The sequence below is a fragment of the Antechinus flavipes genome, chromosome 1 (genome assembly GCF_016432865.1).
Source record: "Antechinus flavipes isolate AdamAnt ecotype Samford, QLD, Australia chromosome 1, AdamAnt_v2, whole genome shotgun sequence".
Taxonomy (NCBI): domain Eukaryota; kingdom Metazoa; phylum Chordata; class Mammalia; order Dasyuromorphia; family Dasyuridae; genus Antechinus; species Antechinus flavipes.
Window position 1 is genome coordinate 679,381,694 of NC_067398.1, and position 244,118 is coordinate 679,625,811.

The 244,118-nt window shown below is 39.6% G+C and overlaps 8 protein-coding genes and 1 long non-coding RNA gene across 20 annotated transcripts in view; 5 read left to right on the forward strand and 4 right to left on the reverse strand.

Moving 5' to 3' along the window:
• The first annotated feature begins 38,961 nt into the window (after positions 1-38,961).
• Positions 38,962-51,050, forward strand: ANGPTL4 (angiopoietin like 4). 2 transcript variants are annotated; one of them, XM_051972475.1, is made up of 7 exons: positions 38,962-40,146; positions 40,533-40,643; positions 40,836-40,947; positions 43,466-43,579; positions 47,165-47,260; positions 47,562-47,837; positions 50,199-51,050. In XM_051972475.1, exons 1-7 carry the CDS (start codon positions 39,643-39,645, stop codon positions 50,375-50,377), a joined length of 1,392 nt encoding a protein of 463 aa, XP_051828435.1. In that variant the 5' UTR covers positions 38,962-39,642; the 3' UTR covers positions 50,378-51,050. The 2 variants fall into 2 exon arrangements, with proteins under 2 accessions (XP_051828435.1, XP_051828434.1); XM_051972474.1 differs by having other exon boundaries at positions 38,963-40,146; positions 40,830-40,947.
• LOC127545303 (uncharacterized) lies at positions 41,618-51,480 on the reverse strand. 3 transcript variants are annotated; one of them, XR_007949629.1, is made up of 3 exons: positions 51,240-51,480; positions 42,887-43,093; positions 41,618-41,897 (listed from the first exon to the last, which is right to left on the reverse strand). It is a non-coding gene; the product is annotated as an uncharacterized LOC127545303 (long non-coding RNA). The 3 variants fall into 3 exon arrangements; XR_007949627.1 differs by lacking the exon at positions 51,240-51,480 and having other exon boundaries at positions 42,976-43,284; XR_007949628.1 differs by lacking the exon at positions 51,240-51,480 and having other exon boundaries at positions 42,887-43,284.
• Positions 51,481-53,521: 2,041 nt separating this feature from the next.
• On the forward strand, positions 53,522-90,659 carry RAB11B (RAB11B, member RAS oncogene family). Its single transcript, XM_051972479.1, has 5 exons — positions 53,522-53,634; positions 71,645-71,840; positions 78,410-78,603; positions 83,062-83,142; positions 86,842-90,659. Exons 1-5 carry the CDS (start codon positions 53,595-53,597, stop codon positions 86,985-86,987), a joined length of 657 nt encoding a protein of 218 aa, XP_051828439.1. The 5' UTR covers positions 53,522-53,594; the 3' UTR covers positions 86,988-90,659.
• A 2,247-nt stretch (positions 90,660-92,906) lies between these two features.
• On the forward strand, positions 92,907-116,691 carry MARCHF2 (membrane associated ring-CH-type finger 2). Of its 3 annotated transcripts, XM_051972476.1 has the most exons (6): positions 92,907-93,003; positions 94,625-94,763; positions 97,355-97,583; positions 104,704-104,899; positions 111,432-111,641; positions 115,971-116,691. In XM_051972476.1, the coding sequence occupies exons 3-6, from the start codon at positions 97,408-97,410 to the stop codon at positions 116,127-116,129; spliced, it is 741 nt and encodes a 246-aa protein (XP_051828436.1). In that variant the 5' UTR covers positions 92,907-93,003; positions 94,625-94,763; positions 97,355-97,407; the 3' UTR covers positions 116,130-116,691. The 3 variants fall into 3 exon arrangements, with proteins under 3 accessions (XP_051828436.1, XP_051828438.1, XP_051828437.1); XM_051972478.1 differs by lacking the exon at positions 111,432-111,641; XM_051972477.1 differs by lacking the exon at positions 94,625-94,763 and having other exon boundaries at positions 92,908-93,003.
• Positions 116,692-119,834: 3,143 nt separating this feature from the next.
• HNRNPM (heterogeneous nuclear ribonucleoprotein M) lies at positions 119,835-157,792 on the forward strand. Of its 4 annotated transcripts, XM_051972483.1 has the most exons (17): positions 119,837-120,002; positions 123,950-124,119; positions 132,227-132,279; positions 133,206-133,213; positions 133,301-133,394; positions 138,811-138,849; positions 138,967-139,002; positions 141,624-141,777; positions 143,280-143,329; positions 145,278-145,338; positions 147,188-147,289; positions 148,919-148,963; positions 149,271-149,351; positions 151,376-151,474; positions 152,676-153,469; positions 155,283-155,334; positions 157,363-157,792. In XM_051972483.1, the coding sequence occupies exons 1-17, from the start codon at positions 119,890-119,892 to the stop codon at positions 157,524-157,526; spliced, it is 2,115 nt and encodes a 704-aa protein (XP_051828443.1). In that variant the 5' UTR covers positions 119,837-119,889; the 3' UTR covers positions 157,527-157,792. The 4 variants fall into 4 exon arrangements, with proteins under 4 accessions (XP_051828442.1, XP_051828443.1, XP_051828441.1 ...); XM_051972482.1 differs by having other exon boundaries at positions 119,835-120,002; positions 138,811-139,002; XM_051972481.1 differs by lacking the exons at positions 119,837-120,002; positions 123,950-124,119; positions 132,227-132,279; positions 149,271-149,351 and having other exon boundaries at positions 133,147-133,213; positions 138,811-139,002.
• Positions 157,793-158,579: 787 nt separating this feature from the next.
• PRAM1 (PML-RARA regulated adaptor molecule 1) lies at positions 158,580-165,454 on the reverse strand. The gene is made up of 9 exons (XM_051969748.1): positions 164,917-165,454; positions 164,483-164,588; positions 164,326-164,390; positions 159,836-159,896; positions 159,615-159,723; positions 159,245-159,407; positions 159,132-159,165; positions 158,970-159,004; positions 158,580-158,735 (listed from the first exon to the last, which is right to left on the reverse strand). The coding sequence occupies exons 1-8, from the start codon at positions 165,452-165,454 to the stop codon at positions 158,971-158,973; spliced, it is 1,110 nt and encodes a 369-aa protein (XP_051825708.1). The 3' UTR covers positions 158,580-158,735; position 158,970.
• A 10,004-nt stretch (positions 165,455-175,458) lies between these two features.
• LOC127545306 (acidic leucine-rich nuclear phosphoprotein 32 family member B-like) lies at positions 175,459-179,902 on the forward strand. 3 transcript variants are annotated; one of them, XM_051972485.1, is made up of 7 exons: positions 175,460-175,655; positions 177,281-177,430; positions 177,584-177,706; positions 178,105-178,300; positions 178,503-178,675; positions 179,061-179,118; positions 179,451-179,902. In XM_051972485.1, exons 1-7 carry the CDS (start codon positions 175,602-175,604, stop codon positions 179,525-179,527), a joined length of 831 nt encoding a protein of 276 aa, XP_051828445.1. In that variant the 5' UTR covers positions 175,460-175,601; the 3' UTR covers positions 179,528-179,902. The 3 variants fall into 3 exon arrangements, 2 of the variants coding, with proteins under 2 accessions (XP_051828445.1, XP_051828446.1); XM_051972486.1 differs by having other exon boundaries at positions 178,509-178,675; XR_007949630.1 differs by lacking the exon at positions 178,503-178,675 and having other exon boundaries at positions 175,459-175,655; positions 179,451-179,493.
• Positions 179,903-180,068: 166 nt separating this feature from the next.
• Positions 180,069-187,415, reverse strand: ZNF414 (zinc finger protein 414). The gene is made up of 8 exons (XM_051972484.1): positions 187,103-187,415; positions 184,569-184,707; positions 184,319-184,414; positions 182,325-182,432; positions 181,826-181,931; positions 181,162-181,625; positions 180,955-181,005; positions 180,069-180,668 (listed from the first exon to the last, which is right to left on the reverse strand). Exons 1-8 carry the CDS (start codon positions 187,103-187,105, stop codon positions 180,361-180,363), a joined length of 1,275 nt encoding a protein of 424 aa, XP_051828444.1. The 5' UTR covers positions 187,106-187,415; the 3' UTR covers positions 180,069-180,360.
• Positions 187,416-226,309: 38,894 nt separating this feature from the next.
• MYO1F (myosin IF) overlaps positions 226,310-244,118 on the reverse strand; it is a 55,574-nt gene continuing 37,765 nt past the window's right edge. For both annotated transcript variants that reach the window (XM_051972490.1, XM_051972489.1), the window contains 9 exons: positions 243,366-243,480; positions 243,080-243,249; positions 241,729-241,874; positions 238,963-239,109; positions 237,721-237,869; positions 237,448-237,525; positions 231,414-231,609; positions 231,001-231,170; positions 226,310-230,308 (listed from right to left, as the gene is read on the reverse strand). In XM_051972490.1, coding sequence (XP_051828450.1) covers positions 230,232-230,308; positions 231,001-231,170; positions 231,414-231,609; positions 237,448-237,525; positions 237,721-237,869; positions 238,963-239,109; positions 241,729-241,874; positions 243,080-243,249; positions 243,366-243,480 — 1,248 coding nt within the window. In that variant the 3' untranslated portion in view covers positions 226,310-230,231. The remainder of the gene's footprint in view (positions 230,309-231,000; positions 231,171-231,413; positions 231,610-237,447; positions 237,526-237,720; positions 237,870-238,962; positions 239,110-241,728; positions 241,875-243,079; positions 243,250-243,365; positions 243,481-244,118) is intronic.

Sequence of the window (244,118 nt, forward strand, 5' to 3'; positions counted from 1 at the left end):
TTGAATCACTGAACTATTGAGAAAAGCCAGGCCTTTCATAGTTGAGTTTCGCACATTTTTGTACAATGTATTCCTGGCTCTTCTTATTTTGCTCAGCATCAGTTCATGCAGATTTTTCCAAACCTTTCTATAATCAACTTGTTCATCATTTTTTAAAATAGAACCATAAAATTCCATTACCTTCATATACCACAACTTGTTCAGCCATTCTTCAATTGATGGACCTTTTTTTTTTTTTTTTCACATTGTAGATCCTTTTCCCTCCTTTATGATTTCCTTGGCATACATCCTATGGCACTGCTGGGTCAAAGGGTATGCATAGTTTGATAACCCTTTGGGCATAGTTCCAGATTGTTCCTCAGAATGGTTGGATCGTTTCACAAGTCTACCAACAATGCATTAGTATTCCAGTTTTCCCATATCCCCTCTAACATTTATCATTATTCTTTCCTTCCTGATAGATTATTAAGCTTCTAGAGAGAAGGAGCTGCTTCATTTTTGTCCTTGCACCTCCACACCTAGCAACAATATTATTATTGTTTTATATTAATCTTTATTTATTATTTATATAAAATTTATTATTCATAATAGTATTATTACCCAAAGTTACACAAATAGTAAATGTCAGAACTAGGACCAGAACTTATTATAATCACAGCTGCTTCTTTATCACCTAACTCATTCTACAATCTCTAGGCAGGGTTGAGGGGAGATCTTAAAAGACAACAATATAAAATTTAAAAATTTAACCCTCCACCTGGAGCTGGGAATTGGGAAACACAACTTCAGGTGTCAGAGGGCATCACCTGCTGGTGATGCTTGAGAAGACAATCTTTCTCTCTTCCTATTTGGGAGGTACAATTAAATTCATTCATCAAACATTGTAGAATTCCAGAATTTCAAAGCAGGAAAAGACTTTAGCAGCTATCTAATCTGAATTATACTTAAGGATGATGTATATCATATGTCCACCAAGAGGTCATCCTGTCTACTTGAAAACCTTACAGTGAAGAGCAGACACTGCCTCCCAAAGTGGCCTATTCCATCCACATTTGGGAAGCACTGTTAGGAAATTTTGATCTCACCTAGAGGCTAAGTTTGCTTCTTTGTGATTTCCATTCATTGCTCCTTGTTGTGCTCTCAAAGACCAAGCAGAATGAGTCTAATCCAGTTTTCCCATATGTCAGCCTTTCAGATAATGGAAAACCACCATCAGATTCACCCCAAGTGTTTACTTTTCCAAGGTAAACATCAAGTTCTTCAACATATTCCCATATGACATGGATTTAAAATCCTACAGTCTCCACCCAGCCATACCATGATTAAGTTTATGTAACACCAAAAGATCAAGACAAAAGAGGATACATATTCAGTCAGACAGATGACAGGAAACAAGCTTTTATCATGCACTTACAGCATCAGGCACTATGCTAAGTATTGGGGTACAAGTATAGTAAAAAGAATGTTTTTTTTCCTACCCTCAAAATTCTTATGTTCTAACATAAGGGAAGATAACACAAAAGAAAGCTGAAAAGGAAGAAAGAGAGTTGATAAAATCTGGAGAGTACAAAAGCGTGGGAAGGAAATCAAGTATGGTCTGCTGGTCCATGAGTCTTTCTATACCCAAATTGAAGGCCCTTGAAGAAACTGGGAGAACAGATATGGCAAAAAAAAAAAAAAAAAAAAAATTCCATGACATCAAAGTCTGAAGAGACTAGACTATTCCACTAGGAGTGGAATATTTTCTATATGTACAAAAATATATCAGTGCTTTTTGGAGTGTCAAAGATCTGGAAACTAAGGAATGTACATTGATTGAGGAAAAGCTGGAAAGATTCAGCTTCTATGCCATTCCTGGTTCCTGCTAGTCATTCTTTCCTTTTCTTCCTCATCCTCTTCCTCATTAAGAAGGATGTAATTATCTATGGATGGCAAAGATGTTTTTACCTTTATATATTCCCTCTTTCTTTCCTTCTCTAGTACCTGAGAAATGTAAAGTTTTATCCTTGGTTTCAAAAATCCAACTTTACAAGGATAATAGGATAGAAGAAGTATAATTGGATTTCATTTTGACTGATAAGGATAAAGAAGTTTTAGTGCTCAATAAGCATCAACAATACATAAAATATAGTAGCTAAAAAAATGAAAACTATTTTTGGCTGCATTTCAAAACATGAGTGTCCATAAAGATGGAAATAATAATCTCACGGTATTCTGCCAAGCTTATACTACAATTGAAATTCTGTATTCAGTTCAGGCCAATATGATTTAAGAAGGATATGGATAAGGTAAAAGGTAACTAGCTCAGAAAAGGGCTTCAAGATCTTAATAGAAGAGAAGAAAGGACTGGAAATGTTTAATTAGCCCGAAGAAGAAAAGACAGCATAGGTAGGTGAGCCTTGAGAGAGATCTTCAGTAATTTGAAAGGCTGTCATGTAAAAAAAGATTAGGTTTGTTTTGTTTGGCCCCAGAATGCAGAATCCAAACAAAGAACAGAAGTTTCAAAGAGGCTGGTTTTTGGCTCCACTTCATAATTAGAATTATCTAGAAGTGAAACTGAATGCCTCCAGAAGTAGGGGCTTCCCCCTCACTGGTGATATCCAAGTAAAGACTAAATAACCACTTGTTGGAGATTATAAACTCATAAAGAGTTAGAAGAGATTTCCAAGGACATCTTCCTAAAACAAAGATCTACATATTTGGCAACATATCCCTGACCATTCAATACTAGTTTTCAAAGAATTGGTATTGAGGACAATGAATAGTTTCAAGGTGAAACTGCAGTATTTTATAAACAAGGACAGAGGAGATGGGGCATAAAACACACAGGATCGTCAAAGAAATGTGGATATAAATCTAGTTCCAGAACTTACTTGTTAAAGAACTTTCTCCTTATTGGTGGAGTTCAATGTTCCACCATCTTTGAACAGCACAAGACAGAATTGGTGAGATTTGGAGAAAGGAGGGCTGCCCCCTTGCTCTGTGCTTTTCTAGGGTAGTATCATTTTCTCATGTATATGTATGTGTGTGTGTGGGGGGGGGTTCCCATATATTCTTTGGGACAGATTTTCAACTGATCAAGTTAGCAAAGCCTTCACCGGGACAAATGTAGGAGCTGTACCAGGGTAAACGTTAGCAACTTACTGGTTAATATACAATGACTGATTTTCTACAAATATGTATTCTAACACACATACTTTTTCATTTATTCTTCAATATTACTATTTTCTTCATCACTTTCTTAAGCTTAGGCAATCAGTTAATCAACAAAAAATCAAACCCTGATTTGAAATATTTGTAATATCTGAGATGTAAATGTTCGTATTGAAAGTTTTAAATTTGGCTCTTACTAGTGAGACAGAGCTGATTCCAGCACATCCTTAAGCTGAACTAACTGGACTAGACCCCTAATGCAGGCCACTGTCAGCAGTCTTGAGAGTCAAGTTACAGAAAATATTTGGCTAATCATCCAGCAGGGTATAAGATCCTCTTACATGACTATAGGAATGAACTTAAGAACTATTTTAGCCAGATCAGAGATCATGATGAAGATTTTTAAAGAAGATTTCAACTTAAAAAAACCTGAAAGGGTCAATGGACATGTCATTTAGCAGATCCAGGTTCTTAAATATTTAGTTGAAATCCCATATGGGTCTTGTAAATGAATGTGAGGATTATGAAATTATAGTTTATTATCAGTAAATGTTTGATTTGTATACCTAGTGTATATATGTATATATAAATATATACATGTGTATATATATCAGGATCATGTAAAAGTTTTTCAGGCATAAAAGGTCACAAGTAGAAAAAATGTAAGAAGTCCTGATTTAGATCAGTAGACAAATATCAGAAAAAGAAGTGATCAGGGATCAAAGAGATGAGAGTAAAAAGAAGGATTAATGGAAAGACAACAGTGTCCTGAGCCCATGCTGTCCCTTTCAGGCTTAGAAGTACAGGATATGGCTTCCTGTTGGGACGTGAATAAACAAAATTGTGGTATATAAATATAATGGAATATTATTGTGTTCTAAGAAAGGATTAAATGAACTGTTCCACAAAAATCCATATGGAACTTTAAAATAGATTAAAAGCAAAGTAAATAGAACTATAACAATTTATACAATGACAACATTATAGAGAAGAACACTCATGATGATTAACCATGTTTCCAAAAGAATGAAGATGAAATACACTTCCTGCCTCCTGACAGAGAGGTGATGAACTTAAAATGCAAAAAAAGTCATACATTTTTAGATATGACTAATGTGAGAATTTGTTCTGCTGCACTGTGCAGCTATATATTTAGAGATTTGTTTTCAGATTTTTTTGGTTTTATTTGTTAATTTGCTCAATGTGGAGCATTGTGGGAGGGAGAGATTATTTTTTAAATGCATATGACTTGAAGGATAAAAATAATAAACTATTGAAAGGGGGAATAAAGAAGTGTGGGAATGGCATAATAGGTAGGTCCAGTGTGGAATAGCAAAGCATCTATTTCTGGGAGTCTGAGGGAAAAAAAGAGATTGGGGAAATGTCCACTAGAGGTCAGACTAAGGTCTTGATTCTCTGGGGTTCTCCTGTACCTCTCCCCAATATTTCAGACAATCTCTTCTTGGGAGATTTGGGCAATATCCCACCCCTAGATAAGCTTAAAGGAGGGATCTCTATCATAATTCTACCATAAGAAAAGAATTTCAAAATTGGAAGGAGTCTCAAAGGACATCTGGTACAACCTGTCTGACTGAAGCTGTTCCTCTCCTTATAAGAGTCCCATGTTAATACTATACTGACAAATGTTTTCAAAAATGGTCCTAACAAAACCAAAACCTTACTGCAGGACATACTTCTCAGTCTATTTTGCATTATTAACATTTTTTTCACCACTTTCTTAAGTCTAGAAATCAACAAAACAATAGATTAAGCCTTCATTGTTTGCTCACACTGAAAATTTAACAACCAGTTCTTGCAAGCTGGCTTGAGCAGATTCCAGGATATATCTATGCCAGGGTATTGAGGGTACAGGTAGGCAGAAGAGGCTCCAAATAGCCAAGATAAATCTGGATGTAAGAAAGTTTTTACTAACTATCTTCTTGCTCTATGGTGAGAGGGGGACATTTGAAATTTCAAATACTTTGGAGGGGGAGGGACTTGGAAAGAAATGCTAGTAGACAAGAGCTTTAAATGCAGGCTTCCATTCTAGATGGAAAGACAGAGAGAGATAGGAAGAATATAATAGGGTTCAGCATAACTGAGTTTTCTGAGAGAAGAGTAGAGAGAGGAAGCAATAGAAATAAGACTGGAAACCCTCAGACAATCTATCAAGGCCTTTTTTTTGTACAGACCCACCAGTTTAGAAGAAATAGTTTCCTCCCTGGAGTATGTGAAGAAACATGCTCCCATTACCCCGTCCCCAGAGAGAAGAAGGGGAGAGGAATTGCAGAAGGTTAACGGTCCCAGAATCATTCTATTCTCTAATTTTCTATCTATCTAGAATGGAATAAGTATGTTAGAGATCGCTCCAGCTTAATCTGTACCTGAACAAAACTGCCCTCTGCTATATGCCAGATTTTTCATGCAACTTTTCCTTGAAGATTTCATTCTTTCTACAACTTCTTTCCTTTGTTTTGTTCTTGCTATTCAGTCCTTCAGTTATATTTTTCTCTTCTTGACCTCATGCACTATAGCATGCTAGGCTCTTTTATCCTCCACTCCCTCTGGAAGTCTATCCAAGTTTGTGTTCATGTTTCCATGATATTATCTATTGATCCCATGCTCTGTGTCCTCTTTTCCTTTTGTCTTTGATCTTGTCCAACATCAGGATATTTTCCAGTGACTCCCATCTTTTTGATATATGGCCAAAGTAGTTAAGCTTCAGCTTCAGTATCTGACCAGTCTGAATTACTTTCTTTAAGTATTGACTGATTTGACCTCTTTGTTGTCCAAGACACTCAATTTTTTTTTTCTGGTACCATTTCTGTGATGCTCAATTTTCTTTATAGTTTAACTCTCACAGCTATACATTGCTACTAGAAAAAACATAACTTTGACCATATAGACCTTTGTTGGCAAGGCGATGTCTCTGCTTTTTAGTATGATGTCCAGATTTGCCATAACTTTCTTTCAAAGGAGCTTCTCCTCATCCCCCACTTAGTAGTATTTTATTTTTCAAATTACACCTAAAGAGAGTTTTCAACATTCATTTTGTTCCAAATTTTTCAAACTCCTTCCCCCATTGCCACTCCCCAACATAGCAAGCAAACTGATATAGATTATACATGTACAATCATGTTTAACATATTTCCACATTAGTCAAGTTGTGAAAGAAGAATCAGAACAAAAGGGAAATACCACAAAAAAAAAAATTTAAAAAGTGAAAATAGAATGCTTCAATATTCATTCAGACTCCATAATTCCTTCTCTGGATGTGGATAGCATTTTCCAATAAAAATCTTTTGGATTTGTTTTGGATCATTGTATTGCTGAGATGTGCCAAGTTTATCAGAGCTGATCATCGTACAATGTTGCTGTTATTATATACAATGTTCTCCTGTCTGCTCATTTCACTCAGCACTGCTGTATGTAAGTACTTTCAGGTTTTTCTGAAATCTGCCTGCTCATCATTTTTTATAGAACAATAGTATTCCATTATATTTATATGCCATAATTTGTCAGCCATTTCCCAATTGATGGACAGACCCTTGGTTTCCAATTCTTTGCTACCACAAAGAGAGCTGTTATAAACATACATGTGGGTCTTTTCTCTCTTTTATGATCTCTTTGGGATACAGATCTAGTTGTAGTATTGTTGAATCAAAGGACATACACAGTTTGGTTGCCCTTTGGGCATAGTTCCAAATTGCTTTCCAAAATGATTGGATCAGTTCACAACTCCACCAACAGATTAGTATTCCAGTTTTCCTACATCCCCTGCAACATTTATCATTATCTTTACCTATCATCTTAGCCAATCTGATTGGTGAGAGATTGTACCTCAGAGTTGTTTTAATTTAATTCTCTAATCAACAGGATTTAGAGCATATAACTATAAATAGCTTTAATTTCTGTCTGAAAACTGCTTGGTCATATCTTTTGATCATTTATCAATTGGGGAATAACTTCAATTCTTATAAATTTGACTCAGTTCTCTAGATATTTGAGAAATGAGATCTTAGCAGAAACTGTGGCTATAAAAAGTTTCCCAGATTTCTGCTTTCCTTCTAATTTTGGTTGCATTGTTTTCTTTGTATAAAAACATTTTTAATGTAATGTAATCAAAACGATTCATCTTGTAGTTCATAATGATCTCTTGCTTAATTTCTTATTTAGTCATAAATTCTTCCCTTCTCTATAGATCTGACAGATAAAGGATTCTTTGCTCTCCTATTTTGCTTATGGTATCACACATTATGTCTAAATCATGCACTCATTTTGATCTTGTCTTGGTATAGAGTATGAGGTAGTGATTTATGTCTAGTTTCTGTCATACTATTTTCCAGTATTTGTCAAAGAGTGAGTACTTATCCTAAAAACTGGAGTCTTTCAGTTTCTCAAACAGTAGATAGTTATTTAGTACTGTTTCTTTTATATCTAACCTATTCCACTGATCCACAACTCTAATTCTTAACCAGTACCAAATAGTTTTTGGTAATTGTCATTTTATAATATAATTTTACATCTAGTATGTCTAGGTCGCCCTCCTTTGCAATTTTTTCATTAATTTCCTTGATATTCATGACCTTTTGTTCTTCCAGATGAATTTTGTTATTATTTTTGTCTAGTTCTATAAAATAATTCTTGGGTAATTTGATTGGTATGACACTAAATAAGTAGATTAATTTAGAAAGAATTGTCATTTTATCATATTAGCTCAGCCTATACATGAATAATTTATATTTTTCCGATTATTTAGATCAGATTTTGTGTGAAAAGTGTTTTGCAATTGTGTTTATATAATTCCTGTGCTTGTCTTGTATTTGACTACAAATATTTTATATTATCTACAGTTTTTAAAATGAAAATTCTCTATCTCTTGCTGCTGTGTTTTGTTGTTTATATAGAAATGTTGAGGATTTATGTGGATTTAATTTATGTCTCACAACTTTGCTAAAATTGTTAATTGTTTCAAGTAATTTTGTAGTTGATTCTCTAAGTATACCATCATATCATTTGCATAGAATGATAGTTTTGTTTCCTCATTGCCCATTCTAATTCTTTCTATTTCTTTTTCTTTTCTTACTGATAAAGCTAACATTTCTATTATAATAATGAATAATATTGGTGATAATGGTACTCTTATCTCATCCCTGACTTTATCGGGAATGCTTATACCTTATCCCCATTATATATAATGCCTGCTGGTAGTTTTAGATAGACACTGCTTCTCAGTTTAAGGAAAACTCAGTTTATTTTTATGTTCTCTAGTGTTTGTACCAGGAATGAGTATCTTTTTGTCAAAAGCTTTTTCTGATATGCTCCAAATCATTATTAATCAGAGAAATGCAAATTAAGACAACTCTGAGATACCACTACACACCTGTCAGATTGGCTAGAGTGACAGGGAAAGATAATGTGGAATGTTGGAGGGGATGTGGGAAAACAGAGACACTGATACATTGTTGGTGGAATTGTGAACACATCCAGCTATTCTGGAGAGCAATTTGGAACTATGCTCAAAAAGTTATCAAACTGTGCATCCCCTTTGATCCAGCAGTGTTTCTACTGGGCTTATACCCCAAAGAAATACTAAAGAAGGGAAAGGGACCTGTATGTGCCAAAATGTTTGTGGCAGCCCTGTTTGTAGTGGCTAGAAGCTGGAAAATGAATGGATGCCCATCAATTGGAGAATGGTTGAGTAAACTATGGTATATGAACATTATGGAATATTATTGTTCTATAAGGAATGACCAGTGAGATGAATACAGAGAGGACTGCGAGACTTACATGAACTGATGCTAAGTGAAATGAGCAGAACCAGGAGATCATTATATACCTCAACAATGATACTGTTTGAGAATGTATTCTGATGGAAGTGGATCTCTTCGATAAAGAGAGCTAATTCAGTTTCAATTGATCAAAGATGGGCAGAAGCAGCTACACCCAAAGAAAGAACACTGGGAGATGAATATAAACTGTTTGCATTTTTGTTTTTCTTCCCGGATTATTTATACCTTCTGAATTCAATTCTCCCTGTGCAACAAGAAAACTGTTCGGTTCTGCACCCGTATATTGTATCCAGGATATACTGTAACCTATTCAACATGTAAAGGATTGCTTGCCATCTGGAGGAGGGGGTGGAGGGAGGGAGGGGAAAAATCAGAACAGAAGTGAATGCAAGGGATAATGTTGTAAAAAATTACCCTGGCATGAGTTCTATCAATAAAAAGTTATTAAAAAAAAAAAGAAAAAAAAAAGCTTTTTCTGCATCTGTTCATGCAGTTCCTGTTGGTTTTGTTATTTATATGGTCAATTATGCTGATTGTTTTCCTCATATTGAACCAGCCCTACATTCCTGGCATAAATAAATAAAATCAGGTGGTCATAGTGTATTATCCTTGTCATAAATTGCCATAATTTTTTTCACTAATACTTTATTTAAAATTCTTGCATCAATATTCATTATAGAAATTGGTCTATAATTTTCTCTCTCTGTTTTGTCTCTTCCTAGTTTAAGTATCAACACCCATATTTGTATCATAAAAGAGATTGTCAGACTCCTTCTTTACCTATTTTTCCAAGTAGTTTATATGATATTGGAATTCATTGTTTTTTAAATTCTTGGCAGAAAAAAAATAAATAAATAAAATTTAAAAAAAAAATTTGGGGGCAGAATTCACTTGTAAATTCATCTGGTCCTGGAGATTTTTTCTTAGGGAATTCATTGATTGCTTGTTCAATTTCCTTTTCTAAAATGTTGTTATTTAAATATTTTATTTTCTCTTCTGTTAATCTGGCAATTTATATTTTTTGCAAATATTCACTCATTTAACTTAGATAATTAGATTTATTGGTATATAATTGGACAAAATAGTTCTTAATTATTGCTTTAATTCCTTGTTTACAAATAGTGGCTTCATCCTTTTCATTTTTTAATATTATTCAATTTCTTAACTTCATTCTTGTTTATTTTGTATTAGATTTATCCAATTCTGAGAGGGGGAGATTAAGGTACCCCACTAAGAGAGTTTTATTATCTATTTCCTTCTGTAATTCACTTAACTTCTCTAAGAATTTAGCTGCCATACCATATAAATAATATATGTTTAATATTGATGTTATTGCACTGTCTATGGTACCTTTTAGAAAGATGTAGTTTACTTCCTTATCTCTTTTAATTAGATCTATTTTTGATTTTGCTTTATCTGAGATAAAGATTTCTACCCTTGTTCTTTATACTTCAGCATACGCATAACATATTTTGCTCCAGCTTTTTACTTTTACTCTGTATATTTCTCTGCTTCAAATGTGTTTCTTGTAAACAACATATTTTTAATCCACTCTGCTATGCACTTCCATTTTATGGGAAAGTTCATCCCATTCACATGTGCAGTTATGATTACTGTGTGTTTCCCTTTATCCTTTTTCCCCTGCTATTTATATTTTTCTCTCTCCTTTCACCCTGTCCCTTGTCATCAGTGTTTTGCTTCTGACCATCACCTTTCTCTGGCTGAACTCCCTTTTATCAGGACCCTTTTTCTTTCCTTTTTCCCTTCCTATTTCTGTCCTTCTTTCAATTAGCTCCCCTTCCCTTTTCTTTCCCCTTTCCTCTTCTACTTCCCTACAGAGAGATAAAGTTCTATACCCAAGCCAAGCCAAGTGAGGTTCAAACAATGTTAACCCCCTCCCTACTTTCTCTCTACTGTAATAAGTCTTTCATACCTCTTCATATGATGTAATTTATTCTATTCAGTCTTCCTGTTTTCTCTTCTCACAAGGCAGTCTTTTTTTTCACTCCTTAATTTTTTAAATATGATATCATCAGAGTCAACTTGTACCTATACCCCCTTTCTATGTATATTCTTTTTAGCTACTCTAATAAAGATACATATCTCAAGAGTTACAAATATCATCTTCCCATGTAAGAATGTAAACAGTTTAATCTTATTGAATACTGTGTGGTTTTTTTCCTTTCCTGTTTACCTTTGTTATGTTCCTCTGGAGTCTGGTATTTGAAGATCAAATGTTCTATTTAGCTCTGATGTTTTCACCAGGAAAGTTTAAAAGTCCCCTTTTTCTTTGGATATCCATATTTTCCCCAGAAAGATTATGCTTGCCCTTTTGGTAGTGGCAAGAAACTGGAAACTGAGTCAATGCTCATCAGTTGGGGAATGGCTGAATAAATTATGGTATATGTATGTTATGGAATATTATTGTTCTATAAGAAACAATCAGCAGGATGATTTCAGAGAGGCTTGGAGAGACTTACATGAACTGATGCTAAGTGAAGTGAGTAGAACTAAGAGAACATTGATAACAAGATTATGTGATGATCAACTGTGATGGATGTGGCTCTTTTTAGCAATGAAGTGATTCAGGCCAATTCCGATAGATTTGTGATGGAAAGAGTCATCTGTACCCAGAAAGAGGACTATGGGGACTGAATGTGGATCACAACATAGTTTTTTCACCTCTTTTGTTGTTTGATTGCCTTCTTTTCTTTATTATTTTTTTCTTTTTGATATGATTTTTTTTTGTGCAGCATGATAAATGTGGAAATATATATAGAAGAATTATGCATGTTTAACATGTTTTGGATTACTTGCTGTTTAGAAGAAGGAGATGGAGGAAAGGGAGGGAGAAAAATTTGGAACTCAAGGTTGAATGTTGAAAACTATCTACGTATATTTTGAAAATATAAAAAGCTATTTTTAAAAAAGAAAGAAAGATTATGCTCAGTTTTGCTGGGCAGTTGATTCTTGGTTATAATCCAAGCTCCTTTGCCATCTGAAATAACATATTTCAAGCCCTCCAATCCTTTAATGTAGAAGCTAAGTATTGTGTAATCCTGACTGTGGCTCCTTGATATTTGAATTGTTTCTTTCTGGGTGCTTTCAACATTTACTCCTTGACCTGTTAATTCTGGAATTTGGCTATTATATTCCTTGGAATTTTCATTTGGGGATCTTTCAGGAGGTGAACAGGAGAATGTTTCAATGACCATTTTACCCTCTGACAATTTATCCTTAGGACAGTTTTCTTTGATAATTTGTTGAAACATACTGTCCAGGCTCTTCTTTTCATGGCCTTTACACAGTGTAAGAATTCTTAAATCAACTCTCCTAAATTTATTTTCCCAGTCAGTTGTTTTTCTTTTAATTTTTCATTCTTTTGATTTTGTTTAACTGATTCTTATTGTCTCATAAAGTCATTAGCTTCTACTTGCCCAATTCTAATTTTTTAAAAAATATTTTTTTAGGGCAGCTAGATAGTGTAGTAGAGCACCAGCACTGAAGTCAGGAGAACCTGAGTTGAAATCTGGCTTCAGACACTTAATACTTCTTAGCTGTGTGACCCTGGACAAGTCACTTAACCCCAATTGCCTCGGCAAATAAATAAATAAAAATAAAATAAAATTATTTTCTTCAGTTAGCCTTTTCCATTTGGTCAATTCTTCTTTTAAAGGAGTTATTTTCCTCAATCAACTTTTGTGCTTCCTCTTCCAAACTATTGACTCTTTTCATAATTCTCCTATACAATTCTCACACAATTCCTACACAACTTTTTTCAATTTTTCTTTTACTTCTCTTTCTTGATATTTAAAAACAATTTTGAGCTCTGCCAAAGAGGACTTTTGGGGCTTGAGATCAATTCATATTCCCCTCTGAGGCTTTACATATAGGTACTTTGATATTGTCTTCTTCTTAGTTTCTATTTTGATCTTCCCCGTCGTTATAATAGTTCTCTATGGTCAGGGCTCTTTGTTTTTTGCTTACTTTTAAAAGTCGAATTCTTCTCTTGGGACACAGAGGGCACTGTTCCAAGCTTCTTGTACTGGGGGCCTCTGGTGCTTGCCCACTTTGCTAGGATGACCTGGCCTAATCACACCTGTTATGCTGGGGTTCAGGAGCTGACAATTTGCCTTATGCTGTAGATCTAGAATCACAGCTGGCTTGCTGTGTTACTAGCTTGGTAAGCTAGGATAGAGGGGTATCAGTTACTGATCTGTGCTATGGCTAAGAGCTTCCTACTGATATTATTTGCATTGGACTGCACTCCCCTTTTACCCAAGTAAAACAGAACTTTCCCCAAATCCTTCTAAATTATCTTAAACTGGAAAAATTGTTTCAATCCATCTTTTTGTGACTTTTGTTGCTCTGGAATCCATTTAGGCTTGATTTAACCTTGTTTCTGAAGGAAACTTATGAGAGCCCAGGCTTCTCCTTGCTGTTACATCTTTTAATTTCACAACTGCAGTCACCATTGGTAGTGATCTTTGACCCCAAGAATATAAAATCTGACACTGCTTCCATTTCTTTTTCTCTATTTGCCAGGAAGGGATGGGACTAATCACCAAGTTCTTTTTTTGGGGAGGGGCAGGGGGAGTTGAGCTTCAAGCCAGCTTTTGCACTTTCCTCTTTTACTTTCATCAAGAGGCTTCTTATTCTTCTTCACTTTCTGCCATTAGAGTGTTATTGCTTGCATATTTGAGATTATCATTATTATTATCACTATCTTATTTCCAGAAAGATACCTATTTCTGCTTCACTGACTACATTAAAACCTTTATATGGGTCACAAAAGTGGCAAGTCCTCAAAGAAAGAAGTGTTTCAGATGATCTTACTTGTCTCTTGAGGAATCTGTACACAGACCAAGATGCAACAGTTAGAATCAAACATAGAACAACTGATTAGTTTAAGACTGGAAAAGGAATATGATAAAGTTATATATTGTATTTTAAAATCACCTCTTTTACTTATTTATCTTTATTTTATTTTTAGTTTCATATTCTGTTCCTTCTCTCTCTCATTTCCTCACCTATTGAAAAGGCAAGAAAAATAAAAAACATTACAAATTTGTATAGTCATATAAAACAGATTTTATATTAGCCATGTGCCAGAAAAAAAAGAAAGCAAAAATTAACTTTCAATTTGCATCAAGTCTCTATTAGAAGGTTGAGAGCATAGTTTTATAAGGAGTCCTTTGGAATCGAGGTGGGTCACTGTGTTTTTCAGAATTACTAAGTCTTTCAAAGTTGATTATCTTTACAATATTGCTATTACTATATAACTTGTTTCCTTTATTCTGCTCACTTCATTTTGCATCATACAAATCTTCCTAGATTTTTCTGAAACCATTCCCTTCATCATTTCTTACAGCATGATAGTACTCACATTCATACACCATAATTTACTCAGCCGTTCCCCAATTAATGGGCAGCCTCTTAGCTCCCAGTTTTTTGCCACCACAAAAAGAGCTGCTATAAATATTGTTTTACAAACAGGGACTTTTCCTCTATCTTTGATCTCTTTGAGTTATAAACCAAATCATTATATCTCTGGGTTAAAGGGTATATAATTTAATAGCTTTTGAGGCATAATTTCAAATTGCTTTCCTCAGTGATTGGACTGGTATTCTTAATTTTCCATATCCCCTTCAGTATCTATCATTTTCCTTTTTTATTATTTTAGCCAATCTGATGAATATGAAGTAGTACTTTATAGTTATTTTAATTGCATTTCTCCAATTATTAGTGATTTTGAGCATTTTTTTCATATGACTATTGATAATCAACAAGGAGTAGAGTACTCTACCATTCCCTTCTGCATTAAAGGGACTCTCTGCTCTGAACTCAGAAATATAGTTTGGATGGTATTTGGTCCTAGGGCAGTCCAGTCTCTAATAGAAAAAGGGCCCCTCATTGGACAAATTTACTTTTATCTTAGATTATAACTCATATGATGAATCAAATCAGTTCCAATAGAGCAGTAATGAACTGAACCAGCTACACCCAGTGAAAAAACTCTGGGAGATGACTAAGAACCATTATATAGAATTCTCAATCCCTCTATTTTTGCCCACCTGTATTTTTGATTTCCTTCACAGGCTAATTGTACTATTTCAGAGTCCGATTCTTTTTATACAGCAAAATAATGGTTTGGGCATGTATACTTATTTTGTATTTAATTTATACTTTAACATATTTAACATGTATTAGTCATCCTGCCATCTAGGGGAGGGGGTGGGGGGAAGGAGGGGAAAAATTGGAACAAAAGGTTTGGCAATTGTCAATGCTGTAAAATCACCCAGGCATATAACTTGTAAATAAAAAGCTATTAAAATTTAAAAAAAATTATACCTCATATCTAGGTTTCTCAAAAGATACTAAATATACGAGTAAAATATAAAACAAGTGTTTTATTTCCACAGCCAAAATGATTGCTAATCATAAAAGACTCACAATGTGCATTAACAAAATGACTTAAAGTAGGATCCAACAACTTGATTATCCATTATTACTATTATTGCAATCTGCTGGAAGGCTAATGAAATTTCATTAAACATAAAGTATATTGCAGGATTGCTGATTAGATATTTTATATGAAATGTAAAACTTGGCTCTGCACTGTCTAAACATTTCCTGATATACATTGACTGGTAAAATGACCAGATCTGGGCCAGTTCCCTTATCAGTGACTATCCTCTCCACAAGTGGTAGAATAGTTTCTAGAACCTACTCCCCTGCAGTCATTCAGATCTGAGTAGAAAAGACCCAAGATTTCTTATACTCACAAAATCACCTCCAATCTTGGTCACAGTTATCTCAGGACAGGTACTCATTCTTCAATGACCAAAGAATGACAACAACCGCTAGCATTTTTGCAAAGTACTTTACAAATATTATCTTATTTTTAACTTCACAATCCTGGGAACCATATGTTCTTATTATCCCTATTTTACACATAAGAAATATACATTTTACACATAAGAAAACTGAGGCAGCAGGAGATTAAGTGACTTGCCCAGGATCACACAACTTTGTTGTTGTTCAGTTGTTTTCAATTGTGTCCAATTTCTTGTGACCCCCTTTGTGGTTTTACTGGCAAAGATACTGGAGTGGTTTGTTGTTTTCTTCTCTCTCTCTCTCTCTCTTTCTCTCTCTCTGTACAAATTGTACAAATGAGAAAATTGAGGGAAATAGGATTATGTAACTTGCCCAGAGTAAAAAATTAGTAAGTGTCTGAGGACAGATTTAAAATCAGGAAGACTCATTTTCTGATTTCAGGACCAGTGTCCTATCTGTTGTGACAACTAGTTGCCCTATCATATGGCTAGTAAATATCTAAGGCTGGATTTGAACTCAGGTCTTCTTGATTCCAGGTCCAGCACTCCATTCAGTGCCACATTTAACTGCCTAGAACAAACACAACAGCAGAAAAGGTAATCAGGGGTCTGGATGCAAATTTGCTTTATGTGAATCCTTCTGAACTGACTTCTACATGGGCACAGTGACCATTATGCTGCCCCCCTCACTGGAAATCTCCTAGTTACATGATACCACCTGGAGAGTCAAAGAAAAACAGAATCAGCTTGAAGTTGAGCTGTCTTTTAACTGTTGCTATCCCATGCCCACCCTTACCCCCATCAGGGAAAGGAAAAGGGCTGGGAAAGGGGCATGAAGAATTTTGTCACATCATCCCAAAATGCAAAATTCTTTCAATCCTTGGTCACCACATGGCTAGCAGGAATCTGCATTGCTCCCATAACTGGTACAGAGGGTACTTTGGAGCATATTCTATGGGATGGCCCTTCCAAACCAAATTGCTTTCCCAACCCCTGGGCACAAAACCTCAATCTACCTCTTTGTGACTTTCCTCCTGTATTCTTGGTTCTGCACTCTGGGACCAAACCAGACAAGACTAGCCCTTCTGCATCATCCTTCAAATAAAGGTTACTATATTGCTGAGAGTGGAAAAGAGAAGTTGATCTGGGAGCTAAGACCTGGCTTTAAATCCTATTTCAGTCCAGTCTTAGCTGTAAGACTCTGTGAGCTGTAAGTGGGCAAGTCACTTATCCTTAGTGCTCCCAGGAAACTCCCCAAGGCTCTCAGTCGTAGAGAAAAGGAATATCTGCATTAGCACTAATAGAAAAAGTTCTTCTATGGGATAAAAGAATGAAGGAAGAAAAAGAAGGAGGAATGGAGGGAAGGAAAGAAAGAAGGAAAGAAGGAAGGAAAGGAGGAGGGAGGGAGGCAGGGAGGAAGAGAAGAAGAGAGAGAGGGAGGGAGGAAGCTGAGAGAGAGAGAGAGAGAGAGAGAGAATTGGGAGAGCTTGGAAGATGAAGATGAATATTTTGGGAATTGGCACTGAAGACTGCGAGAGGGCCTGGGAGTGCAGCTAGGTCAGCTGCAGTGCATTTGGCGTGTAGGAGGGTATCAACATCCCTGAGTGGGTATATGGGGTAAGTCAGTAGGGACCAGTGTGACTATGGATGCTGAAAGGAGCCTTCTACCAAGAATCTCCAGGAGTTACAATAGATAATGCAGAGCAAAAGGTCAGAGATCAAGGTTTCTAATTACAGCTCAGGAAAATTGCCCTGAGATTGGAGGGTACTGGGTGACATAGCAAAGAGATGAAAAAGGTCCAGGGGGTAGGGCAGAAGCTGAGGTGAAGCCAAGAAATCATGGGACCCTAGGGATCCCAGAGATCTTCTCATCCAAAATCCTTGCTTGGAAGAGGAAAAGGAATTGAGCAAGAGAATCAGTAGGAGAGCCAGGAATAAAGCCCAGGCTCCTTGACCAAATTCCAAGGCTCTTTCCACACTATACCATTTAAATCAGTCTGTCAATAAACACTTATTAAGGACTTACTATATGTCAATCACTGTGCTTAATGCAAGGGTTAGAAATAAGAAAAAGCTCCTGCTCGCAAGGGGCTTACAATCTAATAGGGGATTTAACCTGAAAAATGGAGCACGCTGGGAGGGAGATACTTGCATGGGGCTATAATGAAGTCCCAAGGAATAAAATGGGTGGGAAATGAAGAGATTTGCCTCTCCTGAGTACTCCTCTTTATGTGAAGGGGTAGAGAGGAGCTCTCCACTATATCCTCCACTGAAAAGGAAACCCTCTACTGCAGGATGATGAGGTCCCTGATGGCATGATGGACTCCAAAGGAGTACAGCCAAGTATACTTATACAAGTACAAACAGATAATCCCCCTACAGAGTAGAGAGAAGGAAACATGTTAGAGTAGTGGCTTAGTCTAAAGCCTCAAAAGGAATAAGAACACCAGGAATAGAAAGATTTTAACAGTGTGCAAAGTTTCTGTGTTCACAGTCCCATGCAAAATTCTAGGATCTCAGACCTGGGCATCTAGTTCAAGCTTCTTTCCAGGCTTTTTTTCCCTTTAAAGCCTCCATAACAAAGGGCCGGACAATCTCTACTTGAATGTGAAAGAGGGCTCACTATTTAACAAAGTTGTTCCACGCCTTTTATGGCTGCTTTGGGATTCCCCCTTTGCCCAGAACAACTCACTAAGGTCTATTCAGGGAATGGAGATGGGAAAGAGGTGAGAAGTAGATCGATATGAACCCTTTGGGGTTTTACCCATAGGATTACAGATTTAAAGTTAGAAGGGACCACAGAGTTATAAGCAGCAGGAACTGGAAGACCTGAGTGTGAGTCCTCCCTCTGCTGCTTCACCATTAGATTAACTTTGCACAAGTTGTTTTATTTCTCTGAGCCTTGGTTTCCCCATCTATAAAATGATGGGGTTGGAACAGATGATCTTTAAAGTCTTTCCAATCCTAAAGTCAGTTGCAGGAGGACTGAGAAAGCTCATTCTTTGGACACAATTAACTGACCCCACAGTTGAAATCTGGGAATGGCAAAGCAGAACTCCTTCCTGGACTATGACCTTAGAAATGTGGCCTATTTTCTAGATCTGGAAGGCCTGGCTTTCCTCCCAGATAGCCTTATCTTGAAAAGAGGCTCCCTAAGTGCAAGGTCTTTTTCTTCACCTGTTTACCTTTTCAACTTCAAATTGTAATTGTTTTCCTCAAAGGCAGCAGAATGCTTTTCCTGTCTATAGAAATCCCCTGAGAGTTGAGCCCCTCAGCTCATATTGCATGAGCATATCTTGGGTTGACTTTTCTTTCTATTTCTTAATCCACCTTTCTGAGTCCAGATTTTCTATAAAAGTTCAGTTTCTTCAAAACAAATAAACATGTGGCCAGGGCATAGCACTGACTCCAACCTTCTTCAGGCATTTCCTCTTTCTCTCTGGGATAAGCCTGGAATGCACATACCTAACCTGAATCCATTCTGTCAGGTTGGATAATGTCCCCAACTGGGATAGCAACTACTCAAACTCTCTTTCAAGTTCTAGAAGTAATCTTGGTTGGGGCAGGGGAGGAAGGGGAAGGATGAGAAATATACCATAACTACTATAGAATCTATGCCTTGACAGCCTTGCTTCCAATTTATATAAATCAGTCACAGTGATACTATTAACTCCAAAATATAAAACATTTACTAAAGAATAAAACAAAATCAAGAATAATCATAACATTTACTAGAATAGTAGAATAGAAAGCAATAAGCAGAAATAGTCATAACATTTCATCAATAAAATACCAGAATAGGAATAATCAAAATACAACAGTCTATAAAATAACTCTGAGCTCTCACTTCATACCTCTTAGATTGGCTAAGATGACAGGAAAAGATAATGATAAATGTTGAAGAGGATGTGGAGAAAATGGGACACTGATACATTGTTGGTGGAGTTGTGAAGTGATCCAACCATTCTGTAAAGCAATCTGGAATTATGCCGAAAGGGCAATAAAACTGCATACCCTTTGACCCAGCAGTACCATTACTGAGTCTGTATCCCAAGGAAATCATAAAGGAGAAGAAAGAATCCATATATGCAAAAATATTTGCAGCAGCTCTTTTTGTGGTAGCAAAGAATTGGAAAATGAGTTGATGCCCATTAATTAGCAAGTTGTGGTATATAAAAGTAATGGAATACTATTGTTCTAGAAAAAATGATGAAAAAATTATTTTAGAAAGGCCTGGAAAGATTTACACGAACTGATGCTGAGCAAAACAAGCAGAACCAAAAATACATTATACACAATAACAGTAAGAATGTGTGATGAGCAACTATGAAAGGCTTGGTTTTTCTCAGTGGTTCAGTGACCCAAAGCAATCCCAATAGACTTTGGATAGAAAATGCCATCTGCATCCAAAGAAAGAACTAAGGAGACTGAATCAACATATGCTATATACATTTCTTTTTTCTGTTTTTTTTCTCTCTCCCATGGTCTTTCCCTTTGCTCTAATTTTTCTCTCCCATCATGAGTCATAAAGCAATGTATTTAAAATAAATAAGAAATAAAATAAAATATAATAGTCTACTCATAAACTTGGGTCCCAACATTGCATATAATGTCTATGGGAGTGTCAACACACTTATAGAACCCTAGAAGGGAGGTACAGGAGTAGAGAAGCACATGAGTCAGGGTTAACTCACAACCATGGACCAAAGGCCTTCTTGTTTGCATTATGTATTAGTGGGAAAAACCACTTCTCTGTTATCTGCTCCCTTTCTGGTTCACACAATACTACTGCTGAATAAAGCCAATTCTCTGCTACTAGGGCACTGAGAATGACAAGCTTTCTTAGTACATAGCCACATTGGCTAAGAAAATGTTAGACTCTTTGAATCAGTCAGAGAACTTTAGAGCTCCTAAGATCTATTTTAGAACTTTGAGGATTACTTTTCTCTCTCAAGCTAGAGTTAGCAATAGTTAGCTCTTCAAATAATAAAGGATTTTCTTCAATCATCTTTCAGCAAAGTTACTTTTCTCAGCAAAACAGATATAAAAAGGGGTCTTTCCCACTCTGTTTCTCACTCTCAAGTCAAAAAGGGGTAAAGTGTAATGCAGAGAAACCCTAGAAAGGATCTCTTCTCTTAGGCTATATAGTTTTGTGAAACTAGAGAGTAAGTCTTACTTTCATCACCTAATCACCTTTCAAATTACTGCACTCTGTCTTCTCTAAACAGATTCTCTCCTTACCTCCTATATCTTGTGTTTCCAAATATTTCTGCACTTAACTTTTCTCCTGCCTTTATTTCCATCTGTTCATCTGCTACCCCTTCTATATACCAGATTCTAATATCTCAAACATGTGGTTCCTCATTAGGAGTGACCTATCTCTAACTTATGATTTAAAACTCAAATGTTCCATATTTTTGTCAAGTATAACCCTAATAGTTTTTAATCTAATTTCCCCACGGCCCCCTGTTATTTGATTTATAATTTGTCAACTATACCCTTTAAAACATTGAAAAGAGTCCCAGGCCATAATGCACTGAAGTAATCTTTAAGTTAGTCAGTGCTCTGCCTTCAAATAGGCATTTGAGAATATGAGGATCAATTTTCCCTCCAGTTTTCAGAACAGTTTGATTATCCAGGGCTGTTTCTTCTCAAGCTGATTTTATCAGTATTGTTTACAAAAAATTTCTTTTTTCTGCTTCTTTCACACAACCAAAATATCCACATATTAAAGGGGGAATCACATTACAAATGAAAAAGCACTTATTAAAAGCTAAGCACTGTGGAAAATGCTGAGGATAGAAATACCAATTAGATTCTCTGCTCTCACCAAATTCATATTCTAATTGAGACAACATGTAAAGGAGGATTTGGTTTCCCAGAAAAGGTTGGTGGTCCTTTTAGACTCATTGATAGGATTGATGACAAAGTACAATGATCCACATGCAAACAATTTAGTTTGCCTATATTGTAGATAAGATTTGAAAAAGAAAATCTTGTTTAACATTATTTTAATTGATAAAATTATATTAATTTATGACATTGAGACTTTGGAGTGTGCTAAGGATTTTGATGTTAATAATTTTCTGGAACTTCAATACTTGAAGAAGTTATTTGGTGGACTGTATCTCCATTAAATTTGCTCCCCTGGAGAGCCTAGAGATACTAATGGAGCTCTTGGACAAAGGGTGAGATTTCCCCTCCATTGCTTTGGAGCTCTGCTTCTGCTTCTGGATTTTTCAGTAGCCTTCTCACAGAGGAAATTACTTTTACTATCATGCTTCAGAAGGTTTCTCAGTCTGGAATATCCCTCTGGCCTTCTAGTACCCTTTTATTGGTAGCTTCTTTTCAAAAGGAAGAACATGCTGACTGGCCTTTAATCTTCCCTAGATTGTAGGAAGAGTAGATTTCTTTCTCTACCATGCCCCTACTGGGGCCTCCCCTTATTTAATTCTATTTTTTTATGTATTGTCTTCCTCCATTAGAATATGAGTTCTTATTCATATAAAATCATGTATATCCTTTGACTCAACAATACTACTACTAGATATGAATCCCAAAGGAGATTTTTAAAAAAGGAAAAGGATCTATATGTACAAAAATATTTATAGCAGTTCTTTTCTCAGGGCAAAGCACTGGAACTTGAGGGGATGCCCATTAATTGGGGAACAGTTGAAGAAATTGTCATATGTGATTATGATAGAATACTATTGTGTTATAAGAAATGATGAGCAGAATGCTTTCTGGAAAACCTGGTAAGATTTACATGAGCTGATACAAAGTGAAATGTACTGTGTACAAAATAACAGCAATATTGCAAGCTGCCAGCTGTGAATGACTTGACTATTCTCAGCAATACAATAAAATAATACAAGTCTGAAGGATTTATCATGAAAAATGCTATCCATTTCCAGAGAAAGAATTGACAAGGCTGAATACAGATTGAAGAATATCCTTAAAAACAAAACAAAACAACAACAACAACAACAACAAAAACCCAACACTCTTTTTCTTAAAGGTTTTGTTGTAGGGAGGGAGGAGGGAAGGGAAAGCAGAGATCTAGTTTTCTTTCAGAAGGGAAAGAATCTTGAAGTTTTAAATGTTAAAAAAATTGAATCGAACTCTTTACAAATATTAAAAAAATTATTTTACATAAAACTGGAGAAAATAAAAATGTTAAAATTTTTAAAATGAAAAAAATGAGTTCTTCAAGGACAAAGATTGCCTTTCATTTTTTTCTTCTATTTCTGTCCCTAGAATGCAGTGTAATACCTGACACATAGTAAGTGTTTAATAAATGTTTATTGACGTATTGATTTAATTTGGCTCTTAAGGAATTTGGTGATCATTCTGCCCACCTTGCTTATCTCCTTTCTCTCTCAGCAATTTTCAATGCATAAATTCCACTAAAACTAGTCAGCATGGGGAGGTTGGTTTTGGCTGTGGCAATCATGGCAGGATTGTACCTCCACTGGAATTGTTCCCCAGAGCAATTTTCATAATTTTAGGTCCCAATCCTTCTACATTCTTGATATGTTCCAGTCCCATTGATTTGCCCTGTCCCTCATTTTGCCTGGCCTTGGTCCCAGTTCCCACTGCTTAGCAATATTAAATGCAGAGAATAGAAATGGCATATGGAAAGACAAGATAAGGAGATATATGGAGAAAAGCAAATGAACACAAGTTGAAAAGAGAAAGGAGGAGAGTTGAACATATGTGTATGCACTCATAAGAAATTAGAAGTGGAATTAAATGATGTTTAAAATGTAGAGATGAAGGGACAGCCTGTGTACAATCTCCAAGGGGAAAGAAAAGGTGGTGGGAAGAGATGTTGGATTATACATTCCTAAAACTGGTCACCAAATGTCGCCATTGGCCCAGGACAGCCTGCTTGTTTTTGGAAGTTACTGAAAAAGTAGGAGGACAAGGAAGAGAAAAAGGTAGTATGTGATGAATTGTATTTTTTAAAGCAGATTTTTGTAAACTGAAAGTTTTTTAGCATGCAGAATGACTATCCTACACAGTATATATTCTCTAGGAACTTATGTGCTCCTTGGGGAGGACAAAATTCACATGATGAAACACAAGTGTCAACTATAATTCAGTGCAATTTCTTTATCGCCCACCCACTGCAGCCCACTCAGTCCCCAAGCAAGTATTCAAGATGCCAGAAGACCATGCAAGAATCAAGAAAAGGGCTATATCATCCACATAGGGTTGGGCTGTACACCTTGGCTCTTTTATAAACTTCTTGTCTGAATGATGTTTGTCTCAACTCCATTTGAGGTTTTCCTTCAGATGAGAAGAAATAGGGCAGGATGCCTCCATGTTGCTGCAGAATGGTATGCAGCAAGAACTTGAGATCTTTCTCCTAGAGAGCATGGGAACTACAAAGAAACCTGAAATCTGGGAATATATCTAGAGCAGGAGGGAAGAGGTGGAGCTGGGGTCAAGACTGACCAAGGTGAAATGAGACAGAATCCTACCATGAAACAAGCCATAGTGAGATTAAACAGAAGCAATTCCAATGCTTCTTCTTCCCCTGTTTCCTCAGAAAATTTGCTGAGGAAATCTCCCAGAATTACAAGAACTTGCCACATCCTTTCCTTTTCATCCTTCTCCATCCCAGCCTTTTGCCAGCTGTAAGAAGGGGTAAGAGAAAGGGGAGGTGACATATTTTATTTTTACATCATCTACATTTCCCAATGTTTCTCTCCCCCACCTCCTCCCACAGAGTCTTTTATAATGATGATTTTCTTTTAAAAAGAAGACAAAAAGTTCTGAAAAGAGAACAACAAAAAAGTTCTGAAAAACTACCAACATATCAAAAAAGTCTAATGCTATATGCAATATTCCATATCCATGCCCCTCACTTCTATCGTTTTTTTCTTCCACTTTTAGAGTCAAACTGGGTCGATATAATTTCACAACATTCAGTTGTCGTAATTTTGTTGTTATTTTTTCCATTACACTGTGTTAGTAATTGTGTATATTTTTCTCATTATGTTTAGTTCTCTTTGCAGTCTTTCTATCCTTCTCTGTATTCATCGTGTTCATTATTTCTTACAGATTGGGAATATTCTATTACATTTATGCAACATAATTTATTTAGCCACTCCCTAATTTGATGGGATCTACTTTGTTTTCAATAAATATTTTGGTGCATATAGGACCTTTCTTTTTTCATTGGCTTCCTGGGATTTATATTTAGGTATATTTTAGTCACTTTCTTTACATAATTCTAAATTGCTTTCCATAATTGTTGTATCACTTCACAGCTCCATCAACAATGTATTAGTGTGCCTGTTTTTTCAATAGTAATAGTCTCATTTTTAAACACCTTTTTCTATTGATTAGATGAGAAGTGAAACCTCAAGATTCATGTTTCTGTTATTATTAGAAACTTAGAACATTCTTTCAAATGATTGTTAATGGTTTTCCATTCTTATTTGGGGAACTGTTTGTTCATATTCTTTGACAATTTTTCTTTTAGAGAATTTTTTTATATTATATATTTCTATTTTATATATACACATATATAAATTACATTACATTCCTTATATTATAAATATTATATCAACATCAATACTTTATAGTATATATAAATATATTATATTATGTGTTCTTATAAGTATTAAATGCCAAGATTTTTTCCCAGCCAACAATATCTTTTCTCATCCTGAATGCTTTAGTTTTGTTCAGCAAAAGCTTTTCAATTCCATCTAATCAAAATTAACTATTTTGCCTTTTTATGAATTGATTCTTTTATTTGTTATAAAGAATTCACCCCCTGGAAAAGGATCCACATGTGCAAAAATGTTTGCGGCAGCCCTTTTTGTGGTGGTAAGAAACTGGAAACTGAGTGGATAACCATCTGTTGGATGATGGCCGAATAAGGTATGGTATGAATGTTATGGATTATTATTGCTCTATAAGAAATGATCAGCAGGATGATTTCAGAGAGGCCTGGAGAGACTTACAGGAACTGATGATGAGTGAAATGAGCAGAACCAGGAGATCATTGTACATGGCAATAAGATTATCTGATCAATTCTGATGGATCTGGCTCTTCTCAACAATGAGATGATTGAGGCCAATTCCAATGAACTTGTGATGAAGAGAGCCATCTACACCCAGAGAGAGGACTGTGGGAACTGAGTGTGGATTACAACATAGCATTTTCACTTTTTGTTGTTATTTGCTTACATTTTGTTTTCTTTCTCATTTTTTTCCCTTTTTGAGCTGATTTTTTTTTTTTTGTGCAGCATGATAATTGTGGAAATATGTATAGAATAATTATGTATGTTTAACATATATTGGGTTATTTGCCATCTAAGAAAGAGGATGGGAAGAAGAGGGGAAAAATTTGGAACACAAGGTTTTGCAAGGGTCAATGTTGGAAAAGTATCTATCTATCTATCTATATATATATATATTGAAAACAAAAAGCTTTAATTAAAAAATGAATTTATCTTCTGCTCCTAGTTCTGAGAGTTATATGATCTGCTTCTTTTCTAAATGTTTTATGGTACAATCTTTTATATTCAGATTATATAGCCATTTTGAATTTATTATAAAATGTTGTATAAGATGTTAATATAAACCCAACTTATGACAAACTGTTTTCCCGTTAATCCCTTTAAGAAGTGTTTTCCTAAATAAATTATATTTGAGGATTTATTTAATACTCATTTATTATTACCGTAATAATATTAATAAATGTCATTTATTAATAATACTCAATTATTTCTCATTCTTCCTTGTTAGTCTATTCAATTAATGTATTTTTTAAAACCAGTACCAAATAGTTTTGATGATTGAAACTTGCTTCTTCAAAGTCTTTTATAATTTATTTGCATGTGTATGCTACCTGATTATTTCAATAAATCACATATTAAAATAAAATTGTTGACCTCTCTCTGCTGCTTTTCAACAAATGTGGAACACATTTTTCCCACATTTGTTGAAAAGTGGAACATTGTATAGAGCGTCCTAATTTTCTCAATGTCTTATGTATTTTGCTGATTTTTTTTTTCATTCTTAATTTTTTTTTAAGTGGGGAAGAAGAGAATAGCTTCCTATAAAGAGGAAAAGACAGGGATGTAAGAAGAAATACAGGGAGTATAAAATAAAAAGATAGCAATAAAAATCATTTTTTTAAACATGCGGATTATTGATTCCTGTAAATAGAGGAGCTGTAACTAAGAAGGAAGGGCAACTTCAGGGTGAGGGCCCAAGAGAAAAATGAAATTAGAACTAGAGAGACTTTGTATTTCTGGTAATTTGAGGAAGCATGCTCAAGAATTTTTAAGCTAATTAGAGGAGCATGGAAGAAAAAATCCTTTACTACCATGAACCAAAGTTCATGATTAAAGGATAGAAAAGATCATGGAAGATGAGGAGGAGGATGAAAATGATGATAACATTTACATTGAACTGTAAGGTTTCAATGTGCTTTACAAATATTAACTTATTCTCTCTTCACAACAACCTTAGGAAATAGGTGCTACTATCATCCCTATTTAACAAAAGAGGACGTAGAGAGAAGTTAAAATGAAATAACAAGAATCACACAGCTAGTAAGTATCAAAGCTAGGGTAGATCTGAACTCAGAGCTAGTAAGTATCCAAGATAGGTTAGCTTTGAACTCAGATTTTCCTGATTCCAGTTCCAACTTTATCTACTGCATTATGTTGCAGCCTAAATTAAGAGAAAAATGTTGACTATATACAACTGAAATATCTTTGTACAAACAAAATTAATGTAGTTAAAATCACAAGAGAAACAATTAACTGAGAGGAAATAATCTTTGTAATTTCTATAATAAAGGTTTAATATCTAAGACATATAAGGAATTGATTCAAATATTTAAGAATTATAGCCGTTTCCCAAATGGATAGGAATAGGCAGTTATCAAATAAAGAAATCCAATCTGGATGGATTGGAACATGCTATATGAAAAAATGCTCCAAATCACTACTAATTAAAAAGATGCAAGTTAAAACAACTCTGAAGTTCTTTATATATTATACACACCTTATATTGTTGGAACAGATTAGGGAAGACAGTCACTGTTGCACTATTGATGAAACTGTGAATTAGTCTAACCATTTTTGGAAAACAATTTAGAATTTATGTTCCTATCAAGATATTAGGAGATACACTGTTTTCCAGAGCTAAGGCCCAGCAAGCAGGCTATGTGCCCTGACTTGCCATAACAACAATCCTTTGTACTTACCTTCTAGATCATCTGAGCCACAGAAAATCCCAACATTATTTCATACCAGCATCAGGTCGTCCTGAGCTTGGACAAGAACTTACTGTATTCCTATTTAGGTCAGGAAGCCCTGGCATGAATCAAATTGTTACATTATTGCTTTGGCCTCTCATCAGAATTCTAGCTCAATGCAGAGTCATTGATATAAATAGTGAGATCTCCTCATGCTATCTTGGATTCCTCTCAGTAGTGATGATTCTCCAGCTTGCAAACCATTTCTCTCACTTTGAAATTAAAGTTAAGTTAGAGGCTGGTTCCATCCAGTTGACACTCCAAAGTTCCTAAACTCTATGTGCCTTTTGACCCAAAACTACTAATATGGGTCTCTAACCCAAAGAGATTAAAAAGAGGGAAAAGATCCATATGTACAAAAACGCCACTTGGGGGGGGGGGGAAGGGAAAGGAGTAACAAAGAAAACAAAAATGTTGCCCATTGATTATAGTATATGCTGGGTAGAACAGTGGATCATGCTGGAATATACAAGAGGAACACAATTAAGGATGCATGAGGAGGCATGGGCCTTGGTAAAGAGAAAGGTACTCTTTATCATGGGATGAATGAAGAGTTCCTGGAGCTGAGATGGAAAGGAATAAAGAAGTGACAGTTAAGGATGGGGACAAGGATTTGTACATTGGTAGCTGGGGGTTCAGAATCCCTGGAATAGAGAAAGCATAAGAACGTAGGAATATGCTATTAAGGAATTAGTCCATGTAGTATATCAGTGACTAGATAGAGATCCCTTAAGAAAAGTGAGTTAATAGATTGCTCAAGGTCTCCCTCAAGTTCCAAAATGGAGGTCCTTTACTGCAAGGTCCCCTCCTGTAAAGGGCTGGAACTAAGCACTGAGATCGGGACTGCCAAGCGCCTGACGCTAATTTCTGATTGCACCATTCTCTATGGGCATATGCTTGGAAAATGGTCCTTTCCACTCTCCATACTGGCTCAATGATTGGTGTATAGAGGATTGTAGGAGGGACTAGGGGGCAGAGTAAAGCTAGCCAGGGACACACTCTCAGCAGTAGACAAGGGAAGGTGGTCATGGAGATTCTGCTTCCATCCTGTTCAATCCCGGTCTGAGGACTGAGAATAAAGATTAAGGGTTTTTGCTTATCCTGACTATGGCTGATTCTGGGGTATCCAGGGTGCTAGTACGGTCGTCACGTTTGGTGCCCAAGCATGGGAACCGAGGACCCTAACTTCACTGAAGAAGTCTCTGGTGACCAGGAAATAGGGTGAGTATTTAAATAGACAAACAAGGAACTTAACTTTGTTAAGGGCTAAAATAATAACCTTTTCTAGCTACAATGGGGCAGATATTGGGAAAAGATCCAGCCCCAGCCCCAGCCCCACACTCACCCCACCCCAAAGTGGTGCTATAGAAAGCATGCTTAAGCTGATCAAGGGACAAGGCTTAATTGTAACTTGTTTGCATATGGCTTGACTGTTGGGTACATTAAAACTGGTTCTTAAAGGAAGAAAAGATAGGGCTAGATAATTGGAAGCTGGTAGGAGAGCAATTATACAAATACTACAATGATCATGGTCCCCGTTCATTTTCCAAGGAGACATTCTATACATACAACATAATACAATTGGCCTTAAAAAATCCTGCTAGTTATAGAAAAAAGGAAAATTCTAAAAATGGCCAAATGAGGAAGTATGAAGAAAATGAGGAGGACAAAGGAGGGATTAACAGCGATATCGCCAGAGGGCATGAGGAGTTAAGTGAGGATGAAGGGCAGGTGAAGGGCATGGTGATTCTCGCTCTCACAGAGCAGCTTCAACCCTGCCTACACCAGAACTGGTTCTTGACACGCCCCTTCAACTTCACCTTCTGGGATGGAGGGGGAAGGAGTAGTGGGACAGGCTATGACACCACCAGCACCTCCCCCTAAAAAAATCACCCCCTCCTATGACTAGATTGCAAAAGCCAGGGAAGAAGGCCAGAATTTAAGTAATTTACAAATGGAAATGTATCCAGTGATTCAAGAGTTTGACTCTTCAGGTCAAGAAAGTAGAAAATACACTCCTTTTGATATAGAAATCCTCAAAGACCTGAAAAAGGCTTGCACTCTTTATGGGGCTACATCAGCTTATGTTAAGATGTTACTACAAAAATTTGGCTTATGAAGTCTTAACCCCTAGGGACTGGAAATCTATAGCAAGGACATGCTTAGAACCTGGACAAAACTTGTGGCTTTCTGAATATAGTGAGCTCTGTAGGATACAAACCCCACAAAACAGTCATAGTGGAGTTAATCCTCCAGTCACCTATGACCAACTAACAGGTATAGGTTCTTATGCAGAAATTTCAGTACAGATTAATTACCCCTTAGCAGCATATGGGCAAATTGCTGCTGCTGCTGCTATCAAAGCATGGGTATTTCTCCCCAGTTAAAATGACAAGGGTGAAGCCTTCACAAAAATAACACAAGGACCAAATGAACCCTTTGCTGATTTTGTGGGACGTTTGCAGATAGCTGTCATATGAACTAACGGTGAAAATGCAGTAACAGACATTATGATAAGGCAACTTGCTAAAGAAAATGCTAATGAGGTTTGTAGAAGAATTATACTAGGACTGTGCAAGGATGCTCCTTTAGAGGAGCTCATAAGACACTGTGCCACAGTGGGTACAAATGCCTTTTATAGCCAGGCATGATGCAGACTTCTCAAAATCCAAACATGGGGAGACAGGGTCCCTTCTGGCAAGGGACTTCCAGAGAGACTCGTCAATGCTTTCAGTGTGGTAAAGTAGGGCATCTGAAAGTTCAATGTTGGCATAGAGACAGAGTGAGAAAACAGGGTGGGAGAACAAGCCCCAAAACCCCATATCCAAAATGCAATAGAGGCTTCCATTGGGCCTCAGAATGTAAATTGATTCAGTGAAAGGGATGGGGGGCCCAGCCCCAGGGCCCAAGGCAAAAAACACTTGGGTCATGATGGCAGTCAATGCTACATCCAGAGAGTGCCTAGAAGTCCAGTACCCAGACATGACCAATCAGCCAGGAAGCATATGATGGGAGAAGGGGATTACACAATCAACCAGCCAGGAAGCAACCTGATGGGAGAAAGGGATTACAATTGGGGAGAGTAAAGCTGTATGCAGCTGGGACAACTGAGATACCCCCTGGAGAGGTGAAATCTATTCCTCTCCAGCCTATGGATCCCTTACCTCCAAGCACAGTAGGCTTGACCATTTCACCTCCTGAGAGTACTTACAAAACAGTGTCCATCCATACACTGATGTGGGAAACAGGGGAATGTGTAGATAATATCCCAGTCACTAATACAGGTAGACAATATGTGACTTATCAACCAGGTGAAGTAGTAGCATCAGGTTTACTAATACAGACTCCTAATAAGAAATCTGGTGATAGTTGCCCAGATTCTGACTCCAAGCAAAAAAAATCCAGGAATATACTAGACAGCAGCTGTGACAGCTGATCAATCTATGCTCACTATCTATATAAATGGCATACAATTAGAAGGATTGGTAGACACGAGTGCAGATCTTACAGTTATTAGAGGTGCCAACTGGCCCAGTCATTGGCCAAAGATTAAGGCAGACACCTACATGTCTGGCGTAGGGGGATCAATAGCAGCTGAAGTTAGTGCTACCCCTTTGAGATGGATTTTTGAAGGCGAAATAGGAGTTTTTACTCCTTTTATAGTTGAAAAAATCTCCATCAATCTGTAGGGAAGAAACATTTTACAACAATTAGGATTAAAAACGAGTACCTCGGTTTTTTAGGCAAGGCTGCTCTTGAAGGCCTGCCAACACTTTCATCTGTTCCTATCCAATGGAAAACTGATACACCAGTGTGGCATACCCTTTAATCCTCAAGGACAAGCAATGGTAGAGAGGAGAAACAGGGACATTAAGAAGTTTCAAAAACAAAAGAAAGGGGGAGCCACTGGTAACTCTAGAGAATTTCTAAATCTAGCTCTTTATACTATTAATTTCTTGATTTTTGACAAAGATGCACTAGGTCCAGCAGACAGGTTTTATAATGCACCAGAAGGGCAGTGTCCAGCATGAGCAGCTCCTATTTTTAGATAATCGCCAGGTGATGTGGAGACCCAGAAAGTGGTGAATAGAAGGGACCAGATAGGTTAACTGCTTGGGGGAGAGGGTTTGCTTGTATCTCCACAGGTGAAGAAGGTATCAGATGAGTGCCAATGAGCCATATTCACCTTGTCCATTAGAGGAAGACAGAGCAGACCCTTGAAACAAAGGAGAAGACCCAAGAAACATCAGATGGTTCCGTTGCTGATTGTGCCTACCACTGAAAGAGTATGGCAGTTATGGTGTTTGACTCGTGGACATCAAAAATTGTTGGACTTCAAAACCCTCAGGAATCATTGGATTCTCTGAAACATGATAAGATTGTTGTAGGACTTCAGAACCCTCAGGAATCATTGGATTCTATGAAACATGTTAAGATTGTTGTAGGAGTTCAAAACCCTCAGGAATCATTGGATTTTCTGAGATGTGATAAGACTATTGTAGGGACTTGAAAACTCTCAGGAATCATTGGATTCCCTAACACATGAAAAGACTGTTGCAGGACTTCAAAAACTTGCGGGGATCATTGCATGAAGCAATGGACAATAGATTGGTTTTGGTTTATCTTTTGGCTATTGAAGAAGGCGTATGTGTAACTGTTGTTTACATACCCTCCTTCTAGGACTTCTGGAAATCTCTTATAATACTATATTGATTTATATTGTTTGTTATATCACTACTTGCATATACAATTCATGTTTGTTGCACCACATTGAGCCTGTACTGACTAGGGGAGAGTCATCACTAATAGCCTGTGCATTAGTGCTATGTGCTCGTGTAATACCTCCCATGCTGATGGGTTTGTGCATACCTGTTTCTAATAAGAGCCTTCAGCCCAGAGACCCGCTAGCAACCCCCACTTCCCTTTGATGCTTTTCATCTCCCTTCCTGAGATGTTAGGGAGGGCATGATCATCTCCTTTTTAGTGCTTTCACCTCCCTTCCTGAGAAGTGGGGGGGGGAGTGTGATCACCTCCTTTTTTGGTGTTTTCACCTCTTTTCCTGAGAAGTCAGGGAGGGCATGATCACCTCCTTTTGGGGGCTCTCACCATCCTGAGAAGTAAGGGATAGTGTGACAACTTGTGTTCTAAAACAAAAGAAAGCTGGAGATGTAGAGGGCTGAAACTATTGAATTCAATGCACTGAGGTCAGGACTGCTGAGAGCTTGAGGCTAACTTCTGACTGGATGATACTCTATGGGCATATGTTTGGAAAATGGTCCTTTCCACTATCCTGTGCTGGCTCAATGATTGGTGTAGAGAGGTTTGTAGGAGGGACTAGAGGGTAGAGTAAAGCTAGCCAGGGACACACTCTCTGTGGTAGACGAGGGAAGGTGGTCTCGGAAATTCTGCTTCCATCCTGTTCAATCCTGCGTAAGGGGACTGAGAATAACGATTGAGGACTTTTGCTTATCCTGACTCCGGATGATTCTGGGGTGTCCTGGGTGCAAACACAGTTGTCACAGAGAAGAGGGCTTAGAATATGATATTTCTGGAAACAATGGAGCTAGGATTACAACCAGGAATCATCTACCCACCAAAACTAAGTATAATGCTTCAAAAGGAGAAAAAATGGATATTCTAGGAAATAGAGAATTTTCAAGCATTCTTGATGAAAACACCAGAGCTGAATAGAAAATCTGACTTTCAAATGTAAGACTCAGTAGAAGCTTAAAAAGATAAATTAGAAAAGGAAATTATAAGGAATTTAATAAGGTTAAACTGTTTGCATTCTTACATGGGAAGATGATACTTGTAATTCATAAAAACTTTCTCATTATTAGGGCAGTTAGGCATATATATATAGACCCAAAGACTCAGGTGTGAGTTGAATATGAAAGGATACTATCTAAAAAAAAATAAAATTAAGGATGAGACAGAAATGTATTAGGAAAAAAGGAAAGGGAGAAGTAGAATGGGATAAATTGTCTCCTGTAAAAGATCAAGAAAAAGCTTTTATAGTGGAGATAAGGGGGAATGAATGTACCTTACTCTAATCAGAACTGACTCAAAGAGGGAATAACATATATACTTAATTGGGAATAGAAATCTAGCTTACCCTACAGGAAAGTAGGAAGGTAAGGGGATAAGAGAAGAGGGGTGATGGTGATAAGGGAGCACAGATTGGGGAAATGAGCAGTCAGAAGGAAAATATTTTTGAGGAGGAACAAGGTGAAAAGAGAGAATAGAATAAACACTGGGGACATTAAAATAGAGGATATAGTTAGCAATAGTGATAATGGAAAAAAATTTGAAGCAAGTATCTCTGATGAAGCCTTCATTTCTTAAACATATAGAGAACTGAGTCTAATTTATATATATAAAAAAGAACCATTTCCTAATTGATAAATGATCAAAAGATATGAACAATATTCATACAAAGTAATCAAACTTCTCTATAGTCATATGAAAAAATGCTCTAACTCAATAGTGATGGAGAAATGCAGGTTAAAACCATTTTGAGTATCACCTCATTCTTATTAGATTGGCTAATAAGACAGAAAAGGGAAATGACAAATGTTGGAGAGGCTATGGGAAAAAATAAAACAGGGATGCACTGTTGGTGGAATTGTGAACTGATCCAACCATTCTGTAGGGCAATTTGTATCTATGCCCAGAGGGCTATAAAACCATAAAATTTGACTTAGCAATACCATTACTAGATATGAATTCCAAAAGATTTTTTTTTAAAAAGAGGAGGGAAAGAATTCACATGTTAAAAATATTTATATCAGCTCTTTTCTGGTGGCAAAGAATTGGAAATTAAGGGGATTCCTGTCAACTGGGGAATGACTGAACAAATTGGTCATATGAGATTATGATGGAATACTACTTTACTACAAGAATTGATGAGCAGGATGCTCTCTGAAAAACCTAGAGATATTTACATGATACAAAGTGAAATATATTATGTACAAAATAACAGCCTGTGGATGACTTGTTTACTCCTAGAAATACAATAATCCAAGACAACCATGAAGGATTTATTATGAAAGATGCTATTCATACCAGAGTAAGAACTATTGGTGTGTGAATAGAGATTGAAGCATATTTTTTTACTTTACTTTTTCTCAATAGTATTTTATTTTTCCAAATACATATAAAATAGTTTTCAACATTCATTCTTCTAAAATTTTGTATTCCAAATTTTTTTCCTTTCCTCACCTTATTCCCCTTCCCTAAAGCGGCAAACAATCTGATATAAATTAAATACATGCAATACTTTTAAACATATTTCCATATTTGTCATGCTATGTAAGAAAAATCAAACCAAAAGGGGGAAAAAAACACTAGAGGAAAAAACAAACAAAAAAGAGGTGAAAATACTATGCTTCAATCCACATTCAGTTTCAATAGCTCTGGTTGCAGATAGCATTTTCCATCACAAGTCTATAGAAATTGCCTTGAATTACCTCATTGTTGAGAAAAGCCAAGTCCTTCACAGATGATTATCACATAATTTGTGTACAATATTCACCTGTTTCTGCTCATTTCACTCAGCAACAGTTCATGTAAGTCTTTCCAGACTTTCCTGAAATTAGCTCACTTATCATTTTTAGAGGACAATAACGTGCCATTACATTCAAATACCATAACTTATTCAGCCATTCCTCAATTGATGGGCATTTCTTTATTTTTTTCTTGGGGTCTTTGGTTGTTGTTTTTTTTTTTTTTTTTTTTGGTGGTGGTGGTAGTGTCTATGTTTTAGATTTAGATTTTTTTTTCACAGCCTGTCTTAAAATGAAGAGGTGATCTTTCTCCTTGTCTTCTTATACTCTTGATTCTATTTCTTCCACCCACAAAAAAAAAAAAAAATCTTGCTTTTTTTTTTTTTTTTTTTTTTTAGATCTGTGATTTAACGGTATAGGAAGTTTCTAAATAGCAATTCCCTTTTCCAATGCAATTTTACAAATACTCTATAACTTAGTCATAGAAAATTGCTTAAGCTAGTTTCCCAGGATTACACAGCCAGGATGTATAACAGACTTAAACTTAGGCCTTTCAGGTTCTGAAAACAACACTTCACTCATTATAATCACAATATATTTCATGTATATTTTTCATATCTATTTATGAGTAACATTGTTTGCAACTCTTTGAGGGCAGAGACTGATGTGTGGGCCTGTGTCTATGTGTGTGTGTCTATGTGTCTGTGTGTGCCTATGTGTGTCTATGTTTTTGTCTCCCCTGTGCCTCACACAGTATTTTTCACACAGGTATTAATGAATGTTTGTTGGATTGATTAATTCCTGGATCATGTAGCATTGGAGTTAGGATTTAAAGTTTTTATTTGAAATTAGAGAGATGATAAATAATGGTGACATTTTAACAAATGACCAGACTTGAGATAAGACTAGAGGGACTGGAATGATCAGCCAAGGTTAAGAAGAGTATAACCCAAATGTTCCATTGAGAGGAGGATGAGAAGTGGGAGAAAATTTGGCATGGCCTGGGATCAAAGTGGGAGGGGGTTAAAGGGTTCCTTAAAGATGCCAGAAAGTAAGGACGTATGGGCTGTTCTGCCTCAAAGTAAGAGCATACATTGGGGAAGCAGCAGAAGGGTAACCAGAGGAAACCATGCAGAAAATCATGGAAAGCCAGGACCTGGGCTGGAAGAAAAGGATGAAGAGGGATAAAGAATGAAGTATTTCTGAGGTGAACCTCATCAGACTCTGTCTCCCTGTAGAAAGACTTTCTGACCCCAGATCCGGAGAAGGGGATGCGGGGGCAGGGAGAGAATGCTTTGTTACCACACCAGCATCTTTCTAAGGAAAAGAGATAAGACAGGAAGGCTCCCACCCACAGAGAAAGCTGAAGAAGAAAAACTTTTACTTTCTCCCTCTTTTTCTTTCAACAGTGGGAACCCACATCCTTAGTTTAGAATTTCTCCTCCCTCTGAATCAGCAACTTCTTCTGTTCTGGTGCTTTCTACATCCTCAATCAAATTTTTCATCTGTACAATGAATAGGTTGGAGTGTACGCTCTCTGATCTGTGACCCCCCCAGTCCATCTCCCATCTTCACATTCTCCTCTCCTGGTATTATCTCCTTATCCCCTCAAAACTTTCCCCTCCCAACATCTTCCTCCCGTTCTGTGAAGTTGCTGTGAAGTTGAACTTTCACCAGCTGCTGGGAAGATGTGGGTGAGAAAGAAGGCAAGGCCAAAAGCTGTGGCTGTTGGCACTCCGCCTTCTCCTCTGGCCCCAGTGCCAGGCCAGGCCAGGCCTTCCCCTTGGCCCAGACTCAGGACAGGGAGGACAACAGAATGTCACTGGAAAAACATGTGGGAGGGAATCCAATGTCCTCCCTCATCCCAAAACAAATGAGGTCATTGTGTCACAGCCCTCAGGAACCGGGCACGAATTCCCTCCTAAGGTTGGGCACGAAGTGTGGGGGGGGCAGAATGTCAGGAGGGCACAACCCTGGGACCTCTAAAGACGGAGCCCAAAGCTGAGAGGGGGGCAATCAAGGTGAGCAAACACCAGCAAGCTCAATCCTAGATTGTGGTGGATCCTAGCACCAAACCAGTGGACAGAGCAACATGTGAGTGGGGATTCTGGTTTAGATTTATGGATGAAATATTTACTGAGGCTGTCCCAGGAGATGGAGGCTGGCAGAGGAGAGAAAGTAACAGAACTCCACCTACCTACTCTCTTTTGACACTTGGGCCATTTTCGGAGCCTTTCCCAGAAAGACCTGAGCATGACTTTGGGGTAGTCTAGATGTGCTTTATGATTTCTCCATTTCCCAGACAATTTGGATTAGAGGTGCCATTGCTGCGACCTATTTCCCCCTTACCATGGGCCACTCAGTCCTGGGTACTTACTCTGGATAAAGTCATTGTTTAAGGAGCTCTTCTCAGTCACTCTGCCTTTTCAGATCTTTTCTGAGCTTACTGCTTTTCCCTTTCAGTCTTTTCCAGGAGGTTCATACTTCAAATCTTTTCATCTGTGTCCATCTATGGAGGAAGTCTTGGGTTTAGAGACCTGGCCTCTAATTCCATTTCTGAATAACTCCCTTTCATTGAAGAGAAAACATGTCCCTTTCTGGGGACCTCAGTTTCACTCTCTGTAAAAGAGGCTGGTACCTAGCAAGTGATTGTCTGATGGCTAGTAGAGTCCAGGAGGCCCCAGCTTGGCGCTGGCTACTGACTTGCCAGATCCCATAAGGGAAAGCACTTCTCTTCTCTGGCACTTGATTTCCTCATCTGTAAAATGAGGATTCATAATATCGCCTCAAAGAATGATGGTTTTGTTCACGGTACATTTTATGGACACAATTTATCGTTCTTTTCTTTAGTGGACTTGGGGTCAGAATACCTAGTACTGACTCTTGCCATTTACAAATTGCGTGATCCTGAGCAAGTTATGTCCCCCTAATTTCGATTTCTTTAACTACAAAAATGGGATCAATAATACTAGTGCTACACCATTTCCGGCGTTGTTGAAGAAAGCCCTCTCTAAATACTACAGAAATTAAGTTTATTGTTATTAGAGATGGCAATATGTGCCCTTCTTTACGTGTTCTGCACACAGTAGGTCTCTTTGTCAGGCTTGATCGAATTAAATCAAGCCCAAACTTTGGCCTTTGGTTCTGGTACAGGGTCTGGGGCACGTAGGCTAGGACTGAGTCAGCCTCAGGGCCAGCCCCTTTGGTCCTTCCCTCAAACTTCCCGAGTCAGCTGCTTCCAAGTTACGGCTTTGGGGATGGGGGTAGTCCCTCCCTGTGGCTGACGTAAGGCTTAGACAGCAGTGACCTTTCCCCTACTTCGCTGGGCTGCCAGGACTGCACATCTGCCTCCCAAGCTAGAGGGAAGGAGCCAGCCCAGGTGGGGGTGGGGGAGGGAAAGGAGCTCTGGTATTTGAGTCCCTGGGCCTGGAGGAAGATTCGGCCAATGCCAAGCATCTCCACCCCGGGGGAGGCACTTTTTCCGAGGGGTGGAGGAACATTAGCCTCCTGGTTCCTCGATCCTTCCTAGGAGGTCTGGGGTATAGCCAGGAGTCCCAGCATCTCAACTAGGGGGAGGAGCTGCGAATCCCTCGCCATCTCCCAGAAGAGGGAGGGTATTGGGGGGGGGGGCCTTCGGCTGGTCCCTTTGAAGCTGGAAACCTGAGCCCCGCCCCGCTCCAGGACACACCCCCCTGTCCCCTAGGGCCTGGCCGCCGCTCATAAAAATGGGGCTCCTCCAGTGAGTGGACAGCCGCTGTACGGGACGGGACCTGGGCGCACCTGAGACTAAAGAGAGCGGGATCCCGAGTCCTCCATCCCAGCTGCGGGATCCCGAGTCCTCCGTCCCAGCTGCGGGATCCCGAGTCCTCCTTCCCAGCTGCGGGATCCCGAGTCCTCCGTCCCAGCTGCGGGATCCCGAGTCCTCCGTCCCAGCTGCGGGATCCCGAGTCCTCCTTCCCAGCTGCGGGATCCCGAGTCCTCCTTCCCAGCTGCGGGATCCCGAGCCCTCCATCCCCGCTACAGCGCCCAGGCCGTCCTCTCGGGTCCCAGACCCCGTCAGTGGAAAGATGCGCTGTGCCCCCAGTACAGGCGCTGCGCTGGTGCTCTGCGCCGCCACGGCGGGGCTGCTGGGCGCAGCCGCTGCCGGCCGCAGCGAAGTCCGTCCCGGGCCCCCCGAGCTCCGAGGGCCCCACGCCGGGCCGGAGGCCAAGTATGCCTCGTGGGACGAGGTGAACGTGATCGCTCACGGTCTCCTGCAGCTCGGACACGGGCTTCGGGAGCACGTGGAGCGGACGGAGGGCCAGGTGAACGACATCTACCGCCGTCTCCAAGCCCGGGATCCCGCCTGCGACGACCCTCAGCGCCGCGCCCGTCACAGCTCCGAGGGCAGCCAGCCGCAGAGCCCCGAGGAGAGCCGGGCGAACTTGACCGCGCAAGGCACGGACAGCCACTTGGAGCCGAAAGACGCGGCCCAACCGGAGAGCGAGCTCCAGCCGCTGGAAGCGAAGGATGGCCAGGCTGCGGAGAGCAGCACTGGGGGGGCCGCCTGGAGAGCTGTGAGCAGCCTGCAGGTAAGAGCTGCTCGCTCCGTCTTCTCACCAGGCTTTCCCTCCGAGGCTGCTGCATCTTCCTTTAGACATCCTCCCACGGTCCTTTCTGCACTTCATTTTAGCCTACTTGTGGTCTCCTAGACTTTCAGGTCGAGCTCTCTGATAGCTCTACCCCTCAGAGTCCCTCTTTTACCCCTTCAACCCCTTCTCCGTCTCCTCCAATCTGCTCCTGCTGTCTCCCACGCTTCCGACCCTTCGCAGTCAGGTTGCTCCCCCAGATTTCCTTCTGCTTTGCCCCTTCAATCCTCCCTGGCCAGGGGTCCCATTTGCCCTCAAGCCGCAAGAGAGATTTCTCTCCGACTCCAACTGACCCCATGAATCTATTTCCTTTTTTTTCATGACCCCAGACCCAACTGCGAGCTCAGAACAGCAGAATTGAGGAATTGTTTCAGAAAGTGGCCCAGCAACAACAGCACCTGGAAAAGCAGAACCTGAAGATTCAAAGGCTGCAGAGCAAGGTAGGCTCCTGAGCAGACTAGAACCCGAGGCAGGGTCCTTAGGGGTAAAGACAGTCCTCAGAAGCTTTTTTCTCATACAGGAGAAGTGTGATTTTTCATACAGGGCTCTGAGCCCACCCTCACTCTCCCTCAACCATTTCTTCTCATCCTGGACCTACTTGTTAACCTCTTCTCTTCTGTCTGCAACTCCAGGGTCTGGCTCCTTTGCAGCTGGGACAGATACCACTAAGGCCTATGGGAAAGAAGAATGCCCAGAAGATGGCCCGACACATTCATCCTGTCCCCAACAGCAGTGACAAGCCTAGTAAGTCCTGGATCTCATGCGACTCCCAGCTCCTCCACCTCCTCTGCCAGTCTCAGTTTTTCCCTTTACACACACATATTCCTCTCCTCCCTGCCGATGGCTTTTCAATTTGCACTGGTTAGGAAGAAATATCAGGATTTGGGCGACAAGACAGAAAGGTGATTGGTTCAGTCAATAAATGGGACGCAGCCAGGACTCTGAATTGGGTTAGGTAGAGCTACCCCAAGGTGAAAGCAGAGAGGATGGAGAGTTCTCCCTATCTCTAAGGGCATTTACGCTCCTAGACTTACCTTTAGCCAGTCCTGGAGAATCTTTGCTTCCCTTGTGAGGAAGACATCCACCTGCCCTGTTACCTAAGATCTGCAGAATATCCTCATTGAAAAGTACTAGTTCTGGATACTTCTCTTGCCTAGTCCTACCCCACCTAAACAGCTGCTCCCAGTCCTTTCCTCTAATCAAGGAGGAAAACTAAGGCAGCTTTCTGTTCTGCCTTTCTTCTAATTAAGTATACTTAGTCCCAGTAGGAACTCTACATCTCTTTATTTCCATTTACCTAGTTTTTACTGAGAGTCCATTGTGTGTCCAAGGTCATGCCTTAAGAGAAAAAAAGGCTTATTTTTCTTCCCTGAGTGTCTTTTCAAGCAGCAATGAATACAGAACAGCCGGGGAGTGATTCCAACCACATAGACTTTTGTTGAATACAAATTGAGAAGTGATCAATAAACTGGTTAAGTCTTTTTGGATGAGGTTTTCAAGGGATTGATGGGAAGAAATTGCCACAGCCCAGCTGGAGTAGAAAAGTGTTGCAGAGGGGAATAACGGGGAGAAGGTTCAGGGAGACCTATTGTAGGTCAGGTTAAGTTCAGATTTGATCTAGAAGGCAGTGGGGCACCACTGTAGGTTTTGAGTGACATGATCACTTCCTAGGAAGATTGGTCCAGCATGAGCTCCTGGGAAAATAGGAAGAATAAGAAATAGAGAGACATAAGATAAAAGGCTGGAGAGGGTGATTGAAACTTCCTCAGGGTCCTCAGTCACACAAACACCCAGTCGCATCTGTCACAAATGCCATCTTGCTCCTCATGCATTCTCCTTCTTTAATACAATTATCCTGTATCTCACACATATATGATGCGCATGTATTTTAAAGCTGACTTCCAACTGGGAGAAAGTTGTCTCGCCCTTCACTTAGCCTGAAGCAATTCTTGGTGACTCCCTACGGTTCTGGTTGTCACCTGTTGGTTTCTCCTATCCTGGGACCAAGGCTGCTGGTGGACCAAGGAGGCAGATCTAAATCACTCTTCCCAGGGTCTCAGGCTTCTCCTGCCCCAAGATCTCCCTTGGCTGGGAGAACTGAGTGGCCCCTACCCACTCTGTAGAGGGTTCCTGGGAAGGATCTATTAGTCAAAGCTAGGGCTGGAGGAAGGGGTGACTCTGTTGAGGAGAACTGAGTGGCCTGGGCTAGGGAACAGGAGAAGGAGGAATGGGGAGGGGGCAGGAGAGAGGGAAACTGGGAGAGCTTGGGGAGACAGGGTCTTGTTTCGCCTAGAGTAGGCGCCAAGTAGGGGAAAGTTCAGAACTTGTTGGAGACAAACATTCTGGTTGTAATCAAGGCCAGATTGGGAGTTTGGCTGTGAGCCACAGGGATTGGAAGAGAGGAAAGTAGGGGAAAGGGGAACCGCCAGGAAATCCTTCTATCACTCTTTCCTAAACACTCTTCCTCCCCCTCTAGACACTGTCCTTCAATAACTTCAGTCCTTCCAGTCCCATCCCCCTCCTGACCTTTCCCCTACTCCCAGGGCCTGCCAGATTCTGTCTTCCCTTCTAACATTCCCTAGCTACCCTCACCCTATTGGGGTCCTACTGGGATATATGGGGGAGAAAATAAGGTCCAACCCCAGAAGAGGGGTCGGGAGGGTTTCAGTAGGGTCACTTCTACCTTTAGCGAGGTGAGGGCATCGATAGGGCCCGGGTCCAGGACAGTCCAAGAAAAACCATAAAGTTGGCCAAGTTTGTCTTTACACCCACCTGCGGACAGACATCACACACTTCAGGCCCTGGGGCCCCCTTGTTCTCTCTCCCACATGAAACCCTCCTGTCTGGAAAGGCTCTGGTGTGAATCACTCCTTAGTTGGGCAAATGGGCCCTAGGAAAGGAAAAAAAAAATCTCTGATGCTGCCCTTCTACACACATCCCCAGACAAAGAATATGTGTGTATTTGGCTGAAGGGGAGGGAGTGAGGAGGGAAGGCAGAGATCCATGGCTTATTGCCCTCAGCTTAGTCAAGTGGGAAGACCTAATTATAACCCAGGAAAGAAGCCATTCTTTAGAGTTTTGGAATTGACCCCTAACCTATTTCCCTTTTTTTGGGGGGGTGGGGGTGGGGGTGGGCGGGAAATATATGTATGTATGTATGTATGTATGCATGTAAAGTTCCTCTGCCTGATTGCGTAGGGAGTAGATTGAGGACCACCTGCAGTCCTTTTCTCTCATTTCCATGGCCATCTCTCTCTTACAGAGCTGCCCCAGGATTGCCATCAACTCTTTCTGGATGGAGAACGCCAGAGTGGACTCTTCCAAATTCAGCCTCAAGGGTCCTTACCTTTCCTGGTGAACTGCAAGATGACTCCAGGTATGACAGTGGGTCTAGCGGAGGGGCCCGGACAGTCTTTCAACAAGCATTTTAAGGGTTTTATGCTGTGCCTGGCATTGTGCTTAGAGCGAGGATACTTGGTTAGGGAAAAATGTGGTCCTGGCCCTCAAGGAGCTCACATTTTAAGGCCCCTTGGGAAAATAGGTCTAACTTTCACTCCGCCTGCTGTGTTCTCCTTAGCAAAGTGAATTCTGTTGTCCCTATGACTTCATTTTTAAGCTCATTGAAATGTTACCATGGAAGGGAATAAAAGAGTATTATCCCTGTAGCCTGATTTGAAAGTAGTCAAGAAGGTTTTAAGGTGGCAATCAGTTAGCTGGAGGGATTTCAGAAACTGACTCCTCTCCCATTGCTTAACTCTCTGGGGAATGTGTAAGAGAACCCTATGCTCCATCTGCTAAACTTCTCCATTTCTGTGGTTTATATTGTCTAACAGAGCTAGAGAGTCTCAGCTTCCAGAATAAATGTACTTTACATTTAGGCAAGGAGATGGCAAGTCTTTGAGGCTGTACATTCTTTGAATCTCTGCTATATCTCTCTCAATTAATCTGTAATCATTTATTAAGCACCTACTATGTGTACTATGCCTGTGCTAAATGCTGGGGATATAATGCCTAAAATTGAAAGGCCAGACCCTTAAGGAGCTTGAATTTTAATGGGGAAGTTAGCATGCATGCATACACACACACACACACACACACACACACACACACATAAGAGAGAGAGAGAAAAGAAGAAGAAGAGAGTAGGAGAAGGAAGGAGGGACTGGGAGAGAGCAGGTACAAACATGATAGCAAAATACACCCAAAGTAACTACAGGGGAAAAACATTAGCTTCTAGAGAGGATCAGAAAAAGCTTCAGAAGAAAAGGTTTTCATTCTTTTTTTTCATTCTATACTTCAAGACCAAGTAAAAACATTTTCATATAAGGGTGTTTTACATAGGAAGATAGAAAAGGTGTATTGGACATAATACTGCGAATTTCCATTTTTGTACAGTTTGCTTTTAAGTATATAACAAATTCAACATATAATTTCAAAGTCCTGTTGGTCTGTGTTTCCTTCTGGCCTTTTTCTGATCATCTTTTCTTTCTTTTTTTCTTTTCTTTTCTTTTTTAGAGACAATTGGAATTGTGACTTACCTAGGTTATATAGCTAGTCCTTGTCTGAGGTCATATTTAACTCAGATCCTCCTAATTCCACAGCCAGTGATCTATCCACTATACCACCTAGCTGCCCCGTTCAGTTTTTAAATGTTTCAATGACCCTTTTCTTTCCTTTTTTGGGGTAGCAGCCTTAACTCACTCTTTTTCTCTGTCTTTTTTTTTTCTCTTCTCTTTCACTCCTTCCTCCTCTTTCTCCTCTCCTTTCTTATTTCTCTCCCTCTCTTTCCCAAACTGGGCTGGAGGGGAGAAAAATATGCTCCCACCTTGTTTTATCCCTGATAATTATAATCCTCTATTTTACCTTCTTTTTGTGCTAGACTCGCTCAAGAGGACCATCTACAATAGGTATCTCCATTTCCTTTCCTTCCCTTAATTCTTTGCAGTCTGCCTTCTGATCCCATCATTCACCTGAAACTACTCTCTCTAAAGTTACTAATGCTAGTTACTAATTACTAAGTTACTAACCTCTTAATTGCTAAATCTAATAGACTTTTCTGAATCCTCATTCTTCTTGACCTCTCTCCAGCTTCAACACTGTCCATCAGCCTCTTCTCCTTGAAGATCCTCTCTCTCCAAGTTCTCATGACACTGATCTCTTCTGATCTTACTATCTGATTACTCCTCTTTGATCCCCTTTATAGGATATTCATCTTAGTTACTTCCACTAACTGAAAGAGACTATCAAAGGCTCTATCATGAGTCCCTTTCTTTTCTCCCTCTGTATTATTTCATTTGATGAGCTTGTCAGTTCCTATGTTTCAATTATTATCTCTTTGGAAATGATTTTTTAAATACATTTGGTCCTAATTTCTATGAGCTATCTTGAGCTGTATATCCTATAGATTTCTTAAACTTATCATTTCTAAAATTGAACTCAATTATCTTTTCTCCCAAACCTTTCCATCTTCCAAACTTCCCTATAACTGTAGAATACCGCCGTCTTCCCAGTCACTCAGGTTCACCACCTAAGTATCATCCTTGACTCCTCTCTTACCCCTCATCTCCAATATTTCATCAAATTCTTTTGTTTCTACTTTGACTACACCTCTCAATGTGAAATCATTCTGGTACAGACTTTTTCTCACCTCATACTTGGTTTACAGCCTTCTGTTTGGTCTCCTTCCCACCCTCCATCTCTAGTCATTTCCACTAAGCTGTCAAATTGATCTTCCTTAAAATATGGGCTTGACCATATCATCACCCTTCTTAATCAATAAATTTCAAGGTTCGCTATTACCAGGATCAAATATAAAATTCTCTGTTGGACTTGGAGAGCCCTTTATAGTGGCCCTTTTCTACCCTTTCATAACTTCTTAATCTTTAATCCTTTCCACTCATCTGCAATCCATGACACTGCTTCTTTGCTGTTCTTCCCACTTGCTACTCCATTGTCTGATTTCACATGTTTTCATTAGCTGTCTTCCATCCTGAAACATTTTACTTGTCTTTATCTCTTTGCTTCCTGGCTTTTTCAAGTTTTAGCTAAAATTCTTTTCTGCAAAAAGATGTTCCACAGTCCTCTTTAATCTTAGTGGTTTCCTTTTAATACCACTCCCCCAGTCTATCCTCTATATTTGTATATAGTTATCTGCATGTGCTCTCCCTCCTTAGACTTTGAGGTCCTGGAGAGAAGGGATTGCCCTTTATCTCTCTTTGTGTTCCTCAGCACTTTGACCTGTGTCTAACATAGAAGCTGACTGTCTAATAGTAACATATTTGTGAAGTTCATCCAAACAAATTCTCACATTGGCTATGTCCAGTTCTGTACCTGGGTCATTCACCTGTCATAAAATGGGTAGCCTGGGAAGCCAGGGATTCTGAGTCAGAGATGAGGTGAGAGAGATGGAGTGCCATATGTAAGGGACAGCAAATAGGCCAGTGTGCCTTTACTGAGAGTGAATGAGAGAGCAATCTGTAAGAAGACTAAAAAGATAGTAGAAGGCCAGGTTGTAATGAGTTCCTTGTGTCAGATAAAGGATTTTTAAGTTTATTTGAGGTCATAGAGAATCCCTGGAATTACTAAGTAATGATAGAGTGAAACTTATGCCTTGGGAAAATCTTTGATAGTTAAGTATAATAAGCCTTGAAAACTGTATAAGATTTCATGGTAGAATAGGAAAAGTCCAAGATTTGAAACTGGAAGACAGGGTTGGATCTGGTGCTGCTACTTATTCTTCAGGTGGCCTTGCCAATCACTCACTATCCCTGGGCCTTAGTTCTCCTCACCAGCAGAAGGAAGAGATTGAGCCTGATCTTTAAGGTGCTTTTTACCGCCCCCATTCTATGACCTTATGGCTTCCGATGGAAGCCTTCCAGAAATATTGGGTTTCTTAGGCCAGCTGTGGTGTTTGTTCTTTGCTATATAGGGGAATCCTAATAATCAGATTTTCTTTTGGCAGAGGGTGGCTGGACAGTGATCCAGAGACGCCTGAATGGTTCAGTGGACTTTAACCAGCCTTGGGAGGCCTACAAGTCAGGCTTTGGAGACCCTAATGGTAGGTATTTCCAGGGGACAGATTGATAACCACGGGAACAAATTACCAATTGAGGAGTGGGATAGGGAAGTCTATAAAACCAGAAAGGATCGGGCAAACGCTCAGTGCTAAGCTAGACCTTTTCTGTTGGGGATTCAAGAAGCCTCTTGGTGTTTTTCTCCTTTTCCTACACATTTCTCCACCTTCTCCACATACATGCTGGGTCTGATAATGCTGCAGAGCCAAGGAGCTCGCTGTAGCAGCAAAAATGGGTATTCTCTGGTTATTTGAACCCATGCTGAGTTGTTGTTTCTGAATTCAGGGGAATTTTGGCTGGGTCTGGAGAAGGTTCATCATATCACTGGAGACCGTGGAAGTCGTCTTGCTGTGCAGCTGTTAGACTGGGAGGGCAATGCCCAGTCTGTCCAGATCCCTTTCCACTTGGGAGGAGAGGATACAGCCTATAGCTTGAAGCTCACAGGGCCAGTTGCTGGAGAGCTGGGTCCAGCCACAAAAGATGGACTATCTTTACCCTTCTCTACTTGGGATCGTGATCATGACCTCAGGACAGACCTGAACTGTGCCAAGAACCTCTCTGGTAAGTAGAAAATCTCCAAATTAACCCTAATTTCAATCTCTATTCTCTCCCTTACTCCAAACTTATTTTCTAAACACAATCTTAAATAACTTTTATCATAAAGCATTCCTGGCTCTCAGTTGCAAAGTTAGGTACTCAATCAATGCTTGAATTAATGATACTATTTGTTGCCCTATCCACAAATCCCCAATTCTTATCCATGCTCAAAAAAAGCCTATATTTAAGCTTCATTTAGGGTTCATTCTAATCTTAAACAAAATTCCATATCCAGCTCTAAGACTTTTTCTCCTTTCTTAAAAGCCATAAAAGCATACTCAGTCCCCAACTATTAACAAATCCCTAACCCTATAGAGCTTCAAACCCATTTCTGATCTCCTATCTGTAATCAAACTCTGGTTTCAATCTCAAACTCCACACCAGTGTGTGTGTGTAAGTGTAAGAGTTGCTGTTTAGTCATTTCAGTCATATCTCTTTGTGACCCTATTTGAAGTTTTCTTGATAGAGAATGGCTTGCAATGTCCTTCTCCAGTTCATTTTACAGATGAGGAAACTGAGGCATAAGTGACTTGCGCAGGGTCACACAGCTAGGAGGCATCTGAGGCCAATTTTGAACTCAGGAAGATGAATCCTTCCGACTCTAGGCCTGGCACTCTATGCACTCACTCATTACCTGGAATTACATTCTGGGGTACATCACCTGGTTTGGTGGGCAGAATTCCCCTCCCCTTCCATCCTGTTCATACAAATAACTACATAATAATTCTTATACTTATCTTTTATTCTCCTACAGCCCTGGAAGGTAGATCCTATTTCTACCTCCATTTTACAAATGAGAGAACTGAGGCAAACAGAGTTTTTTGCCTTGTTATGATGCAGCTACTATGAGGCTAAGCTCAGATTTGAATGCAGATCTTTATCCCTCCAAGTTCCACATTTTATACACCACATCAATAATTGAACTTATATCTTTAACTAAAAAGGTGACTTTCAACATATAGAAAGAAAACTCTGCAAGTCCATTATTCTAGGATCATGAATTTAGAATTAGAAGAGACTTTAATGATAATTTTAATAATAATCTAGTCCAACCCCTCATTTTGCAAATGAAGGAAGATGAAGGGCCAAGAGAAGGGATGTGACTTGCTTGAGATTGAACAGCTAATAAGTGCACCTAGGGTTTGTCTCATTCCTTGGACTCCAGATCTAGGGCTGTTTGCCCTGTGCCACAAAGCTTGACCATTGATCATGAGGCTGAAGAAGAGTCTAGTGGTCACTGTGGTATTGACAATGGAAAGAGCACTAGGTTTGGAGTCAGAGGACCTAAGTTCAAATCTTGCCTCTTCCTCTTAACTTTCTGTGTAACCTTGGGAAAACCACCTCATCTCTCTGGACCCCCATTTCCTCATCTGTAAAATCTGTCAGACTAGATTGGAGATGGGGAAGGCCCGGCCCATGGGCCGTATAAAGCCCACAGAATCGTCTGGTCTGTCCCTGCCAAGGTGAGGCAGGTGATGATGAGCCGAAAGCTAGGTGCGACCACTCCCCACTGTGGCTTGACATTTTCAACAGATAATTTTGTATGGCTCGCGATTGATGTTATAAATATCCAAATGGCCCTTGGCAGGAGGGCCTGAACTCGATGGTGGTCCCCCAGTTTTAGCTCTAAACCTATCATCTACTCCAACCCTCACCATTTTATTGTTAAAGAAATGGGCTTGGCTGAGGCTAAGGGACTTTCCAGGTCACGCAGATAATGAGAAGCACAGCCAGGATTTGAATGTAGCTCTGGATCTGGCGTTCTCCCTGCTATTCCATGCAGCTCATTTTGGAGGATGATATTGAGAGAGAGACAGAGACAGAGACAGAAAGAGAGACTGAGAGAGAGAGAGACAGAGAGAGAGAGAGAGAAAGCGAGAGACACACACAGAGAAAGACAGAGAGAGACAGAGAGAGAGACAGAAAGAGAGACAGAAGGAGAGACAGAGGGAGAGAGACAGAAGAAGAGAGACACATACAGAGAGAGAAAGAGAGAGACACACACAGAGAAAGACAGAGAGAGACAGAGAGATTGACAGAGACAGAGACAGAAAGAGAGAGACAGAGGGAGAGAGAGAGAGAGACTGTCAGAGAGACACAAGAGACAGAGACAGAGAGAGAGAATGAGAACGGGTCATGGTCATGCAGAGAACAGGGCACAGAGCCCAAGCTTGGCTCCTGACTTCTGGTGCTTGTTGAGTTGTCTTGCCCCTCCTTGCACCCCATGCAGCCTGCCACCTTGAGCTTAACTCCCACCCTCTAGGGCAGATCCTGGCCCTTGACCCTCTCCCACCTCCCTGACTGCTCTCCTGTTTTTGTTTCCAGGGGGCTGGTGGTTCAGTACTTGTGGCCATTCCAACCTCAATGGGAAGTACTTTCACTCCCTTCCCCGGCAGCGGCACCAGAGGAAGCAGGGCATCTTCTGGAAGACTTGGCGGGGACGCTACTACCCTCTACAGGCCACCACCATGCTGATCCAGCCCACAGAGGTGGCCGCGTCCTAGCCTAGCGCTGCAGGGCTAACAGAGAAGAGCCGGCGCTCAGTGGGCCAAAGACTGACTAAATGCAAAAAGAGAACTCTCTCCCTCCCTTTTCCCAACATCCGCGATGACAATAGGACGAAAGCCTGGGCCCGCTCAGGACTAACAGAGATGCTTCCCTGAGGGAGGAATAACAGAGGATGCAGGCCCAGCCTTGGACTCCAGGCCTTCCCTCTTGAAGAGAGCGATCACTCCTTTCTTCCCCTTCTTTAATCTATTGCCCTCCTGAGGGTAAACCTGTGGTTACCAGTGGTACTAATGACCAGGGCCTTTCCCTCTCCTTGTCCCTCCTGTTACGTATAGGAGTTTGATGCACAAGGGAAAGAAGGGGTTGGGTCGTCTGACTTGGACTAGTGGGGAAGAAGCCCAGGTTCTGGGCTCATGGCTGACTAGGAGTCTGGCTTAGATGTCTTCAGTCATATTGACTGGACCGGGATAACGGGACCAAAAGCTGGGGGATCTAGGATGGTGCCCTCAGAGGGTCTCTATTTCAAAGCCCAGCCCTGGGGCCTATCAAGGGGTCAGGGTAATTTGTAAATAACTGCCTTGTAAAAAGATTTATTATCTTTTGGGTTGCGGGGTCTGGCTGGGATTACCAGGCCCCTTCAGATTATTTGTAATAAAAAGAAGGAAAGAATCTCAGGATTGAGAAGTCTCATCAATTCATCCCAAATAGGAATCAGTAGTGCAATCAGTCTCCAGAAGTGTTTACCCAGTTCAAGGAGGAAGAATTCACCATTTCATTTTAAAGGGGCCTCTTTTTGCACAGCTCTTCTAGTGAGGAGGTTTTTTATATCAACTAACATAATAATATATTGAAATTTACCTCCTGTGGAAAGCCATGCAGAACAAGGTTTTCCTCATCACAGTTCTTCAAGTATGTCTTTGCTTTTCATCCCACACCCAGATCTTCTCCAATCAAAATATCCCCAGGTCTTTTGACCGGTCCTTATATAGCTTGATTTTTGGAGTCTATTTGTCTTGTATTTTTTGGATATATTTCAGGCTTCGAGAAATCAGTCAATCAGCCAGGTCTTATCTGTGAATACTCACTATACTATGCAGATCAACAACTGTAAAAGAGAAGCAGGGCAGGTTTTATGGTTTTGTGTGTGTGTGTGTGTGTGTGTGTGTGTATATATATATATATATAAAATGTATGATATATATATATATGTATATATATATATATATATGCTAGAGTCCCCTCAGTCTCCAGAAAACAAGGCGTGGTTAGCCTGTCCTCCCTGTGCTCACCACTTCAGACCCACTGAACTGAGGAAGGAAGGGAAATCTTGCTGCCTTTTTAGCCTTTTTCACAGTGTATTCTTCTGTTTAAAGGCTTGGTGTCTGGAATCTCAGCTAAACAGGTAGCTTAGGCACTTTAGGTTAGGTAGACTTAGCTGGGTGAGCATTGCTTATCTGGTCCCTTTTCTACGCTTCCTGAGAGGCAGGAGAATTAATGAAATATTAAGCAAGCAAGAGCTTTAAGGTTTGAAAGATGCTTTACAAATATCTCACTTTGTTCTCGGGACAACCCTGGGAGGTAAGTATTTTGTTGTCTCTGATTTGTAAGTGAGGAAAGTGAGACAGGTTCAGTGACCCTTGCCCAAGGTGACAGAGCTTGTCAGATTTGAATTCAGGTCTTCTATACTCAAGGTTCAGTCTTCTATCCACTGAACCCCCTGTCTGTCCATGACAGGTTTAAGAGTAGAACCTGTCTGTGTTAAGGTTAAATGGTGACCCGTAGGTCTCTGCGATGGCAGTGGGATTGTTTAGTCGCTTTCGTGTGTTGAATAGTAACAGGGTCAGAGACTTAAAGGCAGAAAGCCCTTCCCCTCTCCCCCAGATGAGGAAAGGATGAGGAGAAGGCAAGTGGTCTGCCGGAGGTCATATAGATCATAAATGGCGGAGGCAGGCTCCCAGCTTCAAACCTAGCCCGCCTACCACTGCCAGACTGCCTTTCTCCTCTAATCTGTATTGTGCTTATACCACACACGGGCTTGCTCTTTACCATACAGTGATGTTTCTCTGCCCCCCACCCCCTCCACTGACTGCCACCTCATCTATATGGAAGGTGGATCTCCGAGCTCAGAATCACAGTACAGGAGTGGTTATGTCCAGGGACTGAGTGACCAGTGGGGCTGAGGGCGGGAGCGTCAGGACGGCCAGCCCAGTATGTGAGAGGCTAGTGAGCAGTGGCCGAATGGGAGGAGGGTGAGAGTGGGAACGGGGCTAAGCAAGCAGGTATATGAGATGGTCAGCTTTGTCAGGTGATTTGTCTATAATGGCAGGAAGAAGTAGGGTTTCTGGGTGACAGTCAACAACGGGAGGGTGAGTGCGATTCTGGAATGGTGAGATGGGCTAAGGGGAACAAAAGATCTCGGGAGTTTGGGACAAGATGATGGATTGGGGGGATGCTCAACAGTAGGGTCACCAGTGAGTCTCTGAGGTTTTGGACAAGATGACTAGCGGATTTCGGGGGTGACTAATGGGTCTCTGAAATGACGTTCGGGAGTGAAGTGATCCAGTGGGCTATGAAGGGGGTCATCAGTATGATGGCTACTGGGGCTCTGAGGTGGCAGTCAGCAGCAGGGTGATGGGGGTCTCTGAGGGGGTGGTCAGCGTCACGGCGGCCACCAACGTGGTGGTGATCTGCAATAAGGGGTATTTGTCAGGTCAGTTCTTTTTGTATTCCTAAAGGAAGGACAAATGCTTTGCGCGTGACGTCACAGCGACGTTAGCTCTTCTCAGTTCTCGGATCTAATAGGTCATTTCCCGTTTCCAGGCTCCATTCCCAGACTTCTCCCGTGGCCTACGCCCCTTTTCCTCCAATAAACCTTCCTCTTTCCTGCTTTTCATTGGCTTAGAGAACTATCAGTTTCCTTCCGTTCCTTGATTCCGCCTGCCTATCTCCTATAGGATGACATTGCTGTCACTTTGGGAAGTCCCTCCTCTCCCTTTCCGTCGGTTTCAGGTCCGCGGTAGGTGGAAGCAGTGGGTTGGGCCCATACTGGACTCTAACTCTGATAGGCTAACCACTGTGTCAGTCGCGCCCCCGCCCCGCGGCCGATAGGCCGGCAGAACTGTCGTTCGGCGGCCGGCCGGGCTCCGCCCCCCAGTCGGGTGTTTGTGGTGGGGCTGCGGAGACGGGCCGGATCCCGCCGGAAGAGCCGAGACAATGGGGACCCGGGACGACGAGTATGACTACCTGTTCAAAGGTGCCCAGGGCTGAGGCGGGGAGGCATGAGTGAGAGGGCGGGCACTTCGGGAAGAGCGGCCTCGGCGCCCCAGCCGCGGTGTCGCGCTGGGCCCGGCTGGAAAGAGACTTCAACGGGCCCTGGCGGGGGCGGCGGAACCTAAACTGAGGCCTGGACCGGGGCCGAGGCTGAAGCCGAAGGGGAGCTGACACGGGGTGCCGGGCCCAGCGGGGGCCGCTGCACAGAACCCTTGGTGTTACCGAGCCAGGGATTGCGGGGCCCCGGCTGGAAGGTGGGGGAGGGGTTGACTGCGCTTATTGGGGAGGGGGCTGGTGCCTCCTGAAAAGGAGACGGGGGGCGGGGCGCGGCAGGTACCGGCACACGGCTGGGAACCTTAGGGATGGTCCTAGAACCAGAGAAAGAGTCTGGGAAGAAAGGGGGCGGGGACTTGGGTGCAGAAAATACTGTGGGACTGGGTCTGCAGAGTCGGCCGGGTCAGTGGGGCCCCGGAAAGGGGGCTCCTAGGACCCGAGAAGAGTGAACGGAGGGGAAAGCTGTGCCAGATGTTCAGGAAGGCGACTCTGGGAAGCTGGCTAGGAAGATACCCCGGAGACAAGCCGGGAGCTGAGTCCGGGCACATTTCGTTGACTGGACTCTTAGATCATGGCCTTTCTGGCCTGGCTTCCTAGACAGTTAAGTCCCAAGAAACCAAGCTAAGCGCTGGTAGACGGAGGAGGAAAAACAAACGAATGAGCAGGAGTCTGGGGGTGGGGGAGTGAGTTGGGGTCATTGGGGAAGATTCTTGAGGTCCCAGAAAGGAAAGAGGTATTAGGGAGTAGGATCAAAAGATAGTGACAGGAGGGAATAGAGAGGATATCCCGGAAGGAAAATGGGGGGTTCAGAAGAAAAGTAGAGACTGGAGAGAGGCGAGAAGCTCCAGGGGGGAAGGGAAAGAGATAGGGAAAGAATAGAAGAGGTTTGAATGGGAGAATGGAGAGAAGAGAGAATTTGATATTGAGGCTCGGTAGAGGGGATTTAGGGACTGGGAAATGGAACCTTAGGAGCAATTGTGTAGGTTTGGGAACTAAGGTTCACAGGATGGAAAAAAAGCCCTGGGGCTGAGGATAAAGGAAATGTGCAGTGATTTATGTAGGGGTGTGTACAAAGCGACTGGAGAGGAATGTCTGAGCAACCTTGGACTGGAGATAAAAGACAGACTTCTCTGAGCCAAAAGAATCAAAGAGGATTACAGTGCAGGATCCCCAGATTAATTAGGATCCTTCCCTCATTACATTTACTTCTCAGACTCCTTGACCTGAAGACGAGGTGTTGATTCCAACTGATCTGAAGGGAAGGAACCCCTGTAGACAAAGTTCTAATCCTTAGACCTCCTAAAAATGAGATTCTTACCACAGAGTAGCCAGCAGGATAGACTGAAAGTGCCCAAGGAGGACAGCAAAGACTGTACTAGCTAGACATGTCAAATTTCTTTCTTTCTTTTTGTCTGAAGCAATTGGGTTAAGTGACTTGCCCAGGGTCACACAGCCACGACATCTTGAGTGTCTGAGACCGGATTTGAATGTGCTCTATCCTCTGTGCTAACCAGCTGCCCCAAATTTCTGCTTTTATTATTTCTGGACCAATACCTCAGACTATTGGTTCTTCAAAATACTTGGTCCCTGGTTTTTCTTTCATCTCAGATTATTCAAGTTAAATTCAGACTATGATCTCCTTTTGTTGTGTCTAGAATTGGCTGACCAGTATATTAGTTCCAAGTCCTTGTTACCTTGTTCAAATTAGATTTCAGATTATCCCAATCTGTGCTCCTGTGCTTTAGTAATAACCTTCTCTGTGCTCCACCCCATCATCACTTTACTTTCCCAGCATACTCTTATTTAAAACTCCTACAGACCAGACCCCAAATGGAAGGGCTCATTTTTCACAGCTGATTTGAGAAACCCGACTCAGGAAAATATTTTTTTCACATAATACTGAAATGTTAGTTAATTAAACATTTATTTTTAAAAGCCATTTGTCTATAAAAATCTTTTAAAGTAATCTGTACATACCAGAATTAAAATGAAATATTTTAGGAAAAGATTATTTTATTTTCCCCAGATTTTTTCAGTAACAGCAATTTAGAAATGTTTTTTAAAAGAATTTGATCACATACTTTTGGATTGCTGTACTTTAGTAACTGAAATACTTAATATATGATGCTATGTACTTAGTATACAATATGTCCAAAAATACTGAGTTTAATAGTTCAAACTATCCTAAGACTTTTGAATACACCCTGTATAACGGATGCTAGAAAACAAGCTCTGTTCTGGTCAGCATTGATTTCAGGTACTGGTATTTATTTGAGCCCATTCCCAAAGATTACTCTTTCCTGATTTATAAGGTCTATACTTCCACTGTCTTCAAGCTCCTTCCTGTGTGTCCCTTGACTTTCATGAATCCCAGTTATTTGAACCTTCTGTTTCCCTCCCCCCCCCCCTTTCTCCCCAGGAGTATATTCATTATGTCAGGAGCAGCTGTTCAATGATGAAAGGCAGTGTAGTGTGTCTTTTAGTCCACAAAGCAGGCTAACAAGCAAAAGATTTTTATAACTTAAGGAGCTGAGTAGAGGATATATTAGAGTGGGGAGGAACTTGAGGCAGAGGGACCAGGTAGAAGGCTATTGGATTAGACCAGGTGAGAGATGACAAAAACTTGAAGTAAGATTGTGATTGTGTGAGTAAATAAGAGGACTGATAGGGAAGACATTAAGAAGGTAATCAAGACAGTGGAATGGATATGTGGAAGGAATCCAGGATGACCACGAGAGTTAGAGCTGGGCAGTGATAGAAATGATGGAGAGTTGTGTCTAGGTTCTTCAGGGCTCTAAATTCAGAGGCAAAATGGAGATAGCTCTGAAGTTCAAATAGATGGGCAGTTACGTTTTAGATGTCAAAAGTGTGGTATGGAAAGAGCACTGGAATTAAAAGTTAAGTAAAAAGTGTGGTATGGAAAGAGCACTGGAATTAAAAGTTAAGTGTTCAGCTCTTGGGTATGATAGTTGTATGACATCTGGCAAGTCACTTAACCTTTGAGCTGAAATTTCTCCAGTTGTGAAATGGGGATAATATTTATACTATTTTTGTTGGCTATTACACGGATCAAAGGAGATTATAAAGCCTCCTAAGTGCTATACAAATAAGATCTTTTTTTATTACATCAGAAAACTACAATATGGCAGAAATCACCTCTTGATAGCATACCTGAAAATGAATGACTAGATTTTCAGGTGAGAGGATAGGATTACATCTTCCAGAATAAGTATGGCAGGGATGTACCAGAAATCCAGACCATCTTTCTTGCTTATCTTGTATGGGGCATCTCCCTTTGGTCAGATGCTACTTAGATATAGTTTTTTTTTTTAAATTATCAGACTTTATTTTTCTTCTGTTTTGTAGTCTCACTATTCTTTTAATAACTGGATTTTAGTTAAAAGACAAATCTGATTATAAGATTAAAATTGAGGGAAATTCAAATAAGTGGAAACTTTCTGGCATTGTTTTGCTTGACTATGCATATTTGTTACAAGGCTTTTATTTCTCTTTTTGATTGAGGGAAGTGGGAAGGAAGAGAAGGTTAGGAATAAGGTCTCTCCTCTGCCTCCCCCTTCCCTCCAAAGAGAAGAGAACAAAAGGAATCATAGGATAACTTTTTTTTTTTTGGAAATTTTTTATTTTCAAAACATGCAAGGATAATTTTTTACCATTGACCCTTGCAAAACTTTGTGTTCCAATTCCCCCTTCTTTTTCCCATCCCCTTCCCTACATGGCAAGTAATCCAATATATGTTAAACATGGTAAAAATATATGTAGGTCCAGTGTAGGCATACATATTTATACAATTGTCATGCACACACACAAAAAATCAAATTGAAAAGGAAAAAAATGAAAAAGAAAAGAAAATGCAAGCAAACAACAAAAAAAGTGAAAATGTTATGTTGTGATCCACACTCAGTTCCCACAGACCTCTCTCTGGGTGTAGTCACAGGATAACTTTTGAAGTTACATGAAGTTATTATTTACTTAAAAAAGAAAAGCAAGCTTAATGAATAGTGCTTTGCAAGTCTACATATATTCTCTCCCCTGTTCTACAATGGATGTGGAAATGCTCGTTTCATTTGAAGTTTATTAAATTCTGAATAAAAAAATAAATCTATGTAACTTAGGGACCTCCACTTCTTCTTTCAACAAGTTCCCAGCTTTATATCTCTCCCTTCCCAGTAAGAACCTTCTGGGGCAGGAGAATATGAAGTTGGCAACTTTAAAGGTAAGACCATGTTGTTTTGTATTCACCCTATCAAACACTGCCCCTCTTCATGTGTATATTTCATACAATTCTTTGTGTCTTGGTAGATTATTAAAAATTAATTTCTTAACTGGTTGAAGATAATCATTAGTAAATGCACATATACTCCATAAGATTGATAGTACAATAGAATTTCAATTCAGAAGACATTTGTGAGGTGCCCATCTATTCTAGGCACAGTGCAGGGTGCTGGAGGTATAGTGACCAAAAGAAAAAAAAAAAGTCTTTTCTTCAAAGAACTTCCAATCTATTAGAGTGGGAAGAGGTGGATGTGGGATGATATAACTTATATGTAGATAAGTAAATACATGCAAAGTTTAATACACCAAAAGAAAAAAGAAAAAAAAAAGTCTTTTCTTCAAAGAACTTCCAGTCTATTAGAGTGGGAAGAGGTGGATGTGGGACAATGTAGCTTATATGTAAATAAGTAAATACATGCAAACTTTAATACAAATTTCTAAAGAGAGAGATTGTTAAAAAGAAAAAGTATTAAAAATCTGGAGAATGAGAAAGAACTGTGCAGGGAGTGCTAGGCATCTGAGCTGTCTTGTGGGAAGACCTCCTAAGAGGATGGTCACTGTAGACATGGGTATTCTAGATAGATTTGGCAAGACTAGGACTGTAGAGATGAAACATTTGACTCTTTTGACAAGATTTTTAAATTGCAGGTATACCTTCTCTATTGAAAATGAAAATTTTACCTCTTAAAAGAGAAACTTTCTGAAGTATTCTGCAGATTTATATTAAAGCTTTAAAATGTTAGAACTGTGAACATCCTTAGCAGTTTTACTGGTGGGAAAACTGAAGCATACAGAGTCCTGATCTGTTCAAGGCTTTAGGTGAGGACTGATTTTGAGGTAGCTGTTTATGCAAGCTTTTGAAGTAAGGCTGGAAGATGCTAATCTTTTGCCAAAAGTATAGGTGATGAGCTAGATGCACTAGAGGTCTTAATACAAGAAGATAAATCTGACCTTCTAGGTATGACTTATTTGATGGGACAAGATATGATTAGAATATAGCTTTACTAGGTTATACTTTATTCTAAAAACAGAAGATTTTTTTTTAAGTATGTAGAGTAATAGTATTATGCAACATACATAGACTATATTGACATGGAGCAAATCCAGGAATCAGAGGGGGAGTTTTTTGTTTTAACATTGCACAGATTTTCCCCATACCCCTCCCAGGGAACAATATCTTATAACAAGGAAAAGGGGGGGGGGGGAATCAGCAAAACCAAATAATACAGTGAAAAAAATTGACAATATATGCATTCTTCCACTCTTGTAGATGCTCTCCCTCTGCAAAGGAGTGGAGAGAGGCACTTCAGAACTTAGGTGAGCATATTTCAAAGAGTTCAGAGGAAAGATAGATAAAATCCCCTGAACGAAATTCCATAAGGATTGTTATCTCAGGATTCATGAGAAGACAACAAAACACCCAAAGAGAAACCAACTCCAGTGAGGGGGCCAGGACTGGATTGAGATGGGGTGAGAATGGGGATATACTGTCTGAAGTGATTATGATTGAAAGTAAAACTCGGTCAACAAACATACTTGGAATTTTTTTAAAAGACATGATGGAAGTAAGAATAGGTAGCAACATGACGGTGTGATCCAGTTAGGCTATTGTCACAAACTGAAGTTGCTGGGGCAAAAAAGCTAAGGAAGACAAAAAAGGGGACTTTCCAGGTCTTGAGATTTGGGCATTGTGTAGCTTGTGAAGCCCCTAGTCTTCAAAATAGGGGATTGTAAGGAGTGGGCTTAGCATCCTTGAAGCCTTCCTCTAACCTAGAGCTGGGCTGATAACACTTCTTCCAGGTCCCAGGGTTTGGGGGACAGGGAGGGTCAATACACTCAGTTTTCAGATTGCTCTTTTCACACTTTAGAAGATAGTCTTTGTGAGTAACTGTGGTGGAAAATTTTCCCCACCTGTTCACCAGTGCTCTAGTGCTGACCTTTGTGCCAAGAGGTGAAAGCAATCCTCAGATGAAAGAAATCTAGTCTGTCCCTGGACCTCTACTGGGAAGCCTTCTCATGTCCTGCTTTGCTGACATAACTTTTGAGAGAACTTGTGATCACCTTCTGAAACAATAGAGGAGGAAAGGACTTCAGTGGATCATATTCACAAAGCATATATATATTCTTTCTCTGGAAAGTAGAATTTTCTAGTATTAATATTAAAGTCTTAGAAAGTGTCCTTTTCTCCCTCTCATATGTCTAGCAATGTCCAAGTCAGTTTATTGCTGACAATAACAAATGTGTGATGAGTGCCTACTAAGGGCAAGGTTGAGGTCAAGGCAGCTGCCAGAGGTGCCACGCCCTTGGTGCGTTCTAGAGAACTTAAGTGGGTTGGGGTAAAAAGCTTTAAATGCTTATTCTGTGCCTAATTTGCTAAGTACTCCTGATAGAAGAGGAAAACCTCACTGCCCCTCCCTTCGAGGAACAAATGGGGGAGACAACATATAAATGATTACATATGTACAAAATATATACAGGATAAATTAGAGATCATCATAGAGGAGAGGTAGGGAGAGGGATGGGAAAAGCTCCTTTTGAAGAAGGGAGTAGCCTTGAGCCAAGCCTTTTGAATCACTAAGGGAAAAGGGAAGGCCACTACTCATTTCCAGCTTCTGGCTTCAATGAATTTTTTCTCCAGCAGACAGTACCTTGTTCCCTCATCACCTAAGCCCTCGAATATCTGTTCCTTCATTGCCCCTGGAACATTTGGCAACCAGGCCAGGGCTGTTTCTTTTCTCTTGGACAATGTGATGTGGTCCTTAGTTAGCCAGGTTTTCTTTTGAGAAAGAAGGAAAAAAACATCTCTGGCTTCATTGCTTTTTCACCAGTTTGGGGAATGTTGCTTGGTCTGTGGCCCCAGATGCCAGGCAGGAGTGCTGTTAATTCCCAGTCTAGACGTAGCACAACTTTGGTAGCAGTCATTGAGGATATTGGGCATCTGGGAGATCACATTTCTTTCTGAGTTACTAGGAATTATCTTCTCTGACTAGTATTGCCTATGTGACCCAAAACATAAGCATTTTTCTAGGAGAGATTGGTTTGCTGGCCAGTGGGGGCCTCGGGCATATTTGAAAAGAGGCTATAGTACCCAGGACCTTAATAGGGCATTATTTTCTCAATACAAGGGATTGTTTGTCTTACAGTTGACAAATGTATATTTAAAGAAGGCTAGTTTTCATTCTTAACATTGGATGAGGCTTGTGTACCAGGCCTTTCTTCTAGCTGTCTAGTTGAAGATTACCGCAGTTCTCCCAAAGCTTAGCTTTGCAGAATGATGGAACCCTAACATTCCTGAGGCATTGGCAATATGGTCAAGCAAAGTGCCAGGGTGGGGACAGAGTTGCAGGAAAACTACTCTGGAGGTGAGAGAAGTGTGTTCATAAGGACATGAAGCACAGGCTGAAGCAGAAGGGAAAAAAAACAGGAAAATGCTTATCTTTGAATGAAATAAACTTAAATATCAACAAAATATTTGGCAGTGTATATGTTGGCCTTGTAGTCCTAGTGAGGATCACAGACTTCTGTCCTTGTTCCTGCCTAGTTCACCATTTCCATCAGTGCTTTAGATGAAGAACCAGAAGTTATCACATCTGCAGCGATACAAAGTTGGGGAGGATAAGCTAAGACATTCAGGGAACCACAGGCTTTGAGTGGGAGGAAACTGAACCAGTCCAGCCATTTCATTTAATAGATGGTGAGACCCAGATTGTGGAAATTATTTGCCTAAATTCACACAATAAATTAGTATCATCCATTTATAAAGTGAAAGCCTAGATGGAAGGTGGTGTCTTGGTTGCTGGGGTGGTTTTTTTGCTTGTTTGTTTTCTTAACCCAAACAGGATGACAGAGCTTCAGAGAAGATCAGGTTGGTCTGCCTATGGTGCTACTCTTCAGTCAAAAACATTGTTGTCAATGGTTGACAATCTATTCCACACAAGCTAGTTATCTAGTTTATAATCTTCCCTGCTTTCCCTGCATGTGTGGGAATGCATTCACAAGAGTTTTTGAGCAGGAAGAGCTTTCAAAAATCATCAGGCCCAATTCCTGCCAGAATCTTCTCTGCACCAATCCTGACAGGTCAGATAGTCATCGAGGCTGAGCTTGAAGACATCTCAGGAGGGAAAATACTATTCTTCAAGCCAACTTCCTCCTATTTTGGAAAGCTCTAATTGTTTTTTTAAAAAAAGAAAAGAAAAGTTTTCCTTTTTCTTCAGCCTGAAGAAATCTGCCTATATAAATTCCAGCATTTTTTCCTAGTTTTGTTCTCTGACGTGTAACAGAAAAAATTTTTTTTATGTTTTAATATAAATATATATTTAAAATTACTGACTGCCAATGATTTCCCTCCTTTGTGACAAGTGAGTGCAGTCAAATCAAGCCAATCATCTCACTGTTGGGAGATGATAGAGTAAGGCTTCATTTTGTACCTCTTGCCTACCTTAGACCTTTTAGCCCATGGGCAGGAAATAGACTACATATTTCAAGATCAGGCTATGGTCAGAGTTCTGAAATCTTTGCTTTATTGTTCTTTATCATGTTAATTATGTAAAAACTTAGTGCTTCATCTTTCTCTGCAATATTGGAGCAGGTCAGATCATTCTAACTTTCATGATAGCCCTCATCTTCATGCTTCTTTTCAATCTTCTCTTTAACACATTAAAGATTTCCTGGAGAGGATAGATGTAAAGTACTTTGCAAACTTGAAAGCCTACAAAAAGATGATAGTCTTTATTCTTGTGGTTTCCAGGTCCCCCTTCACTTCATTCCTAAGAAGTACTCAAGTAAGTACAGTATTTGGGTTTTTTTGGTTAGGAGAGAAGCAGATCTTGATTGACAATAGGATCAGTCAGTAATAGGACTCTGTTGTATTGCCTGGATTAAAAAGAGTTGGCAGGTAGTCTTGTGCTTATTTTGGTTTTATTGGGTATCCCAAGGTATTTAGAGAAAGTTGGGAATATTTAGTGGACAGTGATGTTGACTAGCTTCCTTTTTATTGCCTTGTCTGTTGGCCCTGGAGGGATGGAGAGATGGTGGGAAATGGCCTTAAGTTGTTAGAAGAAAAAACTGATTTATCTTTCAAGCCAAACTTTGAATATGGATTGTTTAATTCTCTACTATTCTTGAAAAAGAGATCATGGATGTTTTGGTGCCATATACTAGTAAACAATGTAAATACCGTAAGTCATTACAAATCAGTGCAAATCATGGTCTTCTATACTCTTGCTTTCCTCCTCACAACTATAGAGGGAAATTTCCTGGTGTTCATCAGCCAAGAATGTGCTGATCCTTTCCCCTATCAACAATACCAGGAAATAAGGATTACCTCATTTGGCTCTTCGAAGAGCTTGAAGAGACAGATTATTCTCTATTTTTCAGGAGAAGAGACCTATATTGAGGGAGGCCATGAAACTTACTGAAATTCACAAATCAAGGAACTGAAAGAGGACTGGACTAGACTGCTTCATGTCCATCAATTTAGTAAGGTCTTGTTAGAGGGAATCAAGAAGAATGTGTAAAAATCTTTTTAAGTCACAGAGCTCCATATATAAATCACCTAGTCTTATATAACTGTTTCTGTCTTGGATGATTTGGGATGCATTGTGGTCTGCTTTTTTTAACCAATTCTTAAATGATCAGCAACAGTGTAAATGTAGGACATCTGCTAAACTCTCCCATTTTTCTAAAATTATCTGTCTTCAGTTCTTTCATCTATGAGATGACCATATAGCTCTGTCTCCCAGACTCAGATTTCAGACCCAAAATGTTGTAGCTGATTAGATGGTGATAGACACCAAAAATTGGGATTTAGTCATGTGAAGAATTCACAATGGTTATTCTTTTTGGCAAAAAATAGATTTAATTTAGGGAAGAGGTTACAGACAAAATGGGAATGATAAATATGAAATAGAATAGAGTAGGAGAGCATATGGAACTTACAGTTACCCAGGAGAAAGGAAATACTCCATGAGGCTGAGCCATGTCCTTAGCTGGCAGGATAAATCTTGAAAGGGAGTTGGCATTCTCAGAGTTTGTTAATTGTAAGGAGAAGTGGGGTTGGGAAGCATAGTAGAGTTAGGGGAGATACCACTTGGCATGGGGGAAAGGAAAGACACCATGAGATAAAGTGCCTTTGCAGACTGATTCAAAGAAAGGCAGCAGCCATGGAATGACCCATAAATAAATTTTATAGAGAAAATTTAACTTCAGGGACGTGACTGGGATTTCTGATAGGATATGGTAAAAACGAGACTGACCTCCCCAGAGGGTGGGATCATGGCGCTAAACTGCTAAACTGATCTCTTATCAGAGTCTAGCCTTCTCCCTGCCTGCCTCAGGGATTAATTTTTATCAATTCCTCTGCTAACCACACCCAAAATTGAAGATCTCATCACACAGGATGTATCCTGAAGTTGTTTTTTTGACCAAAGCCCTCTTGGTAACTATTTTCTTGTGACCAATTTCTCCTACAAGTATGAAGTAAGATAAGAGGAAAAAATTCAGAACTCAAGGCTTACTAAGTAGCAAAGACCTTAAAGAGAAAATATGAAATGTAGCAACCTTCTCAGAGTGTGTTAGTGAAAAACCTCAGAAAGCACTCTGGGCAGCTAGGTGAGGAAAGTCAGGAGATTTAACCCCAATGTTGTCACTGATTTAGGGCGAGTCTCTCATCTTTTGTGTACCTTAATTTCCTCACCTAGGAGATGAGGAGATTGGTCTAGGTGACAGGCAAACACCTTTCAGCCTGATGTGTCCTAATATCATGCATGCTCTCTGATTTTTCTCCCAGCATTTCCTGTCTACCAATAAAACCCCTACATATTCTTTTCACAATACTGAGGCACAAATTTCCTTCTCTATTTAACACTATAGCTAAAAGTCATTAACTTCTTCCTGTTTTGGTCCTAGCTTTTATTTTTCTAGCTTAACCCATTCTGTTCTGGGGGAAAAAAAAATCAGAGGGATTACTAACTCAGCCAGATGGAAAGCTAGAGGAAATGATAGAAGAAATATAGGCAAGAATTACATGTAGGAACAGAAAAAGCAAGAATAGTGAAGGTCTTCAATGTTAGGTGTGGTTAGTAGAGGAACTGATAAAAATTAATACCCTAGGCAGGCAGGGAAAAGGTAGTAATAAAGATCAGCTTACCTCTATGGTCCCATTCTCTGGGGAGCTGGTCCAGTCCAAAATCTAAGTTATGTCAAACTCTTGAGACTCACCCCCTCTGAAGAGATCTCAAGCAGCCTCACTTTGCTATGTCCTGTGAAATATCCCAATCATGTCCCTGAGGTTAAATTTTCCCCATAAAATCTACTTATGGACCATCCCATGACTGCTTTGGGTCAGTCTGCAAAGGCACTCTGTCTTGTGGAGTCTTTGCCCCATGCTATGTAGTATCTTCCTTAACTTCTAATATACTTCCCAACCCTACTTCTTCTTACAACTAACTAACTCTTTTAGGGTCCTAAGTCCCTTTCAGAATTTAGCCTGCCAGCTAAGGGCGTGCTCCAACCTCTTGTGGGTTGCTTGCTCCCTTTCTTATGGATAATTGTGAGTTCCACTTGATATGGATGTGGTCCCTTTAAGTAAGAAATGATTATTCCTTTCTTTCTGATTCCCAGTCCCTCCTAGTTGATTAATCCAGGACCTTTTGATTCACTAATCTTGGTCCCTTTGAATTCCAATAGAAGTTCTAGACCTGTCCCAGCCCCACCTGGATCTGAGCCAACTTGGGACTCCACCCACAAGCCCCTATAGCTAAATCTCTCCTTATAAAAGAATCAAACTGGAATCTTCTCTTTGCAGAGGTTCCAAACATGCCAGCCTTACTCCTGGCATGTCAGGACCCTCTGTGCACTGGAACTCTGTGTCCGGTGTCCTTCTTATCTCTACCTTCACCTATTTCCTTACTACACTTTAACCTTACTTCCAAACCCCATAATAAATCTCTTTTATCAATCTAGTTTTTTGGGCCAATAAATGCTTTTGGGGACTCATGCCACCACTACACTTTATTTAACTCAATATCCTTGCCCCGAATCCAATGGGGTTGCAGAGGAGCTCTATATGACTCCATGTACCCTGAATCTGCCATTAGACCTTAATTAAACCCTAATTTCAATTTCATTTAGGTATCTCATATCTAGACCTCATCACACTGAGGAACTTGTCTTTCATATACTCTCCCAACTTTATTTCATATTTACAATTTACAGTGTCTGAGAATTCCTTCATTTTGTCTGTAACCTATTCCCCTAAATAAATCTACCTTTTGCCAAAGAAATGACCATTGTGAATTCTTCACATTTTTGAGGTGTGAGAAATGAGGGGTGAGAGATACTCTAGCAACAATGGAGTCCCCAGGCTGGTGTCACAGGTTTTTGTGAAAAAAAAATTGTAATTCTATTCTGCAGACGAGATTTTTGGCAAAAAATGGGCTTATTACACTGAAAAACAACTCAGTGGGCCAAATCCTGATAGGAATTCTAGCAAAGGTTTGGGGTACAGCCTTTGATTATATTAGATTTTATGGCCCAAGGCGAGGGAGAGATGTCTAGAAGAATTTGAGGGACTAATCAATAATGGGTCATAATTATTCCACAGGCCAAGATCTCCAATTAAATTGTAAGTGATGATTATTATGGGAGTTTCCCCTAGGAACAGGAGGGTGGAGTTGCTCCTAAAGGTCAGGAGGAGGTCTAGATTTAGGGCCTTTCCAACCCAGGTGCGCCCTTCCCCCAAATATCAGGGGTACACAGTTTACACACCAACATTGGTGACCCACATCATTGGTCCTTGAACCACATCATTTGGTGCTGAACCCCAAATCATAAACCACATCACTGGGGTCAGTGCAGATGCAATCCATAACCAGGATCTTTTAGCCTATCCAGGCTATAGAGTTTTAAGTCATCAAAACATCAAATAACAGTGACATTTACTTAGTGGTTTACAAAATATTTTATATCGATTCATTTGACCCTCAGCAGAAGATAGGTAGGGCAAGTATTATTTTCCTTTTAGAGTTGAAGAAACTAACACTCAGAAACCTGAAGTGATTTGTCTAACATCACACAACTGCAGCAGATCCAGCACTCAAACTCCATTGTTTTCTTACTAAAAATCCCATGGGCTTTTCCTTGATAATATAACTACAGCTCAGTTCAGCATGTCCCCTGACTTTGTGCACAAGAAGAGAGATTCAGACAAATTAGAAAGTCTATTTTAAAAATGCTGAAATTTAAAAGAGTTTCTGGTGAACTCTCAAATAAGTATTCATTAGAAAATTGATTAAGCCCTTCCCAAGCATTTGGGCTAATTAAACTCTTTGAGGAGTAAGGCAGAAAACAAAAGGACTTCCAATGACAAATCTCTCATGAATATGTGTATCTTTTAGAAAACTGTATTGCAGTAGCCATCAGTGGTATGTAGACTTGAATCTCAATGCACAGTGACCAGGGTCAGCAAACTCAAAGCTGTTCCAATGATTGTAGAGATACTTTTTCTAGTTTCTGTTGAGTTTGGTCAAAAGGATTAACTATTATGGAGTAATGTAGGATTTGCTGAGGGCAAACTTTCAGAATGGCAAAATGAATATATTGCAGAAGAGTTCCATTTTTCCATTTTACAGATCTCCAGTCCCTCAGGCCAATACCTGAATAACAATATGCTGCAACTTGGATTGCTCTAGGAGTTTTCCAGAGGATTTAGTTAACACTTTTTTTGGACCTTTCTTTAGGGCTTTGTGAAGTTAAAGTTAGGTATATATATATCTGTTTGTTAACCTCTGTAATAATATCTATATTATCACCAATTATATTGATTAAGCATCAAACTTGATAATGTAGACATTCAGTTCATTATTATTGCTTTAAGAGTTATTTGAAAGTGATGATTACATGAATCAAAGAAAGTAGAGTGAGAAATTGAGGGAAAGAGTCTGTGGAAGAGATAACAGCTGAACCAACCTTGAAGGATACGAATTTCAATAAGATGTTGGCTGGTGCAGTAGAAGGGCCTTGGGTTTGGCTCCAATGTGGATGGTGTGAAAAAAAATATTATGAGATGAGAATGTTGACTAGAGCCAGATTGCAGAGGGTTTTGAAGGCCAGGCAAAGAAATTTGGACTTTATTCAATAGGCATTGGGGCAGTAGAGAACTGTTTTGATGATCCTTGTTTTAGGAAAATTACCCTGGCAGGATGGACTTGGAAGCAGAGAGACCCACGGGGTTTTATTGCAATGGCCCAACAATGAAGTAATAAGGGACCAGACTAGGGTGACTGCAGTGCAATTGGTAAGATGACAGTTTGGGAAGAACCATTGAATTAAAAATGACTAACGAGTATGGAGGAGGACAGCTCGGGTCCAGTGCTCTATTGTCTCATCTGAAAAAACGGGATAATAATACATGCATATTCTCTGAGTTTTATAGGACTGGCCCCAGGAATCTTTTCATCCTGAGGTTCACTTCATCCTTGTGTTTTTTTCACTAGACATATCTTCTTCCCCATGGCCTTCCCTTCAGAGCGACTGGCTCCTCTCAGAGTCTCAGAGCCACACATCCTGTGGGTACACAGGCCAGCCGAATCACCATTCCTCTCCTAGCTAAATCTGATTCGGTGAACTTTTTCTGCCATGCTCATCATCTCCTCTTCCTCTTCTTCTCTTCACCTTTTTTTTAGCTTCCTTTTTATCTGTTGCCTTCTCACTCTAAGCTCCTTGATGGCAAGACCTTTCTTTTTACTTGTATTTTTATTCTCAGCATTTGGTATACTGCTTTGTTCATCATAAGCACTTGATGCTTCTTGACCTTGTGTGGGACAAGTGCTAGGCCCCCTTTCCCAAATTAACTAATTGGAGACATCTTCAGGTACAAAGAGAAAGCATTTATTTAATCCCTGCAGGGAGAGGCCCAGAAACACACCTAGGAGCCATCTCTTGTCTGGGATTTAAAAAGACTCAGGCCTTTTCATTGGATAGACTAAAAGGATATAACCGTCCTTGACCAATGTTGTCTGCTTTCTGTGGGTCGTGTCATTTCTTGAGTGTCTGACCTTTAGAGACACGTGACTCCCTGCAACCCAAGGTCCAAGACTTTATTTTCTGGGAATAGGGATCATGTGACTTAGTCTCAGACTGAGAAAACTTCATCCAATCAGTACCATTCAACCTGAAATACTATTAGGAAGGGCATCTTGATGAGGTGGATAGAGCACTGGTTCTGGAATCAAGAGAACCTGGGTTCAAACCTGGCCTCAGTTAAACTTCCTGACTATGTGATCCTGGGCAATTTGCTTAACCCCAATTACCTCACACACAAAAAATTAATTACAATTATAAAAAAGAAATACTATTAGGAGTCACTAAGCCTCTCGATACCTCCAGGAAACTCTTTACAACTTTAGTTATTTAGAGATGAGTTCCCTCTGAATTATGCAATAGCTTTCTCCCTACAAGGACAGGCCATTGTTGACCTGAATTCAGAAAGACTGACTTTAAATTTAGCCTCAATCACATCCTAGCTGTTTGACCCTGAACAAGCCTCTTAACCTCTCTTTGCCTTAATTATATCAGCATCTTTTCCCAAAGCAGTAGTGAAGGTAAAATGAGATATTTGTCAAATGCTTGGGATAGTGCCTGACACATAGTAGGTAACTAACAAATGCTTGTTTTCTTCCTTCCTAAAGGTTCTCCCCTTCCTAATCCCATCTCACTACACAGTTGCCAAATTGAAATGCTTTGTGACTATAGGTCTAATCATTCTATGGCAACAAGAGCTGAGTCAGGATTGGAAAGAATTATGGTTCCTTTATAAAGAATCATCATTGCTGTATCTTCACTTTTAATTTACTGGAAAAGATGGTGGTATTTGTCTCAAGTTAGAGTCTCTGAGGCTGGATGGCACCTATGCTGCTCTTCAAATAGAGTAGAGATAATACCGGAATCTCTGAGGAGTCACTCATGAAGAAACTGAACTCAGCTTGGGTCTGGATGTATAAAAGCTAGTTGTTGAAGGCTCCCAGGAAAGACAATTTGATGAGTGGTGGCTTAGATCTCTCCCTCACCATTCCCTGGGGCTCTCAGGCTAGTTACTTGCAGAAAGTATGGCATTTCACTTGAGAGAGAGAATTTTATAATTCCCAGAATTAATTGTGCTAGATGTACTATTTTTAAAAACTGATTAAAAATCAGTTCATTTCCCCTCCATCTCACAAGTTGTTTTAGCACGACCTTGGGCCTTAAGAACCAGTTTGTTGCTAGGGGTTCACTTCATTGCGTGAGGGCTCTGGATTAGTGCACCAATATGGCTGCTGCCACTGACTTATTTTGTAGCTATGGATAAGTTCTTTTGGGGGCCTCAGTTTCCTCATTTTGTAATCAGGAGATGAAATATATATTTCTGCCAATTCATTTCAGCTCTAAAATTCTCTGATTCTAGGTCAGTTTTTCTTTCTCATATCTGTTTCTGCCATAGGGCAATTTTATTCTCTAAAAGTGGCTAGGTAAAACCCAACCTTCCCAGAAGACCTGGAGTAGGTTTCATTCACTTGCTTTCCTTCAGAAACACTCCTGATATTGCCTGTTGTAGAGATTCATTCAAGGAATTGCTTGAAGTGATTTTTCTTCTTAAATAAATGACTATTTTCTTTTGTGTGTGTTAAAAGTAGGAGTGGATGGAAGGGAAGGGGTGCCTAAGAATGAGGTAGTGGAAGATCCAAGGATGGGAATCCTTATAAGCCCAGGAGGAACTAGCAGTCAGGAAGACTGCTCAAAGACTACAAATGAGTAGTGTAGACTCATTATAACTCTTTTTCATGCCCTACCTATGAAGCTGGAAGGGATCAGAAACCTTCAGAAAGCAGCATCATGGCTACACTTTGAGGACCACTGCCTTTAAAGCATTAGGTAAATATATTTACCTAATGCTTTAAAGGCAGTGGTCCTCAAAGTGTAGTCCAAAGAATTGTTGGGGTCTCTGAAACCCTTTCAGAAGGTCTACAGATTCAAAATTATTTTTATTTCTAATATAGTAAATAGCTATAAATATAACCCATGTGAACAAAAATTCTTTGAACAAATCCTTGATAGTTTTTTAACAACATGAAGATACTGAGAACAAAAGTTTGAGAACCACTGCTTTAGGGCTTCCAAGTTATTTTGCATTATCTTCCACACCCTTAGAATAGAGAATGTCCTAGCTAGAGAACATCTCTGTTGTCTTATTACCTCATATTTAAGTCTAGGAAACAGACCTGGGAAAGGAAAGAATCTTACCTAGAATTGGTCACACAGTAAATTAGCAAATCCAGAAGGAAAACTCAGCTCTTGTTCAGGAGAATTTTCTATTTCACCATGTTACCATCTTCTCCCATCTATTAACTAGTTTAATTCTCACAAAATATCTCTGAGCTATCTTGGGCTGGTGGTATTTACCTAGGAAATCTCAGAGGAGGAAAAGAGTTTTGCTTCTATGGTTCCTAGTAGAGATGGTCCTAGATGACAGCTGGAATGTGGCTAGTTAATTCCTTAGTTACATTTTCCAAATAGAATCTATAAGTTTTGGTGGAAAGAATCCTCTTCTTAGAGGCAGGGACTTAGGCCCGGAAATGATTCTAAGTTTACAGAATATTCTATTCCTTTTTCAGTTGTGCTGATTGGTGACTCTGGGGTAGGGAAGAGCAACCTCCTTTCACGATTCACTCGAAATGAATTCAATTTGGAGAGTAAGAGTACCATCGGTGTGGAATTTGCTACCAGGAGCATCCAGGTGGATGGGAAGACTATAAAAGCCCAGATCTGGGACACAGCTGGTCAGGAGCGGTACCGGGCAATCACATCAGCGTAAGTTCAGCTTGCTCAGACACAAAGCACCATCTACCTTGAGCTACATTTCATTCCTTAGCTTATTTGTGTCTAAACAGTTTCTGCAAAAGTGTTTCTTCCTCAGAGGAAGCAAAATTTTGGTATAACAAGGAAGCAGAGTATATGTGAATTTCTTCAGGCTCTTTGTCTGTCCAAGGGCTCCTTCCATCCAACAGGCTAACATTTTCATAAAAACCTGTTGAAGAGCTTCTTAGTTCTTCTTGTTAACATAAGGAAGAAACTGGTAGGGAAGACTTGCTGTTAGCATATTTCAAATCCAGTGGTACTCTGGAGAAACTGCTAAATGGTTTTCATGCAGTCATTTATAATTAGTTCACTCTGTATTTTTTATCAGTGTTTATATACAAAGTGATTTTATAGGAACACAGAAACACCCTAGGTTGCCTCATATTGGTGTTAATTTTCAAGTAGCTCAGACATATATGTTGTTTAGATAATTAAATAGATATCATTAAGGATGTGCCTCACTGGAAAAGGAGATAGACTGAAAATATAAGGAGACGGAGCACTAGCAAATCACAGGACAGGCATTCCATTGTCATCTCTGAAATGTTAAAAAATATGGAAGAAAAAATACATAGGATATATATCCTCTGTGGAGACTTGGGCAAGAACTGTGGGGACTGGGAAAGCAAGACGGGCTACAGACTATACAATTAAAGGGGAAGTACCTCTACCCTCCCATAGCCCAGAGATCATAGAGCTAATGAAAAATGGAAATAGATAATCTATTTATGGAAGCAAAATTTAGCTAATGTCCTAGAAGGTTCAAGATCCAAAATTCCCAAAAAGTTTTACTGATTTGAGATTTTTCCATTTAGGGAATTGTAAGTGTAAATCTATTAGCTATCTCTGATGATGTTAGTAGTTGGATTTAAGGTGAAGTAAAAGAAAGCCATAGTTAGTGAGGATTATTGTGTCTAAATAGAGTCAGCAAAAGAGTACCTTCCAAAGAGGAAGAAGTATAGAGCCTCCTAGCTCCTAGATTGCTTTCATCTTTTTCTAGCAAAGAGGTTTCAGGATCTGATAGTCAGCACCCCTCAAAAAATTCTTGTGGCTAAAGGGAAAAATACAAGGTGAGTTTAGAACTGATTGGACTGACATCAACTTACAGAGAGTTCTTTGTTGGCTGCTTTCACATGGGAACCTGATCATGGACAGTGCTTTTTGTAATACGTTTTTGTAGTGGCAGGAGGGATTAAGTGATTTGTTCAGTGTCACTCAGTAACTGTCAAGTGTCTGAGGTCATATTTGAATTCACATCCGCTAGACTCTAGTGCTTTATCTGCTTTGACATCTAGCTGCCCCTTTTGTAATACTTTTTATCAGTTACTTGGATGAAGACACAGATTGCAAAGTTAAGTAACCAAATTTGCAACTGGAAGGCATCACCAATAAGAGAGATAACAGAATGAGGATCTTTTATACAAATACTTTTTTTTTAAAGAAAATTCACATTTTATTCACAATGAAATAAACTATACAAAAAACATTTTTCTCACCAAAAATAATATTTTTCTCATTATGCTTAGTTAAACTAAAATTTTATTTTGAAAATTCTCCAGGTTAAAAAATATACTTTTGTAGACTGGCGCTAAGAGAATGAAATTTCTTGTTTTTTTTTATTTTTTTTTATTTTTTTGAGAATGAAATTTCTGAGGGATAAAGAGAATGACCTGAGATTCATAGATCCTCCCAGGCACTTTGCTAATAATCTTATGCCCTTTTCCATTTTCTACTTTGGAATATATGTATTCTCATTTCTCCTCTTTTCCCTTCCACTCTACTTAGTATATGTTTGTTTAATTGAAAACTCTGAAGTTTTTCCCAGTTTGGTTGGACCTGCCAAAGCTTGCTTTTCATAGACATATCACTTGAACGTGATACATTGGCACCAAGGGATTGCAGTGACATCTTCATGATTGTGAGGGGTCAGAGGAGGTGCAGTGTACATGGAAGATGGCCTTCATCACCAAGGCATTTTTACTATAATATCTAGAAAGGGAGATAAGGTCTATACTAAGTAACCTTGTAAGACAGAATGTGATCCAAGCAACATGGGAATGATACAGACTGTTGGAAGAGTCCCTAAAGGAAGCAGAGATAAAAGGTTTTCAAAGGTGGTTGCCTCCTGCCTCCCACAGGATGAGGACTGCCTCCTCGCCATCCGGGGGAGATAAGCTTCGGATGTGTCTCTGCCTGCCTGTTTTCTGATTCATGATGGGAAGAAATTGGGTCACACTTTTACCCATTTTCTGAGTGCTACCAGATTCCTTTCCTTTTTTATATTTATACCTGGCTTACTTTTGGTGAGAAATGAGAAGAATGTATTCTCTTACTTTTGTTCCCATTGCACAAAAGGGGACTTTATCAAAGGTCAGAAGCCCCAGGTTATATTTAATCCACCCATCCAATGTAGGAATCCTATCTGCAGTACCCCAACAGTACTCCTTACAGGTCCAGCTCCTACTGGAATTCCTCTAATAGGGCCTTAGAACACATCGGTTCAGTTGGGGACCAGTTTTCCTTGTTAGAAGGAAATTTTTTCGTCCTATTGCGCTGAAGTTTATTTCCTCATATTTCCTCTGCTTTATTCTTTTCCTCTCACCAGTGGTCCTATCTGTGTCCTCTATGCCCATGATATTCCATCAGATAATTGAAGATCAGGATTGTGCTGTTGTCTTCTTTAATTTTCCTGTAGTAGTGTCCCTTCCTTAGTCTGATTGTCCTTTTCTGTTTAGATTCTGTTGTATGTCCTATCTTGAGATGGATATTTATGTAGTATAGTAGAACTGTGATCTTTGATTTGAACACTGTAAATCTTTTAATTCAGCCTAAGATCACTTCTGTTTCGGTAGACAAAGTTAACCAGTACTTTTGACTCAATTGAATTTATAATCCAGTAAAACTGTTCATTCTTTTATTGTTTGGCCATACCGCCCCTATCTTGCAGTTTTTTTCAGCTCAATTTTTTTTTTTTAAACCTGATTTCACATTCATTACCATTATAATTCATTATCTAGATTCTGTCCATTCCAAAATGTAAAAATCTTTTCTAGTACTTGTTTGGCTATTTTTTCTTCTATTGTAGATAAAAGAATCTCTTGCTATTGTTCCTGAGTGAAGATAAAGACCTGGACTAGGGACCCTTATGACATTTCTAGAAAGAAGGTACTTGGGAAGCCCTGTCTACTGAGGACTATAATGTTTCTCATTGTGTCTTATATATCAATTTTTCTATTAAATTCAAGTTTTTTTGCAACAAAATTCTGAAAATCTGGCAATTCATTGAATTTCTATTTCTTTTTTGTTCAGAATTATGGTTAATTTTATTGGAGATAGTATTTTCAGATGCAACCCATTTCTTTTGATCTTGATATATAGTATTCTAAGACCTGTGGTCTTTTATTGTAGCCACTGATAGGTCTTATGTGATTCTAATTGTGGCTCTATCATATTTGAATTTTGTTGTTGTTGCTTCTCATAAATTTTTTTCTTTAATCTATGGGTTTTGATATAATACAGCAATGTACTTGTAGGTTTTCCTTATAATCTCTTTTGGGTAATAATTGGTGGGTGTTTTCCATTTCTACTTTTCCCTCTTGTTCTAATACTGCAGCACAATTTCTTACAGTTATTTCTTGTGTTATTGTATCAAGATTTTTTTTTTTTAATTGTAGCTTTCAGGTAGACCAATTCTCGTGTTTTTTTCTTCTTTATCTTTTTCCTAGTTCTGCTGTTTTTCTTCTGAGACATCTCATATTCTCTTCAATTTTTTCATTCTTTATATTTTATTTTATACAACTTCGCTGGTTTCCTTTAGTCCATTTCTAATTTTCAGAGTCATGTTCTTCTATAAAGCTCTGGATCTCCTTTTCTAGTTGGTTGACGTTCTTTTCATGGTTTTATTTATTTATTTTTAGGGTTTTTTTTTTTTTTTTTTAAGTTTTTCCTTAATCTGTCGTTCACTTACATCATTCACACTTTAACAGTGCCAAACCTCCACCTTAGGAGCTTTCTTCAGATCTCGGATTATCCCAGGAAGACCATAATTTTGCCTGGACTCTTAATTGTTTTTAGCAGATCTTTTGTTTGTCCTGAAGCTCAATTTTGTGTCAGTTGTAGAAAAACTCTGGAGAGCTTGGAATTTTCTGACCTACTATGTCATCTTCCCAGAATCCTCCTGAAGCAAAACATTGCATCAGAATTTTGAATCACTGCTAGAGTAAGAGACTAATGATTTGTATCATTATGACAAGTATCTCCCTCAGAGAGGTGGACAAATTTAAATGGATTCAGTCCTAAATCAGCCTATAGTCTACTGCAAGAATTTGGAAGGACTAACAAGTCCTAGAATTCTCTCTGACACTCAGAATATATTGTTACTCTATGATATAATATGTAGAACATAATTTGTGAAGGTGCATAACATCTTGGCTTACTTATTCATTGAAGTTTTTCTGATAACAAAGCTACCCCTGATATCGTCAAACTTTCCAAACAAACACGGACATAGCTGGCCTTTGTTTCTTTCCTTTAACCTATAAATAAACCTGGCAAATATCTTTATCAATGACTACTTAAGTAGATAGACATTGGTAGAAGGAAATACTCTAAATGAAAATCTAGGCCCTATCTTTTAATATCTTTGTTCTATAGGAGGACCCTATGCTTAATACCTCTGTCTTATACAAGAGTGAAAGACTGACCTGATGTTCTTGAAATTCTTGCCTTTTCAGAATGCAGATGGTTATATTTGACCACCATAAACCTACTGCAGCTGTTAGGCAAAGAAGTGTCATTTAATCTTATTGCCATCATTATTGTGATTGCTGTACATCTGAATAGTTCCTTAAGAGTTGCAAAGTGTTTTCTTTTGATTCTGATTGTCTTTATAACATAGACATAGTGGATCATGTTTTCTCTATTTTTTAGATGTAGACACTTGAAGCTTAGAAAAGGTAAGTGACATAAAATGTGGATGAAACTGGGACTGTTGGAAGCAAGCAGGCTTTGAGACCTCTGCACACACTGATGCTATGTTGGTGTCGAAGATAACAGACCCACATTGCGACTTGAGCTTCAATGATTTCATATGTAAATGCCAGTTCCCCAGATTGGGAGGGATCCATTCTTTTACCCAGCTATAAATGGGTTAGTGAGTCAGGAGACTTGAAGGGCTGGTGGGTGAACTGGGAGGACATGGAGTAAGTCCTTTGTTGGCCACGAAACCTGTGATTCCCTGTAGACTGAGTGTATGGCTGATCATTTTTGAGATGGGATGGAAGGGAATAAAAGCATTCCAAATATAATTTCCATGGGTAAAGAGGAGCAAACTAAATTTAGAATTTAGAAAAAGGCTTCACATTCACACTCAGCACCTGAATTGTGATTTGAAAGAAGTTATGGGGGGCAGCTAGGTGGTGCAGTGAATAGAGTGCCAGCCATGAAGTCAGGAGGACCTGAGTTCAAATCTCACGTCAGACACTTAACACTTACTGGCTATGTGACTCTGGGTAAGTCACTTAACCCCAATTGCCTCACAAAGAAAAAAAAAGGAATAGTAATGTGAAATCAGTCCAGAATACTAAGTTAGAGCAAGATTGGGAAGGTCTACAGCAGCCCCACAGAAGAGGGATTCCAAAGAGAATGGGGAATATTTAACTTTCTTGAACAAATCCATTCTGTGTTTTAGGAATACCAATTGATAATTTGTGGGGAGGAGGGATTGGAAGAGTGAGAGAGACTAGAGGCCAGTTATAAAGCAATTGCTATATACCATGACCATATGGCAGCTATAGATCATAACCATATGAGGATTATTAATAGACTATTGGATATGTGTGTGAAGGCAGATAAAAGAAATGACTGGATTTGGTAAGGATTAAATGTGAGGGGACGGAAGAATCCCAAGTGACAGGAAGAGCGGTGGTACCCTCCACAGAAGTAGAGAAATTGGGAACTAGGGATCACTGGAGAAGGTTAGTGCATTCTCCTTTGATAGCCTTTAGGTAGAGGCTGAGTGAGCAGTAACTGAAACCAACACAGGGAGGACAAGGCAGGCAGTAAGATATAGGCCAGGATAGAATCTAGTGTTCCCGACACTCAGATTAAGGCTGCAGGTGAAATTTCTTTTCAGTTCTGTATTGGCTAGATCAGTTGACCTCTGAAGTCATGTTCAACTTGGATTCTGTGATTCTGTACATGGCCTATTGAGTTCATTTCCATGTGGGAAAAAATAGCATTAGGGTATGGTATATTTATCAAAAAGAGTAGTCTTAGGTGGATGAGGATTCTGGGGACCAGGAAACATGAAAAATGCCTTACTCTTATGAGTGATATTTGGAGCTCTGTGATCATTGACTTCAGACAACCCTTGGTAAGGTAGTCTTGGCCCCATTTCTGGGCTTGTTTTAATCTCTTTTGTAAAGAACACATGATACTAGAATTTAGCTTGAAGCCAAGTCAGACTGGAATAGGCGGTGTGATTACATGACCAAATTAAGGTTCTGTTAATCTTTTCTCAGATACTACCGAGGGGCTGTAGGAGCCTTGTTGGTCTATGACATTGCCAAGCACCTGACATATGAGAATGTGGAACGCTGGCTGAAAGAACTCCGTGACCATGCTGACAACAACATCGTCATCATGCTGGTGGGGAACAAGAGTGACCTGCGCCATCTCCGTGCTGTGCCCACTGATGAGGCCCGGGCATTCGCAGGTGGGTGACCTTGATCTGGGGGTATTCCACAAGGTGGGTGGGGAACTTGAATCTGGGAGTTTTCTGTGCCCAGCCCTGAAATTGAGCTCAGTACCTAAGATTCATTTCCATAAATAATTCCTTTATCTCTAGCTGGTATGCAAGACCCTATACTAGATATCTGAATGTGACTCAGTTCCTGCCATCATGAAATTTATTATACCCTGATTCTCACAATAATCCTGTGAGGGTAGGTAACACAATTATAATTATTCTTATTTTATGAATAAGAAAACCAGTGCTTATAGGGGTTGTAACTTACCTGAAATCCTGGAGCTGATAGAGGTTGGGGCTGAAATCAAATCCAGACCCTTCCATCTCTGGTTCAGTGCTCTTTCCAGTATACCTTGTTATGTTTTAGGAACCTTCCTTTTCTATTTTTCCATGCTATGAAAGGTGATAAAACTGGTCTATTTATGAGATGCTTCATGAAAAGAAAAAGTTTTCCCTTTACCCAGAAGAATTCTATCTACTAGGAATAGTAAAGGCAAAAACAGAAGCTTTTTCAATAGACTTTTCAGTGGAAAAATCCAATTAAGTATATGCATGTGGAGTCATATGAGCTGTAGGTTAAATTTTGATATAAAGGTATCAGCCTCTATGTGTTGAAAAGTCCGACCTTCTTTTTTCTTTTTCCTTCCTCAGTCTTGTAAATTTGTGCCTTCTAAATAATTCTTTATGAACTAAATCCTGTTTCACATCCATTTTGTTTTCTGTTGATCAGCTAGTAGTGTTTTTATTAGTGAATTTGCTAGAATTGCATTCAGCTTCCAGAGAAGGAACCTCATTACCCTCTACTTCACTTTCCCCAAGTTCTGAGTTTGTATATATCTTATGAATTTTGGCCCCATGTTCAGATTTCCTTATATGTGTGGACTTAGACAAATCTCCCATCAACTAAAGAGCAGTGATTGATTTCTTTATCAAGTGAAGATTTCCATATTGAGGACACTTTGCTTGTGTATCTATCTTACAGATTCCTAATTCCCACATAATTTTACTATATAGTGGAGCTCTCCGCATAATATTTATAAATTGTACATTGATGAGCCTCATTTTATAACAGATACATATATATTCACTTATGCTTACTTCAGTGTTGCATATTGATGTAAGTCAAAACCCCTTCAGGACTTGGTGTTACAAAATTGCTATGATTGAAAATTTCATCACTCTTTGGGCAAGTTGGTATTGAGACCTTCTATACCTCTGGTCCTCACCCCACAGCCCTGTGCAGTCCCTAGGGTCTAGCATGGGAGCTTCTTCAGTTTGGTTGAGAGCTGCCAGACCATCTCATTCACTGACAGAACTTTTGGGATCTCAGAATATAAGAAGTCGTTCATTGTAGGAGGGCTTGGAAAGGATGATTACTCCCTGAAAATCATAATCATATGTATAAGAATAATAAAATTAAGCGGGCCTAAGATTTCATTGGTATGAGGAACTCCTTCCACTAATGCTGATATCACGTTCTGTAACTTGTAGTATTAAAGATTTGTGTAGGGCACAGAAATTAAGGGACATGGCTTGGTGATGCATCTAATACATGTGTACAATAGGACTTGAGTTTAGGTTTTCCAAACTCTGAGACTATTCACTGTGCCAGATTGCCTTTCCAAATACATTTGTGTGTTGCCATAAATGCATGTGTATATTGACACATATAAATTCATGTACATTGGAAACGCCTATATTCACAGAGTAAGAGACAGCCCTATAGATTTTGGGGGTTCTAAAAGTAAACACAGTATTTAGGGATTCCTAGTCAATTAGTAAGTCAGCCAACAAACATTTACAATCTGACCCAGAAGTAAGTAGAGGAAGAGAGAGGTTTGCAATGACCTACAAAATCCATTTAAAAAGGCCATAAGACGAGCAGGAAGAACAACCTGACAGAAGAAAGCAGAGGAAAAATTGAGGTAATGAAAAGGAGAAAGCTCTAAACTTAAGTCATCCAAAGCCAGGGAGGAAGAGAAGGAAGTTTGTAGTTTCCTATGGCTGTTTTGGAATGGGGTCTGTAAGCTGAAGAAAAGAAAATGTATTATAAAAGGGCAAGACTACAAAAGAATAAAGGTCCTAGGAATGAGTGCTAAGGATGCAGAAAGAGAGAAAATGAGGGAAAAAAAGGAAGAACCTAGATCTAAGCTTTTCACTTTCCACACTTAACCTAAGGTCATTGGTCAGTGTGGAAACTGAAAAACTGACAAAATTCTGGAGAAAGTTTTGAGTCATATATAAATATGGCATTCATGGAACACATGGGCCTTTGGCAGAAGAAACTGATAGAATGGTTACAGAGCAAGAAAAACCTATCTGGAGATGTCCTTATGACAATGGTGGTGACAGTAAGGAAAAAATGCTAAGATCAGCAAGAAAACGGATTTTATGGGAGATGTACAGAAGAAGCTAAGCAGAATTGGGTGGAGTTGTCCAAAGTCTTTCAGGAAATATTTAAGGGAACATGGTAATAAAATTGAGCCTTTAGTTAAATTGCAATCCCTGAAATGTGAGTAGAGAAGGATTTGCACCCTTGTATTGCATTCAAATGCATTTGTAAGTTTTATACTTGGAAGTGATGGAGTTTATTTTAGGGGGGAAAAATCCAACTTTGAGAGATTTGATACATCTTTTTGGGGACATTTTTCTTGGCAAAGTAGATTTGGTATCAAGTCCTACCTTGGAGACTTAACTACCTGGGATACCCTAGACAAAGTCATTTAAGCCTCTATTTTTTCCTTTTCTTTTTAAATAAGGCTTTTTTATCTTCAAAACACAGGAATAGATAGTTTTCTATGTTCACCGTTGCAAAACCTTATGTTCCAGATTTTTTCTTCTCCCTTTCTTACTCTCATTCCCTCCCTTAGATGGCAAGTAATCCAATATATATTAAACCTGAAATATATTTCTTTAACTATAAATTGGGAATAATATCTAGTACTCACTTCCCAGAGCTCTCGTGAGATAATGAATGTAATGAGATAATGAATGTAAGATGCTTTTGTCGACATGTAAACCTGTACTGGAGGAAGGGCTTTGTGTATATATATTTTTTAAATCTTGTGAAGATAGAAATAAGAAGACAACAAATTGGATGAGAAGTGAGTTGAGGATGGAATGACACTGAGATTGGGAATCTGGTTCACTTATAGTAGTTCCTTACAAAGTAAGAGGAAAGCTAGGAGAAGGGAGGAAGATTTGGGAGAAAGATAATGAGTTGTGGTTTTCAAGATGTTGAGTTTGAAATGTTCAAAAGAGAGTTGTGATAATGGAGAACCAAGTTTAGGAGACATTTGAACCCATAGGATCTTATAAGATCACCAAGCAAGAAAATAAAGAGGGAGAAGAGAAGAAGATTCAGGACAGATCCTTTGGGGAAACCTATGGTTAGTGGGAATGTCCTGGAGGAGGAAGTTGCAGCAAGGCAGATGAAAAGAAACTATTAGATGGTGGGAGACCTAGGAAAGAGCAGTACATTGAAAATCTGGATGGGCAAGAAAGGGTGATCAGCAGTGCATTATTGCTGTGACTAAGTAAAGGAAGTTTGCAGATTGAGGAAAGGTGATTAGAAGTTTTGGCAATTAAGTGATCATTGGTAATTGGAGAGAGCAATTTCAACTGAATGATGAGGTTGAAAGCCTGATTGCAAGAGATTTATAAGAAAAATTTAAAAAGTAAATGAGTAGTAGCAACTAGTATAGACAGCTTTCTCAAGAAATTTATTGGAGAAGATGAGGAGAATTATAGGACAGTAGCTCTCATAGGATCAAGTGAGGGATTTTTAAGGATGGGGAAGACATAGGCATGTTTGCAGGCAGCAGGGGCAAGAGCCAGTAGATGGAGATTGAGTATTATAGAGAAAGTGGAGATGATAGAGTGAATAATCTGCTGGAGAAAATAGGAGGTGATGCAGTCAATTATGCATGTAAAAGGGGATTACTTTAGCAAGGAGAAAGTCCACTTCCTGGTGTGAGACATAGATAAAGGAAGGCAAAGGAGATATCAAAGTGATGTGAAATAAAGAGGAAGGGGAAAAAGGGATTTCTTAATAAATGGCCTTAATTTTTTCAGGAAAATATGAGTCAAGGTCCTCAGATGAGAGGATGGGGCAAAAGTAGTGCTCTGGAAGGATAGTGTTTGGAATAGCCACGATTTTGAGTGGGATAACAAATTGTTTGGTAAGGTAGAAATTGCCTTCTAATAATGAGGACTTGGGTGAGATTATATAACATTAATTTGTACTGGGCCCGGTTTGTGATTTCTGGCCATCATGTTGTGAACAAGCCAAGATTGGTTTTGGAGGGCAGGATTGGTAGGAAGAGATAGTATAAAACTCAGCTATAATTCACTATGGAGTTATGGTAAGGAAGGGAGGATATTAGGGTCCAGGCACTAACTAGAATTACCTTCTCTTTGTTTCAGAGAAAAACAATTTGTCTTTTATTGAAACGTCAGCCTTGGATTCAACCAATGTGGAAGAAGCCTTTAAAAACATTCTCACAGGTGAGCGGTGTCTTAACCTGGGGTGGGTATGCCATGGGCATGACAGGGCTGATTAAACCTTGGCCTGAAGCAGGAGTCCAAGAAGCAATTTAGTGATTTTAGTAGCAGAAATTTTGAGTGGCTCACATATTCTCTATAACCTCTTCTGCTTACCCAGTGTTTTTTATTCTGTAACTCATTTACTCAGTGATGTACTATAAGACTCAAGAACATTATGCTTTTTCCTTTTTATTTATTTAATTTACTCATATTTTATTTTTTCCAGTTACATGTTAGGATAGTTTTCATTATTCACTTATTATAAGATTTTGAGTTCCCCTCCCCGAAATATCTAATAGAGGTTATATGTGTTCAATTATATTAAATATATTTCCACATTAGTCATGTTGTAAAAGAAAAATCATAAGGAAGAAAAAAAAAGTGAGAATGTATGCTTCATTTTACATTCAGACTATAGTTCTTTCTCTAGTAACGTTTTCTCTCATGAGTCATTTGGAATTATCTTAGATCATAGTATTGCTGAAAAGAGCTAAATCTATCAAAGTTCGTCATCACATAAAGTTGCTGTTACTGTGCATAATGTTCCTCTGGTTCTGCTCATTTCAGTCAGTATCAGTTCATTGAAGTTTTTCCAAGTTTTACTGAAATCTGCCTGCTCATTTCTTATATAACAGTAGTATTCCATTACATTCATATACTACTAAGTGGTTCAGCTATTTCCTAATTAATGAGTGTGCACTCAGTTTTTAATTCTTTGTCATCACAAAAATTGCTGCAATAAACATTTTTGCATATGTGAGTACTTTTTCCTTTTTTATGATGTCTTTGGGATATAGACCTAGTATGCATAGTTTTATAGATCCAAAATAGAGCTGTGGCCTGGAGAGTCAGGAGACTTGATTTCTAGTCCTAGATATGCCCCAGGCCTTCAAGTGACCTAAGGGAAATTTCTTTGGTTTCTTTTTATATAAAGTACAAGTTTGAAGTAGGTGGTTTTTAAAGCTCTCCTCCAGCTCTGACTTTCTTGGAATTTCTGTAATAAGAAATATATCCTATTACTGCATTACGGTCAGTGTGGAGAGAGAGAATAAAAGAGACAAAAGACTGGAAGGAAAGTGAAGAGAAAGAAAAAAATGCAGAGAAAATGTGGTAATTTTAGAAAGAAAAAAAAAATTTTCCTGGGGAAATCTGGGAGATGAGGAGACACAGTGAATAGAGAGTTGCTAGATTTAGAGTCAGGAAGACCTGAGTTCAGATGTGCCCTGGGCAAGTCACTTCATCCTGTTTGCCTCAATTTCCTCATCTGTAAAATGAGTTGCAGAAGGAAATGACAAACTATTTCAGGATCTTTGCCAAGAAAACCCCAAATGGGGCCAGAAGAAGTCAGATACTGAACAACAATTTGGGGAAATAGCTTGTCTACTCTTATTTCCAGACTTAAAAGCTTATTTCAAAAGTAAAGCTTCAATGTTTATATTTGATGAAAGTTTTTTTTAGATTCTAAATGATTTAAAGTTTTAGGATTTTAAGCTATAAAAATCCTTTTGACAAGGAAAAGAGTTCAGATTGCTGGATCATCCAGAGATATTACTGCTTTTTAAAAGGTGTGTGTCTCATTATTATATATAGAAATAGCACTTGTTTAATTGTTTGGAATTTCCCCCATCTTTTCTCTACTTCTCTTTACTCCACCTCTTCATCCTTATTGAGTATTTGGGTTTGAGAGAACCAGCAACAAATTGGTTGGAAGAAGGCTCCCTTTAGAGGTTTTAAGTCTTTGTTCACAACTCTCCAGCAGCTTAAATCAAATTCCTAGAAATTCTTCTCGACTGGGACAGTCATAGTAACTTTTTAGGTGGGGACTTAGTACAAAGTTATAAGATATAGCCAGAATAGTGTTTTCTCATAAGTTTTTGATTAAATTAAACCAGTAATTTAATCCCCCCCTTCCCCCGGGACTAAATTAGCATGATATACCTGAAGCATATATGAGAAGCATCTGACCTATTAATGCATGAATACTTTTAAGTTCCCTAGAAAAAAAGGAAACAGAAACAAGAAGCCCATTAGTCAGCCCATTGGCCATCCCTGATTTGGATGTCATGAACACATTTAGGTCCAGGAAGTAGAGATTGGGAATGCTTATGATAAATTAGGTCTGGGAAGTAGAGAAAGGAGATCCTCATAGTAAATACGCTGTTTTGCAAAAGCAGTAGATAGACTGTCACTCATTGAGATTCAGGTGATTCTCTTGTCTATATTTGACAGTTGAAGCCTAAATGACTCTAGCTGATAGAATGTGCTCTCCGTGGGAGAGTGACAAGAGGAGAAATAGGGTATACCCTATTAGAACAGAAGTATGCCTGAGTGTGATATCTTCTATATTAGTTTTCTAATACATTTAAATATCTTGGCAAATAAGTGATTACCCATGGCAAAAACTCAGGCAAAAACTAAAAAAAAAAAAAAAAAAAAAAAAAGCTAAGTTTTGGTGGGAGTCTTGAGAGCAGATGGAAGTTGGATTTGCTAAGGATTCAGTGAATAGAGACTGTGGTCTTCCTAACAATTTGTACCTTGTCTCACATGTAGCAAAAATCATTTCAATTGCCTGAAATTCACTGCTCTTCTGGGATGCCAGAATTTGTTATGCAGCTTAACATTTTTTTTTATTGCCAAGGAAGGTCATATTACAGAGGGAAGTCATATCTATAGAATTTGGTAAATAGGGCCTATTGCCATTAGAGTTGTGCTACCTTCCTCCAGAGATAGGAAGGAGTACCTGATCAAAGTGGACAGAGTAAGTAATTGGGAGAGGAGTGAGACTGGTTCAGAGCTACCTTTGGGTCCTAAGTTTGGCCCCATCCCCATCCCCATCCTCAGCCTCTCTCCAGGAAGCTTCTGGTGTGAAGGATCATGGAGGAAGGAATTGTGCCACCCTATTCCAGATTTGACCACGTACATATAGTTCAGTGGGGTAGTCAAAGTAGCCTAGATGAAATCATTACAGTAAACTAGGAAAGTACATAAATTCCCTCTCCCAGGACTTCATTGCTGTTTTTAGTAAACATTTAATAGCTTTGTGGTTCAGCCATGTCAAAAAACAAACAAAACAAAAGAATATTTTAAAAACATCCTGCTAGATAGCTGGTGTTGTTATCCCCATTTCATAGTTGAGGAAACCAAGGCAAACAATGTGTTAAGTGACTGGATCCCTTTCACATAAGTCCTTTTATGCACGCATGCCCCCCCCTCCCCCGGGCTAAATTAGTATGATATACCTGAAGCATATATGAGAAGCACCTGACCTGTTAATGCATGAATACTTTTAAGTTCCCTAGGAAAAAAGGAAACAGAAACAAGAAGCTCATATCACACATGGAAAATTGAGGCACAAATGAAGGAAGACTGGAAGTTTTGTGTGTTGGAGCTGGGTGTGAATCCCATCTTCACTGAAAATTGGTGTTAAGGTTGGAAGTAATGGACTTCCTAATGACTTTGTAATAGGGACTGCTTGATTTTATGTAAATGGAAGGAGGGAGCTGCAGGATCATCTCTCTGTATGGTCCTGGGCTCTTTGCTTGGGTGTGTTTCTTCTAGTCAAAAGGTCCAGCTATATGGGACATAGCTTTGACCTATGCATCTGCTGACCTTGGCAGGTTCCTTTTCTACTTTGCTAACCCAAAATCTGTTTGCCCACAGAGATTTACCGCATCGTATCCCAGAAGCAGATTGCTGATCGCTCTGCACATGATGAATCTCCTGGCAACAATGTGGTAGACATCAGCGTCCCCCCCACCACCGATGGACAGAAATCCAACAAACTCCAGTGCTGCCAGAATCTGTGACCACCTGCGCCCAGAAGCGCCCTCCCTGCCTGCCCTTACCTCGCTGTGCTTCAGTTAGAAACGTGTGTGCACGTCTTTGCAGTTATCTCCTGTGATTCAGTGACTCTTTGTCATCCTCGTTTCTTCCCCCATTCCCACCGTCCATTTTTGAGCATTAACTGTAGGCCTAACCCCCCTTTCAGGCTTCCAGGGGAGTGGGCTGACTTTGGGCCTGGTCATGCAGGCTCTGCTCCCAGAGGGTGAGCCTTGGCTGCTCCCCTGGGCAGGGCCATTTGGTTGTCTAGTGATTGTTGGGAGGAGAAGGAGGAACCAAGACCTCATGTATCACGGCTAAAGACATACCTACACTGATTTGCTTTTGCATTTAGCCCAACTTTTTCATAAATCCTTAGATCTCTGGGGAACATGGGGAGCAGGGAAGGGAGAAAGGAAGTGTGCTGAAATTAAAGAGGGAAAAAATCTTTTCCTCAGATGTCCTGTTGTGTCCAGTTGGGATCCTGTGATAAACATTGGGGTTCTCATTTGGTGGCTGAAGACCCATGGTGAGGTGGCCGTTGACATGCTTCCCAGAGTTTCCACCTCACTTAGGGTTAGCCTTTGGGTCTAGTGATTGTTGGGAACCTCTTGGCTCAAGGAGGAGGTCCAGGAGCCCAAGGGTAGGCTGAAATGATGGAATGGTTTGTCAGCTACCAGAGATAATCCTATTCCTCAACCTGAGCATCTAGCAAGTGCCGGCCCTTCCTTTGTGGCCTGTCCCTCCTGTCCGAGAATCCTGACCAGCTTCAGCCTGTGCAGACCCTTGTTAACCTCCTTTTTGCCCACAGCTCCCTCTCCAACTCGCCATCTTGCCTGAAACCCATTTGCAAGGGAAGCAATATTCTCATGTTTTGTATATAACTGCACTTAGAGTTTTTGGGTTTTGTTATTGTAGAAAAACATAGATTCTTTATACATTTTGTAAAATTTATGCCAAATCATAGCATCTCGACCCTTTTCCCTCACCCTTTTATTCTTTAACAATTGACTCTCGGGCTATAATTTTACTTGACCTTTACTAAAATGTATAATTCTATTTCCTGTATGCAACTGTGTTCCTTCGCCCCCTTGTCTCATTTTCTCAGTGCCAGGATGCTATTTGCAACAGTTATACTTTTCTGATGCCCACTAGCCTCAGCAAGCAATCTTGACCACTATTCATCTCTGTCTGGTACAACAAGAGAAACCTGATTACACTCCCACTTTCTAGCAGGTCAGATCAGTTAGTGATGGTACAGCCAGGCTGTGAGCTTGCTCTCTGAGCCCATTGGCTATAGGCTCTTCCTGGGGTTTGGTGCCCTATCCAAGCCCCTTTGCTAATTAGGATCTTGGTTGGCTTGTGCTAGTGGTGCAACTTAAACCTCCTGAATGGGTGACCAGGGATAAATAGAGCTAACATTTCAGGTGTTGTTTGAAATAAGTTTGTAATAAGTTGGAGGGTTTTTTCCTCCAATTATGCACGTAAAAGACAAAGACATCTTCCCAAGGTTGGTTGATAACCTGTTGGAGTTATCCTAGGATCCTTGCCAAATGAGAACTAGCTGTTCTGGAATATTTAGCTTTCAAGGAGTGTGTCCTATGGACTCAGGAAGGGTATCCAGGGCCCTGACCTTGTTCCTCTCCTTCAGGGAAGAATTTCGTTGTTGAGTCTCCCAGGCTTGAATTTCAGCCAGCTGTCAGCTTTGGAGAACCAGTTGCTTCATGACTGGAGAGAGGAAGTCTCTTCCTCTCATGAAGTGCAAGGTATCAGAGGTCACCAGTGTTTCTGCTCTTTCGAAGTGGCTGGAATAGAATGGATGAGAGTCCATTGGGTTTGGGAATTTGTCCTACAGTGCATCTGTGCTTTCACTGGCCTTAATTGTGAGACAGAGCCTTAGTCTCTGTTCACTGGCTAAGTTGTATTGGCTTAAAAGTAGGCGCTACATTTGCTCCTTAATGTAGTTTCTTTTCCTTGCCATCCCTGGGCTACTTTTAAAGTACTGGGTCTTGTAAATTTACAAGGAGTTTGCTCTTCATGGAGGAAAGCAAATGATCTCTGATCAGGGGAGATGAGGGAAAGAGCTGCTCAAGAATCGTTCATGTTGTTGGAGTTGCATACTGCCCCTCCTTTGAGAAGGAGTCAGGCTCTGAGATGCTGTTTCTTTTCATTGAAGTACCCTGCTCCAAGCCTGCTGTGAAGTTCAAGTTGGGGCAGTATATTCCATACCCCTTGTTCAAAGTTCCTTGACTTGCTTCTCAACTTTATAGCAGGCAATTATTCCAGCTCTCAACAATTTAATTCCAGCTCTCAACAATTTTTCTGTCTGGCCCAAGGCTTGAGCTGAGACTGGAGCTTGTTAGTATGGGTTGGTAGAAATTTTAACTTGATGACATTCCAGGACCCCCCAAGGCTCTAGGAATCAACTTCTGCTGGCCCTGGGTAGAAGCAACTGTTGAAACTGGGGCTTAGTTTCAACCTGCCTTTCTGTAATTTCTAAGAAGATGATAGAGATGGGCTTGTAACTATGGCAGGGATAGAGTTTCTGGGAGGAACACAGGCAAATAAGTTATTCAGGATTCAGGACTCAAGATACCATCAGGTTTCTGACAGGTTATCTCTTTCAAACCAGGGCCAGAGTCACTGAAAGGGAAGACAGACTCTGGAAAACCCTTCTTAGTTATGACTTCTCTGACTAAATTACTCAAGTTTCACCAGCTTAGAGGCCTTCATACTAAAGCCACTTTCCAGGGCAGTGTGAAATGACATAGTTACCCTGTCCTGGGCAGCTGTCTTTCAGGGCCCTGCTGCTGCTATCTGGTTTCTTGCCTAGGGATGAAGATTAAGGCCTTTTATTTTTTTGGCCTCTTCTTTCATTATCCCTTTGGATGATCCAGTTTAGGAGTAGGGTCTCAGTTAGCCTTGGCCATGAGACAAGCAGGCCTAGGTCCACCTGGTGCCTTTTGCTTAAGGGTTGGGGTTGGCCTTTCCCCACCTCTTCCTTGGCATTATTGATCCCCAATTCCACTTTGGTAGCATACTTCAGTCTGCTACCTGCTGACTTTCTTTGGCAGCTAACTTGCAAATGGGTGTTGGGAAAGTTATTGCCTGGGAGAAGAGACTTCTGACACATGTGGCATAAGGCAGAAAATGTGAGTCATGTGGCTTGAGAAATACCCCTGAGTTATGAGAGATTTAGTATCCTAGCTCATAGACTGTCCTGGAAGATGCTTTTCTTTGGAGTGACAGCATGGCAAGTCAGAGACCCTGAGCCAGTTAACAACAGCTAAGAGGAAGTATACCTGGTGGTGGGGGGAGACTGACCAGAACCTCTCACTCCCTCCCCCTAAGACCATCCTCTAGAAGTACAGGTGGGGTCTAAGTTAGCTAGAGGGAGTTTTCCTGACACAGGCCAAATTTCTGGATGTGGTTAGGTTGGTCAACAGTGGACATTGCTGAGTAATTGCTCTGCCACAAATGGGCTTAGTCTGCATGAGAAAGCCAGGGCTAGTGCAGACCTTTCTGTTCATATATCTGTTTCTTCTGCTCCACAGCACTTGTATTCAGTTCAGTGCAAACTTCTTTGTAAATAGAGCCCCGCATCCCTGGATTTGTGCATGGTTATTCTGTGTTGTGGATATAAAGATTGCCATACCAAAGTGTCTGTCTCTGCCCAGTCCTTCTCTCCCATAGAGAGGGGGTTGGTGGGGAGGGGGGAAGATAATGCTGATGGAGAAGGGGATTAGGCATAAAGGATAGTTAAGCTGTCCCTGGTAGTACATTGAGTTGCTCACTCTTACATGGGATGGACATGTAAATCTGGTCTCTTCCTTTTCAGGAAGCCTTTCCAGATTGGCCACGATGCTCCCAACACTCCTATTAGAATTTTTTTTTCCTCCTAAAAAGCTTGCTGTGGTGGAGACTTCCTGAGTCCTATAAGATGACATTGCTCTTACTTGAATTAACTTTAGTTCCCTTATACCCACTGCAGAAAATGCCATTTGAACTCTGCTACCTGATTTGTATGTTCAATAGCTGGCTGGCCTGGAAACAACTCAGACCAATTGTGGTCTCATCTGAAGGAAGGAGGTTCCTGTCACCTTCTGAAAGGGAATGGTTTAGGAAACTGAGGTCAGGTCAGATCACACAAATTAGAAACTGCCCTCGAAAGAGTCCTATTTCCCCAAGAAAATTGCCTTTACCCCTGAGATTGTTTTTTTGTTTGTTTTGTTTTGTTTTTTGTTTTTGCTGTAATGCTTGAAGAAAGCAAGTTGCCTGGAGTTAGAGGCTGACAGCCACCAGGAGCACCTACCCATCCCCTGCAAAGCTGGGGCATACAGGTAAGATTGGGCTTCATCCAGCAATTCAGAAGAAATTTCCATAAAGTCCAGGAATGACGAATTGTCTTTTTGTAGACCAATGAAATTGATTTCACCTCCCTGTCAGCTGATGCATCCCTTACCTAAGCCAGCCAGTCATTTCTCAAGTAGGTGTCATGGTGTTCAGGGCCTCAAGCAAGAGTATTGGCCTATTACTTGTCCTGAGAACACTTTCACAGTAGAACTGGATATGTCATCTTTGTATTAAAAAGATGATGTATTTCCATAGTGCTTTTATAAGAGCATAAGCAATTAATGAGGTATTTTAAGAATTTTAGAACAAGAATTCTTAACCTGCAGGGATTTGTAAATAATAATCATCGATGTAATTGGTTTCCTTTGTTTTAAAATTATTTCATGCAAGTAAAAACCTTATTCTGAAGAGGGAACCATAAACCACCAGACTGCCAAGGAGTCCCCAGTTAAACCAAAAAAAAAAAAACAAAACTGAGACCTGCTTTAGAATTTAGGATTTAGGAATGGTGCTTTCAGATGTGCAAAACATTCCACATATGTTACCTGATCTTAGCAATATGGAATTGGAAGCAACTATTCCTATTTTGCAGATGAAACAAGCTCAGAGATTGTGACTGCTAGAATCCTTCAGTAAGAATTTGAGGTATATGAGGTTGGGTCTATCAGACTTTGTCTGGGACTTTACTTTATCCACTTACAGGAGCACCCTAGTTTTACAGATAAGGCAAGAGAGGTTGTGACTTGTCCAGGATTACAGAAGTAATAAAAGAATACTACTTTGGAAAATTTGAAACTACCCCCAAAGAGCTCATCATCTCTGCCTGCCATGTTATTGGTCTGAGATTTATGTCAATAAGAGAAGCAGAGGAACCGATGATGCGCGGGTGTGAGTGGGGAGAGAGGGGTGACTAATGCTGTGGAGGCAAACAGGTGTTTGAAAAAAGAATCGCTTCCTTTTGGTCCATAATCTAAAACCATTGGTACCAGACCAACACACAAAACTATTCCAGGAATATCACTCTTAAGATGTCAAGTAATTTTGTAAACCCTTTAAAGCGCTATAGAAAAGGTAGCTGCAGACATCAGGAGGTTTAGGACAGCAGAGGAAAATTGGTCAGCAGACATGCTTAGGAGGTCCCGAGAATGTAATTTGAACAAAGTTATGCGGACCAATCTCTCGGACAGATTTCTTCCGGGCAGGCTTCGAGGACGGCTCCAGCTCCTCCTCCAGGCCTTTAGGGGCCAGCGCGTGCAGTCTGACCCTAGCTGCAGTTGCTCCAGGATTTCCCGGACCTGAGAGTGGAGTCTCGTGTGCGGGGCGGAGCCAGCATCGGCCGGCTGGAGCGTTCGGAGCAGATGCAGTCCGTGACGCCAGTCTAGGCTCCGCCTTCTGGGCATTTTTTTTCCCTGAGCATCTATTGGCCCGCGTCGCGCTAGTGACCTGTCTCCATTGGTCGCGGGAGCTGTCACTGGGGGCAGAGGAAAGAACGGGGCCTGGACGGCGGACCGTGGTTCTGCGGGGCTGGCCCCAGAGCCGTGACCGCACTGGAGCTGACGGGACGGGACGGGCCGGGGCCGCCGCCGCCGCCGCCGTGCTGAGTGGAGCCCTGGGCGGTACGGCTTGTCCCGGCCCGGCCCGCGGGACCAGGTAGGGCCGGGGTCATCAAACTCAGCTGTCAAGGGACTAGAGCCGCTGCTCTTGCGCGGCGGCAACCCCGGGCGAGGCCTGACAGAAGCCGGGGCGGTCTCTGACAGGAGCGGGGCCAGGCCTGACCAAAGCAGGGGTGGTGGCTGACCAGCGCAGGGTAGGACCCGGCCTAACCAGAGCTGGGGCGGTGGCTGATGAGGAGCGGGCCGGGGCGGTGACTGACCGAAACCTGGACCGGGCGGGGCTGAGACCTCCTGACTTTGAGCTCCAAGTCCGACCGGGGCGGTGTCCGATGTGGTGCCTCTGCCCCTTGATAAGCAGTCTTCCGCCCTCAGCATGGTGACAGACAAGAGTGGCCTTCCTCCCTCACCTCACTGAGGAAGTGACCCTTTGACCTCCTCCCTTTTGCGACCCTGACCTGTATAATAAGATTCCCCCTCCCTGTGGCGATGCCAAGACTTGTGGTGTCTGCTCTTTACCCATGCCCTGCCCACTCGTGTGTCCGACCTCTCCTTTCTGTTGCTGCCACCGATGGTGTGTCCAACTCTGCCCACCCCACTCCATTTTGCTGTTCTGCCCTGCCCAGTGCCACCCCCCACCCCAAGTCCATGACCTGTGGTCCTCCCTAGATCTTGATCTAACTTGTGCCCCTACCTTGCCACGATCTAAAGCACGATGATCTGCAGTTCCACCTCCTACCTCACAGTGCCAGCGTTTCAAATAGCTTCTAGTCCATAGTAGGTGCTTCGAGCCAAGTTCGTTGTCTACACCCTTACCTGACCGAGATCATCATCTTCCCTCACAAACAAGGTTGGGACCTGAGTGTCTGCTGTCCAGCTTGACTGAGCAGTGTTTCTGTAACCAGGGAGTTCCCACTGTGCCTCCACCATCACCACTCCTTGACTGTCACAATGTTTCCCGCTCTCCTAGCCCCCATCCTCCAGGGTGAAGGAAGGAGACTTAAAGCTAAAAGATTTATTTTAATTTGGAAAGAGATTTACATTGCAGCTACAGAACCCATTCGAACATTTTTATTAATGACTCAATTTAAGGCACAAATTGCATGATTTTTTATCAAATTTAGAGGTGACACAAAGTTGGAAGAGAGAGAGCTATTAATTGGATGAGAGTTGAAATCCAACAAGCTCAATTGAAGTTTAACAAAATGAAGTTAGCTTGAGCTAAACATAGCCTTTAGGATTTTTTAAAAATCAGTTTTATAGGTGTATAATACAAAGGTGCAGTTCAAATGAAAAAGGATGGAGGACTCCCAGGTCAACATGAGACATGGGTGTGTTGGCAACCAAAAAAGGCCTAATTTGATTAAGTAATCAATTTCCTAATCATTGGAAATTCATCTATTAAATGACCTAGTATATTGTGCTCTAGATGCCACATTTTAATTTTTTTTTGATGCATTGATGCATTTTGTTTACAAAACAACTACTTAATACAGAAACCCTCTTGCAAAAGGTTTTTTTCTTGCCAAAAAAAAAAAAATCCTTTAGGATAATCACTTTTCAATAAACTGACATTTAGCTAGAACTTTAAAGTTTACAAAAATACTTTATATTTATATATAATCAAAGTAGGAAATACATATATTATTTTTATTTTACAGATGAAGAAACTTAAACTCACTGATTAAATGACTTGCCTGTGGCCAGACAGCTCGTGTCAGAAGTGGGATATGAATCCAAGTCTTTGTGATTTGAAGTCTAGCACTTTATCCATATGGCTTCAATGAACAAAAAGAAGGGGTGCGTTCTTTAATTCTGGCAAGATCGTACTAACAATTGTTGCATTTAACCAGTGTTGTTGCATCTCCACAGTACCTTTATTTACATTGTTGCAGTCATTTTGTATGTTCTTTTGACTCTTAAGTCAGTTATTTTTTCCTAAGTTTATCTCTGTTTCTTTGACTTCTTATTAATAATTCCTTATGCCACAGTAATATTATATTGCATTCATGTGCCATTATTTGGTCAGCTCCTTCCCAATTGCTGATGGATAATACATTTTTAAAAGGATTGCATCCAAAGGAAGGAAACCAAGTTTTCAAAGGATCTAGAAGGCATGTACCCATTAATGCGTGCATTTAACAAACATTTATTGATTCCCTGTTAGGTACAAAATGTACAAAGCAAGGATAAACTCAGAAACCATAAATGTCTCATCTTATTAATAGAAACAGATCAAAAGTATATCTCTCCTTGAGAAGCCATACAGCAAGTTTTTTGTTGTTTTTTTTTTTCCAGATGATCTCAGCTTTTCTGTCTTCTCTCTTACTCCTTCCATTAAAAATTTTCTTTTTCTACTGTTTTTCTTTTCTTCCCTCTTATTTGCCTGCTGCTTTCCCCTTTGAAGCATGCCATCTAACACCTTGTTCCATATAAGGTCATGAAGAATATATGCAAGAAGCTAAACAAAACTGATTAATACAAATGCAGGTTTTCCAGCCTGGGTAGGGGTTTTAGAGATTATCCAGCCCAACTTTCTCCTCCTCCTCCTTCATCCTTCTTCTCTTTTCCCTTCTTCCTTCTTCTTTCCTTCCCCTCCTCCTTTTCCTTCTCCTCCTCCTTTTATAGTTTATAGATGACAAAATTTGAATCTCAAGAGAGATTAACTTGTTTGAGGTCACATGGTTAAATGTCAAGCTTCCACAGAATCCATATCTGGATTTCAATTTAGTAAACACTGAGGGACTCTAATGTGTATTCTGAGGGTTAGATTAGGATTGACAAAGGGATATATCGCATTATCCCTGTCCTCACTTTGGATAATCTGTTTAGAGCTATACTGGGGAAACAATTACATATTAACACTTTTGACAAGTTAAATGTAATCTAATGACAGGGTAAATGATCCACTTATTTACTTTTTGCTAAGATAGTTGGGGTTAAGTGATTTACCTAGGGTTAGGAAGTGTTAAGTGTCTGAGGTCATGTTTGAATTCAGATTCTCCTACTTCAAGGCTGGTACTCTATCCACTTCGGCTACCTAGATGCCCCTGTACTCCCTAGCTGCCTCTAACCCATTTATTTAAATATTCTTACAAACATCCACAGAAAGATCACTATTTCATCTGACAGTAGGCCCAGACCTGGTATACACCCAGAGTGCCCAGGAATTCTGGAAGACTTCTATTCTGTAGGTATCTACTCTGACCCTGGACTATATACCAAACAGGTTTAAGAATAGAGAGAACTATGATAGAATTGGTTTGTTTATTTGGTAGATTTTGTGTTTATTTAAATCCACTGAGTGTTTTACCCTTTGCTTTGTCTTTGTCCCTAAGCTTTTCCTAGGCTCTCAGATAATGTTGTGATCTGCTTACCCTGAAGCCTAGATTAACCTGTTTTGTGGGCTGATGAGTGTTCTTAGTTACACTCAAGACATTGACAGCCTCTGGGGAAAAACACATTATGTACAGAGTCAATTGTTGCTTAGGGTATCTCTGGATTAAGGTATATGTAGTCTAGACTTGCATGGTTTGATCTAGGTCCTGTTATCCCATAAACATAGTGAGCAGTTTTGGTGAAATAGGGAAATTGCAGCTTTTTTTTTTCCTGACCTGTAGAAGTCTTTGCTGATGCTAGAAACAGGATTGTACATTTGATGCTTTATTTCTAAGAATTAGAACAAAACACCAAAGTGTGTGATGGAAACCAAATAGTTTTTTTTAAAACTCAGTGTTTCTTGAAGGTATAGGGTCCCCAAAGGTTAAAGGGGACACAGTTTACCTCTATATCATCTTATGCTAGTTAGAGTGTGGGAATTGAAATCAGAAGACTTGTTTACTTGTCCTGGCTTAAATGCTTGCTAGTGGTGTGATATTAGGCAACTTACTTGCTTCTTTGAGCCTTAGTTCATTCATGGTGTAAGAGAGATAATGCCTATCTCATGGGCTTTGAGGGAAGTGTTTTGTAAATCACAAAGACATATATAAATGTGAATAGTTATGAATATTACTGGTGTTGGTGTATATAAATGTGAATAGTTATGAATATTACTGGTGTTGGTGTATAATCTGACTAAATTGTAGGAAATTTCCTGGTAGTTATGTACTATGTATTAATAATATTATGTACTACTAATTTCCTATGCAATCTTGGAGCATATAAATATAAGGATATGGAACTAGATATCTAACTGAACCTGGGACCTATATTTTGAAAGGAAAGGAAAAATTTGGAAAACTTTTTGAAATAAATCTCCAGATTATAGCTGTTTGGTTTGGGGTGGTAGTAGTGATTGAAGGCCCAGAAGAATTTGTATTAACTAAAGAGTAATAAACTACAGAGAAGCTAGCTCCTTTGTAGGACTTCAGCTCCAGCTGGTTTCTTTGCAGGCTCTTATGATCATGGAACCCCAATTGTGAAGGCCTATGCGTCCCTTGTTGCCATGACGACAGGCGACTGCTGTCATCTTCCTGGTTCACTGTGTGATTGTACTGGAAATACGGCCTTCTCTAAGATCGTGGCTGACCCGGACCTTGGGCATCCGCAATATGTGACCCAGGTAACAGCCAAGGATGGCCGGCTTCTCTCAACTGTCATCAAAGCCTTAGGCACGCAAAGGTAAAACTCCCCCTCCCCTCCAGTTATGTCTGGAAGCAGGTGACCCAGCCTTTTGAGTCTGCAGAACTATCTTGGAAGTTTATCCAAAAGTATTTCTTCCTTATGACTCAGAAGAGGATGCAGACTCATCATTATCATCTTCATCCAATAGCAGGATAAGGCAGTAATTGTCAATTCTGACTTGCAACCTCCAAGATCCTTTTTAAAATTATTTTGGTGGTAGTATCAAAAATCAAGGATTGTAATTCAGTTTATCTGAGAGTACTTTAACCCAAAAAAACTCATCCTTTTTTTCCATGCAATAAGGCATTTTTGAGAAGGAGTAGGAAATTGGCATGTTGTAAAAATCAAAATCAAAAATTCCTTAGGAAATTTTATTCCCTTAGGGCCATAAATGATTGATCATTAGCTCTAGCTTTCTCTAGCTTATCATACTAAAAGAGGCAGTGAATTAATTGGGTGATGAATATAATGGATGTTTATATTATTTTGTAATTTGCATCTTGCATTTCTCTATTTCTTGGGTCTGATCTTCATAAATATCTTCTCATCCATCTCAAAAAAATAAAACCTGTCTAAGTTATAGAAATGACAGACCACACTGATATTCAATAAAGTATTCTGAAGTATAAAATTAATCAGATACCTAGGTATTAAGCACATCAGTTTAATAAGGTTTTCTCCTATTCTACTGGGAAATTGTGAGCCCATTTGCAATAGGTGAAGCCCTTTTAATATGTTATGGTCTAGTTGTTTTAATTACTAGTGTTAGAAGAGACTTTTATTCCTTCTTGCTTTTATTTTTCTTTTTTCCAATGAACAAAAATTCATCTTCTCTTCCTTCTACTTCCCCTCACTAAAAAAGAAAGTACACATGGTCAAGATGTGGTCAAGTAAAACAAGTTTCAAAGAAAGTTGGTGTCTTAAAAAAAAAATGCCTCCAGTATCCTGAGACTATTATGTCACTGCCACTGTTAAGCATGCAGACACATATTTCTTTACTGCTCTGTTGGGATTATGGTTGGTCATTCTGTTGATCAGTTTTTAAATCTTTGATAGTTGATTTTCAGTATTATTTTATTTGTGAGTTGGGATTGTGATTAGTCTTTGCTTTTGAATAAGACTACATCTAAACCATTCCAGGTAGAAGTATTACATAGAAGTATAATGTTCAGATTAGTGGAAACCATAATCTCACTGCCTTTTTGATAGGGTTATGTGACACATGAAACACTATGTTATGGTCTAGGTACCATATTTTAGTAAGGCCATTAACAAGTTGGAGTACAACTAGAGAAAGGTGACCAGGATGGAAAAAAAAAAAATCGCATATGAGGATCAGTTAAAATAAGTAGGAATGTTTAGCTCTGAGAAAGTAAAGCCTAGCTGTGGATGGTGCAGGATGATCATTATCTTCGAATTTCTGAAGGGTTTTCATATGGAAAAGAAGCAAACTTTTTAAATGCTCTCCAAGATAGCAGAATTAAAAACCAATGAGAGTAAATTACAGGGAATCAGATTTCAGTTCAATATCAAGAAAAACTTCCTAACAACTAGAGCTGTTGTTTGGGGGGGCAAGGAGAGGAGCGGGGAAAGAAGAAAAGAAAGGAATTACTGCATTGTGAGTGTACAGTTTCTCTTATACTAAAGATATTCAAATAAAGGCTGGATAAATATCCATCATCGATAGTGTAGAATATTTATATATTGTGTAGAGTATTGAATTAGATCAACTTTATGCCATTTCTAATGCTAAGATTCTGTCATTCAGAAGAGAATCTTAATCATGTTTTGAAAATTTCAGGAGAAATACTATAAGCTCCCCTGAATATTATAGTATTTTGACTATGCTCATTGGCTTGGAAAATTTTCCTTTATTTCCAACATATGTCTCTCTTGATGCAGTATAAAACCCGTTTCCTCTTAGTCTATGTTTAGGATTGTTGATGGAGAGGGAAGAAGGGGCTATGGGAAACATGGTAAACAAGTCTTTGACATCCAAAAAAAAAAAAAATCCCTGAGCAGAAAGTAACAATTAAGGCAGCTGATGAGATAAATTTTTAAAGATCCCAATCTGACTTGTGATTGGCATGTTTGCCAACAAGAAGTAAAGGAATATTCCAAGTAGTTGATGATGTCCATCGTAAAAATTATTTCATAAGTTTAGACTTATTGGAGAATTGAATTGGAGGAGTTGTGTCTTATAACATTTTCATATTATCCTGCCACATGGTGTTACCTCACTGATTCAATCTATGAACAAGTTGCTTAACTCAGAATATACAATGTTACAATCCATTTATAAATATTTACCTTAAGCACATACTAGTTGCTCAGCCCAGTGCAAGATATTAGAGGGATTGAGAAGGTTGCATATTTGCATAAGATAAATGCGCTATTAGAAAAGAGAGGAAATGTCTATGGATAAGTATAAGACAGCATATGATAAGAGCCCTACAAGAACTACAATAAAAATTACTGTAGAAGCTCCAAGAAGGAACAGATCACTTCCAAATGAGATAAGTAACATCATTGTGGGATAACATCAGACACTTAGGAACTATGTGACCCTGGGCAAGTCACTTAATCCTATTTACCTCAATTTCCTCATCTGTAAAATGAGCTGAAGAAGGAAATGACAAACTACTCCAGTATCTTTGCCAAGAAAACATCAAATGGGGTCACAAAGATTTGGACATGATTGAATAACAGGATGCTTTTTGTCTGGGCTTAAAGATTCACTTAAAATAGTTATTTGCTTTTTTTTTTTTTTTTAACACCAACTTCTTATCATCGTGTCAATTAATTCCAAACCATTACTTATTTTATCCTTTCAAGTCAAAAGAAAGCAGACAAAAGTAAAGTAGGATTTTGGTAGTTTTGCCTTGTTTCTATTATCTATTAACATTTAGCCCTTTCCTTCTAGTTTTTCCCAGGATTGTTCAAAAATCCTTTTGTTATTTGCTTCACAAAGATTAGCTCAACCTGGGCTTTAGGTTTTTAAAAAATGCTTTTATAGTATCACAATTTTTTTTTTTTTTTAGTATTCCTTGATTAAATGCCACTGTTAAATTAAATTAAAATTAAATGCCTCTTTTTTGTTTGAGCCCACTGAATAAATCTGTACAGTCATACAGGTCTGTTTAGAAGTCTTTTCCTTTCTTCCTCAGGAAGATTTGCAATTGTCATTAAAATTTTGTTCTTGAGAGTCTTTTGCTCCTCTTTAGCATTTTTTCTTCTAGAGTACTTGGCCAGGGGATCATCCTTATCTTTTTTGTGAGCTCTTTTTTTTGTTTGTTTTTGTTTATATAAATATATTTCTCAGGCTCTGCAAGGTGCTTATCATGAACTTTTTTTCCCAAGGTTATCATCACATATTTCATCAATCAGTTCTTTATCATTATGAATTAATTCCAAAGTAGTAGCTCCCCTCCAAGTAGTCATTTGTAGAATTCTATTAGGGATATAGATAAAAGTAGGAAACTGAAAATAAAGGTATAGTACTATGAAGATCCTGAAGGAAGCATTGGTTAGAAACTCGGTATAAGGGGGTCTAATCTTCAGTTTGATTTTTAAAACAATTAGGCCAGGTCCGTATTGAATTCTAATTCAGTAACCTTTTATTGAGTATATATGTAATATACTGTGCTAGGTGCCATGGGGATTACAAAAATGAGAAGAACACAATACAAGGCTGCAAAGAATTTATTGTAGTCTATTTTGTAAGAGAGACAAGACAAGTTCACAAGTGATTTTAATGCATTTAAAATTATAATCTACATAGGATGCTATGAGGATTCAGAATAGAGAGAAACATTTAATAAGATGTGGGCTGAGGGAAGGTATCACAGACAAGGTAGCATTTGAGATTGGCTTTGAGGAATGGGAAGGATTTTGATAGGTACTAACATTTGAGATGTTCTTCTAGTTGTTTTTATTTTAAATTTATTTTTCAATTAACAAACATTTGTTTTCTCTCTTTTCCACCCTCCTTTAATGGTTTGAACAACAAAATTGTAACAAACATGCATACTCAAACAAATTCGGATATTGTTCATATCTTTATAACATGCCTATCTCATTCTGCATCTTGAATCTCTTTGTTGGATTGAAATATACTTTATTATTGGTTCTTTGGAATCAAGGGTTGGTTCTTATAGTGATCAGAGTGTTCTTATCTTTTACTTGTTTGTCTTCACAGTCTTGTTATTGTATAAAGTTTTGTCTTTGATGCATCAGTTCATACACATCTTAGGTTTCTCTACAGCCATTCTTTTCATAATTTCTAATGACACAATAGTAGCCTATTTTATTCATTAAACCATAATTTGTTCAGTTATTCTTTGGTTGATGAATCCTTCCTTAATTTCCAGGTCTTTGCTACTCCCCCTAAAAAATACCCCAAAACTGCTTTAAATATTTTTTCCATGTAGTTCTTTTTTCTTTGATCTCTTTGAGTTACAAACCTAAAAATGGCATCCTGGGTCAAAGGATATGTCAATATCCTTTTAATGATATATTGGGTATAACTCTAAATTGCTTTCTAGAATGGATGGACCAAATCACAACTCTAACAAGTACATTAATGTGTGTGTTTTCTAGCAGCCCCTTTAACACTTGTCGTTTTCTTTTTTTAATTTTCTTTGCTAATCTGATGAGACTGAGGGGAAACCTCAGAGTTGCTTTGATTTTTACTTCTATTGGTGATTCTGAACATTTTCCATATACATTTGGAGTGGATTGTCTTGTAATGTCTAGGCTAGCTTTCTGAAGGTCTTCCAGAAGAGCCTTGGTCTCAGCAGGATAGACACCACGAAAATGGACAAGAATAGAATCCAAAGTCTTTATTGTCTCTTACACAGTCTGTGTCTGTCATAGTCTGATCCAGTTTCATCCAGCAGTCTGCCAGTCTGCCAATCTCAACCAGTCTCCTTCTGAGTCTGACTTTGTCCCCAGTGTAAATACTCTATTATAATTACATTATAACAGTATACCATACTGAATATGTGTGAACTAGAGAACCATTACATCACCATGCTAAGTACTAACTATATATGTGAACTAGAGAACCATTATCTTATCAGTTCCACTGAGTTAACACCTTGTGCGCATTTGAACAACATGGCCAGCCCAATAGAGTTGTACTCTCTGCAGTAGAGTTTGAATGCTGGGTAGTTTAGTAGTTTGATAAAGGACCTCAGAGACCATAGAATCTTCCTAAGACAATTTAAATGGAAGTGATTCAGTTTCCTGGCATGGCACTGGTCCAGATTTCACAGGCATACAACAATGAAGTCAGCATAAGAGCTCTATAGATTTTCAGTTTGGTAGAACATAGCTACTGCACTGATGGTAAATTCTTCAACTTGAAAAGGTTTTCTAAGTCAAAACTAAAGTACAGCCTCTGAAGCTGAGATGCAACAAAATATGGACTGCTTGTGATAATTTTGACCTCACTCTACCAAGGGAAAAAAAAGATTTTCCATTAGCCAGCACCACCTCATCCATATGTAGAACCATCAGTTACAACAAATGGTGAAGTTTTGAATGCTATGAATAAGGTCACTTACCTTGGCAGAATACTTTCCAGGGATATACATTAATAATGAGTACTACTTTATTTATTAATGTATTTTGACCTTCAGATGAGGAATGGCTCTTATTCTTATGAATTCTTATGAATTTAAATGTATACCTTATATATCTTGCAAATGAGGCCTTAATTGGAGAAACTAGCTGCAAAAATTTTTCCCTTAGCTATTTTTTCTATTTCATTGTAGCTATATTGGTTTTATTTTATGTGAAAATTAAAGTAGATTTTCTAAAAGATACATTTTTTTAAGCATGTTATCCCAGTGGAAATCACATAAAAGTTATTTATGGAACTACTATTCCCCCTTTCCTCATATATTCCCTTTTAAAAAGCCTCTCCCCCGAAAAAATCCTGGTTAAAAATCTCCAGAGAAAAAGAATGATCATTGTTATTCTTGAAAGGTCATATGCAAAGTCACTTATTTATTGTGATCTAAAGTCCTGTATATTATTGTTTGTCCCCTATGCAGAAAACAAAACAAAAGAAAAAAATTTTAATTTAAAAATTGTTTTAAAATTTTTCTTCTTATCAGGGTAATGTGCTATATGCTATAGTGGAAAGAATGCAAGATTTAAAGGCAGCAGAAAAGAGTTCAAATCTCCAGCTCTATGATTTACTACCTGTGTTTCCCTGTGCAAGTCACCTCTCTTGGCCTTGGTTTCTCACTATAAAATGATAGGACTTATCTTCATCAGATGTCTTTCACTTTTTTGTACTATGAACCCCTTTGGTGGTCTGGTGAAATCATTGGACCTCTTCAACAAATAATGTTTTTAAATTAATAAAATAAAATATAGGATTACAAAGAAAACCAACTATACTGAAAAGCTATTATAAAAAGATTTTTTTTTAAACCCAAGTATACAGATTACAGGTTAAGAAACTCAGCTCTAAATTTATGATTCTAAGAGGTGTGAGGATGAGACTAGAGGGGTTCTCAATGACTTTTTCTTCAGGTTATATTCCAGCTACTTTTTTCTACTATCAAATGAACAGACACCAAAATATCTGACTATGGATCATTTTCTGGAGTAAAGGAAGCAGCAAAAGGTGCTATTGCTGTAGAAGTCAAACCTGAGTTCTAGTCTTGCTCTACCACTAATTTTCTTTGTGATCTTGGGCAAGATACTTACTTTCATTGGACTTTAGCTTCCCTGTCATTACTTCTAGCTACTGATAGATATAATTTGGTTTTAGGTGCTTGAGGATTTGCAATTGCTTGTTCTCCTGACACTGTGTTCTAGTCTACATGTCTAGCTACATGTCACCACCCACTCAGTTTATCACACTGCTCATAGGAATCTATGTCAAAGGCAGGAAGCCACAGATCAAGCCTGTCTAGAGTCCTTATTAATCTATTCTGCAAGGATAATGTCATACTTTTAAGATGATAGTAGTGATGGTGACTAACATCTCTACAGAACTTTACAATTTATAAAGCACAATCCTCATGAGAACCCCACAATTGGGAGAAAAGTGCACTCAGTTCTAAGTCTTTGTGATGATGTGTTTTGTTTTTGTCCTTAGTGATGGGCCCATCTGCCGAATTTGCCATGAAGGATCCAGTGGGGAGGTGCTGTTGTCACCTTGTGATTGCACAGGCACGCTGGGCACCGTGCACAAGAGCTGCCTGGAGAAATGGCTTTCTTCCTCCAACACTAGCTACTGTGAGCTGTGCCACACAGAATTTGTGGTGGAGAGGCGTCCCCGGCCCTTCACAGAGGTACCTTATTATTTTTAATAATTTTTCCTCACGCATAGGTCCTGGACCAGCGAGGGTTGTTTTTTCTTTTTACTGTCTGAGACAAGACAGATAATGAAAAAATAGAGATCTCTTGACAACCTTTTCTTCTTGGGAAAAAAAAAATCTAAGGGCTCAGTCTAGTTACTTTGGTGAACACTGAGGTCAGTAACCCATTACCAAATATTCTTAACACTGGAGATTCTGAACTATTTCAATATCTGTCCCCACACTTGAAGATTTCCTAGGGAAAAATTTATTCATTCAGCATTCAGTAGACAGGCATTGATTGTCTGTTAGATGCTACATACAAGAATAAATAAGACAGAATCTTTCTTCTCAAGAAATTCACATTTATTTATTTTTGACGCACATTGCTTTATGGATCATGTTGAGAGAGAAAAATCAGTGCAAAAGGGAAAAATCATGGGACAAAAAAAAACAACCCAGAAAAAAGAAGTGGACATAGTAAGTGTTGATTTACATTCAGTCTCCTTAGTTCTTTTTCTGGATGCGGATAGCATTTTCTATCCAAAGTATATTGGGATTATATTCTCACTGACCCAGTGAGAAAAACCAAATCTTTCATAATTGATCATCACACATTCAAGGAATTCACAATTAAGAAATGATTATAGTATCAGAGTTAAAGAAGAATAAGAAACTATGACTCAGAAAAATGGAGTTGCTCAAAGTAGCATAGGTAGTAAGTGGCAGAACAGAGACTGGAATTTAAATTTCCTTGACTCTAGTTCCAGTGCCCCTTCTACACCAGACTTCCCACAAGGAAATAAAATATAAATTAAATTGTAATAAATATACTATAGAAGCATAAAGTATTTTGAGTTAAAAGGAAGGAAACGGCATTTCCAACTGATAGATTCAGACAGTAAGCATTTATTTATTATCTGCTAGGCACAGTGCTAAGTGCTAAAGGTACAATGAAAGGCAAAAAATAGCCTTGACCTCAAGGAGTTTATAATCTAATAGGGGAATAGACAATTATGTATAAACGACTACATACTCAAATAATAAGACATAATTAATAAAGAGAATTAACTGGAATAAAAGAGGTTAGGGAAAACTTTTTGGAGAAGGTAGGACTTACATTTTAAGGAAGCCAGGGAGGTTAGTAATCAGAGTAGAGGACAGGAGAGAGAGCATTCCAGCACAAGAGATAGCTAGAGAAAATGGTTGGAACTCAGAAATGGAATATATTGTTCATGGAACTGGCAGGAGGCTACTGTCACTGGATTGAAGGGTATATGGGGATGAGGTGGTATGGGATGTAAGAAGATAGTAAAGAGGAAGAAGAGGCAGATTGTAAAGTGCTTTAAATGCCAAATAAGAAATATAGTTCTGGATAATAAAAGGAACCTGTAGAGTTTATTGAATTGGAGGGAGGAGGGGAATAGGGAGTGTATGTGATATGGTTAGACCTGTGTGTGAAGAAAATTACTTTGGTAGCTGAGTAAAGGATAGGTTGGAGTAAGGAGAGACTTGGGGCAGGCAGATCTACAAGTAGGTTATATGACAGTAATCCAGGTGTGTGGTGATTAAGTCCAGGGTGCTGGTGGTATCAGAGGTATAATGGGAATATTGAGAGATGTTGTAAAGCTGAAATCAATGGATCTTGGCACCGTATTAGATATGAGAGGTAACAGTAGAGAGTCAAAGATGATACACAGTTTGTTAGCTTAGAGGACTGGTAGAAGAGGGGTTCCCTTGATACTAATAAGGGAGCATATAGGGAGAGAGAAAATGTTTTGGACATAGTTTCAGATGTCTATTTGACATCCAGTTTGAGATGTCTAAAAGACAGAGATACAAGACTGGTGGTCAACAGAAAGGCGGAGACTGAATAGATAGATTTGAGAATCATCAGAGAAAATCAAAGAGGAGATCATTAAAAACATGGAAACTGATTTGATCACCATGTGAAGTAGCATAGAAGTAGAAGAGGACTTTGACAGAGCCCTGGAGGGTGTCTACGATTAGTAAGAGTAATACAGAATCTGACATGGAGTGATCAGATAAGTAGTAGGACAACCTGGGAAAGAGGGATGGACAGTGTCAGAAGTCAAGAAAAACGATAACTGAGAAAAGGCCATTGGGTTTGGCAACTAAGAGATCATGAAGTAACTTTGGGGGGTGAGGGTGATGAGACCAGATGCTGGATTGTAGAGAGTTAAGAAGAGAGTGAGAGGAGAGAAAGTGGAAGCCTCTATTGTAGGTGGCCTTCTCAAGAAACTTAGCCATAAATAGCAAATACATAGAGGATATAGCAGGAAAGGGAAGATCAAGTGAGCTGTATTTTGAGGACAGAGGAGACAAGGGCATGTCTGTCCACATTAGGGAAAAAACCTGTAGCCATAGATGAAAAATAAGTGGGAAAATAACGATGATAGAAGGGGCTATCTCTGCTGGAGAAGATGGGATGGAATGGCATCACTGATGCAGATAGAGGCATTTACCACTATTTACACAAGACTTGTGGAAGACTTCACAGAAGTAGTAGTATTTGAGGTGAATCTTCAAAGATGGCAAGATGTCAGCAGGCTGAATGTTCCAGACATAAGGGACAGTGTGAACAAAAGGCATGGGAGTGGGGGAAAAAAAAAACACAGAATGTATTCAGAGAACAGTGACTTTGGAGATATTGGATTGTGCCTCATTAAAAGTCTGGAAGTCAAATTTAGTTGTCCACTTGTTAGTTATATTGTAAATCAGCTTCTTATTGAGATATTGATTTAGATTAGATATCTTTTAGAATGGTTTTCTAACTCTGACCACCTCTGATCCTGTGATTAGAGTATTTTGGCTGGAGCATAAAGTAAAATGAAGGGGATTATTCTTAAGAAAAGAGTGGAGGAAATTAGGATAATACCAATTTGTGAAGTGACAAGTTGTAGAAATGTATAAGATCTTTGGTGTCCGGATCAAATTTCAGGGTTCTCAATCCTGGATACTTACCAAGGGAAAGTGTTTATCTGAGAAAATAAAATCAGTCTTTAAAAAAAATAAAAAATAGTAAGGGAAGCTAGGTGCTGCAGTGGATAGAGCACCAGCACTGAAATCAGGAGGACCTGAGTTTAAATCTGCCCTCAGACACTTAATTTTTCCTGGCTTGTGACCCTAGGCAAGTCACTTATCCCCAGTTGTCTCAGCAGCAAAAAAAAAAAAAAAAAAAATTAGTATTTTACTTTTCCAAATCCATGCAGAAATAGTTTTCAGCATTCACCTTTGCAAAATTTTTTCCCTCTCTTCTCCTATTCCCTCCCCAAAACAGCAAGCAATTCAATAGAGATTAAACATATGCAATTCTGCCAAACATTTCGATATTCATTATGTTATGCGAGAAAAATCAGATCAAAGAGGGGAAAAACACAAAAAAGAATAAAATAAGCAAAACAACAAAAAAGGTAAAAATACTATGCTTTGACCACTTCAGTATCCATAGTTCTCTCTCTAGATGCAGATGGCTCTCTCCATCACAAGTCTATTGGAATTGCCTTAAATCATCTCATTGATGAAAAAAGCCAAGTCCTCCATAGTTGATCATTACATAATCTTGTTACTGTATACAATGTTCTCCAGTTTTGTTCACTTCACTTAGCATCAGTTCTTGTAAGTCTTTGCAGCAAAGCCAGTCTCTAGAGATAACTGCCACTATTTGGTACTGATTAAAGAAACAGATTGAATCCCAGGGGAGATTCTATAACCTTGGCAATATGCTATGAAGTCATGGGTTTTGAGTAAGTTAATTACATGCCAGATCTCCCAGAAAATCTGGTTATTAACTTGGGCAAACTGTATCAAGTGCTTAGCTGACTGTGAAGGCAATTATTTCTATCAACTGATAGACAAAAGTGCCAGGAGTTCAATTGCCCATGAAGTAGTAGAAAAATGTTGATAGGCACTGAGAAAGGACAAAAGGATTTAACGTTCTAGATGTTTGTTCACCAGAATCACCACCCTTTTATTTGGGTTAAAAAGCACAGCTACTCCCAAGAAATAAACTGTTAGGGCTGATTGGACATAGGACATGTTGAACTTGTGGTATAAGGGGCAGATAACTAAACTATCCCAAAAGTTGCGTAGGAAGAGAGAAAGGATGAATTGCATTTCTTACAAGTTTTGTCTGGGACTGGTGATAGGCCGTCTAACTGCAACCCCAGATACTGTAATTCTGCCTAACCTTACTATCCCTTTTGCCTGTCTTAGATTGTTTGTACATGTATTTTCACTCAGCTTTACTATTTCTCTTTCTTCACCTTCCCTAGCCCTCTGTAGAATAGAAAAATATTACTAACTAAATATAAATATTAGGTACCATCCATCTTTATCATTTGACCAAACTACTCCTTAAATCCATCTTTGTTTCTGTTTGGTGTCTTTGGAGACATGAATCCTTGGATATATGGTTACTCGCCTTAGAATAGAAGCTGCAAGAAGGTGAGTCTCTCATTTGATGATAACTTTTAATTTCATGATTTAGTTCCATACATTATCTTATTTTATCTCTACAAGTTTCCTGTGAGGCAAGTAATACAATTGTTACTCTATCTTATAATGAAGAATCCAAGAGTCCACCCAAGTGACTTGCTGATAGTCACATAATTAGCAAGTAGAATTAAACTGAGGTTTCTGTCTTGTGATTTTTCCTCTATATTAGTATCAAATTTCTGCTGTGTCCCTTATTCTTCTTTCCTTATTCCCCACTTTCTAAAGTGTTCTCTTGGGTAGAGTGAGTTACATGACAGCATTTTGATAGCATCTTGAATTTTTCTAAAGAGCTCATTTCGGGTCAAAGGATATGGACAGACAATTTTCAGATGAAGAAATTCAAGCCATTTCTAGTCATATGAAAAAATGCTGTCAAACACTATTGAATAGAGAAATACAATTTAAGACAACTTGGAGGTACCACTACATACCTCTAAGACTGACTAAGATGACAGGAAAAGATAATGATAAATGCTAGAGGGGATGTAGAAAAACTGGGACAAAGATACATTGTTGGTGAAGTTGTGAACAGATCCAATCATTCTGGAGAGCAATTTGGAACTATGTCCAAAAGGCTACAATACTGTGCATACCCTTTGATTCAGCAGTCTCTAGTGGGTTTATATCCCAAAGAGATCAGAAAGGAGAGAAAGGGACCCACATGTGCAAAAATGTTTGTAGCAGTCTCTTTTGTAGTGGCAAGGAACTGGCAACTGAGTATGGAGTTGGAGATGATTGAATAAGTTGTGGTATATGGATGTTATGGAATATTATTGTTCTATAAGAAATGATCAGCAGGATGATTTCAGAGAGCAGAACCAAGAGAACATCATACACAGCAACAAGAAGATTATGTGATGATCAACTCTGATGGATGAGGCTCTTTTCAACAATGAGGTGATTCAGGTCAATTCCAAAAAGATTTATGATGAAGAGAGCTATCTACACCCAGAGAGAGGATTGTGGGAACTGAATGTGGACCACAACATAGCATTTTCACCTTTTTTTTGTTGTTGTTTGCTTGGGATTTTTTCTTTATCATTTTTCCCCTTTTTGATCTAATTTTTCTTGTGTAGCATGATAATTGTGGAAATAGGTATAGAAGACTTGCACATGTTTTAGATAATCCAGCATATATTGGATTACTTGCTATCTAGGAGAGGGGGTGGGGGAAGGGAGAAAAATTTGGAATACAAGGTTTTGCAAGAGTCAATGTTAAAAATTATCTTTGCATATATTTTGAAAATAAAAAAGGTTTTTTTTTTTTTTTTAAAGTTCATTTCTAATTTCTTTCAATCAGAAGTTCTCAAAATCTGATCTAAAAATCTTGAGGGGTCCTCTTTCAGGAGGTCATAATAATACTAAGATATCATTTGCCTCTTAAAACCCTTCCATTTTAGACTCTAGATGCACATACCTTTGTGAGGCACTATTTTCTTCATATATTTCAACCAAAACTACATATTACAATAGATGCAATATAGAAGTAGATATGACAATTCAGCTATCCTCTTGAGCCAGTTATTAAGAGATTTGCAAAAAATATGCAAAACAATGCCACTCTTGTACTTTTTCTTTTGGTTTAAAAATATTTTTTCATAAAAATGTCATTTACATTAACATGCAATAGATTTATTACATTAATATATACAATATTAATAAATTATTTTTAATTTGTCAGTTTTAATTTTTTAATATGGCAACTATGAATAGATAAAACCCACATTAAAATTCTTTAGAAACCTCAATTTTTAAGCGTGTAAAAAGGACCTGAGATCAAAAAATTTAAGAACTGCTACTCTAATCTTTCAACCCTTAAAAGGGTTATGTAGGCCTTTTATGTAGGCCCTACCTCCCTAGGTACTTTATTAATGAGATTTGAAAATAGATTTATGCCAGATAAATATTAGGTTTTATTACTTGGGGGTAGGGAAGGGGAGGAGAGGGAACACAAGGGGAGAGAGATGTTTCTTTTCTTAGAAGTTTATAACTTTTCATTTATTGTTAGTGGCTGAAGGACCCTGGGCCCAGGAATGAGAAGAGGACCCTTTTCTGTGACATGGTGTGTTTCCTGTTCATCACACCCCTCGCAGCTATCTCAGGCTGGCTTTGCCTTCGAGGGGCCCAGGATCACCTACAATTTAACAGCAGGCTGGAAGCAGTGGGACTTATTGCTCTCACGTTAGCACTTTTTACTATCTACATCCTTTGGACATTGGTGAGTCAGCAGAGCCAGCTGCCCCTTGATAGTCTCCAAAAGGACACTTTCTTTAGGCTGGCCAATAAAACTAGAAATCCATTCCTGAATACCAAGTTTCCTTTCCTCTATTTTGCATTGTGAATATATGGGCATTCCCCACAAACTGAAATTTACCTAGTTTCTGACCCATACTTAGTTATCGGCAAAAATGTGAATATAATATCTCCTTTTTTTGAGGTTGTAATGACTGGAACACACATTGAGTAGCCTAATGGTTCAGAGTCCCCTAAATAGTCTGTAGGTTGGTCCTAAAAATAAATAAAATTAATATGCAGTAAAAATTATATTTAAAATTTTCTAGCGTTTTAACATTTTGAATAATTTAACCACAGACATTTAAGCATACTGCAGTGGAAGGAGGGTTAAATTTGAAGCCAAAAGACTTTAAAATCCACTTCTACTTATTTGTTGTGTGAATTTTTGAGCCTTCAGTCTCCTCTTTTGTACAATGAAAGCTTGGATTGAATAGCCTCTAAGGCCTTTCAGCTTTAAATCTGTGATCTATGATAATCTCAGGTTCTTCCAGGTCAGATTTTTATGGAGTGATAATAACTGGTCTTCTGTAGAAAGCATTTTAGTTATGTTTATCTCACTTGAGAGCCTGAACACCTTAGAAAGGGAAGATCATAAGTCTTTTCATCTCTGTTTGAAAGATGAGACTGAACCTCATGAAAGCTAAAGAATTTGCCTAGGGTCACACAAATGGAGGGGATATCTCTGTCCCCCACCTTTTGGGCCCTGTACGAGCAGCTTTTTCCATGTTCTTCTGCAGCTGCCTGAGGGAATGTGACAAAGGTAGATTCACTCAACAGTCACAGGATGTTGGAGCTGGAGGGATTTTTGATTGTCTAGTCCAGTTCTGCAATATACAGCTGAGAATGCTTGAGGTTCAGGATAATGAGTGATCTGACTAGTGTTACCTATTTAAAGAACTGCAGCTCTAGGAGGGGAGCCTCAATCTTCTGGTGTTTACTTTAGTGGCTATCCACTTTTCTGAATAAGGGGGACATTTGACTTGTTCATTTTCCTGATAAAGTATGAGCATCTCTACTTACATACCTAGTCTGGCAGAAATAAAGTTCACACTTGGGTCTCAACTATCATAGAGAAATGCTTTTTTCCATTACATTAAGTATCTTACTGCTTCTAGGGCTTTTGTTTCCTGTAAATAACATTACAAGACACAAGGGAAATCTTATGACAATCAAAAGTCCATCCTACATAACTACTTCAAATGGCTTAGTAGGAGGAAGGTACATTTGGAGTTCAGATGACAGAACCTATCTGCCTATTCTCAGAAGCTGGCATCTTCCAGGATTGGTGATCCTACCATACTTTAACTTAAGAGCCAAATACTCTGAATTCTGCTAGGGGTAGATCAGGAACATGAATTTCCTATGGATTAGAGGAATGGAGACAAAGGATATAACAAGATTTGTGAAACACTTTCCAATTTAATTTCTGTGACTACATTGGCTTACAGAGAGTTTTTTTCCACATGGGACCAAAAAATCTTCTTTCTAGATTACAGGATGTTCTTGGTATGGAGAAGACTGTGATAAGAAATCATGAAGGCCCTTAATGTATCATCCTATCTCAATAGAAGTTAGACCATCCTAATCCTTGAACGGGCTTTGGAGCTCTTAGTATTTTAAGAAAACTAAAAGGTATTATTGTTTATTACAGCTTTACAACCATATCTCAAAATTGGCCAGACTGCAATGTTATGGGCATCCAGCTCAGCTGATGTTTATGGTGCCTATACACAAAGTATGCCCATATACTTTGTCTGTGTATAGGCACCATAAACATCAGCTGAGCTGGATGTGTGTGTTTTTGAACTCTGGTTTCATGCAACTTAAACGTGTTGCTGGTCATGTACTGGGTTGGGATCTAATTTGCCTTTACCTCTATCCTTATCTGCCACCTTCTTGGATCAGAAGCAGTGAAACTCTTACAGTAGATTGTAGCTGTGCTTTCCAGGAGTGACACAGAGTGATGAAATCAGCTGGCTTTTAAAAAATATTCCCAGGCTACAAATTGATATTTATCTTGAGTAAAGGCTGCTTAAAAGTATAGATTCTGTCCAGCATAGGTAATACTTTTCTGTTTATATTTAGGTGTTTTGGACTCAAATACTGTAATTTTATCAGCATAAGGAATTCCTTTTATGAAAACTCTCCATTGATAAAAGTCAGGAGTTCATATACTTAGGGATGTTGGAAGCTTACATGCCTTCCCCATGGCCACAGAGCTAGAATGTATCAGAGACAAGAATTAACCCAAATTTGCCTGACTCCAAGCTTGGTTACATATTCACTTGCTGTACTATCTCTTTGAGAGAGATTCACAGAAGTCTAGAATGTGAGAGCTGGCAAGAATTTTTCTAATTCAATCCCCCATTTTCAAGTGAGTTGTTTAATAGTGTCTATGAGAAAACTGCACATCCGCCACCTCCACCTTCTTCCCCTCCTCCCCCACCTTCTTGGAAACAATTCCATTGAATTGGTTAACTCAATTCAGTTAATTAAGCATTTATTAAATACCTGCTATATATATATATATGGCACAAACAGTGCCTGTTCCTTAGGAATTCATACTATTAGTAAATTCAAGATAATTAGAGGAAGCATTGGAGGCACAGGTTATTTGCACTATCAGCTAGGATGAGCGGTCAAGTAATTTGTCTTTCAATTTCAAGACAAGATTCTTGAATAAGCATGCAAATAGCTGTCTGTATGGGCTTGGACTTGAAGGGAAACCTTTGTCTTTCTTAGGATTCACTAACTTAGCACTTATCATCTTTTAGGAACACTTTTAATACCCTATTATTTACAAGGCCTTTGTATTCTAGCCCTATAGTATTCGTGTCGCTATTAGCATATCAGAATTTTCCCCAAAAAATATTCTCTCTCCTTATATGGAGAAAGCTTATAGAACTCTATGCTTAGCTTTATGTTTACTTTAGAAATGTTAAGAGGTGAATGAGGACCCTATATCTTGGGCTCCCTATTCTTACCAACCTAATATTTGATATTGCTACTTGTAGTGTTCTGGTTGGTTTTCTGGAGATCTCTGGACCAGCCTTCCTTTTAGCCTGGTAATCACCATGAGAATAACCAAGTGTTAAAGTCCAAATTCTTTATTGTCTCCTTGCCTGGAGCCCGGGCTAGCCCTGTCTCAGTGGAGGAAATGTAGGATAGACCAGTCACTACTGTAGTATGAGATGGAGTGAATCTGTCTGGCTGAGTTTGTCCCAGCTTATATGCTTTATTACAATTACATTATCATAGGTGTGAATCTTGTAGAATAGGTGTCAATCTTGTAGAACTATATTAAGTACTAAGTACATGTACTGAACTAGAGAACTATTAAGCACCATGCTAAATTAGATAACCATTGTCTTATCAATTCCACTGACTTAACACCTTGTAAGTTTCAAGTATCAAGTTCTGGCCCATAGCGGCTACTCTGGCTAAAACTATCCTGGTTTAATATCGCTTTATCTAATGTAACCTTTCCTCTTTCTCTCTCTTTGCTCAATGTAAAAACCTTCACTTGGTTTCAAAACAATTACTGTTCAAGTACAGGATGAGAAGGAATAGGTGTCTAGACAAGTTTTTTGAAAAAGATTTGAGAGTTTTGGTGGACTATCAGTCAACACTTTGACATGGCAGACAATTAAGATTATTTATCCTATGCTTAAGAGAAGGATGATATCCAGAAATAAGATGACAATTTTGCTGTATTTTGCCCTGGTTACCTCAATTTTAAAAAAGATACTACTATTTAGCAGGAACAGATCAAAGGAAAGAAAACAGAATAATTAATACAAAGATCAATTGGAGGAACTCTAAAAATTTTTAGCATGGAAGAAAAAAGCATTATAGGGGCACAAGAACAGCTAGCTGCCTTCAAGACTATCATATGGAAGAAGAATTGGGTACCAATAAATAGCCTGGTACTAGAAGTAACAGAACTTGCAAAGGGGCAGATTTAGGCTCAATGAAAAAAAAAAACTTCATTATAATTAATGTAGTTAAAAAGTAAAATACACCTTTTAAGAGATACTCAGTTCCCTCTCATTTGAGGTCTTCGAACAAGATAGTATGTCCACTTCTTTGGGCAGTCACAGAGGGATTCCTGTTTAGGTCCAGGTTGGAACAGTTGACCACTAAATTTTCTTTCTACTATTGAGATGCTGTGTGATTCATTATCAGGATTCCCTCTTTGGGTCTGAGAAGGAAAGAACCCTGAACTGCATGGTCTCTCTTTCTTGTTCCCTAGGTTTCATTCCGCTACCACTGCCAGCTGTATTCAGAGTGGAGAAGAACTAATCAAAAAGTCCGCTTAATGATTCTGGACTCTGAAAGCTGCAAGATGGCCCAGCATTCACTGCTATCAGCCATGCTCCTCAAGAAAACAGCAGAAGAAACTACTGTGTGAGTGCCCTGGATCTGGTAGCCCTTGGGAGAAGAGAGTCAATCCTGACTCACCATAATTCAGAGAGAAATTCAGCCCTAAAGGAATCAACTGGCATATTGAGACTCTAGAGGAAGAAGAAAAGCTGAACACACTGTCAGGTGGCCCAGGATTTCGAGGATATGGTTTAGAAGGCTTAGCTCTTTGAGGAAGGACACAACTGGCTCCTTCACCCAAATGTGGGATGACTTTGTTACAATATACACTAAGTGAAGTATATTCTATATATGTACATATTTTTCAATTTCCTTGCATAAAATTTCTGTATATTATGTTAACAGACTTGGTTTTAAGCTTCAGTACTGAAGCTGGCAGCTTGATCTCATCTGAGGTTAATTACATGCCTTGTTCTGGAGTCACTCAAAGACAATTCATGTTTCACAATGCCTTTGCCCTAGGAGTTTGCTAAGATCTTGGGAGGCTATCTTCATATTTGCACTTTTCTTTTATGGTGTCATACTTTATAAAAGTTTCTGTGTTTTACAAATCACCCTGAAGGAATAAAATTAGCTCTTAATGAACATAATGGACTTATCAATGATGTGTTTCTGAAAGTGCCTTAAACCCAAGTGCTTAACCCAAGATTTTTCTATTGAGGATAACTAATAATTCAGGAAAGAAGTTTGGGAATTGGGGACTAAATAAAGTATATAAAATTTAAATTCATTACATTGCAAGTACTTTAAGAGAACAAAGAGGTAGCAATTACAATGAGCTACATCATTCCATCAAAAGCCCTTCATAAAGATTAAGGTCATTCCCCTTGTTTTTTATAGTATTACTATTTTTATATATCAGAATTTTAAATTTAACTAAGCGTTTGATGGTCTCTTCGGACGAAGTTTTTTTTTTTTTTTTGGGGGGGGGGGGGGAGATCAGGAGGCTTGGGAGGGGAGGGAATATGGCAGCCAAAAAAGATAATGAAAGTAATCTCAGGCTTCATGAAGAAGCCCCAGTGTCGAGAGGTGCTATTCTCTCACATCTGTTTAGGCAGACAGCCTCCATAGTGTAGTTTCTTGGACACCGTATCTCCATAGAGATATTTGCAAGCTGGACATTATCCAGAGAAAAGCAAACAAAATACTAACAGGCCTCAATCCTATTTGCATAAGGATGAAAAGCAGTAGTGATAATATTAAATAATGCTTGCTGTTGTTCTGTCATGTCCAACTTTTCTTGGGGTTTTCTTGGCTAAGATACAGGAATGGTTTGCCATTTCCTTCTCTGGTGAATTAATTAATTTATTTGATTTAAAAAGTGGATTCTCCAGTGGATTGAAACAGCCCAGGGTCACAGAGTTAGTGAGTAAACCAAAACTACTTTGATTCTCATTGAATGGCTACCAGTAGGTCCCAGGCCAAGCTCTACTTGCTCATATTTGAGTCCAGATTGATTCCAATTGAATATAAGTAAATAGCAATCATTTCTGCTTTGGCCAAAGGATCTTCCCCTCCCAGATTTATTTAGATTTTTTTTTTTTTAAACTTAGTTTAAATGGTACCTAACCCTAATCACAATCAAACTGAGATCTGTTAAAGAGCTTAGTTTAAGAAGGCTGAGGTCTCCCCACATTTAAGGCCATCTCCAGCTGTCCTACTCTATATCTGGCACCTAGACCCTGATATCTCTGGAGGAAAAAGTGAGGCAGGAGACTTTGCACAGCCCTCCCTCACTTCAATCCAATTCATTGTATGTCATGGCTTCCCCTCCCTGAGGTTATGGTCCCCTTTGAGAATGAAGGGCAAACAAGTCTGAAGCATGATTTGAACTGAGGTCTTCCTGACTCCAGGCCCAGTGCTCTATTCACTGCACCAGTTAGATGTCCCTAGTGGGTCATATTGAGTCTAGAGAAGAGGGGCAAACTTAGGCTTGCTATAAGGAGAAATCTAAAAATTAGATCTATCCAAAAGTGAAGTTGGTTACCTCAGGTTGTGGATTCCCTTTTACCTGACATTTAAGCAAAGGTATGGTAGGTATAGGTTGGGTATATTAGAAGAAACTTCCCCCTCCTGCCATAATAGATAGCTTATGAGGTTCCTTCAGATCTCATGAAAAATGAAGACATTCTGAGATTGTCTTCCTAAGGAATACTTCAGGGTAGAGTTAACTAATGTGTCCCAAGCATGGCTGGCCCAAGAAAGGAGTAGAGAAAGCTCTATCCTAGGTGTCAAGAAACCTAGGTGGATCCTGGCCTATCTCTTCTTTCCCAAAACAATAATTATGGGAGACTAATTTTGTCAACATCAAGCTAACGTCTATGTGATCTGTGTTTAAGTCCTCTCTCCACTCTGGGACCATTTCCTCCTCTATAACTGGTGATCTTTAAGGTGTATTCCAGCTCTGACATTGTTAATACAAATTTAGCTGTTCAATCCTAACCCTGGTGCCCTACTAATTTGTTTTTAGACCTTCACATCCCCATCATAACTTAAAGGAATTATAATTCATTTCTTCTGTAAAAGAAAAATAATTGACTCTGAAATAAAAGATCTGGGCGTTTTCTGGTACAACAGAAGCCCATTTGGAGCTCCAGGTTCCACTTTGGAGAAGAGGCTGACTAATATCCTATATTTCTTCCTTCTTTGATGGTTAAATTCCCCAAGAATACCATCTGTAATCAATACCTCAATTTCTTCTCGCTTTCTTGTAAACTTTCTTCAATCTGTTTTATCTGCATCCAATGTTACCAGCAATCTTAGTAGCCCAATCTAATGGTCTGTTCTCAAGCCTTATCCTCCTTGAACTCTTTCATTTTTCACTGTCCATCACCCTTCAGGATATTCTGGCCTCTAGTGTGTGTGATCTTTTCCTGGTTCCACTAGAATATTCTAATTTCCCTTGCTCATTTTCCAAGACATTCCTGATAACCAGGGCCTTGTCCTCCGCCATTTCCTTTTCTTCTTTGATGGCCCCTCATTTGTGAGCTCATCAGCTCCCATGAGTTCAATTATCTCTATGCAGATGACTCCCAGATGTCGCTATCCAGCACTAAACTCCTGTGTTCCAGTTTCACATCACCAACTATCTCTTTGACATCTCAAACTTAATATCCTGTAAGCATCTTAAATTCAACTTACTCAAAACAATGTATACTCCTTGTTTTCAAATCCTCCCTCTTCACACCTTTACTAATACTGTTGGGGTCAACATCATCCTTGCTTCCCCACAGATCCCATTTGTTGCCCTGCTCAATTCTAGCCTCTCATTTTCCATCTTCTCGCCAATGACATAGCCATGTTGATGTGGTCTATGACCATCTCCTCAATTCTTTCCCTTCTCCATTTAACTGCCCAAGTGATTTTCCTAAAGCACAAAAACCTTAAATCCTTCGGGAATTGGACAGGGATTTGAGAATTAAAGTTGGGTTCAAATCCTAGCTAGCTATTTGCTCCCTGTGTGACTAAAAGCAAGTTATTTCAACTCTCAGAGCCATAGAATCCTCATCCGTAAAGTGAGAGTTTTGGAACAGATGACCTTTAAGGTCACTTCTGGCTTTAAATTCATGATCCTATGAAAAGAACTGAAAATAGTAAAACCAGGATAGATGCCTCTCAACTCGGCTCTACGCCTGCGCAGAAGTGGGGCGGGGCAAAACAAGGGATATAAGTAAGGGTAGAAGGTGGGGCCTCGCTCAAGCGTTATTGGACCTCTTCGGTGTCACGTGAATGCGCAGGCGCAGTACCCTCCTGCCCGCTCTCTCACACAAAGCCCAGAAGCAGAGAAAATGGCGGCAGGGGTGGAAGCGGCTGTGGAGGTGGCGGCGACTGAATCCAAAATGGAGGAAGAGAGCGGTGCGCCTGGCATAGTAAGCGGGAACGGAACCCCGACCCCCAAAAGGTGAGGCTTCTTCGTCCTTCTCGGGCTTGGGGCTCCTTGGGGAGGCGTCTGGCATCAACGGGGCCTGTGCCGCCTGGCGTTCTCCGCGGCCCCGGCTCCGTTAGCTGGGCTCTCTCCCTTCCACGAGAGGCCTATGTTGCCGATCCCGCCCCACCCTCCATCAATCCCGCGAGACCCCAGCTCCCGTCCTACCCCACTGCGCAGCTTCCTCTTGCTCACGGGCCCCGGCACCCCCTCTGTCCGCGCGGCCCTGTCCTCCCTAGTACACCCCCCCAATAGCGTCGATTTGAATTCCTTTTTCCCTCCCCCCACGAGCGGCCCCATTCCCCCTCCAAGGCGACCCACGCGGCCCCATTCTTCCTCCCACGGCCCCCGATGCTTTCCCCCCTCCCCCATGTGCGGTGTGGATCCCTGTGGAGCCTCATTTTCCCTTTCCCCCCTCCCCCCCGCGAGTCCCTGACCTTCCTCCCCACGAGGCCCCATCCTACTTTCTCCACGCGCGGCTTCGTCCTCTGCACGAAGCCCCATCCACCTTTGGCGCGTGTTCAATGCTCTTTCCCTTCTCCCCGCGCGCCTCCGATCCACGTCCCCGTGAGAGTCCCCCTCCCCCTCGCACGGTCCCGCTCTCCCCCGCGCCCTTTTCCTCTCCCAGGCTCCTCCCCTCCCCTCTGCAACACCCCACCAGCCCTTTCCGAATCTCCTCCCTTCGACTTCCCCGCGTGGCATCTGGCCCGGCTCTTTTTTTCCCCACTTGCAAATGAGCAAACAAAATGAGTGGCCTTTGTGCTCCTAGTCTAACGCCGGGCCACCTCAGGGAAGTTGGGACGCCCGGAAGAGACGGCCCCTGGGCACACCCCACTCTTCCCGTTTCGGATCCCCAGGAGGGCTGCCTTAGCCTTTTATTTTTATCCCCACCCTCTCGCTCGGCCATAGTACTCTAACAACCACTAGATTTAGTCTAAAGATTTGGATTCGCTTGCTGGCTCTACTAGTTTTTACTTGTGTGACTGAAGCTAGTTTTCTCTTTGGGCCCTAGTTTCTTAGGGAGTTGAACGAGACAATCTCAAAATTGGTTTTGGTCTAACTTTGTTCTCAACTCTGGCCTTGTCCTTGTTTCAAGCCTTTTCTCTTTTTAATCTTCTTGGCTCTCTCCTTGCCTGTTGTTGGGGAGGGAGAGAGGGGCGGGGAGGGGGAGGGGGGAGGTAGGTCTCTGTTTACCTTGGATCTTCAAAAGGCCTTTGTCCAATTAGATGATTTAATAGCTGTTTATTTTCTCTGAGTTGCTAAACTTCGTTTTAAATCCTGATCATAAGAATAAATGTGGGTTTCTAACTGCAGTTGCATTTCTCTAATGGAAAGATAATTTGATGGTAACTTCAAAGTTTTAAGTCTGGCCTCCTTTTTCGCCTGGGACTTTTAAAAGTTCTTTCATAAAAGGAATTTATTTTAATTCAGTATTAAAGTAAAGGCACTCATTCTATGTTAAAACTGTGCAGTAATCCAGTACAACTCTTAGTCTCTTCCCACCCCCAGCCTTTGGGGAATGCATAAGTATTTCTATAAAGGCCTTGGAAGCAGATTAAAAGAAGCACTTGAAGAACTAGAATATTGATCACAACCTTAACCTGTTGGACAAGTATTGGTAGTTTGGTGTAGTGGAAAGAGCACTTGGATTTGAATTCTGGCTTTGATACTCTATCCATAATCTTGACTTTCTTGAAAATATTTTTAATCTAAACTTAAACATCAACATTTCTGTATTTAAAAGAAAAGCAAAAAATCATGTGAAACCATAAATCTATGTTTAGCTTGTGGTTTTTAGTTATAATTAAATTTAATGTGGTTGGACCCACTTGTCTCCTGAATTGCTGCTCTCTTCTGTGCAACTTTTGAGAATAATTTTTTCTGAAATTAGACATTTTCAGTATTTCAGTTAAAAACTAGAGGTCACACTAAATTATTAGAAATTCATTGTATTTTTAATAGGATGACAGATAAGTTTTTATTTTGCTTAAGCAGACAGCATACGATTGTATTTTAAAGGAGTTATAAAAGACTGTGATTACATGTATTATGTTCCTAACAATTAGCTAAAGTCAGTGTATGATCTTATTTTTAAAAAACTCAAGATTTTCAAATGTTATTTATGGTGCTGAAAGCTATAGTCCCAACTAATTCAAATTTAAAATAAATTTATTTTGTAACAAGCATTTTAAGAAAATGTCAGATCTAATAGATTTTTATCCACCATGACAATTGTATTTTTTTTTTTTTAGATTTTAAAATGTATTTTATGTATTGTGGCATTTTTATTGTGTTTTGGAATTATAGTGTTTGAATTTGTGCTTACAATGCTATATTTTTAGAAATAGAATCTCTGTTTTTTGAGAATTTGTGTAGAGAGAAACTTAAGGCCCCAAAATGTAAAATGGTGGCTTTGTTATATAAGCAAATTGCTTTTCCCATCACTTAATGGTCATTAGTGAAGTTGCTGTAACTATAGAAATCATATACCGTGTGTTTATTCCTATAAGATTTTAGGCAGCTCCAAACCTGAAAACCAGTAGTTATGAGTGACTGGGATATTATTTTTCTGTTCTCTTTTAGCTAAAATCAGTTCATTGTAGTGTTCTGTAAAGAAGTGAATAATAGTATGGTAGGACACTTTGTTATGTAGCATGAAATATGTCTTTAATTACTACAGTAATTTTCTGAATCTAATTAGACTTAGTATATTTTGTTGTTGTATGCCAAGACTTTAAATATATACTTCTGCAGTGTGAATGCACTTGGGATAGAGCAGTGGTGGTGATCTGTGGCTAAACAGGGCTTTTAATTCCTTGTAGCCTGCATCTGACCTTGAAAAGATCAGATTATGCTTAATTACAAGTCTGGGAAAGATTAAGGATCCAAACCCACATTTGCACTTCACTTTTCTTTGAGTCCCTGCCAAGTTTTGTAAATCTTAACTATCTTATATTAAGGGGAGAGGATGGAATTTCTTCTCTTTTCTGCCTAGCCTATCTATATTATCAGGCCCTCTTACATTGCTTCTGAATGAACGGGGAATGCTATGAAGCAAGCTTCCTCTGTTTTAACACTGTAGCTAATTTCTATACTGATAGTAATCACTTATACCAAGTGATTTTTACCAAGGAAGAAAAGTCTTTATGCTATAATGGAATGAATGGTTAAAACTACAGTAAATAAGTTCAAGCCATTTATCTTGACCATAAGCTTCTTATTCTAAGCTACCTGTTTCATAAAAACATGTCATTGGTTACAGAGAGATTTGTGCAAAGCCATGGTCGATGCTCGTTGTGACCTGCATATAGTCAAGGTGGCATCAGCATCTTTGGAATCTAAGGAAGAATGTTCATGTTATATGATTTTGTATGTGACAAAAATGTTTAGATATTGTTTCTAAAGTGTATATTAAGAAATTTGTTTTTCTTATTTAAATATTGGTTCTTTCTTAGACGTTGTATATATGAGATTTAGATTTCTCCAACAGTGAAAAGAATACATGATGAAAAAATAAATAAACTAATAGTTTGAGGGGGAGAAGAAAGTTATGTACTGTATTAAAGGTACATTGTAAGCACCCTCCTCTCTTTACCCATGAAGTTGTTTCTCTACAGTCCTTTCCAGTGGTGTTAAATTACTATAGTTATTCACTTTGGTTTCCCCAGCTGGGAAGTAGATGGAAGGAAAGGGGGAGGAAGCGTGCTGTTTTAGTTTCTGAGGTTAGAATTCGTAGGTAGCTTTCTGGTGTAAGGGGGAGGGTGGGGTAGGGTAGGGGTGAATGGGGGGGGGTGTTGATTCTACTGGATCAAAAATGAAAATGAGTGTAGTCTTTTAATAGTATAACTATTTTATTTTAAGGACAAATATAAAGATGATCATTTATTCTGTACACTTATTCTGTTTTTTTCTTTGTAATATAGTGAAGGTGAACGATCAAGTCAAAATGAGAAGAGGAAGGAGAAAAATGTGAAAAGAGGCGGGAATCGATTTGAACCCTATGCCAACCCTACTAAAAGATACAGAGCCTTCATTACAAATATACCATTTGATGTGAAGTGGCAGTCCCTTAAAGACCTGGTCAAAGAAAAAGGTAATGGTATTGGTGTTGAGTAGGGTAAAAGGTTGGTCTGTCATCTTTCCTTATGGCTATTTTCTTGGTTATAGTTTAATCTTTTTGTCAGTTGAGGCTGTTTGGGGGTAGATAAAGTGTTTTTTGTTTTTGTTTTTTTTTTTTCTTTTTGTCTAGGCTTTAGAGTAAAGCCCTTTTTTGGTTTTTCGTGGTCATGAAACTGCGTGTCAAAGAGGGTAGTTTGTGTGGTCACTTGCCCTACAAATGATACTATTGGCTAAATATGGATTATAGGGCTTCGATTACCTTTGAAAGGAGCCTTTTTGTGTTAGGGAATATCTTTTTTGAATTATCTACATTAGTGAGGATTTCTGAAGCCTAATGCAGTTGGGCAAGGTAGTTTGCTGATCCTGGTACAAGTGGATGTCTGTCCTAGAATCAAAATTCAGTAGATTGATTTGTTCTTGGTCTAAACACATTCCATAGCCATTTTTATGTAAAATGCAGAGTAGAATGGAGACTTGATGGCTTAAAATAGGTATCTGTTTGAAAGTTAGTGCCTCCAGATGATCAGTAGTTTTGGCCCTGGTAACAACTCTTAAATTAAAAGTTTCATCTCCTCTAGAACAGAGGCTAAGCAGCCTAAACAATACTGTTGCCATGTAGCATCCGATGGTGTTTGATTTTTTTATTCATCATTCTCTTCCCCACTCCACCCCCCTACTTTTTCCCTTCCCACCCTAGGTTCTTATTTTCCCCTATCTTTCTGTTTCCTCTCCTGTTTTCTTACTATTAATAGAAATGGTTTAGCTTTACTTGTGGCAGACAGATAAGAGGTTGCTTGGGCTCTGTTCTAGAATAAAGTGTTGCTAGAAGGTAGGAAAAACAAATTTTGTATATATTATTTGAACTTTCCCTTCCTAGAGGCAAATTAGTTAAGTTACAGGTAATGGGTTTTCTTGAAAGATTTGTAGGGTATTGGGTTGGGGGTGGTTGGGGTGGGGACATTCATAATGAAAACAAACGTGAGCTTGATTTTCAAACTTATATGAATTGATGTTGCTTTGGCTGGCCATTTTGGTATGGTTAGGTTCATCACATTTAGTTTTGCAGTTATGAATGATCTACAGAGAGTACTGCACTATAATTGAATTCCACCATGATATGCAAGAAATATCATTAGGCAATATGAATATCTTTATATGGTTTTTTTTCTTAAGTGCTATAAATGCCGTTCCAAGTATTATGTGGTTTTTCTCCAGATAACATGGATGGAAAAATGTTGGATGTGAGATTTGTTTTCCTGCCTTGATCGGCCAAATCATTCCTGCCATGCTCCTAGGGCAACAGTGAAATTTATTCATTTTGTCTGAAGGACTTGTCATGTTACATCCCAGATGCATTGTTCTTGGTTTTTGGGACTGCTGCTTCAACACTGTTTAGAATTGCTGTACAGTACAGTTGGGTCTTATTCTAACTAGTCTTTGGAATCACTCCCAAAATTGTGCTCTTGTGATTTGTTTGAACCATGAATTGATATTTCTTTTGATACATAAGGTATAGTAGTTCCAAGAACCAGGAATGTAGCTTTGAAAATGTAATTGTTAGAACTGTAAGAGACTACAGGCCCAATTTTTCATTTTTTAGGAGTGTGTGAACCAGTTTTGGGACATAATGGAGAAAGTAGGTGACATTTTGACTGCTTTACCATTCAGCATTTAAGTTTGGAAGATCTAAAGCTAGTAGCAACAGTGAAGTGTCTGGATGTAGAAGCAGTTCACCTCAATTTGCCATTTTGCACTGGATATATCAAGTATGGAGACAGCATGGTGGTTTACTCAGATTTCTCCAAACTGGTTCTCATAGTCCCCTGGTGCATTGCTTTGAATGCCCGGTTCAGTCATTTTGTGTATTTTTTTGGTGGTGAAATTTAGAATTACAGGTGTGCAGTAAATCAATATTTTTAATGAACTGTAAGATGTTCTTGTTTAGAGCTCCCCTGTATTGATGTTAATGAATTTGCTGTTGAACTAAATAATTGTCAGCAGTATTGGACTTTTGGTAAATGGGTTTATAAGAAAGAGAATGAAGGTTTTGGTTTTTATTTTTATTTTTTTATTGTATACCTAGTTTCAGTATGTGAAGTTTAAAGACAGTTTGGTTATAAAAATAACCATTTTTACCATGTTTACCTACCAAATGACTCTTAAAAAGACAAATTTCTATTGAGATGTCTAGGAACCTTTTTTTCTCTCCATGTTAGCATCCCAAAAGTTTTTTTTCAGTGATTGCAATAAATCTTTTTCACAGAAATGTTTTATATTTGTTGCAATGCTTTGTTTTATGAAAATTGGCTGTTTCTCAGCATAGAAATACAGATAATAACATTAATTTGAAAGCATTGAGAAAGATTTTGCACATGATAGTTGTATATATTGACAAATATCAGACTGGCCACAAATAAGTATTTAAGAGTATTGGCATGGTAAGGGTCAACTACTCCTTTTAATCACACATTTATTGGAATGAAAACCAGAATTATAGGCATTCTTCACTTTAAAATATCTTTAATGTCTTACCAAACAATAAGTCATGTTAACATTGTACGTTATTGTTACAAAGCACTTTTTTGGATACATTTAACCACTTGATTACCCCACACAGGCAATAGAGTAAAAAACATTCCCATTTTGTAGGTAAGGAAACTGAGGCACAGAAGTAAAAACTTAAAACTAAAGTCTTTGGGCCAATATACCATACTACCTAATGTTGAATAGGGATGGGTTCTTTTTTCAAGAGTGACCTCATATTAAAGCTATTATATTGCTTTAACATCTCTGTGTATGTATGTGTGTGCGCCCATGTGTGCTCATTTTCCACCCATTTAAACTTTTTCCCCATAGGCCTACTACTTCATCATTATATTGAGCCAATCTATAAGACAAATAATTGTGCCTTAGTGTTTTGTCATAGGTATGTCCTACGAGTCCGTAAATAAACCATGTTACGGAAAATAGGCCATTGTTCTTTGTAGTTTTAGATGATTAGTGAAGATAGTGTTAATTTAGTCTTGTTAACTTTTTAAAAAAATTAACCTTTAAATACAAAGGCAGCATAGCTGACTCTCAGCCTAAATGAATTTCGCATTAATGCTATGGATCAGTTTCCATTTTTTTATTTAAACTTCTTAACCACACTACTTTTTGTGTGGTTCTGATCTTATTCTAGTTTTTTAGTTCTTTGGATCCTTGGTGATTTGCATGGATTTGCATGTAGTCAAAATATTTTACTCCCATTTTATTTTACCAAATGTTAGGTCATTTATTTAATTATGTTAAAAGAGTCTAGATTATTAATAATAATATGATAAATTGTGAGATATCCTGGAAAATTAGTCTTTGGAGAATTGGGACTTTATGTGACTTAGAAACTTTCTCCATTAATGAAAAAATTTCAGTAGACTTGAAACTACAGCTACCAGTATTGTTCAAAAAGAAGTTTCAAAGAACAGTGTTCCTTTCCTGGCAGACAGCTGGGAATTTCAAGAGGATTGATAGCCCTTTGGAAGGACTAGAAACATTTTCTACTTTCCTTTAGCAGTGCCTTTCTCTTTTCCTGAGATTCAAGGTTTAGAGTCTAATGAGAGAAAGGTTTAATTATCCAAAATCCTTATTTTGATTACCTACTTGCCCTTACATTTTTCTAGATGCATTCCCATTCTTTCTTGGCTACTTTGCTAATTTTTGCTGGATGGAGAAAGGAGCAGGACAGATCAGTTCTGGTAGTAACAGCAAAGGATGCTGGATAAAAAAGTTTATTTAAAAAAAAAGAAAAGAAAAAGCCAACATGCTGAACCAATTTTCAAATTTGCTTAAAATTTCAAGAATTGACCTCATTTGCAGTACTTTTTTCTTGAAATGTGATATATCTTCTGAAATGTTTTGAGTATTAGAACTGAGTAAAAAGTATTAGATTATTCGAGCTAAAGGTGATCTAGGAAACTTTTAAATTTAATAGTGAGCAGTAATAGAATGTTTTAAGGTTTGTATGAGAATGAGATTGTGAAATCTCTATCCCTGGATGAAGAAACCCCATCTCTCAGCAGCTAGCTCACTTGGACTATCTGGGGAATGGGGCAGATGGAGCAGAGGCAGGACTGTGGACCACCAGTAAGTTCTTCATGGATCACAGTCTGAGGAAGAAAAGAAGGCAGGTCAGTAGTATTTATTCTCAATAACACATTTAGCAGTGGCCAGTTTATCTTGGTAAGCAAAGATTTATTTATTGAAGTGCTTAATCCTCCCTTGATAAAAGTTTGTGTAGTGTTCTAAATAAATTTAAAATTGTTACTAGCTGAAAACAGACAAGAAGACATACTCCCATGCCCAGAATAGTTAGATTAGCAAATTTTTTATTTAATAATTTTATTTATAATTGTATACATATAATTATGATAATAAAATTTAATAAAAATTGAGAGATTATGGGGCAAATCTGGCATTATCCCTTACTTTAACTCCTCTTTTTTTTCTTAATAAGAGTCTGACTTGCTGCTGCCCAATTTGGTTGAATCCTGCAATTGCAGGTCCACAACTTATAAAGCTCAGTGTGTACACACACACACACACACACACACCTGTGAAGTTGATCGTCTGAGGCCAATGAGCCTGGCATTACATTGTTGACCTTTTGGATCATTCTGAAAAATGAAACTGAGCCCACTTAGATTTTAGAAAGGAGTCTTCTAGTATAGCTTTCTGCATCTTAACAAACTCATGGGTAAATTTACATTATTTTTGTTGCACATATTATGAGTCCCCCCAAAAAAACATCCTAAAGCCTATTTTAAAACATTGTTTCTTAATATTCAATGTGGATAATTGACTTTTGAGGTGATAGATATATTTTGAGGGGGGTTTTGTTGATGGTTCGGGGGTTTTTTGTTTTGTTTTGGTTTGGTTTGGTTCTTTGGTTTTTTTGTTTGTTTTTTTAATGCTTCAGTATATTCCCTGTTCATAAAATCTCTGGTGGATTTTTATTATAATTAAACATCCTATAAAACTCGGGAACACTGTTCTTCACATTAAATCCCTTCTTTCATCTCATTCCAAACAAAGGGAGAAAGGGAAACATCCCTTTTTGATCAGTGTTGGGAACCACTAATAGCTTTGTATATTTTAAGGTTGATATAAATTATAGATCTAAGGGACTGTCTCATTTCTTTGATTTGGATTAAATATTGTTTTTAGCAGCAAGATTTATTGATTTTCATAGTGAGAAAGTGGTTTTAATTATTTGTTTTAAAAATATAAAGAGACTATCTTTAGGTTTTCAGAATATTGTATTCAGATTCTTTTTATTGTAAGCGTCAGGTGTAGTAGAATTGGCTATTAAATAATACTTCAACTGGATATAGCCTTAAATATTAATACCAGTATTTAAGTAGCTTAGCTACAGTTCATGTAGAAAGGGGGAAAAGAAAAAAGCAAGCATGTATTCATATACTTATTAGGTGCTTACTATTTGTCAGAAACTGCTCTAGGGAGAGGAGCCACATTAGTGATTTTTATTTGGGATTGTAATATAAGATCAGTTGCTGTGACATAATCTTTTTTATTAGTGCTGCTACCTTCCTTCCACCTAAAAATAGTTGTTAATCAAAATTTTTGTGAATTCTTTAGCAAACCTTTAAAAAAATCATTTTTAGTAGTTTTAACTACTATGCTAAAGTATTCTTTTTTTTTTTTATGTTTATTTATTTTTTTAAATAACTTTTTATTGACAGAACCCATGCCAGGGTAAGTTTTTACAACATTATCCCTTGCACTCACTTCTGTTCCAATTTTTCCACTCCCTCCCTGAGATGGCAAGCAGTGCTAGATATGTTAAATATGTCTATGCTAAAGTATTCTTAAAACAAAACAAAGGTTAGTAATTTACTAAAGCATGATAACCCTCAAGAAGCTCTCAGAGCAAAACTATTATCCCAGTTCAGGATAAAGTGAACACTAAAGTTCTGTGAAGACCTCATTGTTTTGTAGATGTAGAATGAAAACTAAGATAGTTAGTCTTTTCCTGATTAAATCTTTAAATAATTAGAAACCAAGGATAGGATTTTGTTGAAATAAAAAACTACATGAAACCTTTATTTTCCATTTGTAATCAAAAGAAAAGAGTGTTACCAAATGTTTATATGACGATGGAAGGACGAATTTTTTTGATAGATTGGTCTTGGCTTTTAGGTAGCAGTTACATTTGTACTATAAAATATTTATGGTGAACATGGAATACAGACTTTAACATCAAACAATATTTGAAATCTGTCGGTGACAGCTGACTTGAGTTGAACCTTGTGGTTCATTTTTCCTTTTTTTTTTTTTTTTTTTAATAAGGCCATTGGTAAATAGATCACGTTTTTATAGTTAATAAACCATGGGTTCACAGTTTGACACAATTTGTCAATAAAATAGAGACAAGGATTGTTGCTCTTCTAATGGCTGCTGCTGTTGAAAAGAATGGCAATTTGAAGGGGGGGGAATTTTTTATTTTTGATAAGAGCCATTTAAATTTAATAAAGTATACTTGGGTTTTTGGATAGATTTGTTTTTATATTTGGACGTTTTTCAGTTTATCCAATACATCAACTAGTGTTGATTTCTTTAAATTATTTTTCCTGGGGCAGCTAGATGGTACAATGGATAGAGTATTAGCCTTGGAATTGGGAGAACCTGAATCAAAATGTGACCTCACAACACTTAAAACTTCCTAGCTATGACTCTAGGCAAAACACTTAACCCAATTGCCACCCAAAAGGGGGAAAAAAAGATATTTTAGAAAAACAAATTTTTTTCCCCCTCTAGTTCTCTCTTGTTCTCCTTTGGCATTACTATCACTTTAGCTGTTTGGGAGCACTTTGGTGTAGGATAAAATATTCCAGATTTTAAACTTGGACTCATTTGCTTGTCTTGACGATAAACATTTTACAACAGTTAGGACTTGATTTTATTGACTATGAGTTGAAAAGCAAAATGTTCTATTTAAAAAAAAAAAGTTTTTCCTTGACTTTGAAAATAATCTGCTTATCATATAAAATTCAAGATCTTCATCTTACTATCCTGTGAAGGAAGATATGAGATCTGAATAATTTGTTATCTGACCCTTCCTAAACTTGTCCTTTTGTAAATCTGTTGAAAACCAAATGGAGATGAACTTGATCATTGGCACTATTAGACTAATATTCTTTAAACTTTGTGGGAGATTAAAATTCTTGGCTTTTTTGTTTTGTTTTGTTTGGGGTTTTTTTTTTGGTTTGGTTTTTTTTGGTTTTTTGTCAGATTTAAAATAGTAGCTTCAATAAGCCATCTTCAAACTCAGCAGCCATTTTGGTAGTTGTATTCTTGGTGGTAAACAATCTGGTTATGGTGGTCATGAATTGGCAATCCAAACCTTGAGGAAAACCTGCAGAATTAGCTTTTTGAAATGCTCTTTGGTTTTGGCCTTTGTGAAGATAAGACCTGCATAAGGCTGTTTTTTATAGATGTAAGTGAGCCTTAAATTTTGGTTTCTTTGGTCACCTGAAGAGAAATGTTGAAAGCAGCAGGAGTAAATAATTGCGTACCATAATTCCATTGAAAAGAATTTAGATGCTGCTCTGGCTTTGTGGTTTTGTAGCAAACCAGTTGAACCCTTTTTCCAGGTTAAGTGCTGAGCCAAGATCTACATGCTCATTTGGATCTTATATTTTGTGGCATTCTTTTACTTGCCATCAAAATGTGTTTTCCTCCCTTTCCTAAAAAGTTAATGTGCAGAAATATTTCCTATAGATTTGGATTGCCTGTAGTCATGAATGAGTATTCCAGACAGGAAATTGATATCATGGAAAGGAAGTCTGTGGAAATTGCTTGTTTGTGGTGGGAGGAAAATCAAGGACATATTGTTAAACTAGTCTTATCTACCTTTACTGCACACCTGTAATGCCTAGCTTGGTGGTTTAGAGAATATGGAGTGTTTCTGGGCTTTCTTATAAGGCAGAGGCTCCATACAAGGTTGCTGATGATTGTTCTAAATTCCCATTGTTTTCTTGGCTTTTCTCCCTTGGTATATGTGTCGTCTGGAATCTGATTTGTAGTTGGTGAGGTAACATACGTGGAGCTCTTAATGGACGCTGAAGGAAAGTCAAGGGTAAGTGTTTGAGAGAATTTCTTCTGTGGATTTACTACATGACAAATGTAACTGTATGGTGGCGTGGAGTGGAATGAATTCAGGAAGGTAGTGAGTGCTATGTTACCAATAGGTAATATTCGACATTGCCATACTTTTGAAAGGGGGTGGGGTGGGTTTGCAAATGGGGGTCCCACTGCTCCAAATGGTTGTCCAAAGAGCTTTTTGGCATTCTGTTTGGATGTTTAATTTGGGTAACCGGGGACCAATAGTAGCATCGTCTCTTTGTTAATAGAGGAGTTGGCTGTGTGTGAATTATGCATGGAACTCTGGCGGTGGCATATTAATGTAAAACGTGTGTTCTTGTTCTAGAAAATGTTATTTTTGGTTGTTTGCTGAATTTGTAAGTTGTGTGAAAAAACGTTTCTGAAAAGTTGCCCTTGTGCCAGTAAAGCATAAATCATATACTTAAAACTTGAAAGTTTAAAATTGGCAAATAGATTTTAAACTATTTTCTGTTGAGTGTAATAGGATGGCTTAGAACAATCAATAGGACAAGCTTATTTAATGTATTGAAGGGATGGATTTAGGATGAGTAGGACAAGGAATTGATTGACTACAGAGGGGAGCAGATCTAAAGTTTGTGGAGTGTTCTTGGAGAACCTGAATTTAGGTCTGCTTATTACAACTTCAGAAACTACAAGGCAACCCTGGTAATGTGTAGAAGCTAGGATATCATGGAGTCCAACTTTTAGTAAGGAAGGATAGGTAAGATACTTCTTCTGTCACCTTCCCCTTAAAAGGGCTAATTTTTAAACTAATTTTATGTAAATTTTATTTTTTAGTTTGTTTTTTTTTTTTAAATTGTTTTCTTTGCACTTACTTTCTTTTTTTTTTTCTTTTTTCTCTTTCCTTGTCCTTCTGGTTGTCTGTGGCTGCTTCTAAAGGGATGCGCGTAAGTATTCTTTAATTACATATTGGCGATTGGTTTTTCAAAGCTAAAAGACATTCCATTCATGTCTTTTTGATATTCTTTATATAGTGTTGTTGAATTCAAGATGGAAGAAAGCATGAAAAAAGCTGCTGAAGTTTTGAACAAGCATAGCCTGAGTGGAAGACCTCTGAAAGTCAAAGAAGTAAGATTTTCATTACCTCTGAGATTAAGTTGTAGAACCTAAGAATGACTTTTTATGTAACACTTCGTATCCACCGAGGTTGTGACTAACTGGAAAATATTCCCACTCCTTTTTTCCTAAGAGGAAGTGTTAATGAGTCATTCAGCTAACTTAAGTGTTAGAGGCAGAACCTGAACCCAAGTCTTAACTTAAGTCCAGTCCTTCTTACTATACCATGTTGCCTTTAAATGAACTTAGATTGCAAATTCATAGAAACTTCAGTTCCTGGCATATTTTCAGCAAATTTTGAGATTAATCCTCCAAATCCTGATACAATCTTAATTATAGTAGTACCAATGTTCACTTAAGGGACTAAATCAAACCTAAATTGGCTACTGGACACATTCTAATAGGATTTTGTTTGTCTCTGAACAGGGAACAAGATTTATTAATTATCAATTTTACAAATATTAGTTCATTTAACTTTATAAAACCCTGGGAACCCATTAAATTCTACATTTTACAAATGAGGAAACTGGGGCAAGCAGAGGTTCCATGATTGGCCCAACCAGGAAGTATTTGGGATTGAAATTGAACCTTTCCTAGTCGTGAGCCTAGTGCTCTATTCACTGCTCCACTGGCCACTTCTAGTGCAGAGTGGAGAGCACTAATTGTCAGGAGAATTGTACAAGATGGCCCCCAAAAGGCTTTCCAGTTCTAGTTTTGATATCATTTGTGAATAATATAGAAAAATGAAGGCAAGACTTACAGGATCAATGATGTAGAACTGAATGGAACCTCATAGTCCATCTAGTCCAATCCCCCCTTATTGTGCATAAGTAATAGCTAGGGCTCCAGGTACTTGCCATGACCTTAGAAGTAAGTATTGAGTGAAAGTCCCTAGGATCTGTATTTGCACCTCTGGTATTTGAGATTTTTATTACTTGAGTTGGAGAATCAATCAACAGTTGTTTATTAAACATCTATTGTGTGCCAGGCATAATGCTAGGGACTTGTGGTACAAAGAATGACTAATCCCTACTCCTAAAGAGGTGTGATATTCTTAGAAGAAACAATGCATATAATGTATATACCCAGTAACCATAAAGTTATATTAGTGAGGAAGGGGGATCAGGAGAGTTTTCGTGTAGGTTTTTTAGGTTTAACTTGAATGAAGAGAGAAAGATTCTATAGATAAGAATTAAGAAAGGGATTTTGTTCCAGGCATAGAAATGTAGTTTTGTGTAGGAGAGAGAGAGAGAAGGCCATTTTGGATAGGTGACAGAACATGAGGTGAGAAATGAAGTGCAATGAGGCTGGAAAGGTAGCTGGCATCAGATACAGCAGATAAGTTATAGGAGAGTGACAAGATCAGACCTCACTTTTACAGCTCTGTAGAGGATAAATTGGGAGAAGAGGAAAAGCTTGGAAGCAGAGAGATCAGTAAGAGGCTCTTGTAATTATTCAAGTGGGAAGCAAGGAAAACCTGAACTATGTAAGTAGAGAAAAAATAGTAATGATAACTATTGTTTATATAGCACTCTTGTATCGTGCACCTCATTCAGTCTCTTCATAACCCTGAGAAGCTGTTATTGTTATTTTATAAATGAGAAAGTAGATATGAGGTTAAATGACTTGTCCAAGAGGTCTGGGGCAAGATGCTATCCACTACTGTTGGCAGGAGATGGCAAGATTTGGCACCTGATTGGTGATGTGAAATGGGTGAGAAGTTGAAGGCATTGCTAAAGTTGTGTTCCTGAAATTGGAAGGAGAGTGAAAATTAAGTTCTGTTAGACGAACTGAATCTAAGATCTCTCGGTATGGCCGGTGTGAAATGTTTAATTGAAGCTTTTGAATGTAGACTATAAACTCAAGGGATTAATTGGGGTTTGTTACATAGATCACTAAGTCACATATAAGAAATGAATAATTAAACCCAAAGGAGCTTATGAAGTCATTGGGGGGGGGTGCAGTGCAGCATGGCAAAAAACGAAGCTTTGGGGAATATCTAGGTACTCCCCAGATAGAGGACAAGTAAGAATGATGAAGCAGCAAAGGAAACTAAGGAGCAGTCACAGGTCATAGAACCAAGAGAGCAGTATCACAAAAAGATTATGACCTGGAGGTCAGTGTCATATTACTGAGAGCTCAGGAGGGGTGAGTGCTAAGAGAAGATAGTTGTCTTATGAAGACAGTAATTCTGATTCTGTGATAAAGTAGAATAATTGTATTTTATTTTTTCAAAGTGCTGAATGGTGAAGCTAGGAAAGATTGTTTGGGCTACTTGTTTCTGGGGAATCTTCTGTCCCTGGTCTCTCAGAAAAGAATGCAGGTAGAATGCAAGAACTTGCTTTTATTACCCAGCCTTCATAAATTTGTCAGTTGAATACATTTTGCTCCAAGCAGTTGTTCATAGAGAAGGGACTTACTGAGGAAAAAAGAGGGCTTTTTGATTGCTACAGAGACAAACAATTGGGAGAGACCTTATTATAGACCATGTATTATAATCATGACATCTGCAGGCCACCATTTATATATGAAACAAGTAATGTCAATGAATAAAAGTGCATTTGTTCATTCATTCCCCCAAAGAATTCAGTGATCATTTCCTATGTGTCAGACCCTATTAGTATCCCTTATCATTTTCACTGTTAACCTTTCGTAGGATATTGGACTTACAATCGGGAATACTGGGAAACAAATTCTGTCTCAAATACTTAACATTTTTCTGGGAAAGTCAATTAAGACTGCCTCAATTTCCTCATCTCTAAAATGGGGTTGGTAGAATGGATAGAATACTGGGCCTGGCAGAAGAAAGAAAGATCCTACATCAAGACATACACACACTGTGTGATCCTAGGTGTCACTTCACTCTGTTCCTCAGCTTCCTCATTTGTAAAATGAGCTGGAGAAGGAAGTAGCAAGTCACTACACTATCTCTGCCAAGAAAATCCCAAATGGGTTCACAAAGAGTTGCATATAACTGAAAATTGAACACAATAAAACAAAAATGGGGTTACTATTTGTGTTGCCTACTTCACAAGGTTGTTAACAAGAAAATTATGATACAATAGGATTGCATTAGCTTTCGTGAATCAATTTGGTTTCACTTTCCAAGCTTTGTACTATAAACATGGTGGGCATAAGAGTCTTCTATAACATTAATTATTGAGAAACTAATATTTTGAAACTAGAAGGACTCTTAATCCATCTGATCCAATGCCTTCATTTTATAAAGAGGAAGCTTAGGACTGGAAGTTAGGCTAGTTAGTAGTCAGGACATAATGAAAAGCCAGGTCATTCTCATGCTCTCCTGCTTGGTCAGATTTCCTCATCATTTCCCAAGGGAATGACATAGATTTAATTTATGTTGGTTTCAGTAATGCATTTGGCTATCATTTTATCCTTGTGAGCTTATATAAGGTAGTTAGAGGGACTTAGAGTTTGTGAATGACCAAACAATAGTAATTAATGCCTAGCAACCCATAGGAAACCTACTAGTATTATTCCATCACATTCTGAAGACAAGACAAAACCAAATGTTAATGCAAAATCAGAAGCCATTATTTTCTTTGTATTTTTAAATTCTGATTTCAGAATTTTCAAGTTTTATCCACTTTTCAAAAATTAATTTTGGCCCTACTTCTTCAGACCCTTTTCTTTCCCCTAAGAAGTAGGTTTTATTTGTGATTTTTTATTTCTTAAGTGATTATGGGTGTTTACTTCTCATGCCTGCATTTTATTTCTTGTTTTGATTGAAATGCTTTTCTCTTAAAGAGATCTTCCATCCATATTATGCCAACACCTACTTGAAGGATGACGCTAAAGAAAAAACACTCAGGTTGGGTCATTAAGCTCAGTGTTAGGGCAATGCAATATCTGTCTTTGAAAGTACTTCAAGGATGTGGGCTCTCCTTTAAGTCCTGAGTGCAGCTTTGTGTACTCCCTGTTAGAAGCCTGAAAACTGGCAGATGCTGAAGAGCCGAGCCAAAAAACCATTTCTTCTCCGTTTCTGTGTTCTATTCTTCTGAGCCATTTCCTAGTGTCTTTGATATTAGGAACTTCCTGCTTAGTTCCCTGTATTCCGTGACCTTTCTTGAAGTTTAGTTTAAATTACCTGGGGTCAGGAGACAGTCAACACAGTGAGCCTCAGTTGTGGTGGGTTAGAATCAAAATGGAAATTGAGGTGAAAGCATCTACTTCCCAGGGGGGTTGCAAAGATAATATTTGTGTATTACTTTATAAACCTTCAAGATACTTTATAAAAACCAGTTTTTATTATAGGGTGGTGTATCTGCTTTGCCTTGAATAACATGTATGAATTCCTAGATTGTTCATGGAAAAGGATCAAGCTACCTAGTATCAGAAAAATTTGATCTATATGTTCAGGAAAAATAATGAGAAACTTAAAATGGAATTAGCAGTAAGGGTACACATATCAATCTTTTAATTTCTTTAATTGCCAATGTATAATTTAGTTTTTAGCACCAGTTTTTAGATTATAGGAGAAGAGATAGCAAAGTTGTAATTCCATTGATCTGTGAGATTCCCTTGTTAGAAAACTCATTAGCTCAGTGCAAATCAGCATTTTTTCTACATATTAGAGAATTATGGGGAGCCAGAAATAAATTACTTTTCCCAGCTTCACATAGCTGCTATGTGTCAGAGGTAGGGCCTGAAGCTGAGAAGACTTGGATTGAAGTCAGCTTTCTAACTGCTACTAAAACTATGCTGCCTGTCTCAGAAGAACTTGTGTACCTTTTATATGATTTCTCATGTACTCAGCTTTCTGTTCACTTTTGAAAAGAGGGACAAGAGTGAAGAATTCTGATGATCACTTAAGCAGGGAAATCAAAGAATTTTCTTTTAAGTGTGTATGTGTGCAGCAGTCTCTGACATAACCCCGAATTCCATCACGAAGAAGAACTCAGGCAGCAGTGAAATGACTCCGGCAAATTTTTATTGCATTTCTTCTAGTGGCCAGAATCGGCTTTTGTGAGTTCAAAAGAAGCATGGTGCCCATATGAACATTACATTCAGATTTTACTTGCAAAGTAAAGCCCTTCCCTTACTTGGTATTTCATACTTCTGTTTATGGATGAATTCTAGGTCTATGAGCTCTTGGCTGCTTGGTTTTCTAAGTTAAACTGGGGGTAGATTATTTTAAATTTCTATATTACAGTTCTCTCACTCTTAGGTTCTCCTTCAAGAATTTGTTGGGAACCACTGAGTACATATGCACTGTCAATTTCATAGTTTAACCCTCTAAAATATGTACTCTTTCTGATAGAAAGTTGTGGCTAAGTGTACTTCTTTAATTTCTTAAAACCCTTAATTATTTGTCTATAATGTCCAAAATATTAGGAAATATAATACAACCCCTTAATGTTTGTTATTATTGAATCATATGTACCAAATATAATTTTGCTTGTTTTAGGATCCTGATGGCGAACATGCCAGGAGAGCAATGCAAAAGGTGATGGCTACAACTGGTGGGATGGGTATGGGACCAGGTGGCCCAGGAATGATTAATATCCCACCCAGTATCCTAAATAATCCTAACATCCCAAATGAGATTATCCATGCATTACAGGCCGGAAGACTTGGAAGCACAGTATTTGTAGCAAATGTAAGTAAAACAATACTATTTTAAAATGCAAAGTTTGGATGTTGTAAATTATTAACATGTCACAGTTCATAGAAAAAAGGTGATCATTTAAGGACTAAAGACTTGGGGAAATACTCAGGATTGAGAAAGATCATGCACCTTAAATGTTTGGTGGTTGTTGCTAGTGTTGCTTATTGTATCAATTCTGGACAGGACAGATATAGACAGAAGTATTATAGATTAACAGAATACAGGAAAAGAGGATGTTGTGACTTTTGGGGTTTTATTTTTACATACATCCACACACACACACAATTTCTGTTGGGATTAGTGAAGTTTATTTATAAAAAATAGTACTTACTGCTTCTCATAATATTTGAGAGTACAAGAAAATCTGTGCCTTGCATTTCATTCTCTTTCCATCTCCCAATGCCAAAAGGGAAGAAGGCATGAAAACAGGCAAGAGTCAATTTATGTCCTTTATGTTCTTAGCTGAGTCCAGGTCACCTCTGCTTTGTCAATATAGTCCTATTCTAAATAACTCCAACTCTGGAGTAAATTCCAGTAGGGTCATGAGACTTTCTTCCCTGATCATCTTTTTCTACCCACTCCTAGCTTTCTTGGAAAATCCAATTGTTCATTGGATTGAAAAGATTTCAGAACATTCTCTCAAATCAACAATTAGGGATAATTAAGGTCTTTTAGTGTAAGAACTTATCCATATAAAGGTAATTGAAATTCTGTGATTAGATGGGAAAAAAAGGAAAAACCAGTATAATGGGGAGGCAGGGTTGTGAATGGGAAAATACAAAGAGGACCAGCAAAGAAGGATATGATCTTTGGACATTGTGGTACACTAAAAAGAATGCTGAACTTGGAGTCCTTGGGTCTGAGCATAGATGTTGTTAACTTTGCCAGCATTACCTCTGTTTTCTTGGACAAGTCACTTCATCTGCAAAATGAAGGGATTGGATTGAATGATCTCTTTAGAGGCTACTTGTATATTTGTATATGGCTGTGTTTATTATCTTTATATAAGAGTTGCTAATGGCAATGTTAACTCTTCTCCATGCCCACTTACCTTTATATTGAGCTACCTAGGCTCTGACAAATTCTTAACACTTAACTCACCCTGTTTCTGATCTTTATGTAGTAGAAATAGAATTTGCTGGAAGGCCTTTAGACTCTTTGATCTTAGGGGAGAAGGTAAGCCCTATGTTTAATCTTTTGCCAACTCCCTACATCCTGATATTTTGCCTCTTTTCTACCAGGACAACTGATCCTGTAGTAAAGTCTCTAGGCAATTTTTGTCTTTATCTGAAAAGTCAAAGGGGAAAGAGTATTCAGGAGTGGGACTACAAATGGTTTATTTTTTTTCCTCTTTGTTAGAAGCATTTTTTTTTAATTAAAAAAAAAGTTTAAGGGTTGTTTACCAGTCTTCCACTGCAAGAGGTCCTGTTTCGAAGCAACTGGTCATAAAAATGAACTCATTTTCCATTCAATATCAAATATATTCTTCCCCCATCCCCAAGTACTTTTTTCTATTTCTTCCTTTCTCCTTTCCTCCCCTAGGTTCCCACCCCCCAGCTCCTTCCCTCAACCAGAAAATAACTAAGGGAAAGGAGAGACTCTTTTAGGACTTGGAGTGTGTTCTTGGACACTACCCATAGATTTATAACTTCAGGTCTGTGCCACTGGTGCTTAATGGAACTCGGAATATACTTCTAAAAAGTTGTTGCATGTATTTAATTCTTTGGGCAAAATATACTAAATGAACCTTCCTAAGGTAGTAGTTTCTTTATGGGAAAAACATTTCATGTTCCAAACAGACTTGAGAAACTGAAAGTGGAAATTTTCAGCAAAAAACAAGAACAGATCCCCTTATTTTTAAGGATAGATAGCACCTTAACCGGATCTTTTTAGTACATTAGTATTACCCTTTAGGATAATATTCTTGATTATCTTTTTTGCTTGGGTCTTAGATAAGGACCTGTGTGTGACCTAAGAGCAATTTTTTAAAAGCAAGAGATGCCTATAGCAAAAACAACAACAAAACCCAACTGTTATTAAAGAATTAAATAATTGGGAATTATTTGACAAATTAAATAAAATGGGAGGTGCAGAAATTCTGTATTTGTACACTTAGTTTATTTTAAGGATGTAATTTTCTATAATTTAGATGCAGGACAAACATTTATAAGTAAATGCATCTGTATTAGAAACTTAATCTATGAATGACAATGAAGAAACACAGGTGAGGCCCATGTTTAACTTCTAAATCATTGTATCTGGGGTGCAGTTATATGGCACAATAGATAGAGGACTGACTCTGGAGACAAGAGGATCTGAATTCAAATTTGACCTCAGGCACTTGATAATATGTGAATCTGGGCAAGTCGCATAATCCTGTTTGCTTCACCAAAACAAATATATTGTGTCTGGAATTCAAAAAGTTCATTTTATAGATAGAATTGATTGAAGTGAATGCAATGAGGCATTTCCACCTTTCAAAAATTACATTACAGTTGATTTAGTCTTAACTTGTCTTTTCCAAATACATGTTCTCCCCAAAAATGTATCTTGTTTATACACTAAAAACTTGTGTAAATGTTCCATGATGTACAGAGTCCTTTCCTTTTCAGCTGGATTATAAAGTTGGCTGGAAGAAACTGAAGGAAGTGTTCTGTATGGCTGGCGTAGTGGTTAGAGCAGACATTCTTGAAGATAAAGACGGAAAAAGTCGTGGAATCGGCACTGTTACTTTTGAACAGTCAATTGAAGCAGTTCAGGCTATATGTATCCTTTTGAATATATCAAGTACCATCCTAATGATTAGAGTAGGTTTGATGGGGAAGAGGGGGGTGGCGGGAGAGATACTATATCATGTTTTACTTCAAATATGTTCTTTGAAAAGAATAATGTGTCCCACTGTGGAATTTGAAAAGTATTTTGGTATGAAATAGGCTAAGGAGTGTTAATACATAATGAGCCCAAGTTTTGCTGGGGTTTTTTACCTGATTTCTCTCAATGTTTTCTTTATATTTTTGGTGACAACTTTAACCTGTAGTCTTAATTTCCTTGTTTGCATTAAGGCATTGCATCTTTTCCCAGGGAATGATGCCTACATATCTAATTAATCTGGGGTTATATATTTAGTACTCATCATCTATGCTTTCTCTCACCTTTATGGAAAAGTAGAATTTAAAAAAAGACTGAAATATTCTCTCGTGTTTTGTCATCAGTATAGTTGCTTGGAGTGTTTGGTGAAATTGCAGAAAAATCTATCCTTCATTTTATATAGGGTAGTCCATCTTCTACGTCCATTGGACCTGAAAATTCTAGCAGGACTCTCTACCTGTCCTGTTTTTTGAATGACCTCTCCATTCACTCAGTGATTGCTGATCCTGAAATATCTAATACCAATCATTGTACCTCAGATTGCACCTCTGTACTTTTTCTATAGGAAATGTTCTAATGTTGGAGAGAATCAATGTGGCAAAAGTTAGAAAGAGTGCTAGATTTAGTTTAGGAGAGATTTAAGGTTTGAAACCTGTCCCTGGCACTTTTTTATTCCTTACATATTCTGAAAGTGGGCTGGTCCCCAAACTTGAGCCCTCTTTCCCCCCACTTAGAAAGTAGAAACTTGTAGTCCTGGACCTCCCGGATTTATTTGTAGCTATAAAGCTAAAATGAAACTTGGAATCACTATACAAATGTTCATTATGATCATCATTATTACTGTACATAATAGAACCCATTGTGTAATAAACAGACTTTGTTCCTTAAAATCTTATTATGCTTAATAGGCATATATATATATAATCAATACTAAACTTGTTAATTAGGAACTGATTAAAAGTATCAATCCTTTAATAAATAGATGTGGCCAAGATTTATTCTTATTCACTTTTCCTATGATAATAGTTATATTTAACATGTATTCCCTAGTTTTATCTTTTTTCACTTTGCATTGTTTGTAACAATGATTTACATTAGGGTATCATAGTATAATCACTGAACTGAATGTCTTTCCAAAACTGAGATTTTATTCTTTTAGGTAGACCTACAATAGTATAGGATTTACATTGAAGACAGATGATCTTTGTAGTCTCTGTGCCATGGTTAGAGAAAAAGTTTATTTGGTGAAGAAGACCGAAAGGAAGGTATATATGAACAGTGTGATGGTGATGTTCACAATTAGCTTGAACATATTTGAAAATCAATTACATAGGCTTCTTTATTAGTTTAAGGAATCTGATTTGAAAATGACAAATAAATGGCCTTAACTAATATATCAGCAATGTTCAATGGCCAGCTGCTATTCGACAGACCAATGCATGTGAAGATGGTAAGTTTGACACAAGGATTTCTCCATTATATGTACTTGAAAATTACATAATCATGAAATTTGAGGGTTAAAAGGGACTACAGCAGCCATGTAGTCTCATACATGAAAGAAATCCTATTATATATGTTTAAAAATAGCATTTTAACAGACTTCCAAAGGAGAAGAAACGAAGTACCTCTCAGCAGCCTGTTTGACTTTTGTACAGTTCTTACTAGGAAACTTTTTTGATTACAAGTCTAAACATTGTCTCCGGAGTACCTCTTCAGTGCTCCTAGTTTTGTTGCTTGGGACCAAATTTTTCTTCTACATGAGAGAGCTTTACTTACTTAAAGATAGTTTATCATGGCTTTTTCCTAAGTTTTTTCTTCTCTAAGCTATTATGCCTTTTTCCTTTATTCTTTTATGACAGAAACTCAAGGCTCTTCACTATTCTAGTGTTTATAATTAAATATTTTACTCCATATAAAGACTTAACTATGGCATATAAGCCTGTAAGCTTAGGATCTTCTTAGCTTACTTTAGCTTACCTTTCAGTCCATTAAAAACTCCTGGATCCTTTTGAGAATAACTATCTTTTCCTTTCCCATCTTTTATTTGTGGAGTGGTGCTAACTTGTACACAAATGCCAAACTTTTACATGTATTCTTTTGTAATATCATAAAGTAAAGATTTTAATGCGTGCTAAGAACCTTTTGAGCTTGTGATAGTGATATTTTGTTTTTAAACCTACTGTTTCTGATTTTCATAAATGCTCATTTTATTTTTGGTTGTCAAAAGTGCCAGACAATTTAGATAAATAGGAGACAAGATAGAGTGAGCCTTTGTATGGTTAATCTCTTAAAATAGACTACTGGTAATTGTTACTGTAGCCAACATATATTCACAGGAGTGAAAAAGAAATAGTAGGTCATTAGTTCAAAAGATAAAACTGAGTCTTACTGAAATAGCTCTTCTTAGTCCCCTCTAATAATATGTAATGATAGTTTGTATTATGTATGTAAAATAGTAGATTATTTGAATAGATAATTTTGGTTTCTATCTTTCACATAGCATTTTTGGATTCCTCCCCCACATCTCATTTGGGGTACATCTGCAAGTTCAAGTTGTATTTGCCTAAGCCAAAAACAAAATGCTTTATCATCTGTTATCATTTGATTCTGTGTCATTGGCATAGGTAAAGGAGATTGACTGTCTTAACAACAATATTCTCGGCTATGTGACTTAACAAACTCATATGTATCACAAAGTTGCATCTGGCAAGGACTTTGCTCCTTTTAAATTTTTGTTTCTTTCTGCCAAAGCTTCAAAAGCTATAAAGGCTCCAGGTCAAGATCTGGTCATGATGGTGCTGTGCTTTTCCTACATGTAATTGGGGTTAGGTGTTGCATATACCTGCCCCTTCTTTCTCTCCTTCCCCTCCCTTTCCCTACTTTTTTTTTTAATTGACATAGTTTAATTGATATAGGATTTAAGATTGCTCATTTCTTCTGGAAAAGATTTAGAGAACTTTGATATAAACTAACATATATTGACTATTGCCTTTGGAGAAGCAAATGAAGGGCTGAACCAGGTTCTGGGTGTTTCAGTCAAATTTTGTGTTTTATTACTACAAATGACTTATTTGTCAGTTAAGCATGACATTTTCTTTGACCCTAAGACTTTGTCAAGAAAAATTTCAGTTTGCTTAACGGAAAACTGACATTTAATGGAAACCTAAAAGGCTTCTGAAATTCTGACTTTTAAAGGTTTACAAAGGAGAAAATCAATGCAAGACAATTCTTCATTAGTGGTTGGCTTCCTATTCTGCTGAAATTCCATACAACTTGATTTCAAAGTAGTATTGTATTCATGATAGTTGTATTCAGTAAAATAATTAATTTTGATCGGGTTGATGTTCTGTTCTCTTCTGTCTATGAGGAGAGTGAACTATTGTGTTTTTCCCATGCAGGATGAAAGGGCCTTGCCAAAGGGTGACTTTTTCCCTCCAGAGCGCCCCCAGCAACTCCCTCGTAAGTATCATTTAGTTCCAATGTCTCTTATTTTTAATTTTTGCAAGTAGATGTCTGATTTTTTAAAAATCCATCCATGTGACAATTTTGTGGGCACATATTTAGTCAACACTTTATCTCACTGATTTTGGGGATATATAAAAAAATAAAATAAGGAATGAATATAAATTCAGCAATGGTGGGTAACAACTATTAAAATACTTAAAGGATTTGCCAACTGCAGTAATCAGGTGTGTATTTGTAGTATTCCCTACTTTACAAATAAAACTAAAACTTGGAGATTCTGCTTGAAATTACTTGACTAAAAACTCACATAGCTGTGAATATCCATAAATAAATATTGTCTCTTGTCTTGTCACTAATATCAATTAGTGAATAGAGCTCTGGGCCTTGAAGCACAAAAATCTGAGTTGAAATCTTGCTTCAAACGCTGAATGGTATAGGAAAGAAATGATCAGAGTATGGATTGGATGGATTATTGTTAGGACTGTTAGGTTTGAAAGTTAATGATAAAGGACCAGTCACTTATCCTATTGGAACCTTAATTGCCTCATATGCCTAATGAAGATTTGATACTTCAATGCTTGCCTCATGGATTTATGTTTTAAAAAACCTTTTATTCCTTCCCTAATGAAATGCTTAATTTGAGTTCCAAAGTTACAGGAAATAAATATAATTTTCTTTGGAAATGGTTTCTTTGGAAACCATTTGTGAATATAGAAGCTGACTCATTTTCAACCTCAGCTGCTGTAGAATGTGATGTTTAACTTAATAATGGGATTTTGGTCCCAGGGAGCTCATTAATCTTGTGTTCTCCTGTTTTCATAGGCTGCTTATTTGCCTCCCCAAGTCCATTTCCAGGTGTTGACTTGAGTCTAGAGTCCTGTGTGATTTGGGACCAAGAAACCATAGAGATTCTTTGTGCAACTTGATTAAAAATAATAGAAGCAGCTAGGGTACTAGTAACTAACCAGATTGGTTCCTACAATGAATCTTTTTGTTTAATATTCCTTCTAGAATTTTTCCCCTTATTCTTAGCCTAATAGGACTGGATTTCAACGCTAACATACTATGCAAAATATAGCACAACATTGGACAGCTTTACAGCCCAATAGTGTGTACTTATAGGCATCTGAAGCCTGTTTAGCTATAAATATAACCTAGGTTCATTTTACTTGGTAACAACTCTTTCTAGTTAACTGTTTTGGGGGAAAGAATTGCATTGCCATTCCTTTGTATTACCCTTCACATCAGGTAGTCACTGTAACCATTGACTGTCAGTATTGTTAGTTGGCCAGTGTAATTAGTGCATTCTTTGTTCATTTGGGTGGCCTTTCCATAGAATCTTAAGATGACTAACTTCCTCTAGGTTAGCTCATAGAAGTTTATGGTGTTCTGACATCTAGGCATATATTTATAACATATATAACATTTGTAAGTTTCCAGTGTAGGTACTTTATCCTTAGATTTGAGTTGGAGAAAGAGAATAGTCTAGATAGAGATTCCTGGAGCACTACTAATTGGCTTTACATTTTCTTAACTTGTAATTATGAATTGTTTACTCTCTAGTTCTGAATTGGAGTGCAAAGCTATGTTATTGACAAATAATAGATTATAGACACTTAGATACTTGATAATTTTAGGTTCGCTATTCTGAATAAGGGAACAAAAAAGGAATTTTGAATAATTTCCCCCAAAATGTACCTTATAAATATGTTTTGAAGAGTCCTATACTTAGCAGTTTGAGATAAGAACTGTGACTGGTATTATTAGGTAATAAACTGGATTTGTTCCTGGAGCCTTAATACATATGAAAATCCATACTTGTGGTGTATCTTTCTTTCTCCAGATGGACTTGGTGGTATTGGCATGGGACTAGGACCAGGAGGACAGCCCATTGATGCTAATCATCTAAACAAGGGCATAGGAATGGGCAACATAGGACCTGCAGGTAAGAACAGTTTATCTTGCTACTTTCTCTTGCCTGTATTGAAAAGAAGCAATATTTTCTTTAGAGGATAGTGAAAGTAAATATATTAAACAATGTGTGCCTCACATTTTTACAGAAAATGGCTTTTTAAAAGTGATTTTATATTTTGGTTTTCCTAAAGTAGGCAAGTTTATTCAACATATTTATTAAAACTTTTAGTACATGTGATTGATTCTAATGCCTGCCTAATAAAAATACAAAAGATAAGATGGACCTTTTCCTTGTAGAATTGGTCATTTAGTTATTTCTTCCCTTTGATAGATGAAGAAACTGAGAAAGTACACTGTGTTGTGTAAGTCATATGTTGATAGAGAGCCAGGCCTGAATTCCTTGACTTGAACCCCGTATATTTGCCTGAATTTCCATGTTATCAGAGAGAGGTTCATTGGTAAGGAAACCCTCCTAAAACAAACAAAGCTATAAGAAACACTAGTATTTTTTTTTTATTCCAATCATTTAGCTGATGTGTATATGAACCATTTGGTTGATTTTAATTTCATCTTAAAAGTCTTCCCTTAAAAGGTAGGCACACAGCTTATAAAAAGAAATTATTGGCCACCGAGATAAAAATAACAATCATAAAAAGTCAAAACTTGAAAGATAATGTGCCCTTTAGTGTTAAAACAGATAACCTATGAATACCAGTACCTTTTAAGCCTTGTTGGTCACGATTAGTTATTGAAGAAATGTTTAGTATATTCTGTTTTTAAGTAGAAAAATATGTGATACGTTGTTGAAAGAAATTCAATGGATTGCAAAAGGGCTAAGCTTTAGTTATCTGGAAAATTAAGGTGTGAAATAATTTCATTGGGTTCAGTAATCCTAGTCCCTCATGATGTCTCATAATTGAGATGTTAATGATATTATAAATGGCTTGGTTTTAAATTTTTTTTGGTCTTCTCCATTTTCTTATTTCCTTAGCCTTTTATTCAGTTTTATAAACACTTAAAAAGATGTATTTTATAAATGGACTTAAAATAGAACAAATATACCATTTGCATATATTGAAGTAGTATCATTGGCTGTATAATTGGTCTTAAATTATCAATCTGGGACATCAAATTTGAAAATTCTCACACCCTTCCATCTTCCCAGTTGTTTAACACCATGGTGCAGTAGATAAAGGAGCTCCTCCCTATGTTTGTAGTCTTGGCAGTGCTTTGAGTGAAGACACAAAAGCAACATATCAAATGTGCGAATGATATGGAATTTAGGAGGAATAGCCAATGTGTTAGATGACAAAATTGGGATCTGCAAAAATTAAGATGGGCTAAATGATATTTTCTTTATCCACTTGATGGAGCCAATTTTTTATGATGTGTTGTAGAAAGAGTTGTAGTTTGGGGGTCAGAGAAGATGTAGTATTAATTAATAGTATTAATTCTAGTCACTTATTCTCCTTGCTTATAAAAGTGGCTAATAAATGGGTTGTGGAAGATTGAATGTGAAAGTACTGTGTAACAAAAGACTATACAAATGTGGTGGTGTTGAGAATGGCATTTTCCTTTTTGTTACACTGTTACTGTTCAACTAAGATGCATCATTTACTACTTTGATATAGTTTGTTTGCATTGAATTTTTCTTTTTAAGGAATGGGAATGGAAGGCATGGGATTTGGAATAAACAAAATGGGAGGTAAGAAATTCTTAATATAACCAGTATTTGTGTGATCTTTTATCTTCCCTCCCTAGCTCAATCTTAGCACCCTCTGTGAACTTTTGAGTTTGAGTCTAAGAACTACCTTTTCCCCCTGACATTAGTTCAGCAGGCCCCCTTATACCTTGTGGTATGAGAACCCGTACGGTAGGTACCATACTTGTTTCCAAAGGCGCAAACACCGTGCTGGTCAATTCCCAGCTGGAAGCATATGAAAGTGTCGTTTTCCCCAATTAGTGTCAATGGCTCCCTAGCAGTGAGATTAAAGGTTTCATTTTAATTTCAGGCATGGAGGGCCCCTTTGGTGGTGGCGGCATGGAAAACATGGGTCGGTTTGGATCTGGCATGAACATGGGCCGAATGAGTGGTGAGGATCTGGTTGCTATAGTATTTAGACTCCGGTCTTCTGTTTTGAGATGGAAGACCCAGCTTGGTGCAAAGCAATATTTTCCCCCAAAAGAACTATTAGTAAAACCACTTTCCACTTCCACTCTGCCGCTAAACCAACAAAGGCTTTGTAAACATAGATATATAATAGATTTTCTAAATAAATCAGGAAGTGCAATGTACATTTATTTTAGGTGCTGTCTTTGGTTTTCCAGGCTTAACAGAAATTCCCCAACCAATTATAAAACTTTCAGATGGTTGTCTTAAACATAAAAAAATGCCTTGTGCTTAAATTTCAGCCAATAGTTTTAAGTTCTTTTAAAAGCTGTATGTAAAGAGTAACTATAATGTGAAAAAAACTTCAACAAAACTCCATTTTCATTCAGGTGATAAATAAATTCCTATATATAGAGAGAGTTATCTTCCCTAAAACATAATTATTTCATGATAATTAAAACATGGTTAACTACTTAAGGGCTTCAAAAAGTAGATCTGAGAATAAGTAGATCTATTCTCAGGCCAATGTAAAAAAAATTCCCACCAGTGAAGTTCTTGTTTTCTGGAATGTGGAAGTAGCATAGTATGTGACTTAAAAATTCCTTTCAATCCAACTTTTAGAGCTGATAGAGAATTTATAACTCAAGTAGACTGTCAAGGTGCCTGGGTTTGGGGTGGGTCATAAAAACTTATCTAAATTAATGCTTCTCCGTTGTGTGACCCGGCAGAATTTCTTGACTTCACTGAACTTCAATTTATCCATCTCTAAAATGTTGGTAATATTTGTATTTTCTAATTCTTAGGATTAATAAAATAGTGTCTGTAAAGTGCTCTCTAAAGGTTAGCTGCCACCATTTTTATTTTATTTTTTTTAGCATATGAAAGACAGTGTGGTTTTTATTTAAGAGTTTTGAAAGACAAAGCCATTGAAAATATCACAAAAGGTTCTACAAAGGAAGAAAGATTAAGATGAAAGTGGTGTAGGGTGTTTTTGGTTTTGTTTTTTTAATGTCTTTATTAACCATTAAAGGTTTAGAGAGTTGAAATGGGAATTAGTATGTCTGCAAAGCAAATGTAGCAGAATAAATGCCAAGTTTTGAACCTTTCAATATAAAATATTGCCCAATATACATATTATTTATATTTTAATATGCTGTAATTGATGTGTAATTCCTTTTTAGTCATTGACTTTGGAATTCACCTATAAATTTAGGTAGATAACTAGGCTAATGAAAATTTTTAAGCCAAGTTGAAGATGAAATGGTTAAGTTTTTAATTCCCTCTAACATGATTAGACTGAGTGGCTGGGTTGATAGTAAAATATATTACTACTCTGTGCTAAGAGAATGGCCAACTGATTAAAATCAACCTGATTGTAAATAAGAATAGAATTGTATGTCAAATCTTGTTATAACACATATTCTGATGCCAGCTTCTGTATTAGCTGCAAAGTTTCCAAATCTCAGATGGGAAAAAAGATAGGCTCATTTAGAGTTGTGTTAATTCATCAATGGCCTGCTGCTTCAGAGAGGGAATAATCTAAAATTGCAGCTCTCAGTAAGAGCTAGTGATTGTGTCAGGTCAGGGAGTATTTTAGGTCCATTATTTCCATTGGTCCTTGAAACATCTCTCTAAAGGAAGCAGAATAATGCATTATTATCCTCATTTTATAAATGATGAAGGTTGAAGTCCCAGGTCCTTTCCTCTCTGCCATGTCTACCCTTTTAGTGGGTGAGCCATCAGACATTTATTCAGAAGATTGGGATTGGGTTGCTGACTAGATGTCAATTAAAACAAATTCACCTTCTCTGCCTTTGGAATATTTCTTAAGTGGACAAGAATTCATATACTTTGGAGAGGTATTCATGAAATGTTGTGAGCCTCTCTGGAGAAACTATTCAAGAAATAAGGATGAGAAAGAGAATTGCTTATGGAGGAAATAATCTTTGGGGTATGCCCCAAATTTAGGCTAGGAACTTTCTAACTTCTAAGGTGATCTTTCCACAGAAATGGATCGAGGAATGGGTGGAGGATTTGAGAGAGACTTTGCACGGAATGAGATGGGAATGGCTCGGAGTTTTGGAGAACCTCTTGGCAGGGGAATGGGTAAGAAACCATTTGAATCTTATCAGTTTAAAAGAAGCTTTTAAAATAGGTTTGGAAAGCAGTCTGTTAGCATAATAATTTAAGACTTCTAATTGTGCCCTCTTAGTTTTGAGTATTCTAGAATTATTAAGGTACCGCAAGGTGTTTTGTTTTTTCCCCAACATATTATAAAAACATGTAGCTCTATTTAACCTTTTTTTACTTATACTAATCACTATTGTCATTTTTCATTGGTGTCTGTAATACAGGAGTCCTATTTAGTTTCCATTTAATTTTAGTGTGCTCTTACCATGCCCATGGTAAGTTTTTGTCACTGTCCTTTTTTTCTCCCTTTAATACCCCTAAACGAGACTGCATTCTCAATTCCCATATTTCTAATTGATTTAGCAGGCCATTGGTGGTAAACTTTTTAAATTTAATTCTCAAATTGGTTGAATAACATGTTTTTGAAAATATGAACTCTTAGCACAGAAGCAATGTATGATTTATTTTTAAACCAGATTCCCGTCTTTTGGACTCCCTGCCAACATCTGATCATTTAATTATGGTAAGGGAATCAGCCAGGGGTGTAGGAGATGAGGAAGGGTTGTTCCAAAATGTTATCTACATTATTGTGCAGCTAGATGGCATAATACTGGTCAGGCCTAACATAAGGAAGATTCATCTTCCTGATTTTAAACCAGACCTCATATTGGCTGTATGACCCTAAGCAAGTCACTTAATCTTGTTGCCTCAGTTTTCTCATCTATAAAATGAACTGGAAAAAGAAATGGCAAACCACTATATTATCTTTGCCAAGAAAACCCCAAATTAGTTTATGAAGAGTCAGACACAACGAAAAAGCAACTGAACAACAACAGATTTACTTTATCAATATTGGATACTTTAGTCTTAAAATTGTCTTTTCAACTTGTCAAAAAGTATTTAGCACGAGCAGAGTAACAAATTGGATCTCTTAAATCAAGAGACCTGAAAAGAGGAATTTTATTTGATAAATTGAAAGTTGGTTAGTTTGCCTTCTTTTGTTATGGAGAGATTTGGGATCGTTAAACATCTCGCCTCTCTGCTTCTGTTCCCTACATGTTTTTTCCAAGGAAGCCACAATTTTATCACTTTCCTTTTAAAAACCGGGTAGACAGAGTATTCCTTCATTGGCCACTCCAAAACCCCTAATACTTAGCCCTGTTTTTTCTTGTTTTAGGTGGTGGTGGTGGCAGTGTACCAGGAATCGAGAGGATGGGCCCTGGGATTGACCGCATAGGTGGTGCTGGGATGGAAAGAATGGGTTCTGGCCTAGGCCATGGGATGGATAGAGTAGGGTCTGAGATGGAGAGAATGGGCCTTGTCATGGATCGTATGGGGTCAACTGTAGAGAGAATGGGATCAGGAATAGAACGAATGGGTCCCCTTGGCATAGACCACATGACTACAAGCATTGAAAGGATGGGCCAAACCATGGATAGGATAGGTTCAGGTGTAGAAAGAATGGGGGCTGGCATGGGTTTTGGTATTGAGAGAATGGCTGCTCCTATAGACCGTGTTGGCTCAACTATAGAGAGGATGGGATCAGGTGTGGATCGCATGGGCACCACCATGGATCGCATGGGTCTAAGTATGGATCGTATGGTGCCTGCTGGCATGGGAACTGGCATAGATCGCATGGGCCCAGTAATGGATCGAATGTCTACTGGTTTGGACCGTATGGGTGCCAATAACATGGAGCGTATGGGATTGGACCGTATGGGTGCCAATAACATAGAGCGCATGGGATTGGACCGTATGGGTGCCAACAACATAGAGAGAATGGGTCCCACTATGGGACCAGCCCTAGGTTCAGGAATGGAGCGCATGGGACTTGCCATGGGAGGTAGCTTTGACCGAGCTATGGAAATGGATAGGGGAAATTTTGGAGGCAGTTTTGCAGGGTCTTTTGGAGGTGCTGGTGGCCACGTGCCTGGGGTTGCTCGAAAAGCCTGCCAGATATTTGTGAGAAACGTAAGTCTACCTTTTTTTCCCCCTACTCTTGCTTTATATTTTTCTTGTCAAAAATTCAGGAAACCCTCTGTAATCCAGTATCATGCAATCAAGAGACACAACCGATTTTTAGTAATGTATGTTAAATCTGAATATTTTTCAATCAATCAGATTTACTTTTAGGTGTAATGCATATATTAATTATTATATGAACTACATGTGGACCAACTGATATTAAAATGACATCAGTGATCAAGTCAAGTTCACAAATTCCTGTCTTCTCTAACATCCTAGAATACATCATCAGACTTGCACAATGTATTAAATTAAGTAAAAATATTTTCTCTGGTAGGCATTGTGTCAGGGATAGATAAAGGTTGTGCTAATTTGAAAAGCAATTTGATACTTCTAGAACCCTGTAATTTCATTGGGAAGATTTTTAAAGAATCCTATAGATAATTTTTGAACTAGTGCGGTTTTGTGTGGCTTCCATCCTTGCAAAGAAGAAAGGGAGATGTGATTCAGCCTCTTATCTTTGAGGTCATTTTAATTTTGATTTCTTGACTTACAGTTTTGATTTGTTTTTTCCATTTACATTGTATATGTTTTTCTGGTTCTTTTCACTTAATTTTACATCAGCAAATTTCATCTTAATTTTCCTTTCTATTAGTGGAATATTTTTTATAGCCATCCCCACAACAAAAATTTCCAGTATCATTTGCTTACACAGTTTGTATACAATTTGTTTAGTGATTCCCCAATTGGTAGGAGGTCTGCCTTAAAAAAAAAAAAAAAAAATCTGCTATAAATATTTCATCTACTTAAAAATTTTCATTTTCAATTATATTAAAATTGTTCTAATTTTAACCTTCACAAGAATCAGATAAGTGCTCTTTTTGTGCTTTATTTCCTGCCTACTCCCTAAAGAAATAGGAATTTAGTAAGCTCTAGTTTTTTCTCATCAGCCCTTGACCCTCTTGATCAGATTCATGGGCACACTGCTCCATAGGGGGATTTAGCAGTATAACAGTGGTAGGATGTCCTCTATTCTAGCCTCCCAAATAATCCACTGCCAAGCTTGTAGCTGATTTGTGTTTTGTTTTGTTTTTAATAATAAACTCACAGACTAAGCGGCAGCGTGTTTTGCTTTTCCTTCTTAGTCATTCACAGGGGGAAAAAAGGGAGGGGGCTGTTTACTGTTCCCTTCACTTCAATACTTTTTTAAAATTTTTATTATTACAGCTTTTTATTTACAATGTATATTCATAGGTAATTTTATAGCGTTGACAATTGCCAAACCTTTTGTTCCAATTTTTCCTCTCCTTACCCCCATCGTCTCCCCCAGATGGCAGGTTGACCAATACATGTTAAAAATGTTAAAGTATAAATTAAATACAATATAAGTATACATGTCCAAACAGTTATTTTTCAGCAATACTTCTGACATAAGCATCAGCAAGGGAATTTTTGTAATTCTAGTATTAAAAGACTTCATTGACCAAATAATGCAACTCGTATCTGACAAGGGATCATTCATTCTCTGCTTAAAGATTGCCAATAAAAGGGAACCTCCACCTTTTCTCCCCACTCCTTCCTTTTGCAAAAGTGTTAGTAAAGGAATATTAACTAAAGTAGCTCACTGGACTGTTTTTATATTTAATCAAAAATCTTTTAATCTTAAAATCAGTGCCATATTGGCTTCTCTGTAAATAAGCAATATTTTTAATGTTGGAAAGTATTTTATTGAAACATTGAGATTTTTTTTTGTGGCCTACACAACTGTAGTCTCTTAATTGACAGTGTGGTGTTTTGTTTTGTTTTTTTCCCCATTCAGCTCCCTTTTGACTTTACATGGAAAATGCTAAAAGACAAATTCAATGAATGTGGTAAGTGTTTTAAGATTTTGATAAGCATGTTTCCAGATTATGTGAAACCTTAGGATGTGGGAATAAAAATAATTGTTTTGGAGGGAAATCAGTGGTCTCTGTTAAGATCCATCTGTTGTGAGATGGTTCGTGGTAGTTGGAATTTTCCTTCGTTAGTAAAAAACTCATAGAATTTGTATAAAATACTTTGTAAACACTAGAAACCTCATCACTTGGCTCTGAGCCAGCTTTTTACTCCATCTAGTAAACACTCCTTAGTAGTACCTCCATGAGTCTCTCAAGAATCCTGGTGGTACTGAGAGCCCAGCTAGTTTGATGCATGCTTTCTACCTTTCTCCTGTCACTCCAGCTTCTCAACATTCAAAATCTTCCTTCCCATAACAGAATTAGCAGCGTGGAGCACATTTTTGTTGCCATCAGACTTGCTGGCCTTGTGTGAAAGTTGCCAGTGATTGATTCACTGGAGTAACACTTTGAGGCAAAGGGTTTGAACCTTGGCAGATGTGGTCCTAGCAAAGTAATTTAAGAGAAGCTTTTGTGCCTTCCCAGGCATCTGGTTAGAAGGTGCCTGGTATCCTTTTCTTCCTTGGCACTCTATTAGATAAAGCCTTTCACAGTAGCTTTATCTTTCTCCTCTAGTTGTGTTGAGCCTGAAGACTGCCAGTTCTTTCTTTTCTTAGAGTCCCCAGCAGTTATTAGTAAATGCTTGTTGATTGACTGACTTCTGTTGATCCTTATCCATATTCTAATTAATTCAATCCTTATTCTACATATACATAGTAGCTTTTGCACTAGCCTCTCCTGGGTAAGCTTTTAGAGTGCTCTCCTTGTCTTAATCTTTCCCTATGATATTTTCTACCCATCTCAAACCATTTAACACTTCCCTTGTTCTTTGTCTTAGGTGCATATTGTTAGTTTACTAATGTTTTATTTTTATGTCATCTCCAAATTTCCTCAATGCTGTTTCCTTTGTATCCATCTGCAGCCAACAATTTTGCAATGGCCTGTATTAAAGTACTTGATAAAATTTTATCCAGAGACTGGCTCTGTCAGCTGACATTCATCTTCCTGAAGTTTTTCCTCTCCCATGAAACTCATTCTTTGGTTTTTCAGATCTCCCTTTCTTTTAGTCTCGTGGGCTTAAAGGAGGTTTCTTCTGCCTTCCACCCCCAGTTCTTAGTGCTTGGCATGGATGAGCAGATCTGGTTTTATTCTGTTAGTCATGCCAAGATTCTGTTAATCATGCCTAGGTGATTGTAAATAATTAGCCTGTCACAGCTTTATTTAAAGGGGCTAATCATTTAAAATTGACTTTGTCTTTTGTAGATTGTGGGTACTTGCATGACAGAAACATTTGTTTTGCAAAGGATTTTTTAAATTCTTTAGATCTAGTAAATTTGCTTTGCTCAGTCATTTAAGACTACTGATACTAAAGGTGACAAAATTATTGATATTGAGACATTCTTAACAGTAGATGAGTTTTGTTTTTTCTTAAATCTCAACTAAATGATTGTGGCCAATTGGATTCTAGTTTATGCATCGTGGACATATTTGATAACTAGACAGATCAACTTTTACATTGATTTGATAGAGCTTTGTAATAATTGACCTATCATTAAAGTTCCTTGAGCAGTTCAGTAAACAACATGTAAAAACATGTATAAAATGCCAATTAAGGGAAAAACATCTAAAGCCTTTGAGATGAACTCTGGGAATTGTTGAGTGTTATACAACATTTCCTAAAGCCTAAACAGAAGAGTATAGCTGGTAGCCAGCTTTTTGATGGATTTACAACTATTGTAGACATGTTAGAAGAGGAACAGCAGGTCAGCTACTTAACATTTTAAAAGAATTCATATTCTATTGTCAGTGTGGCAGAATTAGAAAGGAATTATTTCTGTGAGTTTATTGCTCATAATCCAGCAAGTGTTCTGGACTTAGTGGACTCCCAGAAAGCTGGGAACTTGGGACTTTGTCATGGGTCTGGTGGTCTGATCCATTTTTGCTCTTTTCTCTTCCTCTGTTCAGGTCATGTGTTGTATGCAGACATCAAGATGGAGAATGGCAAATCCAAGGGTTGTGGCGTGGTTAAGTTTGAGTCCCCAGAGGTGGCAGAGAGAGCCTGCCGGATGATGAATGGGATAAAACTCAGTGGCAGAGAGATTGATGTACGAATTGATAGAAATGCCTAAGCAGTTGCCTTTTTTTTAACATCAATACCAGACTTCCAAATTTGTATTTTGTTTTCCTTGTTAACCATTTTAATTTGTTGGCTGGATGTATAAAGATGTTAAAATTCAGTTGCTTTCTGGGGTGATTTTAATTACTTTTTTAATGACTGGGATTCCATTTGACTGTTTGCATTGAGATTGCAATGTACGCAATTTTTTTTGTAGTTGTGGCATCTTGTTGACATTACGACTTTGATAATAAATACCAGTTACTGAAAGCCTCTTAACCTTGTTGTGAAGTCTGTTGGAAGTGTTCGTTATATTTTGAATCTCTGTCTTTGATATTGAATGATTTGTAATTCATAGTGTACTTGGAGCTGGCTGGGATTGTTAGATCATTAAAGAGGTAAATAGAGGTTCTGATTAATATCGTTGCCATCAACTTTTTGAAAGTTTCCTGCTAGGACTCCCATCTTTCATCTCTCCCCCTTGTGGTGACTAGTTTCACTACTTTTCACTGTCAGTATCTAGAATTTGGGCATCGAATTTTTAGACACGCCTCTTGCCTTACACACTTACACCCATTCTTCACAGCAACAGTGACTGTAAAAGGCAAAAAGTTGAATTAAGAACCTTATCGGTTGATCAAGTCAGTTTAAATTTGTAGATAGCTATAACTAACTTCCCCCAATAGGGAACACCTCTCTCCAACTCTACATAGCCAGTTTATTTTATAAAACTAGTGCCCTTGAGCAGATTCTTCAAGAAATCAGCCTCTCCCTCTTTCTGGTCTTGGCTTAAATTTTCTTTCAATAGATAAAACTCTTTTTGCTTGTCAACATTCCTTAGAACTGATTGAATGAATGTCCCATCCAGAGCTTGGTTTCTACAAATTCCTGTTTAACCCAAGTTAGATGTATTTACCTACTGATTCCTTCTAGGCTATAGGAAAGTATGAGTGAGATAACCTCCTGAAGTGTAAACTATTCATTCTCCCTTGCTTTTTCCCCTTTCTTCTGACCCAAATCTCTCCCTTCCACATCTCCCTGAAGGGAGAGGTCTAGGAGATGGGAACACAGAAGAAAGGAGAGAGCCATTTGAAGAGGTAATTTAATACAGTCAGTGTTCATGCTTGAGAACAGTATAAGCTGATGGGTTAAAAGCACTTGAAGGAGAAACTTGTAGTTTTCTCTATCCACCACGTAGGAGACTGCCTAGTCCAAGTATTCTCTGCAAAGGAAGATGGGGCTCTTCAGGTAGGTCAAGTAGCTCTTATTGCTTTTTATCCTAAATTTCCCTTGGGAGATTAAGGCTGGATCAGAATCTCCTCACCAGTCCCCTTTGCTAATCCAAGAGAACAAGGCTGGGCTCATGGGACGCTGGCCCGGCCCAAGCCCTCATACTGCCCTTCCCCACAGATTTGGAATTGATATCAGAAGCAAATCCTGGTGGTCATGTACCTACCTTAGAAACTAACGTCGTCATATACTTCTGTCTCCCTGTCAACGACAGAATGGGCCATAAGTAGTCAGCAAATGCCAGCCCATCTCTAAATAGGTTTGAGGATAGAAGACAACCCTCCCACCACCCACACTTTGCCCATGTATCCTCAGCATGATCACTTACAGGGGGAGCAGAGCTCTTCTAGGGATGAAGCCATCTGCAAAAGGAATGATGGGCTTAAAGGGAATCCAAGGACAAGTGGCTCACCCATTCCCAGAGCATAGTAACCAACTCACATTTTCCACTGACATCTCTGCATAGAATTTGTTCTTTGCTGGTGAATTGGATTACATCCATGATCTCCCCACGTCTGATAGCCAAGTTTCTACCACCTCCACGACGGGTTTTGGCATTAGGGTCAATCATCATCCTTGTCAAGATCACAATGTCGCCTTCAAACTAAGAGCACATAATGGTAGGCTAGCTTCAATCACTTTGTTTTACCTCCAGTTATTCACCTTGAAAGTCTAATGTAAAAAACCATTTACCGCAATTTTAGCTACTCATAAATCGTCTCCAGACCCTAAAACCTCATCAGATCCTGTTCATACTTGGGCTAGATTAGACTGAAAAGAGGGTGATGGTGTAGAAATGTTTGCTCCTAACCTTAAATTTCTTCCTGAATTCCCTTTCTGCTTTTTCTTCTTTCTTGTACTGCTTCAGGGGGTTAGAGGTTTCCTCTGTGTCAGCCTCTTCTGCAGATTTCCAACTATTCCTGAAGATGGATAGTTAAATTCATAATTGTAACAGGCTACAAATAGCTTTGCCCCCCAGACTCCCCATTCAGTTTTCAGACCCCATCCCTGCACCCTGAACCCTTAAGTTACCACAATTGCCGGCCAACTTGTTGGAAATCTTTTAGAGTTCTCTCTGCAGCCAGTAGATTATCTGAGAAAGCCAAACAGCCAGGCTGACAAAGGGGACCAAGGTATTGCTCTCCTCTTATTTCTCCTTTCTCCTCCCCCCCCCCCCAATTCTGGGTTCTCCACAGGCTTCCTCCTTGTCCCCAATATTACAACTTGAATATGTGATGTCTGCAAATTATAACAGCAGAGTCATGTATGGACGTAAACTAGGGAGGTTCTGTCTTTCACAGGAACGGCAAGTTGATTCTGGTATTAACAGTAATAATATCTGAGTGAAGTGTCTGAAGGGAGCAAATTAAAAGTGAAACTGGCTTTCCAAAGGTCTGTAGCAATATGGAGGATGATCTCCACAGACTTCAAGAGAGATTCTCTGTAAGGTGAGGATCCTTTAAAACAACCTTGTCGATGACACTGACTCCCTTATGAGTGATAGGTGCAGTGAATCAGGAGAGAATGCAGAGAAAACGATAGAATGAAGAACACCTAGAAACCAAGTGATGATTTGAAAGCGGATTAGCAAACCCCAAGATTAATCTGTCAATACATTTACCTTAGAGACAGATACTGGTAATGGATAGTGATCCAGACTCAGAAATTTTTAAATAGATTGCATTTGGATAGTCCTCCCAGGCTGCCTTTGAGAGGACCACATGTGGAGAAACAGAATTGGAGAGGAAGCAGAAGGAGCAGTCTGGGCCCTGCCATCTGAGAACCAGGTAACAGAAAACTAAGCAGGGACCCGACACCTGTGCAGAACCAGGTAACAGAAAACTAAGCAGGGACCCGACACCTGTGCAGGACTGTCATGGTGGAAGAAGGGCTAGACTACAGTCATCCTTGGCATCAGAAGATAGGAGGAGGCAACAGCAGGTGGGAGCTGCAAAAGCAAAAGTAGACCCAAAATAGAATGAACTGCCATAGGAGGTAGCAGGTTGCACGTAGGTGGTTGGCAAGCCACCTTTAATGACCACTTGTTGGAGATATGGTCAATGGAATTCTTATTCCGGTGCAGGAACTTCACCTTAGATTCAGAAGATAATTTTCCTGGGGACTTAATGGAGAGGTGAACTGAGGGAAGCGGACTGAGGGTATCCAAGGCCAGAAATAGTTTGGGCACTTGAGACCCAAGACCTAAGAAAATGCATTGTGATGCTGTACTCTAATCTGTCCTTCACAAAACCGTGTTCAATTAAGTTTGTGCTGCTATTCTTAACCACCTGCAGTAAAATTGCTTTTGCTATTCCAGACAACTAGACTATGTTCTGATACGCATTGAGAGGTGGAGTGTGTATGTGTGTAAATAGGAGCAGAGTGTAATGAAGCACAGGAATAATTCATTTTTATATATAATGTCTGGAAGCTTACAACACACTCATAACCAGAAAGCATGAGAAGGAAGTTGTGTGTAGCAATATCCCCATATTGTAGATAAGGAAAGAGGAGGCACTTCTAGAGGTCAACTAACAGCATTAGAGCTGATAATCAGGGTGATTTCAGGTCTAGTTCTCTGCACCACAGCACATCAATCCCTTGGAAGGTGGCACTTGGCAGGGAGCCAGTAATGAGATAGACAGTGCAGTAGGCCTTCTTGCACTCTTCTTCACAGTCTGCCAGCTGACAAGGACTGAGCCCTGTGGACTAAGACAAGATTCCTCTTCTCTTCTCCGCCTCCCCCCAATTTGGAATTTAATTGAGTCCATACCAATATACTGATTGAAACAGAGAAAAGCAAAATTAAAAATTAAAAGCATAATTAAACTTGAAAGAAAACTGAACGACTATCAGGTGCAATGCAAAGAGCACAAGGTCTAATCAATATTAGAGTTCTAATCCTAATTACTACTTTAGGCAAATCATTAACCTTCCTGGCTTCACTTATTTTCTTTATAAATGACTCAGCTCATTTCTAATGTTGAGATTCCTAACGGACCAGACATTTAGGCAGAAACCAGGAGCCAAAGTCCAATTTCCACTTTGGAAACTGAATTTGGAAAAGTTGGGTGGGGGGTGAGGAGCAGCTGTTCTCTAAAAGGAAGAAGGGAGATTAAGGGCCTCAAAAAGGCCCCCTGAATGAATAGTTATAGGAATGCTCCAGTGTCACTGAATTGATATTGATAAGTAGTTCAAAGTTAGCCCAAAGCTCCAAGGGAGCTTTTACTATAGATCTCAAAGCATCCAACTCCTCCTTATTTAATAAGGTAACCCATGGAAGCCAGAGGAGATTTATGGGGCAGTGAATGAGATTCCTGGCACTGACTTTGAAATCAAATGATGGGGAAGCCTATGATTGAGAGAAATCCTTCCTAAATCACTACCGTGGCAGAGGGACTCACATAATTCATTGAAACTATGAACTATCCTATGGGGGTCACTCAGGATGGAAAGGTCATAGTGAGAGTTCTGGTAAAAGGTGATCCACTGAAAAAGGAAGTGTCAAACTACAATATTTTTGCCAAGAAAATCCCATGAATAATATTAAGATGCTAAAAAGGCATATCAAAAAGGGGCCGCTAGATGGTGCAGTGGATAAAGCACCAGCCCTGTAGTCAGAACCTGGGTTCAAATCCGGCCCCAGACAACACTTCTTTGCTGTGTGACCCTGGACAAGTCATTTTACCCCAATTGCCTTGACCTATCCCAACTCCCAAAATCAGAAGATGTCATTCAGGTTGAGAGCCCAATGTGCTACAGTCCTTAGGGTCATAAAGAACACAAACAACAAATGGAGAAAACCAGAGCTTCCTTTCATCCTCTAGGGCTAAATCCATTTCATGTCACCACTAGGCAAGTGTAGTTGTGGGGTTTCACTAGGACACAAAGTAGCTGACTCTTAAGATTTCAGCTGTCTGGGAAGGAGTCCCACAGATAGAGTCCCTTAATTCTGCAACCTTTGCCCGGAAACACAGGAAAGGCAGTGGTAGGAAGCCAAAACTTTCTGTGGTCAACTGTGTGCTAATGAGGAGATGTTGCAAGCTTCACTGGGGACCTCAGGAAAAGGCCAGGAAAGACCCCCCCAATAAAAAACAGAAGCAGCCCTATTTGGGGTCACTTAAGCATCTCAGACTTGGAAAAGAGATCCAAATTTGTCTCATCTAATCCCCCAGAATGTGCTAGACTTCCCTGGGTCCTCTGGAAGGTAGTTCATCCAACTTCTATATTGACCCCACAATGATTGAATACTTACTACGTTACAAGGCTGACTTGCACTCAGAGTTGAGATGGTTTTCTGAAGGAGCAGTTGAAGACTGTTGGAGGAGTCACTTGTAAGAGGGGAAAGGGTAGAGCTATCTGTGTCACAAATGTAATGAGGAAACCCAGGGACAGGCCACAGGGTCAAGTGAGGAAGAAAATGGAAATGAAAGATCACAGGGCAATATTAGAACCTCCAAATAGGTCCCCAGAGGCTTATTGAAGGATTAGGATCAATTAAGAACTCTTTTTTTTTTTTTTTAAACAATGTTTTCCTTGATCTCTGCAAGAGGCAATATCGCATAGATGAAAGATGCTGATTTTGGAATCAGAGGACCTACATTCAAATTCCAACTCTGAGCCCATTTTATAGGAAGGGAAATGGGATGCAGCTTAGGGTCACAAAGTGGTGAATGGAAACTCAAATTCCAGGAATAAGTGAGTCCCTAAAACCTGAGAAAAAAAAGGAATAGAATGCAGGAAGAATGAGTGGGGGTTCTTTGCTGGAAAGTCCATGAGGTCAAAACTATTTTCACAATTCCAAGGTATTATTTGCCTCCTAAAATATTCTTTTTCCAAGGACATATCTGTTTAAAACTAGATTTTCTTAACTTTGCTCAAAATAACATGGCAGCGAAGTGAATGAAGAAACAGAGGAAAATCTTAAACCAGACATTAAAGAAATTTGCAAAAAATATGTAAAGCAATACTATTCCCTTAATTTTTCCCCAAAAATGACTATTTTCATTTAAAATGCTATTTATGTTCATGTGTAAAATGGACTTATTGTTATTGAAAAATGAATTCAAATATTCTCAAATGTTAGCAGTTTTAATCTCTAATACACATAAATGAAAACTTTTTAGGAGGAATCCTCAATAGTTTTAAGAGTGTGAAGGGCCCCCTGAGACCAAAAATTTTGAGAACCACTGAACTAGGTTTTTGTCCCCAGGACCACAGGCTCAGATCCCATCAATTAATCCAGCTAGGTTAAAAGAGACCTGGCCCTGGGCATGATCAAAGGAGTTAGCCACCTAAAGCTCCCGCCTCTAAAACTTACCTCATCTCGAGACCCTGATCTAGTGACTTTTCAGTATGAGGCACCAGTTTCCTTGCTTTTAAAATGGAGGCTGTACCACTCATTGAAAGGGAAGTGCTTCAGAAGTGAGCTAGTATCCTAAAAAGGATTGTAGACTGGAAAATCCACACCACCTCTCCTAAAATTTACAGCCTCATGCTCCACTTCCCTCGTGGATACACACCTCTCTTCTTGGGGCCTGATGGGCAGGGGTTTGGTTCCACATCGTCATAGATCTCATCTGGATCCCTGAGGGGAAAGTGGGATTAGAGAAGGCCATAGGACCTTCCCACAGCCTCTCCAAAGTGCCCCCTCCACCCTTCCCAAATCCCTAGACTTACTGTGGAATGGGAGGGACTGGGGGGCCCTGCAGGCCACTACTGGAAAAGGATCCTGGCTTCTGAAGCACTGTCACTTGGGTCGCCTTACTCAAGATGGTTTTCTTGCCTGGATAGAGTTATACCAGGACAATTGAAGGCTTTCAGGAGAGTCTGACCCCCACAGCCACCCACTGGAGCCATGCAAATTATACAATAATGACTGATTTATGAAGATTTGGAATGTTTTTTTCTCCCTATGGGAAAGACTGGATTTGAATATCATCCCCAACATTAGCTAAGTAACCCCTTAGATAAGTCAGTTTCTCAAACAGGGAGTGGAACAACTGGGTCCTGGTCATATTGGAGCTCTAAGCCCCAATCCTCACCCTCCCCAAACCACCATAATCCAGGTTCTGCATCCTCCTCCAATTTTTCTTGACAATCCCAAAACTCACCTGTAGGTCTTTTGTGTATGATTGCTTTCTTCCTGAATTGTTCCAAGTTCAGGATACCTGGTGGGAGGGGGGGCTTGGGAGGCTGGGGACCAAGAGTCTTCTGAGGGGGCAGAGGTTTCCTGCGGGGGACACTCAGGGCTGGCTCCTTCCTAGGAATCCTTGAAGAACTCAAGGGAATGGGGCTTGAAGGTGAGGATGCCTTCTCTCCAATGTTTCCTGCAATTCTCCATGGTGGCTGTTGGTCTTTGGGAGCCTCCCTGGTCCTGGTACTGGCTTGAGGGCCTCTTCCTAAATTAGGGAGCCACGAACTAGGTGGGGCCCCTTGTCCTTGCCATGGAGGGCCTTTGTGGTTAGTTGCAGAAGCCCCGGAAGGAGACAAACTCTCAGAAACAGTATGCACACGAGCCAGGCCTGGCACTTGAGAGCCCTTGGGTAATGGTGGCTTCTTGGGTAGCTCACTAAATCCAGTCTGCAGGCCCTGGAACTTAGCTTTAAGATTCTGAAAGTCCTGGTGACTCTCCTGTGAGACACAAAGCATCATAGAATCTCAGAATTTAAAGATGGGTTAGACTTGAGAAAACATCCAATCCAACCTGTGTATGAACAGGAATCTGTTCTAATTCTTATGGCTGCCTAACCAGCTGCTTCTCAAAAGCCCCTAAAGGATAGTGGAACTAGTACTTGACAGCACCTTATGGACTGTTTTACTTTGGGACAATTGTGATTGCTAGAAAAAAATTTTTTTGACATCAAACCAAAGTCTGCTTATCTACAAGCACACAGACAAAGATGGTCAGAGATTATGAACATGCAGATAAATATGTACAGAGCAATACACACACACACACACACACACACACACACACACACTTCAGGTTCTCCAATTAAAAATTCTGAATGGTGTTCAGATTCACTCCCTTGTTGAATGATCTCTTAGAAAATGAGTCTCCGGGCTGATCCAGAAAACCCACTGCTGAGCACATGCCCCCAAAAAGGCACTGACAAAGAGAGAAGCTCCATGAACGTGAGAATATTTATAGCAGTACTTTTTGTGGTAGCATAAACGTGGAAAGAACTTTGATATGTCTACTGGAAGATAGCTAGATAAACTGTAGTATGTGAATAGAAGACTACAACTTGTGAGAAGCAAGATGGAGAAATATAGAAAGAGCAATAAGCTGATGATGCTCACTGATGGACCCACAGACAGTGGGTCATAAACAGCACACCCATAAACAGCATAGACAGTGTTTGTAGCAATGTAAACAGAAGAACAGACTTCACAAAGCAATCGGATATGAATGTTGTGAAATCTTGAACAAACTTGGCCCCAAAGAAGAGATGAGAAAGTATTTCCATCCTGCCTCTTTTACGGGGTCAGAGATTCCACAGATGTGAAACATATATATCTTCAGATTTTTTTTTTTTTGATATATTGATCTGTTTGGCTCATTTTTTTTCCTCTTCCTCTTTAAATTTTTTTTCTTTTTTCTTCTTTTTTTGGGATAAGAGATGGCTCTTTGAGAGGAGGAAATGAAATATGGAGGAAATCTGGGGCAAAGTAAAAACAAAATAATATACTAATAAAATTCTAATTTAAAAAAGTTTTTTAAAGGGAAGCACTTCAGTTTTAACATATTTCAAAAATCAAATGTTATTGATGAGGGTTTTCTGTTGTCTAAATTTAAGGAAGGGGTGTAGAAAATGTTAATGCAGACTAAATTTTTAAGTATCATGGATATATTCTCCCCTTTCTCTTCCCCTCCTCTCCATCACCCAAAACTGATAAACATTTACTTGCACACTCCTTCCTCTGGAGAAACTGACTTAGGAGATGGGTTGAAGACCCAAACATCTTCAGTGCTGTCACAAATATTGCCCTACCTTGTCTCAGCCCCATAAGAAGGGACAAGTCCTTCTGACCTACTTTGCTTGAACAGTCTGTGGGCTCCTGGGGCCCACAGGAAGCCCCCACCCCCTTGGAACTCAATTTTCAGGTCATCACCCAGCTAGGCCCTCCCCCCCACCCCCCGCTTTAACTATTATTATCCCCCTTCTTATACTCCCCCTTCAACCATGGCCCATATTTCCTTCCCCCCGCCAAATACTGCCTATCTCTCCTCTCCCCACCCAGGTAGCTATAGCATGTTACTAACATAGCCCATTGTCCTAGTTCGATATTCGCTTGCACTAGGGTTGTCCTATGGCATTAAAGAAAAATGAGGGCACCAATATGCCCTAATTGGGGGTGGGGTTTTGAAGAAACAAAAGCAAGGAGAGATGGAAAGGGTTGGATGAAAAGTGAGCAAATTCTTCTATGAAAGCAAGCTCTTTGAGTCCCAGAGGTGATTCTGCCACTCTATCCTGGGAAAACTCATGCCATCTAACATGGGACGCAAGAAGAAATGGTCCTGGGCCAGGGGAAGAGATTGGTATCATGTACTGGACAAACACATGAGACCCAGCCACTGTCATTGTCTCTAGCAGGAGAGGTACCAGGTAAGTCTGGACCCCAGTAAATAATGACAGGTTATCCACTAAGGTCCATTAAATTTCTTTACTTTGTCTTATTTGATCCCCACAACAACCACTAAAGTCAATAGTGCACAAAATCTCACCCCCATTTTACAGATGAGAAAACTGAGGCTGAGAGTAGTTAGATATCTCATTCAAAAGTATAAAGTTAGGAACTGGAAACATGTTTTCCTGATTCCAATTTTTCTGCTGTAGCACACTAACTTTATCCCACAGTGGCTCTCATTATTTAGAAGAAAAAACCCAAACTCCTTTGCCTAACTTTTAAGAGCACACCTTCTCTCTCTCAGTTTACTTCTCAAGTTTCATCTCTTTTCCCTATATATCTTGTGATCTCAGCCTTGAGGGAGTCCTTCCTCCCTTCCCTCCACTATATTGCATCCTTTGCCTCCTGCTGTTCTTGACTACCTTCCCTAGACACACACATGGGGCCAAGACCTCTCAGGTTCTCCTGAGTCAAAAGAAATAAGTTAGTAGGGCTTGAATTTTTTACTTCTGCTTTCTTCAAACATTCCTGTGAGTAAGAGTAAGGGATGGCAGGGAGGGAGGAACAGAAAGAGTCGCTTACCATGGCTCTTGAGCTCCTTTGGTCCAGTAGTCGGTAGATTGAAGTGCTTTGCTGGTTTCTGGGACCTACCAACAACTGGGGGGTTGCAGAAATATCTGGGGCTACTTCCAGGAAGTAAACTCTGACAACCAGATGATGATATGTGTTGGAGCAGCGGGGGAGGGAGGAGGAAGGAAAGGAGAAAGACCATGAGGTGGGAGGGGGTGGAGACAACTGGGAGGGAACTTCTTGATCTCTACAGGTGCCTCCTCAGCTTCAAGGCCCAGCTCCAATCCTGCTTTTCCCAGGTTCAAGGTGATCTCTGTTGGTTCTACACAACTTTTTTTCCTGAACCAGATGTGATTATAGTCTATATGTGAGGGGATGGTTTGTTTTTTTTTTCTGGGTTGTTCTAATAAGAAGACCTAGAGTAAAAGCTGAGCCCAAGTCTGAGTGCCTCTACTCTTAAATGATAGCTGAAGGGAAGGACTAGTGTTCTGAGTCCTGGAGGCCACACTGGCCAGGGCCTCCTTTTGAATCTTGGGTCTCACCTTCAGATCCATCTATCAAAGGGTCCACTGACCCAATGGCCAGCATGAAAGGACTTACTGACCTTCAATTCAATTCAATTTATCAAGTACCTAGTACAGTTATCCTTTCCACATTGATGGGGTTGGGGTATGGTTACCTGTGATCTGGAAAATCCAAGTATTTTTGACCTTCCCTTCATACTAGAGAAGTCTGATTTTTTTTCTTTTTCTTTTATGAAGTTATTATATAAAATTTGGGTCGATAGTATACAATACTATACATCTATTTTGTGCATTTCTGAGTTTCTAAACTTTTCTGTTATCTGATAGCCATTACATATCATCTGTGGCTTACCAAAAACTCTCCAAAAATTCCCTTTTAATTTTTTATACTGATACACAATATATCCTAATATATGGTCAATTTTTGTATAAGTTCCATGAACTGCTGAAAAGAAGGTGTACTCCTTTCTGTCCCCATTACATTTTCTCCAGAGATCTATCATATCTAATTTTTCTAGTATTCTATTTATCTCTTTGACTTCTTTCTTATTTATTTTGTGGTTTGATTTATCTAATTCTGAGAGAGCAAGGTTGAGATCTCCCACTATTATAGTTTTACTGTCTATTTCTTCTTGCAGCTCTCTTAGTTTCTCTTTTAAGAATTTAGATGCTACACCACTTGGTGCATATATGTTTAATATAGATACTGCTTCATTATTCATTCTACCCTTTAGCAAGATATAGTGCCCTTCCTTATCTCTTTTGATTAGATCAATTTTTGCTTTAGCTTGATCTGAGATCAGGATGGCTACCCCTGCTTTTTTGACTTCACCTGAAGCATAGTAGATTTTGCTCCAACCTTTTACCTTTAACCTGCATGTGATACACAATATATCAAAAGTGCAATGGGGAAAGCTGGAAAGTCAAAATGTGGAAAAGATAACTGTATGTGCAAGGTACTATCTTAGATGCTGGTGGAAACAAAGATTTGAGAAAAGAGAGGATATGTTCAATTTGAGGCTTGCTAAACTTAAATAGCTGGTAGGACCTCTAGGTGATGATGTCTAGCAGGCAGTTAGAGATTCTGTTGGACCTGAAATTTGAGAGAAAATGAGACTAAGGGTATAGCACTGACCTAATTAATCACGGACCTATCCACCTGAGAACCTTACTATCCAGTGATCAACTGGCCTAAGGAACCCTTGACCCATAGACCCTAGTCTATATATATTTTCTCATCTATTCATCTGGCAGACCTTTGTCCTTATAATTACATAGCACTGAGTTTCCTTTTTGTCATTGTTGATATTTTCATTTACATTGTTGCAATTATTTTGTATAGTTTTCTTGTTTCTCCTTCATTTTGCAACAAAGAACTTCCTAAGAGTTTTCCCATACTTCACTGACGTCATCATTTCTTAGGATGCATTAATATTCTATCATGGTTAGTCTATCCATTCTCCAGTCACTAGATCTTTTGTTTCTATTTCATGATACTATGTGAATGTGCTGTATAAACACATTAATGCTTTTGAGAGTGAAATTCTTTGTATCTTTGACTTTTTTATGGTATATCTCTCCTAAGAAGTGGGAACTGTAGTTCAAAGGTTATGAACAGATTAGTGACTTTTTTTTAAAAGCATAATTCAAATTGCTTTTTGCTAATAGTTTGACCAATTCACTGCTCCACCAACAGGGTGTATGTGTATTTGTCTTTCCAAAACTCTTCTAACATTGACCATTCTCTTGTTATGATTTTGCCAACTTGCAAGATATGAAGTAAAATTTCAATTATTTTGATTTGCATTTCTTATCACAAATGACTTGGAATGTCTTTCATTTGACTTACAATTTGCAATTCTTTTGAGAATTATTTGCTCCCATTTTTTGATTATAGAATGTCACTGGATAATGAATCAGTTTGTTATATATTTCATATATTTGTTTTATATATATGTATATGTGTATATATATGTTATATATGTTATGTATTTTACGAATCAGTTTTATATATTTGTTAGTTCCCTAAATAATTTTTCATCCTCTCTTTCAGTGTTATGACTTTCATTAATTCATTCGATTCATTCTACAAGCTTTCATTAAACATTGATTGTGTGCCTGGTATAGGAAATATAATTAAGATAATAGTGCCTGTCCTAGGGTTCTGGAATTAGCAGATAAGTATGCACACTCTGCTATAATTTTGGGATAGGTTTTTTTTTAAAATGAGTCAGGATGTATGTATGTATGTAGATTTTATTTTGTGTGTATACAGTGCCTATTTTGTCTGAATCAGTGATTTAATCAGATAGGAAATTTCAAGTAATAATATTCTTTCTACCAATACATATCTGCAACTCTTGAACAATTTGCCTTCCTAGGATATTGCCCAGGGCTAAGGCATTTACCCAACATACATCATAAGGAGCATATACAAAATAAGTATGCTATGACAACTGGAGGGAATTAGGAAAAATCTTGCGTAGGAAGTAGGGCTTTGTTGACACTGTTGTGACCACTACATTGTTCTCTGCAGTGGGGGGAGGAGGGGAGGGGAATAAGTATTTATATAGTATCAACTTTGTGCCAAACATTTTATAAACATTATCTCATTTGGTTGTGGAAGCAGGGACTGTTATTATCCCTTTTTTACCATTGAGGAAACCAAGGGAAATAGAAGTGAAGTTACTTGCTCAGGGCCACACCATTAGTGAGTGTCTGAGGATATATATGTGTATATATATATATATTACTGAGGCAAATGGGGTTAAGTGACTTGCCCAGGGTCACACAGCTAGGAAGTGTTAAGTGTCTGACACTATATTTGAACTCAGATCCTCCTGATTTCAGGGCTGGTGTTCTATCCACTGCTCATGTAGCTGTCCCCTGAGGGTATATTTGAACTAGGATCTTCCTAACTCCAGGTCAACTGCTCCATCCACTGTGGTACCACAGAGCAGAAGCAGAAGCAGATGGGTAGAACAGTGCTAGAAGTATAATGCTGAGCTCCTGAGAAGGGAGGCCTAAGTCTGGAGCTCAGGGTGTCCTGAATCTTTTTGTCTCTTCGAGAGCAGGAACTAGATCTTCCAATCACTAGAGAAGGCACTGATTCACTGAGAATCCAGTCCTAGAAGACCTGGTCAAATCACCCACAGAAGGCTCCCTTTTGTGCTTGATTTTGGATCTGCCATACCATGATCACTGCCCAGTCCCCATGGCCGAGTGGAACTTCCTTAATTGAAATCATCCTCATTATTCAAAAGGCTATCTAAGCTCCTGGGAATGAGATTGCAAAACTGTAAAATGCCAGACCTGAGAGAGCACTGTGTTCTGTGTTCCCATTACAAAGTTTGAGTAGATGCCTTCCCCTTTCTATACCCACTTCCCTGTGAGACAGACGGAGCTAGAAGTAGAATCAAGTTTCCTAATTCCTAACCCTATGCCTTGGTGATTCTACAGAGGTTGCCCAAGGAAATTGTCAGGGTCCAGAGCCGGGGTTTTTAGGGAAATTCAAGGATCTTTGCTTACCAATATCTCAGCAAGCAGCTTGAAATTCAGGTTTTTGTTATTATTTTTACAAAGCTCTTTACAAATATGACCTTATTTGACCTTCACAACAACCCTTCTTACAAGGTGGGCGTTGTGAAAAACCTTATTCTACAGCTGAGGTAACTGAGGCACAGTATGATATATGAAAAATCCAAGAGATGTAATTTCTGGGTAATTAATAATCAAATTGTTAATTATAGCTAGCAAATAATCAATAAAATGAGGTCAATACTGGATTTTTTAATACCCTTGGAAAAATGGGCGATCCTAACAAGCAGAAATAAACTCTGATTAATAATAAATGAGAAACTTTTTTTTTCCTTTTTGATCTAATTTTTCTTGTGCAGCGTGATAAATGTGGAAATATATATAGAAGAATTGCATATCTAATTTATGTTGGATTACTTGCTGTCTAGGGAGAAAGGATAGAGTGGAAAGGAAGGAGAAAAATTTGGAACACAAGATTTTGCAAGAGTAAATGTTGAAAAAACTATCTTGGCATATATTTTGAAAATGTTATTATTTTTAAAATTAATGAGAAAATGAAGTGGGCTTATTCTAATGAGAGGTTGGGAGAGTGACTGATTTTGTTATTCTTGGACAGAGACCTCACCCAGACCATACCCATGTCAGCAATCTAGACAAAGGAATGCAACTGAATCAGACTACTTATGTAGCTAAACCAAAGTTTTCCCAATTGGGTGAATCCCACTTAAGACCAAGGGGAATGTTAACCTAATCTCATCAATTTTGTCCTTCAGAGGTTGCCTAACTAACCTACATACTGACTTGCCCAAGATCACACAGCTAATAAATATAAGAGATTAGATTTGAACTCAAGTTTCCTGACTGCAGCCCCAGAGCTTCATCCACCTACCTTTCTTTGAGTTTTACTCAGAACTTTAATAGCTCAGAATTCGAGTTCAAGTGATCCACTAGTCTCATTCTTTCCCAATAATAGGATTGATTACAAATGTGTATCACAATACCAATAAAGCACACACCCAACCAACTCACTCCCCTGCTCAAATAAACTCCAATGAGTCCCCATAACCTCTCAGATAAAATACAGGCTCCTGTTTGGTATTTAAAGTTCTTTACAACAAGACTTCAACCTATCTTTCTTGATTTAATACACATTACACCTCTTTACATATACTAATTTAATTTTCTCATTATTCTCATATAAGATACTCATCTCCATACCTTTCTACAGGCTGTCTCCCTTGCCTAGAATATCCTCATTTTTCGGGTGCCTACCTCTTAGAATTTCTAGTTTTCTTTTTCAGCTCAGAGACCTCCTTTTGTCCTTTTCTTTCCTGCCCTGGAAATTACCTTGTATTACTGTGTATGTGTATGTGATGTGTTCAGAGTAGCAATTCCTAGTTCCAAAATTATGTTCAGGGTAATGATGTGTTGAGGTTGAACACTAAATGATGAGATTGATATAGGAGCTGGGGCTCAGGAAGAATTCAAAATGGTCATTCTCTTTGGCAAAAGGAAAGTTTATTTATAAGAAATTATAGACAAAAATGAAGAGATACAATAAAAATAGAGCTAATAGAGGTTTTAACAATTAATGATGGAAAAGACAAGTTTCCTGGTGGAACTCACAATTTACCAGGAGAAGCCGAATACTCCATGAAGTGGAAATATGCCCTTAACTAACAGGCTAAATCTATAGTTTAGCACCCCAAAAGAATTAGCTATAAAAAGGAAAAAGACATCATAAGGCATGTCCTAGTGGGCTGACCCTTCAGCAAAGATGATGTAGGCTAGGGACAGATTCATAGGGGAAATTTAACCTTAGGGGTTTGACATAATTTGGATTTATGTAGCTAGACATAATAAAGTGGGGGCTACCGTCATCCTCCACAGAGGGTGGGAGTATTAGGTTAAACTGATTCCCCTCAGTGTCCTTCCCCACTTGCCTCAGGAAGTATTATATCAGCATTTCAGGCTCTCTCTGACAACTTCAAGTACTATCTGAACATTTGTGTGTTGCCTTCTTTGACATATATATTTATAGCTCTGTAAATACTATTTAATTTGATTTGCTCTTATCTCCATTTTTATGGATAGAAAAACATATTAAATGATTTACCCAGGATCATTTAGATAAAAACTGTTTTTAATCTAAATACAGCATGTGAATTCAGGTCTTCCTGATTTCAGGTCTATCTCTTGACCACCTAGGTGATAAAGGGCATCTCATAATGGTAGGTATAGGTAGATAGATCAATGGATAAGGCATTTATTAAGCACTTACTGTATGCTAGGCACTCAGCTAAATGCTAGGGACACAAATACGAGAAACCAAAATGACCCTCAAGGGGCCTATTACATTGTACTAGGGAAATAAAGGGAGCTAGCCAGGGGTGCTAAGGGAAGGGGGCTAGACTGCTTGTGAAGACGAGGAGATGGCTGGCCTAAAAACCAGGAAAACCTGGGTTCAAGCCCTCCATGGGCTCCACACTGGCGCTCCAAGCCAGCTACTAAGGCTATTTGCAAAGGTGCCGACTTGGAATTTCCTCACCCCGGGGGATCCCCGTACTAATCTCTGATCCCGTTCTTGTTCTGAGCCCAGAAATGCAAGTTCTCTTGCAGCCTCGGGGCTGACGAGCTCCTGATGTCCCAGGGGAGCCCGGGTGATTTCAGACGAGTGTGGAAAGGGCCCGTGTGCAGAGATGAGTCCCAGACTGTCCCCGAGGCGGGGACTTGGTCCTTCGGGGCTCGTTGGAGAGCGCTGAGCGGACCGGGGCTACACGAAGCTCCGCGGGATGGGAGGTGAGGCGGGACGCTCGGCCGGCAGGGGGTGACCTGGGGGACCAGCCGGGGCACGAGAGACCACCGGCAAGGGACTCTGGGGTCAGTTCCCTGCCGCCGGGAGGAGAAGGACTTAATAATCGTAGCGGTCACTGGCAGGTGAAAGCGTGAGTACGCTCCGCGGCCGGCAGGAGGCTCCGCCCGGAGAAGCTGCGCAAGGATTGCCCGGCCACTGAGCTGGGAGGGGCGAGGCCTAGAGACGGGAAGTGGGGTGCGGAGGCTCCCCTGCAGAGGGCATCCTGGGGGAGGGACCGTGTTGGCCGAGGCGGGGCTGTCTCGTAGAGGAAGGTTGGTTCTATGCGACCGGCAGTGGGCGCTGTAGGGTCATACTCCAGCGTGCCAGACCCGCGCTACGAAAGGCGGGGCTCACAGTGGTGTGTTAGGATGGGGGTGGTGCTTCGGGGGTCTACAGGGGGCGCTGCGGTGCCTGCAGGGGGCGCAGCGGGGGCGGGATCGCGCGCTACGAGAGGCGGGGCTGTGACGGGGGGGGCGGGGGTTAGCTCTCTGGGGCCAGCAGAGGGCGCGCTGGGGCAGGTCTGGGCCGCCCGGGAGCGCGCTCCGGGGCCCTCGGGGGCGCGATCTCCTCCCCCCGCCCCTTTGTGTGCCTTTGGCGCCTTCCTGGCGGTCTCCCCGGCGGCGGCGGCTCTCGGGGCTCTCGGGGCTCCCTGGCTGGGCTGGGCTCGGGCTGCGCAGCCATGGACATCAAGAGGCGGGTTTCGCTGGAGCTGCGGAACAGGAAGCCCGGGGAGGTGAGGCCCGTGCGAGCCGGAGCACGTGGGCCCTGGCCCGGGGCTGGGGGCTCCGCACGTGGGCAGTCGCGCGGGGGTCGGGGCCGAGGAAAACAGACGGGCTCGGGGCTCGAGTCTGGGCCTGGGGCGCCGAGATCCGGAGTTTGGCCCTCCAGGCCTCGCACGGAAGCCGGTGGCGCGGACGCCGAAATCCGGGGCGCCCAAGGCCCGGGAGGGAGCCGGGGAGTTGGGGCGCCAAGACCGGAGGACGTGGTCTTCAAGGCCCGGCACATGGGCCGCGGGAGGCCGGGACGTGGGCTGCGTTCTCGGATTCGGGATGTGGGGCCTGGGAGGGCGGCCGGCTGGACGTGCGCTTTAGCGCTGAAGGCCCAGGGGCCCGGGGTCCGAGCTGTAGACTTGCGCTAGAAGATGGTAGCTTTGGGCTTGAGGATCCGGGGTCCGGACGTGCGCGGGGGGATCTCGGCTCTTAGGTTCAAACCTCGGGGGCTGGAGTCCGGGCGTGCTTGGGGAGACCCAGGACTTGGCGTTTAGTTTAAAGCTATACGGGGTCTGGAGTACGGGCGAGCGTGGGGAGACCCAGGACTTGGGGTTCAAGCCCGCCGTCCGGGGTCCGGTTGTGCGCGGGGAGACCCCGGCCCTTGGGTTGAAGTCGCAGGATGCGATGGCGCATCCCGCGTTTGGTTCTTAGGGCCCCAGGAACGCGCTGGGAAGTCGGGAACCAGGTCAGGGTTTTAGAAAGCCTAACATTAAGGGGGCTCTCACTTGGTGGCCGAATCTGGGGACATAGTCTTTAGAGCCTGGTCTGAGGGGCCCTGGGTGTTTTAGGAGGTCCGGGCCGGCAATGGTGGCGAGCAGGCGGCAGGACCCCGGCCAGAGCTTCCCGGAGGCACTTAAGCACTTAAGCGGAAGAGGGCTACACGTGGGGCCCTGGCTGGGCTGCTGGGAAGGTGGAGGGAGGGTCCTCCTGGTCGCTGGGGCTTTACCTCAGAGGAGCTGAGTGAGGGGCCACGCTTTAGTAAATCTTCCCCTCTTGCTCCGATCTTTCGGCTTTGTAATTCGGAGCCTTGGTCTTGGGGACAAGTGGTCTCAAGTTCAGGGTCCCAAGTTTGAAGACATGAGGGATTATTTCAAGCTGCCCAGGGCTTGGCATTCATTAGAAGGGAGAAAATCCGGCTTTTGGGTCATCTATCCTTATGAAGACCCAGGCTTCTTGGGCCTGGTCTCTTTGGAATCATAGGGACTAAGCTGAGCCAGGATGTGTGGACAGGAGCCCAGAATGACCTAAGTGAAGGATGGTTCGAGCCAGGGCCTGCAGTGACTGAGCCATTCTTGGCTGTTCTGGGCAAGCTTAAGGAGTTTGAAGGTCTTTGAGGGAGTGCTGAGCCATTTAAACTTGCACTTTAGAGTTGGGACTATGAGGTCCAGCTGGAGACAGGATATTCTAATTTGGGAGCAGAAATGGGATTGTGAGCTTTGAGTGGGCTAGATTTGGAGGAACACTGGAGGCTGGGTTTGAGTGGTCTCATGGCCAGACTGTCTTAGGTGGGGGGAGAGATCTGGGTTGGGAGGGAGGCTGGCTGGAAATTTTGGAAGTGACTGACTGAGACCTTGTTCCTCACCCACAGGTGAAGGATCTAGTCTTGGATAACTGCTTCTCAGATGATGGGAAAATCGGAGGTCTGTCTTCGGAATTTGAAAACCTTGAGTTTCTCAGCATGGTCGACATCAGCCTTGTGTCTTTGGCCAATCTACCCAAGCTTCCCCGACTGCGAAAGGTGGTGTAGGGAGAGATTAGGGGGATGGAGATGACAGAGGTTGGAAGCCCTAAGGGTGGGATGGGGTGAAAAGCAGGTGCCTTCCCAGGAGGGAAGATGGAATTTCTGGGCATGAGGTCTGGGCCCCTGATTATCCCCACCTTGACTCTACAGTTGGAGCTCAGCGATAACCACATCTCTGGAGGTCTGGAGGTCCTGGCAGAACGAACACCCAGCCTGGTCCAGTTAAACCTCAGTGGGAACAAAATCAAGGACATCAACACACTGGAGCCCCTGGTGAGGCTGCCTAAACTTGGAAACACCCCCTTCCACCCCCATTCCTTTAGACTGTGTTCACTGAATCTATGATTGGGCCTTGACCAAATTCTTTATTTCCCAAGGGTTGGCTTAGAATTGGCTTTTGCTCCTTGTGGTGGTAAATGATTTTTTCCTGAAAGGCAAATACAAGTTTGCCTTTGACCTTATGGCCTGGAGCCTGAGGAGATCTCCCCTGCCCCAGATCATTTCCTATTTTCCCCAAACCTCTTTGCTTGCCTTTCAGAGCAGTTTTTTCCGACTCCTGGAGCACCTTTGGACAGGGATTGGATCCGGCAAGTTCCTCAAAAAGTGTTGGGACTTGAATGCAATGGAATAGAGGCCTGAACTTCAATATATATTCTTTTTGCTTCTTGTAGAAGAAGCTGCCTAACCTCAAGAGCCTGGACCTTTTCAAATGTGATGTGACCATGCTGATGAGCTACAGGGAGAGTGTGTTTGCCCTCTTGCCCCAGCTCACCTACCTCGATGGCTATGATGCAGATGACAAGGAATCTCCAGACTCTGAACCAGAGGCCGATAGGGAGGGCAGTGTTTGTGGAGAGAATGGGGAAGGTGAGCATGAATCTGGCCAGAGAAGGCCTTCTTCCGGTTTTCGAGTTCTCTTCCCCAATCATTTCTTGGGTCTTTGCTCTCAAGTGAGTGAATATCGACCTCCCCATTACATAGATGGGGAGATCCAGGCACAGTATTTGGCCAAGTTCCCCTTGGCGGTCATGTAGCCCAGGTTATTTGGTCATGAGCTCTCTATTGTCAGTAATAGGTGAAGAAGAAGAAGAGGAGGAGGAGGAAGAGGAAGAGGAGGAGGAGCTTGATGAGGATGTAATTGATGATGAGGAGGATGAGGATGATGAAGATGTTGATGGAGAAGAAGATGAGGAGGAGGAAGAGGAAGAGGAGGATGAGGAAGAAGATGGGGTAGAGGATGAGGTGAGGATCATGTAGGCTTCCATCATCTTTCTTCCTTGGGAAAGAGCTCCAAGCAGAGGCTGGGTGCCTCCTTCCTCTGGAGATGTCATCACAGAACAGGACCTGGCTGTGTTTTTAGGTCAAAGATCATTGCAATTCAGGTGTCATTCCACTAAATTCACTGCAGTCAGGATTCCTCGGGGTGGAGACTTGGGGGGGTGGGGGGAGCCTGGAGCCTTGGGTTTAAATTCTGTCATTGTTCTTCTGTGACCATGGGCACTGGCCTTTTACCCCTCTCTCATCCATATTTGGGGAGAAGGGGGAAGGTGTCATATTAGCGCCTGCCCCCTCAAACTCTGAGATTCTGGAATTCACTCTTCTGTGTGTTCTTCCCCAACCCCTTCAGGAGGATGAGGAGGATGAAGATGATGATGGAGAGGAGGATGAAGAGGAAGAGGGAGAAGGTGAGTCTGCTTGGAATGGGATTCTAAGTTCCATCCTAGAGGTACCCCACTAGTGGGGGGATGGGTTAAGAGACCTGGGAGTGGGAGTGTTGCCTGGCCCCCTCCAAGGTGCCCAGGGCTTGATTTCTGGGAGGGAACTGGGAATTCCATCTGGCCCAAGTGAAGCCAATGGCCATTCAGTACTACCTCCCCTCCCCCCCAGTCCAGGCCTTTTCTGCTGTTTTTCCACCCCCAGCCCTAGGAAGGGGAAAGGTGGGGGAGGGGTTCTCTTCTCTGCTCCCCTGGGCTCTCTTCCTTCTTCCTCTGACACTGGCTTACCTCCATGCATTTAGAGCCCCAACATGGAGAGAAAAGGAAACGAGCTGCCGATGATGAGGGGGATGACAGCGAAGAAGATGAGGAGGACTGAGCCAGCTGCCCTGACCTGCAGTCAGTGAGCGAGCAGCGGCTTACAGACAGACTCTGCCAGCTTGCCCTTGCCCTTTGATCCCCCAGCCCTGGGCGCTACTGGCCCTGGGGTCTGTTCTTTTCCAGAAGGGGCTCCACAGGCACTGCTTGGCCAGGGGATTCGGTGACCAAAGGTTCTCTCCGTTTTCAGGGGTGTGTTTTGTGCAACGATTTGCTGGAATTCTTTCTAAATCTTTGTTTCCAAGAAAAATGTGTCCCATGCCCTGCCTGGGCCCTGAAGGGGCAGGGGCTCTGGCACTTTCTCAGGATAAACCTTGCAGCCCCCTCCCTCTTCCCTCTTATTGGTCTTTTTAAATAAATAAAAACTGGAATTTTTTATCTTTGTCTAGAATAAATAGTGAATGGGGATGGGGGGAATGTGGCATGAAATGTTCCTGAATTATTCAGTCTGTGGAAGAGTCCCTGGTGGCCCCCCAAAATTCTGCAGTCAATTTCCCAGTCTACCCAATGATTCCTGAAGCCCCAACTCTCAAACACGCAGCTCCTATACAACTGCTTTATTATCCGCATGCCCAGCTGATCCTGGGCCAAGCCAGGACAGCTAGACCCACTGACCCACAGAGTTCCAAAGCAATATTAAGTTAATTATAAAAATAATCTTCTACCTTCCCACCCCCTGCAGTCACCAGGGCCAGAGTGGAGAATAGAGGGAGTGATTCCATCTCTAGCTATTCTGGAAGGGGAATGAGTCAGGCCACCTGCAGAGTTAATGACTCCATATTCACAGGGTAGCCTTGTGCTACTTGGGGAGGCAGGAGAGGTGTTTTTCCAGCCTTAGAAATCCCAGTCCTCTCCTGAGGCTGGGGGCCCCTGACTCCTGGGTGACTGAGTGGTGAGTGAAGGAGGACCACTTGATGACCCAGCAGTGGGCTCCAGTGACCAAACTGTGCCCCCCTGGGCCTCAAGTTGAGGGGGACTTGAGGGGGATGGTGGCTGCGGGGGTGGGGCTGGAGGTGGAGTCTTTCGATGGTCCTCCAAATGAAGGGTCATAGCCGGCCTGGAGGCTGTGGAGAAGGGGCACTGCATACAGGTGTAGCGGCCTCTGGTGTGTTCCCACACGATTCGACTGGTAGAAGAATGACCTGGCATAGGAAGGAGAAAAGCCTTGAGCCGGTGATCCTGAGACTTCCTGACAAGAGAGAGCTTACACAATCTTAGACTTGCTTCTGGGTAAGTTTTAAGTAACTTGGGTCACTTTCTTCCTGAAGAAAGTTGAGCAATTTTGATTTCCCTCACCTCCCTCCCCCAAGTCTGAAGCAGCAACCTGTGCAATGAAGACCTAGATCTGTGGTTTCTGTCCCCTTCTCATTTTAAAGGGTCCAGTTCTCATTTCTCCCCAGCCTGTTACTTCACAGGGATGCCACTGACCTGTAGGTCCCTCGGAGCTCCCAGGGGGCCTCCGTGGACTATTGCTGGAACCTGCCAGAAGAGGAAATGTCAGGGGAGGTAATCCTGCAGTCTCACCTGCTACCAACTTTTCCCTCTGCTGTTTCCTACTTGGGGAGGAGACAAGCTAGTGACAATAAAGGGTGCCTGCTTAGACATAAGGGCTGGATTGGGGCTGGATCTGCTCACCCTGATTTTTTTTCCAGACAGCTGCATTACTGGTGGAGCTGGAGCCAGGGCCAGAACTAGGGAGAGCCTGGGCCTGAGTAGGCAGGAAGGGACGGAGGCGCTGGGGACCAGAGCCAGGGGCCAGCCCATAGGAGGAGGGACCGAGGTAGGGGAGGAAGGGTGCAGATACAGGGCCTGAGGCCTGGCTGGAGTATGAGGACAGGGCAGCAGAGCTGTAGAGTGAGGCCTCCAGGAGCGGGAATGGAGCCCTGGGACGAGGATCCGGGGCCAGGTTCAGTGGCGTGAGCAATGGGGCCTTGTCGGGGCCGGGGCCAGCTGGTCTCTGAACGTCCGGTAGCTCCTTCTCCAGGGCAGGGGGCAGGGGGGCTGGGGGTGGGGCCGGGCTGTGGGACTGGTCAGAGCAGACGTGTAGGTGCTTGAAGAGGGAGCGGTGAGTCCGGAAGCGGAGAAGGCAATTTTCACACCTGGAGTAGGGGGAGACAGAGGCTGGACTGAGGGGTGAGCAGGCCGAGTGAGCTAATGGTGTACAGAGTGGCAAAGGAGGGCTGGGAGTGAGCAGTGAGCTGGATGAGAAGGGGACAGGTCAACATGGAGAACCCAAGAGAAAACCAATGGGGGGAGGAGGGGAGAAGGACCTCAGGGGAAAGCAGGGGAAAGACCTCACTTGAAGTATCTGTTGGGCTTGTAGTGCAGTTTGGTGTGGGTCATCAGCTCCTGCATGCTGGGGAAGGTTTCTGAACAGCTTGGGGTTGAGCAGTGAAACCGTTTCCCTGCAGAGGAATAGGACCAGAGGAAATGACATTCAGGGAATCAGTTTATATTGTCCCAAGCTCCCAGTTGTAGAATGAGGGGCCTTGGAAAGGCATGCCATTCTTAAATAGATGAGGAGCCTGAGGACTGTAGGGTGTCTTGGCCAAGTTCACAAAGGTGGTCCCTGGAGCCGGGATTTGAATCCGCATCCTTGACTCCAAATCCTGCATTCTGACTTATTGCTCTTGGCTCTCCAGGTAGGTAGGCTTCTGAACCATTCCCACTGAAAGCCAAGACCAGGACTGACAGTGGAGAGGACTCCTGTGTCAGAACAAAAGTGTGGCTCTCCAGCAGAGAGGTGTCTAAGAAGGAAGGAAGTCCCGCCCTCTTCTCCCCTCTATCCCCAGACTTACCTTCCATGGACTGTGTGGGTTGCAAGTGACTGTGCAGGTGCTGAGCAAGTTCCCGAGGGTTGGGGAAAGCCAGGCGGCAACCATAGCTGGAGCAAGGGAACTGTCTCCCTAGGACACACAAAGCATCCCAGGGCCTGGTCACAATTCTCTTCAGCCACATCTCAACCTGAATTCTGCCAACCCACACTACTCCATTCATCCAAGGACCAAGCACCTACTATGTGCCAAGTTCTAGGCTAGAGAGGGCCGGGCCGGGAATATTAAATACATTTATGTTAAGCCTGCAGGTTTCCAAAGGATGCTGCATCCGTGAAGATCTGAGACCAGCCCTCAAGGAGCTGAGAGTCTAATAACATAAAGGGAGGGCTCCTGTCTACAGTGTGTAGCCTCAACAACCACTGAGGCAGTCCTGGTGGTGGTTTCTTTTTCTACAAGAGGAAACATATGGAGAAGGTGGAATGGCTCATACAAGGTCATGATAAACAGCAGAACCACGATTTGAACCCAGGACCTTTGCTGCCAATTGTCATCTCTCTTTTCATTTGCAAGGGTGGGGAAGAGAGCCCTTACAACAGCCGCCAACGGGCACAATTACTAAAGACTGCAAAAGCAAGGGTCTGTCTGAATGTGCACAGGAGAAGGGAGAACATTTTCTGGATGATCAAGGAAAACTGTCTTAAAGGATGAATAGGAGTCAGATAGATGGGAGGGTGTGTGAGGTATTCCAGGCTAAAAAGAGGCTGAGAGCAGAGAAGCAAAAGAAAGGATTTGGTGTTTATCGCTTGCCTATGTTGGCCAAGAGAAGGATATTGGTCCAGATGTTTAGATTTTACTGAAAGGTTTTGAGTGATGATGGGACAGGAGAGTAGGTGGAATAGAGAAAGGGTTCTCTTTATGTTGGGAAGATTAGTTGAAATAAATTGAGGGTGTATAACCTGGAAAAGAGAAGATTTCAGTAGGAAACGATTGCCTTTAAACTATCTGAAAGGCAAGAGACTTATTCTTTGCCTCAGAAAGAAGGTCTAGGCCCAATGGGGGTTTGTTTAAGAGGAGAGATTTGATGGCTTAACAATTGGAGATGCCTTGATAGGGAATGCTTTTTCACTGGGAACAGAATTTTCTACAATATCACAACCAGACCTTAGAAATAAATCCTTTTCACTGCTGTCCCTCCCTCCAACTCATTTTTCTCCAGAGAAAGAAACTAAGGCTCAGAGTGCAAAGTCACTTGTCCAAGGTATTCTTAGCAGGTCTGCAATTAGAACCCACACTTCCAAGTTCCCACCCAAGCCAGGGTTCCGGCCCAGCTGCACTTAGACTGAAGCTTAGACTAAGGCAAAAAGGCAAGTTAGGATATTCCAGGGAAGAGATAAGAAGGGCTTTTTCTTCGGGAGAAAGCAGTATGAATGGAAAGGATGGGCCTGCAAAAGAGGGAGGACAGAAGGAACCAGCAATTATCAGGTCTCAGGCCAGGAAGGTTGGGAATTCTGCTGAGATTTTAGAATGATGACCAGCTCTGAAGGGAAATGACCAAAGGTCCAATCTTGAAAGTAGTCTGAGGAGCCAGAGGAAGGAACAAACAGGAATACTGAGATTTGGAGTTAAAAAGGAGCTAAAAAGGCCATCTCATGCAGACTAAAAGCCCAGAGCCCCAGACCTCAAATGCAGAGATCTCAGTACAGTTCTTACTCTGGACTCTGATAATTCTCTATGCCAGGTATTTGGGTGTCTCTAAGGCTTGAGGAAAGAACAATGAAACTGGTGATGAAGAAGACAATTAGGAGAACAGAGAATAAATTTTTTTAAAAATAAGAGAATAGCAGAGGCAGATGCTCAAGTACATGAATTGTCTCACCATGTGATGGAATGTATCCTCCCTCTGCTCTTTCCCCCCTTCTCCCCTATCTGCTTTTAGGCCTCCCCACCAGACCTCCCTGTATATGCTATTGGCCCTCTCACTTGGTTCCTGTGCCTCACAGGCTGTACTTTCTCACCAGAAGAGGGGGGCCTGCGTTTCGGAAGACGTGGTTCCTCACTGGGGCTGCTGCTGACACCCCCTCCAGTGTTGCTTCTGCTGGAGTGTTTGCAGTCTGCAGAGTGAAAACAGGTTACTGTGGGCTGTCAATGTTTCTCACCCACTGTTTGCCCCCACTGAACCACAAGTCCTCTTCAGGAAGGCCCTGAGCCTGAGGAGTAAGAAGAAAACCCCTTTCCTAACTGCCAATCCATGATCCTCTTACTCACCTTCTGCTGAGAAGGCTGGAGACAGCTGCTCTTTTTCTGGTTTGGCTGCTGGGCTCTGACTAGGGCTGCCATAGATGTCCGAGTAGGGCAACGGTGCAGGACATGCCTGGACCCCAGGTCCCATCCCAGAACTCTCCTCCTGATGACAATGAACCAGATAGGGAGGGGGTCAGTCTTTGGCTTTTCACCTTTGAACGTCCATACTCTCACTTACCTCGTCCCTCACCCCAAGTTTTTGCTTCCCTCAGTCCCCTCCACAAGTCTTTTGTCCTTGGGCTACCCCAGTGGAGAAGGAATGCTGAGAAGGGGATTTTGGTTCAGAAATCCCATAGAGTTCCCCTATTTCCTTCACTTGCCTCAGGCTCCCTTCTCATTCTCCAGTCCCAAGCCTGGGCTGAGCTACCCACAGACTATCAGCAAGGGAACTGATGGTTAAGAGTCAGAAGTTAGCACAGAAGAGAAACTTAGGGACCATCAACTTCAATGCCCTCTTGACAGAAGGGGAACCTGGTAAGAATGTCCCAACAAGTCAGGCTAGAACTAGGGTCAGACTAGGTTGATTTTGAATCTACCTGCCCTTGGTGGTTACCTGTTGGGAAAGCTTTGCTATCACTGGGCAAATGGACCCTAATCCTCTTCCAGTAGTGGATTGGGGGCAAAAAAGCACAGGGGTCCCAGTGCCAGGCAGGAGGATTAAAATGGGAAGCTAATGGCAGAAAAGAATGGGAAGACAGAGGGAGGTTTGGGGAGACAATAGGCTCAGGGTGACCTGACCATATTCCATGGCTGCCAGGAATGGAGTTTGGAGGTAGTGCTGGATGACCAGGAGCCAAGAAATTTCAGACTGGGAGGTGGGGATAGGGATGGGAGGATAAGGCTGAAGTAAGGCAAGAAAAGTTAGTCCATTCCTGGGTTTGCTGTCAGAGACTGAGTTCAACCTAGTTTTGTCAACTTACTACCTGTAAGTGACCTTCGCTGGGTCACTTACCATCTCTGGCCATCAGTTTCATCCTCTCTATAAATACCAGGAGGGGCTGGATCAGACTAGATCAGATTTAAATATGAAAAAGATCTCAAATGGTCATAAAGTCCAACCCCTTCATTTTTCAGATGAGAAAACAAGAAGCAGAGAAGTCAATCTAGTCACACAACTGAGCGGTGGCTGAGTTGCATCAAATCCAGGTTCTCTGATGCTAAATGTAACATTGTTTCCAAACTCTAAAGTAGCAAGCTGCCTGCAAAACCCTTGAATGTAGCAGGAAGAGGATTACAATGTAATTGGGAAATAGTTCACAAAATAAAAATACAACATCATGTGAATTTGTGGTTTTCTAAGTCAATATGCTATTTGATTTTGAAACTACTGCCTTAGATCAAATGAGATGATAATTAGCACAGTATCTGGCACACAAGACTTAGTAAATGCTTATGCCTTTTCTTTCCCTTTCTAGCTCTAAATCTTAGAAATAGGATTGGAGGTAAGGACCAGGCCTAGATTGGGGCCCATTACCAATTATAGAAAAGGTGAGATAGATGAGAATAGGCACAGAAAAATCCTGAACCTCTACATTCTAGAAGAATATGGGTCAGAAGGAGGGGGAAGTTGGCTGGGGAAGAGTCCAGATGGTGGAAAAAAGACTGGGACAAGGCACAGCCTACAACTGGCAGAGGGAAATTTTGAAGCCCAGGAACACAAAGATGTAGGACTGGAAGAGAACTCAACAGGGGACCCAAGAGAGTAAACCCAAGTGACCTGCCTGAGGTCCCAGCTGGTGTTAAAGGTGGGCTGGGATCACCGATTTCTGACTCTAGAACCCGTGCTCTTTCTAGGCCGGGTCATCGACGGGCTAGGTCGGTCAGAGTGAGGTGGAGCCTAGTACAGACCTTGTAGGAAGGGGGCCAAGAAAAGAACCAAAATGTTTCTAAGGTTGAAATCTGGAAAGAAACGGTAGTTTCCACAATGTATAGAACAAAAGTAGAATCTGCATGGGCGGGGAACCTGAAACTGGCAGGCTTCGGAACGAGGAGAGGCCTAGAACAGATGTAGAATTTGGAACACTGAGGGGGTGGGGCCATGAAATTGACAAAACACATTGGAGGCAAGACCCAAGAAGTAGATGGAGTAGGGGCGGAGCCAAGGTCTTCGACTAAGACCCGGGGGGCGGGGTCAAGGATATTGACAAGAGTTCCTGAGAGGCGGGGCCCCCTGGTTTTGGCCTTAAATTTGCAAGGGTGAGGCCCAGAACGAAGGCGGAGTTTGGGCCCCTGGAGGCGGAACTAGGCACAGGCGGCACGACTCTACAGGGGCGGGACATGCAGCAAAGGCGGGATTTGGAACGTGATAGGGCAGGGCTTGGAACAAGGGAGGAGCTAAGAACGCAGGCAGAGGCGTGTCCCTGTCCCTGTTTCCTCAGCTGTCAGTCAGTCTGTCAGTCCCGCGCCCCGCCCTCTTCCCCCCTTCCCTCCGCGACGGCTCTTCTCCATCCCCTCCTCTTTTAGCCCCAGCCCCGGCCGCGGCCCCAGCGCGCGCTCACCATCCCTCCCCGTGTCCGCGCGCTGCCTTTGTTCTGCGGCTCCCGCTGCAGCTCCCCCCGCTGCGGGGACACGCTCACGTCGCCGCCATCTTGTGCCAAGGCTCGGCTCTCGCGAGAGCAGGCGCGGCCGCGCGGGGCCTGGAATGGGGGAGAGGGCTGGGCCGCCGAGCCCAGCGGAGTGGGAGGGGCGGGGCTTATGTGGATTAGAATAGAGGCGGGGGGGGGTAGTATGAGACCATCCTGCGACGCATGCGCCCTGTGACCAGGAAGCACTTCCGTGGTTCTCCGGCGCACGCACGGTCTGGCGTGGCGTGGGGACGGGCATGCCACCCTGTCCTAGTTTCCGGGGGATCACTAGGGGAGCTCCGCCCCCGTCTAGACCATGGCCTAGAGCTGTGGGAGGTGCTAAACGGGCCATCTGTCTCCACCCCCGCTGAAAATGGGAAAATCGAAATCTGAGCTAATAAAACCCAAAGCACGCGGGGAATAAACAAACATGGAAGCGTGATTTGCCGCTGCCGCCGACTCCCTCTGTGTTCTCTCTGATCACTGCATCCCCTTCCCTCTTTCCTCGTTTAGAAAATGGTGGCAAGTAGATAGAGCACCGGGCTGGAGGCAAGAAAGCCAGAGTTCAAATTCCTTACTTCCTGGGCAAGCTACTGACCCTCAGTCTGACTCAGTTTCCTCATCTGTAAAATGGGGATAATAGTTGTTGTAGGCTCGGATGAGATAACATTGTAGGGCGCTTTGCAAATGTTAAAGCAATACACAAATGCGCGCTGTCATTGTTATTACTCCAATCATTTGCTCTGAAAACTGGAATCAAGCAACAAGCTCACGGCACTGGACCACCCCTATATCTAGCTAGCAGCTAGCACTCCCCTATATCTGTTGAGTCATTTTAGTTGTGGGCCCATTTGGGGTTTTCTTAGCAAATATACTGGAATAGTTTGCTATTTCCTCCCCGGCTCCTCTTACAGATAGGGAAACTGAAGCAACAGGATGAAGTGGGCAAATCACTTCACCCTTTTGGCCTCGGTTTCCCTATCTGTAAAATAAGCCTAGTACCTAGTTAATAAATGTCTAAGGCTGGATTTGCCTCTAGGCTCAGCACTCTACTGAGTCTTCCGTTATTTTTCCCTTTAAAATGCAGATTCGAGGTCGGCACTCTAGACTTTTCCGAGGTTTTCTCCGGCTATTCCCTGAGGTTAGCACAGTGCTTGAAATGGAATAACCTGTTCACAAACGCTTTTTGATTCATTCACTTCTCCGTTCATACATTTTGCATTTCTGTCTCATTGCTAAAATCTCTCTCCTGTGGGTCATTTGGGGCAACAGTAGCTCACATGCATAACTTATGCTCCAAAACTCTTCCATTAGATTAGATACTACTTGATCCCCTGAGCATCTTCCAGACCAGAGTCAAATAGTTGTTGATTTGCTAAGGAACTAACGCTGCTGAGGGATGCAACTTTGATAAAGAGATGCAAATTTGATGAAAAAATACAAAGTAATTTAAGAAGGAGAAAGTACTCGATTAAAGGAGTGTAGGAAACTATGGCAGGAATAAGACTGGAGGGAAATCGAGGCATTTTTAAGCCTTGGGGGAGAAGGTAGTGTGCTCCAGGTAGCCGGGACAGTTCCAAGTCTTCCTTTGGGAAGAACAATGGGATATCTGGTGGTAACTTCCAAGGAGATCCAATATAAACAGGATTTGGCTATGAGCACATAGCCAACATTGTATGTGGTCTAAGGAGAGGGAAGAAAACTGATGTTTCTTATGAAAAATTCCAGGCAAACAACTTCAGATACCTTGGAAGTCCCAGCAACGCTCAGGGTTTCCTGTGAATTCTAGCTTTGAAATTCCCCTGCATTTCTCCATGACCCCACCTTCTTTCATTGGAGGTATTGATTGCTAGTACCTTAGAGGAGCCTCTCTATGCCTGGATTTCCCTCTCCTGAGTTTAAATAATGGAATCAGGCTAAGCTTCGCATTAAGTTTGAGGGTTTGTGAACATGTTTTTAGTGGGGGCATTAGTTTTACAAATGAGAAATAGTGTAAGGATCCATGGTGAATAGAAAAGAGAGATAAAACCACCACAGGAAAATTTGAGAAGGGTGAGAACATGATTAGCTGGGAGAATCAAGAAAAGATTCATAAATAAAACCTGGCATCTGAGCTACATCTAGAAGCAAGAGATGGATTTCAAAGGGCAAAAAATCTCTTTTTTTGAATATATTTCAGGTACTCAGATATTTCAAGCAAATGTATGGAAGAGGGAGATTATATTATGTTCAGGGACAACTGGTAGTCTGGATAAGTGGCTCATTAGATAGTATATTAGATTTAGAGTCAGGAAAATCTGCATTTGAATCTGATCTCAAACACTAACTCTGTGACTCTAAATAAGTCACTTACCTTCTGTCTGCCTCAGTTTCCTCATTAGTAAATTGGGGGTATCCCAAGACAGTTGTGATGATACATTGAAATATTTGTAAAGTGCTTTACAAACTCAAAGAGCTATATAAATGCTAGACATAATTATTATTTGATCCCAGGCTGATCATTTACCCTTTGATTGCCTCAGTTTCCTCATCTGTAAATTGGGGGCAATAATATTACCTACCTCCCAAGAGAGTTGTGAGGATGCACTGAGATAGTTGTAAAGTGCTTTGCAAACCTATAGCTATAAGTATTATCTGTTTGTTAGCTAGATTGTAGAGCTTGTAAAGGAGAGTAATGCAAAAAAGAATACACAAAGAGGATTCTTTGATTTTGTCAATTTATCAAAGGGGATTACCCCCCTTTGATTTTTGTCAAGTGCCATCCATTTTTCCATTCACATTGTCTCTCTTCCTAAATCCCAAGAAACACTTGATGAAGTGTTTGTCTTTGGTCTAAAAGAGATGACCAAATGACCATCCTTTTAAATAAACTGTTGGCCTAGTTAATAAAATGATTAAATTCTCCCTCAGCCCCAAAGAAAATATAGCATTAAGCTAGAGCCAAATGTGGAATTCCTTAAATGCCAAATTGAGTTTTTATTTTCATCAGCGATAGAGAGTTACAAGTTTTTGGAAAAAGGTGTATGGCTGAACCCAGTGTTTATTTTGGCCTTGTGTGAAGGACTGCCTGGGGTGAACAGGACAGAAGATTAGCAGCATATTCAGGAGCCTACTGAAGTAGGCCTGACAAGAAGTGATAATGAAAGGGACAGCACTAAGGTGGTGGCTGTTAGAATGAGGGGGAGGGGACCAGATGGGATTGATGTGTCATGGAAGCAGACTCTGTTAGTCTGGATAAGTGATAAGAGATGAGGGGAGAGAGTATAGGGAGAAAGAGAATCTAGGAGGACTCTGAGTTGGCCATCTTGGCTGATTCTCATTGTCCTGCCTCTTTTGGGTCTGCCATGTGGCTTCTGGTTTGTGATCATCTCCTGCCCTCTAATTTAGGGTACCTTCCCCCCACCCCTCACAACACTTGCTTGGATCTTAGCTCTTCCTTGTCTCAGCAGCCTCTCCCTTGGTTATCTCCTTGGTTTTCAGCTTCAATTATCTCCTCTCAGGAGACGACTCCCAAAGCACAAGTCTGATCTTGTCACCTCCTGCTGAGGAAGTAGCTCCTCATGGCCTCTAGGATCAAATACAAAACTCCTCTGATATTTAAAGCTTTTCACAATCTGGCTACAATCTAGCCTTCCAGACCAGTTTCATGTTACTCCTCCTCACAGTGCATTCCAGCCAAACTGGTTCCTCCTCTATATGACATAACATTCCATATCTGGCCTCTGTGTTTTTCACTCAGGCTGCTCCATCATTCTCCCCCATTCCCCCATCACCCATGCCTGGAATGCTCTCCCCTCCCAAGCCCTGCCTCTTGGAATCCCTAGCTCCCTTTGACTGAGCTCAAGTGCAGCCCTCCTACAGGAGATTCTTGCTGATTCCAGAAATTGTTAATATTCTCCCCTTAGACTTGTTATATATTCACTTTGTATATATTTTCTATTTATGTGTGTGCCTATTGTTAACTCCTTAACAGAATGAAACAGAGGTGAGCCTGTGTTGAAAATCATTCATTATTCTATGGGATGCCTTCCTCCCCCTCCCCACACATACGTTTTCCTCCCAATCAAGCTTGAAAGAGGAAACAACATCTGATTTTATGCTTGATCTCTCTCCTCTCACTCATTATTTAGGGCTCAGCCAGCTCTCTTTTGGACTTTCAGTGAACAGGGGAGAGGACAGTCTCCCTCCAACTCCAACCTCATCTTATTTCAGCAGCAGTCACAAAACTTACACACGTTTCATTCTATACATTTGTTTGCCTAGATAAGTCTGGGGCAAAATGACGGAATCCCAAGTCCTTGGTTTCTTCTGCTATTTTTCTTTCTTGAGTATAGGTGATTAAACTGAGATCCTGAGAGATCCTGGCACATAATAAGCACTTAATAATTGCTTGAGTAGGCAGTTAGCTGGTACAATAAATAGAGCACAGAGTCAGGAAGATCTGAGTTCAAATATAACTTCAGATACTTAGTGGTTATGTATTCTTAAGGACTGTCAACTGTAAAAGGGGCTTTAAATAGTATATTTCACAGGTTATTGTGATGATCAAATAACATAATATTCATACCTGGCCCATAGCAAGGACTATATAAATGGTGGCCCTTAGAATTAGTTTGTTTTTGCCTGCCTAATGAACTTGGTAGGTTCAGAGTTATTGAGAAGTCTATATGCTAGTTGATTAGAAATGGATGCTTCCCTACATCTTAGAGAAGATGACTGCTGTCAGGAAGATGAACCAGACCTAGCTGAGTGCCCAGGAGCCACGGATCATGACTGAGTTGTGTGAAACATCTAGGTATCAGAAATGAATAGAGCTCTGGGCTTGTATAGTCAGTTCCCATGTACTCTCAGATAATTATTAGCTTCATGACCCCGGGCAAGCCACAAACTGTTTGCCTCAGTTTTCCTAACTGTAGCAATGGTGATAGTAACAGCAACTATTTTTCAGGGTTGTTTTGAGGATCAAATGAGAAAACAATTATAATACTGTAATATGTGCTTGATACATATAGTAGGTGCTATCTAAATGCTTATTTCCCTTTCTCCACTTTTGTGTTTAGACTGTGTGAAAGAGGTGAAAGGGGAATCTCTTAATCAGTGCTACTAACCTCATAAGTTTTTATTGACTGGAATAATATAGTAATTAGTGGTGATGGGCTTCTTGCAAGTCCCTCCAATGATTTGTGTTTTCTGTATCTCCTAATGGACTCTTCTGAATGTTTTGTTATAAGTTACTATTGTGTGTTTTAAGCATTTTAATTATTAAATTTATTTATTTATATAATTCAACAAATAAGTTAATAAAATAATTAGATTACAATTTAACTATTTAAATATTATGGACTTTGGGGGGGTGTTAGTATATATATATTTTTTGGTGGTAGAAGAAATAAATAACTATCTTATATCAGATATCTATTACTTTGGACATTCATGTAACTTTTCCAGAAGGGATAGTTCATTAGCCCCACTGTTGGGGAGATCACTAGACAAACCAAAGCTTTGCTTTAAGTTGGTTTTTTAAAATACCAGGTGGGACTTGATAATGCACCCAAGAATACAAGAAAAGCCTGATCCTCTCTCTTTAGGGTTGGGCTCATCCAGTATTGAATTTACTTTCTTGTACTCAGAACCAAAGCACTTTAGTGTGAAAGAGGTAATGGCTTTGGCCATGCATAAATAATACCTATTACCTCTTGAGAACAAGGGATCTTTATTTATTTTTGTCTTTGTATTTCTAGTATGCTCCTTAACACAGTTCCTAGTACATAGCAGATGCTTAAAACAAATGTTTACTGAATTAAATCTATTTATCATCAGATGAGAATTTTTTCTGGCTTGGTTTTATTGCCATGATTTGCTTGAGATAGCAAGATACATCACTGACTAGAACCTGTAGAATTTAGATGAGACATCAGGTGATTATTTTATTGGTGATAAGAGAATTTCTGGCTCAGTTTTATTACCTCTATCTACTTAAGAAGAACACATTCAAAATAGAACCCATAATTGTTTTCCTTAATTCTCTCCCACTCCTAAGGACATCCTTCTCCTATCTCCTCAGATTTCAATGTAGGATTTCTTCATGACTCTTCACCATTTCATCTCCCTCAATTCCCCATTCAATCTGTTGTCAAAGATGGCCAATTTCACTGAAGTAACATTTCATGAATATTCCCCCTTCTCTCCTCTGACACTGGCTCCACTATGATGCAGGCTCTCCTTACCTCACACCTGAATTATTGCTATAGCCAACTGGTAGGTCTGCACACTTAAAGTCTCTCCCTATTCCAATCCATCCTCCATAGAGTCATTAATGTGATTTTCCTGAAGGGCAAGTCAATCTCACTTCATCACTTAGTAAACTTCAGTGGCTCCCTATTGACTCCAGGATAAAATACAACATTCGTTTTTGTAAGATTTTGAGTTCCAAATGTTTTTTTCTCCTTCTTCCTAACCCAAGACAGCAAGCAATCTGATGTAGTTTAGACATGTACATGTACAATCACTTTTTCTCTCAGTAATATATGTGGGGAGTTGAGAAGTGAGGATTTAACTCAGATTATTCTGCTGTTTCAGTCTTCTTTGATGATTCACATCATGTCCACTAACTGTGAGTGTTCCCAAGCCTCCATCCTGGGCTATCTTCTCTTCTTTTTCTATAGAAGAAGAGAATGTATAATATCTTATTTGGGGATCTCATCAACTCGTATGGGTTCAATTTTCATCTGTAAGTAGATGATATTCAGGTCTATCCAGTCCTAAACTCTCTTCTGTTCTATATTATTGTTCAATTGTTCAGCCATGTGCTATTCTTCATGGGCTTGTGGACCATATTGTCCATAGAGTTTTTTTTAGTAAAAACACTAGAGTAGTTTGCCATTTCCTTCTCCAATGGTTTAAGGTAAATGAAGATTAAGTGACTTGCCCAGGATCACATAGCTAGGGATTCTCTGTGAGCCTATTTGAACTGAGATCTCTCTGATTTCAGGTCCAGTGCTCTAACCACTAAACAACCTATTTGCCTTTTTAGGCATCTTGAACAGGATCTCCAAAACAGAACTTATTATCCTCCTTAAAAACCTTTTCCAAATTTCTGTTACTGGGTTCTTCATCTTCCCAATCAGCCTTATTTGAGTGTCATGCTCAACTCCTTCCTACCCTACATAATCAAGCAGCTGCCAAATCTTGTCATGTCAACCTTCCCCAGATCACTGGTATATATCCCCTTCTCTTTTCTGCAACCACCATCATCCTGATGCAAGGCTTCATCATCTTATATTTAGAACAATGCCATAGCTGTTTAATTGATCTTTCCATGTCAGTTCTCTTCTTTCCCCTTCGTTTAATACTCTACCCAGATGCCAAAGTAATCTTCCTAAAAAGCAGACCTGATCATGTTTACAAAATGCTTAGAAGACCTCACTGGTGAGAAGGTCTCTTTCCTCTCCTTGGCCTTGTCTTTTCTGAACAGGTGTAAGGCAGGGTAGACTAGCATGTGCTTTGTGTGGGCTGGCTATAAAGTCAGAACTCATCAAAAAGCTTATAATTCTCATTTGCCTCCAGAATCAAATACAAAGTCTTTTTTTTTTTTTTTTTTTTTTTTTTTTTTTGGCATTTAGAGACCTTTAGAATTTGTTCCCTATCTTTCCAGGCTTTGTGCACTTGATACTCCTCTTTCCATTCTATAATTCATCCACCCCAGTTCATTAGCTGTCTTCTGGGGAATGGCTGAATAAATTATGATATATGCATGTAATGAAATATTATTGTTCAGTAAGAAATTATCAAAAGGCTAGTTTCAGAAAATCCTGGGAAGACTTGCATGAACTGATGCTGAGTGAAGTAAGCAGAACCAAGAGAATATTGTGCACAGTAACATCAAGATCATCTGATGATCAACTATGATAGACTTAGCTCTTTGTTTTTTTCTCACTTAATAGTATTTTATTTTTACCAATAACATTCATTTTTGTCAGATTTTGAGTTTTATTTTTCTCCCTCTCTTCCTTCCTTTCATCCTCCCCAAGACAGTAAGCAATCTGATATAGGTTATATATGTACAATCATTTTAAACATGTTTGCATATTAGTCATGCTGGAAAGGTAAATCAGAACAAAAGGGGAAAACCATGAAAAAAAAAAACAACAACAAAAAGTGAAAATAGTATGTTTTGACATATTCAATTCAATATTGACATATTGACATATTCAATCAGTCTACATAGTTCTTTCTCTGGCTACAGATGGCCTTTTCCATTCCAAGTCTATTGAAATTGTCTTGAATCACTGTTATTGCTGAGAAGAGCTAAGCCTATCATAATTGATCATCAGATGATCTTGCTGTCATTATGTACAATGTTCTGCTCACTTCACTCAGCATCAGTTCATTCAAGTCTTTCCAGTTTTTTTTTTTTCTGAAACCAGCCTATTGGTCATTTCTTACAAAACAATAATATTTCATTACATTCATATGCCATAATTTATTCAGCCATTCCTCAACAGTTGGGCATCCATTCAATTTCCAGTTCCTTGCCACCAGAAAAAAGAGCTGTTATGAACATTTTTGCACATGTGAGTCCTTTCTTTTTTATGATCTGTTTGGGATACTAATGGAGTAGTTGCACTATTGGATCAAAGGGTATGCACAGCTTCATAATCTTTTGGACATAGTTCCAAATTGTTTTCCAGAATGACTGGATCAATTCACAACTCTACCAACAATGCATTAGTGTCCCAATTTTTCCACATTCCCTACATTTATCATTATCTTTTTGGTTATCATAGCCAATCTGATAGCTATGAGGTCAATACTGAGCATTTAGAGCATTTTCATATGACTATAAATGGCTTTAATTTCTTCATCTGAAAACTATCTATTCATATCCTTTAACTATCTGTTGGGGAATGACTTGTATTCTTAAAAATTTAACTTAGTTCTCTATAAATTTTTAAAATAAAGCCATTATGACAAACATTGGCTGTAAAATTTATTTTGCAGCGTTCTGCTTCCTTCTAATCTTGGTTGCATTTGGTTTTGTTTATGCAAAAACTTTATTTTAATAAAATCAGAATTTTCCATTTTGAATTTCATAATGTTTTCTATTTTTTGTTTGGTCATAAATTCTTCCCTTCTCCAAAGATCTAACTGGTGAACTCTCCCTTGCTCTCCTAAACTGTTTATAATATCATTCTTTATGTCTAAATTATAAACTCATTTCAAATTTATCTTGGCATAGGGTGGGAAATGTTGCTTTATGCCTAGATTCTGCCATACTCTTTTCCAGTTTCCTCAGAAAATTTTGTCAAATAGTGAATTGTTAGAGTCTTTGGATTTATCAAAAAATAGATTATTAGTTGTGTTTTGTGTATCGAACCTATTCCATTGATCCACTACCAAATAGTTTTGATGTCTGTCTCTTTATAATATAGTTTTTGGTTTAGTATAGCTAGGCTGCCTTCCTTTGCAATTTTTTTTTTCATTAATTCCCTTCTTATTCTTGACCTTTTGTTCTTCCAAATGAATTTTGTTATTGTTTTTTTCTAGATTTATAAAACAACTTTTTGACAGTTTAATTGGTATAGCATTGAATAAGTAGATTAATTTAGGTAGAATTTCAAAAGAAACATACATAAAAAGGGAAATAGGGGATGGAGGAGGGCGGGGGAAGGGGGGTGGGGGCGGGGAATCATGTTTTTTAAGGTTAAACTGTTTAATCCCTACATGTAAAGATAATACCTGTAACTCTTGAGAACTGTATCTTTTAGGCTAGTTAGAAGGGGTATACATAGACAAAAAGTGTGGATTTAAGTTGATGTTGATGTGATTGTATTAAAAAAAAAAAGACATTAGGGTGGGGAAAGGATTATACTTTCCTTTAAAAAGACATTAAGGGTGGGGAGAAGAGAAAAGTGGAAGTAAAATGGGGTAAATTAGATCACATGAAGAGGCACAAAAGACCTAATACAATAGAGGAAAATAAGGGAAAGGATGTGTATTGTCTGAAGCTTAATATCACCAGATTTGGCTCAAAGATGGAATAACATACACACTCAGTTGGATATATTGGAAAATAGTAGGGGAAAGAAAAGGCAGGGGCTAGGTAGAAGGAAGGGCAGAAGCAGTAGAGGAAAGGAGTAAGAGTAATAAGGTAGGGAAGATTGAGGGAGGGGACATCAGAAGTATCTGCCTTAGAAATTGATCATGTATTATGGTATAAAACCTCACAATCAGGTGTAGAAAGGCAGAAATATTAAATGAATTCTTTTCAGATCATGATGCAACAAAAATTACATGCACTAAAGAGCCATGGAAAGATAGACTAAAAACTAATTGGAAATTAAACAAGATAATCCTAAAGACAACAAATCATAGAAACAATAATTTCATTAAAGAGAATTACAATGAGACAACATATCAAAAATTATGGGATGCAACCAAAGCAGTTTTTAGGAGAAATTTTTTTTTTTATCTCTAAATGTTTACATGAATAAAATATAGAAAGAGGAAATCAATGAATCTGGCTTGCAACTAAGAAAGCTGAAAAAAAGAACAAATTAACCCCCCTCATTAAATACTAAATTCAAAATTCTGAAAATCAAAGAAAAAAATTAATAAAATGGGTATAAAACCATTGAACAATAAACAAAATTAAGATTCAATTTTGTGGGGAAAAAAACCCCACAACAAAATAGATAAACCTTTGGTTAATTTGATTAGAATTAGAAAAGAAGAAAACCAAATTACTGATATCAAAAATGAAAAGTGTCAATTTACCACTAATAAAGAAGAAATTAAAGCAATAATTGGGAGGTGTTTTACTGAATTGTATGCACTCAATAATACTGACAATCTAATTGAAATGGATTAATATTTACAAAAATATAAATTGTCCAGATTAACAATAGAGGGAAAAATATATTTAATTAACCCCATTTTAGAAAAAAGAAATTCAGCAAGCCATTAATGAACTTCTAAGAAAAAATCTCCAGGATCAGATGGATTTACAAGTGAATTCTATTAAATATTTAAAGAACAATTATCTCCAATACTATATAAACTAGGGGCAGCTAGATGGCACAGAGGATAGAGCACTGATCCTGAAGTCAGAAAGAACCAAGTTTAAATCCAGTCTCAGATATTTAACACTTCCAGTTGTGTGCCTGGGCAAATCACTTAACCTCAATTGCATCAGCAACTTTAATCAGCAAGATAAAAGAAAAACAAACAAATGAAAAACTACATAAATGATTTGGAAAAATAGGCAAAGAAGTCTAAACCAGGAAGAGGCAAAACACAGAAAGAAAATTATAAACTAATCTCCCTAATGAGTATTGATGCAAAATTTTTAAATAAAATATTAGCAAAGAGATTACAGCAACATATCACTAGAATAATGGTCATAACCAGGAATGCAGAGCTTGTTCAATATAAGGAAAACTATTGGCACAATTGAACACATCAATAACAAAAGAAACAAATCATATGGTTATCTCAATAAGTACAGAAAAAGTTTTTGACAAAGTGTAGGACCCATTCCTATTAAAAACACTCAACAATAAATGGAGTTTTCTTTAAAATGATGAGTCTAAGACCATCAGCAAGCATTATATATAATGAGCATAAGCTAGAAGCATTTCTAATAAGACTAGGGTGAAACTAGATGCCTATTATGCTCACTCATTGTTAGCTTTAGCAAAAAGAGAAGAAAAGAAATTGAAGGAATTAGAGTAGGTAATGAGAAAACATCGCTCTTTGCAGATGATATGATGGTACACTTAGAAATTTTCTGTTTAGTTCTGGTCTTTTCATCAGAAATTATTGAAAGTTCCCCATTTCATTGAAGATCCATCTCTTCCCCTGAAAGAGTATAGTCAGTTTTGCTGGATAGTTGATTCTTGATTGTAATCCTGATTGTAATTGTAAAAAGAGATTGTAATCCCTCTGTAATATCATATTCTAGGACTTTTGATCCTTCAATGTAGAAGTTGTTAAATCCTGGATAATTCTGACTGATATTTGATACTTGAATTGTTTCTTTCTGAAAACCAGCAGTAATTTCTCCTTGACCTTAAAATTCTGGAATTTAGCTACAATATTTCTTAGGGTTTTCCTTTGAGATTTCTTTTAGGAGGGGATTGATGAATTCTTTCAGTGACAACTTTATTCTCTGGTTCTAGGATATTAGGGCAGTTTTCTTTCATGATTTCTTGAAAAATGCTGCCCAGGCTCTTTTTTTGATCATGGCTTTCAGATAATTCAATAATTCTTAAATTCTCTCTCTTGGATCTATTTTCTAAGTTAGTTCTTTTTCCAATAATGCATTTTACATTTTCTTTTACTTTTTCATCCTTTTTTTAGTTTGATTCTTGGTATTTCATAAAGTCATAAGCTTCTATTTGCCCAATTCTAGTTTTTAACATATGATTTTCTTCAGTTAGTTTTTATAACTCCTTTGTCATTTGATGGTTTTTGTTTTTGTTTTTTACATTTAGCCAATTATATATATATTGCTGAGGCAGTCGGGATTAAGTGACTTGCCCAGGGTCACACAGCTAATAAGTGTTAAGTGTCTGAAGCTTGATCTGAGCTCAGTCCTCTGACTTCAGAGCTGGTGCTTTATCCACTGCACCATCTAGCTGCCCCTCAATTATATTTTTTAAAGAATTATTTTCTTCAGCCAGTTTTTGTTGTTTTTTTCCAAACTGTTGAATCTCTCCTGCATACCTCTCATTTTTTTTTCCAGGTTTTCTACCTCTCTTATTTTACTTTAAAAAAATTTTTTTGAGCTTTTCCAAGCAGGCTCTTTTGGGCTTGAGATCAATTCATATCCCATTTTAAAGTTTTGAATGTAAGAATTTTAAACTCTTCTGAGTTGGTATTTTGATCTTCCCTGCCAGCCCAGTAGCTTCCTATGGTCAAGGGTTTTGTTTGGTTGTTGTTATTGCTCTTTTTTTTTTTTTTCTTTTTTTCTTTTTTGCCTATTTCATGGCTTTTAAAGTCAAGCTCTCTTACTGGGGGATAGGAAGCACAGCTACAAGCTTCTTGTGGAAAACTTTGATCTTTGGCTTTAAGCTCTAGGGCCTCTGGTATTTGGTAACTTACAATACTAGGAGTAGTCCAACCTAGTCCCATTTATTGGAGCCTGGTTTTCAGGGTTGGCAATTTGCCTTGGACTGAATTGGACTAAAGGCTCCATTACTGATGTGCTGTGCTACTGTCCTTTTGAGCTATCTTAATAGAGGGGTTTCAGTTGCTGATCTGTGCTGTGACTAAGAAACTTCTGCTACCTTACTTGGATTATCATCTGCACTGTGCTATACGCCTCTTTTTCCCAAGTGAGACCGATCTTTCCTGAAATCTTTCCAAGCTATCAAGCTAGAATATTGTTTCTCTCTGTGCAGGTTCTGTTGCTCCAGAATCTATTCAGAAGCCTGGTTTCAAGTTGATCCCCAAGGAAGTTGAAAAGAGCTCAGGCAACTTCCTGGCTTATCTCTGCCATCTTCATAGCCCATCTACTATAGAAAGCCTTGGGCAGCGAAGTAGCAACTTAGATACTTATTAGCTATATAACACTGGGTGAGTCACTTAATCCTGTTTGCTTTAGTTTCTCAGTTTCCTTATCTATAAAATGGTTAGATGAAGGAAGTGGCAAATCACTCCAGTATCTCTGCCAAGAAATCCCAAATGTGGTCATGAAGAGTCAGATGTGGCTGAAAAATAACAAGACAATTACTGTATGAATTAACAATAAGATCTACCATTAATAGTTAGTTTGCAAATTCCAGCTATATTCCCCCTGATCAGTTTATAATTTTAGTTGATGTAGATCTTTCCCTTCTGCTAGCTATTATTTGAATCTTTACTTTCCTCTTTTGCCTTGGTAAAATTCCATTGTGGCCATCTTGCCTATACAACTAAGATCTGTATAAAGCTCTGCTGCTTGAAGGGCACTGGTTTTTGTCTACTGTGGGTCTATGCTGAGAAAAAAATTTTAATAGCATCTATTCATGAGGCTCTGAACAATTTTTATGTCAATATCTGGGCCTTATATCTTTTCTTAGTTTCAGCTTTACATCACAAATTTCCTTCCAAATACTTCTACCTGGGTGGCCTATAGGCATCTCAAACTCAGTTGATCCAAAACAGAACTGATCTACCCTAAACCTGTCCCTATTCAAATTAATATTTATGTTCAAGGTTCTATTACCCTTCCAGTCTTTCAATATTTTGAATTCCTTTAGTCTTTGTTTTTTTATCACTCCTTTCACCTCATTCAATTAGCTATGAACCCTTGTTAAGTCTCTATAATCATAATTCACCTCTGATCCCTTCTTTTTATTTACACAGACATCACCCCTGTTCAAATCCTCATCATCACTCATCTAGAGGCAAGTAGAATAGCACATGGCTGGAGCCCTGAATCTGAGTAAGACAGATGTGGATTCAATATGACCTAAGATATAATAGTGACTCTGAGAAGTCATTTTGATGGGGGGAATCTACCCAGCCTCACACCTCATCAATTTAACTTCTCTCTGCCTCAGTTTTCTCATCTGCAAAATGGGGATAATAATAGCACCTAACTCCCAGGATTCTTGTACGAATCAAATAAGATAATATTTGTATATTATTTTATATCAACTTTTAATAAAATAACCCTATCCAAAGCATTGTCCACATATCTATCAAAAAGATCACCTTATAACACAGGTAGGACCACATCAAGACTCTTTACTAGCTCCCTGCTGTTACTGAGATGATATATATATACGTATATATATATAAACTCCCCAATTTAGTATTTATAGTTCTACAGAATTTGGCTTAAGCCTATATTTCCAATCTGTGACACCACATTACTATTCCTTCTTATTCCTTACTAGTCATTTCATTTTCCACTGTCTTGGCTTTTTTTTTTTGGGCCATCTCCAAGTCTGAAATTTACCCCTTCTCACTTTCTCCTTGACCTCTCCAGCTTTTTTTTCAATCTCAAAGAAGCACCAAATTCCAAAGCCTTTCTTGACCTAGTTGCTCACACTGCTCTTCCCCATAATATTGTGTAGATAGATCTGCTTTGTAGATATTTTGTATGTATTCCTAAGTGTGCACATTAGGTCCCCTCAGTCCAATGTAAAAAGATAGTATGGTTTCTGGCTTATTCGCCTCTGCTATTCCCCTACCCCATTCCACTTCCCTAGTACAAAGTTTACTGCATATTAAATGCAGATCATTGAGGATTGGAATTATTTGTCTGTGTTTGCTAGTCTTTGTATAATTATTTCAGTAGTTTGCACATAAAAGGTTCTTAAAAAAAAAACCAAAACGTTGTTCAATTGAATTGAGTTGGACTGAATTGGAGAACCTTGTAAAAGCTAGTAAAATTAGAACTTTACTTGTGGTACAAAAAATTAAGTACAACTCTAATAACATACTCTTTGATCTGATGTTCTTACCTCTAGGCCTTCCTCAGGGACATTGTCAAAAAAGGACCTGTGCTTCATTTCAGTATTGGGTGGGTACTCAGTTCCTGGAGATCTGAGCCAGTGATTAGATAGAGTGATGATCCTTTTTGTCCAGCAACACTTTATCTAAAAATTCTGAGGAGTAGAGAGAGGATCTTTTGTTTACTCCTCACAGGATCAAAGTAGTAAATTTTCCCAAGAAAAGATTATCAGCCCCCAAAATGTCCTCTCATTAATATTACTTTTGTTCCACCAGCAAAAGAAAAACTCTTTACATTTCAACTGAAGATTTTAAGTGTTTTTTTTCCTTTCAATTTTTCTAGCACATTGAAATATCAATTGGAAGTTGCCCAGAAATTTCCCTAAGCAGAGCAACAGCAACAGCAAGTATTTATTAAGTACCTACTGTGTACCAAACAAATGCTAGGAACTGGCGATAACAAGAAAGACCCAAGATCCTTGTCCCCTGGGACAGTTCACAGTTTAATGGGGAAGACTACAGGCAAACAACTAAATACCAACAATATATAATGCTTGTTTACTGTGGTCACTTAGCTAAAAATGCAGAGTACTTACTCTTTCTGGCACATACACTCTTGTTCAAGGAGAGGAAGGAAGGTACCTTTGTCTTTCTTAAGAGAAGTCCCAGGGAAAATTGGAAATTAGTATGGCATAAATTAGGTATTGACTCACACTTAACACCAGACACCAAGATAAGATCAAAATGGATTCATGATCTAGGCATAAAGAATGAGATTATAAATAAATTAGAAGAACATAAGATAGTTTACTTCTTAGACTTGTGGAAGAGGAAGGAATTTATGACCAAAGAAGAACTAGAGATGATTACTGATCACAAAATAGAAAATTTTGATTATATCAAATTGAAAAGTTTTTATACAAACAAAACTAATGCAGAAAAGATTAGAAAGGAAGCAATAAACTGGGAAAACATTTTTGCAGTCAAAGGGTCTGATAAAGGCCTCATTTCCAAAATATATAGAGAACTGATTCTAATTTATAAGAAATCAAGCCATTCTCCAATTGATAAATGGTCAAAGGATATGAACAGACAATTCTCAGATGAAGAAATTGAAACTATTTCTAGCCACAGAAAAAGATGCTCCAAGTCATTATTAATCAGAGAAATGTAAATTAAGACAACTCTGAGGTACCACTACACACCTGTCAGATTGGCTAGAATGACAGGGAAAGATAATGGGGAATGTTGGAAGGGATGTGGGGAAACAGGGACACTGATACATTGTTGCTGAAATTGTGAACAAATCCAACCATTCTGGAAAGTGATTTGGAACTATGCTCAAAAAGTTATCAAACTGTGCATACCCTTTGATCCAGCAGTGTCACTACTGGGCTTATACCCCAAAGAGATACTAAAGAAGGGAAAGGGACCTGTATGTACAAGAATGTTTGTGGCAGCCCTGTTTGTAGTGTCCAGAAACTGGAAACTGAGTGGATGCCTGTTAGAATCCTTGCAAGCTGTTAAGTCATTAGAATTGATAGAGACAATAGTTATCTAATTCAGCATGGTTCAGTATGATTGATCTGATCTTACAAGGAGATGTTATGGGCCAGAACTTGAAACAAGGTACTAAGTGGAACTGATAGAAACAATGCTTGTGTTCACATCTTTAGAGAGCTCATATAAGCAAGAAGCTCCCAGGGTACTCTGGACAGACACAGAGCACTTTCGGAGGAAGCCTGCAAGCCCACTCTCGGAGGTGGAGTCAGATCATTCCAACTTTCACCTTGGTGTTGGCTGGAGATATTTGGAAGAAGAGAAGCCAAAGCTGGCAGAGGCAAAAGATTAGCAACAAGAGCTCTCGGAACCAAGGAAAGAGATAAGAAATAAATGTTTGGATTTTATCAACTGGTTGTATATGGAGTGATTATTACTCTGAACTGAAATTAAGGCTGCCTCCAGAAAACCCACCAAGAAACCTGCTCTCACAGAGCATGATTATATTATAAAAAAGAACAAGAACACCACAGATGCCCATCAATTGGAGAATGATTAAATAAATTGTGGTATATGAATATAATGGAATATTATTGTTCTATAAGAAATGACCAGCAGGATGATTTCAGAAAGGCCTGGAGAAACTTATATGAACTGATGCTGAGTGAAATGAGCAGGACCAGGAGATCATTATATACTTCGACAACAATACTATATGATGATCAATTTTGATGGATGTGTCCCTCTTCAACAATGAGATGAACCAAATCAGTTCCAATGGAGCAGTAATGAATTGAACCAGCTATACCCAGAGAAAGAACTCTGGGAGATGACTATGAACCACTACATAGAATTCCCAATCCCTACATTTTTGCCTGTCTGCATTTTTGGTTTCCTTCACAGGCTAATTGTACACTATTTCAAAGGCCGATTCTTTTTGTACAGCAAAATAACTGTTTGGACATGTAAACATATATTGTATTTAACTTATACTTTAACATATTTAACATGTATTGGTCAACCTGCCATCTGGGGGAGGGAGTGAGGGAAGGAAGGGAAAAGTTGGCACAAAAGGTTTTGCAATTGTCAATGCTGAAAAATTACCCATGCATATAATGTGTAAATAAAAAGCTGTATTTAAAAAAAAGAGAGAGAGAGAAGTCCCAGGTAGGTCATACTTCTGATGTAGAAAACCTGGTTAGAAGTGCTGTCACAGAAGTCTCAGGGAGGAATCAATTAATTGATTAATAGAATCAATTAATTCCTTCCCAAAAATATTACTGTGGGGCCCTTTTAGAGTCTGGTTCTAATGAATTTCAATAGACAAACCTATAGTTATTTCCCCATTCTTAAACCTAAAAAAGTTCTATATCCTTTGTTTCCTTAATCCCTGTCCCCCAGATCCTGCCTGGAAGTTCTTTGTCTGTTATCTCTTTTTTTCTTATCATCCCTACCCAACTTGGGTATGCTTAGCAAACCGCCATAATCTCTATTCTCTACCTTTCTCTTCTTCTAGTGTACTTTAATTATCTACTCAATCATGACTAAATTCTCTTTCATCCTCTGTATCTTTCATCTGTGTTCCATTTTATGGAAATTTAGATCTCTCCAAATGATGCCTCATCCCTAATCCTTTCAACTAGAGAATTCCTACCTTGAGTTTCTGATCATGAGAACTTAACCAAGTTATAGCCATAGTACTGGGCCTTCAGATCTAGCAATGCTTCACTTAAAAGCCCAGAAAAAGCACTGGCCCTGCTGCCACTATCACTAAGCAACCTTTCTTCCCTTGAGATTCACTCAAATATATCATTACAATCCCATGGTCAAGATTCTTGTTGCCACTAGCTATGATGAGGCAGGATGCTATGTGGGCTAATCCTAAAAGGGATTTAGCAAAGATTAATTCCATAGGCAGATCTTTTATAGAGGAAATATAACCTTGGAGGATTTGACTTCATAACTTGGTTTTCTGATTAGTTAAGGAAAGTTAGGATTTCTACAGATTTCCCTTCCCTCCTCCCCAAACACACACACACCTGGGATGGGACTGCAATCAAAAGTCTACTTGAACAAAAGGTCTACTTAAGAACCAAAGACTCATTCAGGCTGAGATGATTCCATCAGGATCCTTTTTGCCTCCACCAAGAAGTATTATATCAATGGGTACTTCAGGCTCTCTCTGCTAACACCTCCCTAGCTACCCAGAACCTCATTAATAATAGTACCTATTTTGTTGTGAGGATTAAATGAGATATTTGTAAAGCACTTAGCACAGTGCTTGGCACAAGTAGAAGCTTAATAAATGCTTGTTCCCTTTCTTAAGTCTCACTATACTCCTAAGTTTGAGTATCAATTAATAAGCATTAAGTATCGATTCTGTGGCAGGCTCTGCATTAAGTTCTGGGAATATAAAAAGAAGTAAGAGAATATTCCAGTTCTCAAATAAATTAGAATTTGATAGGGGAAACAAACAAATATAGATAAAACATGTTATATGCAAATAGAAAATAATTAACAGAGGTAAGATACCAGAATTAGGAGGAGTTAGGGGGGAGGCTTCTAGTAAAAGATGGGACTTTACTTGGACTTAAAAGACCCTTCTACATCATGGGAGTAAGGAGTATCTCTTTCCCATTCTGGAAAATTCATGTAAAATCTTTTAGCCCTCTCTGTTCCAGAGAAGTCTGAATTCTTCTTTTTCTTTTATGGGATGTTTATAGAAGCTTTTTGTAAAATTTGGGTTGATGTTACATATATAATGCATATCTGAGTTTCTAAACTTTTTCTGTGTGATCTACTGGCCTTTGCATGTCATCTGTGGCTTCCACAAAATTCTCCCCAAATTCCCAAATTCCCATTTAATTTTTTATGCCAACCTAGAATATACTGAAATCATGATGGGGAAAATTGAGATGTGGAACTGTGTGGGATAGTAGCGACCACAAAAACAGAGAAAAAGCAAAAAGCGATTTATTACAATCTAGGGAGAAAGGGCAACTCCTAACAGACAAGGTGTTGTCAGTAAAGGAGTGCAAAGCACAAACTACAAAACACAAGATTTATAGATCAGAAACCTCCAAACCCCTCTGGTCTTTTTTTCCCATTGTCTGGGGGAGTCCAAGCTTATTCTAGAAACAAAAGAATATTAGTAAATAATAAATTCTTTTTTTAAATTTTAATTTAATTTTATTAAAAAAATTTTTTTAAATAACTTTTTATTGACAGAACCCATGCTAGGGTAATTTTTTACAACATCATCCCTCACTTCTGTTCTGATTTTTTCCCCTCCCTTCCTTCACCCCCTCCCCCAGATGGCAAGCAGTCCAATACATGTTAAATATGTCACAGTATAATCTAGATACAATATATGTGTGCAGAACTGAACAGTTCTCTTGTTGCACAGGGAGAATTGGATTCAGAAGGTAGAAATAACCCTGGAAGAAAAACAAAAATGCAAACAGTTTACATTCATTACCCAGTTTTCTTTCTTTGGGTGTAGCTGCTTCTGTCCACCAGTGATCAATTGAAACTGAGTTAGATCTCTTTGTCAAAGAAATCCACTTCCATCAGAATACATCCTCATACAGTATCTTTGTTGAACTATATAATGATCTCTTGGTTCTGCTCATTTCACTTAGCAAAATAATAAACTCTTAATTCAAATTTCCCTAGAGAACTGCTATACAATCAGATGAAAGAATTCTGTTATCTGAATTCCCCAAACCATCACTGCCTTTAAAAGAAGTACTTAAATGCTATTTAAGGTGGGAAACAAGAAGGGAATGTTTATTCAAGACAATGGAACACCTGCAGCTTTTTAGCTATAAGTCAACTTGTTAATATAAAGTCTCAAGTCACAGTTAGGGCATAGGTCAAAGCCACATCCTTATGAGAGGTCTTCACTTAGTTTATTCCATATAAAAGAAATAAGTGTAATCAGAGCAAGAAGTGGGAAGGTGTTCTTGGGATGAAGCTATCAGAAAAAAATGTCGAGAGCTGAGAGTGCCTTGTTTATAGAACAGGGAAGAGGACAATATTGGGAAGTAATGTATAAAAAGACTGGCTAGGTCATAAAGGACTTTAGATGCCCAAAAAACCTAAGCAAACAAAAAAACATTTTGCATTTGATGTTGGAGGCAACTGGAAGAATGACATAACTGAATCTGAATAAGAAAATTACTCCAGTGACTCAATGGAGGATGGATTGAAATAGGGAGAGACTTGAGGCAGCAAATCCACCAGCAGCTAGTGTAGTAATCCAGTGAGGAGGGCTGAACCAGATCATTTGGAAGTGATGTCAGAAAAGAGAAAAGGGGCATATTTGGAAGATATTACATAAGTAAAATTGACACATCTTGACAACAGATTGGATATAGGGAAATGAGAAATAGTGAGGGATCTAGAATGACTCCTATCTAGAGATTCTGAGAGACTCAGAGAATAGTGTTGCTCTCTACAATAATAGGGAAGATGGGAGTGGGAGAAAGTTTAGGAGAAAAGATAATGATTTCTATTTTTTTAAATAACTTTTTATTGATAGAACTCATGCCAGGGTAATTTTTTTACAACATTATCCCTTGCATTCACTTCTGTTCTGATTTTTCCCCTCCCTCCCTCCACCCCCTCCCCCAGATGGCAAGCAATCCTTTACATGTTGAATAGGTTACAGTATATCCTGGATACAATATACGTGTGCAGAACCGAACAGTTTACTTGTTGCACAGGGAGAATTAAATTCAGAAGGTATAAATAATCCAGGAAGAAAAACAAAAATGCAAGCAGTTTATATTCATCTCCCAGTGTTCTTTCTTTGGGTGTAGTTGCTTCTGCCCATCCTTGATCAATTGAAACTGAATTAGCTCTCTTTATCGAAGAGATCCACTTCCATCAGAATACATCCTCAAACAGTATCATTGTTGAGGTATATAATGATCTCCTGGTTCTGCTCATTTCACTTAGCATCAGTTCATGTAAGTCTTGCCAGTCCTCTCTGTATTCATCCTGCTGGTCATTCCTTACAGAACAATAATATTCCATAACGTTCATATACCACAATTTACTCAACCATTCTCCAATTGATGGGCATCCATTCATTTTCCAGCTTCTAGCCACTACAAACAGGGCTGCCACAAACATTTTGGCACATACAGGTCCCTTTCCCTTCTTTAGTATCTCTTTGGGGTATAAGCCCAGTAGAAACACTGCTGGATCAAAGGGGATGCACAGTTTGAATGATTTCTATTTTGAAGTTGAAGATGTGAGTGAGGATCAGCAGAGATTGGGACAAGATAGGTAGATTGAGAATTATCAGTAGAAAGATGATAATTAAATTCATGGGCGCTAATGGATCACAAAATGAAGTAGTATAAAGGGAGAAGAAAAGAGGTCTCAGGATAGAACCCTCTAAGGGTGTAATCTGAAATGGGATCTAGCAAAAGAGACTGAGAAAGTGGTGTTCCAAAAACCTAGAGAGAAGAGGGTGTCAAGGAAGGGAAAATGATCACCAGTGTCAAAGGCTACAGAGAAATCAAGGAGAAAGAGAACTGAGAAAAGTCATTGAATTTGGCTACTAAGAGATCATTAGTAACTTTTTTTTTTAAAGTTATTTATTTGAAAAAACAGTAAGAAAAACAGAAAAGGAATACAAAACAAAATAAAGCAAAATAGAACATTGTCATGTGCTCAACAGAACATCAGGGAGGATTCAAAATTTATAACAACAAATTACCAGATCAAGAAACTATATATAAGTAGAAAAAATTATATCCACGAATGTCCATTTTTTCTTTATTACCTTGTAAAATGTTCTTTGTTTTTCTGCTGCTCACTTTATTTTACTTTATTTTTCCCCCTTTTTCATTCCTTCCCCCCCCCCCCAGCAAGCTACAATTAAGAAAAGACATATTTATATATACATACATACACACACTCACACACACACACATCCACACATGTCTTTCCTATCCCTGCTGCCTCTTTAATTAAATTCTGTTCCATAATTTACCTTGCTATTACTTAACCTCCTCTCACCCAAGGATCCCTCCCTTGCTTTTTTTCCCCTCACCCTTTCTTCCCTATCCAACCATCCCTCCCCCCTTATTTCTTTATACATTTTGGAGGATGCTACACTCTTCATGGTATATATATAGTGTTACCTATTGAACCCATTCCCCATGTGAGTAGGTTTTCAGAACTATAAGCCCTCCTCTCCCCTCTGATACCTCTGTCTCTATTCTTCCTCTGCACTTCATTTGTATAACATGATTACTATTTTTACTTTAACTCTGCCAATCTTTCTTTTGAGCTACCCTATTGTTGATATTAACCGTAAACATACATTTCCCACATAAAGCAAAACAAAACAAAACAATTTTTCTACATTTAAACAGTTTGTCCATGTTGAGTTCCTTAAAGTTGATCTTTAATATTGGCTTTTATATGTTAAATTTTCTGTTAAGTTTGGGTTTGGTTGATAGAAAGCCCTGAAAATCTATAAGTTCATAGATCCAGATCACTAGTAATTTTGGAGAGAGTAGTTGGAGGAGAAAAAGAGGAGACATGTTTTCAAGGAGTTTAGCTACAAATAGAGTTGTTTTTTTTTCCTGATGGCTAACAGGTGAAATAATCAAATGAGAATTTTTTCAGGATGGGGGTGACAGACATATGACTGTAGGTAGTAGGGAATTAGCCAATAGGCAGAGTGAGGATAAAAATAAATGAAAGAGTGGGGATGAGAGAGGAGTGTAATCTATTGGAAGAAATGATAAGGAAAGAGATCTCTTGAACAACTGGAAGAGATGATCTTGGTAAGGAGTAGGGCCACTTCATCAGAAGAGGGACAGAGCCATCTAACATAAGATGAAGAAGAAGGTAGAAGAGGGAACTTAAAGTGAATGGTCTCCATTTTTTTTTTTTTTTTTTTTTTGGTAAAATCTGAGGCAAAGATCTCAGTTGAGAGAATGGAGGAAGGTGGAGCCATGGCAGATTTGAGGAGACATGAAAAGATTTGAAAGAACCACTGTGGAAAGTGAGAGAGTGAATTTTTAAGAGAGGTGTAGTAGGATTGCCAAGCAGCAGTGAGAGTCCAGATGTAATGCACTTAACTTAAATTTGTAGTGGATCTAGCCAGAATGGCTACTTTCTCTATCCTCCTTCATCAGTATGTGTATAGAAGAGAGAAGGCAACAAATGGTTGGAAAGAGTGATATGATAAGAGTGCTAGGAATTCAAGAAGAGAAAATGGTGGAGACTGAATTGGTTCATCAAAGGTCTAAATGGTTTCCAAAGGTCTGCAGGGAAGATGTAGTTAAGGGATTGGAAGTCTGACTGCAAATGAAGTATATAGGTTTTTTTCTTTATTTGTTTTTTGCTGAGGCAATTGGGGTTAAATGACTTGCCCAGGGTCACACAGCCAGGAAGTGTTAAGTGTCTGAGGCCAAATTTGAACTCAGATCCTCCTGATTTCAGGGCTGGTGCTCTATCCACTACAACAACTAGCTGCTCTTGAAATGCATAGTTTTATAAAGGAAGGAGAGGTGAAAAGCCACTATAGATGATGGTGGGAGAAAGGGATAACAGGATTTGGGAATTCTTAAACATAAAAGTGGTATTTTTGGGGGGATGGTAAAATCCAAGGTATGACCTCCTTTGGGTATAGCTGAGGTAGAGTGGGGGAATTGTCCTTGAGAAAAGAGTAGGATGCTGAACTGCTTGATCAAGGTATTTGAGGGAGAGAATACTGAAGTCTGATGATATGAGACCAGATGTTGGAGAAGAGAGAAAAATTGTGAGGGAGGCACCAACTCATTAAGGAAGGAAGTGGCATGACTGGTGGTCTATAGACAACATGTACCAGGATAGCTCAACTGTAAAGTGGAGTTAATAATAACACCTGTCTTGTTGGGAGGATTAAATGAGATAATACTTGTGAAGAGTATAGCCCAGTACTTGGAAATTAGTAAGTGCTTAATAAATGTTTGGTCTTTTCCCTTAGCATCGTATTAACTATGGTTCATTGAGTTTGCAGTCCACTAAAACCCCAGGATCTTTTTTCAGATCAACTAATATCTAGCCATGTCTCCTATATATTTTTTTCCTTGTGAAGATGATTTTTTAATATTATTTGTATTATTATAGCCTTTTATTTACAAGTTATATGCATGGGTAATTTTTCAGCATTGACAATTGCAAAACCTTTTGTTCCAATTTTTCCCCTCCTTCCCCCCATTCCCTCCCCCAGATGGCAGGTTGACCAATACATGTTAAATATGTTAAAGTATAAATTAAATACAATATAAGCATACATGTCCTAACTGTTATTTTGCTGTACAAAAAGAATTGGACTTTGAAATAGTGTACAATTAGCCTGTGAAGGAAATCAAAAATGCAGGTGGACAAAAATAGAGGGATTGGGAATTCTATGTAGTAGTTCATAGTCATCTCCCAGAGTTCTTTCGCTGGATGTAGCTGGTTCATTTCATTACTTCTGTATTGGAACTGATTTGATTCATCTCATTGTTGAAGAGGGCCACGTCCATCAGAATTGATCACCATATAGTCTATGAAGTATATCATGATCTCCTGGTCCTGCATTTCACTCAGCATCAGTTCATGTAAGTCTCTCCAGATCTCTCTGAAATCATCCTGCTGGTCATTTCTTACCGAACAATAATATTCCATAATGTTCATATACCACAACTTATTCAGCCATTCTCCAATTGATGGGCATTTACTCAGTTTCCAGTTTCTGGCCACTACAAAGAGGGTTGCCACAAACATTCATACACATACAGGTCCCTTTCCTTTCTTAAAATCTCTTTGAGATAAATGCCCAGAAGAAACACTGCTGGATCAAAGGGTATGCACAGTTTGATAACTTTTTGAGCATAGTTCCAAATTGCTCTCCAGAATGGTTAGATGTATTCACAATTCCACCAACAATGTATCAGTATCCCAATTTTCCCACATCCCGTCCAACATTCCACATTATCTTTCCCTGTCATTCTAGCCAATCTGACAGGTATGTAGTAGTATCTCTTAATTTGCATTTCTCTGATTAATAATGACTTGGAGCAGAAGATGATTTTTTAAAAACTCAAATGTAAGATTTTATATTTATCACTATCAATTTTCATCTAATTATCTAGTCTGTGGGTACTCTTTTTGAATCCTGGTTGTCTTCTCACCTTTTAGTTTATTCATGTTAACTTTTTGTTATGTTCAAATTCTGTATGCTTCTGATATGTGTTTTTATTCAAATCACTGATTAAAAATGTTAATAGTTCAGCAGTCTATCAAATTAAAATAGAAGCAGGAGACCATCAAGCCATAATGATTGCAGTGGGTGTATATTAACTAGAAAAACATCCATTAATATTATTTATATGAGATTCTGAACCACCATTCAGGTGTTGGACAGAGAGAAACTAAAGAAATGATCCCTGAGACAAGCAAGGAGAAAGCACTGATACTGATTCTTAGTTTAGCTCTGTGATTCCACCCTCTGGGGAGGTCATCAAGTCAGAAATCCGAGTTATGTCAAGCCTCTGAGACCCATCCTCTATAGGAGTCTCAAGCAGCCTCACTTTGCCATTCCTGTCAAAAATCCCTGTCAGAATCCTGGTATTAGATTTTCCCTATAAAATCTACTTATGGACCATGGTATCTCCTCTAAGTCCACTGGCTTCTCAATCCCACTTCTCTTTCTTACAGCTAACCTTTTAGGGTGTTAAGTCCTTTTCAGGATTTAGCTTGCCAGCTAAGGGCATGCCCTAACCTCATGGGGGTACTTCCTTTTCACTGTAATTTTGAATTCCACTGAGGAACTTGTCTTTCATTTGGTCTCCCACCATTCACTTCTATCCAAGTTGACTTGCTTTTATTCAAATGAAGGTGGGATTTCTTTCCTTCAACAATTCAGATGATAGCACATTATTACTGCTTATCTTGTCTAATTCTTGCTCACACCCTCCCATAGTTTCACTAGAAGGAGGTCCCTCTCCACGCCTCCATCATCTCCTCTCCCCGCATGCTGAGGTCATTTCCCATTTCTTCAGGCTGTCAAGTGATCATTTCTTACTCTTGTCATGGGCCATCTTTTGCCTTGATCTCATTATTTATTTTCCCCTTCTTCTTACTTCCATATTTGTCATAGTCTACAATCCGCTTGCAGCCATCACACAGCTTCCTCTGGTCTTTAGGGTGATGTTCATTCATGAGAATTTTTTAAAAATGTACTTAAGTTTCAGGAAGAAGTTTGGAGTCATTAAAAGAACTTCGTCCTATTCTGAAGTTAACTCAGTCCATTGTCCTCTTTTCTGTCTAGTTCTGGCTTCAAATCACTGCTCATTTTCAGTTTCTAGATGTGTTCTGTAGGTTGTCTGTCCAACATCACAGCAAATGCTGGAAAACTGATTATCATTACCAGAAAGACCTCTGTTTGAATCCTGCCTCTGACACTACTTTGTCATATAACCATAAGTATGGGATTTCCCAATTCCCTCTTTTTTTTTTAGACTACAGTTAAGTGACTTGCCCAGGATCACACAGCTAGAGGCAGAATTTCAATGCAGGTCCTCCTGAAGCTAGAGCTAGCTAGCTGCTCCCCCAATCCCTCTAAATTCTAATAGCATCCTCTATTGATTATTTCTCATTTATCCTACATCTATATTATTTGTACAGTTGTTTTTTTTTTTTTTTTTTTGCATGTAGTCTCCTCCCATTAGATTCTGAGCTCCTTGAGAGCATGAACTTGGACCTTCCTTTGTATCCCCAGCTCTTAGCACAGTGCCTGTACATAGTATATGTTTAATAAACATTTATTAGCTAACTTAGCTAGATATAGTGCTGGCTTTGGAGTCAAACCCAGCCTCAAACACTTACTAGCTATGTGCAAAAATCATATATATATAGTCTTTTGACTGACTCCATTTTTTGGACTATAAAAAATAATAATATTAACTACTTTCTTGTGGGTTCTTGTGAAGATCAAATAAGATAATATTTGTAAAGCACTTAGCACAGTATGTGGCATGTAGTAGGTGCTTGATAAATGTTTTCTTCCTTAGTTATAAAATAGAAGTAATTCTTATAGTGCCTACATGGGGCTGTTGTGAGGCTCAAATGCTGTACATGCAAAGCATTATATAAATATCTGCTTTTATTATTAAAATGGAATCATCACTTCCCCTCAAGATTTCCATTTCAGTTTGAGGAACCATATTTTTCCTCTTTCGATGAGAATCAAGTCTAGAATCACCTCTTTGCATCTTCTATCCTTTGAGGCGTTTAATTATCATCTCTGCTTTTGGTAGAGAGGGAGCTTCCAGCAGGTGCCAGATCACTGAAGTTCTCCCTCATTGCTATATCATGCCTTCAGGTCAACCTTGTGATCTTTTCGAAAACTCATCTATTTCCTTTCATGTCCAGGTAGTTTGTAATATAATTCTCTGACAATGTGGCTTCTGTCTCTCTCTCCACAAATCTTTAGTGAAACATTTCTCAGCATGCTCATTGGTTTCTTGGTCTTCTCAGAGAAATATATTTTCTTAAACTACAATGCTGTTTTCCCCTTTCTCCTTTCTCCACCTGACCACCCCCCTCCCTTTTAACTAAACCTGTTCCTGTGAAACAAGATTATCCTTCCACAGATATAGTTCAGGGATATAACTCTAGTTCACCTTGCTAGTTACCAATTTTTTATGTATTTACTTATAAATATACTTTGCAGACTATAGCTTTTGCGGTTTTGCGGCTGACTGCTTTCTTGAATTAGTAGGTTATAATATGCCTACTCTCCATGGTAGAAGTTTTTAAAAGAGGTCCAACAGTTTAAAAGTTTTTTTTTAAAAATTTTGTTTTTTCCAATATGCATAAAAATAATTTTAATCTTCAATTTTTCCATAATTTTGAGATCCAAATTCATTTCCACCATCCTTTCCTTTTCTCTCACTGGGAAGACAAACAATTCAATAAAGGTTATACATATGCAGTCATATAAAACACATTTCCATATTAGTCATGTTGTGAAAGAAAACCCAGACCAACCCTGCCCCCAAGAAAAATAAAGTTAAAAAAATCCAAATTCCAGTATGTTTTGATACATATTTAAATTCCATTAGTTCTTTCTCTAGAGGTAGACAGCATTTTTAATCATAAGTCCTTCAGAAAGTCCTGAGATGGAAGATAGAATGTCGATTTTAGAAACAATTGGTAATCAAGTTTGACTGAAAAATTGAGTAAAACAGGGGAAATGTGAAATAAGAATAAAAAGGTACTAGGAGAGAGCTAGAAAGGCTTTCAATGTCACATTGAGGAGTTTGAATTTTGGTGGTTGTCTCTAGTACTGTGTTCCAATTCCCCCCCACCCCCCCCACCCCATCTTCCCCATGCCCTCCCAATATGGCAAGGAGTCCAATATATGTCAAATCCAATATGTGTATACATATTTATATAATTATTGAAGAACTTATTTTCAAAAATATTTTGATGGCTAAATTTCAATAAAATAATAATAACTAGCATTTACAATGCATTAAGGTTTGGAAAATATATGTTACCTCATTTAATCATTATAACAATCCTGTGAGGTAGGAACTATTAGTATCTCTGTTTTACAAATTACAAAATAGTCTCAAAAAGGTTAGTCCAGGACTCGTGCAGGATCTCATAGTAGGATTTGAAGTCAGGTATTTCTTTAAGTCCAAACACTTTTGAACTAAAGTCTCAAGTCCAGCACTCTTGTGGCCTGTACCACCTAGATGTCCCTAATATATTTGGTTTCCTTTGTAATCATATGTGTTTTATTTTCTACATTTGAAATGTTATTCTGAGGAGTGGCCCATAGATTTCAACACAATGCTCAAAGAATCTAGGACAGAAAAAAAAAAATCTTTCTGTTTGATATCCGGCTTGGCAGATATTTCAGATACTTAGTTTTCTCATTATCTTGCTATACTTCCCCTTTCCCTTCAAGTCTCCTTCAGCTGGCTACATTAGATAGCCGCTTCCAGTTTCCAAGCCTTTGCAATTTGGCTCCTGACACCATCACTTTACTGAAACTACTTTATCCAAGGTTAGTCAATCATCTTTTAACTAATAAATCTTTTCTCAGTTCTCTTCCTCATTGAATCCTCCATAGCTTTTGCCAGTGTCAGTCACCTCCTCTTTCTGGACTTTCCCTTTTCCCCTGGCTACTATGACACTACTCTTTTCTTGTTCTCTAAAGGGAAACCTTCCTTAACTAGATCAGGAAAAATCCTGAGAATTTTTCAGAAAAGAACAGTTAACTACTACTAATATCCTATAATCAAATGAGTTTATAGTCTCTTTCTTGCTGGATCTTTCTTTCTTATCCCAGAAATACATTCCCTTTCATTAAGTTCCAAACTCATAAATGGGATACTGTGCTTTGGATTGTTCCTCATTAGTTTTACCTTGTTTCTCACCCATAAACTGCATCCTTTGTCTCCTGACCCTTTCTGGAAAATAGGTCCAATTCAATACAACTCAGTTGATCAGATAGTTATTGAATAGCTACTTTAGAGAAGACAGTGTGCCAGGAGCTAGAGATACAAAGAGAGAAAACAAACAGTCCTAAAGTCCAAGAAGATTATATTCTACTAAGAGATGTAATATGTAAACAACTAAATAAATACAAAATAACTTGAGGTGGGAGATAGCATTAGCAACAAGGAACAAGGATCAATTTACAGTGGAGTTGAAAGAAAATGATAATTCTGAAAGGGGGTAGGACTTTATTCCAGGCTTGGTAGAAAGCCCTGAGATGGAAGATAGAATGTCGATTTTAGAAACAGTTGGTAATCAAGTTTGACTGAAAAAATGAGTAAAACAGGGGAAATGTGAAATAAGAATAGAAAGGTAGTAGGAGATAGCTAGAAAGGCTTTCAATGTCACGTTGAGGAGTTTGAATTTTGGTGGTTGTCTCTAGTACTGCAGTAAAAATAGATGGTGATCTCTGGCTCTTTCCCTGCTTTGTGCAACCTAGTTCTTTAATCAATGAATTAATCATTTGGGCAGTGTAGATTATGGCAAACTACTACAGAAATGATGGTAGTATACAATCCTGCAGATTACCCCGGGTGTGCTGGTATTGGATCCTGCCACTAGAGTGGTGCCTGTAGCTCCAAGATTCAATATAGATCTAGAAGAACGATAGAGAATATGTCCTAAAATTACTAAAATAGGAAAACCTCTCATCTCTATTTTGGAACACTATTCTTCATGATAAGATCCCTCCTTTTTCAGTGACCAAAGTTATTAGCTGTCTGAGTATTCCCGAGTCTCAGAAATCTCTTTGATCTTGGTCTTATGAAAGAAATGGAAAGGAATGGGGAACTCCAAATCTTTTTAAAACAAAGAGAAACTCACCCATCAGATGGCCAGGTTGACCACAAAAGAAAGTGATCAGACTACAAATACAAAAATATTTATAGCAGCCTTTTTTATGATAGCAAAGAACTGAAAATTCAGGTTTCTATGCCAGAACAGTCTTTCAATGTATTTATCATCTATTAGTTTTATTATGGTCATCACAAAATTTCAGAATTGTGAGGGAACTTCAGCAACCACCTGTAATCAGTTAAACAAATACAAAATAATCTGAGGTGGGAGAGAGCATCAGCAACTATAATCCAGACTATAATACTTTTTTATAATATGCCTGTCAAATGGTTGGTCATCTAGCTTTTTGCTTGAAAACCACTCATAATAAGAAAACTCACTGCTTCCTGAAGCAACTTGTTCCATTTTTGGACAGTTCTAATCATTAGGAAATTTTTTTTTTATATCAATCCTAAATTCACCTCTTTCATCCACTTTCACCTACTGCTCCTGGTTTTGCCTTCTAGCCCTTTCCCCCTCCTAAATTTAAAGCTTCTTCCATATGGCAGCTCTTCAAAAATTTAAGACAGTTATCATACCACCCTATCCCCCATCTTCTCAGGTTAAATATCCCCAATTCCTTAACTAATCTTTAGAATTGGGGCCATCTGATCCTGATATTAATTTTCTTATATCAAACTGTTGACTCATATTGAGTTGCTGTCCACTAAAACTTGGATTTTTTTTTTTTTTGACCAATTTCTGCCTAGCCATACTATTCCTCTTTGACTTGTGATATTGATTTTTTGGAACCAAACAGAAGACTTTACACTTTATCTCTACTATATTTCACTTCACTCACTGGACTTGGCCCCAAAATCTAAGCTATAAAGATCATTTTGAATTTTGATTCTGTTGTACAATCAATAAACATTTATTAAGCAACTGCAAGTGCAAGACATTGTACTAAGTGCAGGGATACAAAAAAGAGGCAAAAGATGATCCCTGCCTTTTGTTCTGGGGGTAAGCATTGCCCCTCTAAGCATTTCAACTGCAGATTTAAGCAAGTTATCTATATTTTTATCCAATATTGACATCAATGTTAAATCAATGTTCAGGTCCAAGCAGAAGTCTCTGAAGCATTCTATTACAGACCTCCTTCAAAGAGCATTAATAACTACTCTTTAGCTCTGGTCATTTGACTAGTTCTAAATGCCTCACACTGTAATATCACCTAATCTATAACTCTACATTTTATCCATATGACTTTGCAATGAGACAAAAGACTCAGTTGAACATTTTGATGAAATCTAGACAGAACCTACTTACAATATTTTTCCTGGTGACCACTTTAGTAACCTTGTCAAAATGGGAAATAAAATCAATGCCATGTTGACTTTGTGATCATTGCTTCTTTTTTTGAATTGTTCACTAACTACCTGTTAAATAATCTGTTCTGGACTTTTGTCAGTGATTGACCTCAAGTTCATGGATCTAGAGTTGATAAATTCTAGTCTCTTCCATTTTTTGAATATCAGGACAGTATTGCTCTTCTCCAGTTCTGGCATATTGTTTATTCTCTTTGCCATCTTTTAAAGATCACTGGCAGGATCTCAATAATAACATTGTCATCTCCTTCTACAGCCAAGGTTGAACTTCATTGGGGCCTGGGTGACCTCAATGTAGCTCTGTTTCCTAACTTACCTTGGATATCACTTCCTTTTTAGTCATTTTTGTTCTTTCCAGTGCAAAGAGATTCTTTTCAGCAGTAGAAACACAAACATAATAAAAGTTGGGAAATCTCAATGTACAGAACGATTGAATCTGGCTCTCTGATCTTATCAGTCCTATCTGCTCCCTTGTCTGGAAGGCAGGGTCTTGAGCTTTAGGGCCTCTGCTTAAAAATAAGGCTAAGCACAGTTTTCTCCCTTTTTCCTACCAATTACACTGCTTTTGGACTTCTTTGAAATTCTCTATCTTGCCTTATCCTCCCATCCCTTTTCAGCTTCCTTTTGCAAGTTATCTTCTCCCATTAGATTGTACACTCCTTGAGGGAAGGACTGTCTTTATTTTTTTATAACCCAGCATTTACCACAGTGTACTCAGTGTTTCCACAGAATTGTGAAATTAGAGAAATGCAAAGAAATGAAATTAAGAAATGCACTAAAGGTTAGGCTGATGTGGAACAAAGGAAACAAAACATATACAGGGAAGCCATAAATTAGAATAAAAACCATGCTGATAATTGCAGAAAGGGCATACACACACACCCAAATGAGAAAATAAGGGGTATGGTTGCTGAAATATGGAAATGTGGGGAATAGGAGATATAATCAGGAATGAGGACTCCCATTCAAATGGAGGAATTAGGTGCTCGGGATAAGCCATAACCTCTGTAGTACCCAGCCAATGAGGAATCAGGAGAGGAACTGAACTATAAATAAAGGCAAATGGGAGATGTAATCAGGGGTGGGGACTTGCCCTCAAGTAGGGGAATTAGGCACTATTTTATTCAGATAGGCTGTAACCAGTCAATGAAGAATCAGAGGAGGGTCTTACATTTTGGGGATGGGCTATAAAAAGGCGTGTTGCTTTTAAGGTGTCCATATTATTTTAGACACCTGCTCTTGCAATATCATTAATAAAAATCTTTTCCTAGCTTCATCAGTGAGTCTGCAGAGTTCTTGGTGAGACACTTGTCTCTTACATTTAATAGGTATTTAATAAATGTTAATTGACAAGTTATATGACTAGGTCTTCTCAATTGACCTTGAGTATGGTCTCAACCCTACTAATTAGAATTCCTATAACGTCTTTATCCTTCCAGTCCCCCCAACTAGGACTAAAAACTACTTGCCTTTAGTTTGATTCATCAGCCTCCGCTCCACACTATTTTTATTGGACTAAAATATGCTTTTGGGCCCATCTCTATTGTCTTGCTTCTGTGCTCTGTCTCTAAAATTTATGCTGTTGGGTAAATTCCCTGTATATCTAATTACACATTTTAGATAACTTTTCCTCCATACCAGAATTATTTTGCTTTGTGGCTGCAAAATTAGATTCTGTTTTTAAAATAGCTTTTTATTTTCAAAATAAATGCAAAGATAGTTTTCAACATTCATCCTTGCAAAATCTTGTATTCCATATTTTTCTCCCTTCCTTTCCCCCACCCCTTCCTCTAGATGGCAAGTAATCCATTATATGTTAAACGTGCAATTCTTTTAAACGTATTTCCATATTTATCATGCTGCACAAGAAAAATCAGATCAAAAAGGAAAAAAAATTAGAAAGAAAAAAAAGCAAACTACAAGAAAAAGTTGAAAATACTATGTTGTGAATTGGAATTGGTCTGAATCACCTTGTTCTTAAAGAGCCATATCCATCAGAGTTGATCATCACATGATCTTGTTGCTGTGTACAATATTTTTTTGGTTCTACTCACTTCACTCAGCATCAGTTCATGTAAGTCTCTCCAGGCCTCTCTATAATCTTCCTGCTGGTCATTTCTTATGGAACAATAATATTCCATAACATTCACACACCATAATTTATTCAGCCATTCCCCAACTGATAAGCATCCAATCAGTTTCCAGTTCCTTGCCACAAAAAGGGCTGCTACAAACATTTTTGCACACGTGAGTCCTTTTCCCTTTTTTTATGATCTTTTTGGGATATTGACTCCAGGATCAAAGGGTATTCACAATTTGATAGTCTTTTGGGTATAGCTCCAAATTACACTCCAGAATGGTTGGATCAGTTCACAACCTACCAACAATTATCTTTTCCTGTCATCTTTTTTTTTTTTTTTTTTAATAATTTTTTATTGATAGAACTCATGCCAGGGTAATTTTTTACAACATTATCCCTTGCATTCATTTCTGTTCCGATTTTTCCCCTCCCTCCCTCCACCCCTTCCCCCAGATGGCAAGCAGTCCTTTACATGTTGAATGGGTTGCAGTATATCCTAGATACAATATATGTGTGCAGAACCAAACAGTTTTCTTGTTGCACAGGGAGAATTGGATTCAGAAGGTATAAATAACCCGGGAGGAAAAACAAAAATGCAAGCAGTTTATATTCATTTCCAGTGTTCTTTCTCTGGGTGTAGCTGCTTCTGTCCATCTTTGATCAATTAAGGCTCTCTTTATCAAAGAAGTCCACTTCCATCAGAATACATCCTCAAACAGTATCATTGTTGAGGGATATAATGATCTCCTGGTTCTGCTCATTTCACTCAGCATCAGTTCATGTAAGTCTCGCCAGTCCTCTCTGTATTCATCCTGCTGGTCATTCCTTACAGAACAATAATATTCCATAACATTCATATACCACAATTTACTCAACCATTCTCCAATTGATGGACATCCTTTCATTTTCCAGCTTCTAGCCACTACAAACAGGGCTGTCACAAACATTTTGGCACATACAGGTCCCTTTCCCTTTTTTAGTATCTCTTTGGGGTATAAGCCCAGTAGAAACACTGCTGGATCAAAGGGTATGCACAGTTTGATAACTTTTTGAGCATAGTTCCAAATTGCTCTCCAGAATGGCTGGATGTGTTCACAATTCCACCAACAATGTATCAGTGTCCCTGTTTTCCCACATCCCCTCCAACATTCCCCATTATTTTTCCCTGTCATTCTAGCCAATCTGACAAGTGTGTAGTGGTATCTCAGAGTTGTCTTAATTTGCATTTCTCTGATTAATAGTGATTTGGAGCATATTTTCATATGTCTATAAATAGTTTCAATTTCTTCGTCTGAGAATTGTCTGTTCATATCCTTTGACCATTTATCAATTGGAGAATTTTTCCTGTCATCTTAGCCAATCTGAGAGATGTGTAGTGGGATCTCTGAGTTGTCTTAATTTGCATTTCTCTGATCAAAAGTGATTTAGAGTGTTTTTTAATGACTAGAAATGGTTTTAATTTCTTCATCTGAAAATTGTCTATTCATACCTTTGATCACATTAGATTCTTTAAAACTTCTTGTACTCCTTGAACTCTCTTCTATAGATTTTTAGCGTATAAGATCCTACTTATCCCTTTTTTGAATCTTTTTGAAATCTCTCCAAACTCAGGGTACCTTTTAGACTATTCCTAGCTTTTCTCTCCTCTTTTTGGTTGTTTGTGGTATTTTTTCCCCTTTGATCTTTGTGTTGGAGTTTAGCTATGATATTCCTGGGAGTTTTCATTTAAAGTTTCTTTCAGGAGGTAACCAACAGATTCTTTCTCTTTTCATTTTGCCTTCTTGTTCTAAGAGATCCGAACAGTTTTCATTTAGGTTTCCTGAAAAATATCCAAGGTTTGTTTTTGCTTATAATTTTAAGGTTTATGCTCATTTCTTATTTTTTTTCTGATTGACTTATTTTCCAATAGTTAGTTTGGTTGTTTTTTTTTTTTTTTTGGTTTTTTTTTTTTAATGATATATACCTCACATTTTCTTTCACTTTTTCAACTTTTTGGAGTGACTTTAATATTTCTTATTGGGTCATGGAATTTTTAATTATTTTTCTTCTGATTTTCAGGGAATTCAGTTCTTGGACTAGGTTTACCACCGTTTCTTTTAAAATATGTTTTCCCCTAGCTGTTATTTCCTTCCTAGCTATTCCACTTTAGAGCTCATTTCATTTCTTCCCAAATGCTCCTCTAGTCTAGATATTTTTTTTCCCTCTGAACTAATATTGATTTGGAGCTTTATCAGTTTACCTTGTGGTCTTTTCTTAGTTCATTTCTTCATTGCATTTGATGTTTTTTTTTTTTACTCATAACTCTAACTTTACTTTCTGGATTAGGAGTTTATGCTTGATTCAAACTCTACTTGCATCATGTGAGCAGACACTGCAAGTGATCCTGAGTATAGTGACTAAGACTATGCTCTTCGTTCTCTAGGAACTATCTAATCTGGGTTCTGTGGTTCAGACCCAAGCTGCTGTATGTAACTGGGGCTCTGGGTTTATCCTATGCTGGGTATTGTTCTGGTCCTCTCTCCTATTGTGGGGCCAGGTTATTTTACTCTTCATCTTCCATACCCGCTGGCTTGTCTTCCCTCCAAGCTTCTATAGAATTATGGCAGTTGTTTTTTTTTTTGTTTTTTTGTTTTTTTGAAGATTGATAAAAGATGTTTATTATTGGGTTTGGAAGTAAGGAGATAGATGAAGATAGAGATAAGGAGGGCACTGGACAGATGGTCCTCACATGGCTACCATGTTTGGAATCTCTGCAAAGAGGGGTTTCCAGGCCTTTTTATAATGGGAGACTTAGCTCGAGGGGCTTTTGGGTGTAGCTCCAAAGTTGGCTCAGATCCGGGTGGGGCTGGGAACAGGTCAGATCTTCTATTGGAATTCAAAGGGACCAGGATTTGTGAGTTAAAGGGTAATTTACTTTATTAACTAGGGGAGGATGGGAATCTTGAAAGGAATCTTTCCCACATCATTCCCCCCTCAAGCAGTTGGAACTTAAATTCATTTAAGGAAAAGACATGGGGCAAAGTCTCTTATTGAGACAGAATTGAAGATTTCCTCCTTCCAGGATTTTCCAAGTTCAGGGGTCCCCTCTTTGTCCCCCCCCTCAAGTAGTCACCTCCAAAGGCATGTGGGAAAAGGGGCGCCGATCTCCTTTTAACTGCTTTGAGCTGGCAAGGGTCGTAGAGATTTGGGATTCATGTATGGCAGTGTTTTTGTGCAGGACTGGATGAAGGAGTTTATAGCTGAATCCTTTTTGCTTGACTTATCATTGTTCCTCCTAGCCTTTTTTTTTTTTTTTTGGCAGTGAAATCTGGACTCCTGTAAATCCTAATGTGCTCTCTTCCCACAATCTCCCCTCTCTCTCTTTATTACAAATTCTAAAGTTTATTCTCACAGTTCCCATCATTTCCACCAAATCTTCTATCTTGAAACTTTACATAGCATGCTATTTGTGCCTGTCCAACAAATTTAGAATGTAGCACTGCACATTAGTTACCGATGTTTTCTTCTACCAGACTAAACTTTATGAGGACAAAAATTGTGTCTTATCTATATTTCTGTTATCTTCAACATACAGCACATTTGTCTGCACATGTACATAATTAATGAATATGTTGAATCAATAAACAAACCACTATATGCATTTTTCCTCTCTCTCCTCATGGTTCCCACCCAGTCTAGACCTTCTTCCTTTTCTTCCACTAGCTTCCTCATTGGCCTTCCTGCCTCCATTCTCTCCCCTTTCCAAATTCAGATTTGTTGTTCAGTTGTTCACATATCTCTGACTCTTGGTGATCTCATAGACCAAGATGGGACCAGCCCACCAATGCTGGCCATGGGGTTTTCTTGGCAACGATTTTTTTCTTCCTTCCTTTTTTAGTCTTCTTTACACAAAATGATTAATATGGAATTGTTTTAGATGAGTGCACATGTATAGCCTACATCAGGTTCCTTTCTATTTCAGGGAGGGGGAATGGAGGGAGGTATAGAATTTGAACTTTTAAAAAAAATGTTAAAAATCATTTTATACATAGTTGGGGGGAAGATAAAATATGATTTTAAAAAAGATAAATAGAAGTGGGGCAGCTAGGTGGCTCAGTGGATAGAGCACCAGCCCTGAAGTCAAGAGGACCTGAGTTCAAATCTGACCTCAAACACTTAGATGTCCTAGCTGTGTGACCCTAGGCAAGTCACTTAACCTCAATTGCCTCAGAAAAAACAAAAAGATAATAGAAGCAAGAGGAATTTAGAAGTGAAGTGGTTAACAGAAGCATTCATAGCATTCAGCTGATGGGATCCTAGGCCTCCATAACAACAACATTCATCACCATTGCATGAGATGCCAAGAGATAAGTTTCAGAGTGATTAATACTTGAAGAAAGCTGTGTCTTCTCTGCTTAAGAAAACTTTATTAATCACAGGGAGGATCAAGAACCAAGGTGACTGAAGATAGTCAGCAGGGACAACTAGAGTAGAGATTAGCACCTGACAAAGAACAGCTTAGAGCAGACTAGAAGGGTACAAATCTACCAGGAAGTAGTCAGTATTGATAAGGAGATGCAGATGCTTCTGGGTGAGGCTGCATTGTCCTCATCAAGTGGTTAGGATTCGGCGCTCTCACTGCCACGGCCGGGGTTTGATTCCCAGTCAGGGAACCATATGTTGAGGTCTAGATTTGGGGTACCTAAGTGAAATTAGGGTTTAGTTAAGGTCTAATGGTAGGTTTGGGATAGAGGGAGTCAAGCAAAGCTCCCCTGCAACCCCCTTGGATTTGGTGCAAGAATACGGCGTTAAATAGTAGTGGCAGGAGTCCCCAATAAAAGCATTTATTGGCTCGAGAGTTAGATTGATAAAAGAGGTTTATCATTGGGTTTGGAAGTAAGGAGATAGGTGAAGGTAGAGATAAGGAGGGCACTGGACAGAGGGTCCAGTGGACAGAGGGTCCTCACATGGCTACCATGTTTGGAATCTCTGCAAAGAGGGGTTCCCAGCGTGGCCTTTTTATAATAGGAGACTTAGCTCGAGGGGCTTTCGGGTGTAGCCCCAAAGTTGGCTCAGATCCGGGTGGGGCTGGGAACAGGTCAGATCTATTGGAATTCAAAGGGACCAGGATTTGCGAGTTAAAGGGCAATTTACATTATTAACTAGAAGAGGGTGGGAATCTAGAAAGAATCTTTCCCACATCAGTATGATCACACCAGTGGGAAATGATGGTGGTTTTGGAGTGTCTAGAGCATGAATTTCCCTTCCCAGAATATGTTCCTTGCTCCCATATTCCCCTTTTATGGAGATGCAGACTGATAAATGCTCCTACAGGGGCTGTAGTCACAGCCACTGAAGACCTAGAAAAGAAAGTTTTTGCCACCAAAATCCTTGAGCCTGCCAGATAGTTCAGTGTCAAGAACTGATGATGTATTTTTTTAATAAGTGGAAATGACATTAAAGAAGCATTAGCCTCTACTTTGCTGCTGCAGTCTAAGGACCACGGGATTTTTCCATCTGATTCACAGCTAATGTTATGCCACAGTTTTCTTTAACTGTCCTGACTCAGTTTCCCTGTCTCAGTTACCTTAACTGTTCTGTCTCTGACCCAGTAAAACTAAGGATTATTCGCTCTCGGGTTATAAATTAGCAAGATAAAAGAGTAGATCTCCTGATTCTTTTATGGATTTACAATATTCCTTTAGAATATTCCAAGACCAACCCATGATATCTTCTTTGTCTCTGGAATTTTTAGGTTTTATGGCTTCCCCTCCCTGATAAAAAAACCTTCCCTCCCTTTCTCTTCTTTGTCTCCAAAAAGGTATTTAAGAAGTTGTTGTTCTTCCATTCATGGCTGGAGAATGGCATCTGGCAGTTGTATGCTGGACGCTGGATTCTTTGGGTCCTCCAGCCCTGGGACCAATATGGATTCCTTGGTCCCAGTATACTTATCTCTGTCTGACTGGATAATCTGAGACGAGAGTCCTGTTCAGTCAATCTTACTCTCCCATTAATAAAATATTAAAAACTCTCTAATCTCTCTCCTGTCTCAGTTTCTCCGGCATTACAATTTGGAGGTCCCACCGAGATAATAGAAACTGAGAACTGGATTAGAGATTAGAGATCTCTCGGTCTCCACCTAGACCTGAGGGGGGCTCAGGACCTGGGTCTGTTCCTTGAAGCGGTTCTTCAGCCTCAGTCCGGCCTACATTGGACAACGAAATCGATTCGGCATTTGATTCGGCATTTGGGAGAGTAAGTATGTCTGGGTACCTTTTGGGGTACCATCTGGTTTTGGTTCTGTTTCTGGTCTGTTCTGTTGCTAGCAACCTGTGGTCTCAGAATAAATACCGACGGGCTTAAAATTCTGAGACGGGTATTTTCTGGGACGCTGGAGAATACTGGGTATGTTATATGTTTGCTTAATGGTGTAACTGTGTAGTCTGTGTGATGTGTGTTCTATGTTCTGTGTGGTTTGTTATGTTGTTGGTTGGAAAACAACGTTGCAACTGTGCATAGTAAATTGGAGCTCCATGTTTGTTTGTGTGTGTCTGTGTTAAAAGTTAAAATAAGCTTGTAAGAGATAAGGATTCAGCCTCTGTGTTGCAGGCTTAGAAAATATCAAGAAGTTTGAAAAATCTTTCTCTCTCTCTCTCTCTGTCTCTGGCTGACTGCAGCAGCCTGTGAGAAAAAGGGAGAAAAGGGAGAGAAAGGAAGAAAAAAAAAAGGAAATGAAAAAAAATAGATTGAAAGGGATTTGAAAATTCGGAAAGTTAAACCTTCCACATGTATTGTTTCCATCATTAAAATGTGAAATATTCCATTGGGGAATGTCTTATTTTTCTATTTGTATCCTAAATATTTAGCTCAGTGCTTTGCACATAGTCAAGCACATAATAAATTCTTTCTTCCTTCCTTTATTTAGGTGCCCTTTGTTCCCCAATGTGGTCGCGGATTCCCCATGTGTGAAAATTCCATGTGTAATTCTTGTGAAAGCCCCATTCTTTTTGCTGAGTCAGATGCATTTGTGGGAAGGGGATCTCGTGGTGGAAGGGAGCAACGTTTTATCACCTTATTTACTATTTAAGGTTTTGTTATTGGGTCATTTGGCTTGCTGGAAAAAGTAAAATATGCTGGAGGAGGCTCCTGAGCAAAGATTTTGCAAGGATCTTCACTTTTAAAATAAAATAGAACTTGATGTAGCTAAATAAGATTCTATGGTGAAGGGGCCCCTATGGGTTATTTTTATGCTACCAATTTTTGAAAATACTTTGTAAATCGGAATAGTCTATAGAATTTGGGGTCGGTAGACATCCACGGGTTCATAGGATTTAAAATTGGAAGGGATCTTACAGGTCATTGAGTCCAATGTCCTTCAGATGGAGTAAAAGTCCCCCAAACCAGAAGGGCTTTACCCCAAGGAGATAAAAGCAATATTTTCCTGAGTGGTAGAATGGGAACAGCACTGGGTTTATAGTTAAGCGAATCAAGTTCAAATCCCAGCTCTGCCACGGATGTACTAGATGACCTTGGGTCTCTTCCACTTTGGGTCTCAATTTCCCCATCTGCAGCACGAGAAATTTGAGCTTGATGATCTTCCAGGCCCCTGCCATGGGCTTGAGCCTGGGCACTCAGAGATTTGAAATCACATTTGGAATCGTCATCAGGATAATTAGCATTCAGCGATTTAAGGCTTGCCAAGTATTTTTTAGTTAGATTTTCTTCAGATTCTCACAACTAATCTGAGAGGTAGGTAGTCTTAATATCCCCATTTTACAGTTGAGGAAACTGAGGCAAACAGATTAAAAGGCTTGTCCAGGGTCACACAGCTAGTCTCTGAGGCGGCTTGAGTTCAGGTTACCGGCTTAGGAACCTTAGGAAGAAAGACACTACGCCATGTTGACTGTTAGTAGACACGCTGTTTCTGAGCTCTTCCTTTAATGGCTCTCAGTCCCTTGTCCTTGGTCTCTGTTCTCGCCCCCAAACCCAGGTTTCATCCTGGAAGGGTCTGGTCAGGAAGAGGTCTATCCTGCCTGCCCTGCTCCTCCTCCCTGAGGAAGGACGGGTATTTGGCTCCTCTCAGTGAGAGCCCGGGAAAGAGGGCCAGAGTCAGGAAGGGAAAGAGAAATTTCTCGGGGGACTCAGTTCTTCATGGAAAAAACCCAGAGGCCTCAAGGCACCCTCATAGCTGCCAGGCTTCTGAGACTTTCATGGCATGGAGGAGACAAGACGGGGGTCCCAGCTCCCCGGGAAGGGGTTTGGAGCAGAGATGGGCCAGGTAGGAAGGGCTGGAAAGAATTCCATTTGGAGTCCCAGATTTCCTGGGGCCTTAGATCTTTTCCACGTAGTTTCCAGGGAAAAGGCCCTCCTGGCCATGCAGGCGGCCTTTCCACCAGCCTGATGGATCTGCAAAGAGGAAGAGACAAAGGCCTGAGTGAGCCCTTAGCCTGGTCTTTAGTCTAACCCTTTGAGCACAGGCCATGTGGCTGCTTGGGTGCAGGTGTTTTTTCTGATGAACTGTGTGGTTCAATTCACTTTCTCTCTCTGTGCCTCAGTTTCCTTGTCTGCAAAATGAGGGGTTTGAAGGAGGCAGGAAGGAAGGGAACATTTTATTAAGCACTTATCATGTGCTAGACCCAGGGGTAAGTGCTCATGTCATCTCCACAACAATGCTGGGAGGCAGAGAAAGGTTAAGTGACTTAGAAGCCCAGCTCATAAGTATCTGAGGCTGGAACCGAACACAGGCCCAGGGCTCTGTCCACTGGACCATGGAGCAGAAGTAGATGATTTTTTCCCCCTGAGGCAATTGGGGTTAAGTGACTTGCCCAGGGTCACACAGCCAGGGTGTGTTAAATGTCTGAGGTCGAATTTGAACTCAGGTCCTCCTGACCTCTGGGCTGGTGCTCTATCCACCACCGCCACCTGGCTGCCCTCCCAAGTAGATGATTTCTAAGGCTTCTCCCAGCAATAAATCCCTGGAGGATATCCTTAGCCCTTGGGGTGAGTCTGCCTCTGGAGAAACAAGAGCAATCTTCACAGCTCCCATGGGATGGGGGCCCACCTGGCCATCCCACCACTTCCCACCAGCACCTACGTACCCTCCAGCAGGATGTCGATGACCTCGTTGACGTTGAAGCTCAACTCATCCACATCTTGGCCCACGTACTGATAGAGGGCCCGACACCGTGGACCGGGCGTTCGGGGCTGAGGCTTGGGCCTTCCCACCCCTGGCACAGGCCTCTGCCCAATGCTTCGCTTTCTCTGCATCCTGTAAGGGGCACAGACGCCAGGCTGCTTGTGGGAGCAGCAAGACAGCAAAAGGCCCTCATCCCACCAAGAAGACAGGGTAGCCAAGAGGGGGACAGCAAGGGGAGTTTCTGTCAGGGACTTGCTAGGGTCACCCTGTCCCCCTGATCCCTTCCAGTTCCTATTCCTAGAGTCCCTCGGTATAGAACAGGGGGTACTTAGATGTTTATAAATGTCCCCCTTTGGGAATGATGCTGGAACCTACCCAGCCATCCCCTGATCAGGCACATTGAGGAATTCCATGTTGTGTTCAGAGGGAGGTCGTTTGTGGGGCCGTCGGCTCCCGCCCAGAGCTGTGGCAGGAGGCCCCCGCTGCATCCGTGGGCTATTCCCCCTTGACATCTGTTCCAAGGGGGAGGGGCCGCTGTGGGCCATGTGGGGAGCCCTACTCTGAATTGGCCCTGCAAAAAAAGAGAGACGGTGTTAGGCGCAGGGAATAGCAATGAGAATGCAGGAAACTCTGGGGATGCTGGGTAAGATAAACTAGCCACAAAACGCAAATTTTAGGGACATTCAAAACCATGGGAGAGCTGTTGAGAACTTGGATAAGAGAACAGAAACTTCACAGACATAGAGTTAGAAAAAGATATGAATCATACTGTTGTTCATCCTTCATTCTTGAAGAGGACCAATGACATCATGGAGCTGCTGTCATGATTTCTAAGTGAATTGGATTTAATTTCTTTCTCCAGTCATTGAAGCCCAGTGTCAAGGCAAAAATCAAGATGACTGGTGATGGCCCAGGATGCAGTGGGTGATCTTGGTGGGGTTTTTTTGGGGGTGGGGCAGGTGAGGCCCCACTTGGGATTAAGTGACTTGTCCATTTCTATTTTTTGTTATTGTTTGCTTGCATTTTTGTTTTCCTTCTCAGGTTTTTTTTTTTACCTTCTTTCTAGATCAGATTTTTCTTGTGCAGCAAGATAACTGTACAAATATGTATACATACATTGGATTTAACATATACTTTAACATGTTTAACATGTATAAGACTGCCTGCCATCTGAGGGAGGGAGTGAGGAGAAGGGGAAAAGTGGGAACAGAAGGTTTTGCTAGGGTCAATGTCGAAAAATTACCCATGCATATGTTTTGTAAATAAAAAGCTACACTACTACTAGTGCTACTCCTACTATTACTACTATTACTACTACTACTACTGCTACTACTACTACTACTACTGCTGCTGCTGCTGCTACTACCACCACTACTACTACTGCTGCTGCTACTGCTGCTATTACTACTATTATTACTACTATCACTAACTACTGCTATTATTCTTCCTCCTACTACTACTAGCTACTACTAATTAACTAACTAACTAATTAACTAATAACTACTACTACTAATACTATTACTACTACTGCTGCTGCTGCTGCTACTACTACTACTACTGCTGCTACTGCTAATACTACTACTACTATTACTACTACTACTACTACTACTGCTGCTGCTACTACTACTGCTACTACTACTACTGTTACTACTATTACTACTACTGCTGCTGCTGCTAATACTATTATTACTACTGCTACTACTACTATTACTATTACTACTACTGCTGCTGCTAATACTATTACTACTACTGCTACTACTACTATTACTGCTACTACTGCTGCTGCTGCTGCTACTACTACTACTACTAATACTACTACTGCTGCTGCTACTACTACTACTGCTATTGCTACTGCTACTAATAAAGTGACTTGTCCAGGGTCACACAGCTAGTAAGTGTTAAAGGTCTGAGGCTGGATTTGAATTCAGATCCCTTCAATTTCAAGGTTGATTCTTTATTCATTGCACCTCCAGCTGCCTCCACTGATCTTCCTAAATTAAGGTCTTTCCCAGCTTTCCCAGGTAGTCTCAGGCGATGCCCATTCAATATAAAGATAAAAGAATACCAATTTGCTTCACACAAGAATCAGCCTCCCAGTTTGTGGCCAGAATGGGAAATCTTTACACTTACTGTGAGTTATCAAAACCCAAACAGTCAAGAGAGGCTTAGGTGAGGACTTTTTATTGGCCATTTAATGAAAATCAGGTGATTTGGGTTTAAGGGCTTAGTCAAATGGAACCATTAGAATCACAATGGGTTTTTTAAAAGTCTGTTTTTTCAGAGCTATATTTTAAGAGATCATAAATGGAAACTGCATGGGACAAAAAGCAAATTGTCCCAGATTTTTGAAAGTAACTAAATGAATAAAAAAATAGTTATACAGATTAGAAAGTAGAAACATGGACTTTGAAGATAGGGAATTGTGGGAAAAGAATGAAACATCACTAATATTTGGCTCTTCCATTCCACTCACATAAACACTACTCCTAGTTCAAGTTTTTATTCATTCCCTCACATCTGGGTTATTGTAAGAATCTCCTAACTGGCTTCCAGCTTCTTCATACTTTAATCCATTTTTCACCCAGCAGCCAAAATGATCTTCCTAAGACATGGGTCTATTCATATCATTCCTCTGTTCCAAGAATTTAGCCAGCTCCCTATTGCTTCTAGAATAAATAATAGAATATCCTCTGTCACATAATCTTTATTATCCTTTGAAGGTAACAAGTGCTTGTTGAATTGCACTGAATTAATAAGCTATGAACAACCTGGAATTTAAGGGCTTCATAATCAGTTAATCAACAAGCATTTATTAAACACCTACTGTGTGTCTGGCAATGTTTCAGAGAGCTTATATTTCTTGTTCTTTTTTTGCTGAGGCAATTGGAGTTAAGTGATTTGTTGAGGGTCTCCCAGCTAGGAAGTAGCTGGATTGGATTTGCGCTCAGTTCCTCCTGACTTCAGGGCCAGTACTCCATCCACTGTGCCATCTAGTTGCCCCTGAGCTTATATTTCTAAACCATGAAATCTGGACCCAACCTACTCATTGGGCCTGGTGTAATTTTTCTTCACTTTATATAGCATTTTAGCTAACTCATGAAGCTCATTGCTCCCCAATTTCATCCTGCCTTCCCAAAATCCACCTCCCATCCCCGGAATGCACTCCTTTATAAGCTCCTCTCGTTGAAATCCTTATGTACTCTTGGGGACCACAACTTTTCTGAAACTTCTAGCTACAAGCATATTTTCTTTTCATTAAGGTTCTTCTGTGGATTCATGATTAAAAATGCCATTCACATCCAGAGAAAGAACTGATAAAGCTTGAATGTAGATTGAAACATACTATTTTTCACTTTTAGATTTTTTTCATGTTTTTTTTTCTTTTGGTCTGTTTCTTTTATAACATAACTAACATAGAAATGTTTTACACGACTACACATTTATAATTTAAATTAAATTGCTAATCATCGCAGGGAGGAGGGAAATAGAGGGAAGAAAAAAATTGGTACTCAAAATTGAAAAAAAATGGGAGGCAGCTCAATGGCACAGTTCATAAAGTACAAGCCCTGGAATCAGGAGGACTTGAGTTCACTTAATACTTAATAGCTATGTGACCCTGGGCTGTTTGGGCACCATATGTTGTGGTACGAGAGCCACCTGTCAGTGACTGCTGGAGGTCTAACTCAGACCTGTAGAATGCCATATCATAACACTGGGCTAGTCATTTAAGCCCAATTGACTTAGCAAAAAATAAAAAAAGAATGTTCAAAATTGTCTTTACATGTAATTTTAAAAATATATTATTTGAAAAAATTATCCAAAAATTAAAAATATTATTAAAAAAAAAAAAAAACACATGTTCCTTTGTCATGAAAGTGAAGTGGGTTGTGGTCTCTTTAAGAAACCATATTTCCTATTGATCTGTGATCCCTTTCAGATTCTCAGCCATTAATGGGAAAGCTATATCTTCCCCAGACAAGTTATCTTTCTAAGATGCCAGGGCCTTTGATTTAATTAGAAATCCTGGTTAAAAAGCACCCCTTTGCAGTGTTAAATCCACTAAGATATCCGAGCTGTCCCAGCCCCCACTGGGTCTCACCTGCTCGGGCTGTTCCAGCCCCCACCAAGACACCCAATATAATAGCTTCCATCAACTAAAGTCTTTGCAGATGGACCCTGGCAGCTCCTTTTGCTGCCAGGACCTTCTGTTCACTGAGAACTGCATTCTCAGTGCAAAACACCATTTTCCATAGACTTGCCACTATAGAAGTCAGTCTCTTGGTAAACTGATTTCTATCTACCAATAAACTTTCACTTTGCAACTAATAATTCGAGAATGAGTGAATTCTTTCACTCCTAAAACCTGCGGCCGATTTAAAGGGAATTCTTAACAACTCTCTTATAGCCACTAATCTAGATGGCTCAAACAGCATCAAAAAGCGCTTAATAAAAGCTTGGTGACTTAATATCTGACTCTCAGGACCTCCCCTTTGCCTCTTCATTGTCTCTCTTTAAAAATTTTAATTTGTTTTCAATAACAAAAATTTATTTTCTCTCTCACTTCCCTCCAACTTGAAAAAGGAAGAAAAATAAAGCCTTTATAACAAATATGTATAATCAGGAACAACAAATTTTTGCATTGAGAATGTCTTGAAATTATATTTAACTGTAAACATTTGATCTTGACTTTCAACTCCCAGAGAGCACATGTGGAATTGAACTTGAAGTCATGAAGACCTGTTTTCATCTCTGTCACACACTAGCCTGTGACCCTGAGTCACATCTCAATGCCCCAAGTAATTTTTCTAAAATGCTGAATTGCAGTTTGGGCATGGCTCTGCATTGCTAGAGGGAATTTCTTCACTGGGAATTTCTGCTATTGGTAAAATTTTAGATCTGGTCCAACAATAAGATAAAATTAGAGTTTAAGATATTTGAAGGCAAGGACAATGTCATTTTTTTCTAATTAAGCTCTACAAACAGCAGCTTAATACATGTTGAGTTAAAAGTGAATTATTATTATTTCCATCAGGAGCAGAAGAAAGAATGGAAATATTGCTGAAAGATTTGGAAGCATGGAGTAGGGAAGAAGAGGATGCTCCCAGAAATTCTCTATTTCCTTGGCTCATACCACTGCCTTCCTTACCGGCTCTTGCTTAGGGGCTACTTCTTCCAAGGAAGCTTTTTCAGAATCCTCTACTTATTGGTATTAGCATGTGCTCACTGCTTTAGGCATTAGTTGCAGCAAGTCACCTGACCTCTCTAAGCCTGCATTCTGTCAACAATAAAGTAAGGATCTTAAAAAAAATTCACGTTTTGAAAATAAAAAGCTTTAATTAAAAAAAAAAAAAAAAAAAAAAACCTCACACAGCCTAGCTGAAAGGTGTTATGAAGAAAAAGTGGTTAAGTTTTCCTTTGTCAATCTTCAGCTGCTCCAGAAATAGGAGATGGTTTGATTTTGTTTTGCTTTGTTCTTCAGTCCAGATTGATTTCATTGGTATAAGAAACTCAGGCTTATTGTCTGCACTTTGTGGTCTTAGAAAGTTGCCTAATTCACAGAATTATGATACTGCTTGCTCAGGGGTTTTACAGAGGCAGAAGTCTCAGGTCTTTCTGATTCTGAAGCCAGATCTCTGTCTACCAGGTCATGCTGAATAGTTATTATTATTGGTGTAGTAACAAAAGAGGGCTCCTATCCACATTCCATCTAACACTAGCTGAATGACCTTTACTTATGTAATCCTCAGTTTCCTCATTTAGAAAATAGGGGTCATATATTCCTACTACCTAGCTCACAAAGTTGTCACAAGGCAAGCATTTGAGTGCCTAGAAATGGGAACTATTATTATTATAATTATTATCTCTAATGGACCTGGTAATTAAATTACCCAAATAATTATTTGGGTAAGGGAAGGTCGCCTAATGTGGTGCAAAAAGCATTAGCTTTGGCATCTGGGGAGCCAGGTACACGTTCCAGCTCCGCCATTTATTAGGTAAGTTTCACTAGGGTTACGAAGCCATCCTCTTTTGGGTCCTGCTTTCTCACTTATAGGGGTGAGGATGCTGAACCTACGATACATTGGCCAGACCATGGGATTTGGGGTCAGATTTCAGCTCTGCATCCAACTCTCTAAATGACCGTGGACAAATTATTTTGAACTTCCATTTGTAACATCATAGAGTTGGATTCAGTTACCTCTAAAATTCAGCCCCATTTTAAGTTTCTATTTGACTCTAAGGACAGAGCGGGGATGGAGTTAGATTAGTTGGGGACATGACAGCAGGAGAGATCCTGGAGGGAAGCTAGGGTTAAGACAGAGAGAAGGATTCCTAGCAGGGAGGGAGCTGAGGCAGATGGAGTTTGGATGATGTCCTGCCAAGGATGGAGAAGAAGTCACAGGGTCCTCACCTCTAGAGGGAGCTGGGGTTGCTCGCACTGGTGCGGGTCTCCTCCTCTGGCCTTGTGGAGGGCCTTTCTTTGTTGGTTCTGCAAGAGAAAGGGCTAGAGTTCAAGGCTACCCAGGGTGCTTCATCCCTTTACTCTGACTTCCTTGTGAGAAGGCAGCAGCTGAGGCCCTGAGGATACTTATCTTTGCTGAAAGGTCTTCTCCAGGACCCTCCACATCCCCTGCCTCTTTACTTTGTTTAGCCCAGCCTCGCCTAGCCTCCCCCAGATACTCACTGGAGTTTTTAGGAAGTCCGTCACTGATGCTGATCATCAGGTTCTTGCCACTAGCTTTGAGGGTGGCCACTTCTCCTGGACCTCGGGAGAAAGTGATGGTCCGGGTTCCTCCTCCACCCCAGCCTTCCTTCTTCACCCGGAACTGTAGTCTAACAGAAGGATGAGGAAGTCGGGGAGAGACACCCAGACAACTTCTGCCCTTACTTGTTTCACCTCCCCCATCCTCCTCCACTCTTCCCATCCCCTATGCTGTGTTCCTTGCCACCTTCAGAGACCCAATAAATGAAGGAGAGAAAGGAGGAAGAGAATAAACATAAGTTAAGGACTGTGCTTACACTTTACAAGTATTTTCTTTTCTTTTCTTTAATAATTTTTTATTGATAGAACATATTTTCTCATTTGATCCTCACAACAATCTTGAGAAATAGTTGCTCCTATTATCACCATTTTACAGTTGAAGAAACTGAGACCAATAGAAGCTAAGTGGCTTGCCCAGAACCACACACATATGTAGTAAATGTCTGAATCTACATCTGAGGTCAAGCCTTCCTGATTCCAGGCCCGGGGCTTTATCATTGCACCACCTAGCTGCCTTGGAATGATCTTATAAAGGGCATTTTTTCTTATAAATTACTGTCCTCACTGATAATTCAGGAATGGGTAAAGATGGCTTTTAAAATATAATAGAGTGGGGCAGCTAAGTGGCACAGTGGATAGAGCACCAGCCCTGAAGTCAGAAGGACCTGAGTTCAAATCCCACCTCAGACACTTAACACTTTCTGCCTGTGTGACCCTGGGCAAGTCACTTAATCCCAATTGCCTCAGCAAAAAAAAAAAAATACATATATAGATAGATAGATAGATAGATAGATAGATAGATAGATATATAGATAGATATCTAGATAGATAGATAGATAGTAGGGCTCAGAAAAAGTAATAAAGGGGAAAGGAAGAAGGATTAATGTTATCATTGCCAAGATCATAGATTTAGTGCTGGGAAAAGGGACAATAGAAATCATCAAACTCCACTCCCATTTTGTAGATGAGGAAACTGAGGTGCAGTTTAAGTGATTTGCCCAAGGTAGTGAGTATATGAAGTAGGATTTGAACCTGGGTTCACCCAGTTCCCAGTCTGCTGCCCTGCCCATTACACCACACCCCAACAGGAGACCGGACAGAGTTATTGTTAGTAATCCAACATGGGTCCCAGAGCCAGCCCCAAGTGGCCCTTGCCCCACCTACGTGTCATTGAAAGTCAGGGTCAGGGTGTTGTGAGTGAGTTCTTGGAAACGCTTGCACAGGAGGCTGATGAGTTCTGTTTTGAAAATGCTCTCCAGGAAGTTATCTGCCCCGGTTTCATGGAGAACAAAGAAGTCATCCTGTCTGGTGCTAGAAGGAGACAAAGACAAGGGAGTGAGGGGTTTTGAAGGTCATGGGGGGAATAAAGGAAGGAGAGGAAGCTTTAAGCAGCGAGACATGCAGGGGTTGGAACTACAAACTGGTTTCAGCATAGTGTGGTCAAAACCGTGCTAGACCGATTCAGGACACTGGATTTGAATCCCATCCCAAAGGTGACAAAAAGTGTCACCTTCTCAGAGCCTCCTTTCTGTACAACTTCTAGCTCTGTAACTGAGGTCTCTGCAATCCCTACCTCCAGTAAAACTTTTATTATTGCAATTAATATCATCATCATTATTATTCACAGAAACTAGAAGCTGGAAGGGACTACAGAAATCATTCTAGTGACCCAGACCTGACCAAAAATCCTCTCTGCAATAGACCTAACAAATGGTGGATCCATTTTGCTTGAAGACCTCAGTGAGGAGAACTAGCCCTCTGCACCATCACGAGCAGCATTAATTATTATTATTATTCTGTGTCTATGTGTCTTATTGTAAACTTGAGAGGGGCCTGAGTGAATATTTCCCAAGCCAGGGAATCAATCAACACTTACATAAGCCAGATTGAAAAGTCAAACAATTCCTAGCCTCAAAGAGCTCACATTGTATCAGGAGAGGCAACATGTATATAGATGGGTCAATACAAAATAAATAGGGACCAATGGGTGGGGCTTGGATTAATCTTAGATTAATTTTAGTCTTGGCTTTGGTCTGCTGCTAGCTAGAACCGTGAACGTGAACAGGTTCTCCCTGTCTCTGTTTCCCTGTTCTATGCATTCGGCTGTTGTGCTTCAGAACCCAAATGACATCACTATGTTCGAGCTGAGCTACGGTGTGTCTGGCCGGTAGATCAGAGCAACACGAGCTCGGGATGCTCTGCCACAGGTCAGACGCAAATATACCCTCTCGACATTTGAGGGGCTTCTCTAACTTTGCATATCTCGAGTTTTTTCTGAGCTAATTCAATTCTGCTTTGCTCACAGAGCACAGCCCCTTCTCTGATGAGGGCAGTCCTGTGCTGGGAGCTCCATGTCCTATGACCGATTCTAAAGTTACCAGTATTTTATTTTTCCAAATACATGCAGAGATGGTTTTCAACATTCACCTTTGCAAACCTTTATGTTCCAAATTTTTCTCCCCTTTTCCCTCTCTTCCCCCTCTCCAAGATAACAAACCATCTGACATAAGTTATACATGTGTGATTCTTTGAAACCTAAATTCTAAAGGTTCTTAAGAGAGACACTGAGAGTTCCTCGTATTGTTTTTTTCCATTCTGTCCAAGAGAAGAAATTGAGTCTCTTCTATGGTTCTTTCCAGCTTTAACATTCTTCCATGCTAAGATCCCTGACATAATCTCAAGGGTAAGGTCCCTTCCAAATCTGAGTCTAGGCTTTTTGTCCCAAATGCCAGGTCTGAATTCTGTTTTAAGTTCTAACATCCCTTTCAGCTCTGAAATTTTGTCTTCTCCACCCTGCCTGCTCTTCAGCACACTGTGCTCCTAGAAGGCTCTTAATAAGTGTTTGTGGATTGATGGATTGTGGGGATAGAATAGGAGAAGGTGGGAATCATAGAATGGTTTGGAATTGAAGGGGATTTTAGAGAGATCATTGAGCTCTAGCTCCTCTTTCTACAGATGAGAAAACTGAGGTTTAGTGAAGTTTGCCAAGGATTACATAAATAGCAAATATCTGAGGCAGAATCGGAACTCAGATCTTCCTGGCCCAAGTCTGGGGCTCTATCCATGCTACCAAACTGGAGAAAGATGTGACATAGTGAAAAAGAACCCGGCATTTAGTGCCCAGAGACCTGGTTCAAATCTCAATTATGCTCTTGATTTGCAGTGAGAACCAGGCTAAGTTCCTTTCTCCATGGGACCCTCAGTTTCCCCACCTGTAAAGTAAAGGAGACCAAATGAATGCTCTCCAAAGTCCCAGCTCTCAATTTATATTCCTGTAATCTAAGGTGTGACTGATAGGAATGGGGATGGGATGGGAGGGAATAAATATTTATATAGCACATATTATATGCATAAGCATTTATATAGCATCTATGACATGTGTAAGCATTTATATAACACCTACTATATGTATAAGCATTTATATAGCATCTACGACATGTGTAAGCATTTATATAACACCTACTATATGTATAAGCATTTATATAGCATCTACCACATGTGTAAGCATTTATATAATACCTATTATATGTATAAGCATTTATATAGCATCTACCACATGTGTAAGGATTTATATACCACCTACTACATGCATAAGCATTTATATAGCACTTACTACATGCAAAGTGTTTTACAAATATTATCTCATCTGATTTTGATAACTATGATGTGAAATATCTCCTTTTTTCAGTTAGAGAAACTGAAGCAGACATGGTTAAGTGACTTGCACAAAGTCACTCAACTAGTCAGTGCCTGAGACCAACCAGATGCAAAGTCCAGGTTTTCTTAATACCAGGTCCCATGCTCTATCCATTGCATCATGGGCTGCCACTAGAGCCTTACCTCAAGTCCTGATCCCTGGGCTACAGAATGGCCCCAAGCAGTAGAAAAAGGCTGGGGAAGAGATGTGGGCAAATGGACAGCTGAGCTCACCTGAGTGAGACCCCCCGGAGGGTCTGGATTTCCATTTTCTTCTTCAGAACCTCTTGAATCTGTCCCTTCTCTGGACCCTTCTTTACTTTCTCCCGCCCGATCACATACACATACTTAGGGGTCAGAATCAGGTCCCGCTTGATGGGCTGTGGGGAAAAATAGGTACTACACTGGGTGTGGGGATGGGGAATGGGCAGGCATAGGGAGGTGCGAGGGGCTACCTGATGACTATATGGAGGCAATTCAGTAGAAAGAGGCCTAAGAAGACTTGAGTTCAAATTCTATGACCATGGACAAGTTAGTTAACCTCCCTCAATCTCAGTAATCTCATCTGTAAAATAGGGATATTAATCAGTAAAGTCTCTGTCCCTTGAGGTTGTTGTGGAGTAAAGGTGCCTTGTAATTCTTTTTAAAAGTTCTGCAAAAATGCGAGTTACTGTCATCATCATCATCATCATGGGGGCTTCTGGGCGGAGTAGGGTGCAGGAGTTAGACGCTCATATGCTCATAGATCTTGAGCTTTAAGAAGCTTTAGATCGTCTTACAGGTAAGGAAACTGAGTCACATAGAGATCAAGTGACTCCCCCAGAATCACAGAGGCTATAAATGGTCTGGGACTCAGGCTCAGGTGTTCTGTATTGGGGAAACTGAGTAGGAAAACTAGAAGGAATTGGGGGGGGCTGTAAATGTGATACTTGAGTCTATAGGGATTATGTATTGGGGAATCTCATTAGGGGAACTAGAAGGAAAGGGAAAGGGGTGTGAATGGGATACCTGAGTCTATAAAGACTTTATATTGGGGGAAGCAGATGGTGTAGTAGATAAAGTACTAGCCCTGAAGTCAGGAGGACCTGAGTTCAAATTTGACCTCAGACACTTAACATTTCCTAGCTATGTGACCCTGGGCAATTCACCCAAATTGCCTCAGCAGGAAAAAAATTCTATATTGGGAAATCTGAGTAAGGAAATAAGAAAGATTTGGGGAGTATGAGTGGGACACCTGCATCTATAGAGACTGTATTGGGGGATTTAATAGGGAACTAAAGGAATTGGAAGGTGTAAATGGGATACCTGAGTCTATAGGGATTCTGTATTGGGAAATCTGAGTAGGGGAACTAGAAAGAATGGGAGGTGTAAGTGGAACACCTGAGTCTACAGGGGTGTTGGGGGCTGAGTGGCCTGTAGCTGCCCTGCGGTGGGTGGGGTAGTTGAGGACCCCTGAGTGGCTCTGGGTCTGGGGGGAATTCCAGGAGTCAGGCTATAACAGCTCTACCTGGCTTTGGTGATGAGCACTTGCGTTTTGGGAATGAGAGGCCTGGATTGGTCCAGGGCTTGAGCAGGGCTGTCTCACCTTGAAACGCCTGTCATACTTGGTGATGGAGTCTGCGAAATCTACCCGTTCACGCTTGGTCAGAAACTGGCGAAGCTCAGGCCTGGACTCCAGCCCCAGGTAGTCGCCCACAAAGTTTCTGTTGATGCTGTTCCTTCTCCTTTCCTTCTTGTTTAACAGGATATTGGAAGCTGTGGGGACCAGGATGCAGCATCTCAAGGCTTGGGCCCACAGGGCTCAGAGCCCTCAATCCCCCCCTCCGGTGAGTGCCTGAGCATGTCTGTCCCCCACTTCTCCCGTGTCTTACCTTCCTCCCTCATTTGCTCGTATCTTCTCACGGCTACATGGCGTCTCCAGGCTTTCTGGATGGTGCGGGCAAAGCCATCAAACTTGCGTTCTCGCATTTCTTCCAGCAGAAAGAGCTTGGGGGAGAGAGAGGAAAAGGGTCTGAGGGAGACGGGCAGGAGCGGCCCCAAGCCGGACATCCTCACCCTGCCCAGGAAGGGCCCAAGGCTGCCTCTCCCCAGGAGGCAGGGGATCCCAACTGGGATGTCCCTCTCTCGGCTTTGAACCGTCCCATTCCTCCTTCTCTGAAGCACCGCCATCCTTCCTTTTCTTCCCCTTCTCAAGCCTGCTGCACCCCTTACTTCCTTCCCCCCGTGAGAGAACATAGAAAAGCCCTTTGCTGCTCTTAAAGGTGGCTTTGTGGCTTGGTTAAAGTGCCTGTCTGGTAAACAGGAGATCCTGGGTTCAAATCCCAGTGAGGCCTTCTTTGCCCTGGAATAGCTAAGTGGTGCAAGGGAGAGAATACTGGTCCTGCAGTCAGGAAGACACGTATTAGCTGTGTGACTTTGGATAAATCAATTAATCCCAGGTGCCTCATCTAGAAAATGAATTAAAGAAGGAAATGGCAAACCGTTCCAGTGTCTTTGGTAAGAAAATCCCACATGGGTTCACAAAGAGTCGGGTACGGCTGATACGGCCGAACCACAGCAAAATGTCTATTGTTACTGTCACATTTAAGCCACATCCAAGGGTTATACGTAGTTACAAAGATCCC

What these genes read in the sequence shown, in the direction of transcription:
- ANGPTL4 (XM_051972474.1), top strand. Translation starts at nt 39,643, where the DNA reads ATGCGCTGTGCCCCCAGTACAGGCGCTGCGCTGGTGCTCTGCGCCGCC. An exon ending in AGGCTTTGGAGACCCTAATG is followed by an intron (nt 47,261 to 47,561) that starts GTAGGTATTTCC and finishes TTCTGAATTCAG; the next exon opens with GGGAATTTTGGCTGGGTCTG. An exon ending in CTGTGCCAAGAACCTCTCTG is followed by an intron (nt 47,838 to 50,198) that starts GTAAGTAGAAAA and finishes TTTTGTTTCCAG; the next exon opens with GGGGCTGGTGGTTCAGTACT.
- RAB11B (XM_051972479.1), top strand. Translation starts at nt 53,595, where the DNA reads ATGGGGACCCGGGACGACGAGTATGACTACCTGTTCAAAG. An exon ending in GTATGACTACCTGTTCAAAG is followed by an intron (nt 53,635 to 71,644) that starts GTGCCCAGGGCT and finishes TTCCTTTTTCAG; the next exon opens with TTGTGCTGATTGGTGACTCT. An exon ending in TACCGGGCAATCACATCAGC is followed by an intron (nt 71,841 to 78,409) that starts GTAAGTTCAGCT and finishes ATCTTTTCTCAG; the next exon opens with ATACTACCGAGGGGCTGTAG.
- MARCHF2 (XM_051972476.1), top strand. Translation starts at nt 97,408, where the DNA reads ATGACGACAGGCGACTGCTGTCATCTTCCTGGTTCACTGTGTGATTGT. An exon ending in GTCCCCGGCCCTTCACAGAG is followed by an intron (nt 104,900 to 111,431) that starts GTACCTTATTAT and finishes ATTTATTGTTAG; the next exon opens with TGGCTGAAGGACCCTGGGCC. An exon ending in TCTACATCCTTTGGACATTG is followed by an intron (nt 111,642 to 115,970) that starts GTGAGTCAGCAG and finishes CTTGTTCCCTAG; the next exon opens with GTTTCATTCCGCTACCACTG.
- HNRNPM (XM_051972482.1), top strand. Translation starts at nt 119,890, where the DNA reads ATGGCGGCAGGGGTGGAAGCGGCTGTGGAGGTGGCGGCGACTGAATCC. An exon ending in TGGAATAAACAAAATGGGAG is followed by an intron (nt 148,964 to 149,270) that starts GTAAGAAATTCT and finishes TTTTAATTTCAG; the next exon opens with GCATGGAGGGCCCCTTTGGT. An exon ending in GAACATGGGCCGAATGAGTG is followed by an intron (nt 149,352 to 151,375) that starts GTGAGGATCTGG and finishes ATCTTTCCACAG; the next exon opens with AAATGGATCGAGGAATGGGT.
- PRAM1 (XM_051969748.1), bottom strand. Translation starts at nt 165,454, where the DNA reads ATGCTTTGTGTCTCACAGGAGAGTCACCAGGACTTTCAGAATCTTAAA. An exon ending in CCAGTCCCTCCCATTCCACA is followed by an intron (nt 164,391 to 164,482) that starts GTAAGTCTAGGG and finishes CTTTCCCCTCAG; the next exon opens with GGATCCAGATGAGATCTATG. An exon ending in AATTCAGGAAGAAATTTAAG is followed by an intron (nt 159,408 to 159,614) that starts GTTAGGAGCAAA and finishes ATGTGCTCTTAG; the next exon opens with TTTGAAGGCGACATTGTGAT.
- LOC127545306 (XM_051972485.1), top strand. Translation starts at nt 175,602, where the DNA reads ATGGACATCAAGAGGCGGGTTTCGCTGGAGCTGCGGAACAGGAAGCCC. An exon ending in TCAACACACTGGAGCCCCTG is followed by an intron (nt 177,707 to 178,104) that starts GTGAGGCTGCCT and finishes TGCTTCTTGTAG; the next exon opens with AAGAAGCTGCCTAACCTCAA. An exon ending in AAGATGGGGTAGAGGATGAG is followed by an intron (nt 178,676 to 179,060) that starts GTGAGGATCATG and finishes CAACCCCTTCAG; the next exon opens with GAGGATGAGGAGGATGAAGA.
- ZNF414 (XM_051972484.1), bottom strand. An exon ending in ACCCACACAGTCCATGGAAG is followed by an intron (nt 181,932 to 182,324) that starts GTAAGTCTGGGG and finishes ATTCCTCTGCAG; the next exon opens with GGAAACGGTTTCACTGCTCA. An exon ending in AAGCCCAACAGATACTTCAA is followed by an intron (nt 181,626 to 181,825) that starts GTGAGGTCTTTC and finishes CCCCTACTCCAG; the next exon opens with GTGTGAAAATTGCCTTCTCC.